The sequence below is a fragment of the Bombina bombina genome, chromosome 7 (genome assembly GCF_027579735.1).
Source record: "Bombina bombina isolate aBomBom1 chromosome 7, aBomBom1.pri, whole genome shotgun sequence".
Classification (NCBI taxonomy): domain Eukaryota; kingdom Metazoa; phylum Chordata; class Amphibia; order Anura; family Bombinatoridae; genus Bombina; species Bombina bombina.
Window position 1 is genome coordinate 193502852 of NC_069505.1, and position 288358 is coordinate 193791209.

Here is a 288358-nt window from a genome sequence, read left to right on the forward strand (position 1 = left end):
AGCTCTCGGTCCCCAGATGCCACAGTCCAAAAAGTGGCATGATTCGTTACTGGAGTTACAGATTGGGGGGTAGGGGTGTCCAAACCCCCAGTTCCCTAAGTAGCTCCCCTCCAGCAATTCTACCACCCCTTCTCCTCCCTATGGGTTACTTATTCCCAAAAGAGCAGAGCTCTGGGACAAAGGGCCGCTGGTGCGACCCAGGGCAAAGTTAGCGGGTGTCCTGCTGTTCTGTGGCCGACCGGGAGTTCTAGGAGCCCGGCCAGCTGGGGAGGGGTTGGGCGGGTTCCCGTTGTGAGGAGGCTGACTGGGAGTTCCAGGAGCCTGGCCAGCCTAGGAGGGTTTTTCCGGTAAGAGACCAGCTCTTCTCTGACAAAGTAGGAACCCAAAAACAAGCACAAAGATTCCTAGAGATTACAGTGGCTCTGATGAGCCCAAGTCCATTGAGAAACAACAGGGGTAAGGTAGTAGGGGGTAGGGGTTTAACCCTTGCAGCCTGGTGCCCATGACAACTCCCCCCTTCCAATTCGGCAGACCCGGCTAGATCCACACGGGTCTACTTGGGGCTGTCCGATGAGCACTCTAGTTCAGTCTGCCGGGAAACTCCATCAGCATTCCCATTGCTTTTTCCCGGCCTGTATTGAATGTTGAAGTTGAAGGGCTGCAGAGCTAAACTCTACCTTAGCAAGCGTCCATTATCTCCCAATACTTGGTTCAGTCACACCAGAGGGTTGTAGTCTTTGAGGACAGTGAAAGGCTATCTGTGATGAACCAAGGTTATCCAACCCTGCGCCAGTCACTTATTTGGCACAGAAAGGGTTATCAGACCCCTTCTACTCTCACTGATAGGTCACAATCTAGCCACACCAGGCCAGCTTGTGATTTAGTTCAGTAGGTGCAAGGGTTAACAACACTCTCCAGTCTGTACTAGACGTAAAAGAAATGCCCCAAAACTCCCCTTTAATGCCACCCACACTAAACTAACTACAATATCTCAGCTGCCACCACTTAAAATTTATTAAAGGGAAAATCCTAAGGAAAAACCCAGACTTACACATTAACTCTCTGAGTACAATTTAGCAGAAAAATAACCTAAATTATACAGTTCTAATATTCCAGTCTCTTTCAGTAATGTGGTTCAATTATTAGACAAAGGCCAAACTTAATAAAATAATTATTTATTATGCCAAAAATAATATGCACAATGCATTATTAATAAAAAGTTGATACAAATAAAATGACACATTAGCAAACAGTTTTTCAAAATAAAAAGAAGAAAAATAGAAACCTTACACTGTACTAGTCTTTGGAATCTGTTAGCAGAGAGATGGCATGAAGCAATGGGTCCTTACGCTGTGTTGTCACAGCCTCCCTTGTAAGAATGACATCTCATAGCTGAAAAATAAGACTCTTACACCTATTTTCCATAGATCAGGTTGCCTGACCACACCATCCTGGGTGGGCTAAGAAACCCCCCTGTCTTTATGACCTTCAGTAAACTAAGTTTTTTGCCTGAAATTATAGAACCCATTATAATTTCTGATAGGCCACTCTATAGTCAGATATACTGACCGGTACTCTCTTGGTTTCATTGGGAGAATCAATTTGATATCAGATATGACAGATTTCCCTTCACTTAATGTCATAACAGTTTTAAACACATATATACATAATACTAATGTCCTTTTAGTGACCTTATCAGATTCTGTGACTGAGGCCCTGTTTTCTATTATGTATTCTCCTGACAGTCTAAGCCATAAAACTCTATCCTGTTTAAACTGCCAAGCATTTATGCTGCTCCTGGCATTTCAAAGAAACACACACCCAGGACACAGCTATTTTTAAAAAACAAACAACTGTTCTTAGTTCACAAGCTGAACAGGATTAACCCTTTCTTAGCTGAATCCTGAGGTATTTGTGACACCTCCCCCAATAAGAGACGCAAAAGGGGGTGGCTATGAGCCACTCCCGATGTGTATCAAAGGGAGCTTCCCCTTGTGGTGATAACGCCATTGCCAGACAAATTGCACATAACAGTTTTGCCAGCAGGATGCCCTCCTTTTAAAATGACACACTAGTTGCTCTACCCAACTGATTTAATATATTGCAGGGCCCCTCCCATGCAGCCTGTAGCTGGTTCTGCCTCATAGGTGTTAGTACCAGAACATTTTGCCCCATCTCATATACTCCCTCTCTGGCAGTAAAATCCTGCAACTGTTTTTGTGGGAATATGGCATCTCTGGGTTTTGCAGGTACCTCCCCCAACAAGGCTTGCATCTTATCCCTGCATAACACATCATTCCCTGTTACCGAGGTGCCTGTGAAACCTAGGGTCTTGCTATCTATGGTGTGCTCTCTGAACATATTGTGTGCTGTCAGTTGCTGCTTAACTACCATGGGCTCTTGCCCTCCCACTGGAGTAGAATTCCTGTACTCCTGCACTCTGTTATGGTTGGTAGGGGGTTGACTAACTGCCCCCCTTCTCTCCACTGTGGGTCCTAGCTGCTGAGCCTGCTCGGGACTCTGATGCTGTACACCTCTAAGTGCATTTGCTGAAGGGCACTGTGGGGCTGTGTAAATACACTTCTCTGTACTCCCCCCCCCCCCCGTGCCTGCAGTCTGTGTCAGTCTCTCTCCCCTAGTCTGTGCAGTATGTTTATAGGTCACAGCTGAGGTTACTGGGGTCTCTGTCACCCACAATCTTTCACACTCACTCTGGGGGTCCCTCAAAGAGTATCCTGTACCCTCCTCCCCCACACACTCTGAAATCTGTGGCTCTGCTGCTTCTGTCATAGAGTGGGCTAGCTTTTCCCCCTGCTCTCTCTCACAGTCAGTCTGCCACTTTGCGTCCTCACACAGAATCTGGGATCCTTCTGACACTGGTGCAGACAAGCACACATCTTCCTTCTGCCATTTATCCCATATATTGTGTCTTTTCACAGGGAACTGAATTGGCCCTGGCACAGACTGGCACACATCATCCAGCGGCCCAGTCATTCTCTCCCCCATCAATCTCACCTCCTTCTATAGAATCCACTGATTCAATCACAGACAGACACTCACCACTCATCTGCCTCCTCTCACAGACAGTTTCTCCCTGTACAGCTAAACTCGGTTCAGGCACAGACAGACCCACACAGTCTATCTGCCTTTCTCCACCATCAGTCTCACACTGTACATTTTCACATCTCAGCACAGACACTCCCAGTTCAGGCACAGCACTTTGCACACATGCACTCTTTCCTCTCTCCTGGTCATAATGTCTCTGAGCATTTTCACACACATCCCTTTTCACATAAGGGTCTACAACAGACAGACACTCATCTGCCTCCTCTCACAAACAGTTCCTCCCTGTACAGTTAAACTTGGTTCAGGCACAGACAGACCCACACAGTCTATCTGCCTTTCTCCCCCATCAGTCTCTCCTCGTACAGGTCCACATCTCAGCACAGACCCCCTCAGTTCAGGCACAGCACTTTGCACACATGCACTCTGTCCTCTCTCCTGGTCATAATGTCTCTGAGCATTTTCACACACAGCCCTTTTCACATAAGGGTCTACAACTAATGTCCCTAGGTCACATGTAGCATTGTCAGGCACATAAAGAGATAACAATCTACCCAAATCAGTACCCAGTAAAACATCATTAGGAATATTTTCAGATACCCCCACATTTCTTAAACCGCTCCCCAATCAAGATATACACGTGCCATAGGCACTGCAAGTTTCATCCCCCCAATCCCTTTAACTGCTAGAGTCTTTCCAGGGATAATGTTCTCAGAGTTCACTAGCTTTGGACGCACAATAGTCACTTCTGCACCCGTGTCCCGGAGACCCAAGGTTACCTTATCTCCAACAGTCACAGGTTGCAAGTTCTCATGGTTGTTTTCCTCTGGACCGGTATCAAACAAGACAGATGCTGGTACTTCTGAGGGATCCTCTCTGGGCAAGTGGAGCTGATGTGGCCCACTTTGTTGCAAGCAAAACATCTGTGGGTATCCCCCTGCCCAGATGCAGCACTCGCCCCTCCTTTCCAAGAGGGAACAGACACATGAAACAACAGCACAGCAGGTTTTGTGAAGGGGGGGTCGTGCGGTGGCTCCTTTCCAGGTGGATCCCCCCTTAGCAAAGGATTTTCTCCCATTCTTTGGTGACCTGTTGGCTGTGTAAAAATCAGCCAGCTCACCAGCTTCCAATGCTGTTATGGGCTTCCGATCCAAAACCCATGCTTGAACTTCTGCTGGGCACAGCCGCATAAATTGCTCCTTCACGATCAAATCTTCCAGCTCCTCCATAGTGGCAACTTTTAATCCTCTGACCCACTGTTTAAAGGCTGTCATCAAGTTCCCAACAGCTGCAGTATAGCTCTCTGACAAACCTTTCTGCCGAGAACGGAATTTCTTCCTGTACACTTCAAAAGTAAGATTATACCTCCTCTGCAGTGCAGCTTTAATGGAATCATAGTCCTGATCAAACTCTGGGGGTAGTTCAGCAAACGCCTCCAGTGCAGGACCTTTCAGGCCAGGGGTAAGGTACTTGGCCCTCTGTTCCCTTGGCAACTGGAACTGTCTGCAAACTTTCTCAAAGCTACGCAGGAATACATCCACATCTCCATCTATCTCCAGAGTGGGAAAATTCTCTGCACGCACTCGGGGAGCAGGTGGGTCTCTAGGTTCACTAACAACAGGGGAGACCATCCCTCTCTCCAACCATGCAAGCTGTAGCTGTTACTCTCTCTCAGCCTGTTGTTCAGCAGCCTGTCTTTCAGCTGCCACAGACTCTCTCTCAGCTTCCACAGTAGCCTGTCTCTCAGCAGCTGCCACAGCAGCCTGTTTCTCATAAAACTTTGTAATCAATTCCATGCAAAAAACTTGCATCCACTGAGCCCATATGTTTAAGAACAGTTTGCAAATAACAGTCCAATGGATCCCCAGATCCTGATGAATCGCTGCCCTCAGCTGCAGACATCTCTCCTGAGACCTCAACTGGTGTGATTTGGCTGTTATCATATTCAACAAGAGCTTGTATTAGTCCATCTTTGTTCTTTCCATGTGTTGGAATATCAAGCTCCTGGCATAAGAGTGCCAACACTTCTTTAGTCTGCTGCTCGTATGACTCCATAGCAAAAATAAAATGATAGAAAACAGGGCCTCAGTCACAGAACCTGATAAGGTCACTAAAAGGACATTGGTATTATGTATATGGAATCGCGGTAGGGAAGTGAACGTTAGACCCTTTCCTGCCTGACTCTAAATACTAGCGGGCGGTAAAAAGCAGCGTTAGGATCCCTTAACGCTGCTTTTGACGGCTAACGCCAAACTCTAAATCTAGCCGAGTGTTAACCAATTAAATAATAAAAATATACAAAAAATAGAATCCTGATGTATGGATCCTATAAGTGAGTCCTCACTTAAGTGCAAGGGGGGGGAGGGGGGGTGAATAACAACCTTTCAGAGGGCTAGAGCCAAAAACTATACTAGAATTATAAACACTAAATCCTTACTTGGATAATAAAGATACATGCAGGTCACACTTGCTGCTGCAGCATAAAAGTACAGGACGCTCAAGACACCACGCGATTGAGCCGGCATGGGCGTGGCTAGCAACATCATATATCTAAACACCCAATAGTAACAAATAAAGTATCCATCCTTAGAAACAGTAACTCAGTCACCAAATATCACCATGTATAAGTCTAGAATCAAATGTCAATTTATACTGTAATACGAAACAGGCACATAGTCAAAGTATGAAGTATATAATTACATACAGGTCACTCTAGCTGCTACAACATAAAGGAAATGTTTGGGGCGCTATACGAGTGAGGCGTGGGCTGGACTAGCAACGTCATCTATCTAAACACCCAATAGTGTCAAGTACCATATCCATCGTGTATATACACATTAAGGAAAGAATATCACCAAATGGAGCCTTGTGTGAACGTGGGGTCAAATGTCAGCTCATACTACATAACATAACCTACAAATTATCAAGAATGACACACATAGTAACCTCCTAGGCTGGTGGCATTACATATCAGATCTGTATCTTACTATCCATATGGCCAATCAAATACACTATAGTGATACAGGCGAGTGTAGATCATAAAAAACTATTAGTACTAAGTGTAAGAACATATTATGCACAGTGTTTTAAGAAGCTGGAGCAGGGCCACTATGATGTTGCTGCACAGCATCAAAGCTATTCAATGCATTCAAAAACAACTTTACAACAGCATGTGATGTAAACAGGGTATAAAGAAGTACAGTATCAGTCACAGTGCCCAAATGACCACAAACTATCACATATGCTAGTCTAAACCTACATTATAGTACCTTATTAAATAGACATGTGGGACATTATAATATTAAAACACACTACCATAGTGGCAAAATATGCTCAAACCACTATTAGAATGGATTGTGGGCAGGACCAACCAGACAGTGCCTGATATGGGCGTTGCCATGTACATCAAAGAGGACAATTGGCCAATCAACAAGTGTCAGGTGTGGGCGTTATAACAGATCTCCCCTTGTGGTAGGATAGAGGACTCTCATCAACCGATTTCTGAAAAGTAAACAAACAAAGAAGCATGTTAGTATACACATTGTACAAATCCTGTATTAATATAACTGTTGCCTACTTGGGAAAAATAGAAGACTGTATGTTAGAGGTATCTATATGTATTACTTCTCCATCTATCAGGAGGAAGATATGGAATTTATGCATATTGTTATTATACAGGGAGTGCAGAATTATTAGGCAAGTTGTATTTTTGAGGATTAATTTTATTATTGAACAACAACCATGTTCTCAATGAACCCAAAAAACTCATTAATATCAAAGCTGAATAGTTTTGGAAGTAGTTTTTAGTTTGTTTTTAGTTATAGCTATTTTAGGGGGATATCTGTTTGTGCAGGTGACTATTACTGTGCATAATTATTAGGCAACTTAACAAAAAACAAATATATACCCATTTCAATTATTTATTTTTACCAGTGAAACCAATATAACATCTCAACATTTACAAATATACATTTCTGACATTCAAAAACAAAACAAAAACAAATCAGTGACCAATATAGCCACCTTTCTTTGCAAGGACACTCAAAAGCCTGCCATCCATGGATTCTGTCAGTGTTTTGATCTGTTCACCATCAACTTTGCTTGCAGCAGCAACCACAGCCTCCCAGACACTGTTCAGAGAGGTGTACTGTTTTCCCTCCTTGTAAATCTCACATTTGATGATGGACCACAGGTTCTCAATGGGGTTCAGATCAGGTGAACAAGGAGGCCATGTCATTAGATTTTCTTCTTTTATACCCTTTCTTGCCAGCCACGCTGTGGAGTACTTGGACGCGTGTGATGGAGCATTGTCCTGCATGAAATTCATGTTTTTCTTGAAGGATGCAGACTTCTTCCTGTACCACTGCTTGAAGAAGGTGTCTTCCAGAAACTGGCAATAGGACTGGGAGTTGAGCTTGACTCCATCCTCAACCCGAAAAGGCCCCACAAGCTCATCTTTGATGATACCAGCCCAAACCAGTACTCCACCTCCACCTTGCTGGCGTCTGAGTCGGACTTGAGCTCTCTGCCCTTTACCAATCCAGCCACGGGCCCATCCATCTGGCCCATCAAGACTCACTCTCATTTCATCAGTCCATAAAACCTTAGAAAAATCAGTCTTGAGATATTTCTTGGCCCAGTCTTGACGTTTCAGCTTGTGTGTCTTGTTCAGTGGTGGTCGTCTTTCAGCCTTTCTTACCTTGGCCATGTCTCTGAGTATTGCACACCTTGTGCTTTTGGGCACTCCAGTGATGTTGCAGCTCTGAAATATGGCCAAACTGGTGGCAAGTGGCATCTTGGCAGCTGCACGCTTGACTTTTCTCAGTTCATGGGCAGTTATTTTGCGCCTTGGTTTTTCCACACGCTTCTTGCGACCCTGTTGACTATTTTGAATGAAACGCTTGATTGTTCGATGATCACGCTTCAGAAGCTTTGCAATTTTAAGAGTGCTGCATCCCTCTGCAAGATATCTCACTATTTTTGACTTTTCTGAGCCTGTCAAGTCCTTCTTTTGACCCATTTTGCCAAAGGAAAGGAAGTTGCCTAATAATTATGCACACCTGATATAGGGTGTTGATGTCATTAGACCACACCCCTTCTCATTACAGAGATGCACATCACCTAATATGCTTAATTGGTAGTAGGCTTTCAAGCCTATACAGCTTGGAGTAAGACAACATGCATAAAGAGGATGATGTGGTCAAAATACTCATTTGCCTAATAATTCTGCACTCCCTGTAAAGGGCATATACAATACAAAGTGACATACCATGTTTGTTCACCACCTCTCACTGATAGAGTGGGGTAGTGAATATTCACCATAAGCCCCCATCTTAAAACAGTCCTCCGGTGGATCCTCACAAACCTGGATAAGTTAAGAGTAAAAGCCTAATAGCATATTAACTTGTATGATGCACAAGGTATGGAGCCCCATATACTGTATATGCTAATATATTAACCAATCCCAAACAAAAAAAAATAGTATATGGTGGGGGAAGAAAATAGAACTCCACCATTGGCCCAGCTATTGAAACGATACAGCAAATACAAACAGATGTTATAAATAGCATTGCCAATCCAACTGATGGTTAAGGCCATTAGGATGCAAAGTTCTGATTTTGAAAATCCATTTTGCTTCAATCTGTAGTAAGCGTAAATTCCTATCCCCTCCCCTTTTTAAGGGTGGTACGTGATCGATCAAAATAAATCTCAGATCGCTAACTGTATGTTGATGCTTCATGAAATGTTTGGCTACCGGCAGTTCACTCATCTGTTTTTTAATAGCCTCACAGATGGAGTGTTAATGATTTGCCATCCTAGTGCGCATGGTGTTGCTAGTCTTGCCTATGTAGAACTGTCCACACGTGCAATTCAACAGGTAAACTAGATGGGTAGTTGTGCACGTAAGATAGAACTTAATATCAAAGCGCTCATTGGTGTGAGGATGTTTAAAATGCGTTCCCTGGATCATGGAATTGCAGGGGGTGCAATCCAGACGTCTATAACATCCCTTATATAAAACATCACAAAACACTAATAGCACCATCTAATAAAAATGATTAAGAAACTTTGCACAAAAAAAGTTATAAGGGCTCAAAGATATGAAGTCTCAGGTGAAAGAAAAAAATGGAAGGCAAAGGGCTTTAACATAGAGATACATACATATACATGTCTAAATATGTGTGTGTGTATATATATATATATATATATATATATATATATATATATATATATAACTTTAAAAAACGAAGTAGACAGGCTTAAAAATCCGTGAAGTTTAATGTGTAAAAAAACTAAATGTCAGCTTAAAAACAATACAAAAAATGTCACTTAAGAACTTGAAAAAGGAGTAAGACTGCAGGCGGGTGATTAGACTGAACACCCGCCTGCAGTCTTACTCCTTTTTCAAGTGCTTAAGTGCCATTTTTTGTATTGTTTTTAAAATGACATTTTGTTTTTTTACACATTAAGCTTCACGGATTTTGAGCCTGTCTACTTCGTTTTTTGAATTTTCATGTGATTGGGCGGTGGAGATCGCTTCTTGTACAGTCTTGCTTTGAGCCGTTACCACTTTAGTTAAGGAGATCACAGTTGTTTGCCGGGTGAGTGACGTCATCAGCTGTTTCCTGGACTTGGATTGAGAACAGCATGCTGTTTTCAGCGTTTAATGACAGCGTCTATCTGCAAGTGGATATCAGAGCATACAGATGGAAGACGGTATGTATAGGGTTTTTCAAGAGAAATACAGGGAGAAACACAGAATGTGAGTACCGTATTTGTTCTCTATACCTGATGAAACCGCAAGTCTCTGTGATAAGACGCCAGATTAAACACTTTAACCCCGGGGGGGGACTTATTATTACTCATACCTACACAATATAACTGTATGAATTGATCTGTATATCAATACTATATATACAGTGTGTATATATATATATATATATATATATATATATACAGTGTGTATATATATACAGTATATATATATATATATATATATATATATATATATATATATATACACTGTATATATATATATATACATATATATATACAGTATCCCACAAAAGTGAGTACACCCCTCACATTTTTGTAAATATTTTATTATATATTTTCATGTGACAACACTGAAGAAATTACACTTTGCTACAATGTAAAGTAGTGAGTATACATCCTGTATAACAGTGTACATTTGCTGTCCCCTCAAAATAACTCAACACACAGCCATTAATATCTAAACCGTTGCCAACAAAAGTGAGTACACCCCTAAGTGGAAATGTCAAAATTGGTCCCAATTAGCCATTTTCCCTCCCCGGTGTCATGTGACTCATTAGTGTTACAAGGTCTAAGGTGTGAATGGGGAGCAGGTGTGTTAAATTTGGTGTTATCGCTCTCACACTCATACTGGTCACTGGAAGTTCAACATGGCACCTCATGGCAAAGAACTCTCTGAGTATCTGAAAAAAAAGAATTGTTGCTCTACATAAAGATGGCCTAGGCTATAAGAAGATTGCCAAGACCCTGAAATTTAGCTGCAGCATGGTCGGCAAGACCATACAGTGGTTTCACAGGTTCCACTCAGAACAGGCTTCGCCATGGTCGACCAAAGAAGTTGAGTGCATGTGCTCAGCGTCATATCAAGAGGTTTACTTTGGGAAATAGATGTATGAGTACTGCCAGCATTGCTGCAGAGGTTGAAGGGGTGGGGGGTCAGCCTGTCAGTGCTCAGACCATACGTCGCACGCTGCATCAAATTAGTCTGCATGGCATTTGTCCCAGAAGGAAGCCTCTTCTAAAGATGATGCACAAGAAAGCCCGCAAACAGTGTGCTGAAGACAAGTAGACTAAGGACATGTGTGACGGATACCCCGGCTAGCCCGACTGGGTAACTCCGCCAAACGGGTCCTTCCTCTGCCTGGAACAGGCTGCTATGTAGCCCAGGAAAGTGATTTTAGCTGGAGCCCACCCAAATAACTAGACATACTAGAATTCAGGTGAAACAGGAACATATTTTATTGGGAAACACACCATCTTTTATACACACAACTCATCTTGATAAGACACTGGACAATCCACTGGATAATCCTACCATATTCCTGCCCCTCCAAAATGGCTAGCACCGGCCATAGCAGCCACGGTCTGACAGATTCCCAGTACCCAGGGATGGCGGTTTCGGAGTGATCCCGGTGGAGCGGTGGCACTAACAGGGTGTCATTTTAAAGCTCCCAGTCCCCAAAAGCTACAGTCCAAAAAGCAACGTGATCCGTGGCTGGGGACCGGAGTTATGCTAGTGAATGTCCACCGGGAAGTCCAGGAAGAATAGGCTTTATAGGGGGAACCGGAACCCCCGGTTCCTAAGGGAGCTCCCATCATCCCACCTCTGGCCCACCCTAAGAGGCACCAAACCCCAGAAGAGCGAAGCTCTGGGACAAAGGGCCACTGGAGCGACCTGGGTCAAAGGGCACCTGTAATCCTGGATGATGCGACCGACCGGTAGTTCCAGGGGCCCGGCCGGCCGAAGGGTAAAGTGGCAGTCAGTGACCAGCTCTTCCAAAATGATATTCAATACACAAAACAAGGAGAACAGAAGGTCTGGGGAATCGTGGTTGCTCTGAGGAGCCCAAAACCGCCGAGAAACAGCAGGGGTGAGGCCATAGGGGGGTAGGGGTTCAACCCCTGCAGCCCAGTATCCGTGACAACATGGATTAGTGGAACCATGTCCTGTGGTCCGATGAGAGGTGAGGAGTACAAAGACAAGTGTGTCTTGCCTACAGTCAAGCATAGTGGTGGGTGTGTCATGGTCTGAGCCTGCATGAGTGCTGCCGGCACTGAGGAGCTACAGTTCATTGAGGGAAACATGAATGCCAAAATGTACTGTGACATATTGAAGCAGAGCATGATCCCCTACCTTCGGAGACTGGGCCACAGGGCAGTATTCCAACATGATAAAGACCCCAAACACACCTCCTAGACGACCATTGCCTTGCTAAAGAAGCTGAGAGTGAAGGTGATGGACTGGCCAAGCATGTCTCCAGACCTAAACCCTTTTGAGCATCTATGGGGCATCCTCAAATGGAAGGTGGGGGACATAAGGTCTCTAACATCCACCAGCTCGAAGATGTCATCATGGAGTAGTGGAAGAGGACACCAGTGGCAACCTGTGAAGCTCTGTTGAACTCCATGCCCAAGAGGGTTAAGGCAGTGCTGGAAAATAATGGTGGCCATACAAAATATTAACACTTTGGGCCCAGTTTGGACATTTCCACTTAGGGATGTACTCATTTTTGTTGCCGACGGTTTAGATATTATTGGCTGTGTGTTGAGTTATTTTGAGGGAACAGCAAATTTAAATGTTATACAGGTTGTAAACTCACTACTTTACATTGTAACAAATTGTAATTTCATCAGTGTTGTCACATGAAAAGAAATAATAAAATATTTACAAAAATGTGAGGGGTGTACTCTCTTTTCTAGGATACTGTATATGTATGAGTGTGTATACAGATGCATTTATGTATTTATATGTGTATATATGTTTTTACAGACATACATACACACATAAACACAAAAATACATATGTACATATGTATATATATATATATATATATATATATATATATATATATATATGTGTGTATATATATATGTGTGTGTGCATTGGAACCCTTTGCAGTTAAGTAGATGTAAAAACATATTTATGCAATTTTCATGTTTAATAAAGTGTTATACTGTTTATTTATTGTAAAATTTTCATATTCCAATGTTTTGCACATAGCAGAATGTGTTCTATGTATTTACTAATAGATATTCCTATATATATCTTTATATATCTATAACTATATATATATATATATATATATATATATATATAAAGAGAGAGAGAGAGGTATACATATATATTTTACCTAAATACCATCAGACATATATATATATATATATGTGTGTATTTATGAATAAATATAACATTTTCTGCTATGTGAAAAACATTGGCATGTGAAATAGTTCATGTCAGTTTAGGGCACTTGAGAATATGCGCTCAATTTTTATGCGCAAGTAGTTTTTTTCCCACTTTTTTTGCTCCATTGACTTTTATGGGGGAATAATTAAACGTGTGCACGATATTCAAAGTTCTGCTTTTTGCACGCAACGGGTTAGCGCACGTGTGAAAATGTTTTACTTTCAACTTGTATTATAAGCGCTACACAACGTGCATAAAAAGCTTCTTTCTAGCAGAGTTATCACGCGAGTGGGAGCAACTGCTCCACTTGTCTCTAGCTCTAAATGAATTAAAAAATAAAGAACATGCTGATTTTGTATCTATATTTTTAAAAGTGACTGACAAACATTTTTGTAACATATTTTTTAAAGTGGTTCTGGGTACTACAATAAATATTGCAGCTAAATGTGATCAGGTTACGAAACCTTTTAGTTTCTAGTTGACCAAGCGCACAACTCACTGTTCTGTCTCGAGGGCCGGATTGGGAATAAATAAAAGCACTGGAAAATTTAGAGACCAGCCCTATTTTAATTGACTCAATAGGAATTACTGGGATACTCCTTTCCCCAATATTTTTTTCAGAATTCTATTACATTAGTTTGTATTAAAAAGTAACAAATTATTGTTATATGGACCCTACAACCCAATTGTATCCATTAATCACCCCTTTAAATTGTAGCTTTCCATCCCCAGCTACTGCAGCCCACAGGGAAATCTCCTGGTATCCTGGTAGGCCAATCTGGCCTTGTCTGTCTCTTTATTTTCTGTCTAACAGCAAGTCACAAGGTCAGGGAGGCCCCTGGGCTCTATTCTCTGCTGACTTTAATGCATGCAGACAGAGAGGGGTGAGGAGGAGAGAGGGGAGAGAGATAGATTGTGGGAGTCAGACGGAGAGATGTTCTTAGATACGCAATAAAACAAGAAGCACAAACTGGTGCCTGGTTATGAGTAAAGGTGAAATCTACTTGGCATAAAAAAGTAGTAGATTCATGAAGCAGATTCTAAGTGTGAGTGGTACAGAATAAACTAGATGCAGGGAGAGTCTACTCCAGAATTTGTATTGTTTATAAAGATAGATAATCCCTTTATTACCCATCCCCAGTTTTGCATAACCAACACTTTTATATTAATACAATTTTTACCTCTGTGATTACCTTGTATCTAAGCATCTGCAGACTGCCCCCTTATCTCAGTGCTTTTGACAAACTTGCATTTCAGCCAAGCAGTGCTGACTCATAAATAACTCAATGGGAGTGAGCACAATGTTATCTATATGGCATACATGAACTAACACCCTCTAGCTGTGAAAAGCTGTAAAAATGCACTGAGATAAGAGTCGGCCTTCAAGGACTTAGAAATTAGCATATGAGCCTACCTAGGTTTAGCTTTCAACAAAGAATACCAAGAGAATAAAGCAAGTTTGATAAAAATAAATTGGAAAGTTGTTTAAAATTGCATGCCCTATCTGAATCATGAAAGTTTAATTTTTATTAGACTGTCTCTTTCAGTGAGTCCTGGATAAAATGGCACCAGAGATTTGTATTAGTAGGGAAAACGCAGACTGGGTGGGAAAAGCTATACAATTGTTAGAAGGAAACTGAATTCCCTTCTTCCAATAAACCAAGATCAGATAGTGGTTTTATCAGCAATAGACTGGGCATGACTGCAAGCACCCACATATCCTACCATAACTATAAAGGAATGTGGTTGTGCATTCTAAATAGTATTGTGCATGATGGATGTCTAGTAATCTTACACATGTAGCACACAGATCTGTCTTCCTTGGTTTAGTAGTTTAGCAAAAAGCACTACAGTTGCTAAGAGTTAAATACACACTTCTTGGCAATATACACTTTTCAAAAGGTTTGTGTGCACTATTTATTCTTGTGAGCTAGGCGGTAAAAAGTTCTGTGCACAAGCGCATGCACACACCATTTCTTACAATTCTTGAGTGATATAGCAATTATACAAGGGGTTTGAATTTGGAATATTTAATCTCTTACCCCCTTACTCTGTACTAATTAGTTGGGGTGACATTTCTTTAAGTGTTTACACCTTTGTATAGCAGTTTTGCCAGTCCTAACACAGGGCACTTCCTATAGCCACCAACCGGCAGCTTTTGGTCTAATGGAATCATTTACATTTTTATGCACACAAAATGATTCATTTGTTTTATTACTGGTTCTATAGTCAGCTGGTCACTGACCTGGGCCCCGATTGAAAGAGTGGAAATGCGGTGATATATTCAAAAGGGATCCAACGCCATGTTGAGAATTCCAGCAAAATAGGCTTTCACTTGCACTATATCTCATCCATATATAAACACACTCTAAGCTTTCACTAGGGCTATCTATCACTATCGCTATCTGTCATCTAGATGTAATCACACTCTATGCTTTCACTATCGCTATCTGTCATCCAGATGAAACACACTCTAGGCTTTCACTCATGCTATCTATCATCCAGATGTAAACACACTCTAGCGTTTCACTCATGCTATCTGTCATCCAGATGTAAACACACTCTAGGCTTTCACTCACGCTATCCGTCATCCAGATGTAAACACACTCTAGGCTTTCACTCACGCTATCCGTCATCCAGATGTAAACACACTCTAGGCTTTCACTCACGCTATCTGTCATCCAGATGTAAACACACTCTAGACTTTCCCTATCGCTATCCGTCATCCAGATGTAAACACACTCTAGGCTTTCACTCACGCTATCTGTCATCCAGATGTAAACACACTCTAGGCTTTCACTCATGCTATCCGTCATCCAGATGTAAACACACTCTAGACTTTCACTATTGCTATCTGTCATCCAGATGTAAACACACTCTAGGCTTTCACTATAGCTATCTGTCATCCAGATGTAAACACACTCTAGGCTTTCACTCACGCTATCTGTCATCCAGATGTAAACACACTCTAGACTTTCACTCGAGCTATCCATCATCCAGATGTAAACACACTCTAGGCTTTCACTATCGCTATCCGTCATCCAGATGTAAACACACTCTAGACTTTCACTATTGCTATCTATCATCCAGATATAAACACACTCTAGACTTTCACTCATGCTATCTGTCATCCAGATGAAACACACTCTAGGCTTTCACTCACGCTATCCGTCATCCAGATGTAAACACACTCTAGGCTTTCACTCACGCTATCTGTCATCCAGATGTAAACACACTCTAGACTTTCACTATCGCTATCTGTCATCCAGATGTAAACACACTCTAGGCTTTCACTCACGCTATCCGTCATCCAGATGTAAACACACTCTAGGCTTTCACTATCGCTATCCGTCATCCAGATGTAAACACACTCTAGGCTTTCACTATAGCTATCTGTCATCCAGATGTAAACACACTCTAGACTTTCACTATTGCTATCTGTCATCCAGATGTAAACACACTCTAGGCTTTCACTATAGCTATCTGTCATCCAGATGTAAACACACTCTAGGCTTTCACTCACGCTATCTGTCATCCAGATGTAAACACACTCTAGACTTTCACTCGAGCTATCCATCATCCAGATGTAAACACACTCTAGGCTTTCACTATCGCTATCCGTCATCCAGATGTAAACACACTCTAGACTTTCACTATTGCTATCTGTCATCCAGATGTAAACACACTCTAGGCTTTCACTATAGCTATCTGTCATCCAGATGTAAACACACTCTAGGCTTTCACTATAGCTATCTGTCATCCAGATGTAAACACACTCTAGGCTTTCACTATAGCTATCTGTCATCCAGATGTAAACACACTCTAGGCTTTCACTATCGCTATCTGTCATCCAGATGTAAACACACTCTAGACTTTCACTATCGCTATCTGTCATCTAGATGTAAACACACTCTAGGCTTTCACTATCGCTATCCGTCATCCAGATGTAAACACACTCTAGACTTTCCCTATCGCTATCTGTCATCCAGATGTAAACACACTCTAGGCTTTCACTCACGCTATCCGTCATCCAGATGTAAACACACTCTAGGCTTTCACTATAGCTATCTGTCATCCAGATGTAAACACACTCTAGGCTTTCACTCACGCTATCCGTCATCCAGATGTAAACACACTCTAGGCTTTCACTATCGCTATCCGTCATCCAGATTTAAACACACTCTAGACTTTCACTATCGCTATCTATCATCCAGATGTAAACACACTCTAGACTTTCCCTATCGCTATCTGTCATCCAGATGTAAACACACTCTAGGCTTTCACTCACGCTATCTGTCATCCAGATGTAAACACGCTGTAGGCTTTCACTCACGCTATCCATCATCCAGATGTTAACACGCTCTAGGTTTTAACTCACGCTATCTGTCATCCAGATGTAAACACACTCTAGGCTTTCACTCATGCTATCTATCATCCAGATGTAAACACACTCTAGCGTTTCACTCATGCTATCTATCATCCAGATGTAAACACACTCTAGCGTTTCACTCATGCTATCTATCATCCAGATGTAAACACACTCTAGCGTTTCACTCATGCTATTCGTTACCCAGATGTAAGCACACTCTAGGCTTTCACTCACACTATCTGTCATCCAGATGTAAACACACTCTAGGTTTTAACTCACACTATCTGTATTTCCGATGTAAACACACTCTAGGCTTTCACTCTCACTTTCTGTTAACTAGATATAAACACACTCTAGGCTTTCACTTGTGCTATCTGTCATCCAGATGTAAACACACTCTAGGGGGCCCATTTATCAAGCTCCGAACGGAGCTTGTGGGCCCGTATTTCTGGCGAGTCTACAGACTCGCCAGAAACAGCAGTTATGAAGCAGCGGTCACAAAGACCGCTGCTCCATAACCCTGTTTGCCTGCTCTGATGAGGCGGACTGGAATCGCCGGAAATCAACCCGATCGAGTACGATCGGGTTGATTGACACCCCCCTGCTGGCGGCTGATTGGCTGCGAGTCTTCAGGAGTCGGCGTTGCACCAGCAGCTCTTGTGAGCTGCTGGTGCAATGCTGAATACGGAGAGCGTATTGCTCTTCGCATTCAGCGAGGTCTTGCGGACCTGATCCGCAATGTCGGATCAGGTCCGCAAGACCTTTGATAAATAGGCCCCTAGGCTTTCACTCACACTATCTGTATTCCCGATGTAAACACACTCTAGGCTTTCACTCTCACTATCTGTCATCCAGATGTAAACACACTCTAGGCTTTCACTTGCGCTATCTGTCATCCAGATGTAAACACGCTCTAGGCTTTCACTTGCGCTGTCATCCATATGTAAACACTCTCTAGGCTTTCACTCGGACTATTTGTCATCCAGGTGTAAACACGCTGTAGGCTTTCACTAGCACTATCTGTCGTTCAGATGTAAATACGCTCTAGGCTTTCACTCGGCTATCTGTCATCCAGATGTAAACACGCTCTAGGTTTTCACTCTCACTATCTGTCATTCAGATGTAAACACGCTCTAGGTTTTCACTCTCACTATCTGTCATTCAGATGTAAACACGCTCTAGGCTTTCACTCACGCTATCTGTCATCTAGATGTAAACACGCTCTAGGCTTTCACTCGGGCTATCTGTCATCCAGATGTAAACACGCTCTAGGTTTTCACTCATAGTATCCAAATAGACCACATATGCATGATTAAGGCCAGAGGGGCCGAAACATTGCATTGTGTCATGAAATTAAAGGTATAATTTTGTGAAGACATCCTTGGTGCTGTGGTCTATTTGGATACTTTGATGGACTTGGGGTATGCAGTAACCCCTTACCACTCATCATTTCTAAAATTGGAGATAAGTCTGTTTGGGTGCTGAGCTCATTGATTCTGTAGGTTCTCACTCATGCTATCTGTCATCCAGATATGAACACACTCTAGACTTTCACTCACGTTATCTGTTGTCCAGATGTAAACACGCTCTAGGCTTTCACTCTCACTATCTGTTATCAAGATGTAAACACGCTCTAGGCTTTCACTTGGGCTATCTGTCATCCAGATGTAAAGACGCTTTAGGCTTTCACCCGCGCTGTCTGTCATCCAGGTGTAAACACGCTCTAGACTTTCACTCGCGCTATCTGTCATCCAGATGTAAACACGCTCTAGGCTTTCACTATCGCTATCTGTCATCCAGATGTAAACACACTCTAGGCTTTCATTCGCGCTATCTGTCATCCAGATGTAAACATGCTCTAGGCTTTCACTTGCACTATCGGTCATCCAGATGTAAACATGCTGTAGGCTTTCACTCGCGCTATCCATCATCCAGATGTAAACACACTCTAGGCTTTCACTCGCGCTGTCTGTTATCCAGGTGTAAACACGCTCTAGGCTTTCACTCGCGCTATCTGTCATCCAGATGTAAACACACTTTAGGCTTTCACATGGGCTATCTGTCATCCAGGTGTAAACACGCTCTAGACTTTCACTCGCGCTATCTGTCATCCAGATGTAAACACACTTTAGGCTTTCACATGGGCTATCTGTCATCCAGGTGTAAACACGCTCTAGGCTTTAACTCACGCTATCTGTCATCCAGATGTAAACACACTCTAGGCTTTCACTATCGCTATCTGTCATCCAGATGTAAACACACTCTAGGCTTTCACCTATACTATTCGTTATCCAGATCTAAACACACTCATTCGCGCTATCTGTCATCCAGATGTAAACACGCTCTAGGCTTTCACTCGCGCTATCTATCATCCAGATGCAAACACACTCTAGGCTTTCACTCGTGCTGTCTGTCATCCAGGTGTAAACACACTCTAGGCTTTCACTCGAGCTATCCATCATCCAGATGTAAACACACTCTAGGCTTTCACTCACGCTATCTGTCATCCAGATGTAAACACACTCTAGGCTTTCACTCGCGCTATCTGTCATCCATATGTTAACACTCTCTAGGCTTTCACTCGGACTACAGGGAGTGCAGAATTATTAGGCAAGTTGTATTTTTGAGGATTAATTTTATTATTGAACAACAACCATGTTCTCAATGAACCCAAAAAACTCATTAATATCAAAGCTGAATAGTTTTGGAAGTAGTTTTTAGTTTGTTTTTAGTTATAGCTATTTTAGGGGGATATCTGTGTGTGCAGGTGACTATTACTGTGCATAATTATTAGGCAACTTAACAAAAAACAAATATATACCCATTTCAATTATTTATTTTTACCAGTGAAACCAATATAACATCTCAACATTCACAAATATACATTTCTGACATTCAAAAACAAAACAAAAACAAATCAGTGACCAATATAGCCACCTTTCTTTGCAAGGACACTCAAAAGCCTGCCATCCATGGATTCTGTCAGTGTTTTGATCTGTTCACCATCAACATTGCGTGCAGCAGCAACCACAGCCTCCCAGACACTGTTCAGAGAGGTGTACTGTTTTCCCTCCTTGTAAATCTCACATTTGATGATGGACCACAGGTTCTCAATGGGGTTCAGATCAGGTGAACAAGGAGGCCATGTCATTAGATTTTCTTCTTTTATACCCTTTCTTGCCAGCCACGCTGTGGAGTACTTGGACGCTTGTGATGGAGCATTGTCCTGCATGAAAATCATGTTTTTCTTGAAGGATGCAGACTTCTTCCTGTACCACTGCTGGAAGAAGGTGTCTTCCAAAAACTGGCAGTAGGACTGGGAGTTGAGCTTGACTCCATCCTCAACCCGCAAAGGCCCCACAAGCTCATCTTTGATGATACCAGCCCAAACCAGTACTCCACCTCCACCTTGCTGGCGTCTGAATCGGACTGGAGCTCTCTGCCCTTTACCAATCCAGCCACGGGCCCATCCATCTGGCCCATCAAGACTCACTCTCATTTCATCAGTCCATAAAACCTTAGAAAAATCAGTCTTGAGCCCAGTCTTGACGTTTCAGCTTGTGTGTCTTGTTCAGTGGTGGTCGTCTTTCAGCCTTTCTTACCTTGGCCATGTCTCTGAGTATTGCACACCTTGTGCTTTTGGGCACTCCAGTGATGTTGCAGCTCTGAAATATGGCCAAACTGGTGGCAAGTGGCATCTTGGCAGCTGCACGCTTGACTTTTCTCAGTTCATGGGCAGTTATTTTGCACCTTGGTTTTTCCACACGCTTCTTGCGACCCTGTTGACTATTTTGAATGAAACGCTTGATTGTTCGATGATCACGCTTCAGAAGCTTTGCAATTTTAAGAGTGCTGCATCCCTCTGCAAGATATCTCACTATTTTTGACTTTTCTGAGCCTGTCAAGTCCTTCTTTTGACCCATTTTGCCAAAGGAAAGGAAGTTGCCTAATAATTATGCACACCTGATATAGGGTGTTGATGTCATTAGACCACACCCCTTCTCATTACAGAGATGCACATCACCTAATATGCTTAATTGGTAGTAGGCTTTCGAGCCTATACAGCTTGGAGTAAGACAACATGCATAAAGAGGATGATGTGGTCAAAATACTCATTTGCCTAATAATTCTGCACTCCCTGTATTTGTCATCCAGGTGTAAACACGCTGTAGGCTTTCACTAGCACTATCTGTCGTTCAGATGTAAACATGCTCTAGGCTTTCACTCGGCTATCTGTCATCCAGATGTAAACACGCTCTAGGTTTTCACTCTCACTATCTGTCATTCAGATGTAAACACGCTCTAGGTTTTCACTCTCACTATCTGTCATTCAGATGTAAACACGCTCTAGGCTTTCACTCACGCTATCTGTCATCTAGATGTAAACACACTCTAGGCTTTCACTCGGGCTATCTGTCATCCAGATGTAAACACGCTCTAGGTTTTCACTCATAGTATCCAAATAGACCACATATGCATGATTAAGGCCAGAGGGGCCGAAACATTGCATTGTGTCATGAAATTAAAGGTATAATTTTGCGAAGACATCCTTGGTGCTGTGGTCTATTTGGATACTTTGATGGACTTGGGGTATGCAGTAACCACTTACCACTTGCATCATTTTTAAAATTGGAGATAAGTCTGTTTGGGTGCTGAGCTCATTGATTCTGTAGGTTCTCACTCATGCTATCTGTCATCCAGATATGAACACGCTCTAGACTTTCACTCGCGCTATCTGTCATCCAGATATGAACACGCTCTAGGCTTTCACTCACGTTATCTGTTATCCAGATGTAAACACACTTTAGGCTTTCACTCATGTTATCTGTTGTCCAGATGTAAACACGCTCTAGGCTTTCACTCTCACTATCTGTTATCCAGATGTAAACACGCTCTAGGCTTTCACTTGGGCTATCTGTCATCCAGATGTAAAGACGCTTTAGGCTTTCACCCGCGCTGTCTGTCATCCAGGTGTAGACACAATCTAGACTTTCACTCGCGCTATCTGTCATCCAGATGTAAACACACTCTAGGCTTTCATTCGCGCTATCTGTCATCCAGATGTAAACACGCTCTAGGCTTTCACTCGCACTATCGGTCATCCAGATGTAAACATGCTGTAGGCTTTCACTCGCGCTATCCATCATCCAGATGTAAACACACTCTAGGCTTTCACTCGCGCTGTCTGTTATCCAGGTGTAAACACGCTCTAGGCTTTCACTCGCCCTATCTGTTATCCAGGTGTAAACACGCTCTAGGCTTTCACTCGGGCTATCTGTCATCCAGATGTAAACACGCTCTAGGTTTTCACTCATAGTATCCAAATAGACCACATATGCATGATTAAGGCCAGAGGGGCCGAAACATTGCATTGTGTCATGAAATTAAAGGTTTAATTTTGCGAAGACATCCTTGGTGCTGTGGTCTAGTTGGATACTTTGATGGACTTGGGGTATGCAGTAACCCCTTACCACTTGCATCATTTTTAAAATTGGAGATAAGTCTGTTTGGGTGCTGAGCTCATTGATTCTGTAGGTTCTCACTCATGCTATCTGTCATCCAGATATGAACACACTCTAGACTTTCACTTGCGCTATCTGTCATCCAGATATGAACACGCTCTAGGCTTTCACTCGCGCTATCTGTCATCCAGATATGAACACGCTCTAGGCTTTCACTCATGTTATCTGTTGTCCAGATGTAAACACACTCTAGGCTTTCACTCGCGCTATCCGTCATCCAGATGTAAACACACTCTAGGCTTTCACTAGTGCTATCTTTCATCCAGATGTAAACACACACTAGGCTTTCACTTAAACTATTCGTTATCCAGATCTAAACACACTCTTGCCTTTCACTCATGGTATTTGTCATCCAGATGTAAACACACTCTAGGGGGCCTATTTATGATTGTGCGAGTGGACATGATCCGATATAGCGTATCATGTCCGCTGCACATCGATAAATGCTGACAGCATACGCTGTCGGCATTTATCATTACACCAGCAGTTCTTGTGAACTGCTGGTGCAATACTGTCCCCTGCAGATTTGCGGCCAATCGGCCGCTAGCAGGGGGTGTCAATCAACCCGATCGTATTCGATCGGGTTGATTTCTGGCCATTTCTGTCCGCTGCCTCAGAGCAGGGGTACAGGTTATGGAGCAACGGTCTTTAGTCCGCTGCTTCATAACTTCTGTTTCCAGCTAGCCTGAACGCTTGCAGAAAACAAGGGGCATCAAACTGGACAATGGAGCTTGATAAATATGCCCCTAGGTTTTCACTTGCGCTCTATTACTTTGACCGCAGAAATTGAAGTACTGTTGATGTAACTTGAGTGGTGTTAGTACACAATAGCCTTAATATTTTTGTGCTCTACTTATAATCTAGGCCTAAATCTCTAGAGCAATTGCCTTTTTATGTGCCTGGGTTTGTATATGAAAAGTGCATCAGTTGCAGAACAGCTAGGGCCAGATTACAAATAATACTAGTGAATGCTAATGCTGGGACGCATTGTGCTCATGAAGCGTGCTTCCATTGGCTCCAATGGGAGCCTCGTTCTGATGCCGTCATACACAGCATCAGAACTAGCGAAGCTTATTGTATATATATATGTATATAAGCATATGTTACATATATAGACACATTAACACATAAATACATATGTATATAAGAATATGTATATAGACATATTAACACATAAATATATATGTATATAAGCATATGTATATAGACACATTAACACATAAATATATATGTATATAGACACATTAACACATAAATATATATGTATATAGACACATTAACACATAAATATATATGTATATAGACACATTAACACATAAATATATATGTATATAAGCATATGTATATAGACACATTAACACATAAATACATATGTATATAGACACATTAACACATAAATATATATATATATAAGCATATGTATATAGACACATTAACACATAAATATATATGTATATAAGCATATGTATATAGACACATTAACACATAAATATATATGTATATAAGCATATGTATATAGACACATTAACACATAAATATATATATATATAAGCATATGTATATAGACACATTAACACATAAATATATATGTATATAAGCATATGTATATAGACACATTAACACATAAATATATATGTATATAAGCATATGTATATAGACACATTAACACATAAATATATATGTATATAAGCATATGTATATAGACACATTAACACATAAATATATATGTATATAAGCATATGTATATAGACACATTAACACATAAATATATATGTATATAGACACATTAACACATAAATATATATGTATATAAGCATATGTATATAGACACATTAACACATAAATATATATGTATATAAGCATATGTATATAGACACATTAACACATAAATATATATGTATATAGACACATTAACACATAAATATATATGTATATAGACACATTAACACATAAATATATATGTATATAGACACATTAACACATAAATATATATGTATATAAGCATATGTATATAGACACATTAACACATAAATATATATGTATATAAGCATATGTATATAGACACATTAACACATAAATATATATGTATATAAGCATATGTATATAGACACATTAACACATAAATATATATGTATATAAGCATATGTATATAGACACATTAACACATAAATATATATGTATATAAGCATATGTATATAGACACATTAACACATAAATATATATGTATATAGACACATTAACACATAAATATATATGTATATAAGCATATGTATATAGACACATTAACACATAAATATATATGTATATAAGCATATGTATATAGACACATTAACACATAAATATATATGTATATAGACACATTAACACATAAATATATATGTATATAAGCATATGTATATAGACACATTAACACATAAATATATATGTATATAAGCATATGTATATAGACACATTAACACATAAATATATATATGTATATAAGCATATGTATATAGACACATTAACACATAAATATATATGTATATAAGCATATGTATATAGACACATTAACACATAAATATATATATGTATATAAGCATATGTATATAGACACATTAACACATAAATATATATGTATATAAGAATATGTATATAGACATATTAACACATAGATATATATGTATATAAGCATATGTATATAGACATATTAACACATAAATATATATGTATATAAGCATATGTATATAGACATATTAACACATAAATATATATGTATATAAGCATATGTATATAGACACATTAACACATAAATATATATGTATATAAGCATATGTATATAGACACATTAACACATAAATATATATGTATATAAGCATATGTATATAGACACATTAACACATAAATATATATGTATATAAGCATATGTATATAGACACATTAACACATAAATATATATGTATATAAGAATATGTATATAGACATATTAACACATAGATATATATGTATATAAGCATATGTATATAGACATATTAACACATAAATATATATGTATATAAGCATATGTATATAGACATATTAACACATAAATATATATGTATATAAGCATATGTATATAGACACATTAACACATAAATATATATGTATATAAGCATATGTATATAGACACATTAACACATAAATATATATGTATATAAGCATATGTATATAGACACATTAACACATAAATATATATGTATATAAGCATATGTATATAGACACATTAACACATATATATATATATATATATATATATATATATATATATATATATATATAAGCATATGTATATAGACACATTAACATAGAAATATTTATGTATATAAGCATATGTATATAGACACATTAACACATAAATATATATGTATATAAGCATATGTATATAGACACATTAACACATAAATATATATATGTATATAAGCATATGTATATAGACACATTAACATATAAATATATATGTATATAAGCATATGTATATAGACACATTAACACATAAATATCTATGTATATAAGCATATGTATATAGACACATTAATACATAAATATATATATATAAGCATATGTATATAGACACATTAACACATAAATATATATGTATATAAGCATATGTATATAGACACATTAACACATAAATATATATGTATATAGACACATTAACACATAAATATATATGTATATAAGCATATGTATATAGACACATTAACACATAAATATATATGTATATAAGCATATGTATATAGACAAATTAACACATAAATATATATGTATATAGACACATTAACACATAAATATATATGTATATAAGCATATGTATATAGACACATTAACACATAAATATATATGTATATAAGCATATGTATATAGACACATTAACACATAAATATATACAGGGAGTGCAGAATTATTAGGCAAGTTGTATTTTTGAGGATTAATTTTATTATTGAACAACAACCATGTTCTCAATTAACCCAAAAAACTCATTAATATCAAAGCTGAATAAGTTTTTAGTTTGTTTTTAGTTTTAGCTATTTTAGGGGGATATCTGTGTGTGCAGGTGACTATTACTGTGCATAATTATTAGGCAACTTAACAAAAAACAAATATATACCCATTTCAATTATTTATTTTTACCAGTGAAACCAATATAACATCTCAACATTCACAAATATACATTTCTGACATTCAAAAACAAAACAAAAACAAATCAGAGACCAATATAGCCACCTTTCTTTGCAAGGACACTCAAAAGCCTGCCATCCATGGATTCTGTCAGTGTTTTGATCTGTTCACCATCAACATTGCGTGCAGCAGCAACCACAGCCTCCCAGACACTGTTCAGAGAGGTGTACTGTTTTCCCTCCTTGTAAATCTCACATTTGATGATGGACCACAGGTTCTCAATGGGGTTCATATCAGGTGAACAAGGAGGCCATGTCATTAGATTTTCTTCTTTTATACCCTTTCTTGCCAGCCACGCTGTGGAGTACTTGGGCGCTTGTGATGGAGCATTGTCCTGCATGAAAATCATGTTTTTCTTGAAGGATGCAGACTTCTTCCTGTACCACTGCTTGAAGAAGGTGTCTTCCAGAAACTGGCAGTAGGACTGGGAGTTGAGCTTGACTCCATCCTCAACCCGAAAAGGCCCCACAAGCTCATCTTTGATGATACCAGCCCAAACCAGTACTCCACCTCCACCTTGCTGGCGTCTGAGTCGGACTGGAGCTCTCTGCCCTTTACCATTCTAGCCACGGGCCCAACCATCTGGCCCATCAAGACTCCCTCTCATTTCATCAGTCCATAAAACCTTAGAAAAATCAGTCTTGAGATATTTCTTGGCCCAGTCTTGACGTTTCAGCTTGTGTGTCTTGTTCAGTGGTGGTCGTCTTTCAGCCTTTCTTACCTTGGCCATGTCTCTGAGTATTGCACACCTTGTGCTTTTGGGCACTCCAGTGATGTTGCAGCTCTGAAATATGGCCAAACTGGTGGCAAGTGGCATCTTGGCAGCTGCACGCTTGACTTTTCTCAGTTCATGGGCAGCTATTTTGCGCCTTGGTTTTTCCACACGCTTCTTGCAACCCTGTTGACTATTTTGAATGAAACGCTTGATTGTTCGATGATCACGCTTCAGAAGCTTTGCAATTTTAAGAGTGTTGCATCCCTCTGCAAGATATCTCACTATTTTTGACTTTTCTGAGCCTGTCAAGTCCTTCTTTTGACCCATTTTGCCAAAGCAAAGGAAGTTGCCTAATAATTATGCACACCTGATATAGGGTGTTGATGTCATTAGACCACACCCCTTCTCATTACAGAGATGCACATCACCTAATATGCTTAATAGGTAGTAGGCTTTTGAGCCTATACAGCTTGGAGTAAGACAACATGCATAAAGAGGATGATGTGGTCAAAATACTCATTTGCCTAATAATTCTGCACTCCCTGTATATATAAGCATATGTACGTATATAGACACATTAACACATAAATATATATGTATATAAGCATATGTATATAGACACATTAACACATAAATATATATGTATATAAGCATATACACATATATTTACTGGGCAGCACAGTTCCCATAGACCGCAATGTAAAGGCACTTTTCAGTGCTTTTTTTTTTTTTTAACAACCCCACAGCCGCTAACTTTAGCACCAAAATAATGCCTAGTGCAGTAATTTTATTACAAAATAAAGATGCTGCTATCTTTATTTTTTAATAAAAATATATGACACTGTATTTTGGGGCCATTTGGGTCACATTTATCTGATCTTTGGTTTATTTTATAAGTGCTACCTTGTAATGGCTGGTTATTTATCGCACGCCCGCAAATGGGCAGGTTTGTTTCTTTGAGGGCGCGCTATAAATTAGTTCTCCACTTGTAATCTGGCCCCTTATAAACAATCACCTAGATTACGAGTTTTGCGTTGCAGCTTTTAACGCTGAAAAAATGTCAATTTCAGCGTAAAAGCAGTAACGCCGCTATTGGGAGTCGTGTCGGTATAGCTATACCGCAAGCATTTTAGCCTGTAACGCAACGTCAATCCGCACTCAAAAAAATGATATTTTTTTTGTGGTATTTTCATAGCGCCGGTATTACAGTTTGTGCGGTGAGGCTAAAATGCTTGCGTCAGCCTATACCGACACAATCCATACCGCCATCTGAGAGCAGTAATTATGGATTTTGTGTAACAAAAATGTTTCACAAAACTCATAACTAAACTGTTACAAAGTACACTAACACCCATAAACTGCCTATTAACCCCTAAACTGCCGCCCTCCCGCATCGCAAACACTATATTAAACCTATTAACCCCTAATCTGCCTGCCACCCACATCACGGCTATTAAATAAACCTATTAACCCCTAATCTGCTGCCCACTCACATCGCCAACACTATATAAATATATTAACCCCTAAACCGCCGCTCCCCAACATCGCCGCCACTATAATAAAATTATTAATCCCTATTTCACTTCTCCCCGACATCTCCACCACAAAAATAAATGTATTAACCCCTAAACCTCTAGCCTCCCACATCTCTGCCACTAAATAAACCTATTAACCCCAAAACTGCCAACCCCCCATATCGCAAAACACTAAATTAAACTATTAACCCCTAAACCTAACACCCCCCTTAACTTTAAATTAAAATTACAATATAACTAAATTTAAATAAATAAAAACTTACCTGTGAAATAAAAATAAACCTAACATTAAATTATAAATTAACCTAACATTACTATTCTAATAAAATTAAAAAAACTACAAATTAAAATATATAAATTACAAATTTAAAAAAACCTAACACTACAAAAAAAAAAAAAAAAATCTAAACTACAACTAAAAAAACCCCAAATCCTACGAAAAATTAAAAAAATCTAACGCCTAGATTTAGAGTTTGGTGTTAGCCGTCAAAAGCAGCGTTAAGGGCTTCTAACGCTGCTTTTTACTGCCCGCTGGTATTTAGAGTCAGTCAGGAAAGGGTCTAAGGCTCACTTCCAAGCCGCGACTTTTCCATACCGCAGATCCCCTTACGCCAATTGCGTATCCTATCTTTTCAATGGGATCTTCCTAACGCTGGTATTTAGAGTCTTGGCTGAAGTGAGCTTGTAGAGCCTCTGCCGACAACACTCCATCCGCAGGAAAAAGTCAGTAGTTAAGAGCTTTCTGGGCTAACGCCAGTTTATAAAGCTCTTAACTACTGTGCTATAAAGTACACTAACACCCATAAACTACCTATGTACCCCTAAACCGAGGTCCCCCCACATCGCCGCCACTATAATAATTTTTTTTAACCCCTAATCTGCCAACCGCACATCGCCGCCACCTACATTATCCCTATGTACCCCTAATCTGCTGCCCCTAACATCGCCGACACCTACATAATATTTATTAACCCCTAATCTGCCCCCCCAACGTCGCCGCTACCTACCTACACTTATTAACCCCTAATCTACCGACCCGACCTCGCCGCCACGCTAATAAATGTATTAACCCCTAAACCGCCGCACTCCCGCCTTGCAAACCCTATAATAAATAGTATTAACCCCTAATCTGGCCTCCCTAACGTCGCCGCTACCTTACCTACACTTATTAACCCCTAATCTGCCGACCGGACCTCGCCGCTACTCTAATAAATGTATGAACCCCTAAAGCTAAGTCTAACCCTAACCCTAACACCCCCCTAAATTAAATATAATTTTAATCTAACGAAATTAATTAAATATTATTAACTAAAGTCTTCCTATTTAAAGCTAAATACTTACCTGTAAAATAAACCCTAATATAGCTACAATATAACGAATAATTATATTGTAGCTATTTTAGAATTTATATTTATTTTACAGGCAACTTTGTATTTATTTTAACTAGGTACAATACCTATTAAATAGTTATTTACTATTTAATAGCTACCTAGTTAAAATAATTACAAAATTACCTGTAAAATAAATCCTAACCTAAGCTACAATTAAACCTAACACTACACTATCAATAAATTAATTAAATAAATTAACTACAAGTACCTACAATTACCTACAATTAAATAAACTAAACTAAATTACCAAAAAAAACCCCCACTAAATTACAAAAAATAAAAAAAGATTACAAGAATTTTAAGCTAATTACACCTACTCTAATCCCCCTAATAAAATAACCAAGCCCCCAAAATAAAAAAAATTCCCTACCCTAATCTAAATTAAAAAAGTTAACAGCTCTCGAACCTTTTACGCTCACTGAAATTCTCCAAACCATCAAAGATTTGCCCTCGGGCAAAAGCCCAGGCCCCGATGGCCTGGGACCCAAGTACTGACCCAAGTACTACAAAAAATTCTCCAATATTCTGGTCCCCCACTTATTAAAAATCTTTAATACAGTACTTGACACAACCTCTCTTCCGAATACAATGCTGGAAGCACACATAGTTGTCCTTCCCAAACCTGGTAAACCCCCAACAAAGCCAGAGAACTTTCGCCCAATATCTTTACTGAACTCTGACATCAAGATCTTAGCTAAACTAATTGCGAATAGAATTAATAGAGTCCTGCCACAGCTCATATCCACAGACCAGGTGGGCTTTATACCAAACAGAGAGGCAAGGGACAATACCCTTAAAGTGCTACAACTGATATCCCATGCAAATATAACCTCTACCCCTCTCACTTTGCTCTCAACAGACGCAGAGAAAGCGTTTGACTGGGTCAACTGGTCCTTTATGCTTTCTACCCTTAAAAAATGAATTTCGGCCATATTCTCACTAAAAGAGTTATGTCACTCTACTCCTCACCCAACGCTAGAGTTTATGTAAATAGTGTCCTGTCAGATCCTTTCCATATAGCAAACGGAACCAGACAGGGATGCCCGCTTTCTCCGGTTCTCTTTGCCATCTCCATAGAGCCTCTGGCCGCCAGGATCAGATCGAACCCTTCTATTTCAGGTCTCAAAATCCAAGACACGGAGCATAAGTTGGCTATGTATGCCGACAACATACTCCTCACCCTTACCAACACTTTATATTCCCTGCCAGAAGTCCTGATAGAAATGGAGCTGTATGGTAATGTTTCAAACTTCCACTTAAACCTCGCCAAGTCAGAGCTCCTAAATATTAGCGAACCCCAAGAACATTTCAATAAAATAGCTAACAAATGCCCATTTAGAATTGTACATAAAGAACTTATATATCTGGGAGTTATCGTTAAATCTACCCTGACTGACACAGTAGAGACTAACTACCAAAAAATTAAAAAGGATATAATCACAGACCTATCAGGTTGGAGGAAAAAATCCATCTCATGGCTGGGCCGGATCCATCTGGTTAAAATGAATATTTTGCCAAGGATCCTATACGTCCTGCAGACGGTCCCACTGTCCCCACCATCTTTACACCTACACCATATACAAAAGGCGATGGAGGAATTTATCTGGCAGGGCACCAGACCTAGAATAAATAAAAACACTCTGTACAGACCCCGCACAGCAGGAGGAATAGGTCTTCCTAATCTACACTCATATAGTCAGGCTATATCTCTCCAGCGGATAGTGGAATGGAGTCAGAACCTGACACACAAGGAATGGGTAGGAATCAATGCAGATATCCTACAGTGCCACAATGTAGGCTCCCTAGCTTGGCTCCCCCAGAAACACCGCCCCCACAAATACTATCTTACCCTTTGATACATGACACACTGAATAAGTGGGATAAGATCTCCGCCACACAGACCCATATCACCTCGCCCATCTCACCTCTAACCCCAATCAGAGATAACCCAGACATAAACATTCTCCCCATTAAGGGAAAAACCAAAAACGCCCTACCATTAAACAGGCTTTTTCTTCATGGTGCCACTATAAACAATAAACTAAAAACACAACAGGAACTCAGAGACTGGGACGCAGACCTCTTCACCTCTTGGTTTCACTGTGCTCAAATATCTCACTACATCATGACACATAGACACAAGGCGTTGATACTCAGACATCTCACACCCTTTGAGATTCTTTGCACGTTGCCCTCCCTGACAAAACATATCATCTCACGCCTGTACAATATGCTTCAGCATAGCGGTCTACAAAATTTTCCCCCTTATGTGCAGGGTTGGCATAGGGAATTGGGACGGGAATATGACCCTAAGCAATGGAACAAAGATTTTAAGATAACAAAAACCTGCTCAATTTCAGCCAGAACACAAGAGTCACAATACAAATTCCTGAGCAGATGGTACCTGACCCCACAACGAATTAAAAAAATATACCCCAACACGTCAGGAAGGTGCTGGAGGGGTTGTGGAGAAGAGGGGACCATGCTCCACGTGTGGTGGAGCTGCCCCAGACTGCAAGACTACTGCCGAGAGGTCTTTGAGGAAATCAATAAAAAACTAAATCTTACCATTCGCCCAAGCCCCTCACTTCTGTTATACCTTGATCTCCCAAAATTCAAAAGCTGGCAAGACAGATCTATTTTCATCATAATGCTGAATGGAGCAAAGTCACTGATACCTAAGGGCTGGAAATCGGAAATAATTCCTACCCTCCTTGAATGGGAACAATATGTTTCCATGCAGCTCCAGCTTGAAAGATACCATTACTTCAAGATAGAGAAATTAGATATCCATGAGCTGATGTGTCTGACATGGAAGGGCAACCCCCTTTAATCACAGAATATAATATATGGTGTTTTATGCTCCCTCATGACGGAGCTATTGAAAAGCCTGGGACCAGAACCTAGACTCCCCCCCATCCCCCCATCATATGGCACTTGACTCCCATTCCCCCTCCCCATCTCCTTCCCCTCCTTCCCACCCTCTTGCCTACCACCCTCCTTCTTTCCCCCTCCTTTCCCCCCCCTTCCCCCCCCTCCCTCATAGAAATGGAACCTCCCCCCTTTTTTCCTCCTCCCTCCCCCTTTTCCTACCCCCCTCACTTCCTCCCTTTTACCCCCAATAGGTAAATCCGGACTGTGGACCATATAAGTTAAGTTTCTCTCCCTCCACAGCTATGACTGTGGAGTTCTCAGTTCAGAATAATTCTGCTTATTTTATTAGAAAGTATGAAAATGTTTAAAACTATTGCAAAACAGATATAAAATGCACCTGCCTTAACCGAAGAGGGGAAAACCACCCCTATTACTATAAACAAGAGGACAGCAATGCACTTTGAAGTGCCTCAACACTTAAATGGACTCTGAAGACTATGACTTCAAATAGAACTTTTGGGGGGCCATTTACCTTGTGGTGCATACCGTTTTTGTCCTGAGATTTAATTGTTTCTTTTCATTCTTGGCATTTGTACTGTCTATTTCTTTTTATTCAATAAAGATTTGCATTTAAAAAAAAAAAAGTTAACAGCTCTATTACCTTACCAGCCCTTGAAAGGGCTTTTTGCGGGGCATGCCCCAAAGAAATCAGCTCTTTTGCCTGTAAAAAAAACACAATACCACCCCCCAACATTACAACCCACCACCCACATACCCCTACTCTAACCCAACCCCCCCTTAAATAAACCTAACACTACGCCCCTGAAGATCTCCCTACCTTGAGTCATCTTCACCCAACCGGGCACCAATGGACCAAAAGAAGACATCCGTAGCGGCAGAAGTCTTCATCCTATCCGGGCAGAAGAGGACATCTGGACCGGCAGACATCTTCATCCAAGCGGCATCTTCTATCTTCATCCAGCCAATCGGATTGAACTTGAATCTGATTGGCTGATTCAATCAGCCAATCAGATTTTTCCTACCTTAATTCCGATTGGCTGATAGAATCCTATCAGCCAATCGGAATTCGAGGGACGCCATCTTGGATGACGTCACTTAAAGGAACCTTCATTCGTCGGGTAGTCGTCGTTGAAGAAGGATGTTCCGCGCCGGAGGTCTTGAAGATGGAGCCGCTCCTCGTCGGATGGATGAAGATAGAAGATGCCGCTTGGATGAAGATGTTTGCCGGTCCGGATGTCCTCTTCTGGCCGGATAGGATGAAGACTTCTGCCGCTACGGATGCCCTCTTTTGGTCCATCGGTGCCCGGTTGGGTGAAGACGACTCAAGATAGGGAGATCTTCAGGGGGGTAGTGTTAGGTTTATTTAAGGGGGGTTTGGGTTAGAGTAGGGGTATGTGGGTGGTGGGTTGTAATGTTGCGGGTGGTATTTTCTTTTTTTTACAGGCAAAAGAGCTGATTTCTTTGGGGCATGCCCCGCAAAAAGCCCTTTTAAGGGCTGGTAAGGTAATAGAGCTGTTAACTTTTTTAATTTAGATTAGGGTAGGGACATTTTTTTTTATTTTGGGGGGCTTTGTTATTTTATTAGGGGGCTTAGAGTAGGTGTAATTAGCTTAAAATTATTGTAATCTTTTTTTTTATTTTTTGTAATTAATTGTATGTAATTGTAGTTAATATATTTAATTAATTTATTGATAGTGTAGTGTTAGGTTTAATTGTAACTTAGGTTAGGATTTATTTTACAGGTAATTTTGTAATTATTTTAACTAGGTAGCTATTAAATAGTAAATAACTATTTAATAGCTATTGTACCTAGTTGAAATAAATACAAAGTTGCCTGTAAAATAAATATAAATCCTTAAATAGCTACAATATAATTATTCGTTATATTGTAGCTATATTAGGGTTTATTTTACAGGTAAGTATTTAGCTTTAAATAGGAATACTTTAGTTAAGATTTAATTTATTTCGTTAGATTAAAATTATATTTAACTTAGGGGGGTGTTAGGGTTAGGGTTAGACTTAGCTTTAGGGGTTAAAACATTTATTAGAGTAGCGGCGAGGTCCGGTCGGCAGATTAGGTTAATACTTGAAGTTAGGTGGCAGCGATGTTAGGGAGGGCAGATTAGGGGTTAATACTATTTATTCTAGTGTTTGTTAGACGGGAGTGCGGCGGTTTAGGGGTTAATACATTTATTATAGTGGCGGCAAGGTCCGGATGGCAGATTAGGGGTTAATAAGTGTAGGTAGGTAGCGGCGACGTTGGGGGGGCAGATTAGGGGTTAATAAATATTATGTAGGTGTCGGCGATGTTAGGGGCAGCAGATTAGGGGTACATAGCTATAATGTAGGTTGCGGCGGTGTCCGGAGCGGCAGATTAGGGGTTAATAGTGTAATGCAGGGGTCAGCGATAGCGGGGGCTGCAGATTAGGGGTTAATAAGTGTAAGGTTAGGGGTGTTTAGACTCGGGGTTCATGTTAGGGTGTTAGGTGCAGACTTAGAAACTGTTTCCCCATAGGAAACAATGGGGCTGCGTTAGGAGCTTAACGCTGCTTTTTTGCAGGTGTTAGTTTTTTTTTCAGGCCAAACTGCCCCATTGTTTCCAATCGGCGAATTGTGCACGAGCACGTTTTTCCAGCTAGCCGCTACCGTAAGCAACGCTGGCATTGAGGGTTTAAGTTGCGGTAAATTATGCTCTACACTCCCTTTTTGGAGCCCAACGCAGCCCTTCAGAGAACTCTAAATACCAGCGTTGTCTTAAGGGTGCGCTGGAAAAAAAAGCAGAGTTAGCTACGCGGGTCTTTACCGACAAAACTCTAACTCTAGCCGTTAGTTTACCGAAAATAATAAACACTAAAATCATGAAAAATAAAAAACACTAAGATAACAAAAAAAAAACTAAATTATAAAAAATAAAGACAATTACACCTAATCTAATAGCCCTATAAAAATAAAAAAGCCCCCCCCCCAAAATAAAAACACCCCTAGCCTAAAGAAATCAGCTCTTTTACCTGTAAAAAAATACAAAGTCCTCCCAACAGTAAAACCCACCACCCAACCAACCCCCCAAAATAAGAAACCTAACTCTAAAAAAAACAAGCTACCCATTGCCCCTAACGGGGCATTTGTATGGGCATTGCCCTTAAAAGGGCATTTAGCTCTTTTTCAAGTGCCCATCCATAATCTAAAAAAAAAAACACCCCAAAAAAAACTAACACTAACCCCAGAAGATCTATAGTGGTTAATAGCTTTATTACAGTGGCGGCGATGTTGGGGAGCGGAGGAATAGGGGTAAATAACTTTATTATAGTGGTGGCGATGTCAGGGAGTAGCGAAATAGGGGGTAATAACTTTTATTAGTGTTGGCGATGTCGGGGGTGGCAGATTAGGATGTTAAGACTAGGAGTTTATGTTAGGGTGTTAGGTTTAAATGTAACTTTTTTCCCCATAGACATCAATGGGGTTGCGTTACGGCGATTGCCATTCCGCACTTCAGGTGTTAGTTTTTTTTCTAACACTCTCTCCCCATTGATGTCTCTGGGGGAAAGCGTGCACGAGTACGTATTCTCAGCCCTTGGCTTTTGTTCAGTATAGAGCTTAAAACCACCATATCGCATGCACAAGTAGGCTTTTTAAAAACTCATAATGGCAGCGCTATGGGGGTGAAATAACGCAACTTTTGTTGCGTTCGTTTCGCACCCTGTTTAGCGCAAAACTCATAATCTAGGTGAATAAGATTTATTTGCTGTTGTTTTCTGTACAATTAATTCCTGGTTTTCCTACTGGATGTTAAGCAGCACAGACTGTGGGCATTATATATAGCACAGTGAGTTGCTGCCAGTCTTATCTGGGCATCAGTTCTGCTGCGCACATGGTGTATATAGTATTAGGTAACATTATAAAGCTGCCAAACAGGTAATTAGTTTGCAACCTGATATTTATATTATGAAGGGGGAGTGTGTAATTATCTAGAAAACCTCTAATCATGCAAGGAAGATAAATGTCTTGTGAAGTTATTATTCTATGGCAACAAGAGTACAAATATAGGTTCACTACACTGTGGCATTGAGGCTATCCAAGTATATATAGCCAGTGCTTGGGAGATGAGAACAGGATGAGTTCTAGGGTTGGATAATCCTGCACCTAATAACAGTGCAAATCATATGGGAAGGGTGGACCCGGCCTTTAAAGAAAACTTTACTTTGTATAGGAAGATTTATAGCCCTATTCTGTAGGTACAATTAGTGAGCTTAGAGCAACCCCTCCTTTTCTAATTGTTTTCTAAATATTATTATTATTAATATTATTAGCATTTATTACATACAAGAGCAGGGCTTACACAATGACACTGATTCATGCTAAATAAACAGATACTTAACATCCATAAATAAACTAAACAATAATTCATAAAAGATGAGGAAGGTCCTGATCTGAAAATCATACAATCTACATATTATTTCTTCATTGGTGTCCCCATAGAAGAGTTGATATCAAAGGCACAAATATGACATAGAATTGCAAAGTCTGTGTTAGTGTCACCATGTGTCCGGAGGAGAACCAATCAGAGTAATATGCTGTAATACACAGAGAGTCTATAGTATTACTAATGTATTAGTGTCACCATGTGACCTGAGGAGAACCAATCTGCTGTAATACATAGAGAGTCAATGGCATTACTAATGTATTAGTGTCACCGTGTCACCAGGGGAGAACCAATAACCTAGGGTGACCAGATGTCCCTGATTTTAGGGGACAGTCCCCGGATTGAGGAGACTGTTCCTGGACAAATTATGTCCCCCGAAAATGTCCCAGGTAAGACGGTCAGAGTCCCGGGCATGTATGTATTGGGTACTTGTAAAGCGCGGCTAATCACCCATAAGGGTCTCAATGCGCTGCTCATTTTATCAACCTCGGAAGGATAAAAGGCTGAGCGGACCTCGCTGGGGATCGAACCTGCAACCCTTGGATTGCTACAGAGCTCAGCCACAGTGCCTTAGCATGCTGACCTATCTGTCCAGCTTTCATGTTAGATGTGTTTGTGGGAAGTTGATAGATTTATCTGTTTTAGACACTGATTAGTTGCGTAGAGCTACAGCAGCGGTACCGCTTCCCTTAGATACTTTACCGCTGGCGCTCACAGCGCAACTGAAGCTAAAAGCTTCAGACCCCTCTCTATATAGATTGTGAAGTGCTGCATGGGGTTTGCCAGCCCCGCTTTGCAATGGCTCAAAGGTGCAAGGTAAGATCTCATTGGTTGTTAGTGTTTAGTTAATAGCAGAAGGATGTTAAATATGTGCAGGTGCAATGGAATCGAGAGGCTGAGCCCTTGTTAGGTAGGTCTAGTATGTTTAATTGGAATGTTTAGAAGTACGTAATCTTTCTAAGATTTTGATTTGTCAAAAATGACAAAGTAGGGGTATCTTCTGGTGATTGATTTTACTAGTGGCCTATCATGATGCTTTGGCTTTGAGTAACACATGCGTGTTAAAAACCGAAAGGGTACTGCGTTGCTTGTAGGGGTATGTTCTGTGGCGTCACTAGAGGGGTGGACCGCACCCGGGTCACACCCTAAGGAGGGGTGACACCACACCATCAAGCTCAAGCTGTGTGTATATTATAATAAATATAAGGTGATAGTTATAAATAAAATACTTTTATTTATTATATATTTTATTTCAGTTTTTATTATTTCCAATTCAGTAGACGACCGTGACTGTGCGCAGCGGCAGCGCAGCACCACCCCCTGGCGGCTCCAAATACATGTCTGCTCTGCTTTGTATACAAACATGTCATGTGCAGTACAGTGCTCTAGCTAGCTGGCCTCTGGCTGGGGCAGGACTCAGGAGTAAGTCAGTGCTCCTATGCGCCGTGGCACGCACCCACTCCCCCACATATGGCAGCTGTCACGGTCTCATCATGGCCCCAGTCTCCAGAGTACCACTGGCACCGACAGTCCATCTCAGAAGATAGATCCCCCCCAGCCAATGAATGCAGGCTGCAGCCATGATGCCATTGATCGCCCTCACAGCTCACACCCTCCCAGATCCCTCTACCCCTCCCCAGTCTAGACCGGTCACGTTCCTCATATTGCTGAGTGACACATGCTGCACCACAAGGAGGAACGTAACTGGAGATGAACAGGCTAGCTAGGGGGGAGGAGCAAGTGCTACGCTGCACATACCACTGCGCAAGTGTGTCATGTGAGAAGGAAGAGAGCAGAGCGGGACGACAGGCGGCTGGCTCACTGGCACTGGCAGCAAGCAAGCAATTTTGGATCAGCAGGACAGTGAGTGAGGACATCTTTCTGGACTGGGGCCCGGAATCCTGATCTTACCGGTAGGTGAGAGATAGAGGAGATGTAGTTGCTAGTACCAGGGACCCTGCACAAGGTTCTATTAAATCAACGTATTTATTATATTTAAGCCATGACACCTGAGCTGCTTTCTGTCTGCTGAGCTCTTCCTGACTGCTGCAGAGCCATCAGCTCCCTTCCTGTTATCTGACCCTTATGCATCTGCATTACAGGCTCAGCTCAGCACAGGTTTAGTATACCTTTAATTTAGTTTTTTTCCTTATGGGGTTAGAGTGTTTTCATTGCATCATATAGATAATGTCTGTGATGCTGAACTAATTTGTCACTGCTAACTCAGCAGAATACAACAAACACTGATGGATTGCAATGTGCACCATTGATCATGATATGAACTCAGATTGTTGAGATGTTGGTTGGGTCAGGAAGTTCCCTTTGGTTTGACCTATAACTGATACTGAGTTTGCACACTGTGGGAGTTGTGTGTGTGTTTTCTCATAGCCGCATCTGGTTTATGACTCACAACCTGCTCTGTGGTTATACAAGTGGGTTGACTGCTCAGCTCAGAGGTTGGTGGACTTCCTACCCACAGCAGCAGCTTTTGGAAGGTTGCAGTTTAGAGGAAATTTATGTACACATGGTGACCACACACAGGAAGTTCTGATGCTGTTTCCAAATACACCAGTTACTTTCGCTGGTTGCTGAAAAATAAATTAGTTGCATATTGTAACACCTGCCAAGGCCACACGTGAAAGCAGCCACACGTGAAAGCAGATACTGTAATCTGAAAATTATTTATATTTTATGTTTTTAAAATAAAAATGTGTTTTTCAGAAACTTTAGCTCATTCGTTGACAAATATTATGTTGATGTATAACACACAACCGCACATAATCTGGTCAGAAGTTTCCCTTCTCGGCAGCCATTTACAAAATCATTGCCTTTAGTGTCTCATATAAGCACCTGCTGTTACTCAGTAGCTGATGTCCCATTTATCTGAAACTTGAAGCACTGCAGACCTGGAAGAAGTGATCAGGAAGAGGATGATGAGCGCAGGAGTATTAGAGACGTAAAATGCCATCATTTATTTTGTTTAATCACTATAATGAATGGGAATGATAAACTAATTACATCACTCTCCCTATTACACCAAAACAAGCTCTTGAGATAAGACCGTGTAAATGTTCCAAAGTTAGAAATAGCAAGCATGGTGACAGCAGAAAAATGTATTTATTCAATCATAAAGGCAGAAAAAATAGGCGACGTTTCGGGCCCTTAACCCTTCCTCATGCTTTAAGAGCCCGAAACGTCGCCTATTTTTTCTGCCTTGCTTGCTATACAATCTTTGGATTGTTTGGGGTCTAGGGTAGTGGCCCCTAGGTGACTTACAGATGCACTAATTGGGTGCTGGGACTGACTATATTGATTCCGAAGTTAGAAATATCAGCATGTTGTCTAATCACAGTAAGACAGGAAACATTATATGCTACAGCGTAAATAAATAAATCAAGCCTCTAGCTCCTATCAGTTAGATCAAAAGTGTTCAGATTTAGTTTGTCAGTGAGCAAAATTCACATTTAATCCAGCTTTCCCAGTTCCTATGTAATTCTATACAGCTGAGGCTCCTTCCAGCGCTAAAACTTCATAAGATTCATAGAATAACAGAGGAACTGGTAAAGCTGGAGAGGCTTGTGGAAGATTTAGTGAATCAGTTACATAGAATAACATAGGAACTGGTGAAGCTGGAGAGGCTGAAGGGAACTTTAGTGAATCAGTGACATAGAATAACATAGGAACTGGTGAAGCTGGAGAGACTGGAGGGAGCTTTAGTGAATCAGTTACATAGAATAACATAGGAACTGGTGAAGCTGGAGAGACTGGAGGGAGCTTTAGAGAATCAGTTACATAGAATAACAGAGGAACTGGTGAAGCTGGAGAGACTGGAGGGAGCTTTAGAGAATCAGTTACATAGAATAACAGAGGAACTGGTAAAGCTGGAGAGGCAGGAGGGAGCTTTAGTGAATCAGTGACATAGAATAACATAGGAACTGGTGAAGCTGGAGAGACTGGAGGGAGCTTAAGTGAATCAGTGACATAAAATAACATAAGAACTGGTGAAGCTGGAGAGGCAGGAGGGAGCTTTAGTGAATAAGTTACATAAAATAACATAGGAACGGGTGAAGCTGAAAACGCTGGAGGGAGCTTTAGTGAATCAGTTGCATAGAATAACAGAAACTGGTTAAGCTGAATAGGTTGCATAGAGCTTAAAGGGACACTGAACCCAATTTTTTTTTCTTTTGCGATTCAGATAGAGCATGCAATTTTCATCAACTTTCTAATTTACTCCTATTATCAATTTTTCTTCGTTCTTGTGCTATCTTTATTTGAAAAAGAATGCATCTAAGCTTTTTTTGTGTAGAACTCTGGACAGCACTTTTTTATTGGTGGATAAATGTATCCACCAATCAGCAAGAACAACCCAGGTTGTTCATTAAAAATGGGCCGGCATCTAAACTTACATTCTTGCATTTCAAATAAAGATACCAAGAGAATGAAGAACATTTGATAATAGGAGTAAATTAGAAAGTTGCTTAAAATCTGAATCACAAAAGAAAAAATTTGGGTTCAGTGTCCCTTTAAGAGAATCAGTGACATAGGATAACATAGGAACTGGTGAAGCTGGAGAGGCTGTAAAGGAACTTTAGTGAATCAGTTACATAGAATACCCTAAGAACTGGCGAAGCTGGAGAGGCAGGAGGGAGCTTTAGTGAATCAGTTACATAGAATAACATAGGAACTACTAAAACTGGAGAGGCTGGTGGGAGCTTTAAAGATTCAGTTACATAGAATAACATACAAACTGGTGAAGCTTGAGAGGCTGGAGGGAGTATTAGTAAATCAGTTACATAGAATAACATAGGAACTGGTGAAGCTGGAGAGGCTGGAGGGAGCTTTAGTGAATAAGTTACATAGAATAACATAGGAACTGGTGAAGCTGGAGAGGCTGGAGGGAGCTTTAGTGAATAAGTTACATAGAATAACATAGGAACTGGTGGAGCTGGAGAGGCTGGAGAGAGCTTTAGTGAATCACTTACATAGAATAACATAGGTACTGTTGAAGCTGGAGAGGTTAGAGGGAGCTTTAGTGAATCCGTTACATAGAATAACATAGGGACTGGTGGAGCTGGAGAGGCTGGAGAGAGCTTTAGTGAATCACTTACATAGAATAACATAGGAACTGGTGAAGCTGGAGAGGCAGGAGGGAGTTTTAGTGAATCAGTGACATAAAATAACATAGGAACTGTTGAAGCTGGAGAGGCAGGAGGGAGCTTTAGTGAATCAGTTGCATAGAATAACATAGGAACTGGTGAAGCTGGAGAGAGCTTTAGTGAATCAGTTACATAGAATAACATAGGAACTGGTGAAGCTGAAGAGGCTATAGAGAGTTTTAGTGAATCCGTTACATAGAATAACATAGGAACTGTTGAAGCTGGAGAGGCAGGAGGGAGCTTTAGTGAATCAGTTGCATAGAATAACATAGGAACTGGTGAAGCTGGAGAGAGCTTTAGTGAATCAGTTACATAGAATAACATAGGAACTGGTGAAGCTGAAGAGGCTATAGAGAGTTTTAGTGAATCAGTTACATAGAATAACATAGGAACTGTTGAAGCTGGAGAGGCAGGAGGGAGCTTTAGTGAATCAGTTGCATAGAATAACATAGGAACTGGTGAAGCTGGAGAGAGCTTTAGTGAATCAGTTACATAGAATAACATAGGAACTGGTGAAGCTGAAGAGGCTATAGAGAGTTTTAGTGAATCAGTTACATAGAATAACATAGGAACTGTTGAAGCTGGAGAGGCAGGAGGGAGCTTTAGTGAATCAGTTGCATAGAATAACATAGGAACTGGTGAAGCTGGAGGGAGCTTTAGTGAATAAGTTGCATAGAATAACATAGAAACTGGTTAAGCTGAATAGGTTGCATGGAGCTTAAAGGGACACTGAACCCAAAAAAAAATTATTTTGTGATTCAGATAGAGCATGCAATTTTCAGCAACTTTCTAATGTACTCCTATTATCAATTTTTCTTGGTTCTTGTGCTATCTTTATTTGAAAAAGAATGCAGCTAAGCTTTTTTTTTTTTTTTTTTTTTTTTTTTTTTTGGTTCATTACTCTGGACAGCACTTTTTTATTGGTGGATAAATTTATCCACCAATCAGCAAGAACAACCCAGGTTGTTCATTAAAAATGGTCCGGAATCTAAACTTACATTCTTGCATTTCAAATAAAGATACAAAGAGAATGAAGAAAATCTGATAATAGGAGTAAATTAGAAAGTTGCTTAAAATGTCATGCTCTATCTGAATCACGAAAGAATAAATTTGGGTTCAGTGTCCCTTTAAGAGAATCAGTGACATAGGATAACATAGGAACTGGTGAAGCTAAAGAGGCTGTAAAGGAACTTTAGTGAATCAGTTACATAGAATAACCTAAGAACTGGCGAAGCTGGAGAGGCAGGAGGGAGCTTTAGTGAATCAGTTACATAGAATAACATAGGAACTACTAAAACTGGAGAGGCTGGTGGGAGCTTTAAAGAATCAGTTACATAGAATAACATACAAACTGGTAAAGCTGGAGAGACTGGAGGGAGTATTAGTAAATCAGTTACATAGAATAACATAGGAACTTGTGAAGCTGGAGAGGCTGGAGGGAGCTTTAGTGAATAAGTTACATAGAATAACATAGGAACTAGTGGAGCTGGAAAGGCTGGAGGGAGCTTTAAAGAATCAGTTACATAGATTAACATAGGGACTGGTGAAGCTGGAGAGGCTGGAGAGAGGTTTAGTGAATCAGTTACATAGAATAACAGAAAAAATGGTTAAGCTGGATAGGTTGTATGGAGCTATAGTGAATCAGTTACATAGAATAACATAGGAACTGGTGAAGCTGGAGAGGCTGGAGGGAGATTTAGTGAATCACTTACATAGAATAACATAGGAACTGGTGAAGATAGAGAGGCTGGAGAGAGGTTTAGTGGATCAGTTACATATAATAACATAGTAACTGGTGAAGCTGTAGGGAGCTTTAGTGAATCAGTTACATAGAATAACATAGGAACTGGTGAAGCTGGAGAGAGCTTTAGTGAATAAGTTACATAGAATAACGTAGGAACTGGTCAGGGCCATCTTTAATATTGACTGGACCCTGGGCAAACATTTTCTTCGGCCCCCCCATGCAATTTCGCTCTCCACCCCAACATCCCAAAAAACAACTAAATCAATTTATTTTATAATTGGTTTTAAATTATTAGCCCAGCATTGGATCATCCACTGCTGGGCTAATCATTTAAAAAAAAAAATGAAATAAATTGCAATATGTGAAACTGGACCTAAGCAGTACTAATAAGTAAATAAATATATAAATTCCTCCACTGTGGATTAATTTAATATGCTTTTGAATGTTATTCTGGTGTGAGGTTAGCTGGTTAAAGAGATTTAGGGCAGTCAACAGGAGCAAAGCAAGGTAAAGACTGAGGAGGAAGCATGGAGGTGCAGACAAATATACATTTACTGACTGGAACAGCAGAACTATGGGAAGCTGTAAAATCTGAGAAAGAGAGAAAAAAAACTATAAAAATAAACCTTACCTTAATGTGTGAAGCATCAGCATGACACTATACATCAGCCATAGCAGCACATGTCACTTCTTTGCTAGGAACAAGTTCCCTCTAACCCTGCACTAGACAATGCTGCATGGGGGAGGGGCGTGTGTGCACTCACTTATTCTTCCCACTGACACCTTTCTACAAAGCCCTGTTCCCCTAACAAACTTCAGTTAGTTGATCTTAGGGCCACAGCAGAAAGAGCAGAGCTAATGGGACCAGCAGACTGGATGCTGTCTGCCCAAGGCTGCATGGATACAGTGTGAGATGAGCCACACAGCCTCACGACTGAAGAGAGCAGTGTGTGCAGTTACACAGGTGTTCAAATCCTCATGTGCCTGCCACTCCAGCTTTCTGCTGCATGTGCTTATAGTCAGCCCTACCCAGAAACAAACCCCACCACCAGAGCAGTTACCTGGTAACCATGGTAACCCCAGCAGGACCTTTTCTGATGCAGTGGGATTGGCTGGATGCCGAGTTAGGGCTTAGCATTCAGTGCTGCACAGTGCACATCTAAAACAGCACATTGCACTAGCTTGGCATGTCACATGACACCGGCACGGTCAGGCACAGTTTCTCACAAATAAATATAAGCAGATAAGTTTTGACTGTGACAGTATTAGGACTGACTGTGCGTGCCCCCATGTCACATGACATCAGCAGTCTGACATGAACCAAAAAAGATTTTTTAGGACTCTTGAGCCCCTCAACAAAGACAGGGCCCTGGGCAGCTGCCCTTTTTGCCCTGTGTTAAAGACGGCCCTGGAACTGGTGAAACTGGAGAGGCTGGAGGGAGCTTTAGTGAATCCGTTACATAGAATAACATAAAAACTGGTGAAGCTGGAGAGGCTGAAGGGAGCTTTAGGGAATCAGTTACATAGAATAACAGGAACTGGTGAAGCCGGAAAGGCTGGAGAGAGCTTTAGTGAATTAGTTACATAGAATAACATAGGAACTGATAAAGCTGGAGATGCTGGAGGGAGCTTTAGTGAATCAGTTACATAGAATAACATAGGAACAGGTGAAGCTGGAGAGGCTGGAGGGAGCTTTAGTGAATCAGTTACATAGAATAACAGGAACAGGTGAAGCTTGAGAGGCTCGGGGGGCTTTAATGAATCAGTTGCATAGAATAACATAGGAACTGGTGAAGCTGGAGAGGCTGGAGGGAGCTTTAGTGAATCGGTTACATAGAATAACATAGGAACAGGTGAAGCTGGAGAAGCTGGAGAGAGCTTTAGTGAATCAGTTACATAGAATAACATAGGAACTAGTAAAACTTGAGAGGCTGGTGGAAGCTTTAAAGAATCAGTTACATAGAATAACATAGGAACTGTTGAAGCAGGAGAGGCAGGAGGGAGCTTTAATGAATCAGTTACATAGAATAACATAGGAACTGTTGAAGCAGGAGAGGCAGGAGGGAGCTTTAAGGAATCAGTTACATAGAATAACATAGGAACTGGTGAAGCTGGAGAGGCTGGAGGGAGCTTTAGCGAATCAGTGACATAAAATAACATAGGAACTGTTGAAGCTGGAGAGGCAAGAGGGAGCTTTAGTGAATAAGTTACATAGAATAACATAGGAACTGGTGAAGCTACAAACCTAACAGTAAATTGCACCACCCCCAGCTGCACAGTTATCCTTTTGTGCAGTTACCAGTGTCTCCCAGTGATTTACCTGCTGCTGCACAGGTGGGGATGATGCACTGACTCACAAGGTGTGACATCCTCCTCACCTATACACTTGTAGCGTCTCTGCAGCTTTATGATGGGAGATAATAATCGTATGTGTATATTAGAGGCTTTACTACAGAATGACTGGACCTTGTTCTGAAGATCAGACAGACTCACCGTGGGGAAGAACTACTCAGACAAATTAAAGTGAGAGCTTTGTCTGGAATAAATGTCTATCCCCAGTCTAATAAAATGATAATGTTTGTATTCCAGGGATGTGTGTGGCTTTATTGTCACTGTTAGAGATAAAGTAGATTACAGAATAATGTCTGTAACGTGCATGGGAATTATACAGACATAGTATCAGTGCCAGTAATTCCGCTGAACTGACTTATCTATGGGCAATACATAAATAAACAAACAGTCACATATTAAAAACACCTAAACTGTAGCTATATCACTTGCCATAATATTGATACCTGTCACGGATAACGGACTGCAAGGGTTAAATCTCTTTCTTGGCGGTTTTGGGCTCCTCAGAGCAACCACAAACTCCAAACCCTTCCCTTTTGTGAGAAATGTATGTTGAACCTGATCTTGAAAGAGCTGGTCTCTGACCGACCTATCCCTCTCTGGCCGGCCGGGCTCCTGGAACTACCAGCCAGCCGCCGCATCCAGCACCCTCCGGGAAACTTTACCTCTGGCCGCTTCAGAGGCCCCTTATCCAAGAGCTCCGCTTTTTTGGGGATTGGTACCCCTTGGGGAGGGCAAGAGGTGGGCCAGTTGCCAGAGGTGAGCTCTATTGGGAACCAGGTTTTCGAGCTCTATTAACAGACCGCCCTTCGGCTGGCCAACTCATGGAACCTGCCGGCTGGCCGCATCAGCTCAAATCCCCGGTCCTCTTTAACCCAGGTCGCTCCAGCGGTCCTTTGTCCCAGAGCTCTGCTCTCCTGGGAATTATTACCTCTTGGTGAGGACCAGAGGTGGGGTGATTACCAAGGAGGAGCTCCCATGGGAACCGGGGGTTTCGGACTTCCCCTCATCACCTAGTCTCCAGTGGTCTTACCGGTGTATGGTTGAACGTCCATAGCTCCAGCCCCCAGCCATGGATCTGGGCGCTTTTTGGACTGTATCTGCTAGGGACTAAGGGCTTTCCAGCGACACCTCTTGGCTCACCGGCTGCAAAGCCACCACTGGGGCCGAAATTTCACAGCTCTTCCTAGGAACATTTCTACAATTATGTTTCAGCAGCGGTCAGAGAATGGGTCTATGATCGCCGGCCTACCACAGCTGACCAAGCGGCCACCCTGGCTGATCAATATACTGATGCCAGACCACACCAGAACCCCAGGCAGCAACCCACTCTACTTCAACCCCGGCTCGTCCCCCAGCGGCTCCTTGGCAGCCCCAGGCCCGGCCGGCCCCTATTTCCAAGGGCCAGGGCCAGCAATCCCCAGGGGTGCTATGGGTGTGGGCAACCCGGCCACATCCTACGGTACTCTCTGGCACAGCCAAGAAATCCCTCAGCACAGCAGCCTAGGAACCCCTCATCGGCCCAGTGGGGGAACACTCCAGCCAGGACCTATCAAGTGGCTGCCTACTGCCTGTATGCAGTGGGTCCTGCCAACTATGCTGAAAGGGCAGATGAAGAAGTTGGCGTTCTGCATGAAGTCAGCCTTGTGACCAAAGATAACCATCAGCACCATCGCCAGGATGTCTGGGTCAATGGGCAGGCAGCCCAGGGATTAAAGGACACTGGAGCCACCGTCTCCCTGATCCAACCCCACCTGGCCCCCACCTCTGGCCGAACAGGGAAGACCCTTGCTGTTCGGGTGGCTGAAGGTGCCATATTGGAGATCCCCACTGTCACGCCGCACCGCTCTAGCCATTGCTAGGGGCGCAGCATCTCCTTCCCTGCTCGTTGCCAGGGGCTGTGTCGGGTCATGATGCGTGCGGCGCTGACGTCATTGCTGCATGCTCCTCTCTCACTGATGCTGGTCCGGACGTCTGTGGCGCGAATCCTGCGCCTATGTAAGCCTATTCAAAATGATCTATCACTGCCCAAGTATAGGTGTTACTTTGTGTGCTCCTGGGGTGATAGATCGTTACTGCTGTATTGCCTTATTGTGTTTAAACCCTGCCTGTATGCTTACTCTGCCTGTTATACCCCTGAATTGCTGGATTGGTATACTGCTGCTGAACTCTGCTTGTCTGACTACTCTACCTGTTAAAACCCTAAATTGCTGGATTGATACTCTGCTGCTGAACTCTGCTTGCCTGACTACTCTGCCTATAAACTCCTATTATTCTGGATTGCCTCTCTGTTGCCAAACCCTGCCTGCCTGACCATTGTAGTGGTTTCCCCTTGGACTGCTTTACCGTTGCCAAACCCTGCCTGCCTGATCATTCTAGTGGTTTGCCCTTGGACTGCTTTACCGCTGCCAAACCCTGCCTGCCTGACCATTCTAGTGGTTGCCGCTGAAGACTACCCTGCCTGTGGTGGGTGCTGCTTTCCTCATCCTGCTAACTTTCTCTGCTCTGGGATATTCCCTATCTTTCCGACTAAACGCAAGGATAACAAGACTACTGGCCGAGTTTGGTCTGATAGAGGAGTATCCCACGAGCATTACACCCACAGCCTGGGTGCACCTGAAATGGGGAGCCGGCTCCCGTGATGTGGAGGTGGGCGTCATGCAACAGCTACCTGCCGAGGTCTTGTAGGGAAATGACCTCGGCCACCTTGCCTCCGCCTTTGTGGGGAATAACTCCCCGGATACCTGCCCAGTGACCACACTAGCAGGCCAGGCACCAAGCCACCACGCCAGATCTGGGGACCCAGGTGAGACATTCTGCCCCGACTCCTAACGTACCCTGACATTCCACCCTGACTACTACTTTGCCCCGACCTTCCCCTCCGAATCCAACCCTACCCCCTGACCAACCCTCCTGGGCGACCACCTCCAACTTTGCCCAGGAGACCTTGAGCGACTTGACCTTAGCCCCTTATCGAGACTGAGTAGGTACGGACCCCCAGGGCCCAGGGGAGGAATGTTTCCAGTGGAAAAGAGGGCTCCTGTACCTGATCTCCAAGAGGAGAAAAGAGCCGGTGCCCAAATGTCATCTGGTTGTACCGAAAAAGTTTTGGTCTGACCTACTGCGGATAGGGCATGATATTCTCCTAGCTGGACATTTAGGAAAATCCAGGACCCACCACCGCCTGATCCAAACCTTTTTCCTTTTTCTGGCCAGGGGTTACAGCAGATATTAGAGACTACTGTAAGTCTTGCAAAGTGTGCCAGAAAGCAGGGAAGACTGGGGACCATACTAAAGCCCCCCTGCACCCCCTCTCTATTATTTATGAACCCTTTAGCAGGGTTGCCGTAGACATAGTGGGTCCATTTAGCTCGACCCAGCCCCTCAGGAAAAAGGTGCATACTTAAAGTAGTGGACTATGCCACTCGATACCCGGAGGCAATTCCTTTGGCTAATATCCAGGCGGAGACAGTAGCTGATGCAATGCTCCGGATATTCACCAAGGTAGGCTTCCCCCGGGAAGTGATCTCCGACCAGGGAACACAGTTCACTGCGGAAATCACCCGGCAGTTATGGAGATTGTGCAGAATCAATCTCCTGCACAGTGCCCCATATCATCCCCAGACAAATGGGCTATGTGAGTGGTTCAATGGGACCCTAACGCAGCTGCTTAGGACATTCTCGGCCACTCACCAGGACTGGGAAAACTCCTGCCGCACCTCCTCTTTGCATACCGAGAGGTGCTCCAGGAATCCACAGGCTTCTCCCCCTTTGAGTTAGTGTATGGCCGAAAGATAAGAGGACCCCTTGACTTAGTGAGAGCCCACTGGGAAGGGACTGCAGAAGGGGAAGAACACTCCGTTGTGGAGTACTTTCTCCAACTCAGGGACCGACTAAAGGATCTCGCCGACTGGGTGCGAGAGAAACTTCAGGTCGCCCAATGTAAAGAGAAACAATGGAACGACCGAAATGCTTGTACCTGGACCCTAGCAGTAGGGTAGAAGGTCCTCGCCTTGAAGCCTGTCAAAACTAACAAGCTGCAGGCCTCCTGGCAGGGACCTTACCGGATGGTAGAACAACTGAATGAAACCACCTACCTGGTAGCCAAATGCTCAGATGACCGGGTCTGCCGCACCTTTCATGTGAACATGTTAAAGGCATATATAGAAAGGGCCAAGGATCTGTGCTCCGGCGTTGGAGGACTGAGAGTCTTCCCATGCTGGAGCTCCCCGGGCAAAGTTAGACCCCCCAAGAAGTAGCCGACATACCCCTAGATGAGAGGTTAGGGACTGGACAGAGGAAGCAAGTTCGGCAACTCCTAGAGAACAGGCGAGATATGTTCTCTACTGTCCCTGGGTAAACCACAGCGGCCATACACCGAGTGGAGACCCCGGGACAGGCTCCCCTATGACAGGCAGCATACAAGGTCCCAGAGGCAGTCAGGGACAGTATGCACCGTGAGCTCCAGGGAATGTTGGACCTAGGTGTTGTTGAGCCATCCAACAGTCCCTGGGTCTCCCCGGTGGTGCTGGTACTTAAGAAGGATGGGACTACCCGGTTCTGCATTGACTACCGTAAGCTCAATGACAGAACCACCACTGATGCCTACCCTATGTCCCGAGTAGATGACCTATTAGACAGAATCACCTGCGGCCACTTCCTGACCACCCTCGACCTCTGCAAGGGATACTGGCAGATCCCTTTAGATCCTGAGTCTGTCCCCAAGTCTGCCTTCATCACACCCTTCGACCAGTTTAAGGTCATGTAGTTTGGTATGAAGAACGCTCCAGCTACCTTCCAAAGATGGTGGATCGCCTTCTGGATGGCCTCCAGGACTATGCCTGCGCATACCTGGATGACATTGCCATTTATAGTGACACCTGGGAGGACCATTTGGTCCACCTAGGCATCGTTTTAGATCGCCTCCGAGCCGCCGGACTGACCTTGACAAATGCACCATCGGGCCACCAAGTGGGCTGCGGAAAGCAGTGGCCAGAGCCGGCTAAGGATGAGGTAGTGGCAAACTGGCCCACTCCCAGGACCAAAACCCATGTTCTAGCTTTCCTAGGAACCGCAGGTTATTACCAGAAATTTGTCCCCAATTACAGTGCCCTAGCCAAACCCCTGACTGACCTGACCCGTAAACGGCTGCCCCGACAGGTCCTGTGGTCCCCGGAGTGCGAAACTGTCTTCCAGAGCCTTAAATCTGCAGTAATCTCTGCTCCAGTCCTGGCCGCTCCTAATCCCACCAAATGTTTTGTGTCCGCACAGATGCATTCATGTTCGGGTTGGGAGCAGTGTTAAGCCAGGTGGACACAGAAGGACAAGACCACCCTGTAGCCTACATCAGTAGGAAGTTGTTGCCCAGAGAAGTAGACTATGCGGCGGTGGAAAAAGAGTGTCTGGCCCTGGTGTGGGCCCTAAAGAAGCTACAGCCCTACCTCTATGGGAGACCCTTCGCCATTCTCACAGACCACAACCCCCTTGTATGGCTTAACAGAGTTTCTGGGGACAATGGAAGATTGCTGCGGTGGAGTTTAGCCCTGCAGCCCTTTAACTTTGACATTCAGTACCGGCCGGGAAAAAGCAATGGGAATGCTGGTGGACTTTCCCGGCAGACTGAAGTGGCATAAGCTCCTCAGACAGCCCCAGGCTGACCCGTGTATGGATCTAGCCGGATCTGCCGAACTGGAATGGGGGAGCTTTCATGGATACCGGGCTGCAAGGGTTAAAGCCCTTCCCCCTACTACCTCACCCCCTCTTCAGCAGACCGCCCTTCGGCTGGCCGGCCCCACGGAACCGCCGGCTAGCCTCATCAGCTCGGATCCCTGGTTCTCTTTAACCCAGGTCGCTCCAGCAGTCCTTTGTCCCAGAGCTCCGCTCTTCTGGGAATTAATACCTCTTGGGGAGGACCAGAGGTGGGGTGATTGCCAGGGAGGAGCTCCCATGGGAACCAAGGGTTTTGGACACCCCCTCATCACTTAGTCTCCAGCGGCCTTCCTGGTGTAAGGTTGGACGTCCATAGCTCCAGCCCCCAGCCATGGATCAGGGTGCTTTTTGGACTGTATCAGCTGGGGATCAAGGGCTTTCCAACAACACCCTGGAAGTGCCGCGGCTCTCCCGAGATCACCCCGAATGCACCATCCCTGTACCCCTGGACACTGGGGAACAATGGACACTATGGTGGCGCCAGCCTGTCTGGAGGGGCGGGAATGGCGGGAGATTTGAGAGACTGATAAGACTTTTATCAAGATCAGTTTGTCTTAAAAATGTTGTGTGTGTTTCCTAATAAAGTTTGCTTCCTGTTTTCACCTGCATGCTAGTTTGTCTAGTTATTTGTGTGGGCTTCTGCTAAAATCACTTTCTCCGCTACATAGCGGCTGGTTTCAGGTACTGGACAATCCTTGGTGGAGCTACCCAGTTGGGATAGCCGGCAATCAGTCACAATACCGTAAACATTATAACAATATTATATACTGCAGCACCTTGCTACTACAATCTCCTGTCCATCTCAGATGAGACCGATCCCAGAGAAGTCGGCGCCGCTTCTGGACAGTGTTGATGTATGGCTTCTGCTTTGTATAGTAAAGCCTTAACTTGCATCTGGCAAATGGTGCTGACTGACAAAGGTTTACCAAAGTATTCCTGAGCCCATGTCATGATATCCGTTACAGACTCATGATGGTCTGAGGGATCGGAGATTACGCGCATTCAGATGTGGTTTTCAGCCTTGCCCTTTACACACTGAGGTTTGACCGGATTCCTTAAATCTTTTAATTATATTGTGCACTGTAGAAGGTGAAATTCCCAAAATCCTACCGATTGGTCTTTGGGGAATGTTGTTCTCAAAGTGTTGGATTATTCGCTGATGCAGCTGTTGGCAGATTGAAGAACCTCGACCCATCCTTGCTCTTGAAGGAATAGGCCTTTTTGGAGGCTCCTTATATACTATGATTACACGATTGCCTCACCTGTTTCACATCACCTTCTTATTTCAACTTGTCACATCGCTGACTGTGTGATGCCCTGACACACTGAGTGATGGTTTGACACACTGAGGCCCTAGCACACTGAGTGATGCTCTGAAACACTGAGTGAGGCTCTGACAAACTGAGTGTCACCCTGACAAACTAAGTGACAATTTGACACACTGAGTGACGCCCTGAAACACTGAGTGATGCTCTGACACACTAAGTGATGCTCTGACACACTGAGTGATAACCTGACACACTTAATGATGCTCTGACACACTGAGTGATGCTCTGACCCACTGAGTGATGCCCTGATACACTAAGTGACAATTTGACACACTGAGTGATGCCCTGAAACACTGAGTGATGCTCTGACACACTAAGTGACACTCTGACACACTGAGTGATAACCTGAAACACTTAATGATGCTCTGACACACTGAGTGATGCCCTGATACACTAAGTGACACTCTGACAAACTGAGTGTCACCCTGACATTACTAAGTGACAATTTGACACACTGAGTGATGCCCTGAAACACTGAATGATGCTCTGACACACTGAGTGATAACCTGACACACTTAATGATGCTCTGACACACTGAGTGATGCTCTGACACACTGAGTGATGCCCTGATACACTAAGTGACACTCTGACACACTGAGTGATGCCCTGACACACTAAGTGATGCTCTCACACACTAAGTGATGCTCTGACACAATAAGTGATGCCCTGACACACTGAGTGACGCCCTGATACACTAAGTGACACTCTGACACACTGAGTGATGCCCTGACACATTAAGTGATGCTCTAACACACTGAGTGTTAACCTGACACACTAAGTGACACTCTGACACACTGAGTGACGCTCCTACACACTAAGTGCTGCTCTGACACACTGAGTTATGCTCTGACACACTGAGTGATGCCCTGAAACACTGAGTGATGCTCTGACACACTAAGTGACACTCTGACACACTGAGTGATAACCTGAAACACTTAATGATGCTCTGACACACTGAGTGATGCCCTGATACACTAAGTGACACTCTGACAAACTGAGTGTCACCCTGACACACTAAGTGACAATTTGACACACTGAGTGATGCCCTGAAACACTGAGTGATGCTCTGACACACTGAGTGATAACCTGACACACTTAATGATGCTCTGACACACTGAGTGATGCTCTGACACACTGAGTGATGCCCTGATACACTAAGTGACACACTGACACACTAAGTGATGCTCTGACACACTAAGTGATGCTCTCACACACTAAGTGATGCTCTGACACAATAAGTGATGCCCTGACACACTGAGTGACACCCTGATACACTAAGTGACACTCTGACACACTGAGTGATGCCCTGACACAATAAGTGATGCTCTAACACACTGAGTGTTAACCTGACACACTAAGTGACACTCTGACACACTGAGTGATGCCCTGACACATTAAGTGATGCTCTAACACACTGAGTGTTAACCTGACACACTAAGTGACACTCTGACACACTGAGTGACGCTCCTACACACTAAGTGCTGCTCTGACACACTGAGTTATGCTCTGACACAATAAGTGATGCTCTAACACACTGAGTGTTAACCTGACACACTAAGTGACACTCTGACACACTGAGTGACGCTCCTACACACTAAGTGCTGCTCTGACACACTGAGTTATGCTCTGACACACTGAGTGATGCCCTGAAACACTAAGTGATGCCCTGACACACTGAGTGACACCCTGAGATCCTAAGTGGCGGCGGCGCTCTAACACACTGAGTGACGACCTGACACACTAAGTGATGCTCTGACAAACTAAGTGATGTTATGACACACTGAGTGACATCCTGAAACACTATGTGACACTGATACACTGAGTGACGCTTTGACACACTTAGTGACGCTCTGACACACTGAGTGATACCCTGACACAGAATGACTGGACCTTGTTCTGAAGATCAGATGGACTCACTGTGGGGAAGAACTACTCAGACAAATTAAAGTGAGAGCTTTGTCTGAAATAAATGTCTGTCCCCAGTGTAATAAAATGATAATGTTTGTGTTCCAGGGATGTCTGTGGCTTTATTGTCACTGTTAGAGATAATGTAGATTACAGAATAATGTCTGTAACATGCATGGGAATTATACAGACATAGTATCAGTGCCAGTAATTCAGCTGAACTGACTTATCTATGGGCAATACATAAATAAACAGTCACAAATTAAATACACTTAAACCTTAGCTATACCACTTGCCATAATATTGATGCCCTAACAATTATAACAATATTATATACTGCAGCACCTTGCTCCTACAATCTCCTGTCCATCTCAGATGAGACCGATCCCAGTGAAGTCGGCGGCGCTTCTGGACAGTGTTGATGTATGGCTTCTGCTTTGTATAGTAAAGCCTTAACTTGCATCTGGCAAATGGTGCTGACTGACAAAGGTTTACCAAAGTATTCCCGAGTATAATAAAAAAGGAAACTAGGGAGCGCTCCAAACGGAGCTAAAGTGCTCCGTTTGGAGCGCTCCCTAGTTTCTTTTTTTTATAGTTGTTTTGTTGCATTTAGGGATTAGTAAGATCCCTAATACTAGTTGGAGTTTGTGTTATTTTATATTTGGCGCTGGTCACTTTTTATCTTGTTCAAAGTATTCCCGAGCCCATGTCTTGATAACCGTTACAGACTTATGATGGTCTGAGGGATCGGAGATCATGCGCATTCAGATGTTGTCACACTAAGTGATGCTCTGACACACTGAGTGATAACCTAAAACACTGAATGACGTTTTGACACACTGAGTGACGCTCTGACACACTGAGTGATGCTCTGATACACTAAGTGACAGTCAGACACACTGAGTGATGGCCTGACACACTGAGTGACACCCTAACACACTAAGTGATGCTCTGACACACTAAGTGATACCCTGACACACTAAGTGATGCTCTGACACATTAAGTGACACTCTGACACACTGAGTGACGCCCTGACACACTAAATGATGCTCTGACACACTAAGTAATGTTCTGACACATTGAATGGCACTCTGACACACTAAGTGATGCTTTGACACACTGAGTGACACCCTAACACACTAAGTGACACTCTGACACACTGAATGACACCCTAACACACTAAGTGACGCTCTGACACACTGAGTGACACCCTGACACACTAAGTGATGCTTTGACACACTGAATGACAACACAAGTACAGAACATGGACCACTCGTCTGACGCGTTTTGTGCCCCCTAGTGGCGCTTCCTCATAGACTATAGTCTATGAGGAAGCGCCATTAGGGGCGCAAAACGCGTCAGTCAACTTGTGTTGTATGATGTAATAAACTTCTCGTTTTAATAACAACTGCTGTGCTGCTGGACTTTTCTACTTTTATTCATTTTTCGCAGTTGGTTCACTGCTTATCCTGGCACTGCACCCTGCCCATGTGCGGTCTCTTTGTTTCTGCCATATGATCGATTGTATGGAGTCTGACTTCATCAGTGGGAGCCGATTATGAATGCTACATGGTGAGTTTGGAGCGGCTGCTTTTAAAATTGTAAACTAAATGACACCCTGACACACTAAGTGGTGCTCTAACACACTGAGTGATGCCCTGACACACTAAGTGACACTCTAACACACTAAGTGACGCTCTGACACACTAAGTGACACTCTGACACACTGAATGATGCCCTGACACACTGAGTGACACTGACACACTAAGTGACGCTCTGACACACTGAGTGATGCCCTGACACACTAAGTGACACTCTAACACACTAAGTGACACTCTGACACATTGAGTGTCATCCTGACACACTAAGTGACACTCTGACACATTGAGTGACGCTCTGACACACTGAGTGACACTCTGATACACTAAGTGACGCTCTGACACACTGAGTGATGCCATGACACACTGAGTGATGCCATGACACACTGAGTGATCAACTGACATACTAAATGGTGATCTGACACACTGAGTGATACCCTGACATACTAAGTGGCGCTTTGACACACTGAGTGATACCCTGACATACTAAGTGGCGCTCTGACACACTGAGTGACGCCATGACACACTGAGTGATCATCTGACATACTAAGTGGCGCTCTGACACACTGAGTGATACCCTGACATACTAAGTGGCGCTCTGACACACTGAGTGACGCCATGACACACTGAGTGATCATCTGACATACTAAGTGGCGCTCTGACACACTGAGTGACACCCTGATACACTAAGTGACACACTGAGTGATACCCTGACATACTAAGTGGCGCTCTGACACACTGAGTGTCACCCTGATACACTAAGTGACACTGACACACTGAGTGATGCTCTGACACACTAAGTGACACTCTGACACACTGAGTGATGCTCTGACACACTGAGTGACGCTCTGACACATTGAGTGACGCTCTGACACATTGAGTGACGCTCTGACACATTGAGTGACACCCTGACACACTGAGTGATGCCCTGACATACTGATAGGGATGGGCGAATGTTTTGCAACATTCGAAAAATGAAACGTATTTTAACACATTCGTTCATTTTGATTTTTGAATGTTTCTACAACATTCTAGCATTCATTTCATGTATTCGAATTATGCAATATTCGAATTCGAAAAATTAGAATTTATATATTTGTAATAGTATTTCTAATGATTTCTTTAAATGTAATATTCGATTTATGCAATATTCGAAATAGAAACATTCGAATGGATATATTTGTATCTATTATGTATCAATTTACTAAATTCCATACCACATGAACTATTGAACTTCTGAATAGTATTTGTTGAATCGAAATTTTGAATGTGGACATTCAATCTAATTATGAACATTTAAAATTGAAAGTGACAGTCGAAAACTGTAAATAGCATTAGATTATCGAGTTTTTGAGAATATTCATTATTCTCAACATTCGATTATGTAAATTGAATTTCTACGATAACATTCGTTCTAACATTCGAATTCGAATATAAACACATTCGCCCATCCCTACACACTGAATGACGCTCTGACACACTGAATGACGCTCTGACACACTAAGTGATGCTCTGACACACTAAGTGATGCTCTGACACACTGAATGACGCTATGACACACTGAATGACGCTCTGACACACTAAGTGATGCTCTGACACACTGAATGAAGCTCTGGCACACTGAATGACGCTCTGACACACTGAATTACGCACTGACACACTAAGTGATGCTCTGACACACTGAATGACGCTCTCACACACTAAGTGACGCTCTCACACACTAAGTGATGCTCTGACACACTAAGTGATGCTCTGACACACTGAATGACGCTCTGACACACTAAGTGATGCTCTGACACACTAAGTGATGCTCTGACACACTGAATGACGCTCTCACACACTAAATGACGCTCTGACACACTAAGTGATGCTCTGACACACTAAGTGATGCTCTGACACACTAAGTGATGCTCTGACACACTGAATGACGCTCTCACACACTAAATGACGCTGTGACACACTAAATGACGCTCTGACACACTAAGTGATGCTCTGACACACTAAGTGATGCTCTGACACACTAAGTGATGCTCTGACACACTGAATGACGCTCTCACACACTAAATGACGCTCTGACACACTAAGTGATGCTCTGACACACTGAATGAAGCTCTGGCACACTGAATGACGCTCTGACACACTGAATTACGCACTGACACACTAAGTGATGCTCTGACACACTGAATGATGCTCTCACACACTAAGTGACGCTCTCACACACTAAGGGATGCTCTGACACACTAAGTGATGCTCTGACACACTGCATGACGCTCTGACACACTGATTGACCTTATGGACTAGTTTTTCTATAACAAATTTATTTAGTAATCACTCCTTTATGTGTATAATTACATTGTTCTAAGATCTCTTTAACTGACAAAATGAATACGGCTTTCAGCACTCTGAAATCTCTCCATAGTGTTGTGCACTGCTGGTGTCCTTACGTTAGTCAGAGTGATTATTCAGAAATGGTCACTGTCTATGGAAGTAACAAACACAAGTGTTTGTTTAGTTTCTGCTTAGAGATATCAGGGAGGGACATATTGACTGGTATAACCTGTCTCACTTTTGCTTCCTGTTTATAAACTGGGTTTATAAAGGACACAGGAATCAGAGCGTCGGGCAGTTTGTGCACGGGATAGCTACTCTCTTTTCTTTGAACTAGAGTTATAGAAGCTCATGAGGCTGGCGTGGGCCTCACTGTAAAGTCACATTGGAAAGCCACTGGACATTACTTTACTTATCTTTCATTCTAGCCATTAGCACCTATACATGTGTACGGTGCCCAGTGCATGATACACATTACATAGAAACCACTAGCATAAGGAAAAACAGTAACACGTAGGAAGCCCACTTGCAGAACTGTGTATGTAAATGTTTACATTACCATAACAAACAGACAAATATTTTACAATTAGTCTCACTAGAGGCCCAATAATTTAGCGCTCCACTTGTAATCTAGCCCTGTATATCTTATCTCACAGTGGTGTTTCCCTTGTTGTTGCTTTGTTTTATTTCTTTTAAACTGTTTTAAGCTTTTATTTTGTGTATCTCTTAGAGCTCGATTTATCAAGCCTCCTGCTATTCCACAGCAGGTTCTCATAAGAGAACCAGCAGTATGTATTTATGAAGCAGTGGTCATCAGACTGCTGCTTCCCTAACTCTCCAACCGGGGATATTGACAGCTCCTGTCGCTAGTGATTGGCTGTGGGTGGGCAGCATTGCACAAGAGCACAAAATAGCAATCTTGTGCAATGCTGAAATCCGCCAATGGAGTTCTGTCTGCCAGAGGTGAGCTGTGGCGTACAGGGGCGCATATATACGCCCCTGTCCACCGACGCTTGATAAATCGAGCCCTTTGTGTTTAATTTTTTTATAGACAAAATTTGTTGTTTTATTTGTTTTTAAACCTTAAAGGGACAGTATACTAAAAATAGTTTTTCCCTTAATGTGTTTCCAATTACTTTTTTTACCAAGTGCAGAGTATAAAATGTATGAGATTTGCTTTTTAAGGTTTATTTGTGTATATGAATTAGCTGATTTTGCGTTTTAAGGCCACAACCTAATTAAATCGGTTGAGCTTGTAGGTATAATCAGATCTCATTACTTTATCACATTGTGTATATAAACATGTTTTTTTATCTTATATCTGTCGTAAACCAATCACCAATACTTGTAGAGAACAATGGAAAATTAACATTTTATTACCTTATCTTTTCTATACTCCACTGGGAGTGTAATTTCTTCTACTGGCTGTGTTTACACAGCTTGGCCTTAAGGCCAAAAACTTTCAGGATGGGTGGGGATACCACAGGCTAAATCAACTATTTAAAATGCCAATATATGGATAATGGAAATACTTGTAAATAATTGAATACACTCCAACAGGTAAAGTGGATCATTGGGAATAAATTAAAGGGGAGACAATATTTTAGTAAACTGTCCCTTTAAGGTGTGATCCTGAATCTTTCACGGTGGGGATAGATGTGGCTGCATTGATTATAACGGAACTCGTGGCTGGGACGAGCAACAGGTATAAATTTTTTCAAATTTAGCAATTCTTAAATTGTAATGCTGCAGCAAGTTTTTTTTCCATGACATATTTTCTAATGGATTTTTACTGACTATAGGCTATTAATATTATAGCTTTTATCCCCTCTCCTTGCCCTGCATAGAACTGGCCATGTTAATAATAATCCTGAAGCGCCGCTTTTTGTTTGTTTTCTTATGTTCATAATGCACTTACGAGATTTGGGGTGTACAGTAATTAATTGGGGCCATAACAACCCTCCAGCACCCACTTTAACTGCCACTGGCCTAACCACAGGGGATCAGGGCAGGGAACTCTGCCTATAAATCTATGTTTAGACGTTCATTAACACAGGTCTGATGTGAGGTCAATCCACCTATCATTTACCATTTATGACAATATTTTTATTTTCCATAACTGAGTATTGGCATGGTAAAACACAGCTTGGCACATGTCAAAAGGCAGCAGGATGTTAAAGCTACTATTTCTGTACCCTTGACTCCAATGTTAGAATCTTCTACTTATTTGTTTGTACAGAAACCCTTATATGGCTCCTAAAATAATATGTAGCTGGTAAGAGATTTCTTTTGTTGACTTCTAAGTGTTATATAAAATAATTGAGTGCTGCAGCAAGAGTTGGCAGAACCATTGTTTTCAGGTTACATCTCTGCTTTCTGCCTGGGGGTACAGAATGTTCTATCGCAATATGACTGTTGTTCCAACTGCCTGGACCTTTTTATTATGGGGATGACAAAAGTGCCCATGTTCTGAAGGACACACAGAAGCATATGTATAGGTCACGTCACGTGATATGTTGTTACTGACCTATACATATACTAAGTAATACTAAGTAATAGCGATCAGTATCCGGACAGGAATTTTAGATCAATCACTTGATATCACCCAGCACAAAACAAGTCAGGAGATATGACGCAGAAGAGATACTCAGGGACTATTTTACAGCACATAACAATCGCTTCTTTATTTGGGAAAAACGTTCTTGTCAAATGAATTTGTTCGCTAGTTCCTATACCCCAAACTGTTTACAGAATGGCACAAATTAAACAGTAATTGCACTTTCTGATTACTGGGAACAAAAGTAACCAATAAATCCCCAGTAAATGTTTTATTCTAGTTCCCCAACATACAGTAGACACACACCACTCTTAACCAGTTTTGGCATATCAGCCTACATACATCAGTATCTATATACAAAATATTGTCATCTACATCTTTTAATCCATTGGTTACAGATGAGCATGCAGCAGACATGTTCTGGGCATAAATTGGGCTAACTGTGCATTTACACAAATACTCTAGAACCCACAACCTGACAGTATTCCCGGCTTGCATTCATTTGTAGAGCCAGAAGGTCAATAAACGATTTGTGTTTCTTCTTCTCATACTATATTATTACCCTAACATTGGCAACTGTACCAGGGATAAACCAAAAGCAGGTAACCTATAAAGAAGGACATCCACCAAAGATATTATTCTCTGCGGCAGTCAATGCATCAAGCAAACGCACAGTGACTGGATAGACGCAAGCAGTGAAAAGACAAAGTAGCGTCCTAGGGCTTCATTCCCAGTATAGTCGCCTAATGGAAAAGGCCACATTACAAATGAAAATTTTGGCTTTCCTATAGACCTAAAAATAACAAATGTAAAAAATGTGAAAAAGCTGGAAACAAAATCCAAATGCAGCCTAGGAATACACAGTTCCATATCTGTTAATACAAAGCTAACGGGAGTAACTGTGATTAGTCCAAATTGATTGATTGTGCCTAAACTTTAGCCAAGATGGTTGGCGATATACTTAGTCCCTGCAGACATGAGTCCCCACAGAAATGAGTCCTCTACAGACATGGGTCCCTATAGATGTGAGTCCCCTACACACGTGAGTCCCCACAGACATGAGTCTCCACATACATAAGTCCCCTAAAGACGTGAGTCCCCACATATATAAGTCCCCCACAGATGTGAATCCCCTATAAACATAAGTCCCCTGCAGACGTGAGTTCCCTACAGACATAAGTCCCACAGTCATGAGTCCCTTACAGACATGAGTCCCCTACAGACGTGAGTCCCCTACAGACATGAGTGCCTTACAGACATGAGTCCCCTAGAGACGTGAGTCCCTTACAGACATGAGTCCCCTACAGACGTGAGGGTAAAGGATGGTGTATTCTGCTGTGGGCTGTTACTTGGTTCATATTACTCAGTACAACTACTTGTTACATTCATAAGACTTGGCTGTGCTTAAGAAGGGATAATTCTCCCTGATTATTTTTAGATCCTAAAGACTGTAGGAACAGATTTATGTGCTCTACCCTTTCCCAGATGCTTCAGATGCATCATTTGATGATGCGTTGCCCATTAACATGTGGGCACTTGATTATGACAGATTCATTAAACCCCATATTTACCTGAGAATGTAGTAAGTAATAATTTAGAGATTAATTACAAAAAGATAAAAACATAAAGTGTGATTGCTTAGAGGAGAAATACTTCTACAGATGGTCGCTGAGACAAGATGTGAGCTGTTATTGGGACTTATTTCTACATTTATGATTTGTCCAACCTCTCCCCTCCCCCCAACTCCTAATGCACTTTCGTAAAACCCCCTACAGGGTCCTTATAGCCTGCAACATCACTGAGGTGAGAGACATATGTGCCCAGATATAAAATGACAAACACAAGTGGCTTTGGGTCCTATTCGGTGGTCATTGGGTCCTGACACCTCCAAGTTCAATATAACTCCATGGTCAATCTCTGGGGGTTCCTCAACATATGTCTCAGTGTCCCAAAACAATCTAGACCCCAATTTTCATGTCAACGTCCCTCATATTTCTTGAATCTTCTGGGTTTGTGTTATTCTGAGCATATGGGTCAATTGCTGGATCTCGGTTCACCAAATGAACCATCTCCTGTGATTTGGCAGTGTCACCGTTATGGTCCATCATGCCCCCATCCTCAAGAGATGCCTTCTTGCCATTAATCACCAGCTTCTTCTTTTTACCACAACTGCATAAGGAGTAAATGAGAGGTTAGTAAAACTGAGCTCTAGCACTAAAGGAAAGGATAAAAAGATGCAAATTATTGTTTTCTCAAATTACTGAAATGCTTCAGTGTTCACCCAGGGCCCATGTACCTCTTAGCACAGCTGCCATAATTTCCCATGCACTGAACTCACACACATACATCATATACTGGTTGTTAACTTTCTGACAGTCTTACAGCCTGTCCTATTTAAAACATGCTATAAATATATTGCTTAAACACAGTTAAATAGACTCTCATGACTCAGAGTGTACAATAAACAGTGAAATTAGTAATCTTTCTCTTGGTTTCCTTTGTTGAAACTTCCATTAAAGGATACTGAGGTATGCTCAGGAGTGTGCACGTATCTTGTGCCCTGTATGGCAGCAATAAGGTTGTAACAATGTTCTACATATAGTGCAGATATCACATGCATGCCCCTGAGCCTACCTCAGTATGCTTGCATGGGAAGGAGCTAAGTTTAAACAAAGGTGTCCGAGAGAAATGGGTAAATCTGATAACAGAAGAAAACTGTAAACGTTTATAAAGTTGCTGCTCTGTTTGATTAAAGAAGTTTAATTGTGACTCTCGTGCCAATTTAAGCTACATATGGTGTAAGGACAACTCAGACTGTGGGGCCCATTTATCAAGTTCCGAACGAAGCTTGTGGGCCCGTGTTTCTGGCGAGTTTTCAGACTCCCCAGAAACAGCAGTTATGATCGAGTACGAACGGGTTGATTGACACCTCCCTGCTGGCGGCCGATTGGCTGCGAGTCAGCAGGGGGCGGCGTTGCACCAGCAGCTCTTGTGAGCTGCTGGTGCAATGTTAAATGCGGAGAGCGTATTGCTCTCCGCATTCAGCGAGGTCTTGCGGACCTGATCCGCACTGTCGGATCAGGTCCGCAAGACCTTTAATAAATAGGCCCCTTTGCCTTTAATGTGTATATATTTATCTTAATCTTTTTAAGAAAACCTCCTCTATTGCTGTATGGGCGCAATTCCACACCCGTATTCAATCACAAAGCACATGTTCAGTAGTCTGACATTCACATTCAGCACCTGGTACCCGCTGGTGCGTGTTTTGTCCATTTAGGGCTAAATAATGAGTGCAGCGCTAACAGTAACGTGCAAGTGAAAAGGGGTTTATCACGGGTGTTTACGTGTGTCGGGTTTAGCGCTTGTATTGCAAGTTGAAAGTAAACTCGAACTCATGAGCGCAATCGCGATTTAGACTAGAATGATAAACCGCATCCTTGGCACTCTGGTTAACTGTTTCACAGAACACATCAGAAATACATTACAAAGTAAAGTTACACTCATAATAACACTATCTGATAAAAAAAAAATGTTTTTAAATTGCACAAAAACGTTAGAAGGGCTCAAAGGTATGAGATCTCAAGTGTTAGAAAAAGGCATGCAAAGGGCTTTAACATAGAGATTAGACATATATATGTTAAATATATATATATATATATATATATATATATATATAACCCTTATATGTATGTACATATGTATTTATATACACATACAAGCACATACATACAAATGTATACATATTTAGACATATATATATATATATATATATATATATATATATATATATATATATATATATATATGTGCATTAGTGCCTTTTGCTGTCAAGTAGATGAAAAAATGTAAAAACATACTTATGCAATATTCATATTTAATAAAGATTTTAACTATGTATTTACTGTAAACATTTCACATTCCAATGTTCTGCATATAGCAAAATATGTTCTTTGTGTTTATGAATAGAGATTCCTATATATATATATATCTTTGTATATATCTATACTTATACATTATCATCTATAGATATATAATGTACCAAAATACCATCAGATATATATAGAATTATGTCTTTAAGAATAAATGGAACATATTCTTTTATGTGAAGAACATTGGAATGTGAAATATTCATATTTTTATGTTGGATTAGCGCACTTGAGAATATCGGGTTTGCGCCTCAGTAGGGTGTTTTTTTCGCTTCACATGTTAATAAAACAGTATATTGTTGAATACAATTTTAAAAATGTCACATTTAAACTATATGATGCCTAGATTACAAGTGGTGTGCTAACTGTAGCGCGCAAGCGATATGGGGTATTTTGGGGACCTTTGCACGTGACAGAAATAGAGTGAGTATTGTGAGGCCTATTTATTAATGTGCGAGTGGACATGATCCGATATTGGGGATCATGTCCGCTGCGCATCGTTAAATGCCGACAGCATACGATATCGGCATTTATCATTGCAATACCACCCCCTGCAGATTCGCAGCCAATCATCCGCTAGCAGAGGGTGTCAATCAACCGATCATATTCGATCTGGTTGATTTCTGTCCGCTGCCTCAGAGCAGGCGGAAAGGTTATGGAGCAGCGGTCTTTAGACCGCTGCTTCATAACTTCTGTTTCCGGCAAACCTGAAGGTTGATAAATATGCCCCTATGAGTTGAAAGTAAACGTGTCCACTTGAGCGCAGTCAAATTTAGCGAGTATCAGGTTAGCGCAACTTCAGAGCTCTGGTAAACTATTACGCGAGACAAAAAAGTTGCACAAAAAATATCAAACATACATTTAAATGTACAGTTACACTCATAATAACACTGCCTGATAAAAAAAATATTTTTAAATAATTGCATAAAAGAGGTCTGAGGTGTTAGAAAGATGTATATATGTGTATATATGTATGTTTATATGTGTGTACATGTGTATTTATGTGTTTATATGTATGTTTATATGTGTGTACATGTGTATTTATGTGTTTATATATGTATTTACAGACCTATATACACATAAATAAACATTAGTTCGCGAGTATGGTATGTCTATGAGATATTCCAAGTTTAACTTTTTGTGCCTGTTGGGTTTTCGCTCGTAATAAAAATTAATATATGTGGCAAAGTGAAAAATTGATTTTAAACATATTGCACATCTCATGAATGCAGAACTAAATAGCTGCCATATATTTTTGTCGCTTTTCCTATGTGAAGGTCATGATAAACGCTGTGACAGCAGCAAGACTTTTAGTTCTTGTTGTCTATGGTTTAACAGATATCACAGTTAGTTCTTTACTATTTCATCTGTTTTTTATGCAAACGGAAACTCTTTGTATTGGTCTGAAACTGATTAAAAAAAGAAATAAAGCTGGTTTCAAATTCAAACGAAATAGACTCCAGACCAAGATTAGGTGGCTGTTGCATTAGCTATGGCTGTACTTCCTATGCAAAGTGAAACTGCTTCTGGTTTTACACTAATAAACCAGTTTGCAAAACATTTTTCACCCATCAACACAGTGGGAGCTATAAAGGTCCAGAAGATCACTTTTAAAAACTTTAGGTGATGACAGAGTTTCTATAAAACCAGGTTTTACATGCTGGAGCCACTGAATAATGAAATGGAAAAGCTGGACGGGCTCAGACTGAATTCCCGCCTTTAGACGCTGCCTCTTGGGACCCTCTCTGTTCAAATGAAAGACAGATGTTTAGCTTCTCAGGGACGTTCCACATAATACCAAAGCTATTTCCCTGCCCCTCTCCCCTTAATGACATTAATATGTTGTTCAGCTTTTAACAGTTTATGCATCTTCCTGTTAACCCTTTGGTTTCAAAAGAAACACTGATGTGCGATATATTGCAGTGCCCTTTTTTAAAAATTACATACAACTTCCTCTGAACAACTCTTTCTTATTTTTGACCACACTGAATAACAGACCTTCCAGCCATGTCTCTGATTTGTTTTTGTTGTGTTTGTCACATCTTGGAGAGTTAACCTCTGGTTTGCTACTTCTACAATTTATTGGCCTTTACTAAATTGTGTAAGGCAGCAAGGAAAGGAACCGACATAATACAATTGAATGGAAGCTAAAATATCTGGGTGCTGGCTGAGGCACCGGTTTAGTTGCTGTATAATGTGACAGCAAGGCTCATAGTGCTGCCCTCTGTGTGACTGGGTATACAAGCCTCACACTACACTGATTTGCCAATTCAGGAGCGTTCATAATCACAATAAACTGATTAACTTGTATGGAAACACCCATTTCTACTGGTCAGGGGTTTTGGCCCATTCACTGATATTTCCAGATAAGGGATTTGTTTCCAATCACAGCGTGAAACGCGTGTTGTACAGTTTCCAGATGTTGCAACTCCCGCTTCCCAATACATTCCTGTTTGGTGGATGCTGGGAGGGGAGCTGGTTTGTCTGTCAGATCAGAAGTGGTTTGTATGAGCACTTAGATGCTGCATGTCCGAGACAGCAATCTCACATGTGCTTATTCATCAGATGTGCAGGGCCTTTATTAATGAAATGGTTACAAGATGTTACTGCATATGAGGCAGTGCTCTCCTGCAACCAAAAAGTTAAATAAACATTAAAATGCATCACTTGGAACTGAAGCACCATGTGATACTTAATGTATCAATACAGACAGTGAAGTTTATGATCACACACAGGCACTGTCACTTACTTTATCACTTATACAAACAGTGACGTATATGATCACACAGTCACTATCACTTACTGTATCATTTATACAGACAGTAACGTATATGATCACCCACAGACACTGTCACTTACTTTATCACTTATACAAACAGTGACGTATATGATCACACAGTCACTTTCACTTACTGTATCATTTATACAGACAGTAACGTATATGATCACACACAGGCACTGTCACTTACTGTATCATTTAAACAAACAGTAATGTATATGATCACACACAGGCACTGTCACTATATCATTAATACAGATAGTAACGTATTTGATCACACACAGGCACTGTCACTTACTTTATCATTTATACAAACAGTGACGTATATGATCACACACAGTCACTGTCACTTACTGTATCATTTATACAGACAGTAACGTATATGATCACACACAGGCACTGTCACTTACTGTATCATTTATACAGACAGTAACATATATGATCACACACAGTCACTGTCACTTACTTTATCATTTATACAAACAGTGATGTATATGATCACACACACAGTCACTGTCACTTACTGTATCATTTATACAGACAGTAACGTATATAATCACACACAGTCACTGTCACTTACTGTATCATTTATACAGACAGTAACGTATATGATCACACACAGTCACTGTCACTTACTGTATCATTTTTACAGACAGTAACGTATATGATCACACACAGTCACTGTCACTTACTGTATCATTTATACAGACAGTAACGTATATGATCACACACAGTCACTGTCAATTACTGTATCATTTATACAGACAATAATGTATATGATCACACACAGTCACTGTCACTTACTGTATCATTTATACAGACAGTAACGTATATGATCACACACAGTCACTGTCACTTACTGTATCATTTATACAGAAAGTAACGTATATGATCACACACAGTCACTGTCACTTACTGTATCATTTATACAGACAGCAATGTATATGATCACACACAGTCACTGTCACTTACTGTATCATTTATACAGACAGTAACGTATATGATCACACACAGGCACTGTCACTTACTGTATCATTTATACAGACAGTAACGTATATGATCACACACAGGCACTGTCACTTACTGTATCATTTATACAGACAGTAACGTATATGATCACACACAGTCACTGTCACTTACTGTATCATTTATACAGACAGTAACGTATATGATCACACACAGTCACTGTCACTTACTGTATCATTTATACAGACAGTAACGTATATGATCACACACAGGCACTGTCACTTACTGTATCATTTATACAGACAGTAACGTATATGATCACACACAGGCACTGTCACTTACTGTATCATTTATACAGACAGTAACGTATATAATCACACACAGTCACTGTCACTTACTGTATCATTTATACAGACAGTAACGTATATGATCACACAGTCACTGTCACTTACTGTATCATTTATACAGACAGTAACGTATATGATCACACACAGTCACTGTCACTTACTGTATCATTTATACAGACAGTAACGTATATGATCACACACAGTAACTGTCAATTACTGTATCATTTATACAGACAGTAACGTATATGATCACACACAGTCACTGTCACTTACTGTATCATTTATACAGACAGTAACGTATATGATCACACACAGTCACTGTCACTTACTGTATCATTTATACAGACAGTAACGTATATGATCACACACAGTCACTGTCACTTACTGTATCATTTATACAGACAGCAACGTATATGATCACACACAGTCACTGTCACTTACTGTATCATTTATACAGACAGCAACGTATATGATCACACACAGGCACTGTCACTTACTGTATCATTTATACAGACAGTAACGTATATGATCACACACAGGCACTGTCACTTACTGTATCATTTATACAGACAGTAACGTATATGATCACACACAGTCACTGTCACTTACTGTATCATTTATACAGACAGTAACGTATATGATCACACACAGTCACTGTCACTTACTGTATCATTTATACAGACAGTAACGTATATGATCACACACAGGCACTGTCACTTACTGTATCATTTATACAGACAGTAAGGTATATGATCACACACAGGCACTGTCAGTTACTGTATCATTTATACAGACAGTAACGTATATGATCACACACAGTCACTGTCACTTACTGTATCATTTATACAGACAGTAACGTATATGATCACACACAGTCACTGTCACTTACTGTATAATTTATACAGACAGTAACGTATATGATCACACACAGTCACTGTCACTTACTGTATCATTTATACAGACAGTAACGTATATGATCACACACAGTCACTGTCACTTACTGTATCATTTATACAGACAGTAACGTATATGATTACACACAGTCACTGTCACTTACTGTATCATTTATACAGACAGCAACGTATATGATCACACACAGTCACTGTCACTTACTGTATCATTTATACAGACAGTAACGTATATGATCACACACAGGCACTGTCACTTACTGTATCATTTATACAGACAGTAACGTATATGATCACACACAGGCACTGTCACTTACTGTATCATTTATACAGACAGTAACGTATATGATCACACACAGTCACTGTCACTTACTGTATCATTTATACAGACAGTAACGTATATGATCACACAGTCACTGTCACTTACTGTATCATTTATACAGACAGTAACGTATATGATCACACACAGTCACTGTCACTTACTGTATCATTTATACAGACAGTAACGTATATGATCACACACAGGCACTGTCACTGTATCATCTTTCCACTAGACACCCACAGGACCCATGTACAGCGTAGGGTCAGTTTTCCTTTGTTAACCTGAGATCCATAATCACCTTTAGGCACTATCTTGCCTGGTTATTCTCTGGGTACATTATTAATAAACAATGGTGGTAACGTCAAGCAGAATATTTTGACAAGATACTCTATATATCAATTTTCATAGATTGATCACTTTACTAAGATAAAAAAGTTTGCCCCATCTCATGTAATCATTCTCCTTCCAGCTGTAAAGCCAATGGGGCATATGTATCAAGCTCCGTATGGAGCTTGATGCCCCGTGTTTCTGGCGAGCCCGAAGGCTCGCCAGAAACAGCAGTTATGAAGCAGCGGTCACAAAGACCGCTGCTTCATAACCTGTCCGCCTGCTCTGAGCAGGCGGACAAACATCACTGCAATTCAACCCGATCGAGTACGATCGGGTTGATTGACACCCCCCTGCTGGCAGGGGGCGGTGTTGCACCAGCAGCTCTTGTGAGCTGCTGGTGCAATGCTGAATACGGCGAGCGTATTGCTCGCCGTATTCAGCGAAGTCTGGCGGTCCGGACCTGATCTGCACTGTCGGATCAGGTCCGCCAGACTTTGATACCTAGAGGCCTAAAACCTTACCTGACCTTTGTCTTTAGCACTGTGCCCATATTCAGCCTCACCTACATCACTTTATGCGTATCTTTGTCTTCTGCTGGCTAATTAGTGCACTCACCACCTATTCAGCGGAGCAGACGCTTATTACTTTAAAACCTTTTGCACAAGTTTCACTTATCGCCTCTTACATTTCATAGTTTAAGTCTATCATGGGAGCCGCCCTCGAGGAGCCAGCGCTATACATTAGTCAGTGGCTTACAAAATGACAGAAGTAAAGTGGGTTCTTACAATTTGCTGCTGTTGAGGGCGATGCAGACAGAGAGGATCAGGCCCAGGCACACGAGGGACACAGTGACGATTAACCAATCTGTAAATGAAAGGAAGTCATAAGTCTCCATGTTCTACAGACAAAGCCCAAATAACTAAATACCTAGTATAATATAATACCTCTGTATTAATACATACTGACCTAGTAGTGGGATTAGCCCAAATAACTAAATACCTAGTATAATATAATACCTCTGTATTAATACATACTGACCTAGTAGTGGGATTAGAACAAATAACTAAATACCTAGTATAATATAATACCTCTGTATTAATACATACTGACCTAGTAGTGGGATTAGAACAAATAAACAAAACATTAGACAAGCCCTCCGCTAACTCACGAGGGGCACAGAGTTGCTATTAGGATGATATATTGCCAATATGGAGGTAGATTACAAGTTGTGCAGTCAGGCTATACCGCTGAAAAATTGGCCTTTGTGTGCGGAATAGTCAGCTTACCCGTATTACAAGTCGTGCGGTACATCTATTCCGCTAGCGTTTTAGCCTATACCGCAACAATCCATTCCGCACTTAAAAAATGGCCTTTGAGTGTGGAATGTTTAGCTCACTTGTATTACAAGTTGTGCGGTATGGCTATTCAGCTAGCATTATAGATTATACCACAACGATCCAATCCGCAATCATAGATCAGTAGTTATGGATTTTGCAAAACAAAATATTTCACAAAACTCATAACAAAAATGTTACAAAGTACACTAACACCCATAACCTACCTATTAACACCTAAACCGCCACCCCTCGCATCACAAATACTATAATAAACCCATAAACCCCTAATTTGCCGCCCACCCACATTGCGATTACCTAAATTAAAGTATTAACCCCTAATCCGCTGCCCCGCATCACCAACACTAAATAAACCTATTAACCCCTAAAACGCTGACCCCCACATCACGACTCCCTAAAGAAACATATTAACCCCTAAACCACCGTCCCCCCATATCGCAACAAACTAAATTAAGCTATTAACCCATAACTGTCAACCCCCCACATCGCTACTACTAAAATAAACCTATTAACCCCCTAAACTGCCGACCCCCCACATCGTGACAAGCTATATTAAACTATTAACCCCTAAACCTAACAACCCTTTAACTTTAAATTAAAGTTACAATATAACTACCTTAAAATAAATTACTTACCTGTGAAATAAAAAAACTAAGCTTAAACTATAAATAGGGGTATTAGATTAGGTTTAATTTTTTTATTTTGGGTAATTTTGTTTATTATTTTCGGTAATCTTAGATTTTTTTTTTAAGTAATTTTATTTTAGAGTTTGTTTTCGTAATGTTAGGTTGTTTTTTTTTGGGGGGGGTTCCGTAGTGTTAGGATTTTTTAATTTAGGTTTTTTATTTTTGGTATATATTATTTTTCTTTTAGTAATGTTAGATTTGTTTATAGTTAAAACTTAGGTTTTATTGATTTCACTGGTATTTTTATTTTATTTTAATATATTCAAAGTTTAATCTAAAGTTAGGGGGGTGTTAGGTTCAGGGGTTAATAGTTTAATTTATGTAGTCGCAATGTGGGTGTTTTGCAGTTTAGGGATTAATAGGTTTAGTTTATTTGCGATGCGGGGGCGGCGGATTAGGGGTTAAAAGTTTTATTTAGCTGTTAGCGATGCGCGTGGGCGGCAGATTAGGGTTTAATAGGTTTATTGTAGTGTTGGGAATGTAGGGGGCGGCGGATTAGGGTTTAATATCTTTATTTAGTGTTTGTGATGTTGGGGGCAGCGAATTAGGGGTATTTAGACTAGGGGTTTATGTTAGGGTGTTAGATTTATAATAAACTTTATTGTCTCTATAGATATCAATGGGGAATGTGTTATTGCGATCGCCATTTCGCAATCGCAGGTGTTAGGCTTTTTCTCCATTGATGTCTATGGGGGGATACGTGCACGAGTACGTCAAATCAGGACTTGTCTTTTGTGCGGTATGGAGATTAACGCACCATACTGCACAACAAAATAAAGTTTTTTCGCAACTTGTAATGGCTGTGGTATAGAAATAGTGGTACGGCCCCATATGGCACGGTGTGTACGCTACATCTATACCGTACAACTTGTAATCTCACTCATGGACAGTAGTTAATATGTATGAAATAGAGAAACACAGTCTTGATATGGTTAGAATTGAACCTGTGGTAAAATAAATGGGCCAAGATTACAAGTGGAGCTCTAAGATTAGCTTGCAATTGGATATTACAAGTGAATGGTAAAACTGAATACCCAGAGAATGTTTAGCGCAGCTGACATACCTTTAGCACTCATATATTTTCAATGGATAACACGGCCGCGCTAAACTTCACTCACATTACAAGTTGTGATTTATGTGTTGTACTGAAGTGCAATATGTAACAGCGCTAAAGAAGTAAGTGCGACTTGAGACCTGAAGTAAAATGTTAGGGCTACAATAAAAGTATCACAAAACAATTAAAATATAGTAGTTACACACATATAAACATATAAAAGGTAAAATATGTGTGTATATAAGTATGTGTGTATGTATATATGTGTGTATGTATAACAAAATTTATGCTTACCTGATAAATTTATTTATATCTTGACACGATGAGTTCACTGATCATCTAATTACTAATGGGAATATCACTCCTGCCCAGCAGGAGGCGGCAAAGAGCACCACAGCAAAAGCTGTTAAATATCACCTCCCTTCCCTCCCACCCCAGTCATTCGACCAAAGTAAAGGAGAGAAAGGAAGCAACAAGGTGCAGAGGTGTCTGAAGTTTATAACATTTAGTAACAAACTGTCTTAAGAACAAGGTGGGCCGTGGACTCATTGTGTCAAGAAAGAAAGAAATTTATCAGGTAAGCATAAATTTTGTTTACTTTCTAATGACACGATGAGTCCACGGATCATCTAATTATTAATGGGAATCAATAACCAAGCTAGAGTACATAGATGATAAAGGAGGGACAAGACAGGGAACCTAAACGGAAGGCACCACTGCTTGAAGAACCTTTCTCCCAAAAGCGGCCTCAGCCGAGGCAAAAGTGTCAAATTTATAGAATTTTTAAAGTGTGAAGAGAGGACCAAGTTGCAGCCTTGCAAATCTGTTCCACCGAAGCTTCATTTTTGAATGCCCATGAGGAAGAAACAGCCCTCGTGGAATGAGCCGTAACTCTCTCTGGAGGTTGCTGTCCAGCAGTTTCATAGGCAAAACGTATGATAATCTTCAGCCACAAAGAAAGGGAAGTAGCCGTAGCTTTCTGACCCTTAAATTTTCCAGAGAAAACCATAAATAAGGCAGAAGACTGACGAAAATCCTTAGTCGTCTGTAAATAGAATTTCAGTGCACGAACCACGTCCAGATTGTGCAAAAGTCGTTCCTTCTTAGTAGAAGTAGGGTAGGGCACAAGGAAGGAACAACAATCTCCTGATTAATGTTCCGGTTGGAAACCACTTTAGGTAGAAACCCTAATTTTGTACTCAAAACCACTTTATCCGAATAAAAAATAAGGTAAGGAAACCCACACTGTAATGCCGAGAGCTCTGACACTCTACGAGCAGAAGAAATAGCGACAAGAAACAAAACTTTCCAAGATAACAACTTAATATCTAAGGAATGCATAGGCTCAAACGGAGCCCCTTGAAGAACCTTAAGGACTAAATTAAGACTCCAGGGAGGAGTAACTGGTTTGAACACGGGCCTGATCCTGACCAAGGCCTGACAAAAGGATTGCACGTCTGGTACGTCCGCCAGACGTTTATGTAACAAAATAAACAAGGCAGATATTTGACCCTTTAGGGAAATAGCCGATAATCCCTTCTCCAAACCTTCTTGGAGAAAGGACAGAATCCTAGGAATCCTAACTCTACTCCAAGAGTAGCCCTTGGAATCGCACCAATATAGATATTTACGCCATATCTTGTGGTAAATCTTTCTAGTCACAGGTTTACGAGCCTGAATCATGGTCTCAATGACCGGTTCTGAAAACCCCCCGCTTGGATAAAATTAAGAGTTCAATCTCCAAGCAGTCAGCTTCAGAGAAACTAGATTTGGATGAAGGAAGGGCCCTTGAAGTAGAAGGTCCTTCCTCAACGGAAGTCTCCAAGGTGGAAGAGATGACATGTCCACCAGATCTGCATACCAAATCCTGCGAGGCCACGCCGGTGCAATGAGGATCACCGATGCCCTCTCCTGCTTGATTCGACCAATGACTCGAGGAAGAAGAGCAAACGGGGGAAATAGGTATGCAAAACTGAAATTCCAAGGTACCGCCAGTGCGTCTATCAGTACCGCCTGAGGGTCCCTTGACCTCGATCCGTACCTCGGAAGCTTGGCATACTGACGAGATGCCATGAGATCCAATTCCGGTTGACCCTATTTGAGAATCAGGATGGAAAACACTTCCGGATGGAGTTCCCACTCCCCCGGGTGAAAGGTCTGTCTGCTCAGGAAGTCCGCCTCCCAGTTGTCCACCCCTGGGATGTGGATCGCTGACAGACAGCAATTGTGGGTCTCCACCCACCAAATTATCTTGGCTACCTCTGTCATGGCTAAGGAACTCCGCGTTCCTCCCTGATGATTGATGTAAGCCACTGACTCTGATGAACCGGGCCGAGGCTTACTGAGGCCAGGCCAGAAGAGCATTGAAGATTGCTCTCAGCTCCAGAATATTTATGGGCAGAACAGACTCCGACTGAGTCCAAGTTCCCTGAGCCTTTAGAGAGCCCCAGACTGCTCCCCATCCCAGAAGGCTGGCGTCCGTTGTCACAATCACCCAGGAGGGTCTGCGAAAGCAGGTTCCCTAGGAGAGATGATCTTGAGACAACCACCAAAGAAGAGAATCCCTTGTCTCCTACTCCAGCTGTATTCGCAGAGACAAATCCGCATAATCTCCGTTCCACTGACTGAGCATGTTTAACTGCAGAGGTCTGAGGTGGAAACGAGCAAACGGGATGATGTCCATTGCCGCCACCATCAGCCCAATTACCTCCATGCACTGAGCCACTGAAGGCCGAGGAGCGGACTGAAGCGCTAGGCAAGAATCGAAAATCTTTGATTTCCTGACTTCTGTCAGAAAAATCTTCATTGATAGTGAATCTATTATAGTTCCCAAGAAAATCACCGTTGTATTTGGAACTAAGGAACTCTTTTCCAAATTTACCTTCCATCTGTGATCTCGCAGGAAGGATAGCAACATTTCCGTGTGTAACATTGCCTGTTGAAAGGATGGCGCTTGGACCAGGATGTCGTCTATATAGGGTGCCACTGCAATGCCCCGTAATCGGAGCTCCGCCAACAGGGATCCCAGAAACTTTGAGAAAACTCTGGGAGCTGTGGCAAGGCCGAAGGGCTGAGCCACAAATTGAAAGTGTTTGTCCAGAAATGCAAACCTTAGAAACTTGTGATGATCCCTGCCTAACTTTACCACTTCCTTGCTCTAATGTAGGCAAAGAGAATGACTGGGGTGGGAGGGAAGAGAGGTGATATTTAACAGCTTTCACTGTGGTGCTCTTTGCCGCCTCCTGCTGGGCAGGAGTGATATTCCCATTAGTAATTAGATGATCCGTGGACTCATCGTGTCATTAGAAACAAATATCTGTATCTATGTGAGTAAGTATATATGTGTGTACATATGTATGTGTATGCGTGTATACATATATATATATATATATGTGCATGTATGTGTATGAACTTGTGTATGTGTGTACATATGTATGTGTGTATGTATATATGTGTTTGCAAGTTTATGTGTGTACATATGTATGTTTGTGTATATGTATATACTGTATGTGTATTATGTTTATGTGTGTACGTATGCATGTGTATTGTGTACAGTATGTGTGTGTGTTTGGTGTATGTATGTATATTAGTGTATATTTATGTGAGTGCACATATGTATATGTATGTTTATGTGTGGGTACATATGTATGTGTGTGTATGTATTTATGTGTATGTATGTTTATGTGAGTGTACATATGTATGCATATATGTGTATGTATATATGTGTATGTATATGTGTGTGTACATATGTATGTGTGTATTTATATATGAGTATGTATGTTTATGTGTGTGTACATATGTATGTTTATGTGTGTGTATACATATGTATGTGTGTATTTATATATGAGTATGTATGTTTATGTGTGTGTACATATGTATGTGTGTGTGTGTGTATGTAGGTTTATGAGTGTGTACATATGTATGTATGTTCATGTGTGTGTGTACATATGTATGTGTGTATTTATATATAAATATATGTATGTGTGTGTATGTAGGTTTATGAGAGTGTGTACATATGTATGTATGTATGTTTATGTGTGTGTGTACATATGTATGTGTGTATTTATATATGAGTATGTATGTTTATGTGTGTGTACATATGTGTGTGTGTATGTAGGTTTATGAGTGTGTACATATGTATGTATGTATGTTCATGTGTGTGTGTACATATGTATGTGTGTATTTATATATATATGCTCATAAACTTATGCTCATATTTATATTTATAATATATATTTATATATATATGCATGTGTGTGTATGTAGGTTTATGAGTGTGTACATATGTATGTATGTTCGTGTGTGTGTACATATGTATTTATATATATATATGCATGTGTGTGTATGTAGGTTTATGAGTGTGTACATATGTATGTATGTTCATGTGTGTGTGTACATATGTATGTGTGTATTTATATATATATGTATGTGTGTGTATGTAAGTTTATGAGTGTGTACATATGTAGGTGGATGTGTTTGTGTGCCTGTACATGGGTTGTAGTAGCTGCTTCGGCAGTAATGGATTTAATTATTTTTGATTAGATAAGGAAGCTGTAATAACAGTCCATATCTTACCTAGGGCCATGAATATCATTATCTGGGTCTGGTGTGAGGGTGAGATTGCAGTTTACCTACTGATTATGACCTCAATCACAATCACTCGTCAGCAGCTTTTTTGGCTCATGTTTGGGCTAAAACGCTACTTTATATTCATTGTGATCACAACATCAGATTTTCAGGCTGATTCTCGCTGTAGCAAATGGGTTTCACAACCTCGATAAAAGCTCTATTTTCCCTATGGAGCCGAAAAGCTCTATTTTCCCTATGGAGCCGAAAAGTTCTTAGTAATCACAATACATTCTTTAGTCTCTTATCAACAGATTTTTGAGCCCAGTTTTGGCTTTTCAAATTATACACATCTAGGTACAGGAGACAATCTAGAGGTTTATTAACATACATGTATTGATTCATTGAAGCTCCATTCATTCCTTTTAGAGATGCAGTTTACAGGGAAAGGGCATATATTTAGATATGTATAGGGACATATACATATGTATATGTTATAACTATGTGATATCATGTACAGCTAATGGGATCTGCAGGAAAAGTTAGTTCAGAACAACATCTACAAATGGTGTGTTTTTATATTTCATTTTTATATTGGATTGTAAGTCTGACTCGCACTTTTGTAATTGTCACTAACAGTACTGGTGTTATAAGAATCCTATTGAAATCTGTTTCCATCCGCACCACTGCTAACCCCTCTAAATGCATATTTTACGTTGTCAGGATGGGCAGACTGTGCACAGTTTTTCTGTCCCTATATGGTCGCTTTGCAACTATATATTGTATATACAGTATGTGTGTGTATATGTGTATACATGTGTTTATATGTATGTATGTCTGCACATACATATACATATGTATTTACATACATAGACATATACATATATGTATACATACACATATTTAGACATAAATTTATATATATATATATATATATATATATATTATACACACATATATAGATACAGTATATATACACATTGATATTGATGGGATATTTAATAAATATGCTCAGCTCTTGCATGTGCTGATATGTTGTACATTAGGTGACATAACCAAGTCTAGCCTTTAACAGGTGCCCAGTGAAAACTCAAACAAAGCACTGCATTTTTAGACTTACCTGGGACCAGGGCACCTCGTCTTTGCTTTGGAGAGGTTGCACTGATTGATCCGTTGGCTGATGGATCATGTTCAAGGTCGTGGTCATGAGTGTGGTCAACCATTCTCCCTCCCTTCTTAGCACCATCACTAGACGAGTGATCTGCAGAATAACACAACAGAGGTGCTCAAGGATGAAAACTAAGTCTCTAGTTATAGTGTAATGACATTATGCATAATTATTACTGTCCTAGAATCCACCATGTAAGTGTATTTAACGACCTACCTTACGCTGACTTACCTGTATACATAAATCTACCATTACTGATTTTACACCTCCGTACAGTGACATGTGTCAGATATGACTTTAGACCATACCAGGAATTAGTCAGAAAATGAAACTCAGGAAATCTCACTGCACTTTTATAGCAGATCATTTAACTGATGAAGCCTTTATGATAAAGACTTAATAGACATGCATTAGCCTATATTCATTAAGTTTGAGGAAACCTGTCCACAGAGTCAACCCTCGTGTTATCTTATTTGATATATCTACAATGCATGAGAGAAATACCACTGACCATGCTTCGAACTACAAGCAGTAATATTTCTACTGGTGATTCTTCCTGTACTTAGTGAAAGTCACTACACATGCCCTTTATTGTATCCTTGGTCTGAGCCATGTGTACCATCTAGACTTCTGGCAGCACATATTTGTTATAACCAATAAGTATAGATAAATACTGTGGTCTGCAGATGTGTGAAAGATCATGGTACAAGAGCTGCTACAGAATTCGTATGTCAACTAGATATAGAAGCTGTGGGCTCCCTGTAGACAATCATCTCTGTCTGGCTATGTACCCATAACTGTTTCCATTATGAAAGCAATTTATCTAGAACATCTATAAGCAATATAGCACTAGGCAATGAAACCTGTATCAACCCTAGTTCAAGAACTTTAAACATACCATGGTCATGTGGGTGATCTTCATCTGTCTTTTCTGCATCTGAATCGGTGGCACTTGTAACATCATCAATTCCATTATTATTAGTTTCAAAAAGGGCATGGTCACCATGATGAGATAGATCTGTTGTCGTTTCATCATTTATTAAATTGTCTTGGTCTGTGTAGTCACTGAAAGGTATTTGGCCATCCTGGAGTCTGCCATCTCCTGAATGATAAATAGAATTGTCTGTTGGTTCAATTGTCTCAATCAAATAATCATCTGTGATGACAGACTCTGGGTCTGTGGTCCCCTGCTGATCGTCATCGGGATGCTTAAAAACATCTGATTGGTCAGTTGCATGCCCATCTTGGGTGGGATTGGTACTATTATAGTCATTTCCTTCCTCTGGTTCTGAGTTCTGTTTTAGAGACGGATTTTGTGTATCTGAAACAAGTGTACAAGTCAGAGCTCTGTATTTCATAAGTATCAGAAGCCATTGTCAAAAAATGTCAAAATCCCAGATTTATTTTACAGCAGGAGGAATCTATAACAAGCTTCTATAATTTCACCAACCAAACAACTACACCAGAATTATTAATTTATTCATCATTATTGTTCCTCCCATTTATACTAAAGAGCTCTTATTGGACTGTGAGGGTCATGTGTTAGGTTGCTCTTGTTTAATTATTTCAAAAAAGTTTTACAGCTGTAATTTACATAAAGAACCACTACATTCCGATTATACATACATATCACTGGGGTGTTTAGCGTGCTCACAATACCTACTGAAAATATAGGGTACGCTAGACATGCTAAACATTCTCTGATTATTCTGTTTTCCTATGGACGTGTAACACCTTTGTGCTCCCCTTGTAAGAAGGCTCTAATATTCTGTTTATTTTGTGTATAATTTACAATTGGTGTTTGAAAGGGAAATCACCCGTGGGTGTGGTCAGTATTACATGACTTTTTTTCATATGTTAACAACTACAGTATTATAGGATATGTTTCCCCCGGTACAACAAGACTCAGGGCATCATTTTAAAATAAATTTAATGACATAGTACATTGTTATTGTTCATACAGTCAGTAGCTGTCAGTTTGTCTGCAAAAACCTATTGTATTCAGACCTCGCTGTGCCTATTAATGTCAAAATGATTAATTAAACTCATTGTAATACTGAAACTACCAACAGGGAGTTACTGTAATATTTGTCTATAGAGCTCAATAGCGTTAATTTGGGACACATGCTGGGACATTCCTGTACGGTTCTCTAGGAGCACATTGTGCATCAGCCCATATAGCAGCTCTGCAGTTTGGTAAAAATTCTCCAGTACAAACCTTGCAAGCTGGGATCGTAGGAATCGATCGATTTCTGATCAAAGCTCACTGCATCCTGAAACACAACCGGGTCACAGACCTTATCTCTTGTCTCTGCAAAAAGAGGATAACCACAGTATTAGTATTAACCATAGCTGCCATAAAGCCCATACTCCCGAGGGTGGAGTGCTGCCGTCCTATCTCTTTTACCATATTCTAGTGCTTCTAACAGATCCTACTGCTTTGTCACCCCTGAACATTTCACAAAGGGCAACATCATTAGGGAAATGTAGGTTTATATTTCAGGATTAAATCTACATCTAGGTGCTGGTGTTGTGTGACTTATTTATACTTGTGTGATTGGTCACTTGTAATAAGGTGTGTTGTCTGATGCTGTGCACACCTGTTGTCTGATGCTGTGCACACCTGTTGTCTGATGCTGTGCACACCTGTTGTCTGACACTGTGCACACCAGTCTGACACTGTGCACACCTGTCTGACACTGTGCACTCCTGTCTGACGCTGTGCACACCTGTCTGACGCTGCACACACCTGTTGCCTGACACTCTTCACACCTGTTGTCTGACGCTGTGCACACCTGTTGTCTGACACTGTGCACACCTGTTGTCTGACACTGTGCACACCAGTCTGACACTGTGCACACCTGTCTGACGCTGCACACACCTGTTGCCTGACACTCTTCACACCTGTTGTCTGACGCTGTGCACACCTGTTGTCTGACACTGTGCACACCTGTTGTCTGACGCTGTGCACACCTGTTGTCTGACACTGTGCACACCTGTTGTCTGACACTGTGCACACCTGTTGTCTGACGCTGCACACACCTGTTGCCTGACACTCTTCACACCTGTTGTCTGACGCTGTGCACACCTATTGTCTGACACTGTGTACACCTGTTGTCTGATGCTGTGCACACCTGTTGTCTGACACCGTGCACACCTGTTGTCTGACACCGTGCACACCTGTTGTCTGACACCGTGCACACCTGTTGTCTGACGCTGTGCACACCTGTCTGACGCTGTGCACACCTGTTGTCTGACACTGTGCACACCTGTTGTCTGACGCTGTGCACACCTGTTGTCTGACGCTGTGCACACCTGTTGTCTGACGCTGTGCACACGGTGCACACCTGTTGTCTGACACTGTGCACACCTGTTGTCTGACACTGTGCACACCTGTTGTCTGACGCTGTGTACACCTGTTGTCTGACGCTATGCACACCTGTTGTCTGACACTGTGCACACCTGTTGTCTGACACTGTGCACACCTGCTGTCTGACACTGTGCACACCTGTTGTCTGACACTGTGCACACCTGTTGTCTGACGCCGTGCACACCTGTCTGACGCTGTGCACACCTGTTGTTTGACGCTGTGTGCACCAGTCTGACCCTGTGCGCACCAGTCTGATGCTGTGCACACCAGTCTGATGCTGTGCACACCTGTTGTCTGACACTGTGCACGCCTGTTGTCTGACACTGTGCACACCAGTCTGACACTGTGCACACCTGTCTGACACTGTGCACACCTTTCTGACACCGTGCACACCTGTTGTCTGGCGCTGTGCACACCTGTCTGATGCTGTGCACACCTGTTTTATGACACTGTGCACACCTGCAGATCTTCTGACCTTGTGATTTGGGTTATAAGCAGAAGTTTGTTTCACAACATGCAAAAACGAACAATATAAAATCTCAGGAAAGCAGAGAACAAAGCACAGCCCCACCCTGACGTGCTGCTTTCCTTCAGCTTGTTGCTGTGTATAATGATACAGCGCATCTCTGCAATAATACAAATCATTTTAATCTTTATAATTAGTAGTTCATCAATATTTAAGCAGAAAATTGCATTGTGGGTAAAGGCAAATATTATGCAACAATAATAATTTACTTTCAGGTAGATTACAAGTTATGCGTGCTATAGGGAATTTAACGAATGCAACAAAAGTTGCGTTATTTCACCCCCTATAGGGCAGCTTTACAAGTTTTGAAACAGGCGGCTTGTGCATTCGATATGGTTGCGTTGAGCTCCATACCGCACACAATTCAAGCGCTGTTTTGACGTGCTCGTGCACGCTTTCCCCATAAACATCAATGGGGAGAGCGGGTCAGAAAAAAAGCTAACACCTGCGATCGCGAAATGAAAAGCTCCGTAACGCAGCCCCATTGATGTCTATGGGGGGAAAAAAGTAACCTTTAAACCTAACACCCTAACATAAACCCCACAGCTAAACACCTCAAATCGGCTGCCCCCGGCATCGTCGACACCTACATAAGCTTATTAACCCCTAATTTGCTGCTCCCAATATCGCTGCCACCTAAATAAATCTATTAACCCCTAATCCGCCGCTCCCGATATCGCCGGCGCCGCCACTATACTAAAGTTATTAACCCCTATTCCCCTGCACCCCAACATCGCTCACACTATAATAAATCTATTAACCCCTATTCTGCCGCCACTAAATAGTTATTAACCCCTAAACCTCTGGCCTCCCACATCACTATTACTAAATAAACCTATTAACCCCTAAACCGCCAGCCCCCCACATCGCAACAACCTAAATTAAACTATATTAACCCCTAAACCTAACCCTAACGTAACCCTAACTCTAACCCTAACCCTAACACCCCCTAACTTTAACATAATTAAAATAAAGCTAAATTAAAGTTACAATTATTAACTAAATAATACCTATTTAAAACTAACGCCTAGATTTAGAGTTCTGCGGCCAAAGGGGTGCATTAGCTACGCGTGCTTTTTCCCCCCCGCACCTTTTAAACAACGCTGGTATTAAGAGTTCACAGGCTGCGTTAGGCTCCAAAAAGGGAGCGTATAGCATAATTTACCGCCACTGCAACTCTAAATACAAGCAGTGCTTACGGACGCGGCCAGCTTCAAAAACGTGCTCGTGCACGATTCCCCCATAGGAAACAATGGGGCAGTTTGAGCTGAAAAAAACCTAACATCGGCAAAAAAGCAGCGTTCAGCTCCTAACGCAGCCCCATTGTTTCCTATGGGGAAACTCTTCCTAAGTCTGCACTTAACACCCTAACATGTACCCCGAGTCTAAACACCCCTAATGTTACACTTATTAACCCCTAATCTGCCGCCCCCGCTATCGCTGACACCTGCATATTTTTTTTAACACCTAATCTGCCGCTCCGTACACCGCCGCAACCTACATTATAACTATGTACCCCTAATCTGCTGCCCCTAACACCGCCGACCCCTATATTATATTTAATAACCCCTAATCTGCCCCCCCCAACGTCGCCGCTACCTACCTACAATTATTAACCCCTAATCTGCCGACCGGACCTCACCGTTACTATAATAAATGTATTAACCCCTAATCCGCCTCACTCCCGTTTCAAAAACCCTATAATAAATATTATTAACCCCTAATCTGCCCTCCCTAACATCGCCGACACCTAACTTCAAGTATTAACCCCTAATCTGCCGACCGGACCTCGCCGCTACTCTAATAACTGTATTAACCCCTAAAGCTAAGTCTAACCCTAACACTAACACCCCACTAAGTTAAATATAATTTTATTCTAACGAAAAAAATTAAATCTTATTAAATAAATTATTCCTATTTAAAGCTAAATACTTACCTGTACAATAAACCCTAATATAGCTACAATATAAATAATAATTATATTGTAGCTATTTTAGGATTTATATTTATTTTACAGGCAACTTTGTATTTATTTTAACCATGTACAATAGCTATTAAATAGTTAATAACTATTTAATAGCTACCTAGTTAAAATAAATACAAAATTACCTGTAAAATAAATCCTAACCTAAGTTACAATTAAACCTAACACTACACTATCAATAAATAAATTAACTAAACTATCTACATTTATCTACAATTAAATACAAATAAATACACTAACTAAAGTACAAAAAATAAAAAAGAACTAATTTACAAACATTATAAAAATATTACAACAATTTTAAGCTAATTACACCTACTCTAAGCCCCCTAATAAAATAACAAAGCCCCCCAAAATAAAAAAATGCCCTACCCTATTCTAAAATAAAAATTGTAAAGCTCTTTTACCTTACCAGCCCTTAAAAGGGCCTTTTGCGGGGCATGCCCACAAGAATTCTGCTCTTTTGCCTGTAAAAAAAACATACAACACCCCCCCCAACATTACAACCCACCACCCACATACCCCTAATCTAACCCAAACCCCCCTTAAATAAACCTAACACTAAGCCCCTGAAGATCTTCCTACCTTGTCTTCACCACGCCGGGTATCACCGATCCGTCCAGAAGAGGGTCCGAAGTCTTCATCCTATCGGGCAAGAAGAGCTCCTCCAGAGGGTACAATGTCTTCATTCTATCGGGCAAGAAGAGGACATCCGGACCGGCAAACATCTTCATCCAGGGGGCATCTTCTATCTTCTTCCATCCGGCGCGGAGCGGGTCCATCTTCAAGCAGCCGACACGGAGCCATCCTTCTTCACCGACATCCTAAGTCCGAATGAAGGTTCCTTTAAGGGACGTCATCCAAGATGGCGTCCCTCGAATTCCGATTGGCTGATAGGATTCTATCAGCCAATCGGAATTAAGGTAGGAATAATCTGATTGGCTGATGGAATCAGCCAATCAGATTGAAGTTCAATCAGATTGGCTGATCCAATCAGCCAATTAGATTGAGCTTGCATTCTATTGGCTGTACTGATCAGCCAATAGAATGCAAGCTCAATCTGATTGGCTGATTGGATCAGCCAATCGGATTGAACTTCAATCTGATTGGCTGATTCCATCAGCCAATCAGATTATACCTACCTGGAGGAGCTCTTCTTGCCCGATAGGATGAAGACTTCGGACCCTCTTCTGGACAGATCGGTGATACCCGGCGTGGTGAAGACAAGGTAGGAAGATCTTCAGGGGCTTAGTGTTAGGTTTATTTAAGGGGGGGTTGGGTTAGATTAGGGGTATGTGGGTGGTGGGTTGTAATGTTGGGGGGGGTATTGTATGTTTTTTTTACAGGCAAAAGAGCAGAATTCTTTGGGGCATGCCCCGCAAAAGGCCCTTTTAAGGGCTGGTAAGGTAAAAGAGCTTTACAATTTTTATTTTAGAATAGGGTATGGCATTTTTTTATTTTGGGGGCTTTGTTATTTTATTTGGGGGCTTAGAGTAGGTGTAATTAGCTTAAAATTGTAATATTTTTATAATGTTTGTAAATTATTTTTTTATTTTTTGTAACTTAGTTCTTTTTTTATTTTTTGTACTTTAGTTAGTGTATTTATTTGTATTTAATTGTAGATAATTGTAGATAGTTTAGTTAATTTATTTATTGATAGTGTAGTGTTAGGTTTAATTGTAACTTAGGTTAGGATTTATTTTACAGGTAATTTTGTATTTATTTTAACTAGGTAGCTATTAAATAGTTATTAACTATTTAATAGCTATTGTACATGGTTAAAATAAATACAAAGTTGCCTGTAAAATAAATATAAATCCTAAAATAGCTACAATATAATTATTATTTATATTGTAGCTATATTAGGGTGTATTGTACAGGTAAGTATTTAGCTTTAAATAGGAATAATTTATTTAATAAGATTAATTTATTTCGTTAGGATAAAATTATATTTAATTTAGGGGGGTGTTAGTGTTAGGGTTATACTTAGCTTTAGGGGTTAATACAGTTATTAGAGTAACGGCGAGGTCCGGTCGGCAGATTAGGGGTTAATACTTGAAGTTAGGTGTCAGTGATGTCAGGGAGGGCAGATTAGGGGTTAATACTATTTATTATAGGGTTTTTGAGGCGGGAGTGAGGCGGATTAGGGGTTAATACATTTATTATAGTAGCGGTGAGGTCCGGTCGGCAGATTAGGGGTTAATAATTGTAGGTAGGTAGCTGCGACGTTGGGGGGGCAGATTAGGGGTTATTAAATATAATATAGGGGTCGGCGATATTAGGGGCAGCAGAATAGGGGTACATAGGTATAATGTAGGTTGCGGCGGTGTGCGGTCGGCAGATTAGGGTTTAAAAATTTTTTATAGCGTGGCGGCAATGTGGGGGCACCTCGGTTTAGGGGTACATAGGTAGTTTATGGGTGTTAGTGTACTTTAGAGCACAGTAGTTAAGAGCTTTATGAACCGGCGTTAGCCCAGAAAGCTCTTAACTCCTAGCTTTTCTCTGCGGCTGGAGTCTTGTCGTTAGATTTCTAACGCTCACTTCAGCCAAGACTCTAAATACCGGCGTTAGAAAGATCCCATTGAAAAGATAGGATACGCAAATGGCATAGGGGGATCTGCGGTATGGAAAAGTCGCGGCTGGAAAGTGAGCGTTAGACCCTTTCCTGACTGACTCCAAATACCAGCAGGCGGCCAAAACCAGCGTTAGGACCCCCTAACGCTGGTTTTGACGGCTAACGCAGAACTCCAAATCTAGGCGTTAATACATACTTACCTGTGAAATAAAACCTAAGATAGCTACAATGTAACTAATAGTTATATTGTATCTAGCTTAGGTTTTAATTTTATGTCACAGATAAGTTTGTATTTATTTTAACTAGGTAGACTAGTTAGTAAATAGTTATTAACTATTTACTAACTACCTAGTTAAAATAAATCTAAACTTACCTGTGAAATAAAACCTAAGCTGCCTTACACTAAAACCTAACATTACAAAAAATAAAAAACACTAAAAATACAAAAAATTAAAAAAAACTACCATTACAAAAAATAACAAACAAAATTATCCAAAACAATAAAAATTATTCCTATTCTAATACCCTTTAAAAAAACCAAAACCCACCCTAAAATAAAAAACCCTAATCTACAGTATAATAAACTACCAAGGGCCCTTAAAAGGGCCTTTTGTAGGACATTGCCCTAAAGATATCAGCTCTTTTTCTACAAAAGAAAAACAAACTCCCCCTAACAGTATACAAACCCCCACCTCTAAACCCTCAAAATAAAAATAAAGTAAAACCTAATCTACCCATTTCCCTGAAAAGGGCATTTGTATGGGCATTGCCCTTAAAAGGGCATTCAGCTCTTTTGTTGCCCATTAAAAATAAAAAAATGTCTATTTTAAAAAGAAAAACCCACCCCAAAACGACAAAAAACATTACACAAAATAACAAACGAATTATCAAAAATAATAATAATTATTTCTATTCTAATACCCATTTAAAAAAAAAAGTAAACACCCCAAAATAAAAAAAACTAAGCTATAATAAACTACCAATAGACCTTAAAAGGGCCTTTTGTAGGACATTGCTCTAAGTTAAACAGCTCTTTTACCTGAAAAAAATTTACAAAGACCCACTAACATTACAAACCCCCACCCCCCAACATAAAAAACAGAATTTATGTTTACCTGATAAATTTCTTTCTCCAACGGTGTGTCCGGTCCACGGCGTCATCCTTACTTGTGGGATATTCTCCTCCCCAACAGGAAATGGCAAAGAGCCCAGCAAAGCTGGTCACATGATCCCTCCTAGGCTCCGCCTACCCCAGTCATTCGACCGACGTTAAGGAGGAATATTTGCATAGGAGAAACCATATGGTACCGTGGTGACTGTAGTTAAAGAAAATAAAATATCAGACCTGATTAAAAAAACCAGGGCGGGCCGTGGACCGGACACACCGTTGGAGAAAGAAATTTATCAGGTAAACATAAATTCTGTTTTCTCCAACATAGGTGTGTCCGGTCCACGGCGTCATCCTTACTTGTGGGAACCAATACCAAAGCTTTAGGACACGGATGAAGGGAGGGAGCAAATCAGGTCACCTAAATGGAAGGCACCACGGCTTGCAAAACCTTTCTCCCAAAAATAGCCTCAGAAGAAGCAAAAGTATCAAACTTGTAAAATTTGGTAAAAGTGTGCAGTGAAGACCAAGTCGCTGCCCTACATATCTGATCAACAGAAGCCTCGTTCTTGAAGGCCTATGTGGAAGCCACAGCCCTAGTGGAATGAGCTGTGATTCTTTCGGGAGGCTGCCGTCCGGCAGTCTCGTAAGCCAATCTGATGATGCTTTTAATCCAAAAAGAGAGAGAGGTAGAAGTTGCTTTTTGACCTCTCCTTTTACCTGAATAAACAACAAACAAGGAAGATGTTTGTCTAAAATCCTTTGTAGCATCTAAATAGAATTTTAGAGCGCGAACAACATCCAAATTGTGCAACAAACGTTCCTTCTTTGAAACTGGTTTTGGACACAGAGAAGGTACGATAATCTCCTGGTTAATGTTTTTGTTAGAAACAACTTTTGGAAGAAAACCAGGTTTAGTACGTAAAACCACCTTATCTGCATGGAACACCAGATAAGGAGGAGAACACTGCAGAGCAGATAATTCTGAGACTCTTCTAGCAGAAGAAATCGCAACTAAAAACAAAACTTTCCAAGATAATAACTTAATATCAACGGAATGTAAGGGTTCAAACGGAACCCCCTGAAGAACTGAAAGAACTAAATTGAGACTCCAAGGAGGAGTCAAAGGTTTGTAAACAGGCTTGATTCTAACCAGAGCCTGAACAAAGGCTTGAACATCTGGCACAGCTGCCAGCTTCTTGTGAAGTAATACCGACAAGGCAGAAATCTGTCCCTTCAGGGAACTTGCAGATAATCCTTTTTCCAATCCTTCTTGAAGGAAGGATAGAATCCTAGGAATCTTAACCTTGTCCCAAGGGAATCCTTTAGATTCACACCAACAGATATATTTTTTCCAAATTTTGTGGTAAATCTTTCTAGTCACAGGCTTTCTGGCCTGAACAAGAGTATCGATCACAGAATCTGAGAATCCTCGCTTCGATAAAATCAAGCGTTCAATCTCCAAGCAGTCAGCTGGAGTGAAACCAGATTCGGATGTTCGAACGGACCCTGAACAAGAAGGTCTCGTCTCAAAGGTAGCTTCCAAGGTGGAGCCGATGACATATTCACCAGATCTGCATACCAAGTCCTGCGTGGCCACGCAGGAGCTATCAAGATCACCGACGCCCTCTCCTGCTTGATCCTGGCTATCAGCCTGGGGATGAGAGGAAATGGCGGGAACACATAAGCTAGTTTGAAGGTCCAAGGTGCTACTAGTGCATCCACTAGAGCCGCCTTGGGATCCCTGGATCTGGCCCCGTAGCAAGGAACTTTGAAGTTCTGACGAGAGGCCATCAGATCCATGTCTGGAATGCCCCACAGGTGAGTGACTTGGGCAAAGATTTCCGGATGGAGTTCCCACTCCCCCGGATGCAATGTCTGACGACTCAGAAAATCCGCTTCCCAATTTTCCACTCCTGGGATGTGGATAGCAGACAGGTGGCAGGAGTGAGACTCCGCCCAAAGAATAATTTTGGTTACTTCTTCCATCGCTAGGGAACTCCTTGTTCCCCCCTGATGGTTGATGTACGCAACAGTCGTCATGTTGTCTGATTGAAACCGTATGAACCTGGTCCTCGCAAGCTGGGGCCAGGCCTGGAGCGCATTGAATATCGCTCTCAGTTCCAGAATATTTATCGGTAGAAGAGATTCTTCCCGAGACCAAAGACCCTGAGCTTTCAGGGATCCCCAGACCGCGCCCCAGCCTATCAGACTGGCGTCGGTCGTGACAATGACCCACTCTGGTCTGTGGAACATCATCCCTTGAGACAGATTGTCCAGGGACAGCCACCAACGGAGTGAGTCTCTGGTCCTCTGATTTACTTGTATCTTCGGGGACAAGTCTGTATAGTCCCCATTCCACTGACTGAGCATGCACAGTTGTAATGGTCTTAGATGAATGCGCGCAAAAGGAACTATGTCCATCGCCGCCACCATCAACCCGATCACTTCCATGCACTGAGCTATGGAAGGAAGAGGAACGGAATGAAGTATCCGACAAGAGTCCAGAAGCTTTGTTTTTCTGGCCTCTGTTAGAAAGATCCTCATTTCTAAGGAGTCTATAATTGTTCCCAAGAAGGGAACCCTTGTTGACGGGGATAGAGAACTCTTTTCCACGTTCACTTTCCAGCCGTGAGATCTGAGAAAGGCCAGGACAATGTCCGTGTGAGCCTTTGCTTGAGGAAGGGACGACGCTTGAATCAGAATGTCGTCCAGGTAAGGTACTACTGCAATGCCCCTTGGTCTTAGCACCGCTAGAAGGGACCCTAGTACCTTTGTGAAAATCCTTGGAGCAGTGGCTAATCCGAAAGGAAGCGCCACGAACTGGTAATGTTTGTCCAGGAATGCAAACCTTAGGAACCGATGATGTTCCTTGTGGATAGGAATATGAAGATACGCATCCTTTAAATCCACCGTGGTCATAAATTGACCTTCCTGGATGGAAGGAAGGATAGTTCGAATGGTTTCCATCTTGAACGATGGGACCTTGAGAAATTTGTTTAAGATCTTGAGATCTAGGATTGGTCTGAACGTTCCCTCTTTTTTGGGAACTATGAACAGATTGGAGTAGAACCCCATCCCTTGTTCTCTTAATGGAACAGGATGAATTACTCCCATTTTTAACAGGTCTTCTACACAATGTAAGAACGCCTGTCTTTTTATGTGGTCTGAAGACAACTGCGACTTGTGGAACCTCCCCCTTGGGGGAAGTCCCTTGAATTCCAGAAGATAACCCTGGGAGACTATTTCTAGCGCCCAAGGATCCAGAACATCTCTTGCCCAAGCCTGAGCGAAGAGAGAGAGTCTGCCCCCCACCAGATCCGGTCCCGGATCGGGGGCCAATATTTCATGCTGTCTTGGTAGCAGTGGCAGGTTTCTTGGCCTGCTTTCCCTTGTTCCAGCCTTGCATTGGTCTCCAAGCCGGCTTGGCCTGAGAAGTATTACCCTCTTGCTTAGAGGACGTAGCACCTTGGGCTGGTCCGTTTTTACGAAAGGGACGAAAATTAGGTCTATTTTTTGCCTTGAAGGGCCGATCCTGAGGAAGGGCGTGGCCCTTACCCCCAGTGATATCAGAGATAATCTCTTTCAAGTCAGGACCAAACAGCGTTTTCCCCTTGAAAGGAATGTTTAGTAGCTTGTTCTTGGAAGACGCATCAGCCGACCAAGATTTCAACCAAAGCGCTCTGCGCGCCACAATAGCAAACCCAGAGTTCTTAGCCGCTAACTTAGCCAATTGCAAAGAGGCGTCTAGAGTGAAAGAATTAGCCAATTTGAGAGCATTGATTCTGTCCATAATCTCCTCATAAGGAGGAGAGTCACTATCGAGCACCTTAAGCAGTTCATCAAACCAGAAATATGCGGCTGTAGTGACAGGGACAATGCATGAAATGGGTTGTAGAAGGTAACCCTGCTGAACAAACATCTTTTTAAGCAAACCTTCTAATTTTTTATCCATAGGATCTTTGAAAGCACAACTATCCTCTATGGGAATAGTGGTGCGTTTGTTTAAAGTAGAAACCGCTCCCTCGACCTTGGGGACTGACTGCCATAAGTCCTTTCTGGGGTCGACCATAGGAAACAATTTTTTAAATATGGGGGGAGGGACGAAAGGAATACCGGGCCTTTCCCATTCTTTATTAACAATGTCCGCCACCCGCTTGGGTATAGGAAAAGCTTCTGGGAGCCCCGGCACCTCTAGGAACTTGTCCATTTTACATAGTTTCTCTGGGATGACTAAATTTTCACAATCATCCAGAGTGGATAATACCTCCTTAAGCAAAATGCGGAGATGTTCCAATTTAAATTTAAATGTAATCACATCAGATTCAGCCTGCTGAGAAATGTTCCCTAAATCAGTAATTTCTCCCTCAGACAAAACCTCCCTGGCCCCCTCAGATTGGGTTAGGGGCCCTTCAGAGATATTAATATCAGCGTCGTCATGCTCTTCAGTAACTAAAACAGAGCAGCCACGCTTACGCTGACAAGGGTTCATTTTGGCTAAAATGTTTTTGACAGAATTATCCATTACAGCCGTTAATTGTTGCATAGTAAGGAGTATTGGCGCGCTAGATGTACTAGGGGCCTCCTGAGTGGGCAAGACTCGTGTAGACGAAGGAGGGAATGATGCAGTACCATGCTTACTCCCCTCACTTGAGGAATCATCTTGGGCATCATTGTCATTATCACATAAATCACATTTATTTAAATGAATAGGAATTCTGGCTTCCCCACATTCAGAACACAGTCTATCTGGTAGTTCAGACATGTTAAACAGGCATAAACTTGATCAGAAAGTACAAAAAACGTTTTAAAATAAAACCGTTACTGTCACTTTAAATTTTAAACTGAACACACTTTATTACTGCAATTGCGAAAAAACATGAAGGAATTGTTCAAAATTCACCAAATTTTCACCACAGCGTCTTAAAGCCTTGAAAATATTGCACACCAATTTTGGAAGCTTTAACCCTTAAAATAACGGAACCGGAGCCGTTTTAAGCTTTAAACCCCTTTACAGTCCCTGGTATCTGCTTTGCTGAGACCCAACCAAACCCAAAGGGGAATACGATACCAAATGACGCCTTCAGAAGTCTTTTATAAGTATCAGAGCTCCTCTCACATGCGACTGCATGCCATGCCTCTCAAAAACAAGTGCGCAACACCGGCGCGAAAATGAGACTCTGCCTATGCTTTGGGAAAGCCCCTAAAGAATAAGGTGTCTAAAACAGTGCCTGCCGATATTATTAAATCAAAATACCCAGAATAAATGATTCCTCAAGGCTAAATAAGTGTTAATATCAATCGATTTAGCCCAAAAAAAGTCTACAGTTTAAATAAGCCCTTGTGAAGCCCTTAATTACAATCGAAATAAACATGGCTTACCGGATCCCATAGGGAAAATGACAGCTTCCAGCATTACATCGTCTTGTTAGAATGTGTCATACCTCAAGCAGCAAGAGACTGCAAACTGTTCCCCCAACTGAAGTTAATTGCTCTCAACAGTCCTGTGTGGAACAGCCATGGATTTTAGTTACGGTTGCTAAAATCATTTTCCTCATACAAACAGAATTCTTCATCTCTTTTCTGTTTCTGAGTAAATAGTACGTACCAGCACTATTTGAAAATAACAAACTCTTGATTGAATAATGAAAAACTACAGTTAAACACTAAAAAACTCTAAGCCATCTCCGTGGAGATGTTGCCTGTACAACGGCAAAGAGAATGACTGGGGTAGGCGGAGCCTAGGAGGGATCATGTGACCAGCTTTGCTGGGCTCTTTGCCATTTCCTGTTGGGGAGGAGAATATCCCACAAGTAAGGATGACGCCGTGGACCGGACACACCTATGTTGGAGAAAAACTACCTAAAAAATATAATCTACCCATTGCCCTTAAAAGGGCATTTGTATAGGCATTGCCCTTAAAAGGTCATTTAGCTCTTTTGCATTGCCCTGAAAAGGGCATTTAGCTCTTTTACGAAATGCTCAAACCCTAAACTAAAAAAAAAAAACACCCCAAAAAGTTTAAAAAATCCTAACACTAACCCCCGAAGATCCACTTACAGTTGCTGAAGTCCCGCTTGAAGGATCCATCTTCATCCAGGCGGCATCTTCTAGCTTCATCCCAGCGGCGCGGAGTGGGTCCATCCTGAAGACATCTGGCGCGGAGCATCCGCTTCATACGGTCGCCGCCGTATACTGAATCTTCAATTCAAGGTACGCGATTCAAAATGGCGTCCCTTGCATTCCTATTGGATGATTTGATTTTGGAAATTTAAATCAGCCAATAGGATTATAGCTACTGAAATCCTATTGGCTGTTCAAATAAGCCAATAGGATGAAAGCTATTGAAATTCTATTGGCTATTCAAATCAGCCAATATAATTTCAGTAGCTCTCATCCTATTGGCTGATTTGAATTTCCAAAATCAAATCAGCCAATAGGAATGCAAGTGACGCCATTTTGAATCACATACCTTGCATTGAAGATTCAGTATACGGCAGAGACCGTTTGAAGAGGATGCTCCGATCGGGAGGTCTTCAGGATGGACCTGCTCCACGCCGTCTGGATGAAGATGGAGCCACGGGGATAAAAATCCTTCAAGCAGGACTTCAGCAACTGTAAGTGGATCTTCGGGGGTTAGTGTTAGGATTTTTTTTAACTTTTTTGGGTGGGTTTCTTTTTTAGTTTAGAGTTTGGGCTTTTTTGTAAAAGAGCTAAATGCCCTTTTCAGGGCAATGCAAAAGAGCTAAATGCCCATACAAATGCCCTTTTTTCAGGGCAATGGGTAGATTAGGTTTTTGTTACAGCTAGGTTTTTTATTTTGGGGGGGTTGGTTGGGTGGTGGGTTTTACTGTTGGGGGGGTCTTTGTATTTTTTTTCAGGTAAAAAGAACTGTTAAACTTAGGGCAATGCCCTACAAAAGGCCCTTTTAAGGGCTATTGGTAGTTTATTGTACGCTAGTTTTTTTTTTATTTTGGGTGGTCTTTTTTATTTTTGTAGGGCTATTAGATTAGGTGTAATTCTTTTTTATTTTTGATAATTTCGTTTGTTATTTTTTGTAATTTAGTGTTTGTTATTTTTTGTAATTTACGGCTAGATTTAGAGTGTTGTCGGTAACGACCCGCGTAGCTAACGCTGGCTTTTTTCTGGCCGTACCTTTAAAATAACTCTGGTATTGAGAGTCCACAGAATGGCTGCGTTAGGCTCCAAAAAAGGAGCGTAGAGCATATTTAACGCCACTGCAACTCTCGATACCAGAGTTGCTTACGGAAGTGGCCAGCTTCAAAAACGTGCTCGTGCACGATTCCCCCATAGAAAACAATGGGGCTGTTTGAGCTGAAAAAAAACCTAACACCTGCAAAAAAGCCGCGTTCAGCTCCTAACGCAGCCCCATTGTTTGCTATGGGGAAACACTTCCTACGTCTGCACCTAACACTCTAACATGTACCCCGAGTCTAAACACCCCTAACCTTACACTTATTAACCCCTAATCTGCCGCCCCCGCTATCGCTGACCCCTGCATATTATTATTAACCCCTAATCTGCCGCTCCGTAAAACCGCCGCTACTTACATTATCCCTATGTACCCCTAATCTGCTGCCCTAACATCGCCGACCCCTATATTATATTTATTAACCCCTAATCTGCCCCCCACAATGTCGCCTCCACCTGCCTACACTTATTAACCCCTAATCTGCCGAGCGGACCGCTCCGCTATTATAATAAAGTTATTAACCTCTAATCCGCCTCACTAACCCTATAATAAATAGTATTAACCCCTAATCTGCCCTCCCTAACATCGCCGACACCTAACTTCAAACATTAACCCCTAATCTGCCGACTGGAGCTCACCGCTATTCTAATAAATGTATTAACCCCTAAAGCTAAGTCTAACCCTAACACTAACACCCCCCTCAGTTAAATATAATTTAAATCTAACGAAATTAATTCACTCTTATTAAATAAATTATTCCTATTTAAAGCTAAATACTTACCTGTAAAATAAATCCTAATATAGCTACAATATAAATTATAATTATATTATAGCTATTTTAGGATTTATATTTATTTTACAGGTAACTTTGTATTTATTTTAACCAGGTACAATAGCTATTAAATAGTTAAGAACTATTTAATAGCTAAAATAGTTAAAATAATTACAAAATTACCTGTAAAATAAATCCTAACCTAAGTTACAATTAAACCTAACACTACACTATCAATAAATTAATTAGAAGATGGGTCCGCGGTGGAGGTCTTCAAGATGGAGCCGGTCCTCATCGGATGAAGATAGAAGATGCCGCTTGGAAGAAGATGGTTGCCGGTCCGGATCTACTCTTCTTCCCGGATAGGATGAAGACTTTGGAGCCTCTTCTGGACTTCTTCAGCCGTCGGATGATGGATGTCTAGCCCCCGCTTGGGCTTAGATGAAGATATCGGAGCCAGGACGGATCGGTCATACCTGGCATGGTGAAGACAAGGTAGGAAGATCTTCAGGGGCTTAGTGTTAGGTTTATTTAAGGGGGGTTTGGGTTAGATTAGGGGTATGTGGGTGGTGGGTTGTAATGTTGGGGGGGTATTGTATGTGTTTTTTTACAGGAAAAAGAGCTGAATTTCTTGGGGCATGCCCCGCAAAGGGCCCTGTTCAGGGCTGGTAAGGTAAAAGAGCTTTGAACTTTTGTAATTTAGAATAGGGTAGGGCATTTTTTATTTTGGGGGGCTTTGTTATTTTATTAGGGGGCTTAGAGTAGGTGTAATTAGTTTAAAATTGTTGTAATATTTTTCTTATGTTTGTAAATATTTTTTTATTTTTTGTAACAGTTCTTTTTTATTTTTTGTACTTTAGTTAGTTTATTTAATTGTATTTATTTGTAGATATTGTATTTAATTAATTTATTGATAGTGTAGTGTTAGGTTTAATTGTAGGTAATTGTAGGTATTTTATTTAATTAATTTATTGATAGTGTAGTGTTAGGTTTAATTGGTTAAGATTTATTTTACAGGTAATTTTGTAATTATTTTAGCTATTAAATAGTTCTTAACTATTTAATAGCTATTGTACCTGGTTAAAATAAATACAAAGTTACCTGTAAAATAAATATAAATCCTAAAATAGCTATAATATAATTATAATTTATATTGTAGCTATATTAGGATTTATTTTACAGGTAAGTATTTAGCTTTAAATAGGAATAATTTATTTAATAAGAGTTAATTAATTTCGTTAGATTTAAATTATATTTAACTTAGGGGGGTGTTAGTGTTAGGGTTAGACTTAGCTTTAGGGGTTAATACATTTATTACATAGCTATAATGTAGGTGGCGGCTCTTTGCGGTCGGCAGATTAGAGGTTAATTATTGTAGGTAGGTGGCGGCGACGTTGTGGGGGGCAGGTTAGGGGTTAATAAATATAATATAGGGGTCGGCGATGTTAGGGCAGCAGATTAGGGGTACATAGCTATAACGTAGCTGGCGGCGGCGTGCGGACGGCAGATTAGGGGTTAATAAGTGTAGGTAGCTGGCGGCGACGTTGTGGGGGGCAGATTAGGGGTTAATAAATATAATATAGGGGTCGGCGGTGTTAGGGGCAGCAGATTAGGGGTACATAAGGATAACGTAGGTGGCGGTCGGCAGATAAGGGGTTAAAAAAATTTAATCGAGTGTCGGCGATATGGGGGGGCCTCGGTTTAGGGGTACATAGGTAGTTTATGGGTGTTAGTGTACTTTAGGGCACAGTAGTTAAGAGCTTTATGAACCGGCGTTAGCCCAGAACTACTGACTTTTTTCTGCGGCTGGAGTTTTGTCGTTAGATCTCTAACGCTCACTTCAGACATGACTCTAAATACCGGAGTTAGAAAGATCCCATTGAAAAGATAGGATACGCAATTGACGTAAGGGGATCTGCGGTATGGAAAAGTCGCGGCTGAAAAGTGAGCGTTAGACCCTTTTTTGACTGACTCCAAATACCGGCGGTAGCCTAAAACCAGCGTTAGGAGCCTCTAACGCTGGTTTTCACGGCTACCCCCAAACTCCAAATCTAGGCCTTAGTCTTTTATTTTTTTGTAATTAGATAGTTTGTAATTTTTAGAGTAGTGTTAGGATTTTTTTAATGTGTAATATAGTTTATTTAATTGGTAGTTAGTTTAATTTTAGTTTAATAGTTATATTAGTTTAATTGCTAGTTTAAACTTATACCTAGATTACGAGTTTTGCATTAGAGGCTGTGCGGTGCTAACGAGCAGTTTTCCCTCACCGCTCACTTACCTACAGCGCTGGTATTACGAGTTTTCAGAAACCCGTCGTTAAAAGGCAAGAAGTGAGCATTGAGCAAAAGTTTGCTCATTACCGCACTCCAATACCAGCGCTGCTTAAATCAGCAGTGAGCTGGTGTAACGTGCTTGTGCACGATTTCCCCATAGGAATCAACGGGGAGAGCCGGCTGAAAAAAAAGTCTATCACCTGCCAAAAAGCAGCGTAATAGTCCTTAACGCAGCCCCATTGATTCCTATGGGGAAATAAAATGTATGTCTTCACCTAACACCCTAACATGAACCCGAGTCTAAACACCCCTAATCTTACACTTATTAACCCCATAATCTGCCGCCCCCGACATCGCAGACACCTGCATTATATTATTAACCCCTAATCTGCCGCTCCGGACACCGCCGCCACCTACATTATATGTATTAACCCCTAATCTGCTGCCCCCGACAGCGCCAACACCTAAATACTATTTATTAACCCCTAATCTGCCTTCCCCAATGTCGCCGACACCTACATTACATTTAGTAAACCCTAATCTGCCGCCCCCAATGTCGCTGCCACTCTATTAAAGTTATTAACCCCTAAACCTAAGTCTAACCCTAAACCTAACACCCACTAACTTAAATATAATTACAATAAATCTAAATAAATATTCCTATCATTAACTAAATTATTCCTATTTAAAACTAAATACTTACCTATAAAATAAACCCTTAGCTAGCTACAATATAACTAATAGTTATATTCTAGCTATCTTAGGGTTTATTTTTATTTTACAGGCAAGTTTGTATTCATTTTAACTAGGTAGAATAGTTATTAAATAGTTATTAACTATTTAATAACTACCTAGCTAAAATAAATACAAAAGTATCTGTAAAATAAAACCTAACCTAAGTTACAATAACACCTAACACGACACTATAATTAAATAAATTAACTAAATTAAATACAATTAAATAAATTACATACAATTAGCTAAATTAAATTAGCTAAAGTACAAAAAAAAACCTGTAACAATACATGCGGCAGGTTGTAGAAGTAAACCCTGGTGTACAAAGATCTTTTTCAGTAGACCCTCCAACTTCTTATCCATGGGATCTTTGAAAGCACAACTATCCTCAATAGGAATAGTAGTCCGCTTGGCCAAGGTGGAAATAGCCCCTTCCACCTTAGGGACCGATTGCCAAGTTTCCTTGACAGCTTCTGCAACTGGGAACATTTTCTTGAAAATAGGAGAGGGAGAAAAGGGAATACCAGGTCTCTCCCATTCCTTAGCAATAATCTCCGAAGTTCGCTTGGGAACCGGAGAAACCTCTGAGTAAGAAGGAACTTCTAGGTATCTGTCTAACTTACTCAATTTCTCAGGAACGACCACTCCTGCGGAATCACAATCGTCCAAGGTCATTAAAACCTCCTTGAGTAACAGACGGAGGTGTTCTAGTTTAAACCGGAAAGAAACAACCTCAGAATCAGTCAAATGTAAGGCACTCCCTGAGTCCGAAATTTCACCTTCTGACAGAACCTTCATACCCTCTATCTCTGATCCCTGGGAGAGTACGTCAGAGGTTACTACCAGAGCATCAGACACTTTGTTAACTACATAGTTGTCCTTCCTTTTACGTTTGCCTTGAAGTATAGGAAAGGCAGATAACGCCTCAGAAAGAGTAGAAGACATAACTGCAGCAATATCTTTTAATTAAACTGCAGCAGAAATTTGAGGCGAAGTACATGGCACTGCTTGGGCGGACGTTAAAGGCTGGGACGTTTGAGGAGAAAGCTGTGGCATACCCTGACTCTCATTGTTAGACTCTTGAGAGGCATCCGCCACTGACAATTTTTTATCATGAAAGTTTTTTATCTCTATAGCTTAAAGCCCTCTCAACACATGAGGGACAAAAAGGAACAGGAGGTTCCACATTGGCATCCAAACACATTGCGCAAGTAACATTTTCTAAGTCAATTCTATAGAACAGGTTAGAAAATGAAGCAACAAATATCTTGAAAAAAAATCCTATAAATTTAAAACTGGCCCTTTAAATGATAGAGGCCCCTTAAATGTACTACTCAGACTCTCTTACTGTACGAGAAATAAGTACAAAAATAGTATAGTACAGTGCTATCAATATAACAAATGACTTTATTTTGCTTTGAGCACTGTGACTTTAAGAATTAAACTTAGACGTTTTTTATTACTGTTTCAAACAGAAAAAGGAAAACTTAAAGTCTAAGCAGATTAAGTCTGAAAACCAAATAACTGTTTGCTCCGTTCAGACACCTCTTGCCTCAACAGCTAAACTGAGGCGCCTACCTGTCGCCAGTCCCCAGACCTCTGTCAGGAAGGTGTTCGGCCGGGCTATAGAGCGCTATCAACCGCTTGCTTATTTAACCATGCAGTTCAGCGCACTGCCAGGCGAGCTGTACAAATCTCGGCAGATGTGTTCCCAGACTTTGACTTCCGAACAAGACCGGAACAAGTGGCAATGCAGAATGCGCAACAACTCAGAAGTGCGAGAAAATAGGCCCCGCCCATTGTGGGCGTCATCTTAAACAGATCGTACCGGGAATGTATAATAATAAAATATGCCGATACTGTCCCTTAGTCCTAGCCCAGTGCCTATGTACCATGCTGTCATCATGGCAACCCCTTCCACCTGAAGAGTCACATCCCAGAAAATAAAGTAACAATTTACCCGTCCACTCTGTCCACTCTGAGTATAACTAAGTGTGCCCCAGACTTATTAGAAACTGCACTTTTCAGCTCCAATATATAAAATAAAAGGTTAAATATGAGCGCAGGGTGATACACCAAACTCCTGAAAAGACCTAAAAGTCCCTAATATAGGCCAGAAAATAGTACTATGAGATAACAGAAAACAGGAGCGCTAAAAAGCTAAAGGTGTCTCTAAACGTGAATATAATTAAACCAGGTGTATCCTGCAAATAAAGTACTATCAAAAACAAAAACTAAATGAATTCAAAGTGCTGTTCATTAATGGTGTGTATATACAGTAGAAAACGAAATACTTAATATTTCAAGTTACAAAGGGTATCCCTTTAAACAGTACACTAGTGTTCTTAGAATGTATAAAATACTGAGGTTGAAAAAAGAGACCAAATCTTACATTTAAAAAAGGGACTATGCCAATTTAATATACTTCATAAAACATAAAAGAATGATATTAGACAATTCTCTTAAAATTGTATAAATGCATAAAACTAACGGACGTCTCCGTTAAAAATAAAAATAAAACTCAGGTTGCCACCACATAAAAATATATATAGAGGAAGATCCGTTATTGTGGGCCAATGGAACTAATAACAGTTCAAGTTGGAAAGATATCAGGAGTAAATTCCAAAGTTCATACTCTAAGTTAGCGATCAACCGCAGGCTTACCCCCACACTGTGTGTGTTCTGAAGTCTCTGTGTTCAAAGTTACCGCCGTAGCGGGGTGACGTCACCTTTATGGGCGCTGTCCTGGATCGGCCTCCTGATTGGTCCTTTATCGGAGCGGCTTTAGAAGGTAACTGAAATTTCCGCTGCCAAAGTATCTGCTCTTAAGTGTATAACAACACGCAAGATACCTTTGAAAGAGTGATGTGTGAAAGAATTACCTCTGTCCAATCCTCAAACTGAGGAGCTCTGATTTTTCTCTGCGGAAAAGTTTCGTGCAGTAGTACCCTTGTCGGATTCTGTCGACCTTGCTTGCCAATAATGTCAGTCTCTGCCGGTCCAGCTGACAATTGCAGATTCTTTGTTATATCAAGGGTAACGACTTCCAACAGCAATGCACACTCACAAGTGTAGCTCCAGCTTAGAATGTGAATAAATAACTATAGTTGTGACTATAGTTGTGAGGTCCTCTCCCTCCCATAGTCCTGTGGAAACAGATAGGACCTGAGTTAGATGTTTAGGTCATCCTGAGAAGGGCAGCATACCAGTATGGGAGGCGCAGTGAGAATTATGTCCCACCAGTTCCCATTGCTCTAAAGCCCAATACTCTTCTGTAGAGACTGATATGGACTACGGCTACACCCTAAACAAAACAGCACACTCTGGCACTGTTTTTAAAATAAAAAACACTTGATTGAAGAATCAAAAACTAACACCTCACTTTGCCATCTCCTATCACTAACGTAGGCAAAGAGAATGACTGGAGTGGGAGGGAAGGGAGGAGCTATATATACAGCTCTGCTGTGGTGCTCTTTGCCTCCTCCTGCTGACCAGGAGGCGTAATCCCACAAGGATGAAATACGTGGACTCATCGTGTCTTTAAAAAGAAACTTAATTTTTACGTTTGCGGGGCTGACGTTGCGTTACAGGCTAAAAGGCCTGCGGTACAGCTATACCGACAAGACTTGTAATGGCTGCGTTGCTGTTTTTACGCTGAAATTACCATTTTTTCAGCGTTAAAAGACGAACGCACAAACGTAATCTACCTGTTTGTCCTTAAAGGGACAGTCTACTCCAGAATTTTTATTGTTTAAAAAGATAGATAATCCCTTTATTACCCATTCCCAAGTTTCGCATAATCAACACAGTTATATTAATACACTTTTTACCTCTGTGATTACCTTGTATCTAAGCCTCTGCAGACTGCCTCCTTATCTCAGTTCTTTTGACAGACTTTCATTTTAATCAATCAGTGCTGACTCATAAATAACTCCTCAGGAATCAGCACAATGTTATCTATATGGCACACATGAACTAGCACTGTCTAGCTGTGAAAATCTAACAAAAAGCACTGAGATAAGAGGCGGCCTTCAAAGGCTTAAACATTAGCATATGAGCCTACCTAGATTTAGGTTTCAACAAAGAATACCAATAGAATAAAGTAAATTTTATGATAAAAGTAAATTGGAATACCACATCATTTAATTTCCTTCTGTATAAGGAGAGTCCACGGCCCCCGCCTGTGTTCTCCGATGGGCGGCCCTCTAAATTATATTTTTCTTCTGGCACCATTTATACCCTGATATTTCTCCTACTGTTCCATGTTTCCTCAGCAGAATGACTGGGGGATGGGGGAAGTGGAAGAGGTATTTAAGCCTTTGGCTAGAGTGTCTTTGCCTCCTCCTGATGTTGTGGACTCTCCTTATACAGAAGGAAATGAAATTATCTGGTAAGCATAATTTATGTTTTATACAAGGTTATGTACAGGGCTTTATACAAAGTTGTATCCAGCGTTTTTTATTATACAAGGCTTTATACAAGGTGATATACATGGCATGTGTGAAATTGTGGTATTTTTTGCGCTCAGCTGTATCGGTGTTTAAAGTTGAAAGCCAGGAAAATCCACGCTCTTCACACCAGAATAAGTAGGTTCTCCACACCTTATGATAGATGCAACGAGTAACCGGCTTACGAGCTTGAATGAGAGTACCAATAACTCTCTCATAAAAACCTCTCTTGGCTAGAACTAAGCGTTCAATCTCCACACAGTCAGCCTCAGAGAATCTAGATTTTGATAAACAAAAGGACCTTGTTCCAGCAGATCCCTGTGACAAGGTAGCTTCCACGGAGGAGATGATGACATCCCCACCAGATCCGTGAACTACATCCTTCGCGGCCACGATGGAGCAATCAGTATCACTGATGCCTGCTCTTGCTTGATGCGGGTCACTACACGAGGAACGAGAGGTAGCGGCGGGAAAAGGTAAATTAGACTGAACCTCCAAGGCACTGCTAATGCATCTATTAGCTCCGCTTGAGGATCCCTGGACCTCTACCAATATCTGGGTAGCTTGGTATTGAGACGGGACGCCATGAGATCTATCTCCGGAGTCCCACACCTATTGCATATCTTTGAAAGCACTTCGGGATGGAGAGACCATTCCCCCAGATTAAAATATTGTCTGTTGAGAAAATCCGCTTCCCAGTTGTCCACACCCGGAATGTGGATCGCTGACAGTGAAAGGCCTCCTCCCACTACAGAATCTGAGATACTTCCCACATTGCTAGGGGGCTTCTCGTTCCACCCTGATGGTTGATGTAAGCCACCAAGGTTATATTATCTGATTGGAATCTGATTAACTGGGACGAACCCAGAAGGGGCCAAACCTTCAGAGCATTGAAGATTGCCCAAAGTTCCAGAATGTTGATCGGGAGGGAGCATTCCTCCTGAGTCCACAGGCCCTGTGTCTTCTCGACACCCCAAACAGCTCCTTATCCTGATAGACTTGCGTCCGTAGTCACAATCTCCCAGGATGGTCTTAAGAAGGATGTCCCTCAGGACAGATGATCTGGACAGAGCCACCAAGAGAGCGATTCTCTTGACCGGTTGTCCAGAGAAATCTGTTGAGACAGATCCGAATGATCGCCCTTCCACTGCTTTAGCATGCACAGTTGCAACAGTTTGAGTTGGAACCTGGAAAAGGGAATGATGTCCATGCTGGACACCATAAGACCAATTACCTTCATACACTGCGTCACAGAGGGCCTTAAGGAGGTCCAGAGGGCAAGACCTGCCGAAGCTAGCTTGCAACGTCTCTGGTCCTCATGGATATGGAGTCTATTATAGTACCCAGGAATTCCACCCTGGTGCTTGGTATAAGAGAACTCTTTTCTAGGTTTATCTTTCATCCATGTGATCGAAGAAGAGAGATGAGAGATTCTGAATGGTCTTTCGCCAGACGAAAAGAGGGTGCTTGTACCAGAATATCGTCAAAGTAGGGAGCTACTGCTATACCCTGGGTTCTGGCAACAGCTAGAAGAGCCCCTAGAACCTTTGTAAAAATTCTTGGAGCCATAGCTAGACCAAACGGAAATGCAATCAACTGGAAGTGCTGGTCCAGGAACGCAAACCTTAGGAACTGGAAGTAATCCTTGTGCATTGGAACATGAAGTTAAACATCCTTCAGATCTATAGTGGTCATGAACTGTCCTTCCTAAACTAAGGGAAGGATGGACCTTATCGTCTCCATCTTGAACGAAGGGACATTTAGAAATTTGTTTAAGCACTTTAGGTCCAGAATCGGGCGGAAAGTTCCCTCCTTCTTTGGGACCACGAAAAGGTTTAAAAGTATCCTAAACCTCTTTCTGCAATAGGTACGGGGACAATGACCCCTAAGGAGGACAGATCCCTCATGCACCCCAGGAAGGCTTCCCTTTTTCTGGTCTGAAAGACAGGCTTGAGAGGAGAAATCTGCCCTTGGGTGGATGAGACTTAAAACCTATCTTGTATCCCTGAGCTATGACCTCCAGGACCCATGGATCCTGCACGTCCCTGAACCAAGCGTCTGAAAAGAGCATCAGTCTGCCCCCTACGCAATCCTGGATGGTGCGCAAGACATGACTGCCCCTGCTATGAGAAAAAGTGCGCCAAGCTACAAGCTGTGCAACGTTCAAAGTGAAAATAAAAACCTGTGCGTTCCAGCCATATAACAAACAGCCTATGAGCCCAAAAAATCTCAAACATAAGGCAGCATAAAATCAAAGCATCACATTTGATTAATCCCCACTGTTCACAAATCCCCCTTTGGAGATATTAACCTATGAGTCTATTAAGATAAAAGGAGCCACACTATGAGCCTGTCTTCTAGCGTTTTCAACATATGTAAAAATTGAAACGATCTTACCAGAATCCATGCTGTGGAACATAAACACAGCCTCTCAAGTGTGACAGTCTTGTAGCATTGCTCTTGACATGGACTTGAGTGAGAGAACAAGCAGGCAGTGAAACTCGTCAACACTGATTGCTTAGGAGCTGTTAGCAGGTAGTCTGGATGGGTTCGCAGAAAGACTCTACCTGCATCTCCAGACTCTATCTTTCGTCAATGCTCTAACTGAGAGGCTGACAAGACTACTTAAAAACTCCAGTCCCATATCGAAGGGCAGATACCCTTCCTAAGGAACTACTCCAAAACCTTCTGACACTTCTCTGCCATCCTCCTGTGACGAAAGACAAAGAATGAATGGGGGATGGGGAAGTGGGAGAGATATTTAAGCCTTTGGCTGGGGTGTCTTTGCCTCCTCCTGGTGGCAAGGTTCGGTATTTCCCAACAGTAAAGAATGACACAGTGGACTCTCCTTATATTAAGAAGGAAAACTTGTATATCACCTTGTATAAAGTTCTGTATATAACCTTGTTTAAACCCGTATATCACATTGTATAAAGCCCTGTATATAACCTTGTATAAAGGCCTGTGTATCACCTTGTATAAAGCCCTGTGTATCACCTTGTATACAGCCCTGTATATAACCTTGTATAAAGCTCTGTACATCACCTTGTATAAAGCCCTGTATATCACCTTGTATAAAGCCATGTGTATCACCTTGTATAAAGCCTTGTACATCATGTTGTATAAAGCCCTGTATATCACCTTGTATAAAACCTGTGTATCACCTTGTATAAAGCCCTGTTCATAACCTTGTATAAAGCCCTGTATATCACCTTGTATAAAGCCCTGTGTATCACCTTGTATAAAGCCCTGTATATAACCTTGTATAAAGCCCTGTGTATTATCTTGTATAAAGCCCTGTATATCACCTTGTATAAAACCTGTATATCACCTTGTATAAAGCCCTGTTCATAACCTTGTATAAAGCCCTGTGTATTATCTTGTATAAAGCCCTGTATATCACCTTGTATAAAACCTGTATATCACCTTGTATAAAGCCCTGTTCATAACCTTGTATAAAGCCCTGTATATCACCTTGTATAAAGCCCTGTTCATAACCTTGTATAAAGCCCTGTGTATCACCTTGTATAAAGCCCTGTATATAACCTTGTATAAAGCCCTGTGTATCACCTTGTATAAAGCCCTGTATATCACCTTGTATAAAACCTGTGTATCACCTTGTATAAAGCCCTGTTCATAACCTTGTATAAAGTCCTGTATATCACCTTGTATAAAACCTGTGTATCACCTTGTATAAAGCCCTGTTCATAACCTTGTATAAAGCCCTGTGTATTATCTTGTATAAAGCCCTGTATATCACCTTGTATAAAACCTGTATATCACCTTGTATAAAGCCCTGTTCATAACCTTGTATAAAGCCCTGTATATCACCTTGTATAAAGCCCTGTTCATAACCTTGTATAAAGCCCTGTGTATCACCTTGTATAAAGCCCTGTATATAACCTTGTATAAAGCCCTGTGTATCACCTTGTATAAAGCCCTGTATATCACCTTGTATAAAACCTGTGTATCACCTTGTATAAAGCCCTGTTCATAACCTTGTATAAAGTCCTGTATATCACCTTGTATAAAACCTGTGTATCACCTTGTATAAAGCCCTGTTCATAACCTTGTATAAAGCCTTGTATATCACCTTGTATAAAGCCCTGTTCATAACCTTGTATAAAGCCCTGTATATAACCTTGTATATAACCTGTATATATCTTGTATAAAGCCCTGTATATAACCTTGTATAAAGCTCTACACATAACCTTGTATACAGCCCTTTATTTCACCTTGTATAAAGCCCTGTATATCACCTTGTATAAAACCTGTATATCACCTTGTATAAAGCCCTGTATAGCACCTTGTCAGGGGCGAAACTACAGGGGGTGCAGAGGTCGCAATTGCAACTGGGCCCCCAGCGTAAAAAAAATATATAATTTTTTTTTAACAATAAAAAACGTTGACCTGCCATTGCCTGCACTGATATCATGTGAGTGTGACATGATGCTTCACTAGTGTCTCTGACTACAGGGGTTAGTGTTTCTGTTTTACCCATTGGTGTTTATGTGTGTGTGTGTGTATGTATGTATGTGTGTGTGTGTGTGTATGTATGTATGTGACTGTGTGTGTATTTATGCATGTATGTGTGTGTGTGTGTGTATATGTATGTATGTGACTGTGTGTGTATTTATGCATGTATGTGTGTATGTCTGTATGTATGTATGTGACTGTGTGTGCATTTATGCATGTATTTGTGTGTGTATGTCTGTATGTATGTATGTGACTGTGTCTGTATTTATGCATGTATGTGTGTGTGTGTGTATGTATGTATGTGACTGTGTGTGTATTTATGCATGTATGTGTGTGTGTGTGTGTATGTATGTATGTGACTGTGTGTGTATTTATGCATGTATGTGTGTGTGTATGTTTGTGGAACCAGCAAATTACAGACCTTGTTACTACAGCATGGGGTGGCGGGGGGTAAACAGTGTCACTATACAGTACCACTATATACAGTACAGGGGGGCTGGACCATGCCACAGACTACTGTGGTCACTTTATAAAGTAATGGGGCGGGTAGGGTCAGGCCAGCCATCTCACCGGCAGATTATAGACTGTGTCACTGACTCACTATATACAGTACTGGTGTTAAACAGTGTCACTATACAGTAATAGGGGGTCAGACCATCTCACAGACTGTGGGCACAGGGTACCTTCTTTTGCAGACATTTTTTTCTGTGTTAAATGTAAAAAAAAAAAAGATATTTATCAAACTCACTTCTTTTTTTTTTTTGGGGGGGGGGGGGGCCCTTCTTAGATTCTTGGACTTGGGCCCTGTGGTTTCTAGTTACGCCTCTGCACCTTGTATAAAGATGCCGCACATGGCCAGGGCTTTCTATACTGTAAAGAGTCAATGTAATGGCATTTTTCTATATTTACAGGAACATGGCTCTTATGATTCATACAGACTATACACCCTACATTACTTATCATGTTATTGTCACTTCCATACCCGTTTAATGTACCTCAGTAATCATTGCACCCAGCATAATAGTGACACTTATGACATATAAGAATGCAAAATTATTCTCATTTACTTAAGATGTACAGGGATCTTATGTTATAAAATGATGGTGACATTCTGGTCACAGAGAAACTGGACATAATATTTAATACTAACCTGATTCATTGAAGCAGTAGACATCATAGTGCTGAGTTATGTTGGAGGTGAGAATGTAAATCCCTACGTGGTTGGCAGCACATATTGGGTTCTTGGTTATACGAGGAATCACAATATGTCCTTCTATCCAGCCGTACCTGTAAAGAGAGGTGACATCAATGAAACCCAGTGTTATGCATGCACAGTGAGACTTGGTAGAAACATACCAGAATCCTGCTAGAAATACACCAAATACCAATACATAAAAGATACTGATACATAGACACCAAATACTGATACATAGACACCATATACTGATACATACACACCAAATACTGATACATACACACCATATACTGATACATACACACCAAATACTGATACATAGACATCATATACTGATACATAGACACCAAATACTGATACATAGACACCATATACTGATACATACACACCAAATACTGATACATACACACCAAATACTGATACATAGACGCCATATACTGATACATACACACCAAATACTGATACATAGACATCATATAATGATACATACACACCAAATACTGATACATACACATCAAATCCTGATACATAAACACCATATACTGATACATACACACAAAATACTGATACATAGACACAAAATTCTGATACATACACACCAAATACTGATACATACACACCAAATACTGATACATACACACAAAATACTGATACATAGACACAAAATACTGATACATAAACACCATATACTGATACATACACACCAAATACTGATACATACACACAAAATACTGATACATAGACACAAAATACTGATACATACACACCAAATACTGATACATAAACACCATATACTGATACATACACATCAAATACTGATACATAAACACCAAACAGTGATACATACACACCAAATACTGAAACATACACACCAAATACTGATACTAGCGCTGCAGGATTAATCGCAAATGTGGTTTTAAATCACGATTAATCACCAAGGTTTTAAAACGGTGAAAGTACGCAATTTAAAAAAATAAATAAAAATCTTCAGATTGTCATGAAAACGGAAGCGGAGAGGGAGGATGAGAGGCGGACCAGTCTTCGGCCGCGGGCAGACCTGAGAATGCCCACGAAACGGCTATTTTGGAAGAGATTGAAGAGTGTGTGGGAGTCATCTGGGAGTGTTGTGGTGGTGGTCAAGCGGTGGTGTGGCAGTGGGACTGTAATGTCCTTACATAACAAACATTAACTCTTTATATGAATGATGCACTTGCAACTTCTAAATGTAAACTGGCACTTTATTTACTGCATGAAATAACAAGGTGCTCCTGTAGTTTTGCACACAGTAATATGGATAGATACATATATATAGTCCTTATAATGAATGGCTGCTGCACTCCTTATATTAGCAGTCCTGTACACTGTGTATGCAGCACTATAGTAATCCAGGGAAACATAACTGTATAACTGTTAACTGTATAACTGCAATATAACTTATAATGTGTAACTGACAGTTCTTACTCTTCCTGACTGGCTGATGCTGTATCCTCTGCAGTGATCTGTAGCTGACATTACATTTATTAGTATCAGCAATTGTCAGAGCCTCAGGTTCAGTCCTTGTACTTTATAACTGCATCACAAACTGTCACAAGATGGCTTATCTGAACTGTTCTGATTCTAAGCACAGCCCACTTGATGACATCATCTTTGTATGGAAGCCTCTATGTGCCATCTGACCAAACCAGGAAGTAAGCACAACACTACATCTCCTTTCCTACTTTTTTTAAAAAAATTTTTTTAAATAAACTGAACAACAACAACCGTAAGATAAATCAGTCTTCTCCAGCATCCTCTTGTATTGTGGACGTGAAAGCTGCTTCTTGTTTCTTACGTTGACGAAAGTTTCTCTGATATGTTGCATGTTGTCTCCGGCGAGTGTCTCTGAGATTAACTTCAGGGGACCAACGAACAACAGGTGTTCGTTGCCTGGGAGTACGAGCATGACTATTGTGGTCCTGGATAGAATTTCCTGAATCATCATTACAAGGTTCTTCTACTGAGGCTGGTATTTCTGAGTCATCTTCTGTAGTTGAGTCAGAGCCTGTGTTTGGATCATGCCAAACACCACCCAGATATCAAAATCATTGTCTGATTGCATTTTTATGTGATGGTCCTCACCAGCCTGTTCTCTCCTCTCTAGCCGTGGTTGTAGTTGGTTCACATGGCGGCGACACACACCTGATTGAGTGGTTATCACATACATCTTTGGGCCCTCAACCTGGGCAACAACACCTGGTGCCCATTTTTCCTCTGTATGGTACACCCTATACCAAACCAAGTCTCCTTCTGTGTAGGTATCTGAAGGTTTTCCCACTCTCATTTTATCTTGCATGATGCAGACTGTTTCTGCTACATCTGGTGTGATTAAATCCAGCTTTGTACGGATCTTCCTGCCAAACAATAGTTGAGCTGGGGCAACTCCCGTGGTGGGGTGTTGAGTAACCCTATATTGTTGCAAAAATTGTAAAATGTTTTTAGTATTAACCTGCTTCTCTGCTTTTAGCGCTTTCAGTGCCCTTTTAAAGGTTTGGACAAATCTCTCTGCTTGCCCGTTGGTGGCTGGGTGATATGGTGCCGTCCGATGATGGTGAATTCCATTCGTATGTAAAAAATTCTGGAAGTCTTGTGACACAAACTGGGGACCATTGTCTGTGACCAGTTTTCTTGGCAACCCAAATACTGAAAACAGTCTTTCTAATGCTGATATGACTTCAGTAGTTGTAGTCCTTGTCATTGGAATTACTTCTGGCCACTTAGAGTGTGCATCAATTATGATTAAGTATGAGATTCCATCAATAGGACCGGCAAAGTCCAAATGTAGTCTCTCCCAAGGAGTAGTAGGCCAGTCCCATGGTTGTACAGCTCCTCGTGGAAGCTGTCCTTGAGCTTGAACACACCCTTTGCATGCCATAACATAGTTCTCAATGTCCTTATCAATGGCCGGCCACCAAACATGACCCCTAGCCTTCTGTTTCATTCTGACAATGCCTGGGTGTCCTTCCTGAAGGAGTTTTAACGTAGCTTGCCGTAGCCCATTAGGAACCAGAACTCTCTCACCCCATAAAATACATCCATTTCTGAGTGTGAGTTCTTTCGCTCGTAGTATGTATGCTCGCTGCAAATCACAGCCAGTTCTTGGCCAGCCATCTCTCAAATACTTTGCCAGAAGTTGTAATTCAGTATCACAAGCTGTTTCCTTTGCAATTTGTTTGGCATGTACTATACCCGTAAAACACACACTTGGAAAGCTTTCTTGAACAACTGGTAAGGAATTCATTAGTGGAAGCCTGGACATGGCATCAGCATTGCCATGTGAATCATGGGCCCGGTATTTGATGGAGTAATGATATGCTCCCAAAGTTAGAGCATACCTTTGCAATCCAGCTGCTGTAGTGGTTGAAATTCCTTTCCTTGGATTAAAGATGGTCAGCAGTGGCTTATGGTCAGTTAAAAGAGTAAATTGTCTACCATAAATATAGTTATGGAACTTCTTAACAGCCCATACAATGGCCAATGCTTCCTTGTCTAATTGGGAATAGTTCTTCTCTGCCGTCGTTAGAGAACGGGAAGCAAAGGCTACCGGTCGGTCTGTCCCATCTGGCATTGTGTGTGACAATACAGCCCCTAAACCATAAGGCGAAGCATCACATGCTATCATGAGTGGTTTCTGAAGATCATAGTGCATTAACATGCGGGAACACAGGAGTAGGTTCTTGGATTCCTAGAAGGCTTTATTGCATTCACTGCTCCACAACCAGGGTCGATTTGTCTCAAGAAGCTGATGTAGTGGGTGTAACGTATGGGCTAGCTGGGGAAGAAAACGGTGGTAATAGTTAAGGAGACGAAGGTATGATCATAGTTGTGATGCATTCTGTGGTATAGGAGCTTCTTGCAAGGCCTTGACTTTGTCATCAGCAGTGTGTAGACCATGACAATCTATAACATGGCCACAAATTTCTAATTTGTCCCGCATGAAAGCACACTTCTCCAAGTTGACCTTCAACCGGTAGGTCATTAGGCGCTGCAGTACCCTCTCTACATAGTGCCGATGTTCTTCCTCCGTCCTGCCCGTGATTAACATGTCATCTAAAAGGCATTGGACATAGGGTAGTCCATTTAACAGTTCTTCCATGGTGCGTTGCCAGATGGCTGGTGCAGGAGCAATGCCAAAGACCATACGATTATATTGAAATAAACCACGGTGAGTATTGATGGTGAGTAACCTGCGGGAATCTGGATGTACTTCAAGTTGAAGGTAAGCATTTTTTAAATCAATCTTTGTGAAATGTTGTCCCCCAGCTAAGTTAGCAAAAATCTCTTCTGTTCTGGGTAATGGATACTTATCCACTGCTAACTGTTCATTCAACACCATCCTAAAGTCTCCACATATTCGGATCTGTCCATCTTTCTTTCTTACCTGTACAATAGGAGAAGCCCACTCACTACGATGCACTGGGGTTATAATCTTTAACTCTTCTAACCTCCTCAGTTCAGCATCAACTCCTGCCCTTAAAGCGAATGGCACAGTTCGTGCTTTGAAAAACTTTGGCCTTGCTCCAGGTTTTAACTGTAACCGTACCCTTTTGTTCTTAACTTTTCCAGAACATTTTCAAACACCGGGGCATATTTGGTCTTAATGTTCTGAATCCACTGGGCACGATCAACTCCAATATGATTAACTTCACTGTTTTTGAGGCTCTCAGGCATGCCAAGGGCCCGTATCCAGTCCCTTCCATAAAGAGGTGGGCCACCTGATTTTAGTATATATAGTGTAAGATTGGCAGTTTTACTGTTTGTACACACAGATACAGATACACACCCCAGTGGCGTCAAGACTTCTCTGGAGTATGTTTGTAGCTTCAAGGTAGTGGGTTGCAGCAATACTGGAATTTTCAGCTGTTTCCAATCTTTAATTGTCATAACTGAAACTTCAGCCCCAGTATCTAAGTCCATGGTCAAATCTTTTCCTTCAATATTAACATGAACGGTCAAAGGCTCAGACCCTGCTGTCATGGTGTATACAGTCAAACTCTGAACAGTCATTTCCTCTTCTGAATCTGATGTGGCTCCCTTATAAGCCATGTGGTAATTTCCCTTCTTATGAGTTTTGCTTGAGACACTCTGCTGAGATCCTCTGCAAGCCTTCTTTAAGTGTCCTATTTTACCACAGCCATGACAACGAGCATTTTTAAATCTGCATTCAGAAGCTACATGATTCTGTGCTCCACATCTGTAACAGTTAATAGGTGATGCTGCTTTTGTTGAATATTTACTGGCTGGTTTAGTCTGTTGCTTCACATTAGAGAAAAATACCTGTTCTTCCTTAGTGTGAGAATGCGTCTGCAGTAAACTAGTGTCTCGTGTGGCCCAAAACAGAAGCAATCTCTAGTGCTTTATGGAAGGTCAGGCTCTCCTCTGTCAAAAGTCGCCTTTGAATAGATTCTGTACTGATACCCATAATAAACTGATCTCTAAGGGCAATATTCAGATACTCCCCAAAAGCACAGGTGCTGGCCAATTTCTTTAAACTGATTGCAAATGTAGATACAGTCTCTTGTACCCCTTGGCGCCTAATATAAAACTTGAACCGCTCAGCAATCTCTAATGGCCGTGGTTGGAAATGCTGTGTTAAGATCTGTATTATTTCAGACAAAGACTTGGTGGCTGGTTTTTCTGGGTGTAGCAGATCTTTTAGAATCTCATATGTTTTAGCACCAATAGTTGTCAGACAGACAGCAACAGACTTAGTATCTCCAATGTCATTGGCAAGTAAATACTGCTGTAGTCTTTCAGTCCAGGAAACCCAGTTATCTGTGTCAGGGTCAAATTCTTTCAATGCTCCAAATACAGCCATTATAGCGTGAGTTTGTGGTAGTATACTCGTCGCCAGATGTAATGTCCTTACATAACAAACATTAACTCTTTATATGAATGATGCACTTGCAACTTCTAAATGTAAACTGGCACTTTATTTACTGCATGACATAAACAAGGTGCTCCTGTAGATTTGCACACAGTAATATGGATATATACATATATATAGTCCTTATAATGAATGGCTGCTGCACTCCTTATGCAGTCCTGTACACTGTGTATGCAGCACTATAGTAATCCAGGGAAACTTATAACTGTATAACTGTTAACTGTATAACTGCAATATAACTTATAATGTGTAACTGACAGTTCTTACTCTTCCTGACTGGCTGATGCTGTATCCTCTGCAGTGATCTGTAGCTGACATTACATTTATTAGTATCAGCAATTGTCAGAGCCTCAGGTTCAGTCCTTGTACTTTATAACTGCATCACAAACTGTCACAAGATGGCTTCTCTGAACTGTTCTGATTCTAAGCACAGCCCACTTGATGACATCATCTTTGTATGGAAGCCTCTATGTGCCATCTGACCAAACCAGGAAGTAAGCACAACACTACAGGGACAGCTCAAAGTTGTGAGCAATAAAGTGAATATTGTAAAAAAACTTTAAAGTGCCTTACTGATTTTTTTTTTGATTTTTTTTAACTTCTGTGACGCATAACATTGAGTTTGATTACATATTAAAATAATACAATATATTTTATTTATAAATGTTCATTAAGGGTTGCTTGTAGGATGTATTGTGAAGTGAATTGTAAAATATAATATATTCAACATGATGTTACCAAAATATATATAAATAATATCTACTACGTACTGCTCTATCTCTAGTAGATAGATTATAGAGGATGAATGATATATAGAGTTACTTACTAGATAGATAGATGATAAATGTAATATTATATTTATTATTTATATTTATTTAACTGTAGATTCCCAGAAGATAGATCATCAATCATCAGTAGTAGTACACAGTGGTGCAGTATTTTTATATTTTTCCTCTAATTATAAGTGATAATTTGTATGCTCCAAGAGTGTATTGGACATTGAGAAACATGTACAGCAAGATTCTGTAGTGTTAAATAAACGTTAAAATTAAGGTGTTATAGTAATTTTTAATAAAATCTCGATTAAATCGCAATCTCGTTATTTTTAAAAAAAAAAATCGCGATTCCCCCCCCCATGTCGCACAGTCCTAACTGATACATAGAGGCCCATTTATCAAGCGCCGTATGGAGCTTGAAGGGCCGTGTTTCTGGCAAGTCTAAAGACCGCTGCTCCATAACCCTGTCCGCCTGCTCTGATGAGGCGGACAGGAATCGCCACAATTCAACCCGATCGAATATGATCGGGTTGGTTGATTGACACCTCCCTGCTGGCGGCCAATTGGCCGCGAGTCAGCAGGGGGCGGAGTTGCACCAGCAGCTCACAAGAGTATTGCTCTCCGCATTCAGCGAGGTCTTGCGGATCTGATCCGCACTGTCGGATCAGGTCCGCAAGATCTTTCATAAATAGGCCCCATAGACACAAAATACTGATACAATGGCCTCTAGTTATCAAAGTCTGGCGGACCTGATCCGACAGTGCGGATCAGGTCTGCCAGACTTCGCTGAATATGCTCACCGTATTCAGCATTACACCAGCAGCTCACAAGAGCTACTGGTGCAATGCTGCCCCCTGCTGACTTGCGGCCAATCGGCCGCCAGCAGGAGGGTGTCAATCAACCCGATCGTACTCGATCGGGTTGATTTCCGGTGATGTCTGTCTGCCTGCTCAGAGCAGGCGGACAGGTTATGGAGCAGCGGTCTTTGTGACCGCTGCTTCATAACTGCCGTTTCTGGCGAGCCTGCAGGCTCGCCAGAAACACGGGGCATCAAGCTCCATACGGAGCTTGATACATATGCCCCATACACACTAGATACTGATACATACATATCAAATACTGATACATAGAAACCAAATACTAATACATAGGCATCTATTTATCAAGCTGTCAACTTACCTGCATTCGACGGCACCAATACGCTCGCCTAAGATCGCCTAACATCGCTGCCGTGGTCCTGAATACGTTGCCCATAATTATCAAAAAAAGCTGTGCACCCAGTACGGAGCGATGAGCAGCAGACTGTTGTTAACTAACAGTCATCGATCTCGCTGCTCTTCTGCTTTTTTACAGCTTTCTTGGTACCCTGTCACTAAACACCCACACTATACTATACTGTTTAGCCCCTAAACCACCGCTCCCGGAGCCCACCGCAACTCTAATAAATGTATTAACCCCTAAACCACCACTCCCGGAGCCCACCGCAACTAAATAAATTGTTTAACCCCTAAACGCCGCTCCCAGAGCCCACCGCAACTCTAATAAATGTATTAACCCCTAAACCGCCACTCCCGGAGTCCACCGCAACTAAATAAATTGTTTAACCCCTAAACCGTTGCTCCCGGAGCCCACGCAACTCTAATAAATGTATTAACCCCTAAACCGCCGCTCACGGACCCCGCCGCAACTAAATAAAGTGTTTAACCCCTAAACCGCCGCTCCCGGAGCCCACCGCCACCTACATTATATTTATTAACCCCTAATCTGCCCCTCTACACCGCCACCACCTACATTATTTTTATTAACCCCTAATCTGCCCCCCTACACCGCCGCCACTATATTAAATGTATTAACCCCTAAACCTAAGTCTAACCCTAACCCTAACACCCCCTAACTTAAATATAATTTAAATAAATCTAAATAAATTATTCCTATCTAAAACTAAATACTTACCTATAAAATAAACCCTAAGGTAGCTATAATATAACTAATAATTACATTGTATCTAGTTTAGGGTTTATTTTTATTTTACAGGCAAGTTTGTATTTATTTTAACTAGGTACAATAGTTATTAAATAGTTATTAACTATTTAATAACTACCTAGTTAAAATAAATACAGAAGTACCTGTAAAATAAAACCTAACCTAAGTTACAATTACACCTAACACTACACTATAATTAAATTAATTCCCTACATTAACTACAATTAACTACAATTAAATGAAATTAAATAAAATTATCTAAAGTACAAAAAAACAAACACTAAATTACAGAAAATAATAAAATAATTACAAAATTTTTAAACTAATTACACCTAATCTAATCCCCCTAACAAAATAAAAAAAAAATTACAAATAGCCCTTAAAAGGGCTTTTTGCGGGGCATTGCCCCAAAGTAATCAGCTCTTTAACCTGAAAAAAAGTACAATACCCCCCCAACATTAAAACCCACCACCCACACACCCAACCCTACTCTAAAACCCACCCAATCCCCACTTAAAAACCCTTACACTAACCCCTTGAAGATCACCTTACCTTGAGAAGTCTTCACCCAACCGGGCCGAAGTCCTCAACGAAGCCGGGCGAAGTGGTCCTCCAGACGGGCAGAAGTCTTCATCCAAACTGGGCAGAAGAGGTCCTCCAGATGGGCAGACGGCATCTATCTTCATCCATCCGGCGCGGAGCGGCTCCATCTTCAAGACATCCGACGCGGAGCATCCTTCCTGGCCGACAACTACCCGACGAATGAAGGTTCCTTTAAGTGATGTCATCCAAGATGGCGTCCCTTCAATTCCGATTGGCTGATAGAATTCTATCAGCCAATCGGAATTAAGGTAGGAAAAATCCTATTGGTTGATGCAATCAGCCAATAGGATTGAAGTTCAATCCTATTGGCTGATCCAATCAGCCAATAGGATTGAGCTCGCATTCTATTGGCTGTTCCAATCAGCCAATAGAATGCAAGCTCAATCCTATTGGCTGATTGGATCAACCAATAGGATTTTTCCTACCTTAATTCCGATTGGCTGATAGAATTCTATCAGCCAATCGGAATTGAAGGGACGCCATCTTGGATGACGTCACTTAAAGGAACCTTCATTCGTCGGGTAGTCGTCGGCCAGGAAGGATGCTCCGCGTTGGATGTCTTGAAGATGGAGCTGCTCCGTGCCGGATGGATGAAGATAGAAGATGCCATCTGGATGAAGACTTCTGCCGTCTGGAGGACTTCTTCTGCCCAGCTTGGATGAAGACTTCTGCCCGTCTGGAGGACCACTTCGCCTGGCTTCATTGTGGACTTCAGCCTGCTTGGGTGAAGACTTCTCCTGGTAAGGTGATCTTCAAGGGGTTAGTGTTAGGTTTTTAAGGGGGATTGGGTGGGTTTTAGAGTAGGGTTGTGTGTGTGGGTGGTGGGTTTTAATGTTGGGGGGGTATTGTACTTTTTTTCAGGTAAAGGAGCTGATTACTTTGGGGCAATGCCCCGCAAAAAGCCCTTTTAAGGGCTATTTGTAATTTAGTGTAGGGTAGGGCTTTTTTTATTTTTTTTATTTTGTTAGGGGGATTAGATTAGGTGTAATTAGTTTAAAAATCTTGTAATTATTTTATTATTTTCTGTAATTTATTGTTTTTTTTTTTACTTTAGATAATTTTATTTAATTTATTTAATTGTAGTTAATTGTAGTTAATGTAGGTAATTGATTTAATTATAGTGTAGTGTTAGGTGTAATTGTAACTTAGGTTAGGTTTTATTTTACAGGTAAATTTGTATTTATTTTAGCTAGGTAGTTATTAAATAGTTAATAACTATTTAATAACTATTGTACCTAGTTAAAATAAATACAAACTTGCCTGTAAAATAAAAATAAATCCTAAAATAGCTACAATGTAACTATTAGTAATATTGTAGCTAGCTTAGGGTTTATTTTATAGGTAAGTATTTAGTTTTAAATAGGAATTATTTATTTAGATTTATTTAAATTATATTTAAGTTAGGGGGTGTTAGGGTTAGACTTAGGTTTAGGGGTTAATACATTTAATATAGTGGCGGCGGTGTAGGGGGCAGATTAGGGGTTAATAAATATAATGTAGGTGGTGGTGGGCTCTGGGAGCGGCGGTTTAGGGGTTAATAAGTTTATTAGAGTGGCGTGGGCTGCAGGAGCGGCGGTTTAGGGGTTAATAAGTATAATGTAGGAGACGGCGGTGTGTGGGGGGGGCAGATTAGGGGTGTTTAGACTCGGGGTAGATGTTAGGGTGTTAGGTGTAGACATTACCATAGGAATCAATGGGATATCGGGCAGCAGCGAACATGAGCTTTCGCTACTTTCAGACTCCCATTGATCCCTATGACATCCGCCGCCTCCAGGGAGGCAGATTGAAAACCAGGTACGCTGGGCCGGAAAAGTGCCGAGCGTACCTGCTAGTTATTTGATAACTAGCAAAAGTAGTCAGATAGTGCCGAACTTGCATTCGGAACATCTGTAGTGACGTAAGCATCGATCTGTGTCGGACTGAGTCCGGCGGATCGTATGTTACGTCACTAAATTCTACTTTTGTCGGTCTGTAGGGTTTGATAATTAGGGCGGATCAGGCTCGCCACAAATACGCTGCGGAATTCCAGCGTATTTGCGGTTGACGGCTTGATAAATAGATGCCATAGACATCAAATACTGACACATACACATTAAATACTGAGACATAGACACCAAATACTAAGACATAGACACCAAATACTGATACATACACACCAAATACTGATAAAAAGAGACCTGATACTGATACATACACATCAAATACTGATACATACACACAAAATACTGATACATAAACACCAAATACTGATACATAAAAACAAAATTTATGCTTACCTGATAAATTTATTTCTCTTGTGGTGTATCCAGTCCACGGGTTCATCCATTACTTGTGGGATATTCTCCTTCCCAACAGGAAGTTGCAAAGAGGACACCCACAGCAGAGCTGTCTATATAGGTCCTCCCCTAACCCCCACCTCCAGTTATTCGATCGAAGGCAAGTAAGAAAAAGGAGAAACTATAGGGTGCAGCGGTGACTGTAGTTTTAAAAAATAAAAACACCTGACTTAAAGTGACAGGGCAGGCCGTGGACTGGATACACCACAAGAGAAAGAAATTTATCAGGTAAGCATAAATTTTGTTTTCTCTTGTAAGGTGTATCCAGTCCACGGGTTCATCCATTACTTGTGGGATACCAATACCAAAGCTTTAGGACATGGATGAAGGGAGGGATAAGGCAGGAACTTAAACAGAAGGCACCACTGCCTGTAAGACCTTTCTCCCAAAAATAGCCTCCAAGGAAGCAAAAGTATCAAATTTGTAGAATTTAGAAAAAGTATGAAGCGAAGACCAAGTTGCCGCCTTGCAAATCTGTTCAACAGAAGCCTCATTTTTAAATGCCCATGTGGAAGCTACCGCTCTAGTAGAGTGAGCTGTAATCCTTTCAGGAGGCTGCTGGCCAGCAGTCTCATAAGTTAAACGGATTATGCTTCTCAGCCAAAAAGAAAGAGAAGTTGCCGAAGCCTTGTGGCCTCTCCTCTTTCCAGAGTAGACAACAAACAAGGCAGATGTTTGACGAAAATCCTTAGTTGCTTGTAAGTAGAACTTTAAAGCACGAACCACATCCAGATTGTGCAACAACCGTTCCTTCTTGGAAGAAGGATTCGGACACAGAGAAGGAACAACAATTTCCTGATTGATATTTCTATTGGAAACAACCTTAGGAAGAAAACCTGGCTTGGTACGTAACACCACCTTATCCGCATGGAAAATCAGATAGGGTGAATCACACTGCAGAGCAGATAACTCTGAAACTCTTCGGGATGAAGAGATAGCAACAAGAAACAAAACTTTCCACGATAAAAGTTTAATATCTAATGAATGCATAGGTTCAAACAGAACCCCTTGAAGAACTCTAAGAACTAAATTTAAACTCCATGGCGGAGCAACTGGTTTAAATACCGGCTTGATTCTGACTAAAGCCTGAGAAAACGCCTGAACGTCTGGAACATCTGCCAGACGCTTGTGAAAGAGGATAGACAGAGCAGATATCTGTCCTTTTAAAGAACTAGCTGATAATCCTTTTTCCAATCCTTCTTGGAGAAAAGATAGAATCCTAGGAATCTTGACCCTACTCCATGAGAAACCCTTGGAATCACACCAATGAAGATATTTACGCCATATCTTGTGATAGATCTTCCTGGTGACAGGCTTCCTAGCCTGGATCAAGGTATCAATAACAGACTCAGAAAAACCACGCTTTGATAAGATCAAGCGTTCAATCTCCACGCAGTCAGGCGTAGAGAAGTTAGATTTGAGTGTTTGAATGGACCCTGGATTAGAAGATCCTGCCTCAATGGCAGAGGCCATGGTGGGCAGGATGACATGTCCACCAGATCTGCATACCAAGTCCTGCGAGGCCACGCAGGAGCAATTAAGATCACCAAAGCTTTCTCCTGCTTGATTCTGGCAATCAGACGCGGGAGAAGAGGAAACGGTGGAAACACATAAGCCAGGCTGAAGGACCAGGGCGCTGCTAGGGCATCTACTAGCGCTGCCCGAGGATCCCTTGACTTGGACCCGTAACGAGGAAGCTTGGCATTCTGACGGGACGCCATCAGATCCAGCTCGGTCTGCCCCATAGATGAATCAGTTGGGCAAATGTCTCCGGGTGAATCTCCCATTCCCGCGGGTGAAAAGTCTGTCGACTTAGAAAATCCGCCTCCCAGTTCTCTACTCCTGGGATATGGATAGCTGAGAGATGGCAAGAGTGAGCCTCTGCCCATAAAATTATCTTGGAAACCTCCATCATTGCCAGGGGACTCCTTGTTCCCCCCTGATGGTTGATATAGGCTACAGTAGTGATGTTGTCCGACTGAAATCTGATGAACCTGACCGCAGCCAGTTGAGGCCATGCCTGAAGAGCATTGAATATCGCTCTTAGTTCCAGAATGTTTATCGGGAGGAGGACCTCCTCCTGAGACCACGAACCCTGAGCTTTCAGGGAGTTCCAGACCGCGCCCCAGCCAAGAAGGCTGGCATCTGTAGTCACTATAGTCCACTCTGGCCTGCGGAAGCTCATTCCCCTGGACAGATGGACCCGAGATAACCACCAGAGAAGAGAATCCCTGGTTGCTTTATCCAGATTTAGCAGAGGAGACAAATCTGTGTAGTCCCCATTCCACTGATTGAGCATGCAAAGTTGAAGTGGTCTGAGATGTAGGCGGGCAAACGGAACTATGTCCATTGCCGCTACCATTAGGCCAATTACTTCCATACACTGAGCCACTGACGGCCGAGAAATGGAATGAAGAACACGGCAGGAAGTTAGCAGCTTAGATATCCTGACCTCTGTCAGAAAAATTCTAATTTCTACTGAATCTATCAGAGTCCCTAGGAAGGAAACTCTTGTGAGAGGGGAGAGAGAACTCTTTTCTCTGTTCACCTTCCACCCGTGAGACCTCAGAAAGGCCAGAACAATGTCCGTATGGGACTTGGCGCATTGAAGAGTCGACGCCTGGATCAAGATGTCGTCTAGGTAAGGGGCCACTGCTATGCCCCGCGGCCTTAGGACCGTTAGTAGGGACCCTAGAACCTTCGTAAAGATTCTTGGCACCGTGGCTAACCCGAAGGGAAGAGCCACAAACTGGTAATGCCTGTCTAGGAAGGCGAACCTGAGAAACTGAGGATGATTTCTGTGAATCGGAATATGCAGATAAGCATCCTTTAAGTCCACGGTAGTCATATATTGACCCTCCTGGATCATAGGAAGAATGGTTCGGATTGTCTCCATCTTGAAGGATGGGACCCTGAGGAATTTGTTTAGGATCTTGAGATCCAAGATAGGTCTGAAAGTTCCCTCTTTTTTGGGAACTTTAAATAGATTTGAATAGAAACCCTGCCCCTGTTCCTCCCTTGGAACTGGGTGGATCACTCCCATAACCAGTAGGTCTTGGACACAATGTAAGAATGCCTCTCTCTTTATCTGGTTTGCAGATAGTTGAGAGAGATGAGATCTCCCCTTTGGGGGTGAACCTTTGAATTCGAGAAGATATCCCTGGGAAACAATCTCCACTGCCCAGGGATCCTGAACGTCTCTTACCCAAGCCTGGGCGAAGAGAGAAAGTCTGCCCCCCACTAGATCCGGTTCTGGATCGGGGGCTACTCCTTCATGCTGTTTTAGAGACAGTAGCTGGCTTTTTAGCCTGTTCCCCTTGTTCCAAGCCTGGTTAGGTCTCCAGACTGGCTTGGACTGGGCGAAATTACCCTCCTGTTTTGTATTAAGGGAAGCTGAAGCCGCGCCACTCCTGAAGTTTCGAAAGGAGCGAAATTAGACTGTCTGGTCCTTAACTTATTAGACTTATCCTGGGGAAGGGCGTGACCCTTTCCCCCAGTAATATCAGCAATGATCTCATTCAGATCAGGCCCGAATAGGGTCTTACCTTTGAAGGGGATGTTAAGAAGCTTAGACTTTGAAGAAACATCTGCTGACCAGGACTTAAGCCATAGTGCCCTACGCGCCATGATGGCAAAACCTGAATTTTTAGCCGCAAGTTTAGTTAACTGAAACACGGCGTCTGAAATAAAGGAATTAGCAAGCTTTAGAGCTTTAATCCTGTCTAAAATCTCATCCCACAGAGTCTCCACTTGAAGAGCCTCCTCTAGGGACTTGAACCAAAAAGCCGCAGCAGCTGTAACTGGAGCAATGCATGCGAGAGGTTGGAGAAGAAAACCTTGATGTAAGAAAAAATTTTTTAGGAGACCCTCCAATTCCAGGACGGAGAGAGAACGGTATACCTGGCCTATCCCATTCCTTAGTTATAATTTCCAAAAACCTTTTAGGGACTGGGAAAACATCAGTGTAAACCGGCACTGCAAAGTATTTGTCCATTTTACAAAATTTCTCTGGTACCACAATGGGGTCACAATCATCCAGAGTCGATAAAACCTCCCTCAGTAATAAACGGAGGTGTTCAAGTTTAAATTTAAATGTTGACATGTCAGAGTTGGGCTGAAGTAATAACTTCCCTGAATCTGAAAGATCATCCTCAGACATCAAATCCCTTCCAACTTCGGAACATTGTGAGGGCATAACAGCCATATCTACTAAAGCGTCAGAAAGCTCTGTATTTGTTCTAGCCCCAGAGCTGTCTCGTTTTCCTTGTAAACCTGGCAGTTTAGACAACACCTTTGTGAGAGTAGAACTCATAACTGCCGCCATGTCTCGTAAAGTAAAAGAATTAGACACGCTAGACGCATCTGGCATCATTTGTGCGGGTATTACAGGTTCTGACCCATGGGGAGAGCTAGATGGCATAATCTCCCTTCTTACAGGCTGAGAATCCTCTGGTGATATATTTTTTAAAGCCACAATATGGTCTTTATAACTTATAGATAATTCAGTACAAGTGGTACACATTCTAAGAGGGGGTTCCACAATGGCATCTAAACATATTGAACAGGTAGATTCTTCTACGTCAGACATGTTTAACAGATTAGCACAGACACAAGCAAGCTTAGAAAACACTTTATTAAAGTAAAAAAAGCAATTTCCTCAAAATGGTACTGTACCTTTAAGAGAAAAAAAGTAGCACTTAAACTGCAAAACAGTGAAAAAAGCAGTAAACTCTTCGAAATTTTTACAGTGTGTATATGAGAGCAAGGTAATATTGCACCCACTTGCAAATGGACGATTAACCCTTTGGCCCCCAAACCGGATTGAAAAAACGTCTACCACTGGTATAAAACCGCTAAACACCTCACCACAGCTCTGCTGTGGTGCCTACCTGCCCTTAGGGGCGAACAGAAATGGAAGAAACCCTCCTTAATGGTCCTCAGACACAGCAGGAATCCTCTAGAGAAGCTTGATGTCTCAGAATGAAAGCAACTGCGCAACTGAGGCGCGAAAATAGGCCCCTCCCACCACACTCAATGTCAGAGGGGCCTTAAAGAAACACTCCTAGGAGTTTCTAAAAAAGCCATGTGGACAATTAAACCCCAAAAAATAAAGTTTAAACACTCAAAAAACGATCTTCATGTGTAAAAAGAAAACGTTTTTAACACCTTAATCACCAGACACAAATAACATGAGTATTACCCAACCTTGCAAGCTTGATCCCAGTTGTTATTAAATCACTGCATCTAGCTTACCATATTTCCAAAAGGGCTCTGTCAGCATTTTCTAGACTTTATCATCTCTCTAGAAACAGTTATACTGAACATACCTCAAAGCAGGCAATCTGCAGGCCGTTCCCCCAGCTGAAGTTCTCCCATACTCTTCAGTTATGTGTGAGAACAATAATGGACCTTAGTTACAATCCGCTAAGATCATTATCCTCCAGGCAGAATTCTTCTTCTAATTTCTGCCTGAGAGCAAACAGTACAACGCCGGTACCTTTTAAAATAACAAACTCTTGATTGAAGATGAAAACTACACTAAATCACCACATATCTCTTTATACTTCCTACTTGTCGAGAGCTTGCAAAGAGAATGACTGGAGGTGGGGGTTAGGGGAGGACCTATATAGACAGCTCTGCTGTGGGTGTCCTCTTTGCAACTTCGTGTTGGGAAGGAGAATATCCCACAAGTAATGGATGAACCCGTGGACTGGATACACCTTACAAGAGAAATACTGATACAAACACACCAAATACTGATACATACACACCAAATACTGACACATACACACCAAATACTGATACATAGAAACCAAATACTGATATATACACACCAAATACTGATACAAACACACCAAATACTGATACATACACACCAACTACTGATACATACACACCAACTACTGACACATACACACCAAATACTGATACATAGAAACCAAATATTGATATATACACATCAAATACTGATACATACACACAAAATACTGATACATAAACACCAAATATTGATACATAGACACTAAATACTGATACATAGACACTAAATACTGATACATACACAAATAAAATACTTATAGATACACACCAAATTCTAATACATACACTACTAATACATAGAAATCAAATACTGATATATACGCACCAAATACTGATATATACACTACTGATACATAGAAACCAAATACTGATATATACGCACCAAATACTGATACATACACACCAAATACTAATACATACACAACAAAATACTGATACATACACAACAAATACTGATACATACACATCAAATACTGGTAAATACACACCAAATACTGATACATACACACAAAATACTGATACATAGAAACCAAATACTGATTCATAAACACAAAATACTGATACATACACACCAAATACTGATACATACACACCAAATACTGATACATACACACAAAATACTGATACATACACACCAAATACTGATACATACACACCAAATACTGATACATACACACAAAATACTGATACATACACATCAAATACTGATACATACACACCAAATACTGATACATACACACAAAATACTGATACATACACATCAAATACTGATAAATAGACACCAAACATACATACACACAAAATACTGATACATAGAAACCAAATACTGATACATACACATTAGATACTGATACATACACATCAAATACTGATACATACACACCAAATACTGATACATAGAAACAAAATACTGATACATAGACATCAAATACTGACACATACACATTAAATACTGAGACATAGACACCAAATACTGAGACAGAGGCCTCTAGTTATCAACGTGTCTACTTACCTGCCATCGCCGGCCCCAATACGCCCGCCTAAGCTCGCCTCACATCGCCGCCGCGGACCTGAATACGCTCGCCAAAGTTATAAAAAAAGCTGTCAAAAAGCCGCGCACCAAGTACGGGGTGATGAGCAGCGGACTGTGATAGTTATCACTCATCCGATCTCCCTGCTCTTCGGCTTTTCTACAGCTTTATTGATAAGCTGTCACTAAGCACCCACACTAAACTACACTGTTCTACCCCCTATACCGGCGCCCCCGGAGCCCCCCGCAACTAAATAAAGTTATTAACCCCTAAACCGCCGCTCCTAGACCTCGCCGTAACTATAATAAATGTATTAACCCCTAAACCGCCGCTCCTAGACCCCGCCGCAACTAAATAAAGTTATTAACCCCTAAACCACTGCTCCTAGACCCCGCCGCAACTATAATAAATGTATTAACCCCTAAACCGCTGCTCCTAGACCCCGCCGCAACTATAATAAATGTATTAACCCCTAAACACGCCGCTCCCGGAGCCCACCGCCACTCTAATAAACTGATTAACCCCTAATCCGCCGCTCCCGGACCCCGCCGCCACCTACATAATACCTATTAACCCCTATCCTGCCCCCCCTATACCGCCGCCACCTATAATAAATTTATTAAACCCTATCCTGTCGATCCCGTACCCCGCCGCAACTAAATAATCTGTTTAACCCCTAAACCGCGGCTCCCGGAACCCGCCGCAACCTATATTAAACTTATTAACCCCTAATCTGCCCCCCCTACACCGTCGCCACCTATAATAAATTTATTAACCCCTACCCTGCCTCCCCTATACCGCCGCAACCTATAATAAAATTATTAACCCCTAAACCTAAGTCTAACCCTAACACCCCCCTAACTTAAATATGAATTAAATAAATCTAAATAAATATCACTCTTATTAAATTAGTTATTCCTATTTAAAACTAAATACTTACCTATAAAATAAACCCTAAGATAGCTACAATGTAATTAATAATTACATTGTAGCTATTTTAGGATTTATATTTATTTTACACGTAACTTTGCATTTATTTTAACTAGGTACAATAGTTATTAAATAGTTATTAACAATTTAATAACTACCTAGCTAAAAGAAATACAAAATTACCTGTAAAATAAATCCTAACCTAAGTTACAATTAAACCTAACACTACACTATCATTAAATAAATTAAATTAATTATCTACAAATACCTACAATTAAATACAATTAAATAAACTAACTAAGGTACAAAAAAAAAAAAAAACTAAGTTACAAAAAATAAAAAAATATTACAAGATTTTTAAGCTAATTACACCTAATCTAAGCCCCCTAATAAAATAACAAAGCCCCCCAAAATAAAAAAATGTCCTACCCTATTCTAAATTACGAAAGTTAACAGCTCTATTATCTTACCAGCCCTTAAAAGGGCCTTTTGCGGGGCATGCCCCAAAGAAATCAGCTCTTTTGCATGTTAAAAAAAATACAACCCCCCCAACATTAAAACCCACCACCCACATACCCCTACTCTAACCCACCCAATCCCCCCTTAAAAAAACCTAACACTACCCCCCTGAAGATCATCGGAATTAAGGTAGGAAAAATCTGATTGGCATCATCCGCCTGGATGAAGACTTTTATCGGATGGAAGACCTCTTCAGCGCCCCTTGGATGATGACTTCGGCCGCTCCGGATGTCCTCTTCTGTTCCATCGGTGGTTGGCTGGCTGAAGACGGCTAAAGGTAGGATGATCTTCAGGGGGGTAGTGTTAGGTTTTTTAAGGGGGGATTGGGTGGGTTAGAGTAGGGGTATGTGGGTGGTGAGTTTTAATGTTGGGGGGGTTGTATTTTTTTTACAGGCAAAAGAGCTGATTTCTTTGGGGCATGCCCCGCAAAAGGCCCTTTTAAGGGCTGGTAAGGTAATAGAGCTGTTAACTTTCGTAATTTAGAATAGGGTATGGCATTTTTTTATTTTGGGGGGCTTTGTTATTTTATTAGGGGGCTTAGATTAGGTGTAATTAGCTTAAAAATCTAGTAATATTTTTTTATTTTTTTGTAACTTAGTTTTTTTTTATTTTTTGTACTTTAGTTAGTTTATTTAATTGTATTTAATTGTAGGTATTTGTAGTTAATTAATTTATTTTATTTAATGATAAAGTAGTGTTAGGTTTAATTGTAACTTAGGTTAGGATTTATTTTACAGGTAATTTTGTATTTCTTTTAGCTAGGTAGTTATTAAATAGTTAATAACTATTTAATAACTATTCTACCTAGTTAAAATAAATACAAAGTTACCTGTAAAATAAATATAAATCCTAAAAACAGAATTTATGTTTACCTGATAAATTACTTTCTCCAACGGTGTGTCCGGTCCACGGCGTCATCCTTACTTGTGGGATATTCTCTTCCCCAACAGGAAATGGCAAAGAGCCCAGCAAAGCTGGTCACATGATCCCTCCTAGGCTCCGCCTACCCCAGTCATTCGACCGACGTTAAGGAGGAATATTTGCATAGGAGAAACCATATGAAACCGTGGTGACTGTAGTTAAAGAAAATAAATTATCAGACCTGATTAAAAAACCAGGGCGGGCCGTGGACCGGACACACCGTTGGAGAAAGTAATTTATCAGGTAAACATAAATTCTGTTTTCTCCAACATAGGTGTGTCCGGTCCACGGCGTCATCCTTACTTGTGGGAACCAATACCAAAGCTTTAGGACACGGATGATGGGAGGGAGCAAATCAGGTCACCTAGATGGAAGGCACCACGGCTTGCAAAACCTTTCTCCCAAAAATAGCCTCAGAAGAAGCAAAAGTATCAAACTTGTAAAATTTGGTAAAAGTGTGCAGTGAAGACCAAGTCGCTGCCCTACATATCTGATCAACAGAAGCCTCGTTCTTGAAGGCCCATGTGGAAGCCACAGCCCTAGTGGAATGAGCTGTGATTCTTTCGGGAGGCTGCCGTCCGGCAGTCTCGTAAGCCAATCTGATGATGCTTTTAATCCAAAAAGAGAGAGAGGTAGAAGTTGCTTTTTGACCTCTCCTTTTACCGGAATAAACAACAAACAAGGAAGATGTTTGTCTAAAATCCTTTGTAGCATCTAAATAGAATTTTAGAGCGCGAACAACATCCAAATTGTGCAACAAACGTTCCTTCTTCGAAACTGGTTTCGGACACAGAGAAGGTACGATAATCTCCTGGTTAATGTTTTTGTTAGAAACAACTTTTGGAAGAAAACCAGGTTTAGTACGTAAAACCACCTTATCTGCATGGAACACCAGATAAGGAGGAGAACACTGCAGAGCAGATAATTCTGAAACTCTTCTAGCAGAAGAAATTGCAACCAAAAACAAAACTTTCCAAGATAATAACTTAATATCAACGGAATGTAAGGGTTCAAACGGAACCCCCTGAAGAACTGAAAGAACTAAGTTGAGACTCCAAGGAGGAGTCAAAGGTTTGTAAACAGGCTTGATTCTAACCAGAGCCTGAACAAAGGCTTGAACATCTGGCACAGCTGCCAGCTTTTTGTGAAGTAACACAGACAAGGCAGAAATCTGTCCCTTCAGGGAACTTGCAGATAATCCTTTTTCCAATCCTTCTTGAAGGAAGGATAGAATCTTAGGAATCTTAACCTTGTCCCAAGGGAATCCTTTAGATTCACACCAACAGATATATTTTTTCCAAATTTTGTGGTAAATCTTTCTAGTTACAGGCTTTCTGGCCTGAACAAGAGTATCGATAACAGAATCTGAGAACCCTCGCTTCGATAAGATCAAGCGTTCAATCTCCAAGCAGTCAGCTGGAGTGAGACCAGATTCGGATGTTCGAACGGACCTTGAACAAGAAGGTCTCGTCTCAAAGGTAGCTTCCATGGTGGAGCCGATGACATATTCACCAGATCTGCATACCAAGTCCTGCGTGGCCACGCAGGAGCTATCAAGATCACCGACGCCCTTTCCTGATTGATCCTGGCTACCAGCCTGGGGATGAGAGGAAACGGCGGGAATACATAAGCTAGTTTGAAGGTCCAAGGTGCTACTAGTGCATCCACTAGAGCCGCCTTGGGATCCCTGGATCTGGACCCGTAGCAAGGAACTTTGAAGTTCTGACGAGAGGCCATCAGATCCATGTCTGGAATGCCCCACAGTTGAGTGACTTGGGCAAAGATTTCCGGATGGAGTTCCCACTCCCCCGGATGCAATGTCTGACGACTCAGAAAATCCGCTTCCCAATTTTCCACTCCTGGGATGTGGATAGCAGACAGGTGGCAGGAGTGAGACTCCGCCCATAGAATGATTTTGGTCACTTCTTCCATCGCCAGGGAACTCCTTGTTCCCCCCTGATGGTTGATGTACGCAACAGTTGTCATGTTGTCTGATTGAAACCGTATGAACTTGGCCCTCGCTAGCTGAGGCCAAGCCTTGAGAGCATTGAATATCGCTCTCAGTTCCAGAATATTTATCGGTAGAAGAGATTCTTCCCGAGACCAAAGACCCTGAGCTTTCAGGGATCCCCAGACCGCGCCCCAGCCCATCAGACTGGCGTCGGTCGTGACAATGACCCACTCTGGTCTGCGGAAGGTCATCCCTTGTGACAGGTTGTCCAGGGACAGCCACCAACGGAGTGAGTCTCTGGTCCTCTGATTTACTTGTATCCTCGGAGACAAGTCTGTATAGTCCCCATTCCACTGACTGAGCATGCACAGTTGTAATGGTCTTAGATGAATGCGCGCAAAAGGAACTATGTCCATTGCCGCTACCATCAAACCTATCACTTCCATGCACTGCGCTATGGAAGGAAGAGGAACGGAATGAAGTATCCGACAAGAGTCTAGAAGTTTTGTTTTTCTGGCCTCTGTCAGAAAAATCCTCATTTCTAAGGAGTCTATTATTGTCCCCAAGAAGGGAACCCTTGTTGACGGAGATAGAGAACTCTTTTCCACGTTCACTTTCCATCCGTGAGATCTGAGAAAGGCCAGGACAATGTCCGTGTGAGCCTTTGCTTGAGGAAGGGACGACGCTTGAATCAGAATGTCGTCCAAGTAAGGTACTACAGCAATGCCCCTTGGTCTTAGCACAGCTAGAAGGGACCCTAGTACCTTTGTGAAAATCTTTGGAGCAGTGGCTAATCCGAAAGGAAGCGCCACGAACTGGTAATGCTTGTCCAGGAATGCGAACCTTAGGAACCGATGATGTTCCTTGTGGATAGGAATATGTAGATACGCATCCTTTAAATCCACCGTGGTCATGAATTGACCTTCCTGGATGGAAGGAAGAATTGTTCGAATGGTTTCCATTTTGAACGATGGAACCTTGAGAAACTTGTTTAAGATCTTGAGATCTAAGATTGGTCTGAACGTTCCCTCTTTTTTGGGAACTATGAACAGATTGGAGTAGAACCCCATCCCTTGTTCTCCTAATGGAACAGGATGAATCACTCCCATTTTTAACAGGTCTTCTACACAACGTAAGAATGCCTGTCTTTTTATGTGGTCTGAAGACAACTGAGACCTGTGGAACCTCCCCCTTGGGGGAAGCCCCTTGAATTCCAGAAGATAACCTTGGGAGACTATTTCTAGCGCCCAAGGATCCAGAACATCTCTTGCCCAAGCCCGAGCGAAGAGAGAGAGTCTGCCCCCCACCAGATCCGGTCCCGGATTGGGGGCCAACATTTCATGCTGTCTTGGTAGCAGTGGCAGGTTTCTTGGCCTGCTTTCCCTTGTTCCAGCCTTGCATTGGTCTCCAAGCTGGCTTGGCTTGAGAAGTATTACCCTCTTGCTTAGAGGACGTAGCACTTTGGGCTGGTCCGTTTCTACGAAAGGGACGAAAATTAGGTTTATTTTTGGCCTTGAAAGGCCGATCCTGAGGAAGGGCATGGCCCTTACCCCCAGTGATATCAGAGATAATCTCTTTCAAGTCAGGGCCAAACAGCGTTTTCCCCTTGAAAGGAATGTTAAGTAGCTTGTTCTTGGAAGACGCATCAGCTGACCAAGATTTCAACCAAAGCGCTCTGCGCGCCACAATAGCAAACCCAGAATTCTTAGCCGCTAACCTAGCCAATTGCAAAGTGGCGTCTAGGGTGAAAGAATTAGCCAATTTGAGAGCATTGATTCTGTCCATAATCTCCTCATAAGGAGGAGAATCACTATCGACCGCCTTTACCAGCTCATCGAACCAGAAACACGCGGCTGTAGCGACAGGGACAATGCATGAAATTGGTTGTAGAAGGTAACCCTGCTGAACAAACATCTTTTTAAGTAAACCTTCTAATTTTTTATCCATAGGATCTTTGAAAGCACAACTATCTTCTATGGGTATAGTGGTGCGTTTGTTTAAAGTGGAAACCGCTCCCTCGACCTTGGGGACTGTCTGCCATAAGTCCTTTCTGGGGTCGACCATAGGAAACAATTTTTTAAATATGGGGGGAGGGACGAAAGGAATACCGGGCCTTTCCCATTCTTTATTTACAATGTCCGCCACCCGCTTGGGTATAGGAAAAGCTTCTGGGAGCCCCGGGACCTCTAGGAACTCGTCCATTTTACATAGTTTCTCTGGGATGACCAACTTGTCACAATCATCCAGAGTGGATAATACCTCCTTAAGCAGAATGCGGAGATGTTCCAACTTAAATTTAAACGTAATCACATCAGGTTCAGCTTGTTGAGAAATGTTCCCTGAATCAGTAATTTCTCCCTCAGACAAAACCTCCCTGGCCCCATCAGACTGGTTTAGGGGCCCTTCAGAACCATTATTATCAGCGTTGTCATGCTCTTCAGTATCTAAAACAGAGCAGTCGCGCTTACGCTGATAAGTGTGCATTTTGGCTAAAATGTTTTTGACAGAATTATCCATTACAGCCGTTAATTGTTGCATAGTAAGGAGTATTGGCGCGCTAGATGTACTAGGGGCCTCCTGAGTGGGCAAGACTCGTGTAGACGAAGGAGGGAATGATGCAGTACCATGCTTACTCCCCTCACTTGAGGAATCATCTTGGGCATCATTGTCATTGTCACATAAATCACATTTATTTAAATGAGAAGGAACTCTGGCTTCCCCACATTCAGAACACAGTCTATCTGGTAGTTCAGACATGTTAAACAGGCATAAACTTGATAACAAAGTACAAAAAACGTTTTAAAATAAAACCGTTACTGTCACTTTAAATTTTAAACTGAACACACTTTATTACTGCAATTGCGAAAAAATATGAAGGAATTGTTCAAAATTCACCAAAATTTCACCACAGTGTCTTAAAGCCTTAAAAGTATTGCACCCCAAATTTGGAAGCTTTAACCCTTAAAATAACGGAACCGGAGCCGTTTTTAACTTTAACCCCTTTACAGTCCCTGGTGTCTGCTTTGCTGAGACCCAACCAAGCCCAAAGGGGAATACGATACCAAATGACGCCTTCAGAAAGTCTTTTCTATGTATCAGAGCTCTTCACACATGCGACTGCATGTCATGCCTCTCAAAAACAAGTGCGCAACACCGGCGTGAAAATGAGGCTCTGCCTATGATTTGGGAAAGCCCCTAAAGAGAAAGGTGTCTAAAAAAGTGCCTGCCGATATAAACTTATCAAAATACCCAGATTAAATGATTCCTCAAGGCTAAATATGTGTTAATAATGAATCGATTTAGCCCAGAAAAAGTCTACAGTCTTAATAAGCCCTTGTGAAGCCCTTATTTACAATCTTAATAAACATGGCTTACCGGATCCCATAGGGAAAATGACAGCTTCCAGCATTACATCGTCTTGTTAGAATGTGTCATACCTCAAGCAGCAAGAGACTGCTCACTGTTCCCCCAACTGAAGTTAATTCCTCTCAACAGTCCTGTGTGGAACAGCCATGGATTTTAGTAACGGTTGCTAAAATCATTTTCCTCATACAAACATAAATCTTCATCTCTTTTCTGTTTCTGAGTAAATAGTACATACCAGCACTATTTTAAAATAACAAACTCTTGATTGAATAATAAAAACTACAGTTAAACACTAAAAAACTCTAAGCCATCTCCGTGGAGATGTTGCCTGTACAACGGCAAAGAGAATGACTAGGGTAGGCGGAGCCTAGGAGGGATCATGTGACCAGCTTTGCTGGGCTCTTTGCCATTTCCTGTTGGGGAAGAGAATATCCCACAAGTAAGGATGACGCCGTGGACCGGACACACCTATGTTGGAGAAATAGCTACAATGTAATTATTAATTACATTGTAGCTATATTAGGGTTTATTTTACAGGTAAGTATTTAGTTTTAAATAGGAATAATTTAGTTAATGATAGTGTAGTGTTAGGTGTAATTGTAACTTAGGTTAGTTTTTATTTTACAAGTAAATTTGTCTTTATTTTAACTAGGTAGCTATTAAATAGTTAATAACTATTTAATAGCTATTGTACCTAGTTAAAATAAATTAAAATTTGCCTGTAAAATAAAAATAAATCCTAAAATAGCTACAATATAATTATTAGTAATATTGTAGCTATATTAGGGTTTATTTTATAGGTAAGTATTTAGTTTTAAATAGGAATAATTTAGTTAATATTAGTAATTTTATTTAGATTTATTAAAATAATATTTAAGTTAGGGGGGTGTTAGGGTTAGACTTAGGTTTAGGGGTTAATTAGTTTAATATAGATGGCGGCGGTATAGGGGGGCAAGATAGGGGTTAATAAATTTATTATAGGTGGCAACGGTGTAGGGGGGGCAGATTAGGGGTTAATAAGTTTAATATAGGTTACGGCGGGGTCCGGGAGCGGCGGTTTAGGGGTTAAACAATTTATTTAGTTGCGGCGGGGTACGGGATTGGCAGGATAGGGGTTAATAAATTTATTATAGGTGGCGGCGGTATAGGGGGGGCAGGATAGGGGTTAATAGGTATTATGTAGGTGGTGGCGGGGTCCGGGAGCGGCAGTTTAGGGGTTAATAAGTTTATTAGAGTGGCGGTGGGCTCCGGGAGCGGCGGTTTAGGGGTAATACATTTATTTAGTTGCGGCGGTGTAGGGGGGGACAGATTAGGGGTGTTTAGACTCGGGGTACATGTTAGGGTGTTAGGTGCAGATGTTTCCCATAGGAATCAATGGGATGTCGGGCAGCAGCGAACATGAGCTTTCGCTATGTTCAGACTCCCATTGATTCCTATGGGATCCGCCGCCTCCAGGGCGGCGGATTGAAAACCAGGTACACTGGGCAAGTGCCGAGCGTACCTGGTAGTCATTTGATAACTACCAAAAGTAGTCAGATTGTGCCGAACTTGCGTTTGGAACATCTGGAGTGACGTAAGAATCAATCTGTGTCGGACTGAGTCCGGCGGATCGAAGCTTACGTCACAAAATTCTACTTTTGCCGGGCAGCAGGGCTTGATAACTTAGGCGAATCAGCCTCGCCACAAATACACTGCGGGATTCCAGCGTATTTGAGGTTGACGGCCTGATAACTAGAGGCCAGAGACACCAAATACTGATACATACACACCATATAATGATACAAAGAAACCCGATACTGATACATACACACAAAATACTGATACATAAACACAAAATACTGATACATACACACCAAATACTGATACATACACACCAAATACTGATACATACACACAAAATACTGATACATACACACCAAATACTGATACATACACACAAAATACTGACACATACACACCAAATACTGATACATATACATCAAATACTGATACAAACACACCAAATACTGATACATACACACCAAATACTGACAAATACACACCAAATACTGATACATAGAAACCAACTACTGATATATACACACCAAATACTGATACAAACACACCAAATACTGATACATACACACCAAATACTGATACATACACATCAAATACTGATACATACACACTAAATACTGATACATAGACACCAAATACTGATACATACACACCAAATACTGATACATACACACCAAATACTGACACATACACACCAAATACTGATACATACACACCAAATACTGATACATACACACCAAATACTGACACATACACACCAAATACTGATACATAGAAACCAAATACGGATATATATATACATCAAATACTGATACATACACACAAAATACTGATACATAAACACCAAATACTGATACATAGGCCCATAGTTATCAAGGTCTGGCGGACCTGATCCGACAGTGCGGATCAGGTCCGCCAGACCTCGCTGAATATGGTGAGCAATACGCTCGCCGTATTCAGCATTGCACCAGCAGCTCACAAGAGTTGCTGGTGCAACGTCGCCCCCTGAAAACTTGCGGCCAATAGGCCGCCAGCAGGGGGGTGTCAATAAACCCGATCGTACTAGATCTGGTTGATTTCCGGCGATGTCTGTACGCCTGCTCAGAGCAGGCGGACAGGTTATGGAGCAGCGGTCTTTGTGACCGCTGCTTCATAACTGCTGTTTTTGGCGAGTCTGATGACTCGCCAGAAACACGGGGCATCAAGCTCCATTCGAAGCTTGATACATATGCCCCAGAGACACTAAATACTGATACATACACAAAAAAAAATACTTATAGATACACACCAAATTCTGATACATATACTACTGATACATAGAAATCAAATACTGATATATATGCACCAAATACTGATACATACACTACTGATACATAGAAACCAAATACTGATATATACACACCAAATACTGATACATACACTACTGATACATAGAAACCAAATACTGATACATACACTACTGATACATAGAAACCAAATACTGTACTGATATATACGCACCAAATACTGACACATACACACCAAATACTGATACATACACACAAAATACTGATACATACACACCAAATACTGATACATACACACAAAATACTGATATATATACGCACCAAATGCTGATACATACGCACAAAATACTGATACATACACACCAAATACTAATACATACACACCAAATACTGATACATACACACAAAATACTGATACATACACACAAAATACTGATACATACACACCAAATACTGATACATACACACAAAATACTGATATATATACGCACCAAATGCTGATACATACGCACAAAATACTGATACATACACACCAAATACTAATACATACACTACCGATACATAGAAGCCAAATACTGATATATACACACCAAATACTGATACATACACACCAAATACTGATACATACACACAAAATACTGATACATACACACCAAATACTGATACATACACACAAAATACTGATACATACACACCAAATACTGATACATACACACCAAATACTGATACATACACACAAAATACTGATACATACACACCAAATACTGATACATACACACAAAATACTGATACATACACACCAAATACTGATACATATACATCAAATACTGATACAAACACACCAAATACTGATACATACACACAAAATAATAATACATACAATACCGATACATAGGTATCGGTAGCTTGTACGGAGCTTGTGGACCCGTGTTTCTGCCGAGTCTTCAGACTCGCCAGAAATACAAGTTATGAAGCAGCGGTTTAAAGACCGCTGCTCCATAACCTGTCCGCCTCCTCTGAGTAGGCGGACAGACATCGCCGCAATTCAACTTGATCGAGTATGATCGAGTTGATTGACACCTCCCTGCTGGCGAGTCTGCAGGGGGCGGCATTGCACCAGCAGCTCTTGTGAGCTGCTGGTGCAATGTTAAATGCGGAGAGCGTATTGCTCTCCGCATTTAGCGAGGTCTTGCGGACCTGATCCGCACTGTCGGATCAGGTCCGCAAGACCTTTGATAAATAGGGGGCATAGAAGCCAAATACTGATATATACACACCAACTACTGATATATACACACCAAATACTGATACATACACACAAAAACATAAATTATGCTTACCAGATAATTTCCTTTCCTTCTGTTTGAGGAGAGTCCACGGCTTCATTCTTTACTTATGGGAAATACTGGACCTGGCCACGAGGAGGAGGCAAAAACACCCCAGCCAAAGGTTTAAATACCTCCCCCACTCCCCTCATCCCCCAGTCATTCTGCAGAGGGAATAAGGAACAGTAGGAGAAATATCAGGGTATAAATGGTGAACCAAACAGAATTAAGGTCTGCCCAACGGAGAAAACGGATGGGGGCCATGGACTCTCCTCATACAGAAGGAAAGGAAATTATCTGGTAAGCATAATTTATGTTTTCCTTCTTAATATGAGGAGAGTCCATGGCTTCATTCCTTACTTGTGGGAAACATATACCCAAGCTCTAGAGGACACTGAATGAAACGGGAGGGTAAAAAGAGAGGCGGACCCTATTCGGAGGGCACCACAGCCTGCAAAACCTTTCCCTTAAAAGATTCTTCAGCCAAAGCAAAAATGTCAAACTTGTAAAATTTTGAAAAAGTATGTAAGGATGACTAGGTAGCCACCTTACAAATCTGCTCCATAGATGCCTCATTCTTGAAGGCCCAAGAGGAAGCCACTGCTCTAGTAGAATTAGCTTAATTCTCTGAGGAGGCTTATGTCCCACTGTTTCATATGCTAAGCGAATAATGCTCCTCAACCAAAAAGACAAGTAAGTGGTAGAGGCTTTCTGCCCTTTACACTTCCCAGAATAGACAACAAACAAAGAAGACGTCTGTCTAAACTCCTTAGTGGCTTGAAGATAGAACTTCAAGGCCCGAAACACCTCCAAATTATGAAGTAACCGCTCCTTCGAAGAAGAAGGGCTAGGACACAAGGAAGGAACGACAATCTCCTAATTGATGTTGCGATCAGAAACAACCTTAGGAAGAAAACCTAACCCAGTACGAAGAACAGCCCTATCTGCATGGAATACTAGGTAAGGGGGCTCACATTGCAAGGCAGCCATCTCAGATACTCTGTGTGCAGAGGCAATAGCCAGTAAAAATAGAACCTTCCAAGATAGTAATTTAATGTCAAGGCCGTGCATAGGCTCAAACGGAGCCCTCTGCAAAACCTTAAGAACAAGATTTAAACTCCAAGGAGGAGAGCTAGGTCAAAACACATGTCTGATTCTAGTCAGAGCCTGAACAAAGGGCTGGACGTCTGGAGGCTCAGCGAGCCTCTTGTGCAACAAAATAGATAGGGACGAAATTTGTCCCTTAAGAGAGCTAGCTGAAAAGGCCCTTCTCCAGACCATCCTCGTGTAAGAAATCTGTAATATTCCGTTTGTGGAACACAACTGCAGAGATTTCTTTAACCTAAAATATTGTTTGTTTCACTGTTCTATAGAATTGCCACTATTAGAAAATGGATTTATTATTATCAGTGAGGTATTATCTGAATGTAGGTTAACCCAGTAGGTCAGGTTATTTTGTAACGTGTATCAAGAGTACATTTGATACTGGTTGTCAGGAACTGCTATTCGTTATAATGTAGTGGTCAGAAGATAGGGAATAACAAGTGGGTAGGCTGAGTATTAGGATGTAGAAGGAAAATCTATTTAGAATGATAAGTGCCTTTACAGACACTTAAACAATACTAAAAATCTGTGGCGCTGAAAAGACAGCTGAACTATAAACTCTATGGCTAAAAGTAAAATAAAATAAATATAGTAAGTATTTCTCTCAAGTGATTCTGATCATATATATGGATCGGATATTAAAATTAAATTTAATGCTGACAATTCATATTAGATAATACACAATAATAATTCATAACAATTTCACACCCTAATTCATACAATAATAAAATACTGGCAATGGATAAGCAATGGTTAAAAAAAAGCTTCAATACGTCTATAAAACTAAAAAAGTAGAAAAATAGTAAAAATAAAAATAAAACAAATGACCATAAAATCAGTGTAGTAAACAAATAAATAAGCGGACAGTTCCTCAAATAGAGGTTAAAAGTCAGTTTTGATAAAGTCCTCCAGCAATGCTCATCAATCCTAATGCAGGATGAGCATTGCTGGAGGACTTTATAAAAACTGACTTTGTTTAAGTGTCTGCAAAGGCACTTATCATTCTAAATACATTTTCCTTCTATATTGTTTAAGGTGTTTTTAGGAGATAACCACCTGTATTTGTAGGCCTCTATTTACTTTGTATTGCAAGCGCATTTCTTACTTTGCATACTGAATATTAGGATGTGCCTTTATATTCCAGATCCTCTTTAATACATTGCCAATAGTATTAGAATATTGAAATTATCAGATCTACATTAACGAGTGGAGTAAGTCCCAATCTGAAGAGCATAAACACAGAGTGACAGTAAGTACCTTGGTTTGTGTAATCACAGCGTGACAGCAAGAACACAGCGTGGCAGCAAAGTACCTTGGTTTGTATATACACAGCATGACAGCGAAGTACCTCGGTTAGTATGTCGCTTTTAGTCTGCGGGTTGGGACGCCTTAGCTCTGTGCCTTACTTCAGAGAAGAGTTTGTTCGATGAGGTAGCTACCGGAAGTGAGTTGGAGGTGGAGCCGGAGATTCCCTTCTGGAGGCTCAGCTGCAGCGTAACGTGAGAAGCTGAGATTGATATCAAATCAACAGGACTTCAGGTTAATATAGCAAATGTAGCATAAAAGTACAAGTAAATATCTCATGGAGGTAAACTTGACACTGTATCCTTTTGATATATATAATTAATACTTGCATTGTTACATAGCTGCGTTAGATCGCTTAACAGCTGTCCGGTAAGGAAGCCAGAGTTGACACAATAGTTACCAAATTGAGGGAAAGTAGCAAGCCAAGGGAATAAGATTGCTGTGAGAGGAGTTTAGTGTAGCGGTTGCTGTGGCAGCTTGTAGTTTTATAAAGATTGAAGATAAACTTCAGAGCCCAGGATCATAGGAGTAACTAAGTACTACTTCATAAAATACTAAGCAGTGAATGAAACTTAGTCGGCTGCTTTAAAGGAGGAGCTGTCAATCATGATGTCAGAAAGAACAAGGAAGAATTAAAGGAACAGTAACAGGGATCCTGACACCTGGAGAAAAGAAAGAATCCTGGAAACCCTGACCTTATGCAAGGGAAATCCACGCTCTTCACACCAGAATAAGTAGGTCTTCCACACCTTATGATAGATGCGGGGAGTGATCGGCTTATGAGCTTGAATGAGAGTATCAATAACTCTCTCCGAGAAACCTCTCTTGGCTAGGACTAAGCGTTCAATCCTCACGCAGTCAGCCTCAGATAATCTAGATTTTGATGAACAAAGGGACCTTGTATCAGCAGATCCCTGCGACAAGGTAACCTCCATAGAGGAGATGAGGACATCCCCACCAGATCCGCAAATCACATCCTCAGAGGCCAAGATGGAGCAATTAGAATCACTGACGCTCGCTCCTTGTTGATGCGGGCCACCACACGAGGTAGAAGTGGTAATGGCGGGAAAATGTAGATCAGATTGAACCTCCAAGGCACTGCTAATGCATATATTAGCTCCGCCTGAGGATCCCTGGACCGCGACCCATATCTGGGTAGCTTGGAATTGACCCGGGACGCCATGAGATCTAACTCTGGTGTCTCCCATCTGCTGAAAATCTCCGCAAACACCTCGGGATGGAGAGACCATTCCTCCGGATGAAAAGATTGTCTGCTGAGGAAATCCGCTTCCCAGTTGTCCACACCCAGAATGTGGATCGCTGACAGCAAGCAGTTGTGGGCCTCCGCCCATTCCAGAATCCGAGATACTTCCCTCATTGCTAGAGAGCTCCTCATTCACCCCTGATGGTTGATGTAAGCCACCAAGGTTATGTTGTCCAATTGGAATCTGATAAACTGGGCCAAACCCAGAAGGGGCCAAGCCTTCAGAGCATTGAAGATTGCTCGTAGTTCAAAGATGTTGATCGGGAGGAGGGATTCCTCTCGAGTCCACAGGCCCTGAGCCTTCCTGGTACCCCAAACAGCTCCCCATCCTGTGAGACTCGCGTCCGTAGTCTTAATCTCCCAGGATGGTCTCAAGAAGGATGTCCCTTGGGACAGGTGATCTGGACAAAGCCACCAGGAGAGTGATTCTCTCGACCGGCTATCCAGAGAAATCTGTTGAGACAGATCTGAATGATGCCGTTCCACTGTCTCAGCATGCACAGCTGAAGAGGTCTTAGATGGAATCTGGCAAAGGGGATGATGTCCATGCTGGACACCATGAGTCCAATTACCTCCATACACCGAGCCATAGATGGCCTGAAGGAGGTCTGGAGGGCAAAACAATTGGGAGTTAGCTTGTAACATTTCTGGTCTGTAAGAAATATCCTCATGGATATGGAGTCTATTATCGTACCCAGGAATTCCACCCTGGTACTGGGAATAAGAGAACTCTTTTCTAAGTTTATCTTCTATCCATGAGATCGAAGAAGAGAAAGAAGTGCTTTTGAATGGTTCTCTGCCAGATGACAGGACGGTGCTTGGACTAAAATATTGTCTAAGTACGGCGCCACTGCAATCCCTCTGGTTCTGGCCACTGCAAGCAGAGCCCCCAGAACCATCGTAATATCTCTTGGAGCAGTAGCCAGACCAAACAGAAGTGCAATGAACTGGGAGTGCTAGTCCAGGAAGCAAATCTTAGGAAATTTAAGTGTTCCTTGTGTATAGGGACATGAAGGTAGGCATCCTTCAGGTCTATCGTGGTCATAAATTGTCCTTCCTGGACTTAAGGAAGAATGGACCTTATTGTCTCCATCTTGAACGAGGGGACAGCCAGGAATTTGTTTAAACACTTTAGGTCCAGAATTGGACGAAAAGTGCCCTCCTTCTTTGGGACCACAAACATGTTTAAGTAGTCTCCCAGACCTCTCTCTGCTGGAGGTACCGGTACAATGACCCCCAGGGCAGAGAGGTCCCTCACACACCCTAGAAAAGCCTCTCTCTTTTCCAGCCTTGAAGACAGATTTGATAAGAGGAATCTGCTCCTGGGAGGATAAGACTTGAAACCTATCCTGTATCCCTGAGCGATGACGTCCACTACCCATGGGTCTTGCACGTCACCAAACCAAGCTTCTGAAAAGAGTGACAGTCTGCCCTACCAGATCCAAGGCCAGATCGGGGGCCACCCCTTCATGCGACTTTGACTCGGCGGGCTTCTTATTCTGCTTGGATTTATTCCAGGACTGAGGAGGTTTCTAAGTTCCCTTGGACTATTCTGGCTTTGCAGAGGGCTGCTGACGTAGGGATTTGTTCAAACGAAAGGAGCGAAAATTAGGACCTTGCCCCTTAGGCTTGTTCTTCTTATCCTGCGGTAAAAAGGCACCTTTGCCTCCAGTAACCGTGGATATGATAGAGTCTAGGCCTGGACCAAAAAGAATCTTTCCCTTGAATGGGAGGGAAAGAAGTCTAGACTTTGAAGTCATGTCCGCAGACCAAGATTTCAGCCAGAGTGCCCTACGGGCTAGCACAGAAAAACCTGAAGCCTTGTAGTTCAGGTGAATAATCTGCATATTTGCATCACAAATAAAAGAATTAGCAACCCTTAAGGCCCTAATTCTTTCCTGGATTGTGTCGAGGGGACCCTCCACCTCGATCAACTCAGATAAGGAGTCGCACCAGTAGGTAGCTGCTCTCGCAACCGCAGCAACTGCCGTTGCTGGTTGGAACAAATATCCCGTATGTTGAAACATTTTTCTTAATAGAGTTTTCAGCTTCTTATCCTTGGGCTCTTTAAATTACAAACTATCCTCAAGTGGGATAGTAGTGTGCTTAGCTAGTGTGGAGTTAGCACTGTCTACTTTTGGGACAGAACCCCATAACTCCGACTGAGAGTCCAGAACCGGGAATAATTCTTAAAGGAAGAAGAAGGGGAAAAAGAAGATCTGAGTCTTTCCCATTCATTCTTAATAATGTTCGCCATCTTTACGGGAACCGGGAAAGTCTGTGAAACAACCCTGTCATCGTAGACCTTATCTAATTTAGGAATACAAGGTTCCTCAGGTAACTTAGGTTCTGGAACCTTTAAAGTAGCCATAACTTCCTTTAGCAGAAAGAGTAAGTGTTCAATCCTAAATCTAAAGTCTAGTTCCTCCGCAGCTGGAGGCTTAGATGCAGCAGATGCCAACCCAGAAACAGCATACTCTGAAGTATCAGAGGCGTCTTCATCATCTGATAATCTTGTATCAGATAAATCCAATAAGCTAGTAGATGACCCCAGGGAAGGATAGCAATATTTAACCTTTCGCTTGCGCTTAGCAGTGCGAGGTAAAGCACTAAAGGCCGCACTGTTCAGTAAAGTCTGGCGGTAAAAAGGCCCCTCCAGATGGAGGAATAGGAGTGCTACGGGAAGCTGCGAGGCCTACTTATCAAGCCGTCAACTTTCTTGCCTTCGAAGGCACCAATAGGCTCGCCTGACATCGCCTAACATCGCGGCCGCGGACCTGAATACGCTCTCCATATTTATATAAAAAGCTCTCAAAAAGCCACGCACCAAGTACGGGGCGATGAGCATCGGACTGTTGTTAACTAAACAGTCATCGATCTTGCTGCTATTCGGCTTTTTCCCAGCTTTATTTATACCCTGTCACTAAACACTGCCACTATATTAAAATGTTTAACCCCTATCCCGCCGCTCCCTCACCCCGCCGCAACCAAATAAAGTTATTAACCCCTATCCCGCCACTCCCGGAGCCCACCGCAACTCTAATAAACTTCTTAACCCCTATTCCGCCGCTCCCTGACACCACCGCAACTAACTAAATGTATTAACCCCTATCCCTCTGCTCCCGGAGCCCACCGCAACTCTAATAAAGGTATTAACCCCTATCCCTCTGCTTTCCCGGAGCCCACCGCAACTCTAATAAAGTTATTAACCCCTATCCTGCCGCTCCTGGAGCCCTCCGCAACGAAATAAGTATATTAACCCCTAAACCCCTGGCCTCCCACATCACTACCACTTACTAAACCTATTAACCCCTAAACTGCCAGCCAGCCACATCGCCATAAACTAAATTAACCTATTAAACCCTAAACCAAACAAACACGCTAACTTTACATTAAAATTACATCATCCCTATCTTATAATAAATTAAAACTTACCTTTAGAATTAAATTAAACTAAAATAAACTATTAATTAACCTACCCTTACTATTATACTAAAATTACATTAAACTACATTAAACTAATAATTAACCTAATAATTAACCTACCCTGCTATACTAAAATTACATTAAACTAGATTAAACTATTAATTAACCTACCCTAACTGTTATACTAAAATTACATTAAACTACATTAAACTAATAATTAATCTACCCTAACTATTATACTAAAATTACATTAAACTATATTAAACTAATAATTAACCTACCCTATTATACTACAATTACATTAAACTATACTAAACTAATAATTAATCTACCTTAACTATTATACTAAAATTACATTAAACTATATTAAACTAATAATTAATCTACCCTAACTGTTATACTAAAATTACATTAAACTACACATTAAATTAACTATATTACATATTTAAACACCTAACCCGTTCCTCCGCCCATAGAATCACCGCCATTGATTTAGAAAGTTAAGTTTTTTGAACATGCAATCAAAACCCAGGCAAGTTGGCGACTGTAAAAAAAACTAACACGTCCCACATTTGCAAAGAGCCTGCGCTACATATTAGATTGCAGACTTATAGACTGAACGCATGCATAATTCAATCCGTGAAGACAGAGATGCCCATATGATGACGTAGATCAAGGAAGTAATGCCGGGGGCGGAGCTAGCAACGAAAAGCTTGGTAATTAAAATCTAAATTAATAAACATACCTTTCACATAATAAAAAAAAACACATAGCAATTTAGGAGCTACACACATGAGGAATACACCGGTAATATTGTAAATAGAGAGAGAGCGCCCTAGACACTAGAATACCCAGCTAACACTAAAATATCCCTGCAGGATACAAATGTGAACAAGAGAAAAGTAAAAAAGAGAAGTGTCAGCGCTAATAAGCTAGGGTGAGGTGAGAAATATTGACTAGTAATATTATGCCAAGAATAACAACTGAATAATATATGCAATATTGAGTCCTGACAAAAATATATAGAAATAAAGGATGATTATATAAAAGGTGTATCTATACAACTTGGTGGTTATTGGGAACTGAATTATGCTAATTACACGAAGAAAAATATCAGTTTAGCTCAGTAATAAACTAATAAATACAATTCTATACAAATTAGATACCAGATAGTGTACAATTTAAAACAGTTTGAGACAATTTATTAAAATACATATAAAAGAGGGGACGTCTTCCCAGATGTCCGTGAATGTTATGGCCAATGGACTAACTAAGATATATAGAAACAAAAATATTTAGAAATGTCCAAAATATAAGTGTACTTCAATCGAAGAAAATAAGTAAAAAGTACCTTATGAGGATAAAATAGTGCTGGCAGTGGCACTCTTAGAAATTCCTCTGTATAACCGGAAAAAAACCCGCTATGCAGATTAAAGATGCTGACCCTTTTAGAGAAATAGCGGTCTGTGAACTTGGCTGTAGAGGTGGTGACATAGAGATTCTTGAGCAATATCGCTTGTTTTCGTGGTGTGATTCTGAACAGCTGTTCTGAGTGAATACGATATTCACTCAGAACGGCTGTTCAGAAGGGACAGCATCTCTAATCTGCATAGTGGATTTTTTCCCGGTTATACAGAGGAATTTCTAAGAGTGCCATTGCCAGCACTATTTTATCGAATACACCGGTAATTCCTAATGGCACTAAATTTGCAATCGCTTTAAATATAAATATTGCATACATATGATTTTTCAGGTTTTCAGCTACTTATATATGTATTTATATGTTTCTATGTGAATATATGTATGTAAATACATAGCTACACATAAATATGTATGTACAACACTTATAAACACACACACATATATATACAGTATATAAATACAGTATATATATATATATATATATATATATATACATACATACATATACATATTTAGGCATGTGCATGTATGTATCTCTATGTTAAAATACTTTTTTTTAACAGATCATATCTTTAAACCCTTATAACTTATGAATGCAAGCTTTTTAAATATTTTTTTTAGATAGTGTTATTATGAGTAAGCGTATAGTACAATGTATTTTGATGTGATTTATTCAACTTTTTACTTGAGCGTAACAGTTAAGCAGAGCTCTACAGTTGTGCTATCCCAACGCTCCTTATTTTAAAATGCGCTCAAGCGAACTTTTATCTCTTAATACATGCGCTACTTCCAATGCACGTAAAGAGCTGTGATATACCCCTTATCGCTTGTGTGCAACAGTTAGCGTGTCACTAGTAATCTAGCCCTGTATTAGGCATATCTGTAAAAGTAAAAGAAAGAGTAAACCAATATGGTTTTCCAAAGAAGTAGCACATGCTGTAAAAACAAAAAAATAGCTTTTAAAAATTACAGACACACACCGTCAGATGATTATATGCAAATATGGAGACAACATATTGCAGACAGTCTCAACAATTACTTCTGTTCTGTTTTCCCAAAAGATTGTGAAGCTAGAATGTCTACATTAAGGGACAAAAATGTAATTGAGCTGAGCACAAATCTTTTACAGACAATGAGGTTTTATTGGCATTATCAAAAATAAATGTAAAAAAGTCAGTGGGTCCTGATAATATTCATCCAAGGGTTTTAAAGGAACTTTGTTAATCAGGAGCTGTTCCAGATGATTGGAGAATAGCAAATGTAGCACCTCTTCATAAAAATGGTAGTAGGGAAGAATCTGGTAACTACAGGCCAGTTAGTTTAACTTCAGTAGTAGGGGAACTAAATTATTCTATTGCATCAGACAATAGGATTTTTCCTACCTTAATTCCGATTGGCTGATAGGATTCTATCAGCCAATCGGAATTGAAGGGACGCCATCTTGGATGACGTCACTTAAAGGAACCTTCATTCTTCAGTCGCCGTCGGATGGAAGAGGATGCTCCGCGTCGGATGTCTTCAAGATGGACCCGCTCTGCTCCGGATGGAAGAAGATAGAAGATGCCGCCTGGATGAAGCCTTCTGCCCATCTGGAGGTCCTCTTCTGGCCGGATCGGATGAAAACTTCTGCCCCTCTGGACGTCCACTTGTGCCTGGCTGGGTGAAGACGGCTCAAGGTAGGGTGATCTTCAAGGGGGTAGTGTTAGGTTTCTTTAAGGGGGGATTGGGTGGGTTTTAGAGTAGGTTGGGTGTGTGGGTGGTGGGTTTTAATGTTGGCGGGGTATTGTATTTTTTTGTACAGGTAAAAGAGCTGATTACTTTGGGGCAATGCCCCGCAAATGGCCCTTTTAAGGGCTATTTGTAATTTAGTATAGGGTAGGGAATTTTATTATTTTGGGGGGCTTTTTTATTTTATTAGGGGGATTAGATTAGGTGTAATTAGTTTAAAAAAATTGTAATTCTTTTATATTTTCTGTAATTTAGTGTTTGTTTGTGTTTTACTTTAGTTTATTTAATTTAATTGTAGTTAATTGTAGGTAATTTATGTAATTAATTTAATGATGGTGTAGTGTTAGGTGTAATTGTAATTTAGGTTAGGATTTATTTTACAGGTAAATTTGTACTTATTTTAAATAGGAAGTTATTAAATAGTTAATAACTATTTAATAACTATTCTACCTAGTTCAAATAAATACAAAGCTGCCTGTAAAATAAATATAAATCCTAAGCTAGATACAATGTAAGTATTAGTTATATTGTAGCTAGCTTAGGGTTTATTTTACAGGTAAGTATTTAGTTTTAGAGGAAAGTAAAAAGATATTGGTGCGCAAATCTTACCCCTGCATATACACTACTCTGTTCCCAAAATACAGTGTGGATAAAAGATACAATTTTTAGAAAAAACGTGTAAATGCGCTATACAGCACGGGGATGATTATAAACAGGAAATAAATGACAATACCATGTATGTGCTTGCCTTAAATTTTGGATAATACTGATTCTGTTTTATGGATGGGGAGTTGCATACTATGTATGATTGAATGGTGATATAATCCCCTATTTCAAAGAATCTACCAACCCCTAATAGGAGTATGCAGAAAAAAAAAGAAATTGCTTGAATACTATAAGGTATTGGAGACTGATTGGAGGTTATGCGTACTTTCTTTCTTGTAGATATACAGGTTGCATACTATATATGAATAAAATGTTGACAAGATATAGAAAAAACAACAAATGTTCCGCTATGACCCTAGATACAGATAAACATACTATGTATGAAATATTATGTATATTAGATATAAATGACAATGTTGGGTTATCCCCAATGTAAATAAATATTGATTAGGAAATGAATACCCAGGTGCATTCAATAAAAATAACAGACATATACTAAAAATAAAGATAAACTAAAATGTAATAAATTTAACTGGTTTATTAAATTGGCATAAAGTCTAAAAAACACATATATAGATCCTAGGTGACCGGTCACTTTGATTATTAGCAGTATTAAAAAATTCCTTAAAAATATTAAAAATATATATTATCTAAAAAGTGTGAAAAAAGTTATGGGAGAATGTGCGTCTAATTATGATGAACCTTATATGTATATTCCACCATAAACTAATGGTACTTTTCGATTCCCAATAAGGTAGTATTAGGTTCGTAGGGAACAAGTTTTCATTAAAGCTGTTGCAAGAAATAATTCCTCTTTTTGGCCACAATTCTATAAGTGCCGTAATAGGACGTTCAAGTTCTTTGAATGTCCCGGGTAGTGTCAATAACAACCGTGTGAGTCTTATCCGCGCTGCCGGGCTGACACACTCTCAAGTGCTTACCTGTTCTTTGATGCAAACTTACTTCTGGTAGCACTAGTGTCTCTGCAGCTCACGGCCAGCCGGTGACGTCACACGCTAGATCCGGGAAATTGTGTAAAGTAGATCCGTCTTATATCCTTACTCCTTCACTCTGCGCAGAGTTTTTGGCTTGTAAAAGTAGTCCCAAATAGAATCTTCTGTAATCGTCCGTTCCCGTTTGTTTTACAAACTTGGAATTTCTTCTGTTTAATCTTCTATTGTACCATCAACGCGTTTCGCCACTCCTGGTGGCTTTATCAAGATGGTTTAATTGTGGTGGATTGCTCTCTTATAAATGTGTTGGAGGAATTTCATTGGTTAAGAAAAAAAGTCACATTTTCACTTTTCTTCTTTTTTAAGGTGGAATCGGTAAATGTCCCTATAAGGTGGAATTCTTTTTTCACATTCTCCTCTTATTTTATGTATACCATCTATTTCTTAGTGAGAAAAAACAATATTGCACATCTTACTCATAGATTAAGCTTTTCTATTATACATCTATTTCTAAAAAATATCTGTATATAAACCAAAAATATACATTATCTCTAATATAGGTGGATTATTAGATCTTTTAAAAGATTTGGTCTTATAGCATTATTTGCACGGATATTCTTAAAAAAGAAGAAAAGTGAAAATGTGACTTTTTTTCTTAACCAATGAAATTCCTCCAACACATTTATAAGAGAGCAATCCACCACAATTAAACCATCTTGATAAAGCCACCAGGAGTGGCGAAACGCGTTGATGGTACAATAGAAGATTAAACAGAAGAAATTCCAAGTTTGTAAAACAAACGGGAACGGAGGATTACAGAAGATTCTATTTGGGACTACTTTTACAAGCCAAAAACTCTGCGCAGAGTGAAGGAGTAAGGATATCAGACGGATCTACTTTACACAATTTCCCGGATCTAGCGTGTGACGTCACCGGCTGGCCGTGAGCTGCAGAGACACTAGTGCTACCAGAAGTAAGTTTGCATCAAAGAACAGGTAAGCACTTGAGAGTGTGTCAGCCCGGCAGCGCGGATAAGACTCACACGGTTGTTATTGACACTACCCGGGACATTCAAAGAACTTGAACGTACTATTACGGCACTTATAGAATTGTGGCCAAAAAGAGGAATTATTTCTTGCAACAGCTTTAATGAAAACTTGTTCCCTACGAACCTAATACTACCTTATTGGGAATCGAAAAGTACCATTAGTTTATGGTGGAATATACATATAAGGTTCATCATAATTAGACGCACATTCTCCCATAACTTTTTTCACACTTTTTAGATAATATATATTTTTAATATTTTTAAGGAATTTTTTAATGCTGCTAATAATCAAAGTGACCGGTCACCTAGGATCTATATATGTGTTTTTTAGACTTTATGCCAATTTAATAAACCAGTTAAATTTATTACATTTTAGTTTATCTTTATTTTTAGTATATGTCTGTTATTTTTATTGAATGCACCTGGGTATTCATTTCCTAATCAATATTTATTTACATTGGGGATAACCCAACATTGTCATTTATATCTAATATACATAATATTTCATACATAGTATGTTTATCTGTATCTAGGGTCATAGCGGAACATTTGTTGTTTTTTCTATATCTTGTCAACATTTTATTCATATATAGTATGCAACCTGTATATCTACAAGAAAGAAAGTACGCATAACCTCCAATCAGTCTCCAATACCTTATAGTATTCAAGCAATTTCTTTTTTTTCTGCATACTCCTATTAGGGGTTGGTAGATTCTTTGAAATAGGGGATTATATCACCATTCAATCATACATAGTATGCAACTCCCCATCCATAAAACAGAATCAGTATTATCCAAAATTTAAGGCAAGCACATACATGGTATTGTCATTTATTTCCTGTTTATAATCATCCCCGTGCTGTATAGCGCATTTACACGTTTTTTCTAAAAAAAGTATTTAGTTTTAAATAGGAATAATTTAATTAATTATAGTAAATTTATTTAGATGTATTTAAATTATATTTAAGTTAGGGGGGTGTTAGGGTTAGGGTTAGACTTAGGTTTAGGGGTTAATAAATTTATTATAGTGGCGGCGACGTTGGCCGCGGCAGATTAGGGGTTAATAAATTTACTATAGTTGCGGCGACGTTGGGGGGGCAGATTAGGGGTTAATAAATATAATGTAGGGTTTGGGGATGTTGGGGGCAGTAGATTAGGGGTTCATAGGGATAATGTAGGTGGCGGCGGTATCCGGAGCGGCAGATTAGGGGTTATTAATATAATGTAGGTGTCGGCGATGTCGGGGCGGCAGATTAGGGGTTAATAAGTGTAAGATTAGGGGTGTTTAGACTCGGGGTTCATGTTAGGGTGTTAGGTGTAGACATAACTTTTATTTCCCCATAGGAAACAATGGGGCTGCGTTAGGAGCTGAACGCAGCTTTTTTTCAGGTGTTAGGTTTTTTTTCAGCCAGCTCAGCCCCATTGTTTCCTATGGGGAAATCGTGCACGAGCACGTTTTGCCAGCTTACCGCTACCATAAGCAACGCTGGTATTGAGGTGAGATGTGGAGCTAAATTTTGCTCAACGCTCACTTTTCTGAGGCTAATGCCGGCTTGAAGAAAACTTGTAATACCAGCGTTGTCTTAAGTGAGCGGTAAGAAAAAAAGGCTCGTTAGCACCGCATAGCCTTACCGACAAAAACTTGTAATCTAGCCGATTGTTTTTGGATTCTATTGTATGTTTTGTGGACCCAGGATATATTTGCAAACAAGAGAAATCTCAATGTATCCTTCCTGATAAAATATTTTATAAATAATAAATTGCTGATTCTGACTGATACGCACATGCGGCGCCTCTTTCGTTTTACCATCCCTTTGTAGAGCTTACACATCGTTAGTGTGAAGAAAGAGTGCTGCCATTAAGCTTCTGGTCTTTTGGACTATTTCCCATTTGAGAAGAGCGGGTTGTTTAATTTATTCATAAGTGTAATTGTGCATATTTAAACTATCCTGTGTGAACGGCGCTAACCTGAAGGTGCACCAGATTAATTGCGCTAACCCAAGGGTGCACCAGACTAACTGTGCTAACCTGAATGAGCATTAGGAATACATCAAAAGACAAATGTTTTTATTTTTAAATATATATTTCTATATATATCTGTATATTTTTTTGTAAAATATACAGTATATCTATATATCTATATGGATATACAGAAAGACATAAATATATATATACCTGGTCCTGTATATACATATATATATATATATATATATATATATATATATATTTATATACAGAATATATATTTAAAAATAAAACAATATTTTCTCCTTAAAGGGACAGTCAAGTCCAAAAAACTTTCATGTTTTAAATAGAGAATGTAATTTTAAACAACTTTCCAATTTACTTTTATCACCAATTTCGCTTTGTTCTCTTGGTATTCTTAGTTGAAAGCTAAACCTAGGAGGTTCATATGCCAATTTCTTAGACCTTGAAGACTGCCTTTAATCTGAATTCATTTTGACCACTAGAGGGCATTAGTTCATGTGTTTCATATAGATAGCATTGAGCTCATGTGAGCACTGATTGGCTAAAATGCAAGTCTGTCAAAAGAACTGAAACAAGAGGGCAGTCTGCAGAGGCTTAGATACAAGGTAATTACAGAGGTAAAAAGTGTATTATTATAACTGTGTTGGTTATGCACAACTGGGGAATGGGTAATAAAGGGATTATCTTTCTGTTTAAACAAAAAAAATATTTTAAGTATTTCGATTAAAAAAATAAAAACATAAAAATTGTTTAAAAAATAATTTTGCATATTTTAAGGTATTTGACTGAGAAGGCCTCAAAAGTATATATATATATATATATATATATATATATATATATATATATATATATATATATATATATATATATATATATATATATATGTGTGTGTGTGTGTCTATATATGTATATATGTGTTTATATGTATGTATGGGTGCACATACAAACTTACACATATAAACAAAAATACACATGTATAATCAATATGGATTTTCACGTGAAAAGGACGGACACTTATGGTTCACACTATCTTTACCTGCAGGTCTCAAAACCTGAGTCGTACGCCTCCTTCATCTGTTCGATGGTTGCAAGTGTAGAGTTGAGTGCAGCGCACACTTCCTCAGCTTCCTCCAATGTTAGCCTGTACCTCCCTCCCTTCTCCACATGGAAAATACCTCGAAATCGGCAGCTGACGGCTGAAACACAGAAGTAGAGAAATGTTAAAATCAAACATAATGTGAGATTTTATAGAATGTTTTTCCCTCTGAACCTCTATTATTATTATCAGTTATTTGTAGAGCTCCAACAGATTCCGCAGCGCTATAAACAGAGGTTTAATATGCAGGTAACATTTATAAGTGGGTAGAGGGCCTTGCCAAGAGTTTCACTGTTGTAAATCAGCTCTCATGAAAGTGATCTACGAACAGGGGATGACAAAAGGAGGAGAGGAACTGAGATTAGAAAATGTTAGTGTATATTATATGCATCCCTGAGAGCGCTTGACACTTTCAAATCAAGTCAGGGGAGTGTCTTGTGGAGCGAGGTAGAGAGTTCCACAAGATTGGGGCAAATCTGTCCTTTAGACGGGAATGTGAGGAGGTAACAAGAGAGCAGGAGGTTGTGTGCAGAGGGAAGGGGCAGGAGGGAGAGGTACTGGAGACGAGGTCTTAGATATAGGGGGGAACAGTGTTACTGAGGGCCTTGTATGTCAGGATTTTGTGTTTAATTGTGGAGGTTAGGAAGGCAGTGAAGGGATTGGCAGAGAGAAGCAGCAGATGAGGAGCGACGTGTAAGGAAGATCAGCCTGGCAGAGGCACTCATTATAGATTGTTTATAAGAGAGCTGTGAAACAATATAATTATGTGACATATGGAGTTTATACGAATATGGGATTGATCACATCCCTTAGAAAAGTTTATCTTTCACTTTTACTCTCACTATGGCGAATAAATCATTTGCTTCTCTTATTGTGATCAGCCCATATGTACATAACAAATGTGCACAGGAGCTTTCTGTAGAGGGTTTACGAATTCCCTGAGTCTACAGAAGACCAGACAGTCACTGACACCCCTCCCCCCCCCACACACACACACTCTTTAGTACAGTATATAAATTCCTCCAAAATAGACAACTACTGTACAACCCAAAAATGGTAACAGCTGCTCGCTGGTGAGATCATATTCCAGATTAAACAATGACTAACGGCTCAGTGTTCTGGAGGAGGAAGTCTCAGGACACAATACAGAAAATTCGAATTAAAGGAGAAGTGGTTGTGATTCCATAGGCAGTCTCCTAACTCATTTGTCTGCTATAAACAGTCAGTGATAGGGATCTGAGTAACAACTTGTCACATGTTTATCATCTCTTCTACAGGTGAATTGTGTAGTCAGGCTGCTCTTCCTGCATCTAAATGAAAAAACGAGTGTGGTTTGTTCACACCTTTGTGAATATCAGTAGCAGGTGCTAGGGACAGTACACAGGTATCAGCTTTCTCATGTTTGTAAAACGATGCTGAAATCTGTTCTCATTATGACTGGGATTATGCACAGGTTATTTATTCTGTTGTTTTGTAATGTGTAGTCAGTAATACTCACCAGACACCCACTTGCATGGTCCTGGAAGTTTTAAACAAGAAGGTATTACAGAGACAGGCTCCTGCAAGTACAATCTGGTTTTGTGTGCACAGTATAGCTGAAGCATTGTGTATTTATACATGCAGCACCTGCGGGGCAGGTGAGCTTGCAATCTATTACCTAAATATTGAACTAAATAAATACCCCCAACTCATGCAAGGATACAGTGTGCCTGTATTGGCAACTTCTTAACACAAATAGCTGTTCCTGAAAAAAATAAAGATTTTGATTGAAAACTGGATTGACGCAAAACTCGTTACAGGTCTGTTATTGAACATGGATGCTCTTCTGTTAAAAAATATATATTTTGCTCTTGTGATTTTGGGCTATCCCCTCTGAGTACAATTCTTAATACAAAACATAGTTATAGATGGTTAAATAGTTACATGTGCATGATTTGCATGTTCTGAGTTTGTCTCCTTAAAGAGAAGTCTAATGAGTTCATGCAAAAAGAATTTTAAGACTTTAATGACTCTGATCTATTGTTCTCTGGTGAGAAACGACAACTAGATAAACTCTGCTCTGAATATTATTTACACCTATTACAGAGATGATACAAAAATGAATCAATGGTTATTCGTGCAGAAAAAAAAATCAGAAATAAACACATTAGGCTCAAGTTAACAAACTGCGGATGCAACTGCAATGTTTGCTCATTTAACACTTCATAGAATAACAAGGGCTGGAGAGGTTGGTCAAGCTGTAGAAGACCTTTTAGTGAATTTAGCTGTATGCGCATCTGGGTCTGTACATCAGATGTTTATCAGATACACGGATTCACAACACTTTCATACAGGAAATGACACAAAGTCAGTACTACACGATAAACCAGAGATACTTTGATGTGTGACTATACATAAGTACAAGATAAATTTTTTTCTTGCATTTATTAAGGTTCCTAGAATTTATATAAAAGCCCTTTGTGTGGACAAAAAATAAAAAATGGCCACATATGACAATAGGTATTTGATAGAGGTATAGGAATTCAAAATATGCACCTAGATTACGAGTTTTGCGTTAGCCTTAAAAAGCAGCGTTGAGAGGTCCCAACGCTGCTTTTTGACGTCCACTGGTATTACGGGTCTGGCAGCTACAGGTGTACCGCTCACTTTTTTTCCGCGACTCGAGCATACCGCAAATCCACTTACGTCAATTGCGTATTCTATTCTATCTTTTTAATGGGATTTGCCTAATGCTGGTATTACGAGTCTTGAAAAAAGTAGACCCTCTCCTGTCAAGACTCCTAACGCATTTAAAAGTCAGAAGTTAAGAGTTTTATGGGCTAACGCCGTAAAATAAAACTCTTAACTAAAGTGCTAAAAAGTACACTAACACCCATAAACTACCTATTAACCCCTAAACCGAGCCCCCCACATCGCAAACACTTAAATACATTTTTTAACCCCTAATCTGCCGACCGGACATCGCCGCCACTATAATAAACATATTAACCCCTAAACTGCCGCACTCCCGCCTCGCAAACATTAGTTAAATTTTATTAACCCCTAATCTGCCGTCCCTAACATCGCCGACACCTACCTACATTTATTAACCCCTAATCTGCCGACCCCAACGTCGCCGCAACTATATTAAATGTATTAACCCCTAAACCTAAGTCTAACCCTACCCCTAACACCCCCCTAACTTAAATATAATTTAAAATAATCTAAATAAAATAACTATCATTAACTAAATAATTCCTATTTAAAACTAAATACTTACCTATAAAATAAACCATAAGATAGCTACAATATAACTAATAGTTACATTGTATCTAGCTAAGGGTTTATTTTTTATTTTACAGGCAACTTTGTATTTATTTGAACTAGGTAGAATAGTCCCAGATGCAGAACTTTTTTCCACTTTCTGCAATGAGATTTTTTTAGTGAAATTTTTTTCTGCAGGTTATTTTTAAATATAATTCAATTTTAAATTAGGCAGTTGCCCTATAGCACCAGTTCAATTGCAGTGTGTTGGTTAACTGGAGAATAAAGCAATTTTAAAAGTTGTATAATATATTGCAGCAGTTGAATATTGCATTGCAAATGAGCTGCAGACAAAACAAATAAATTGTAAAATGTCTCTTGAATAAATTTGTTTCTTTTTCTCTTAGTCTAACATAGAAACGTAGTAATAAAAAAAATGATGCATTGCTCATAAAAATGTCTTGCATTCAGAAAAAAATGCTTTGCAGACTGGGAAAGGCTAGGGGGCGGGTTTGAAAAAATTTGAAAAACAGTCAACAATCAATGCGCTGCTGCTTTGCAGCTCTCCTGCATATTTCACTGTTCACTTCAAACAGCACTTTGCTGTGGATGCACTGTGTTAATAAAAACTTACACAGTGCAGCCAGAACACAGCTCTGTTTGAAGAGAACAGACTGATGTGAAGCAGTGCTGCATAGTTAGAGCAGTAACAGTTCCTGCATGTGTCCTGTTCTTTCTGCAGACATGATGCATTTTCTGCGATGACATCTCAGATCACTGTATGTTCTGCCTTGGGGAGAATAGTTATTAAATAGTTATTAACTATTTAATAACTTCCTAGTTAAAGTAAATACAAATATACCTGTAATATAAATCCGAACCTAAGTTACAATTACACCTAACACTACACTATCATTAAATAAATTACCTAAATTAACTACAATTAATTACAATTAAATAAAATAAACTAAATTACGAAAAAAACAAACACTAAATTACAGAAAAAAATAAAATAATTACAATTTTTTAAAACTAATTACACCTAATCTAATCCCCCTAATAAAATAAAAAGGCCCCCCAAAATAATAAAAATCCCTACCCTATACTAATTTACAAATAGCCCTTAAAAGGGCTTTTTGCGGGGCATTGCCCCAAAGTAATCAGCTCTTTTACCTGTAAAAAAAAGACAATACCCCCCCAACATTACAACCCACACACCCAACCCTACTCTAAAACCAACCCAATACCCCCTTAATAAAACCTAACACTACCCCCTTGAAGATCACCCTACCTTGAGACGTCTTCACCCAACCGGGCAGAAGTGGTCCTCCAGAGGGTCCGAAGTCTTCATCCTATCCGGGCAGAAGAGGACCTCCAGACGGGCAGAAGTCTTCATCCAGACGGCATCTTCTATCTTCATCCATCCAGAGCGGAGCAGGTCCATCTTCAAGACATCCGACGTGGAGCATCCTCTTCCTTCCGATGACTAACACTAAATGACGGTACCTTTAAGTGACGTCATCCAAGATGGCGTCCCTTCAATTCCAATTGGCTGATAAAATTCTATCAGCCAATCGGAATTAAGGTAGAAAAAATCCTATTGGCTGATCCAATTAGCCAATAGGATTGAGCTTGCATTCTATTGCCTGCTTGGAACTGCCAAAAGAATGCAAGCTCAATCCTATTGGCTGATTGGATCAGCCAATAGGATTGAAGTTCAATCCTATTGGCTGATTGGATCAGCCAATAGGATTTTTTCTACCTTAATTCCGATTGGCTGATAGAATTCTATCAGCCAATCGGAACTGAAGGGACGCTATCTTGGATGACGTCACTTAAAAGTACCGTCATTTAGTGTTAGTCATTGGAAGGAAGAGGATGCTCCGCGTCGGATATCTTGAAGATCACCCCGCTCCACTCCGGATGGAGGAAGATAGAAGATGCCGCCTGGATGAAGACTTCTGCCTGTCTGGAGGTCCTCTTCTGCCCGGATAGGATGAAGACTTCAGACCTCTGGAGGACCACTTCTGCCCGGTTGGGTGAAGACGTCTCAAGGTAGGGTGATCTTCAAGGGGGTAGTGTTAGGTTTTATTAAGGGGGTATTGAGTGGGTTTTAGAGTAGGGTTGGGTGTGTGGGTGGTGGGTTGTAATGTTGGGGGGTATTGTCTTTTTTTTACAGGTAAAAGAGCTGATTACTTTGGGGCAATGCCCCGCAAAAAGCCCTTTGAAGGGCTATTTGTAATTTAGTATCGGGTAGGGATTTTTATTATTTGGGGGGGATTTTTTATTTTATTAGGGGGATTAGATTAGGTGTAATTAGTTTTAAAAAATTGTAATTATGTTATTATTTTCTGTAATTTAGTGTTTGTTTTCTTCGTAATTTAGTTTATTTAATTTAATTGTAATTAATTGTAGTTAATTTAGGTAATTTATTTATTGATAGTGTAGTGTTAGGTGTAATTGTAACTTAGGTTAGGATTTATTTTACAGGTATATTTGTATTTATTTTAACTAGGAAGTTATTAAATAGTTAATAACTATTTAATAACTACTCTACCTAGTTAAAATAAATACAAACTTGCCTGTAAAATAAAAATAAACTCTAAGATAGATACAATGTATTTATTAGTTATATTGTAGCTATCTTATGGTTTATTTTATAGGTAAGTATTTAGTTTTAAATAGGAATAATTTATTTAATAATAGTATTTTTATTTAGATTTATTTAAATTATATTTAAGTTAGGGGGTGTTAGGGTTAGACTTAGGTTTAGGGGTTAATAACTTTATTATAGTGGTGGCGACGTTGGGGGCGGCAGATTAGGGGTTAATAATTGTAGGTAGGTTGCAACAACATTGGGGGCAGCAGAATAGGGGTTAATAACTATAATGTAGGTGTCAGCGATGTTGGGGGCGACAGATTAGGGGTTAATAAGTATAATGTAGGTGGCGGCGGTATCCGGAGCGGCAGATTAGGGGTAAATAATATAATGCAGGTGTCAGCGATGTTGGGGGCGGCAGATTAGGGGTTAATAAGTGTAAGATTAGGGGTGTTTAGACTCGGGGTTCATGTTAGGGTGTTAGGTGTAGACTTAGAAAGTGTTTCCCCATAGGAAACAATGGGGCTGCGTTAGGAGCTGAACGCTGCTTTTTTGCAGGTGTTAGGTTTTTTTTCAGCCGAATCAGCCCCATTGATTCCTATGGGGAAATCATGCACAAGCACGTTTAGCCAGCTCACCGCTAACGTAAGCAGCGCCGGTATTGAGGTGAGACAATCCAAATCCATGAATAAATACAGCACCACTGGGTGTGCACGGTGGTAAGGAAAAACTGCAATTCCTCAATATAATAATGTAATTCATGCAATCCACATTTTAAAACAAGCAACGTTTCGTGACCCAGTGTCACTTAGTCATGCTTTCTGTCATGACAGAAAGCATGACTAAGTGACACTGGGTCACGAAACGTTGCTTGTTTTAAAATTTGATCTTCAATAAAAGATATTTTTTTTACCTACTAGTGCTGGTGGATTGCATGAATTACGGTATTGAGGTGAGAGGTGGAGCTAAATTCTGCTCTCCGATCACTTTTTTCCGGCTAACGCCGGGTTTAAAAAAACCTGTAATACCAGCGTTGTTTGTAGGTGAGCAGTGAGCATAAACTGTGCGTTAGCCCCGCAAGCCTTACCGACAAAAACTCGTAATCTAGCCGATAGTTAATGTATTGGGAGGGGGCACTGGAGCCAAATAAAATTTATTGAAAAATCAGGACATGGCATAGGGCATGATGAAACTTCTTATGAAACTTAGGAACTAACTAGAAAAATGAGGAGACAGAGTTTATTGGAGCATCAGAGAAATATAGACATATGTAGATGATGCCAAACATTTAGGAAAACAACATTGTATTGCATTGTGTTGTACCTTAAAGGGACAGTTCACCCAAAAACTTTCTCCCCTTTAAATTATTCCCAATGATCCTTTTTACCTGCTAGAGTGTATTAAATTGGTTGCAAGTAGCTCCTTTACTCATATTTCATCATTTGAAATAGCTGATTTAGCTTGTGGTTTCCCAACCTATACTGAAAGTTTTGATACTGGCGTATACGCTATTGACAAGCCTAAGTAAACACAGCCAGCAGAAGAGATTACACTTTTAGTGGAATGCAGGATAGTTAAGTAATAAAATGATAATTTTCCATTGTTCTCTCTATGTATTGAGCTTTGGTGTTCCAGACAAATATAAGATAAGGAAGCAAGTCTGTGTACATAAAAGTGATAACATAATGAGATCTGATATTACCTGAAGCTCAACCCATTGTAATAGGCTGTGGTTTCAAAGCACAAAACCAGCTACTTCATATACATAAATAAACCCCAAAATGCAATTTCTCAAATATTTTATACTCTGCAGTTGGTATAACAAGTCATTTAAAATACATTAATGGAAAAACAATTTTACAGTGTACTGTCCCTTTAATGGGTCTTAGGATTTGTCTTGACTTTGGGAAAAAGTGATTAGCTCCCAGCTTGGATGAGAGTAATTTGTGGGTGAATCATCAAGTATGAGACAGAAGTGGGTGAGGAATCGGAGGTCAGATTCGGTCTATATCTATCTCCACCCCATCATTGTATCTGTGATCTTATTCAATATTACATACAAAGGGCAGGTACTGCTTTGGAGAAGTGGTATTTATGTGGATTCATCAGTATGCAGGTGATATATGTAATAATTCAGCTAGTAATGAGGTTATTAACCCCCAATGGGCAACCTTTTTAACTTGCACAGCATTTTACTCAGGCCTCAAATCTTCAGAAGTGCCTGACTGCATACTCAAAACCGTAAAAACGCAAACAGTAAAAGTGTTTAAACCCTCAGTAAAGAGACAGAGGTGAGTGAAGGTGTTGTGGGTAGAATAATAGTCTGTTTTTGTGTGTTGGGTAAAACCTGGTACATTATTTCATGCCCCTATATAAAAGATTAAAGATTCAGGTGAACATAACCTGTGCCAAATTACTAGTGATAAGGTCAGTAGAAGATTCATGATAGAGCGGAGATACAGTGATCAGCAGAAGATCCATGAGAGGGTTGAGATACAGAGATTAGCAGTATATAGGAGTGCTGAGAAATGGAGATTAACAGAGGATTCTTGAGAGGGCTGGGATACAGAGATCAGCAGAAGATTCTTAAGAGGTCAGAGATTCAGAGATCAGCAGAAGATCAATGAGAGAGCTGAGATACAGAGATCAGCGAAAGATCCATGAGAGGGATAAGATACAAAGATCCACTGAACGTGTACAGAGTGGTCTTTATCAGCAGCAGCAGACTATAGGATGAGAAATATGAGCAGTGACCGACTGACCAGCTGTAAAATGTTATATTGGCCTTCTCTGCTGGTGCTGTCTCTGGTGTGTAGACAACAAAAAACAGCTGGGAGAAAATCAGTTACAGATCTGAAAAACTGGTCTGGTTTTGAACACTTGGGCAGAATTTGGGATATAGCTGAGGCATTGACTTAAGGTCCCAGCTCCGACAATGCACTGGGTCTTACAATTGTAAGACAATAGTTTCTACTTGAATCTCAGTGAAATTAAAAATACACACACACACATAAGCACACATTTAGACTAAGAGGAGAGGTTAGCTAAATATGGTCTGTTTACTCTAGAAAAAAGAAAATGTATGCTTACCTGATAAATTTCTTTCTTTCTTGACACTCTGGCCCCTATTTAAGAAGGTCTGGCGGACCTGATCCGACAGTGCGGATCAGGTCCGCCAGACCTCGCTGAATACAGCGAGCAATACACTCGCCGGCGGCCAATGGGCCGCCAGCAGGGGGTGTCAATCAACCCGATCGTACTCGATCGGGTTGATTTCCGGCGATGTCTGTCCGCCTGCTCAGAGCAGGCAGACAGGTTATGGAGCAGCGGTCTTTGTGACCGCTGCTTCATAACTGCTGTCTCTGGCGAGCCTGCAAGCTCGCCAGAAACATGGGGAATCAAGCTCTATTCGGAGCTTGATAAATATGCCCCAATGGCATCTACTTATCAAGCCATCAACTTACTTGCATTCGACGGCACCAATACGCTCGCCTAAGATCGCCTGACCTGAATACGCTCTCCAAAGTTACCAAAAAAGCAGTCAAAAAGCCGCGCACCAAGTACGGGGTGATGAGCAGCGGACTGTTGTTAACTAACAGTCATCGTTCTCGCTGCTCTTTGGCTTTTTCCCAGCTTTATTGGTACCCTGTCACTAAACACCCACACTATACTATACTGTTTTACCCCTATAACGCCGCTCCCGGAGCCCACCGCAACTCTAATAAATGTATTAACCCCTAAACAGCCGCTCACGGACCCCGCCGCCACCTACATTATACTTAGTAACCCCTACTCTGCCCCCCCTACACCGCCGCCACCTACATTATACTTATTAACCCCTAATATGCCCCCCCTACACCGCCGCCACCTACATTATACTTATTAACCCCTAATCTGCCCCCCTACATCACTGCCACCTACCTATATTTATTAACCCCTAATCTGCCGCACCCAACGTCGCCGCCACTATATTAAATTTATTAACCCCTAAACCTAAGTCTAACCCTAACACCCCCTAACTTAAATATAATTTAAATAAATCTAAATAAAATTAATATCATTAACTAAATTATTCCTATTTAAAACTACTTACCTATAAAATAAACCCTAAGATAGCTACAATATAACTAATAGTTACATTGTATATAGCTTAGGGTTTATTTTTATTTTACAGGCAAGTTTGTATTTATTTTAACTAGGTAGAATAGTTACTAAATAGTTATTAACTATTTACTAACTACCTAGTTAAAATAAATACAAATTTACCAGTAAAATAAAACCTAACCTAAGTTACAATTACACTACACTATAATTAAATTAATTCCCTACATTAAATACAATTAAATAAAATTAAATAAAATGATCTAAAGTACAAAAAAAACAACACTAAATTACAGAAAATAATAAACAAATAAGATTTTTAAACTAATTACACCTAATCTAATCCCCCCTAACAAAATAAAAAAGCCCCCCCAAAATAAAAAAAAGCCCTACCCTACACTAAATTACAAATAGCCCTTAAAAGGGCCTTTTGCTGGGCATTGCCCAAAGTAATCAGCTCTTTTACATGTAAAAAAAAGTACAAATCCCCACCCCAACATTAAAACCCACCACCCACACAACCAACCCTACTCTAAAACCCACGCAATACCCCCTTAAAAAAACCTAACACTAACCCCTTGAAGATCACCTTACCGGGAGAAGTCTTCACTTACCCGGGCCGAAGTCCTCAACGAAGCTGGCAGAAGTGGTCCTCCAGACGGACAGAAGTCTTCATCCAGACGGCATCTTCTATCTTCATCCATCCGGCGCGGAGCGGCTCCATCTTCTAGACATCCGACGCGGAGCATCCTCTTCATCCGACGTCTTCTTGAACAATGACGGTTCGTTTAAGTGACGTCATCCAAGATGGCGTCCCTTCAATTCCGATTGGCTGATAGAATTCTATCAGCCAATCGGAATTAAGGTAGGAAAAATCCTATTGGCTGATGCAATCAGCCAATAGGATTGAGTTTGCATTCTATTGGCTGTTCCAATCAGCCAATAGAATGCGAGCTCAATCCTATTGGCTGATTGGATCAGCCAATAGGATTGAACTTCAATCCTATTGGCTGATTGCATTAGCCAATAGGATTTTTCCTACCTTATGCTGCCTCCCCTTGTCAGCTGTGGTGGGTCTGCAAGCGCAGTGCTTATTGCAGGTCTTAGTAACTAACAGACTGGATGCGTCTGTGCACTGCTTAGATCAGCTTGTGATGTCTAATCATAAACTCTAATAGCTAGCTTAAATAGACACTTAAAAAGTTTCATTACTTGAATTATTGTAATTACTGTATGTTGTTGCAGTGATTGTTTCAAAGTGTATTCTCCTTTCCCTCCCTTCCTCTTCTCTCTCTTCTTTTCCTTTCTCACTCCCTTCCTCAACTCACTCCCTCCTTTCTTTCTTTCCCTCCCTTTTTTCCTCCCTCCCTTCTTTTCCCCCTCCCTTCTTTCCCTCCCTCTCTTCTTTCTCTCAACTCCCTCCCTTGCTCCCTTCTTGTCTCCCCCTTTTCTTCTATCCCTCCCCACTTTTCTCTTCTCTCTCTCTCCCTTCTTTACTTTCCCTCCCTTTTCTCCCCTCCCCTTCTTTTCTCTCCCTTCTCTCAGGGAAAAAATGGTATCAGATGCATGCAATTCAACCCACCTGTATGCAAGTGTTTTGCTAGCCCATTTTCTTTTCAATTGTTATGAAAAACAAAAACAAAAAACATTTTACACACTGACCCAAAAACATATTAGGTGGAAAAAAAGGCCTAAAATATTTGGGGAGGGTGCAGCAGAAAAACCTAAATACGCCACTGATACACACATATATGCACATATATATACACACATACATATGTACACATATACAAAACACACACATACATATACACATACACACATAAACACAGACACACATATACATACACACATATATGCACATATATATATACACACATACATATGTACACATATACAAAAACACACGCATACATATACACATACACATACACACAGACACACATATACATACACACATATATGCACATATATATATATATACACACATACATATGTACACATATACAAAAACACACAAAGACACACATACATATACACATAAACACAGACACACATATACATACACACATATATACACATATATATACACACATACATATGTACACATATACAAAAACACACAAAGACACACATACATATACACATACACACATAAACACAGACACACATATACATACACACATATATGTACACACATACATATGTATACATATACAAAAACACACAAAGATACACATACACACAAATACAGACACACACATATACATGGAAAATAATCACATATGTACACACACATGTACATATACATACATATATGTGCACATATACACATATACATGCATATATGCACACACATACATATACACACATATATGCACACATATACATGCACATACTCACTTACGCACACACACATACTTACACACCTATATGCACACACATACATACACACATAATGCACACATATACATGCACATACTCACGCACACACACATACTTATACACCTATATGCACACACATACATACACATACACACATAATGCACACATATACATGCACATACTCACGCACACACACATACTTATACACCTATATGCACACACATACATACACATACACACATAATGCACACATATACACAAACATACACACACATGCCCAAATATATAATTAAACATATACAAAGTAGATTAAGCAGACTATTGGCGCTATTGGATGCTGCATACACTGTGACAGTGCAGATTTTGTAACCTTCTGACTTGCTTTTTTATTTGTATCCATAATATTTATGTGACGTCCTAACAAAGGGCTAAATTATGAGTGGAGCGCTATTTTGCACTTGCGCGTTAACTACTCTAGATGGAGACTTTTTATGCACGTCGAGTTGCGCTTGTATTACAAGTAGAAAATAAAAAGTTTGCGCAAGAGCGAAAACCTGACACATGCAAAAAGTTCACAACCACGTTAACGTATTCCCCTATAGAAGTCAATGGAGCGTGCAAACTGCAAAACCTAAGACCCTTATTCTCGTGCTAACCCGATCGCATTATTTAAGTGTGCTAAACCTGACATGAAATATGAATATTTCACATTCCAATGTTCTTCACATAGAAGAATATGATCTTTTTATTATTAAATAAATAATTCTATTTATAGTTGACTGCAAAGGGCTCTAATGTACATATATATCTTTATGTGTGTACATATGTATGTGTTTATATGTGTATATATGTCTGTGAATACATATATACACATATAAACACATAAATACATATGTGTGTGCGCACATATATACATAGGTACATATACATATTTAGGCATGTATATGTATTTATTATCTCTATGGTAAAGCTTTTTCTAACACCTGAGACCTCATATCTTTGATCCTTTATAACTTTTTTATGCAACATTTTCTTTAAAATCATTTTTATCAAACAGTGGTAATATCAGTGTAATTGTACTGTTAAATGTATTTTGATTTGTTTTATGACTTGTCACTTTTTTTGTCTCACGTAACAGCTTTTACCAGAAATCTGAAGTCGTGCTAACCCAATGCGTATTAAATTTGATTGCGCTCAAGCGAACACATTTACATTCAACTCATAGGGGCCTGTTTATTAATGTGCGAGCTGGCATGATACAATGTATGTCGGCATTTATTTAACGATGTCCGCATTTATCTAAAGACCGCTGCTCCATAACTGGTCTGCCTGCTCTGAGGCTGCAGATTGATGTCCGCAGCCTCAGAGCAGGTCGGACCAGTTATGGAGCAGGGGTCTTTAGACCTGAAGGTTTGCGGGAAACAAGGTGTGCTGCAGTTAGCGCATCATTGGTAATCAAACCCATAACTGGGAAACAGCTACATGAACACATAGATAAGTGCCACTTGGCTCTTCTATACAGCCCACCAAATGCCTGATTATTTGTCAGATCTTATGTGTTCTATGTGCCATTATAGTATAACCACCTCAGCTGGGTTTCTATTCCATGTATGTACCTCCATTTCATTAACACAGTACTTTTATTTAAACAATACGCTCCTGACTTAAAGGAACAAAAATGCTGCAATATGTTATTTCATATTATTATGGCATTGCTGCCTGTATATAAATATGTAGTTAACTCCTGCAATGGGTTTAAACCTTGATACAGTGATACTGAAGGGCTGCTTGCTACTTTTAACAATTGCCAGAGCTGCCACCCAGGCAGACTCATTCTTACTTTGCACAAAGTTACAAATTAGATAGGATAAAAGTTCATTGTGTTTAAAGCTGATTCCGGGCTGGGCTAATTCTTCCAGCGCTCACTGGGGGTTTATTTCTTGTGCAGCCTCCTGTTTACATAGCTTATTTACAGAGAATACAGCTGTATTCATTCTTTCAGCATATGTAGAATATCAACAGGAAAACCAGCTGTTTCATATGAATGAATGTATTCCATCACCTGGCACCGAGTGCTTTGTCACCATCAAGCCTCTGCTTGCAGCTCGCAGGGTCAGTGTTACGGCCAGCTCACAAGATTGTGTCACCTCTATCAGTCCTTTATTTACAGGGCAATATAGGGGTGAAATGACGTGCTCTGATCATTACAGCTAGTTCTTTATCACATATCACTTTAGTGGTACTAAGAGATTCCAGTCTAGTAGATCGGCTCCATCAGCCATCAGAACAATCACAAAGCAAAATATAATACCATTCTTGTATCTGACAAATATTGGAGTGGGTATTGGAAAAGCCCCCGTGTGATGCACAAACAGGAAAGACATCAGCGAATAAAAATTATATTGTGATATGTTTCAGTGTTATGATTTTTAAACAACATGGCAATAGAAAAAATATAAAAAAACATATAACACTGTGCGTTGTGTTAAATAACAGTAGATGAATGTCCATATGATTCTTTATCGTAACTTCAAAAAAAGAAAAAAGAAACTTCCATAGTGTAAAAATGTTAAAGTATTATTTAAATGCTCATCTTGGTCTGGTAATTACACATCATTAAGGTTCATTAGCTCTAAGATAAGCGCCCGGTAATAAATGTATCCTACTCTGTGACTTGCAGGGTGTTCCAACTTTATTACAATGTTAAAATACACACTTTGTTAAAACAAATAAAATGTTACAAAGTAGTCCTCCGCAGTCACTCTGGGGTTATTGTGTACACTGTCCTTACACAGTTTACACTCTTAGTAGCACTTGCATGTAATTCCAATTACTAGTACAACACTGAAGTACTGATTGCGTACAGCACCGGCTACTTGCAAACTAGTGTTAGATTAAGTGAGACCCCCATTTCTGACGCCAGGACACCGGCTCCACCTAATTGAAAAAACCAACAGGTGAAACGTGCATCGGAGGTGGAGACGGCATCCTGACGCTTTTTTTAAAGTTACGTTGAAGAATCATATGGACATTCATCTGCTTTTTAAATAACACAGTGCACAGTGTTGTATTTCTATGATAACTCACATTAATGCCTTAAAGGGATATTCCAGACAAAATTGGAAACCACATGGGTGCATTTTGGTATTGAACAGAAGCAATTTTGTAATATACATGCAGTAGCAAAAATGCTTCTTATAAAAGCTATAGCTTTTTCCAAAGTGTATTTTAAGTATGCACCGTGCACCAGCATTTTAAACACAACACTTATTCTGAGAGCCTAAGGTGCTTGTACCATCTGGTAATGACTCAATTTGTTAATTGCTGATATGATACAAGCCCCGCTGATGATCTGAGCAGCTGCAGTATTTAATATGTGGGTGCAGTGACAATATCTAGCTATGCTTCACATGCACATGCAGAGAAAAATGTTAACTCTTTAACAGTGATAACTCTTACTAGAAGCATTTTTGCCAGTACATGTATATTGCAAATATGTTTCTATTCAAATATGTAATAAATCTATGTTCATTTTGACTGGAATGTCCCTTTAATGCTAACCACAGGCATTGGAACACTTGGATGAGAAAAACAAGATGGCCGGCCCCAAACAACAGCAGAAACAGCCTTTTTTGATGACATTTGAATTGCACCAAATAACAAACAAAACTAAATACGTCATCACCATCAGTTAGATGTAAAGATATGAAAATTTATAGATCTACAAGATATCGACATTTGCAAAATCCATACAGATTTAAATACCAATGTTCAGGAACTGACATTTAAAAATGATTTTAGTCTTCCTGTTATCAAACTTACACCTTCTCTTGTTATTGTTTGTTGAAGAGTAGAAGGTAAGCTCAGGAGCGTGCACGTGTATGTGCCCTATATGGCAGCTGTGTTTGCAGCACTTATACCAATGTTACACATACGGTGCAATGGGTTATATATACAAAGGACAACAAGAGAGAGGGAAATGATATAACAAATGTACATGATTATAAAATTATACCCTGTCTCAATCATTAAAATTCAGTTTTCACTTCCATATTCACAAGCCATGAAATTATGTGACACGTTACCATTAAACACAGTGACACATGCATAATAAAAAAGCAAACGAACAGCATTTACTCTGAATTTCAAACGAACAGTAGATTATTTTCTGGCATATCTAACAGCGTCTTCCATTTTCATGTCCCTGTATCATGTGACAGCTATCAGCCAATCACAAACTAATGTACGTATATTCTTTTCACTCTTGCACATGCTCAGTTTTTAAAACACAATGCTCTCGTAAACTCAAGAAAGGAAAAATGTCAATTTAGTGCCCCTTTTAGTCTATAGCACTGTTTTTTAAACCTGTTCTCAGTTCTCCCTAACAGGACAGATTTGACGGATTACCTTGGGTGAGAGCAGGTCAATAACCATGGTTACTAATTAGCAGAATATTTCACCTGTGCTGCAGACAAATAATTTGATTTTGTTTTGATGGACCCTACTATTATTTTTGCTTTGTGTCTCTTTAATGAAATAATATAATCACTGCGCCCAGCACAATAGTGCTACACAGCACATCTGTGTTAAATAAATGACAATAATGTCACATTGGGATAGAGATGACACATAGGGGTTCATGTTAATGTGACTGAAGTATTTGTGTGTACATTGTATACTTTGTCTAAATCACGAAAGTTTCATTATTGTCCCACGCCCCTTTAATGCTTCCCAATCAGCAATAAAGCCACTGTTCTGGCCATAAGATGTGGTCACTGAATGTCAAAATACACAGCAGCTTCCTTGTACAGCTTTGTTGTATTTACAGAGGATGTTCAGTGCTCAGGATCGGAATGCCAAGTACAGCTCTGCAGAACGCCAGCCCAGTTGCATAAACTCAGATCTGAGCATCTGACTTTATTTCTTCATACAGGAAGCAAGTGAAGATGTTATCACTTAAAGAGCCCACATTTTTTCTTTCATGATTCAGATAGAGAAGCAATTTTAAGCAACTTTCTAATTTATTCCTATTATCAATTTTCCTTCATTCTCTTGCTATCTTTATTTAAAAAAGAAGGCATCTAAACAGAACTCTGGACAGCACTTGTTTATTGGTGGGTGAATTTATCCACCAATCAGCAAGAACAACCCAGGTTGTTCACCAAAAATGGGCCAGCATCTAAACTTACATTCTTGCTTTTCAAATAAAGATACCAAGAGAATGAAGAAAATGTGATAATAGGAGTAAATTAGAAAGTTGATTAAAATTGCATGCTCTATCTGAATCACGAAAGAACATTTTTGGGTTCAGTGTCCCTTTAATGTCACCGGCTCTGACTGGCTGTATACTGGCAGCTCATGATGTGCTAGCATCTATTACAGCAGGAAGAGAGGCTGTGTATGTGTGCATGTGTATGTTTCATATGTATATATTATAAGTGTGCATGTGTATACTTTATCTGTGCATGTGTATGTTGTAAGTGTGCAAGTGTATGTTGTGAGTGTGCATGTGTATGTTGTAAGTGTGCATGTATATGTTGTAAGTGTGCATGTATATGTTGTAAGTGTGCAAGTGTATGTTGTTAGTGTGCATGTGTATGTTGTAAGTGTGCTTGTATATGTTGTAAGTGTGCATGTGTGTGCCTCTGAAGTTTTTCTAAGTTGTGTTGCTGACAGAAAAAATGCTTCAATAAAGTCACATCTTGTTTATAAGCAATGGGATGGATCCGCTTTTTCTTTTTGGTACTAAGTGTGCATGTGTATGTTTTAGCGTGCATGTGTGTGTTGTAAGTGTGTATGTTGTAAGTGTGCATGTGTATGTTGTAAGTGTGCATGTGTATGTTGTAAGTGTGCATGTATATGTTGTAAGTGTGTATGTTGTAAGTGTGCATGTGTATGCTTTATGTGTGCACAAATATGTTGTAAGTGTGCATGTGTATGTTGTAAGTGTGCTAGTATATGTTGTAAGTGTGTATGTGTATGTTGTAAGTGTGCATGTGTATGTTGTAAGTGTGCTAGTATATGTTGTAAGTGTGTATGTGTATGTTGTAAGTGTGCATGTGTATGTTGTAAGTGTGCATGTATATGTTGCAAGTGTGCATGTATATGTTAAAAGTGTGCACGTAAATGTTGTAAGTGTGCATGTGTATGTTGTAAGTGTGCATGTGTATGGTGCAAGTGTGCACGTATATGTTGTAAGTGTACATGTGTATGTTGCAAGTGTGCATGTAAATGTTGTAAGTGTGCACATGTGTATGTTGTAAGTGTGCATGTGTATGCTTTATGTATGCATGTGTATGTTGTAAGTGTGTATGTTGTGAGTGTGCATGTGTGTAAGTGTGCATGTGTATACTTTATCTGTGCATGTGTATGTTGTAAGTGTGCATGTGTATGTTGTAAGTGTGCAAGTGTATGTTGTAAGTGTGCATGTGTATGTTGTAAGTGTGCATGTGTATATGTGTGCATGTGTATGCTTTATGTGTGCATGTGTATGTTGTAAGTGTGTATGTGTATGTTGTGAGTGTGTATGTGTGTAAGTGTGCATGTGTATACTTTATCTGTGCATGTGTATGTTGTAAGTGTGCATGTGTATGTTGTAAGTGTGCAAGTGTATGTTGTAAGTGTGCATGTGTATGTTGTAAGTGTACATGTGTATGTTGTAAGTATGCATGTGTATGTTGTTAGTATGCATGTGTATGTTGTAAGTGTGCATGTATATGTTGTTAGTGTGCATGTGTATGTTGTAAGTGTGCATGTGTATGTTGTAAGTGTGCATGTAAATGTTGTAAGTCTGCATGTGTATGTTGTAAGTGTGCATGTGTATGTTGTAAGTGTGCATGTGTATGTTGTAAGTGTACATGTATATGTTGTAAGTGTGCATGTGTATGTTGTAAGTGTGCATGTGTATGTTGTAAGTATGCATGTGTATGTTGTAAGTGTGCATGTGTATGTTGTAAGTGTGCATGTATATGTTTTAAGTGTGCATGTGTATATGTGTGCATGTGTATGCTTTATGTGTGCATGTGTATGTTGTAAGTGTGTATGTGTATGTTGTGAGTGTGTATGTGTGTAAGTGTGCATGTGTATACTTTATCTGTGCATGTGTATGTTATGAGTGTGCATGTGTATGTTGTAAGTGTACATGTGTATGTTGTAAGTGTGCATGTGTATGTTGTAAATATGCATGTGTATATTGTAAGTGTGTACATGTGTAAGTGTGCATGTGTATGCTTTATCTGTGCATGTGTATGTTGTAAGTGTACATGCGTATGTTGTGAGTGTGCATGTGTATACTTTATGTGTGCACATATATGTTGTAAGTGTGCATGTGTATAAGTGTACATGTTTATACTTTATGTGTGAACATGTATGTAGCATGTCTGTATGTAACTGTGCATTAATGAATATTCAGATAACTATAATTAGTACCAGAACAGTAACAGCTTACAGACAATTTAGAAAGGGATCTTCTAATACAGAGGTCACCTGCAATAATTTGTCAGGGCATGTCATTTTTACATTAGTGACTCTAGATAATACCCCACACAGAGAGGTTAAACACACAGGCAAAGGTACGGCAGATCAGCCAACCATGAACAGCGAAAGCACAACCTGTAAGACCAGCCTACGTGTCCTGCAGCTCCAAGATCTAATCAGCACTGGCTGTGCGTTTAACCTCTTTACATAGTTACAGAGATTTAATAGTCAGAACTGAAATGTGCATGAGTAAAAAACTGGCATACACACATATGCTGCAGTGCCCTGCACACTCACTCACGGCTAGATTACAAGTGTTGCGGTAAGGCTATTACCGCTAAAAATAATGGCCATTGCGCTGGAATAACCGGGAACGCATATTACGAGTCACAAGCATTTTAGCCTGTAACGCAACATCCATTCCACACTAAAAAAAATGACGTTTGAGTATGGGATTTTCCATAGCGCCGTATTATAGTTTTTTTTGTTTTTTTTAAAGATTAGGGCTTTGGGCTTGTAAGAGAGCTGAATGCCCTTTTAAGGGCAATGCACATACAAATACCCCTTAAGGGGCAATGGGTAGCTTAGGTATTTTTTAGACTTAGGTTTTTTAATTTGGGGGGCTGGTTGGGTGGGGGGGGGGTTTACTGTTGGGGGGACTTTGTATTTTTTTCTAGGTAAAAGAGCTGTTTAACTTAGGGCAATGCCCTACAAAAGGCCCATTTAAGGGCAATTGGTAGTTTATTATAGGTTTTGGGAGGCTTTTTTTATTTTTATAGGGCTATTAGATTAGGTGTAATTGTTTTTATTTTTGATAATTTTGTTTATTATTTTTCGGAATTTAGTGTTTACTATTTTTTGTAATATTAGATTTTTTATATTTTTTCGTAGTGTTAGGTTTTTTTATTTTTTAATTTAGGTTTTTAATTGGTAGTTTATTTTATTTTATTAGAATAGTTATGTTAGGTTAATTTATCATTTAAATTTAGGGTTTTTTATTTCACAGGTAAGTTTTATAGTAGTATATATTATAGTAGTAATATTGTAATTTTAATTTAAAGTTAGGGGAGTGTTAAGTTTAGGGGTTAATAGTTTAATTTAGTGTTTTGCAATGTGGGGGGCAGTGGTTTAGGGGTTAATAGGTTTAGTTTAGTAGCTACGACGTGGGGGGGCTGAAGGTTTAGGGGTTAATACTTTATTATAGTGTTGGCGATGTGGGGGGCCGGCGGTTTAGGGGTTAATAGGTTTATTTAGGTGTCGGCAATGTAGGGGGCAATGGATTAGGGGTTAGTAACTTTTATTAGTGTCTGCAATGTTGGGGAGCGACGGAATGGGGGTTAATAACTTTTATTAGTTTCGGCGATGTCGGGGTGGCAGATTGGGGGTGTTTAGACTAGGGGTTAATGTTAGGGTGTTAGGTTTAAACGTAGCTTTCTTTTCCCCATAGACATCAATGGGGTTGCGTTATGGCGATTTCCATTTCGCAATCGCAGGTGTTAGTATTATTTCTAACACTTTCTCCCCATTGATGTCTATGGGGGAAAGCGTGCACGAGCACGTAAACTCAGCTCTTGGCTTTTGTGCGGTATGGAGCTTAACGCACCATAATGCAAAGCACAAGGAGGTTTTTCAGTAGCTCATAATAGCAGCAATAACGCATTTTGTTTGGTGTTATTTTCGCGCCCTGTTTAGCGCAAAACTTGTAATCTAGGTGTAAATGCCCTATTTACCCTGTTGTGCTGTCTTAACTAAACTTTAATAACACTACTCAATGTTAACTATCAAATCATACGTAACACACAGAGACAGAACTTGAGTAAAATACCTGTAGGTCGTATTTATTGAGGAACACAAGAATAAACCCCAGGAGGGCAAACATATATACAAAAACATCAGTGGCGGCAATCGGGCCTAAGTAAAAGAAACCCCTGTAAGGAGAATGGCCAGGAGCCTAAGCAGCTGGCAAACGGAGCTTGGCTGGACGCTTCAGGTGATCAACAGGGAGGGGTTCAGCCCACCACAACCCAGTTAGAGCCCCCCAAGCTCGAGTCTGGGTACGTCACCCTTACCACAATGGCTATCACTCGACCTCGCAGCCAGCTGTCAAGGGCCCAGACCAACCACCAAGCCAGGGTGCAAGATCAAATTAAACAACTCCAAACCAGTAGGACCAGACCCAACGAGTTGCACAACAAGTTGAAGTCTGGGGAGCGAAAAATTACCGTTCAAGGACTTATAGAGGTAGTTCAACTAACCCTCCTCGGAAGGAGGGCATGGAAGCTTCAAGGAATCCACAATGAGAAAGAGGGAGTGGATTTCCTGTTGCTGGTCTAAATAGGGGTAAGTACACTCCTCCCACCCAAACGCACTCCAGCACCCAGAGCCAAGGGCCTTAACCCCTATGCACACTGCAGGCTAACTGCCCTCAACTTGCTTTCTATGCAATACTGATGTTTTACATTCCAACATACTGTAGAATGATTGGCTGATATGTGCAGGAGCGTTTGTATATTTGTCCCTAATTGGCCACAGCAAAGCAAGTAAGGTAAGCAACTTTCAAGCAGATTTTCAAGGTGTGTGTCCTGGGACAACAAAACAACACATAGTTTACTAACAAAATGACAGTGGTAATTTTTTTAAAAGATTTACTTTGCATTCAGTTCTTTTGGAATCCATAAAAACATATTCTAATGCTGAAAATAAAAAAGGAACTTAATGTCCCTTTAACTATAGTTATAAAACTCCCCCCTATTAGCACAGTGAGACGTGTCTCTTCTTGTTACGCTAATCATCTTCCCTGGGAAGCTGAGCGTTTACAGACTGGGCGCGTCTGTTCACACAGAAGCTGGGAATAAGTGTCAGATGCTACTTATAGGGCAAGCAGTTCCGCCAAAGGGGGCGAAGGTGCCCATATAGGTAACAGATGCACAGCTACCTCACATATGTGTGCCTGAATGTAAAGCAAATATGTGTGTGTATGTATATATACCTGTGTATTTGTGTGTATGTGTGTATGTATCTGTGTATGTGTGTGTATGTGAGTGTATATGTATATGTGTATGTATATATACCTGTGTATTTGTGTGTATGTGAGTGTATATGTATATGTGTATGTATATATCTGTGTATTTGTGTGTCTGTGTGTATGTGAGTGTATATGTATATGTGTATGTATATATCTGTGTATTTGTGTGTCTGTGTGTATGTGAGTGTATATGTATATGTGTATGTATATATACCTGTGTATTTGTGTGTCTGTGTGTATGTATCTGTGTATGTGTTTGTGTATGTGAGTGTATATGTATATGTGTATGTATATATACCTGTGTATTTGTGTGTCTGTGTGTATGTATCTGTGTATGTGTTTGTGTATGTGAGTGTATATGTATATGTGTATGTATATATACCTGTGTATTTGTGTGTCTGTGTGTATGTATCTGTGTATGTGTTTGTGTATGTGAGTGTATATGTATATGTGTATGTATATATGCCTGTGTATTTGTGTGTCTGTGTGTATGTATCTGTGTATGTGTTTGTGTATGTGAGTGTATATTTATATGTGTATGTATATATACCTGTGTATTTGTGTGTCTGTGTGTATGTATCTGTGTATGTGTGTGTATGTGAGTGTATATGTATATGTGTATGTATATATGCCTGTGTATTTGTGTGTCTGTGTGTATGTATCTGTGTATGTGTTTGTGTATGTGAGTGTATATGTATATGTGTATGTATATATACCTGTGTATTTGTGTGTCTGTGTGTATGTATCTGTGTATGTGTATGTGAGTGTATATGTATATGTGTATGTATATATGCCTGTGTATTTGTGTGTCTGTGTGTATGTATTTGTGTATGTGTGTGTGTATGTGAGTGTATATGTATATGTGTATGTATATATGCCTGTGTATTTGTGTGTCTGTGTGTATGTATCTGTGTATGTGTTTGTGTATGTGAGTGTATATGTATATGTGTATGTATATATGCCTGTGTATTTGTGAATCTGTGTGTATGTATCTGTGTATGTGTGTGTGTATGTATATATGCCTGTGCTGTGTATTTGTGTGTCTGTGTGTATGTATCTGTGTATGTATATATATATATATATATATATATATGTGTGCATGTGTGTATATGTATATGTGAGTGTGTATGTGTATATGCCTGTGTATAAGTATATGTGTGTATGTATATATGCTTGTGTATGTGTGTGTATATGTATATGTGAGTGTGTATGTGTATATGCCTGTGCATATGTATGTATATGTCTGTGTATTTGTTATGTGAGTGTATATGTATATGTGTGTATGTGTTTGTGTCTGTGTATATGTATACGTGTCTGTGTTTATTTATAAATATATTACTATATGTATATGTGTGTGTATATGTGAGTGTGTATGTGTATATGCCTGTGTATTTGTGTATATGTGTGTATGTATCTGTGTATATGTGTATGTGTGTGGGAATATGTGAGTGTATATGTATATATGCCTGTGTATATGCATATGTGTGTATGGATGTATGCTTCCGTATATGTGTGTGTATATGTAAGATTGAATGTGTGTGTGTGTGTGTGTGTGTATATATGCCTGTGCATATATATATATATATATATATATGTGTGTGTGTGTGTATATGTTATGTGAGTGTATATGTGTGTGTATGCATATATGTCTGTGTATATGTATATGTGTCTGTGTATATTTATGTATATATATATATATATATATGTGTGTGTATGTTTGTGTATATGTATATGTGTGTATATGCATATGTGTGTGTATGCGTCTGTGTATATGTGTGTGTCTGTCTATGTATTTGTGTTGTATGTGTAGATGTATGTGTGCGTGTGTATATATGTGTCTTTGTATATGTGTGTGTGTCTATCTGTATTTGTGTGTGTACATGTATATCTGTGTGTATATGTATGTGTAAGTATATATTTATCTGTGTGTGGTATTGTGTATTTGTGTGTGTGTGTATAGGGCTGTGCAATTAATTGCATGATGCAATTAGTCTCAATTTGAAACTATGCAATATCTAAATCACACAAAGCTGCAATTTTTTATTAAAATAAATATATATATATACTAGTACTAAAGCCCGTGTACACGGCCATTTTTTGCAGTACAGTGGTCCCACCCCTTGTTCTCTCTCCCATCTCTTTTGCTCTCTCTCCCCCCTCTCTTTTGCTTTCTCTCGACCCTCTCCTTTGTGCTCTCTCCCCCCTCTTTTGCTCTCTCTCTCTCCCCTCTTTGGCTCTCTCTCCCCTTTCTTTTGCTCTCTCTGCCCCTCTTTTGTTCTCTCTCCCCCCTCTTTGGCTCTCTCCCCCCTTCCTTTTGCTCTCTCTCCCCCCTCTTTTGCTCTCTTTCCCCCCTCTTTGGCTCTCTTTCCTCTTTTGCTCTCTCCACCCCCCCTTTGGCTCTCTCTCTCCCCTCTTTGGCTCTCTCCCCCCTCTATTTGGCTCTCTCCCCCCTCTTTGGCTCTCTCTCACCCCTCTTTGGCCCTTCTCGCCCCCCTCTTTGGCCCTTATCCCCCTCTTTGGCCTTCTCCCCCCTCTTTGGCTCTCTCCCCCCCTCTATTTGGCTCTCTCCCCCCTCTTTGGCTCTCTCTCCCCTCTCTTTGGCCCTTATCCCCCCCTCTTTGGCCCTTCTACCCCCCTCTTTGGCTCTTCTCCCTCCTTTCTTTTGCTCTCCCACCCTCTCTGGCTCTGTCTTTCAAAACCTTTGACTCTCTGGCCACGCCCCCACCGCGGTACCCCGCCCGGCCACGTCCCATCGCGGCGGCACCCGCCGACCACGCCCCTCGTCGCACCCGACCACGCCCCTTGTTGCGTCCGGTCATGCCCTTTGCCGTGCCCGGCCACGCCCCCACCACGACGCTCCCGTCGGCCACGCCCCTTGACACTCCGCTTCAGCCTTGCTCTGTGCTGAGTATCAGGATCCAAACGGCCAGGTATGTCTCTACTGCGCATGACTGCATCTGACAAACATACTTGGCCATTTATTATATAGGATATATATATGTAGGTGTGTGTGTCTGTGTCTGTGTATATGTGTATGTCTGTGTATATGTGTGTGTGTAAGTGTATATGTGTGTGTCTGTGTATTTGCGAATGTGTGTGTATATGTGTATCTGTGTGTGTGTGTGTATATATACAGTATATAAATACAGTATATATATATATGTGTGTGTCCATATATATCTGTCTATTCATATGTATGTGTGTACACATACATATGAATAGACAGATATATATATATGTGTGTGTGTGTGTTTCTATGTGTATATGTGAGTATGTATGCATGTAAGTGTATATTTGTGAGTGTGTGTGTTTCTGGGTGCATATGTGTGTACATGTCTCTGTGTATATATATATATTTGTGAATGTGTGTGTCTGTGAATGTGTATAAGTCTGTGTATGTTTGCATGTGTCTGTGTATATATGTCTGTGTATAGGTATGTCTGTCTGTGTATTGGTGTATGTGTGTGTGTATATATATATATATGCTTCCTAATACTTTCCCATATTCTCTCTTATTAAGAAAGTAGTATTGGCAGAATACAGCTCCGAATGAAGCTTGATGCCCCGTGTTTAGGCTCGCCAGAAACAGCAGTTATGAAGCAGCAGTCACAAAGACCGGTGCTCCATAACCTGTCTGCCTGCTTTGAGCAGGCGGACAGACATCGCCGGAAATCCACCCGATCGAGTACGTTCGGGTTGATTGACACCCCCTGCTGGCGGCCTATTGGCCGTGAGTCTGCAGGGGGCAGCGTTGCACCAGCAGCTCTTGTGAGCTGCTGGTGCAATGCTGAATACGGCGAGCGTATTGCTCGCCGTATTCAGCGAGGTCTGGCAGACCTGATCCGCAGTGTCGGATCAAGTCCGCCAGACCTTGATAAATATGCCCCAAAGTCACCAAAGCTACTCATTTTCTTTAGTCCTCCCATGCAGAGTGCCCATTGCAGTGAGTGTCATGGGGAGGTTAAGTCAATGTGCAGGAGATTGACCCTGCGACTATCAATACTGCTATTGACAAACTGGACCTGATGCTCCATGTCCTTGATTTTCAGGGGTTTGATCTAAAACCAACACACACTAATTTGCAAGTGAGATAGATGCTTATAGACCCTACCGTGTTCTGGTATAAGGTTACCTTCAGAAGCTTGGTAACAGCTCGGCAATAAGGATATCATTATTTTATTTATTTTCAAATAGTATTTGAAGAGTTTAGAAGGTCAAGGTGAACTTCCAAATCCTTGGATGATATCTGACAACTTCCTTTAGATTTTTTTTTTCCGTGTCAGTCTGGAAATGATATAATCTTACTTCGTCACGGATGAGAGTGCAGATGGGTGGGTGTGAGACATGAATATGAATCTCCCTTTGGATGCTGTGATTCTATGAAGAGTGTAATTTGTAATGTAGGGAAGCACACCCTGCTAGGTTACCTACATGCCAAGATCTCTGGCAGTGAGGGAGCTCCAGTGAAGGTGACATTTTCTTTCTCATAACAGCCACAAGAACTTTTAAGATATTCTATCAATTACACTTCCAGAGCTAACAGTGCCCCTCAGACACACAGAATTCGGTATGGGTGGAAGTACTTGGAGTTTAAAGCTGATGTACAGAATGAAGTCAAGTAGTTTTGAGGTTTCATCTACACTATTTTCATGGAAGGAAAAAAAAATTTCTTTGGGATATTCTGCACTTAACGTATAACAAATATTTATTTTAGTTTCACTACAACTAATTCACCATTGCAACTACAATGTCAGTACATAAAAAAAATCTGCTTATATGGCACATTGGTGCTAATTTAACAAATAAATGTTCCTCAGGGCTCTTAGGGCCCGATTATTTAAAGCTCTCTGGGCTGGTGAGAATACTTGCCAGTACTTCTAGTTCCATAGTAGAATAATCTAAAGCCACTCTTTACCCTAAAAATGGGCGTATACTGCATTTTTGTATGGGAAAGAGATTCATACATTACTAAAGTGCACAATGAAAATCGTAATTCAAAAATCATACAAAATGATTAATTATTGAACCATTCACACAAATTACGCAGGAAAAAAAACTTATTGTTAAGGAGCATCAAAAATCGTATTTTATCAAAAAAGTAAAATTTTTATGTAAATTACTCAGGATTGGAATAAATTGTATTAAATATGCACAGCGTAAATCATAATTTAAGTACACTATATGTGTAGAAAACACATAGAGGTAGATTACAAGTTTTGCGTTCGTGTTTTAACGCTGAAAAAATTGCCATTTTAGCGTTAAAACAGCAACGCAGCCATTACGAGTCTTGTCGGCATAACTGTACCGCAAGCCTTTTAGCCTGTAACAGAACGTCAGTCCCGCACTCGAAAAAATGACTTTTTTTCATGGGATTTCCCAGGGCGCTGCCATTACGAGTTTTGCGGTGAGGCTAAAAAACCTGTGCTACACCCTATACCGACACGATGAGAGCAGTAGTTATGAGTTTTACGCAACAAAACTGTTACACAAAACTCATAACTAAACTGTTACAAAGTACACTAAACACCCATAAACTACCTATTAACCCCTAAACCGAGGCCCTCCCGCATCGCAAATACTATATTAAAGTTATTAACCCCTAATCTGCCGCTCCCGACATCGCCGCCACTAATAAAATGTATTAACTCCTATTCCACTGCTCCCGACATCGTTGCCACTATAGTAAAGTTATTAACCCCTATTCCCCTGCACCCCAACATTGTCCACACTATAATAAATATATTAACCCTTATTCCGCCGCTCCCCAACATCGCAGCCGCTTAATAAAGTTATTAACCCCTATACCTCTGGCCTCCCATACCGCTACCACTAAATAAACCTATTAACCCCTAAACCGCCAGCCCCCCACATCGCCAAAAACTAAACTATTAACCCCTAAACCTAACAACTCCCTAACTTTAAATTAAAATTACAAGATAAATAAAAAGAGAGAAGCGCTCAACCTGGGAACGAACAATAGCTTAATAGCTTGTTCTAAGGCTAGTTACCACCCAAGAAGCAGCCTCTTTTTGCTTAACAAGGTGCCTTTCACAGAGAAGAACTTTCCTGAAGCATATCAGTCTGATCCTGACTTAACAGTACAGTCCAGCCCTGAAATAACAGGCAATCCCTCTCTGAACGAGAGAAACAGCAAAACCTCAGATGTACGTTTCGGCCTAGTGTGGGCCTCGTCAGTGAGGTGCAGCCATATAACTCTAGGCACAATGAGCAACGGGTCCACATCTGGATTCCCGCATCACACTTAGGGAGACTTCCCTAAATTTCATAACCTGCATAAATAAAAAGAGAGAAGCGCTCAACCTGGGAACGAACAATAGCATTATAGCTTATTCTATGGCTATTTACCACCCCAGAAGCAGCCTCTTTTTGCTCAACGTGTGCCTTTTACAGAGAAGAACTTTTCTGAAGCATATCAGTCTGATACTGACTTAACAGTCCAGTCCAGCTCCGAAATACCAGGCAATCCCTCTCTGAATGAGAAAAACAGCAAAACCCCAGTCGTACGTTTCGGCCTAGTGTGGGCCTCATCAGTGAGGTGCAGCCATATCCCTCTAGGCACACAGAGCAACGGGTCCACGTCTGGATTCCCGCATCATACTTAGGGAGACTTCCCTAAATGTCATAACCTGCATAAATAAAAAGAGAGAAGCGCTCAACCTGGGAACGAACAATAGCATAATAGCTTGTTCTATGGCTAGTTACCACCCAAGAAGCAGCCACTTTTTGCTCAACATGTGCCTTTCACAGAGAAGAACTTTCCTGAAGCATATCAGTCTGATCCTGACTTAACAGTACAGTCCTGCCCCAAAATACCAGGCAATCCCTCTCTGAACGAGAGAAACAGCATAACCCCAGACGTACGTTTTGTCCTTTTGTGGGCCTCGTCAGTGAGGTGCAGCCATATCCCTCTAGGCACACTGAGCAACGGGTCCACATCTGGATTCCCGCATCACACTTAGGGAGACTTCCCTAAATGTCATAACCTGCATTAAAACGTGGTCTATGATTAAGGCTCTTAATTACCTGAAACGCATAAGACCGGCAGGGAGCTTTGTGTCATAGCGTTTTTAGCTTTCAAGCTTGCTCATTAACTTATTTTCTTTTTACCCCTCATTTAAATTTTGTGTGTACCTTTCTCTGATTAAACCCTCACTTTGGTTTGGAACTCGCTGGATTATTGTCTTTTTTCTGCATTGCATTAAAACGTACCTGGTAAATTAAAAAAAACTAAGTTTAAACTATAAATTAAACTAACATTACTATTAGACAAAAATTAAAATAACTATCAATTAAATTAATTAAAAAACCTAACCCTACTAAAATAAATAAATCTACAATTACAAAAAAAAAATACAAAATTACAAAAAATAAAAAAAATACTAAAGTACAAAAAAATAACAAACACTAAATTACGAAAAATAACAATCCAATATCCATAATACTTTTTTTTTACACCTAATCTAATAGCCCTATCAAAATAAAAAAGCCCCACCAAAATAAAAACACCCCCTAGCCTACAATAAACTACCAATAGCCCTTAAATGGGCCTTTTGTAGGGCATTGCCCTAAAGAAATCAGTTCTTTTTCCTGAAAAAAATACAGACCCCCCAACAGTAAAACCTACCACCCAACCAACCCCCCAAAATAAAAACCTAACTCTAAAAAAATAATCTACCTAATGCCCTGAAAAGGGCATTTGTATAGGCATTGTCCTTAAAAGGACATTCAGTTCTTTTTCTTGCCCAAAAAAGGGCATTCAGCTATTTTTCTTGCCCTCGAAAGGGCATTCAGTTCTTTTTAAGAAATGCCCAAACCCTAATCTAAAAAAAAAACACCCCCAAAAACCTTTAAAAAACTAAAACTAACCCCTCTTTAGGTACTCACAGTTGCTGAAGTTCCGCTTGAACGATCTTCATCCCGGCGGCTCCATCTTCATCCAGACGGCTCCATCTTGATCCATCACGGGACCAGCCTCTCCTTCATCCCTGCGGAGAGGTCGATGCGCAGAGGCGGAGGTCCAGACGGAAGTACACCGATCCGACATGGAGGTCCTCTTCATGCGATCGCCCACCGCACACTGAGGATTGATATGCAAGGTACCCCTTTTATACTGTGGGTACCATTGCATTCCTATTGGCTGAAAATTTTAAATTAGCTAATAGGAATTAGGGCTGCTAAAATCCTATTGGCTGTTCAAATAAGCAACTCTCATTCCTATTGGCTGATTCGAATTACAAAAAATAATTCCTATTGGCTGATTTAAATTTTTCAGCCAATAGGAATGCATTGGTACCCCCAGTATAAAAGGGGTACCTTGCATTTGAATCCTCAGTGTGCAGCGGACGATCGCATAAAGAGGACCCCCACATCGGATCAATGGACGTTCGCCTGGACTTCCGCCTTGGATATCTGCCTTGGACCTCCGCCTCCACGCCTCTACAGGGATGAAGAAGATGCCGGTCCAGCAATGGATGAAGATGGAGCCGCCAGGATGAAGATTGTTCAAACGGGACTTTAGCAACTGTGAGTACCTAAAGAGGGGTTAGTGGTAGTTTATTAAATATTAGGGTTCTTTTATTTTTTATTTTTTTATATATTTTTTTTAAACCGGGTATTAGAATAGGAATAATTTTTAATATTTTGGATAATGTTTTTTTTTTTCCTTTTGGGTTTTTTTTTTTTTTTAGAATAGACATAGACATTTTTTTTTAGAATAGACATTATTTTTATTTTTAATGGGCAGCAAAAGAGCTGAATGCCCTTTTAATAATTACATTGTAGCTATTTTAGGGTTTATATTTATTTTACAGGTAACTTTGTATTTATTTTAACTAGGTACAATAGCTATTAAATAGTTAATAACTATTTAATATCTACCTAGTTAAAATGATTACCAAATTACCTGCAAAATAAATCCTAACCTAAGTTACCATTACACCTAACACTACCCTATCAATAAATTAATTAAATAAACTACAATGATCTCAACTAAAATACAATTAAATACACTAAATACACTAATCTATATTACAAAAAACAAACAAACACTAAATTACAAAAAATAAAAAAGATTACAAGAATGTTAAGCTAATTACACCTAATCTAAGCCCCCTAATAAAATAAAAAAGCCCCCCAAAATAATAAAATTTCCCTACCCTAAACTAAATTAAAAAAGTAATCAGCTCTATTACCAGCCCTTAAAAGGGCCTTTTGCGGGGCATTGCCCCAAAGTAATCAGCTCTTTTACCTGTAAAAAAAAAGAACAACCCCCCCATTACAACCCACCACCCACACACCCCTACTCTAAAACCCACCCGATCCCCCCCTTAAAAAAACTTAAGTCTAACCCCCAAGTGGTCCTTACCTGTCCTGAACACCGGCGGAGAAGGTCCTGTTCCAGGCGGTGAAGTCTTCTTCCAAGCGGCGACCTCTTCTTCTTCCAGGAACCAGCAGGCGCGGAGCGGAGGAGTTGAAGACCGATGACCGCTGAGCTGAATACCGTCCACTCTGGAACTGAAGACCGGCGATGCTGGAACTGAAGATCGGCGATGCTGGAACTGAAGACCAGAGCCATGGAGCGTGTTGGATCCTCTTCATACGATTTCCGCCGTACACTGAATAGGAATTCAAGGTACGCGATTAAAAATGGCGTCCCTTGAATTCCTATTGGCTGATTTGAGCCTTCAAATTCAAATCCGCCAATCGGATGAGAGCTACTTTAATTCTATTGGCTGATTTAAATAGCCAATAGAATTACAGTAGCTCTTCTTCTATTGGCTATTCAAATCAGCCAATAGAATTAAAGTAGCTCTCATCCGATTGGCTGATTTGAATTTGAAGGCTCAAATCAGCCAATAGGAATTCAAGGGACGCCATTTTTAATCTTCAGTTCCAGCATCGCCGGTCTTCAGTTCCAAAGTGGACGGTCTTCAGCTCCGCGGTCATCGGTCTTCAACTCCTCCGCTCCGCGCCGGCTGGTTCCTGGAAAAAGAAGAGGTTGCCGCTTTTAAGAACACTTCACCGCCTGGAACAGGACCTTCTCCGCCGGTCTTCAAGACAGGTAAGGACCACTTGGGGGTTAGACTTAGGTTTTTTAAGGGTGGATCGGGTGGGTTTTAGAGTAGGGGTGTGTGGGTGGTGGGTTGTAATGGGGGGGTTGTTCTTTTTTTTACAGGCAAAAGAGCTGATTACTTTGGGGCAATGCCCTTGAAAAGGCCCTTTTAAGGGCTGGTAATAGAGCTGATTACTTTTTTAATTTAGTTTAGGGTAGGGAAATTTTATTATTTTGGGGGGCTTTTTTATTTTATTAGGGGGCTTAGATTAGGTGTAATTAGCTTAACATTCTTGTAATCTTTTTTATTTTTGTAATTTAGTGTTTGTTTGTTTTTTGTAATATAGATTAGTGTATTTAATTGTTTTTTAGTTGAGATCATTGTAGTTTATTTAATTAATTTATTGATAGGGTAGTGTTGGGTGTAATGGTAACTTAGGTTAGGATTTATTTTGCAGGTAATTTGGTAATTATTTTAACTAGGTAGCTATTAAATATTTATTAACTATTTAATAGCTATTGTACCTAGTTAAAATAAATACAAAGTTACCTGTAAAATAAATATAAACCCTAAAATAGCTACAATGTAATTATTAATTATATTGTAGTTATCTTAGGGTTTATTTTATAGGTATTTAGTTTTAAATAGGAATAATTTAGTTAATAATATTAATATTATTTAGATTTATTTCAATAATAATTAAGTTAGGGGGTGTTAGGGTTAGACTTAGGTTTAGTGGTTAATATATTTAATATAGGTGGCGGCGGGGTAGGGGGATTAGATTAGGGGTTAATAAATTTAATATAGGTGGCAGCGGTGTAGGGGGATTAGATTAGGGGTTAATATAGTTAAAATAGGTGGCGGCGGGGTAGGGGGCTCACATTAGGGGGTAATATAATTAATGTAGGTGGTGGTGGGGTAGGGGGCTCAGATTAGGGGGTAATACATTTAATGTAGGTGGCGGCGGGGTCCGGGAGTTTAGGGGTTAAGCACTTTATTAAAGATTGCGGTGGGGGATTGCGGTTGACAGGTAGATAGACATTGCGCATGCGTTAGGTGTTAGGTTTTTTTTTTGCAGGTAGTTTAGGGAGTTACGGGGCTCCAATACTCAGCGTAAGGCTTACTACACCTGCATTTTGTGGCGAGGTGAAAATGGAGTAAGATTTCTCCATTTTCGCCATGTAGGTCCTTACGCTGTATATTAGATACCAAATTGCGCGGGTTTGGTATATCACTCTATGGGCCAAAAAACTACGGCCGAAGGGTGAAATATACGAGCGTAACTTCTATGTTATGCTGTATATAGGATACCAAACCAGCGCAAAATTTGGCGTCACCGGCTTTTACGGGCGACGCTGCATATCGGATCGGGCCCTAGGTTTTTTTTTTATTTTGGGGTGTTGTTTTTTTTAAAACAGGGTATTAGAATAGGAATAATTTTAATTGTTTTGGATAATTTTGTGTGTTATTTTTTGTAATGGTAGTTTTTTTTATTTTTTGTAATTTTAGTGTTTTTTATTTTTTGTAATAGTAGGTTTTTTTATTTTTGTAATGTTAGGTTTTCGTGTAAGGAAGCTTAGGTTTTACTTTTATTTCACAGGTAAGTTTGTATTTATTTTAACTAGGTAGTTAGTAAATAGTTAATAATGATATCTATATATATTGATGTCTATGGGGAAAGCGCGCACGAGCACGTCAAAGCAGCGCTTGTATTTTGTGCGGTATGGAGCTCAACGCAACCATATCGCACACACAAGCCAGCTTTTCGAAAACTTGTAATGGCAGTGCTATGGAGGGTGAAATAACGCAACTTTTGTTGCGTTTGTTTCGCACCCTCTAAAGCGCAAAACTTGTAATCTACCTAATAGAAATTCATACTTGTAATTACAAAATACAAAGTGTAATTTTTGTTTTTTTGTAAAATAGGCTGAATATGGGCATTTCATAGGCGTATATAAAATTGTCTCTAAAATCCCAGCATAATTCTGTAAATATTTCCGCCCTACAGATCTCACTGTTTTTTCTTACAACCTGAAAGGTGGCGAGATTTTATCAAAATACTCAAAACACTAATTACTTTGAAAGGAAAACCTATGCATACGAAAATAACAGAGAATTTAAGGTACAACGCACTGAAAACAGAATAATTTGATTTGTATTAAGCGTAAAGTTTAAACATACGCCAGTTTCTCGCTGTGTATTGTGTCCTCTACTGTAAATTTTTACATAGCTCTCATTATTTCTATAGGAGACATCTCGCTACTCGCAGGGGCAGTCATTTTTTTTATAGAATTCCATGAGGGCTGCCTGCCCCTGAGAGGCTAAGGGGCCAATTTATGTAAGTGCGAGCGGACATGATACAATGTAGCGTAACATGTCCGCTGCACATCGATAAATGCAGACAGTGTACGCTGTCGGCATTTATCATTGCACAAGCAGTTCTGATGAACTGCTTGTGCAATACCGCCCCCTGCAGATTTGCGGCCAATCGGCTGCTAGCAGTGGGTGTCAATCAGCCCAATCTTATAGGATCGGGTGGATTGAAAACCGAAGCCTCAGAGGCAGCCCCTTCGGCAACCCATTCGGAGCTTGATAATTCGGCCCCATAGGCTGGATTTATTTAATGTGAAATGCCATTACTAAACAAAAATGACTGACAATAGCATTTTGCATTCATATTTATTTACCAGTATCAGCTGAGCTAGCCTTGTGATGTTAGAGACAGGATATTTGTCTGAAATTAACAAGATTACCGTAGGCGTAGTCATCTGAACACACCAGCACAAAACATGGCCATGATGATCTAAACTCCGCCAGATCAGATTTTTTATTTTTTTTTCGAGTAAACCCTTGCAGGGACTGTCCTGGTGGAATTATTTAAAAAAAGAGGAGGTCTCTGTGAGTGGCGAGATGTCACCTATTGAAAGTAATGAAGCTTGCTGGAAAGGAATACTTTACTCCATGGAGCGAAGTTAGCAGTGGGCAGGGGGGTACACTTTAAAAATTAAATCCTGCAGCTAATGTAAATCACATTACACTGCTTTCTGTGTATAGCATCTTACAATCACCTATATTTTTGTATGTGTGTTTTTTTCTATTAGGGTTATAAGTATTTTGATAAAATCTTGTCACCTTTTAGTAACTATAATGGGGAGCTACAGTAACTACAGGGGGTGCTGCAATAACTACAGAGGGTGCTACAGTAGCTATAATGGGGTGCTGCAGTAACTATAAGGGAGTGCTACAGTAACTACAGGGGGTGCTACAGTAACTATAAAGGGGTGCTACAGTAATTATAATGGGTGCTATAGTAACTACAGGGGGAGCTACAGGAACTTCAGGGGGAGCTACAGTAACTACAGAGGGAGCAACAGTAACTACAGCGGGTGCTAGAGTAACTACAGTGGGTGCTACAGTAACTATAAGAGTGTGCTACAGTAACTACAGGGGGTGATACAGTTACTATAAGGGGGAGCTAGTCACTACAGGAGGTGCTACAGCAACTATAAGGGGGAGCTACAGTAACTATAAGGGGGTGCTACAGTAACTATATGGGGGAGCAACAGTAAATACAGGGGTGCTACATTAACTATAAGGGGGAGCTACAGTAACTATAAAGGGGAGCTACAGCAACTATAACTGGGTGCTACAGTAACTACATGGGAAGCTATAGTAACTACAGGGGGTGCTACAGTAACTACAGGGGAAGCTATAGTAACTAAAGGGGTGCTACACTACAGTAGCAATAACGGGGTGCTACACTACAGTAACTATAAGGGGGTGCTATGCTATAGTATCTATAAGGTGTGCTAGAATAACTATAAGGGGATGCTTCACTAACTATAAAGGGTGCTATAGTAACTATAAGGGGTGCTACAGTAACTATAAGGGGGTGCTACAGTAACTACAGGGTGTGCTACAGTAACTATAAGTGGGAGCTATAGTAACTATAAGGGGAGCTACAGTAACTATAAGGGGTGCTATAGTAACTACAGGGTGTGCTACAGTAACTAAAGAGGGAACTATAGTAACTACAGGGGGTGCTGCAATAACTACAGGGGGATCTATAGTAACTACAAGGGGTGCTACAGTATATATAAGGGGTGCTACAGTAACTATAAGCGAGTGCTACAGTAACTATAAGGGGGTGCTACAGTAACTACAGGGGGAGCTATAGTAACTACAGGGGGTGCTACGGTAACTATAAGGGGGAGCTATAGTAACTACAGGAGGTGATATAGTAACTACAGGGGGTGCTACAGTAACTATAAATTGGTGCTACAGTAACTACATGGGAAGCTATAGTAACTACAGGGGGTGCTACAGTAACTACAGGGGGAGCTATAGTAACTAAAGGGGGTGCTACACTACAGTAGCAATAAGGGGGTGCTACACTACAGTAACTATAAGGGGTGCTATGCTATATTAACTATAAGGTGTGCTAGAATAACTATAAGGGGATGCTTCAGTAACTATAAGGGGTGCTACAGTAACTATAAAGGGGTGCTAGAGTAACTACAGAGTGTGCTACAGTAACTATAAGTGGGAGCTACAGTAACTATAAGTGGGAGCTACAGTAACTACAAGGGGTGCTACAGTATATATAAGGGGTGCTACAGTAACTATAAGCAAGTGCTACAGTAACTATAAGGGGGAGCTACAGTAACTAAAGGGGGTGCTACAGTAACTACAGGGGGGAGCTATAGTAACTACAGGGGTGTTACAGTAACTATAAGGTGGTGCCACAGTAACTATAAGGGGTGCTATAGTAACTACAGGGGGTGCTACAGTAACTATAAGGGGTGCTACAGTAACTATAAGGGAAGCTATAGTAACTACAGGGGGTGCTACAGTAACTAAAAGGGGGTGCTACAGTAATTATAAGGGGGAGCTATAGTAACTACATGGGGTGCTATAGTAACTACAGGGGGTGCTACAGTTACTATAAAGGGGTGCTACAGTAACTACAGGGGGTGCTACAGTAATTACAGGGGGAGCTATAGTAACTACTGGTGGAGCTATAGTAACTACAGGGGGTGCTACAATAACTACTGGTGGAGCTATAGTAACTATAGGGGTGCTACAGTAACTAAAGTGGGAGCTACAGTAACTACAGGGGGTGCTATAGTAACTGTAGGGGATGCTACAGTAGCTACAGGGGTGCCATAGTAACTACAGGGGGAGCTACAGTAACTATAAGGGGGAGCTACAATATTTACAGGGGGTGTTACAGTAAATATAAGGGTGAGCTATAGTAACTACAGAGGGTGTTACAGTAACTATAAGGGGTGCTATAGTAACTACAGGGGGAGCAGTGGGGAGAAAGAGAGGGGTGGCATGTGCCTTCAATAAAAACTTGGATTATAAAGTAATCTCACAAATCTCAAGATAAAGAGGGCAGATTTTTAATTTTAAAAATTGAATCCCAAGCCTTTTGGGAAAAGTTGTTTTCTAAATTAATACATTTTGTTGATACACAGTTGATAGTGTGTGTGGGGGGGGAAGGGGCTTTAATAGCTTATTCAACCCTTATTTAGATTGTTTAAACACTTTAAATGTGAAATGATATCAAAAGGAAGCAAAAATAGTGTCTAACTTTGCAAAAAGTTTAAAACTGAAAGATGTATGGAGGCTTCAGCACCCAGACGAGATGTCATATACTTGTGAATCTAAGTCGTTTAGAACTTTTTCAAGAATCAACATTTTTTGGGAAACTGCGAAAGCCTTTCTCAGAGGCGAGATAATCGCTTATTTGTCCAAAAGGAAAAAAATTATAGGTAAAAGAGATCTAAAATTAGCTAATCGATTAAAGAATAAATATGCAAAATACATAGAAAATCCTACTAGAATCCATTGGACAGCTTATCAGAACGCTAAAATTGAGTGGGAGGCCTTTATCAACCAACAATCAACAGAAGCGGATATTAAAAATAGCGCAATATTTAATAGACATACATAAAAATCTACAAAATTGTTGGCTAACCTAGCTAAGAGCAGGAATACAAAATAATTATATAGGAGCAATCACAGCTAACAGACTAAAATATAATCTGCCTAAGGATATTCTGACTCATATGTTTTTCCAGAAGCTATATGCAGCTGACAATATCAACATCGAAGCTAAGGAAAACTTCTGGGGGAAAATTAATTTACCTAAGATAATGCCAGATCAATTATTATTATTAAACAGCGACATTACAAGGGAAGAAATTGTACAGGCTATCCGTAAATCAGCTAATGGCACGGCTCCAGGCCCAGATCAATTTCCATCTGAATTTTATAAGAGCAAATTTCTCCTCTCCTTGTAAACTTATATAACAAATACTTTCTTCAAGGAAATAAACCATCCATATAATTTATGCCGACTCTATGGACTCCTACCGACCAATATCCCTCCTCAACACTGACTATAAAATCCTAGCTAGTGTTATTGCTAACAGATTAAAATCAATCATAGGAGATATAATACACACAGACCAAACAGGTTTTATCCCGAGTAGGACAATGCAAAAAATATTAGATTAGCTATACTTTTAATAGAAAATTTCTCATCCCAACTTAAAAGTAAGACAGATATTCAAAATTACTTTGCGTTACTTACGATCAATGCTGAAAAGGCGTTTGATTACATTTCATGGGATCATCTTTTCACATCACTAGACAAATTTGGCTTTGCATGATGTTTTGCGAGCTTTATTAAGCTGATCTATCAAAACCCAATTTCATACTTAAAGTGATAGTAAATCCTAGCGTTTTACAAACTCTAGGATTTACTATTGAAACAAATAAAGGGCACTTTCATTCATGAAGTATAAGATACTTCATGTAGAAAGCTCCTTTATTTGATTCAATCGATCACCGCTCTTAGCTCCTACAGCATCCCACGGCTAAAAAATGTTTTGGCTAAGAGGTGACGTTTTCACCTCTTAGCCAATAGCTGTGCGGTAAATCCGGCTTGGCACCCATGGGAGCCGGATTTACCGCACGGCTATTGGCTAAGAGGTGAAAATGTCACCTCTTAGCCAAAAAATGTTTTAATCATGCGCTGCTGTAGGAGCTAAGAGCGGCGATCGATTGAATCAAATAAAGGAGCTTTCTAAATGAAGTATCTTATACTTCATGAATGAAAGTGCCCTTTATTTGTTTCAATAGTAAATCCTAGCATTTGTAAAATGCTAGGATTTACTTTCACTTTAAGTATAAATGGTACTCTCTCTTCGAGCATAACATTATATAAATGAACCAGACAGGGCTGCCCCCTCTCACCACTTTCACAACTTTTATTCAACATTGCATTAGAACCCTTAGCTATATTATGCAGGGAAACCTTAGGCAGTATCTTTATTGGGGAAAAAGATATACAAAAATGTAATGCAAACTGTTCACGAACTTCACAGTTTATATGGGGTAAGAGGAAGCCTAGTATATGAATAAACAAACTATCACATCTTAAAAAGGACGGAGGATTTGACCTCCCCAATATAAAGTTTTATAACTGGCCCTCTCTGACTAAGATAGTTCTGGACTGGCTTACTGGTATAGACTATATTACTTATTTTAGAGAAGAAGAAGCCCTAGCCTTACCTTGCTCTCTTAGAGCCTTATTACACCTACACCTAAGCAAGACCAATCTCGCTAAAAAGAGAACTTTAAAGTATACTATGTACTATACTATTTCAGCATGGAATAAGGTCTGTAAATTTCTTCACATTGATAAGAATATGTCAGTTTATCTTCCAATCTTGGGTAACCCTGAGTTTGAAATTGGACTTAAACATTATGGCCTCTATTTATCAAGCTGTCTACTTTCTAGCATTCACCGGCACCAATACGCTCACCTAAGCTCGCCTAACATCGCCGCCGCGGACCTGAATACGTTCTCCAAATTTATCAAGAAAGCTGTCAAAAAGCCGTGCACCAAGTACGGTGCGATGAGCAGCGGACTGTTGTTAACTGACAGTCATCGATCTCGCTGCTCATCGGCTTATTCGCAGCTTTCTTGCTACCCTGTCACTAAGCACCCACACTATACTATACTTTTTTACACCCTATACCGCCGCTCACAGAGCCCCACCGCAACTAAATAAAGTTATTAACCCCTAAACCACCGCTCCCGCACCCCGCCGCAACTATAATAAATATATTAACCCCTAAACCGCCACTCCCGGACCCCGCTGCCACCTACATTATACCTATTATAACCCACCCAAATCCCCCTTAAAAAACCTAACACTAACCCCCTGAAGATCACCCTACCTTGAAAGTGTTAGTTTTTTTTTAAGGGGGGTTTGGGTGGGTTTAAGAGTAGAGTTGGGTATGTGGGTGGTGGGTTTTAATGTTGGGGGGGTTGTATTTCTCTTTTTACAGGTAAAAGAGCTGATTACTTTGGGGCAATGCCCCGCAAAAGGCCCTTTTAAGGGCTATTTGTAATTTAGTATAGGGTAGGGATTTGTATTATTTTGGGGGGCTTTTTTATTTTATTAGGGGGCTTAGATTAGGTGTAATTAGTTTAAAATTCTTGTAATTTTTTTTATTTTCTGTAATTTAGTGGGGGGGTTGTACTTTAGTTAATTTTATTTAATTGTAATTAGTTTTATTTAATTGTAGTTAATTTATGTAATTATTTTAATGATAGTGTAGTTTTAGGTGTAATTGTAACTTAGGTTAGGATTTATTTTACAAGTAAATTTGTATTTATTTTAGCTAGGTAGTTATTAAATAGTTAATAACTATTTAATAACTATTGTAACTAGTTAAAATAAATACAAACTTGCCTGCAAAATAAAAATAAACTCTAAGCTAGCTACAATGTAACTATTAGTTATATTGTAGCTATCTTAGGGTTTATTTAATAGGTAAGTATTTAGTTTTAAATAGGAATTATTTATTTAATTATAGTAATTTTATTTAGATTTATTTAAATTATATTTAAGTTAGGGGGTGTTAGGGTTAGACTTAGGTTTAGGGGTTAATAACTTTATTATAGTTGTGGCGGTGTAGGGGGGGCAGGATAGGGGTTAATAAATATAATGTAGGTGGCGGTGGGCTCCGGGAGAGGCGGTTTAGGGGTTAAACAATTTATTTAGTTGCAGCGGGGTCCGGGATTGGCAGGATAGGGGTTAATAACTTTATGTAGGTGGCGGCGGTATAGGGGGCGGCAGATTAGGGGTTAATAGGTATAATGTAGGTGGCGGCGGGGTCCGGGAGCGGCGGTTTAGGGGTTAATATATTTATTATAGTTGCGGCGGGGTACGGGAGCGGCAGTTTAGGGGTTAATAAGTATAATGTAGGTGGCGGCGGTGTAGGGGGGGCAGATTAGGGGTGTTTAGACTTGGGGTACATGTTAGGGTGTTAGGTGTAGACTTTTTCCATAGGAATCAATGGGATATCGGGCAGCAGCGAACATGAGCTTTCGCTGCTGTCGGACTCCCATTGATTCCTATGGCATCCGCCGCCTCCCGAGCGGCGGATTGAAAACCAGGTACGCTGGGCCGGAATAATGGCGAGCGTACCTGGTAGGATCTTGATAACTTTCAAAAGTAGTCAGATTGTGCCTAACTTGCGTTCGGAACATCTGGAGTGACGTAACCATCAATCTGTGTCGGACTGAGACCGGCGGATCGTATGTTAGGTCACTAAATTCTACTTTTGCTTGTCTCTAGCCTTTGATAACTAAGGCGAATCAGGCTCGCCACAAATACGCTGCGGAATTCCAGCGTATTTGCGGTTGACAGCTTGATAAATAGAGGCCTATGTATTAAAAAAATGGGCACAGCATGGCCTTAACTTTATATTTCAATTAATCGATCCTCAGACTAAAACCGTTAAAACATTTGATTCTTTGATGTCAGAATTCAATTTGGAGAAAAAACAATTCTTTGCCTATTTGCAGGTTAGACATTTTACATTGAGTCATAAACTGTTCAAATCCCTGGTCCCTAGGGAACTTAGATTTTATTATTAATCGCTTTAGGTCTGGGAATCATTTTATTTCCATGATGTACAAACTCTTAATATCCCAGGATACAAAAGATAAAATATCAGGCCTCTTTCAACAATGGCACACAGATATCCGAGACCTTAATTCTGAACTCTTTTGTAAGAGTTGCTCTAGTGTAGACAAGTATACCAGGGCAATCTCATTTAGAAAAGCACGTATAAGAATAATAAATAGATCATATATTACTCCAAAAAAATGGCCAAATGTTATCCACTGGGTAATAATCTATGCTCTAAATCAGTGTTTTTCAACCAGTGTGCCGTGGCACACTAGTGTGCCGTGAGAGATCCTCAGGTGTGCCACGGCAGACTGACAACAGTGTGACATATTTTTTAAACTTTACTTGTTTTTTACTCCCAGTGCAGGGGTAGTTTGTAGGAGGCATGGCATAACAGCACAATACATACAGTATGTGTGTGTTTGTGTGTATGTGTATATATATATATGCTGTATTAGGCTACAATGTGTGATTTTTTTTAAATTTTGGGATGGTGGTGTGCCACAGGATTTTTTAATGTAAAAAAGTGTGCCACGGCAAAAAAAAGGTTAAAAATCACTGCTCTAAATGTAGTAAACCTGGAACAGACTTACTTCATGCATTTTTTCTGTGCCCTAAACTACAGAAAATCTGGATGCAAATTGCGTTCTAGCTCAATAGATTTCTCCCTACCAGAATCAAATTAGATACTTAACAAGTGTTTTTCCTTGTTACTCAGAGACACTTTCAGAACAAACAATTAATCAATATGGCTATCTTAGTTGCAAGGCAGATGATTTTGAAAACATGGAAGGACAGAAAGGCACCAACTATTGCTGCCTTTATTAAAAATATGCTATTTTAGACAGCAGTTGATGAACAAGACCCAATGATATATTGAGACAATAAACTAAAAGCATTTCTAGAAAAATGGGAGAAAGTTATCCTGTCACTATCCATTAAGACTCAAAGGCAAATATTGGACCCACTATGTGCCTCCCCCTCTTTCTCCAACTACTACAATTGGATTGTTATCCTTCGCACTGGCGACAAATTTTGATATAGTTTTTTTTTTTTTCCTTTTATTGTTTATGCGTATGTTATGGTTTCTTTTTGTAGTTCAGAAAAATTATAAATGATATGGCACAAATTGATTTGATGTATTCCGTATATTATTTTTTCTTGAATGTACTAAATTAACAATGTACGTTCAGCTTTATATTCTTTCAATTTTGAAATGGATTATAAATAAATATATTTAAAAAAAAAAAACTATAAGGGGGACCTATAGTAACTATAAGGGGGTGCTACAGTAACTATAAGGGGGAACTACAGTAACCATAAGGGGGAGCTACAGTAACAATAGGGGGTGATACAGTAACTATAAGGGGGTGCTACAGTAACTATAAGGGGTGCTATAGTAACTACAGGGGGTGCTACAGTAACTATAAGGGGTGCTACAGTAACTATAAGGGGGAGCTATAGTAACTATACGGAGGAGCTATAGTAACTACAGGGAGTGCTACAGTAACTATAAGTGGGTGCTACAGTAACTAAAGGGGGTGCTACATTAATTATAAGGGGAGCTATAGTAACTACAGGGGGTGCTACAGTTACTATAAGGGGGTGCTACAGTAACTACAGGGGGAGCTACAGTAACTACAGGGTGTGCTACAGTAACTATAAGGGGGAACTACAGTAACTACTGGTGGAGCTATAGTAACTACAGGGGGTGCTACAGTAACTACTGGTGGAGCTATAGTAACTATAGGGGGTGCTACAGTAACTATAGTGGGAGCTACAGTAGCTACAGGGGGTGCTATAGTAACTACAGGGGGTGCTACAGTAACTATAAGGGGTGCTACAGTAACTATATGGGAGAGCTACAGTAACTACAGGGTGTGCTACAGTAACTATAAGGGGGAAATACAGTAACTACTGGTGGAGCTATAGTAACTACAGGGGGTGCTACAGTAACTACTGGTGGAGCTATAGTAACTATAGGGGGTGCTACAGTAACTATAGTGGGAGCTACAGTAACTACAGGGGGTGCTAAAGTAGATGTAGGGGATGCTACAGTAGCTACAGGGTGTGCCATAGTAACTACAGGGGGAGCTGCAGTAACTATAAGGGGGAGCTACAGTAATTACAGGGGGTGCTACAGTAACTATAAGAGTGAGCTACAGTAACTACAGGGGGAGCTATAGTAACTACAGGGGGTGCTACAGTAACTATAAGGGTGAGCTATAGTAACTACAGGGGTGCTACAGTAACTATAAGGGGGTGCTATAGTAACTACAGGGGGAGCTACAGTAACTATAAGGGGGAGCTACAGTAGCTATAAGGGGGAGCTACAGTATCTACAGGGGGTGATACAGTAACTATAAGGGGGTGCTACAGTAACAACAGGGGCTGTTATAGAAACTATAAAGGGCAGCTACAGTAAATATAAGGGGGAGCTATAGTAAATATAATGGGGAGCTACAGTAACTATAAGGCGGAGATATAGTAATTTTCAATGTCTAAACAAGTTACAAAATGAATTGGGTGCATACACTTTGAGCTTTTTTTTGTATGAAAAGCCAGTGACTAATGGTGGCATTGGCAGAGGGCCACATTATAGAAAGACAATAAAATTAGATTATATTTAAATCTCACAGTAGGAGAGAGGCTATTTACAAATGACAGCCTTAGAACAAACACTTTAATCATCACCTATAACAGGTGTGTATTTTCCTGACCAAGAAAGCCTTCACCGGGTGTAGGGTTGCAGCCAGCCCGGATTTTACTGACACGGCCAGTATTTTTAAGGCTCACATCAAAGTTGAAAATAAATATTAAATAAAGATGCTATCACAGTCAAACTTCTTCTTAGTTTGTTGGAATGTAATTATAAACAAACAAATATTTAAAATCAGTCCTAGCAGCTTTAGTTTCTGATTGATATAGTCTAATCATTTATGCAAATGTATGCTAATTAGCTTGACCCGTATTTTGTTCCAGAAAAGGTGGCAATCCTAACCGAGTGTGCAATTGCCTGAACCAGCAACCCCTACACCGGCATTACAGCCAATCACAAAGTATACCATGGGAGATCTGCAACAAGACATGTTACATTAACTATAGGGGGCAGTGCAGTAAATATAGAGGAAGTACAGTAACTATATGGTAAGTACAGTAACTATAGGGGAAGTACAGTAACTATAGGGTGCAGTACAGTAACTAAAGTGGGAGGTACAGTAAATATAGAGGGCAGTACAGTAACTATAGGGGGCAGTACAGTAACTATAGGAGCAGTACCATAACTATAGTGGGAGGTACAGTAACTATAGGGGAAGTACAGTAACTATAGGGTGCAGTACAGTAACTAAAGTGGGAGGTACAGTAAATATAGAGGGCAGTACAGTAACTATAGGGGGCAGTACAGTAACTATAGGAGCAGTACCATAACTATAGTGGGAGGTACAGTAACTATAGGGGAAGTCCAGTAACTATAGGGGGCAGTACAGTAACTATAGTGGGAGGTACAGTAACTATATGGACAGTACAGTAACTATAGGGGGAGTATGGTAACTATAGGGGCAGTACAGTAACTATAAGAGGAGTATAGTAACAATAGCAACAGTACAGTAAATATCAGAGGGAGTACAGTAACTATAGGGGGTACAGTAACTATAGGGGCAGTACAGTAACTATAGTGTACAGTAACTATAGTGGGAGATACATAAACTATAGATGCAGTACAGTAACTATAGGAGGAGTATAGTAACTAACTATAGCAACAATACAGAAACTATAAGGGGAGCACAGTAACTATAGGAGGCATTACAGTAACTATAGGGGGAGTACAGTATCTATAGATCAGGGATAGGCAGAGACAAAGGATGTGGCGGTCATTTTCCAAAGTACAGACCTTAGTGAAGGACACTGAGGTACATTTGAAATTAAAAACATTATTTTATAGTGCTTGGTGTTATTATACTGATGCAGATACCACTGATACTATAACCAGCCCTCCTCTGGCCATACCCATGAGCCAGTGTCACTACTGTGTCTTTGTATAGTGCTGGGGATTATTATACTGATGCAGATACCACTAATCCTATAACCAGCCCTCCTCTGGCTATACTCATGTGCCAGTGTCACTAATTTGTCATTATATAGCGCTGGGTGTTATTATACTGATGCCGATACCACTGATCCTATAACCAGCCCTTGTCTGGCTATACGCATGTGCCAGTGTCACTACTGTGTCTTTGTATAGAGCTGGGTGTTATTATACTGATGCAGATACCACTGACCCTATAACCAGCCCTCCTCTATCTATACCCATGTGCCAGTGTCACTACTGTGTCTTTGTATAGAGCTGGGTGTTATTATACTGATGCAGATACCACTGACCCTATAACCAGCTCTCCTCTGGCTATACCCATGTGCTAGTGTCACTACTGTGTCATTATATAGTGCTGGATGCTATTATACTGATGCAGATACCACTGATCCTATAACCAGCCCTTGTCTAGCTATACCCATGAGCCAGTTTCACTACTGTATCATTAAATAGTGCTGGGTGTTATTATACTGATACAGATACCACTGATCCTATAACCAGCCCTCCTCTGGCTATACTCATGTGCCAGTGTCACTAATTTGTCATTATATAGCGCTGGCTGTTATTATACTGTTGCCGATACCACTGATCCTATAACCAGCCCTCCTCTGGCTATACCCATGAGCCAGTGTCACTACTGTGTCATTATATAGTGCTGGGTGTTATTATACTGATGCCGATACCACTGATCCTATAACCAGCCCTCCTCTGGCTATACCCATGTGCCAGTGTCACTACTGTGTCATTATATAGTGCTGGGTGTTATTATACTGATGCCGATACCACTGATCCTATAACCAGCCCTTGTCCGGCTATACGCATGTGCCAGTGTCACTACTTTGTCATTATATAGTGCTGGGTGTTATTATACTGATGCAGATACCACTGACCCTATACCCAGCCCTCCTCTGGCTATACCCATGAGCCAGTGTCACTACTGTGTCATTATATAGTGCTGGGTGTTATTATACTGATGCCGATACCACTGATCCTATAACCAGCCCTCCTCTGGCTATACCCATGTGCCAGTGTCACTACTGTGTCATTATATAGTGCTGGGTGTTATTATACTGATGCCGATACCACTGATCCTATAACCAGCCCTTGTCCGGCTATACGCATGTGCCAGTGTCACTACTTTGTCATTATATAGTGCTGGGTGTTATTATACTGATGCAGATACCACTGACCCTATACCCAGCCCTCCTCTGGCTATACCCATGTGCCAGTGTCACTACTGTGTCTTTGTATAGAGCTGGGTGTTATTATACTGATGCTGATACCACTGATCCTATAACCAGCCCTTGTCTGGATATACCCATGAGCCAGTGTCACTACTGTGTCATTATATAGCACTGGGTGTTATTATACTGATGCTGATACCACTGATCCTATAACCAGCCCTTGTCTGGCTATACCCATGAGCCAGTTTCACTACTGTATCATTAAATAGTGCTGGGTGTTATTGTACTAATGCAGATACCACTGATCCTATAACCAGCCCTCCTCTGGACATACCCATGAGCCAGTGTCACTACTGTGTCATTATATAGTGATGGGTGTTATTATACTGATGCAGACACCACTGTCCCTATAACCAGTCCTTGTTTGGCTATACACATGTGCCAGTGTCACTAATGTGTCTTTGTATAAAGCTGGGTGTTATTATACAGATGCAGATACACATCCAGTATTTCACTCAGGCTTTATTTATTCCACATAACTTATCACCCAATATCGCTAGCAGTCTCTTGACAAGTCACATTTTTATTTACACCACATATATTTTTTTTATTCCTATTATTTAATCAGAAAGAAAAGATATACTAAGGTTGTGGCGGACACTGCAAGGGCTAGTCACGGACACCAGTGTCCATATACGGACACCTTGCCTATCCCTGCTATAGATGCAGTACAGTAACTATAGGGGGAGTACAGTAACTATAGGGGGGATAGAGTAACTATAGGGGCAGTACAGTAACTATAGGTGCAGTACAGTAACTATAGGGGGCAGAACAGTAACTATAGGGAGCAGTACAGTAATTATAGGTGTTGCCATGGTAACTAACTATAAGGGGCATCTCCTAGCTCTCATACTATAATATTTTTTTCTCCCATTTTACAAAGAGAGATAAGGTTTTTGTACAAATTAATCTGATTATATAGAACATTTATTTTCATACATCAGTAAATGATGAAGAAGAAAAGAGTAACTTTTGCACAATGAGCGGAAACCGTCACTAATTATAGCCTCTTGCGAGATGATCACCCTCCTTATACACAGCTCAGCTAATATACCCTGTGCCGCACATTACATTAATTGGATTAATATGTGCAAACAATAGCAGCACCTCTAACTGAGACGTTTATTAATAAGAGCTACATGAATAAGACAGTCGGCAGCACCTCTCAGTATTACATTCAGCAAAGAGAAACTATGGTGTAATACTCAGGATAATACACTTTAAAGTTAGGAAAAAGGTCACTCACAAGCACCAGTGTGGCGCCAGATCCTCTCAGTCATCTGGGTAACATTCGGCTCAAATACACACACACACAGACAAACACACATATACATATACACACATACATACATACCTACACACATACATATACATACACACATACATACACACACATACACACATACATATACACATACACATATACACATACATACACACACATACACACACATACACACATACGTACACACACATACATACATATACACACATACATACACATACACACATACATATACACATACACATATACATACACACACATACATATACACATACACATATACACATACACACATACATACATACATACACACATACATACATACACATACACACATATACATATACACACATACATACATACACATACACATATACATACACACAATACATATACACATATACATATACACATACACACATACATACACACACATACATATACACATACACATATACACATACACACATACATACATACACACATACATACATACACATACACACATACATATACACATACACATATACATACACACACATACATATACACATACACATATACTCATACACACATACATACACACACATACATATACACATACACATATACACATACACACATACATACATACACATACACACATACATATACACATACACATATACATACACACACATACATATACACATACACATATACACATACACACATACATACACACACATACATATACACATACACATATACACATACACACATACATACACACACATACACACATACGTACACACACATACATACACACACACACGTACATACATTCACACACGTACATACATTCACACACGTACATACATTCAAACACACACACATACATATACACATACACACATACATACACACATATACACACACACATACATACATATACACATACACACACACACATACACATACACACATATACACATACATACATAAACACATATACACATACACACACACATACATGCATATACACATACACACACACATACATACATATATACATACACAAACATACATACACACACCGATACACACACACATACATACATACACACGTACGTACATACACACACACATACATACACACATATACACACATACATACACACACACACACATACATACACATACATACACACAGACACATACATACATATACACACACATACATACGCATACATACACACACAGACACATACACACACAAGACATTGATACACACATGCATAGATACACAAACACATACATACACATCTATATACACATACATACATACACATACAAATACTTACACATACATATCTCACACACATACACATACATACATATCTATACACACACATACATATCTCACACACATACACATACATACATATCTATACACACACATACATACACACATACACATACATACACACGCATGCACTCATACACACACTCACACACATATTTATATATAATGCATGCACATTGCAAATTCAACCAACACGTGCTCACATAACTGAAGGCTTGAAGTTGCATCTTGCAATCTCTGTAGGCAAAGAAAGTAATAACATCTGTACTCTGACATCACATCCTGTATGCTGACATCACAATCTCAACTCATTAACATCATATCCTGTATGCTGACATCACAATCTGTAATCACTGACACACTGACATCACAATTTCTAATCTGACATTTACAATGTCTACTCTGACATTACAATCTGTACTTGCTGACATCATAATCTGTAGTCTGATATCAAACTGTGTATGCTTAGAAAACAATCTGTACTCTGACATCATACCCGGTATTCTGATATCACAATCTGTATAACTAAAAGGAGAAATAAAGTCCATGTAGCGAGAATAGTTTAAGCATAAAGCATTTATGCATATAAGCATATAATCAGCCATGTATATATGGTAATGACCTGTTAGTAAAACAACGTGCATTGATTCAAATAGTCCAATATCTGTAAGCATAAGGAACCGTGACTAGAATCACTCCTATCCTATGTACAAGCCCAGTTATTTGGACAATTATAGCTTGAAAATCACCAGTATATCATGACCAGTAGATACAAATTCAAGCTGTACTCTGACATTACAATCTGTACTCGCTGACATCATAATCTGTAGTCTGATATTAAACTGTGTATGCTGACATCACAATCTGTACTCTGACATCACACCCTGCATGCTGACATCACAATCTGTACACTGGCACCACAGACATATACTGTATACGTTAAGGTATTTCTCATACAGGAGTTGAATATACTTTGCAGTTTGCACTTTAAAGACATGAAACCCTTCTTATTTTTGTGTACAAATGGCACTTGGGCTGCACTCTCTAGTGAGGCCAAAAAGCAAATTCATTAAGCAGCAAATACTGCAAATCTAACAGCGGTTTTAAGCAATTTGCAGCATTCACAGGTTACTAATGGCTATTGAAGAATGAAGTTTCCTTTAAATGACGTCATCCAAGATGGCGTCCCTGGAATTAAAGGGTAAAAAATCCTATTGGCTGATGCAATCAGCCAATAGGAAATGGCACTTGGGCTGCACTCTCTAGTGAGGCCAAAAAGCAAATTCATTAAGCAGCAAATACTGCAAATCTAACAGCGGTTTTAAGCAATTTGCAGCATTCACAGGTTACTAATGGCTATTGAAGAATGAAGTTTCCTTTAAATGACGTCATCCAAGATGGCGTCCCTGGAATTAAAGGGTAAAAAATCCTATTGGCTGATGCAATCAGCCAATAGGATTGAGCTTTAATCCTATTGGCTGATCCAATCACCCAATAGGATTGAGCTTGCATTCTATTGGCTGTTCCAATCAGCCAATAGAATGTGAGCTCAATCCTATTGGCTGATTGGATCAGCCAATAGGATTGAAGCTCAATCCTATTGGCTGATTGCATCAGCCAATAGTATTTTTAACCCTTTAATTCCGATTGGCAGATAGAATTCTATCAGCCAATCGGAATTCAAAGGACACCATCTTGGATGACGTCATTTAAAGGAAACTTCATTCTTCAATAGCCATCGAAAGAAGAGGATGCTCCGCGCCAGATGTCTTGAAGATGGAGCCGCTCCGCGTCGGAAGGATGAAGATAGAAGATGCCGTCTTTATAAAGACTTCTGCCCGCCTGGAGGACGACTTCTTGCCGCTTGGATGAAGACTTCTCCCGGCTTCATTGAGACTCCCGGCTGGATGAGGATGGATGTCCGATTTTCAAAAACTGTAAGTGGATCTTCGGGGATTAGTGTTTTTTTAAGGGGTTATTGGGTGGGTTTTATTTTTATATTAGGGACTTTGGGCACCATAAAAGAGCTAAATGCCCTTTTAAGGGCAATGCCCATTCAAATGCCCTTTTCAGGGCAATGGGGAGCTTAGGTTTTTTAGGTAGGTTTTTATTTGGGGGGGGGTTGGTTGTGTGGGTGGTGGGTTTTACTGTTGGGGGGTTGTTTGTATTTTTTTTTTACAGGTAACAGAGCTGATTTCTTTGGGGCAATGCCCAGCAAAAGGCCCTTTTAAGGGCCATTGGCAGTTTAGTGTAGGCTAGGGGGGTTTTATTTTGCGGGGACTTTTTTATTTTGATAGCGCTATTAGATTAGGCGTAATTAGTTTAAATATTTGATAATTTCTTTTTTATTTTGTGTAATTTAGTGTTTATTATTTTTTGTAATTTAGATAAATGTTTTTTTTTTATTTAATTTTAGTGTAATGTTAGGTGTTATTTTAACTAGGTAGCTAGTAAATAGTTAATAACTATATACTAACTAATCTACCTAGATAAAATAAATACAAACTTATCTGTAAAATAAAAATAAAACCTAAGATAGCTACAATGTAACTATTATATTGTAGCTAGCTTATGGTTTATTTTACAGGTAAGTATTTAGTCTTAAATAGGTATTATTTAGGTAATAATAGTAATTTTTATTTAAATTTATTTTAATTATATTAAAGTTAGGGGTGTTAGTGTTAGATTTAGGGTTAGGTTTAGGGGTTAATATATTTATTTAGTGTTAGTGATGTGGGAGACCAGAGGTTTAGGGGTTAATAACTTTAGTATAGTGGCGGCGGCAGATTAGGGGTTAATAAGTGTAGGTAGGTGGCGGCGACATTGGGGGTGGCAGATTAGGGGTTAATAAGTGTAGGTAGGTGTCGGCGATGTTGGGGCGGCAGATTAAGGGTTAATAGGTGTAATGTAGGTGTCGGCGACATTGGGGGCAGCAGATTAGGGGTTAATAAGTGTAATGTAGCTGTTGGCGGTGTCGGTGGTGGCAGATTATAGGTGTTTAGACTCGGGGTTTATGTTAGGATGTTTGGTTTAAACATAAATTTTATTTCCCCATAGGAATCAATGGGGCTGCATTACGGAGTTTTACGCTCCGTCATTGCAGGTGTTAGGCTTTTTTTTAGCCGGCTCTCCTCATTGAAGTCTATGGGGAAATCGTGCACAAGCACGTCAAAACAGCTCAAAGCAGCGCTGGTATTTGTGTGCGGTATGGAGCTCAACGCTGCCATATTGCCCACAAACGCTGGTTTTTGGAAAACCTGTAATAGCAGCGCTATTAAAGCTGAGCGGTGGAAATTACTTGCAAGTTAGTAGCGAGCCAGCCATAATGCAAAACTCGTAATCTGGTTGTGTATTTCTTGTAATCTAAATACCAATTTGTGTATCTGTAACATCTTTGTTTTTTAGATATAGGTATCCCCATAAATCACCCCCCCCTTTTGACCCCCCTAAACTGTATTTTTGAGAAATGGAAAAACGCAATTCTTTATTTTTAAAAGAGAATGTAAATACAAATTTTCACGTCTGTAACATCTTTGGTTTTTGAGATATAGGTATCCTCATAAATCAGCCCCCCCTTTTGACCCCCATTAAGTGGATTTTGGGGAAATGATAAAACACTAATTTCTTTATTTTTAAAGGAGAATCTAAATACCAATTTCCACGTCTTTAACATCGTCGGTTTTTGAGATATAGTATTCTCATAAATCAGCCCCCCTTTTGCCCCGCCTTAATAAGTGAATTTTGGGGAAATGTTAAAACACGTGTTTCTTTATTTTTCAAGGAGAATCTAAATACAATGTTCACATCTGTAACATTGTTGGTTTTTGAGATATAGGTATCTTCATAAAAAATGCATCCCCCCTTTTTCACCCCCTTAGGGACGTAATTTCCAAAAATCCTTCCTTAGTGGGTGCCTACATCATAAAAACAACGTACCTTCCAAATTTCAAGTCCCTAGGTTAAACGGTTTAAGATGGGCGTTGATCAGTCAGGACTTCTTTTATATATATATATATATATATATATATATATATATATATATATATATATATAGATATGGCCTCACTTTCACTCTCTCTGCCCTTGCAGTCTGACTCACACTCTTTACACTCACATAACACCCACACTGACACTCAGCGCCGACTCACATATTGTCTGCACTCACCCTATGCTGCCTGCACTCACACTAAGCTCATACTGACATAATACCTGCACTCTGCTCACAATAACTTAATGCCTGCTCGCACACACTGCTCATGCTCACATAATCCCTGCACTCACACACTGCTCATACTCACATAATACCTGCACTCAAAATCTGCTCATTCTTACATAATGCCTGCACTCACACTCACATAAGTCATTCACTCACACTCTGCTCACATTCACTTAATGCCTGCAGTAACACTCTGCTTACACTCACATAATGTCTTTACTCACACTCTGCTCACAATAACATAATGCCTTCACTCACATGATGCCTGCACTCACACTCTGCTTCCCCTCACACAATGCATTCACTCTTGCTCTAGTTACTCACATAATGCCTTAAACTCACATGATGCCTTTACTTCCACTCTAAACTCACATTATGCCTGCACTCACACTCTGCTTCCCCTCACTCAATACATTCACTCGTGCTCTAGTTACTCACACTCTAGTTACACTCACATGATGCCTTTACTTACACTCTAAACTCACATGATGCCTGCACTTACACTCTTGTTACAGTCACACAATGCATTCACTCACGCCCTAGTTACTCACATAATGCTTTACTTACACTCTTGTTACACTCACATGATGCCTTTACTTACACTCTAATTAAACTCACATGATGCCTTTACTTACACTCTAATTAAACTCACATGATGCCTTTACTTACACTCTAATTAAACTCACATGATGCCTTTACCTACACTCTAGTTAAAATCACATGATGCCTGCATTCAGACTTGTGTGACCCTCGCATGATGCCTGCACTCATATTCTACTTATACTCACATTATACCTGCACTAACACTCTAGTTACACTTACTTAATACCATTACTCACACTTTAGTTACACTCACATGATGCCTGCACACACACTCTACTTGCACTGACATAATGCCTGCACTCACACTCTACTTGTACTCAAAAAATACCTGCACTCACACTCTACTTGCACTCATATAATACCTGCACTCACAAAATGCCTGCACTCACACTCTAGTTGCACTCATATAATCCCTGCACTCACACTCTACTTGCACTCACATAATGCCTTCACTCACACTCTACTTGCACTCACATAATACCTGAACTCACACTCTAGTTGCACTTATATAATACCTGCACTCACTCTACTTACACTGACATAATGCCTGCACTCACACTCTAGTTATACTCACTTAATACCATTACTCACACTCTAGGTACACTCACATAATACCTGCACTCACTCTACTTACACTCACATAATGCCTGCACTCACACTCTGGTTGCACTCACATGATGCCTTCACTCACACTCTACTTGCATTTACATAATGCCTACACTCACACTCTAGTTGCACTCACATATTACCTGCACTCACACTCTAGTTGCACTCACATAATGCCTACACTCACACTCTGGTTGCACTCACATAATGCCCGCACTCACATAATACATGTACTCACATTTTGATATACACCCTACTCACACTATATGCAGCATTAAAGAATAATTTGGGGTATTTGCAAATTCCTATAAACTCAAGTGATAGAGAGAAGTCTAGGGTCAGGCTACTATAACTGGCTCCTGCCATGTACCTCCAGCATCACAATAGGACTCTGTTAGTCTGTTATGCTCAGACCCCATCTCCTGGCCCCCAAGAGCAGCACACATGTGCGAGAAGACTAAATTGTTAACCTCTTAACTACCAGAAGAGGCAATACATGACACAGCCCTCCCCCATCACATGTGCTGTTAACCCTAACACTGAGGGAGTTAGAGACATGCTCAGCTCTGCAGGGGTTAATGCTAAGTCTCCTTTACTGTCTGTTATTAATCTAGCAGTTGTGTAGGAGCACACAACATCCAGCAGACACATCTGGGCTTCCCATTCTGTAACAGAGATCAAACCTACTTAACCCTAGCACATCTTTATGCAGATCCCAGATGTAGCATGTAGCATGGTACCTATGAGCTATGCAGGGCAAATGCAGACTGAGAATGGTATGAAAAAATCTGTGATTGGCACACACAGACTGAGCATGGTACATATACAATTGCAGGGAACACAAATTAGCATGGTACATATAAGATGTGCAGGGCACATACAGGCTTGGCATGGTACATATAAGCTGTGCAGGGCACAAACAGACTAAGCAAGGTACATATAAGATGTGCAAGGCACCCAGACTAAGCATGGTACATATAAGCTGTGCAGGGTGCATACAGACTTGGAATGGTACATATAAGCTGTGCAGGGCATACACAGACTAAGCATGGTACATATAAGCTGTGCAGGGCGCATACAAACTTGGAATGGTACATATAAGCTGTGCAGGGCACACACAGACTAAGCATGGTACATATAAGCTGCGCAGGGTGCATACAGACTTGGAATGGTACATATAAGCTGTGCAGGGCACACACAGACTAAGCATTGTACATATAAGCTGTCAGGGCACATACAGACTTGGAATGGTACATATAAACTGTGGAGGGCATACACAGACTAAGCATGGTACATATAAGCTGTGCAGGGCGCATACAGACTTGGAATGGTACATATTAACTGTGGAGGGCATACACAGACTAAGCATGGTACATATAAGCTGTGCAGGGCGCATACAGACTTGGAATGGTACATATAAACTGTGGAGGGCATACACAGACTAATCATGGTACATATAAGCTGTGCAGGGCGCATACAGACTTGGAATGGTACATATTAACTGTGGAGGGCATACACAGACTAAGCATGGTACATATAAGCTGTGCAGGGCGCATACAGACTTGGAATGGTACATATTAACTGTGGAGGGCATACACAGACTAAGCATGGTACATATAAGCTGTGCAGGGTGCATACAGACTTGGAATGGTACATATAAACTGTGGAGGGCATACACAGACTAAGCATGGTACATATGAGCTGTGCAGGGCGCATACAGACTTGGAATGGTACATATTAACTGTGCAGGGCACACACAGACTAAGCATGGTACATATATGCTGTGCATGACACACACAGACTAAGCATGGTACATATAATATGTGCAGGGCATACACAGCCTAAGCATGGTACATATAAGCTGTGCAGGGCACACACAGACAAAGCATGGTACATATAAGCTGTGCAGGGCACACACAGACTAAGCATGGTACATATAAGCTGTGCAGGGTACACACAGACTAAGCATGGTACATCATATAAGCTGTGCAGGGCACATACAGGCTTGGCATGGTACATATAAACTGTGCAGTGCACACACAGACTACGCATGGTACATATAAACTGTGCAGGGAACATACAGGCTTGGCATGGTACATATAAACTGTGCAGTGAACACACAGACTACGCATGGTACAAATAATCGGCACACAGGATTAGCATAACACATGGTTTATATTGAAGATATACTATAAGAAAGACATACTAGTACTGATACTGAGTATGGGTTTTCTTTAAATTGAACCCCAACTCAGACATAAAAGTCATACCCATGATGATGAGCATTATATAAGGCCCCAGCAAAATCATGTACAATAAGGCATGTGTGGCCTTTGCCCTTAGAACATTACTTGTATATACAACACAAGTCCCCAGCTCATAAATCACTGAGAGATTCAGTAAAGTTCCTCACATAAAACATAAAGTATACAGAGTCCAAGAACAGCCAGCAAAGAAATCCCAAAAAGGCATGAAGCGTGCTGGTGATTGTGCCCAGTGAGGCTGACCTGGCAAGCCTGGTATCTGAGGCTCATCCATCAGAGCAAACATCAGCCTCAGATAAAGAGACTATTCAGCCTTTCCATCACAAGATAAAATATTTATCCTGCCAGAAACTTTAAGCTAAGATCATTTTGACACCACTTCAGTCTTACAAAGAGCCCTTTCTTGTGCCTGGGGAATGCACATTTCTGCTCCACAGGACCATCTCCCTGTATGCACTGGGGTAATAAAGAAAATCTCAGGTTCTAACACAGCACAGCAATTATTAATAATTCACCCTGCAGCCCCAGGGCTGCTTAGGCATCAGCACCCAGCATATGTCTGCCATGTGGGCTCCTTACCTGTATCTGACTGACACACATGGAGCAAGGAACATAATCCAAATGCACAAATCCAAAGCAGCTGTAGCTGGGACATGATCCTGACAAAGTCTACAAGCTAGAATCCTCCAGGAGCAACAAAAGCAGCCACTGGGCAGTAAAGGAGCTTTCCAACTTTTCTGCTCTTATTCAAAGAAACTAAAGTTGTGTCATAACTGGGAGGGAGTGGAAGTCACACCCATCACAGAGGAGAGAGTGCTAACTTCAGTGGCACCAGCTGGGTGTGCAACCTGGCAAGGGGGGTCCTACTGGGTTCAGTGTAATCTGAAACAGGAAGTAATGAGATTCTGCAAATGGTTATTTACTGCAGCCCTGGAAAGTAGATTGTCACTGACAGGAGGAATCAGAGCGAAAAGGAGATCAAGAGATACACTCAGCTCAGTGCAATTTATGTAGGAGTTTCCCATAGTATAAAAAGGCACTAAACCTGCAGACTGGCACAGTGAGACATCTGGGTTTGTTAAATTACTGAAGTTTATCCTACATGAGATACCACCCAGCTCCACTGCACAGTGCTCCTGGCTTTATAATCATACACAAAGCTATCTGGGCATCGGTGTGAGCAGAGTGTACCTACCCCTAGTGACTGCTCTCTTAAACTTCACACTTAACTCCTCAGATGACTCCATAATTTACTTAATTTACAAATTCAAACCTAATTTACAAACTGACCCCTAACTCACTAGATGACCTTGACTTACAGTCTGACACTATAACCTAACTCAACCACTGACCCCTAACTCACCAGATGACTCCTGAGTTACAATCTGACACTATAACCAAACTCAGCCACTGACCCCCAATTCACCATATGACTCCTGACTTACAGTCTGACACTATAACCTAACTCAGCCACTGACCCCAACTGACTAGATTACTCCTGATTTACAGTCTGACAGTATAACCTAACTCAGCCACTGACCCCTAACTCACCAGATGACTCCTTATTTACAGTCTGACACTATAACCTAACTCAGCCACTTACCCCTAACTCACTGAATTACTTACCCCTAACTCACCATATGACTCCTGACTTACAGTCTGACACTATAACCTAACTCAGTTACTGACCCCTAACTGACTAGATGACTCCTGATTTACAGTCTGACACTATAACCTAACTCAGCCACTGACCCCTAACTCACTAGATGACTCCTGATGTACAGCCTGACACTATAACCTAACTCAGTCACTTACCCCTAACTCACCGGATTACTCCTGATTTACAGTCTGACACTATAACCTAACTCAGCCACTCACCCCTAACTCATTGGATTACTCCTGATTTACAGTCTGACACTATAACCTAACTCAGCCACTTACCCCTAACTCACTGGATTACTTACCCCTAACTCACCAGATGACTCCTGATTTACAGTCTGACACTATAACCTAACTAAGCAACTGACCCCTTACTCACTGGATTACTCCTGATTTACAGTCTGACACTATAACCTAACTCAGCCACTTACCCCTAACTCACTGGATTACTCCTGATTTACAGTCTGACACTATAACCTAACTCAACCACTGACCCCTAACTCATTATAGGATTATCTAATTTACAGTCTGACACTAACTTAAAGGGAAATGAAACCAAAAAATGTTCTTTCATGATTCAGATAGAGAATATATTTGTAAACAACTTTCCAATTTACTTCTATTATCAATTTTGCTCCATTCTCTTGGTTTCCTTTCTTGAAAAAGCAGCAATTGCCTACTGGGAGCTAGCTGAGCAAATTGTTAAACTAGCTGAGCACATTGTTAAGAGGCATATATGTGCAGCCAATAATCAGCAGCTAGCTCCCCGCTCCTGAGCCTTCCTTTGTATACTTTTCAACAAAGGATACCAGGCGAACAAAACAAATTAGAAAAAATTAGTAAATTTGTGTAAAATGGTATGCTCTATCTGTATCACAAAAGAAAAAAAAATGGGTTCCATGTTCCTTTAACTCACATACTGCCCCCTACCTCACCAGATAATTCTCTAATTTATAGTCTGGCACACACACACATAATCACACACAAACACATAATCACACACAGACACACACACATAATCACACACACACACAAAATCACACACAAACACATAATCACACACACACAAGCACGCACCCACATATAAACACACACACACATAATAACACACACACATATAAACACACACACATAATCACACACACACACGTATACTATCACACACACACACACATAATCACACACACAAACACATAATCACACACACACATACTCACACACAGACACATAATCTCACACGCACATAATCACACACACACACATAATCACACACACATACATACTCACACACAGACACATAATTTCACACACACACACACACATAATCACACACACACGCACAATCTCACACAGACACGTAATCTCACACACACATAATCACACACACACACACACATAATCACACACACATACATACTCACACACAGACACATAATTTCACACACATAATCACACACACGCACAATCTCACACAGACACGTAATCTCACACACACATAATCACTCACACACACACACACACACACACATAATCACACACACACACAATCTCACACACAGACACTTAATCTCACACACATAATGACACACACACATAATCACACACACACACACATAATAACACACACATACTCACACGCAGACACATCACACACACACAATCTCACACACAGACACGTAATCTCACACACACATAATCCCACACTCATATAATTTTACACATATAATTACACACACACACACCTACACACATAATCTCACACACATAATCATACACACACACATAAACACATACACACATAATTACACACAAATACACACATAATCTCTCACACACACACATAATCTCACACACACACATAATCACATACATACAGATAATCACACACACAAAATATATATATATATATATATATATATATATATATATATATATATATATATATATATATATATATATACACAAACACATATACACATACATGCATACATGCTTCAGTATGTCACAGACTAGTTTATCTTGGCCTCATCGGACCACAGGACATGGTTCCAGTAATCCATGTCCTTAGTCTGCTTGTCTTCAGCAAACTGTTTGCTTTCTTGTGCATCATCTTTAGAAGAGGCTTCCTTCTGGTACGACAGCCATGCAGACCAATTTGATGCAGTGTGCGGCATATGGTCTAAGCACGGACAGGCTGACCCCCCACACCTTCTACCTCTGCAGCAATGCTGGCAACACTCATACATCTGTTTCCCAAAGACAACCTCTGGATATGACGCTGAGCACGTGCACTCAACTTCTTTGATCGACCATGGCGAGGCCTGTTCTGAGTGGAACCTGTCCTGTGAAGCCACTGTATGGTCTTGCCCACCGTGCTACAGCTCAGTTTCAGGGTCTTGGCAATCTTCTTATAGCTTAGACCATCTTTATGTAGAGCAATAATTCTTTTTTTTCAGATCCTCAGAGAGTTCTTTGTCATGAGGTGTCATGTTGAACTTCCAGTGACCAGTATGAGAGAGTGTGAGAGCGATAACACCAAATTTAACATACCTTCTCCACATTCACATCTGAGACCTTGTAACACTAACAAGTCACATGGCAACGGGGAGGGAAAATGGCTAATTGGGCCCAATTTGGACATTTCCACTTAGGGGTGTACTCACTTTTGTTGCCAACAGTTTAGACATTAATGGCTGCGTGTTGTGTTATTTTGAGGGGACAGCAAATGTACACTGTTATACAGGCTGTACACTCACTACTTTACATTGTAGCAAAGTGTAATTTCTTCAGTTTTGTCACATGAAAAATAATAATAAAATATTTTTAAAAATTTGAGGGGTGTACTCAATTTTGTGGGATACTGTATACACACACACATACATAAAAATAAACACACACAAATATACACAAACAAACATACGCACATCACACATCCACACACATAAGAACACATATAAATAAAAACACATATACACACACATACATACACGTACCTACACACATACATACAGACACACACTCATACAACACACATAGAGGCCTATGTATGAAAGGTCTTGCGGACCTGATCGACAGTGCGGATCAGGTCCGCAAAACCTTGCTGAATGCGGAGAGCAATACGCTCTCCGTATTCAGCATTTCACCAGCAGCTCACAAGATCTGCTGGTGAAACGCCGCCCCCTGCAGACTCGAGGCCAATCGGCCTCCAGCAGGGAGGTGTCAATCAACCCGATCGTACTCGATCGTGTTGAATTGTGGCGATTCCTGTCCGCCTGCTCAGAGCAAGCGGACAGGGTTATGGAGCAGCGGTCTTTTGACCGCTGCTTCATAACTGCTGTTTCTGGCGAGTCTGAAGACTCGCCAGAAACACGGGCCCAAAAGCTCCATACGGAGCTGTCAGGGTGCCAGGAATCAGACTGAGATGAGAAGTGCAAAAATAATCACAACTTTATTAATAACAAAAAAATAATAAACAGTCCACAAGTCAAATAACAAGCCAAGAGTCAAAACCAGAGCTGGTAGTCAGACGAGCCGAGTCAAGAGCCAAAGCGAAGAGTCAGACGAGCCGGAAACAGAAACAAGGAAAACAGCAGAGTCAGGAACAAGTCAGGGATCAGGAACCAGGAAGGACGTCAGACAGCCAGGTAATACACAGGAACTCTCAAAAACAGGTCTGAGACAACGCAAAGCATACTGAACAGAGGCCCTTTAAATAATAAGTGATGACATCACAATTCTGAGACTGCATCCTGTCTCACATGGATGATGCACACCAGTCTGTTCATAAAAGGAAGTGTAGGAAATGAGCAGCATCCCCCACAATGCACCATAGTCAGGAAGAGAGGTGAGTAAAATGGCTGCCAGCAGCACATGGCAAACAACAGGGAAAAAACCCTGACAGTACCCTCCCCTCAACGACCCCTCCCCCGTGGGAGGACAAAAGGCTTATTGGGGAAACGGGCATGGAAGGCACGGATGAGGGCGGGAGCATGAACATCTGAGGAGGGAACCCAAGAACGCTCCTCCGGACCGTAGCCCCTCCAGTGAACCAAATACTGTATACGGCCCCTGGACATACGAGAGTCAATAATGCTGCTGACCTCATACTCCTCATGGTTGTCAACAAAGATAGGACGGGGACGAGGCAACACAATGGTAAACTGATTACAAATCAATGGTTTCAAGAGGGAGACATGAAAAACATTGGAGATGCACATAGCAGGAGGAAGGTCAAGAGCGTAGGCCACAGGATTAACCCGTCAGAGTTTTTGAAAAGGACCAACATAACAGGGAGCCAATTTATTGGAAGGCACACGAAGGTTCAAGTTGCGGGAGGAAAGCCAAACTCTCTCACCAACCTGGTAGGAAGGTGAGGGCAGACGCCTACGATCAGCCTGGAACTTTTGGCGCTGCATAGAACGATCAAGGCAATCCTGAATCTGCACCCACGTGGAACGGAGTTACCGGAGATGCTCCTCCAAAGCAACAAGGATGGTTGAAACCCATAATTCGCCATGAACGGGGATAACTTGGAGGAAGCATTACTAGCACTATTACGAACAAACTCTGCCCAAGGTAACAGTTCAGACCAATTATTGTGGTGATCTGAGACATAGCAACGGAGGAACTGTTCCAGAGCTTGATTAGACCGTTCTGCAGTCCCATTGGATTGAGGGTGATATGCAGAGGAGAAGGAAAGCTGGATCCCCATTTAAGCACAAAAGGAAAGTCAAAATCTGGAGACAAACTGGCTACCCCGGTCCGACACTATCTCCTTGGGTAACCCATGTAAACGGAAAAACTCCCGGGCAAAAATCGAAGCAAGCTCCTAAGCGGTAGGCAGCTTCATTAAGGGAATGCAATGTGACATTTTAGAAAAACGGTCAACCACCATAAGGATAACAGTATTGCCATTGGAAACAGGGAGCTCGACAATGAAATCCATGGAAAGATGTGTCCAAGGACGCTCACCATTAGCAATAGGTGGAAGAAGACCCACAGGAAGACGTCGAAGACCAGAATTGTCGAGTGACAGACCAAATCATTTGGTTCTTGCCTGGGTGACCTGCGGCTTTAGGATAGTGGTAAGTGTGCAAAAGTTTAGTTTGAAGATTCTCAGGAACAAAACACTTACCACTAGGTTTCTCAGGAGGTGCAATGGTTTGTGCAGCCAGGATCTCCTCCCCCAAGGGAGAAGTCAAATTAGTACGTATAATAGCCAAAATATGGTCAGGAGGTATAACAAGAGTAGGTACAGACTCCTCCTTGGACAGAGGCGAAAATTGTCGAGAGAGGGCATCAGCCCTTACATTCTTACTACCAGGCAGGTAGGAGACAACATAATTAAACCGAGACAAAAATAGCGCCCATCTGGCCTGTCGGGGCGACAAACGTTTTGCTTCAGATAGATAAGTTAAATTCTTGTGGTCAGTAAGAATGAGCACTGGCACGCTAATACCCTCGAGAAGATGCCTCGATTCCTTGAGTGCTAAAATTATGGCCAGTAATTCCCTGTCACCAATTTCATAATTGCACTCCGCTGGAGACAATTTCTTAGAGAAGAAACCACACGGATGCGAAGAACCATCAGGCATAGGACGTTGAGACAAAAGGGCACCTACTCCAGTCTCAGACGCATCGACCTCAAGAACGAAAGGCAGGACAGGGTTAGGAAGAGCCAGAACTGGAGCGGCAGCAAAGGCAGTCTTAAGACTATCAAAGGCCTTAATGGCAGTAGGTGACCAATGGAGTGGATCATTCTCTTTACGGGTCATGTCTGTGATAGGTTTGACCAAGGAAGAAACGTTTTTAATAAACTTTCTATAGTAATTGGCGAACCCCAAAAAACGTTGAATAGACCAAAGACCAACTGGGCGAGGCCACTGCAGAACTGCAGATAATAATATCTATGGAGAACCCTGCAACGGAGATAACATAACCTAGGAAGGTTACTTGAGTCTGATGGAACTCACATTTCTCGAGTTTACAAAACAGGCTGTTCTTACGTAGTCTCTGAAGAACCCGTGTAACATCAGAACAATGAGCCTCAAGTGTGGGTGAGTGTATGAGGATGTTGTCTAAGTACACCATAACACACTGTTGCAACATATCTCGTAGGACATCATTAATAAATTCCTGAAAAACAGCAGGAGCATTACATAGGCCAAAGGGCATTACAAGATACTCATAATGCCCGCTCCTGGTGTTAAATGCTGTTTTCCATTTGTGACCCTCCTTAATCCTAACGAGATTGTACACTCCTCTCAAATCAAGTTTAGTAAAGACGGCAGCTCCCTTGAGGCGGTCAAAGAGTTCCGTAATGAGCAGAAAAGGGTAAGCATTCTTAATGGTAAGACAATTAAGACCCCTATAATCGATACATGGTCTTAACTCGCCACCCTTTTTCTTCACAAAGAAGAAGCCAGCCCCTGAAGGAGAGCAGGATTTGTGGATGATTCCCCGCGACAGAGCATCGGCAACATACTCCTCCATAGCACAATTCTCTGCAACAGACAGAGGGTACACCCGGCCCCGAGGAGGAATGGCTCCGGGTTGCAGGTCTATGGCACAATCGTAAGACCGGTGAGGAGGCAACGTACCGGCACACACCTTGTCAAAAACGTCTAGGAACTCTCGGTACTCCTCTGGCAATTGAGATACCAAAGAAGTGCACTGGTTTCAGAAGACAAGTGGAAATACATTGCGGGGACCACGACAAAATTTTGGACCTGCGCCAGTCGAGACTGGGATTGTGCTTTTGGAACCAGGGATAACCCAGAACAACTGGAAAATGCGGAGAGTTTATCACCTGGAAATGAAGGGTTTCAAAATGGAGAGCCCAAACAGCCATGGACAACGGAGCAGTTTCGTGAGTAACGAGTGTGGGCTGAAGGGGCCTGCCATCAATGGCCTCAATAGCAAGCGGAACGGACCGAGGCAAAACAGGAATGGAGTGCTTTGATACAAAAGCACTGTCAATGAAAAAGCCCGCAGAACCTGAGTCAACAAGAGCCTGAGTGACTATGGAGGAGTCCACCCAGGAAAGGACAACCGTGACAAAAGGTTTTTCCTTAAGCGGTTCCGGGGAAGAGGATAAACCACCCAAGGTCTGCCCCCCGACAGGACCTTAGGTGTGAGCGTTTCCCGGCCGTGTAGGACAAGACTTCAAAAGGTAGCCCTGTAACCCACAATAGAGGCAGAGCCCCTCCCTCCTCCTAAAGGCCCTCTCCGCCGTGGAGAGACGCATGAATCCCAACTGCATTGGCTCAGCAGTACCTGGTGACTCGGGACCAGGAGGCATGGGAGGAGAGGGAGGCATGGGTGGGAACGAACACGTAGGAGACAACGGAACAGGAGGCTTCCGCAAGCGCTCCTTGAAAGAGGGCCTCTCTCTGAGTCTGATGTCAATAGGATCAAAAAAGACACCAATGCCTCGAGATCCTCTGGTAAATCTCTGGCAGCAACTTTGTCTTTAATCGCATCAGAGAGCCCATGAAAGGAGGTGGCAACAAGGGCTTCACTGTTCCAACCTACCTCTGCGGCAAGCGTACGGAACTCAATAATAGCATACTGAGCAACAGATACACAAAAAAATATACACACATTTATACTTACACCCATATACACACCTATACCTTAACTCTCTACCCCGCTCTATCACACTGGAACTCTCTACCCTGCTCTATCAGACTGGAACTCTCTACCTTGCTCCATAAGACATTCATTTTCTACTGCTCTCCATCAGACTGGAACTCTCTACCCCTCTCCATCAGACTGGAACTTGTTGTCATGATCTGATCCGATCATTGCCTTGTCGCCGCGGCTCCTGGATCTATCTCTGTACTACCACGTCACATTGCCTAGCAATGTGAGGCGGCCTTCCTGTATCCGCCCCCACACGTCACTGGGCTTTTAAACCTCGGCAGGACTTTCGTCCAGTGCCCCTTTGTTGGATAGCGTTCTTGCTTCCTGCTGCTTGGCTCCGTGAGTGTTATCTCTGCTTCCTACTATCTGGATATTTGACCATTGTTTTGCCTGACCACTCTGATGCCTCATCCTTAAACCTGATTAAAGGGACATTTACCATTGCTTTGCCTGACCACTCTGCTGCCTCATCCTTAAACTTGATTAAAGGGACATTGACCATTGCTTTTCCTGACCAATCTGCTGCCTCATCCTTAAACCTGATTAAAGGGACATTGACCATTGCTTTGCCTGACCACTCTGCTGCCTCATCCTTAAACCTGATTAAAGTGACATTGACCATTGCCTTGCCTGACCACTCTAACGGATCATCCTCTGCCTGCTTTAAGTTTCTGTACCTTGTACTCCCTCATCTCATCAAGAGTCTCTTCCATGTCCCTGCATCATCTTTGAGTACACAGTTTTCGTTTCCTGAATATTAATCCATTTTAGTTTCTTCCCTGAGTGGGTCACGTCCTGGTTTCCTCTCAGTGTGCTAGCGTGTGTTTATATTATCACGCTAGCAGTTGGGTCCAATCCTAGACTGATTCTTTACGGCTGACAGAACAAATGGGCCATAATATGGACCACACTGAGCTATCCATGGCCGTGGCCCACCAGGGACAATTGTTGGGATCCCATTCCGCACATTTGCAATCCCTGGACTGCAAACTGGATCAGATAACTGCTTTACTGCAAAGTCTGGTGGCTCCAACACAATCCAATCCTACCTCACAGGCTTCGTCTTGTCCTTCACTTCCAGCAAACCATCCTCAAGGACAAATTGGCCCTAGGATACCTATTCCAGACAAATATGATAGTAACCTCGAAGATTGTAGTTTTTTTTTAACCAATGCCACCTTCATTTTCGCAACAACGATGCACTGTTCATGACACCTTCTTCAAGGATAACTTTCCTTATATTCTTGATGAAAGGAAAGCCCTGGCTTGGGTGTCCCCCTTGTTGGAAAAGAATGATCCTATATTTCAGGATGTGGATTCCTTCCTGTCTGTATTTTCGACTATCTTTAACAAACCTGTAAGATCTTCAGCTGCAAAAGCCTCTCTTTTAGACCTACGTCAGGGAACCCAATCTGTGGCACAGTATGCAATTGAATTCTGCACGCTTGCGGCTGAGACCTCTTGGAATCAGGGAGCTCTTAGAGTGGCTTTTCGTAAGGGTCTCTCTGAACATCTCAAAGACGAGCTAGTATACCGGGATCTTCCAGAAACCCTAGAAGATCTAATCAATCTTTGTGTCAGACTTGACGCTAGGTATAGTGAACGACAATAAAAAAGGGAGAGAACTCGCAAGCCTCTATCTCGCTCTTCATAAAGTCTAGCACCCCATTTCTCCAACCCTGTGTCTCCTGCTTCTACTTCTACCGATTAAACAGAACCTATGGAATTTGGTACCATAAAGTTAACAGAGACCGAACGCCAGAGAAGACGCTCACTTGGTCAATGACGCTTAAAGGGACAGTTGTTGAGGGATTGTCCCACCAGACCAGTAAAAGCCAGGGCTTAACTCTAGATCGAGGGACTGAGTTAAGCCAAATCGAATTCTCCTCCCTCAACAACAAACTTTTTGTACCAGTAACTCTTCATCTTGGAGATCGTAAACTCCATACTCAAGGCCTCATTGATTCCAGTGCTGGTGGTGTGTTCATAGATTCTACATTTGCAACCACACACAGAATACCTCTACATTCAAAAGGGCACTCTGTTAAGGTCTCCACTGTCAGCGGTGGTCCGCTGGGTTCTAGACTCATTCAGTTTTCTAGCATTCCGTTACTGTTTTCCGTTGGAGTTCTCCATTTTGAAATTATTAGTCTTGATGTCATTCCGACTCCCCAATTTCCCATAATCTTGGGTCTCCCCTGGCTCCAGTTACACAACCCTACGTTTTCTTGGGCTCAAGGAGAGCTCACTTCTTGATGTTCTTCATCTTTGTCATGATCTACCTTGACGATATCCTCATCTTTTCACAAAACTATCAAGATCATATATCCCATGTCAAGAAAGTACTTCAACGTCTTAGAGCTAATCATCTTTTTGCCAAGATGTAAAAATTTTCTTTTCACCAGGACTCTCTCTTTCTAGGATATGAAATATCTAAAACATGCTTCAAAATGGATCCTACTAAACTTGCCGCCATAATAGAATGGCCTAGACCTGACTCCCTTAAAGATCTCCAGCGTATCCTAGGCTTCACCAGTTACTACAGGAAGTTCATCAAAGGTTTTGCAACTATTATGGCACCCCTTACTTCCCTGACTAAAAAGGGGCAAAACTGTCGGATAGCGTTCTTGCTTCCTGCTGTTTGGCTCCGTGACTGTTATCTCTGCTATCTGGATATTTGACCATTGCTTTGCCTGACCACTCTGATGCCTTATCCTTAAACCTGATTAAAGTGACATTGACCATTGCTTTGCCTGACCACTCTGCTGTCTCATCCTTAAACCTGATTAAAGGGACATTGACCATTACTTTGCCTGACCACTCTGCTGCATCATCCTTAAACCTGATTAAAGGGACATTGACCATTGCTTTGCCTGACCACTCTGCTGCCTCATCCTTAAACCTGATTAAAGGGACATTGACCATTGCTTTGCCTGACCACTCTGCTGCCTCATCCTTAAATTTGATTAAAGGGACATTGACCATTGCTTTGCCTGACCACTCTAATGGATAATCCCCTGCCTGCTTTAAAGTGATGCTGACCATTGCTTTGCCTGACCACTCTGCTGCCTCATCCTTAAATTTGATTAAAGGGCCATTGACCATTGCTTTTACTGACCACTCTAACGGATCATCCTCTGCCTGCTTTAAGTTTCTGTACCTTGTACTCCATCATCTCATCAAGAGTCTCTTCCGTGTCCCTGCATCATCTGTGAGTACACAGTTTTCTTTTCCTGCATATTAATCCATATTAGTTTCTTTCCTGAGTGTGTGTTTATATTACCACGCTAGCAGTTGGGTCTAATCCTAGACTGATTCTATACAGCTGACAGAACAAACAGGCCATAATATGGACCCCACTGAGCTATCCATGGCCGTGGCCCACCAGGGACAATTGTTGGGATCCTATGCCGCACATTTGCAATCCCTGGACTCCAAACTGGATCAGATAACTGCTTTACTGCAAAGTCTTGTGGCTCCAACACAATCCAATCCTACCTCACAGACTTCGTCTCCTCCTTCACTTCCAGCAAACCATGCTCAAGGACAAATTGGCCCTAGGATACCTATTCCAGACAAATATGATGGTAACCCCGAAGATTGTAGTTTTTTTTTTTAACCAATGCCACCTTCATTTTCACAACAGCAATGCACTGTTCATGACACCTTCTTCAAGGAAAACTTTCCTTATATCCTTGATGAAAGGAAAAGCCCTGGCCTGGGTGTCCCCCTTGTTGGAAAAGAATGATCCTATATTTCAGGATGTGGATTCCTTCCTGTCTGTATTTTCGACTGTCTTTGACAAACCTGGAAGATCTTCAACTGCGAAAGCCTCTCTTTTAGACATACATCAGGGAAACCAATCTGTGGCACAGTATGCAATTGAACTCTGCACGCTTGCGGCTGAGACCTCTTGGAATCAGGGAGCTCTTAGAGCGGCTTTTCATAAGGGTCTCTCTGAACATCAAACACAAAGACGAGCTAGCATACTGGGATCTTCCAGAAACCCTAGAAGATCTAATCAATCTTTGTATCAGACTTGACGCTAGGTATAGTGAACGATAACAAGAAAGGGAGAGAACTTGCAAGCCTTTAGGTGCTTCTGCACCTAGTCTTTGTCATCCTAATCCTGAATACCAATTTATTCTGGAAGTGGATGCTTCCTCAGTGGCTGCAAGAGCAGTCCTTTCTCAACGTATTCCTGAGTCTTGTAGGAATCATCCTGTCGGTTTCTTCTCCAAGAAGTTCACCCCTTCAGAATTAAATTATGACGTGGGCAACAAGGAATTGCTGGCCATCAAAATGGCCTTAGACAAATGGAGACATTGGTTAGAGGGTACCGTTCAACCCTTCTTGATCCTCATAAGAATTTACTTTATCTCCAGATAGCCAAATGTTTAAATTTAAGCTTGATGGTCTTTGTATTTCTCTCGGTTCCACTATGTTTTATCCTACATTCCTGGCATGAAGAATATCAAGGCTGATGCTTTGTTAAGGCAGTTCCAATCTACTAATTCTCCAGAATCTGGCAATATTCTCCATCCTCATGAGATCATGGCTCAACTATCGGTCTCTACCTTACAAGAATTACAAGCTGCTCAAAAGGACCTTCCCTCCACCTGCAAACCCCCTGTTGGTCTACTTTTTGTTCCTGAGCACCTCCGATCTAAATTGTTATGGGCTCATGACAATCCCCTTTCCGGACATTCCGGTATTGGCAATACTATTTGGAACCTTAAGCAACATGTCTGGTGGCCCTCTTTAACTTGGGACATTAAAGATTACGTTTCTGCTTGCACTGTATGTGCATCCAACAAGATACCTCGTCAATTACCTTCTGGTTTGCTCCAACCTCACCCTATTCCTCATCTGCCTTGGACTCATTTATCCATGTATTTCGTTAATGATTTCCCTCTATCAGCTGGAAACAATACTTTTTGGGTTAATGTTGACATATTCACTAAATCAGCCCATTTTGTTCCATTGTCTGGCTTACCCTCTGCGAAAACCCTTTCTGAACTTTTTATTCAGCATGTAGTGAGACTTCATGGTTTCCCACTTGATATTGTCTCTGACAGGGGGATTCAGTTTGTTTCTCAGTTTTGGAAATCTCTTTGTAAACAACTTGGTACTTCCATCTCCTTGTCTACATCTCATCATCCCCAATCCAACGGCCAAACTGAGAGGGCCAACCAGTGCTTGGAAACATATCTTAGGCATTACAGGGAGTGCAGAATTATTAGGCAAGTTGTATTTTTGAGGATTAATTTTATTATTGAACAACAACCATGTTCTCAATGAACCCAAAAAACTCATTAATATCAAAGCTGAATATTTTTGGAAGTAGTTTTTAATTTCTTTTTAGTTTTAGCTACTTTAGGGGGATATCTGTGTGTGCAGGTGACTATTACTGTGCATAATTATTAGGCAACTTAACAAAAAACAAATATATACCCATTTCAATTATTTATTTTTACCAGTGAAACCAATATAACATCTCAACATTCACAAATATACATTTCTGACATTCAAAAACAAAACAAAAACAAATCAGTGACCAATATAGCCACCTTTCTTTGCAAGGACACTCAAAAGCCTGCCATCCATGGATTCTGTCAGTGTTTTGATCTGTTCACCATCAACATTGCATGCAGCAGCAACCACAGCCTCCCAGACACTGTTCAGAGAGGTGTACTGTTTTCCCTCCTTGTAAATCTCACATTTGATGATGGACCACAGGTTCTCAATGGGGTTCAGATCAGGTGAACAAGGAGGCCATGTCATTAGATTTTCTTCTTTTATACCCTTTCTTGCCAGCCACGCTGTGGAGTACTTGGACGCGTGTGATGGAGCATTGTCCTGCATGAAAATCATGTTTTTCTTGAAGGATGCAGACTTCTTCCTGTACCACTGCTTGAAGAAGGTGTCTTCCAGAAACTGGCAGTAGGACTGGGAGTTGAGCTTGACTCCATCCTCAACCCGAAAAGGCCCCACAAGCTCATCTTTGATGATACCAGCCCAAACCAGTACTCCACCTCCACCTTGCTGGCGTCTGAGTCGGACTGGAGCTCTCTGCCCTTTACCAATCCAGCCACGGGCCCATCCATCTGGCCCATCAAGACTCACTCTCATTTCATCAGTCCATAAAACCTTAGAAAAATCAGTCTTGAGATATTTCTTGGCCCAGTCTTGACATTTCAGCTTGTGTGTCTTGTTCAGTGGTGGTCGTCTTTCAGCCTTTCTTACCTTGGCCATGTCTCTGAGTATTGCACACCTTGTGCTTTTGGGCACTCCAGTGATGTTGAAGCTCTGAAATATGGCCAAACTGGTGGCAAGTGGCATCTTGACAGCTGCACGCTTGACTTTTCTCAGTTCATGGGCAGTTATTTTGCGCCTTGGTTTTTCCACACGCTTCTTGCGACCCTGTTGACTATTTTGAATGAAACGCTTGATTGTTCGATGATCACGCTTCAGAAGCTTTGCAATTTTAAGAGTGCTGCATCCCTCTGCAAGATATCTCACTATTTTTGACTTTTCTGAGCCTGTCTAGTCCTTCTTTTGACCCATTTTGCCAAAGGAAAGGAATTTGCCTAATAATTATGCACACCTGATATAGGGTGTTGATGTCATTAGACCACACCCCTTCTCATTACAGAGATGCACATCACCTAATATGCTTAATTGGTAGTAGGCTTTCGAGCCTATACAGCTTGGAGTAAGACAACATGCATAAAGAGGATGATGTGGTCAAAATACTCATTTGCCTAATAATTCTGCACTCCCTGTATATGGATCATCTCCACTCTAACTGGACCCACTACTTGCCTCTAGCTGAATTGGTTCACAATGTCCATTACAATACTTCTCTTAAAACCTCACCCTTTAAAGCAGCTTATGGATTTCAACCCAGAACTTTCCAAATTCATACCTCTCCTTCGGAAATTCCTGCTGCTAATCTCTCTGTCCGCAGACTTTGTCGCCATTGGCGGAACATCCGCCTTCTCCTCACCAAAGCTTCTAACCAACATAAATTCTATGCTGATAGCAAATGTAAGAAGACCCCAAGTATCGTCCTGGAGACAAGGTTTGGGTTTCTACACGTTATCTTCATCTCAAGCAACCGTCTATTAAACTAGGACCACGCTATGTAGGGCCTTTCCGAATCTTGAGTCAGGTTTGCTCTACTGCTTATCATATTGCACTTCCTAAGACTCTTAAAGCTCATCCAGTTTTTAACATTTCTCTTCTTAAACCTGCCACGTTTAATAGATATTCCAGACCTAGGACCATTCCTCCACCTCTTTTAGTTCATGGACAACCTGAGTTTGAAGTCAGTCACATCATCAATTCCAAACTTTGTGGCAAATCTTTATACTATCTCATCCACTGGAAAGGTTATCCTGTCATGCTCCTGCTTTTCATAAGGCTTTTCATAAGGCTCATCCCTTCAAACCTGGTCCTATCCCCGTAGGGGTTGTTGAGGAGGGGGTGCTGTCATGATCCGATCCGATGTTGCCGCAGCTCCCGGATCTCTCTACCGTGTCACGATGCCTAGCAACGTGATGTGGCCTTCCTGTATCCGCTCCCACATGTCACTAGGCTTTTAAACCTTGGCGGAACTTAGCTCTGGTGCTCGTTTGTCGGATAGCGTTCTTGCTTCCTGCTGCTTGGCTCCGTGAGTGTTATCTCTACTACCTGTTATCTGGATATTTGACCATTGCTTTGTCTGACCACTCTTCTGCCTCATCCTTAAACCTGATTAAAGGGACATTGACCATTGCTTTGCCTGAGCACTCTGCTGCCTCATCCTTAAAACTGATTAAAGGGACATTGACCATTGCTTTGCCTGACCACTCTGCTGCCTCATCCTTAAACCTTGTTAAAGGGACATTGACCATTGCTTTGCCTGACCACTCTGCTGCCTCATCCTTAATCCTGATTATAGGGACATTGACCATTGCTTTGCCTGTACACTCTGCTGCCTCATCCTTAAACCTGATTAAAGGGACATTGACCATTGCTTTGCCTGACCACTCTGCTGCCTCATCCTAAAACCTGATTAAAGGGACATTAACCATTGCTTTGCCTGACCACTCTGCTGCTTCATCCTTAATCCTGATTAAAGGGACATTAACCATTGCTTTGCCTGACCATTCTGCTGCCTCATCCTTACATTTGATTAAAGGGTCATTGACCATTGCTTTGCCTGACCACTCTAACGGATCATCCCCTGCCTGCTTTAAAGTGATACTGACCTCTGCTTTACCTGACCACTCTAACAGATCATCCTCTGCCTGCTTTAAGTTTCTGTACCTTGTACTCCCTCATCTCATCAAGAGTCTCTTCCGTGTCCCTGCATCATCTGTGAGTACACAGTTTTCCTAATATTAATATTAATCTGTTCTAGTTTCTTTCCTGAGTGGGTCACATCCTGGTTTCCTTTCAGTGTGCTAGCGTGTGTTTATATTATCACGCTAGCAGTTGGGTCTAATCCTGGACTGATTCTATATGGCTGACACTCTCTACCCCTCTCCATCAGACTGGAACTCTTTACCCCGGCTCATCAGACTGAAACTCTTTACCCTGGTCAATCAGTCTGAAACTTTCTACCCCACTCCATAAGACAGAAACACATATACACACGCATACACACAATCAGACTGGAACTTTCTACCCCTTTCCATCAGACTGGAACTCTCTACCCCTCTCCATCAGACTGGAACTCTCTACACTGCTCCATCAGACTGAAACTCTCTGCCCCTCTCCATCAGACTGGAACTCTCTACACCGCTCCATCAGACTGGAACTCTCTACCCCTCTCCATCAGACTGGAACTCACTACGCTGCTCCATCATACTGGAACTCACTACCCAGCTCCATCAGACTGGAACTCTCTACCCCACTCCATAAGACTGGAACTCTCTCCCCTGCTCCATCAGACAGAAACTCTCTACACCTCTCCATAAGACAGAAATGCATATATACACACATATACACAAACCGACTGGAATTTTCTACCCCTCTCCATTAGATTGGAACTCACTAACCCGCTTCATCAGACTGGAACTCTGTACCCTGCTCCATCAGACTAAAACTCTCTGGCCCGCTCCATCAGACTGGACCTCACTACCCTGTTTCATCAGACTGGATCCTACTACTCTGCTACATCAGACTGGAATTCTCTACCCTGCTCCATCAGGCTAAAACTCTCTACATCACTCCAACAGACTGGAACTCTCTACCTCGCTCTATCAGACTGGAACTCAGACATGTACACACACACAAATACACACACTCTCCATCAGACTGGAACTCTCTACCTCGCTTCATTAGACTGGAACTCTCTAGCCCACTCCATCAGACTAAAACTCTCTACCTCACTCCATCAGATTGAAACGCTATCCTCCCCTTTCCATCATACTGGACCTCTCAACCCTGCTCTATCAGACTGGAATTCACTACCGCTCTCCATCAGACTGGAACTCACTACCCTGCTCCATCAGACTGGAATTCTCTACTTCACTCCTTCAGACTGGAACTCTCTATCCCGCTCCATCAGACTGTAATTCTCTACTTCACTCCTTCAGACTGGAACTCTCTACCCACTCCATCAGACTGACTGACTAAAACTCTCTATCCCTATCCATCAGACAAAAGGGGGTAGTTATCAAGCCGTCAACCTCAAATACGCTGGAATTCCGCAGCGTATTTGTGGCGAGGCTGATTCGTCTTAGTTATCAAAGGCTCAAGACCGGCAAAAGTAGAATTTTGTGACGTAAACTTCGATCTGCCGGACTCAGTCTGACACAGATCGATTCTTACGTCACTCCAGATGTTCCGCACACAAGTGCGGCACAATCTCACTACTTTTGCTAGTTATCAAATGACTAGCAGGTACGCTCGGCACTTTTACGGCCCAGCGTACCTGGTTTTCAAACCGCCACCCCTGGAGGTGGCGGATCCCATAGGAATCAATGGGAGTCTGACCATAGCGAAAGTACAAGTTCGCTGCTGCCAGACATCCCATTGATTCCTATGGGAGATGTCTACACCTAACACCCTAACATGTACCCCGAGTCTAAACACCTCTAATCTGTCCCCCCTACACTGCCGCAACTAAATAAAGTTATTACCCCCTAAACCGCCACTCCAGGAGCCCACCGCAACTATAATAAATGTCTTAACCCCTAAACCGCTGCTCCCGGAGCCCACCGCCACCTACATTATACCTAGTAACCCCTATCCTGCCCCCCCTATACTGCCGCCCCCTATAATAAATTTATTAACCCCTATCCTGCCCCCCCTACACCGTCGCCACCTATATTAAATTTATTAACCCCTATCCTGCCCCCCCTACACCGTCGCCACCTATAATAAACTTATTAACCCCTAAACCGCCGCTCCCTACACTGTCGCCATCTATAATAAATTTATTAACCCCTATCCTGCCCCCCACTACGCCGCCGCCACTGTAATAAAATTATTAACCCCTAACCCTAAGTCTAACACAAACCCTAACGCCCCCTAACTTAAATATTAATTAAATAAATCTAAATAATATTTCTATTATTAACTAAATTAATCCTATTTAAAACTAAATACTTACCTTTAAAATAAACCCTAATATAGCTACAATATAAATAATAATTATATTGTAGCTATCTTAGGATTTATTTTTATTTTACAGGCAACTTTCAATTTATTTTAACTAGGTTCAACAGCTATTAAATAGTTATTAACTATTTAATAGTTACCTAGCTAAAATAAACTGAAATTTACCTGTAAAATAAATCCTAACCTAAGTTACAATTACACCTAACACTACACTATACTTTAATAAATTATTCCTATTTAAAACTAAATACTTACCTGTAAAATAAACCCTAATATAGCTACAAATAATAATTATATTGTAGCTATCTTAGGATTTATATTTATTTTACAGGTAACTTTGTATTTATTTTAGCTAGTTAGAATAGTTATTAAATAGTTATTAACTATTTAATAACTACCTAGCTAAAAGAAATACAAAATTACCTGTAAAATAAATCCTAACCTAAATTACAATTAAACCTAATACTACACTATCATTAAATTAATTAAATAGACTACCTACAAATAACTACAATTAAATACAATTACATAAACTAACTAAAGTACAAAAAATAAAAAAAGCTAAGTTATAAAAAATAAAAAAATAAGTTACAAACATTTTAAAAATATTACAACAATTTTAAGCTACTTACACCTAATCTAAGCCCCCTAATAAAATAACAAACCCCCCCAAAATAAAAAAAATGCCCTACCCTATTCTAAATTAAATAAAGTTCAAAGCTCTTTTACCTTACCAGCCCTTAAAAGGGCCATTTGTGGGGGCATGCCCCAAAAAGTTCAGCTCTTTTGCCTGTAAAAGAAAAATACAACCCCCCCCCACCTTAAAAAACACCACCCTAATACCCCTAATCTAACCCAAACCCCCCTTACAAAAACCTAACACTAATCCCCTGAAGATCATCCTACCTTGAGTCGTCTTCACTCAGCCAAGCAGCGATGGAACCGAAGTGGACATCCGGAGCGGAAGAAGTTAATCCTCCAAGCGGCGCTGAAGTAATCTTCCATCCGATGAAGTCATCATCCAGGCGGCGCTGAAGAAGTCTTCGATCCGGGCGATGTCATCTAACAAGAGGCGCTGAAGAGGTCTTCTATCCGGGCGATTTCATCTTCCAAGCCGGGTCTTGAATCTTCCTCCCGCCGTCGCGGAACATCCTTCTTCACCGACGGACTACGACGAATGAAGGCTCCTTTAAGGGACGTCATCCAAGATGGCGTCCCCTCAATTCCGATTGGCTGATAGGATTCTATCAGCCAATCGGAATTAAGGTAGGAAAAATCTGATTGGCTGATGGAATCAGCCAATCACATTGAGCTCGCATTCTATTGGCTGATCGGAACAGCCAATAGAATGCAAGCTCAATCTGATTGGCTGAATCATCTTGGAAGACGTCCCTTAAGGGAGCCTTCATTCGTCGTAGTCCGTCGGTGAAGAAGGATGTTCCGCGTCGGCGGGAGGAAGATTCAAGAGCCGGATTTTTTGTACTTTAGTTAGTTTATGTAATTGTATTTCATTGTAGTTATTTGTAGGTAGTTTATTTAATTAATTTAATGATAGTGTAGTATTAGGTATAATTGTAACTTAGGTTAGGATTTATTTTACAGGTAATTTTGTATTTCTTTTAGCTAGGTAGTTATTAAATAGTTAATAACTATTTAATAACTATTCTAACTAGCTAAAATAAATACAAAGTTACCTGTAAAATAAATATAAATCCTAAGATAGCTACAATATAATTATTATTTATATTGTAGCTATATTATGGTTTATTTTACAGGTAAGTATTTAGTTTAAATAGGAATAATTTATTAAAGTATAGTGTAGTGTTAGGTGTAATTATAACTTAGGTTAGGATTTATTTTACAGGTAAATTTCAGTTTATTTTAGCTAGGTAAGCTATTAAATAGTTAAACTATTTAATAGCTATTGTACCTAGTTAAAATAAATTGAAAGTTGCCTGTAAAATAAAAATAAATCCTAAGATAGCTACAATATAATTATTATTTATATTGTAGCTATATTAGGGTTTATTTTAAAGGTAAGTATTTAGTTTTAAATAGGATTAATTTAGTTAATAATAGAAATATTATTTAGATTTATTTAATTAATATTTAGGTTAGGGGGGCGTTAGGGTTAGGGTTAGACTTAGGTTTAGGGGTTAATAATTTTATTACAGTGGCGGCGGTGTAGTGGGGGGCAGGATAGAGGTTAATAAATTTATTATAGGTGACGACGGTGTAGGGGGGGCAGGATAGGGGTTAATAGGTTTAATATAGGTTGCGGCGGGTTCAGGGAGCGGCGGTTTAGGGGTTAAACTATTTATTTAGTTGCGGCGAGGTACGGGATCAGCAGGATAGGGGTTAATAATTTTATTATAGAGGGCGACGGTATAGGGGGGCAGGATAGGGGTTACTAGGTATACTGTAGGTGGCAGCGGTGTCCGGGAGCGGCGGTTTAGGGGTTAATACATTTATAAGAGTTGCGGCAGGTTCTAGGAGTGGCGGTTTAGGGGTTAATACATTTATAAGAGTTGCGGCAGGGTCTAGGAGCGGCGGTTTTGGGATTAATACATTTATAAGAGTTGCGGCAGGGTCTAGGAGCGGCGGTTTAGGGGTTAATAACTTTATTTAGTTGCGGGAGGCTCCGGGGGCGCCGGTATAGGGATAGAACAGTGTAGTTTAGTGTGAGTGCTTAGTGACAGGCTAGCAATAAAGCTGGGAAAAAGCCGAAGAGCAGCAAGATCGGATGAGTGATAACTCTCACAGTCCGCTGCTTATCGCCCCGCAGCTTTTTGACAGCTTTATTTGATAACTTAGGCGAACGTATTCAAGGTCCGCGGCGGCGAAGGTAGGCGAGCTTAGGCGGGCGTATTGGGCCGGCGAAGGCAGAAAAGTAGATGGCTTGATAACTACCCCCCAAACTCTCTACCTCTCTCCATCAGACTGGAACTTTCTACCTCACTCCATTAGACTGGAACTCTCTAGCCTGCTCCATCAGACTAAAACTCTCTACCTCACTCCATCAGACTGGAACGCTCTCCTCTCCTTTCCATCAGACTGGACCTTTCTACCCTGCTCCATCGGACTGGAATTTACTACCCCTCTCCATCAGACTGCAACTCACTACCCTGCTCCATCAGACTGGAACTCTCTACCCCCACTCCATCAGACTGAAACTCTCTACCCCTCTCCTTCAGACTGGAACTCTCTACCTTGCTCCATCAGACTGGAACTCTCTACCCACACGCCATCAGATTGGATCTCCTTACTCTGCTCAATCAAACTGGAACTCTTTACCACTCTTCTTCATTCTGCAACTCTCTACCGTACTCCATAAGACTGAAACTCTCTACGTCACTCCATCAGACTGGAACTCTCTACCTCGCTCTATCAGACTGGAGCTCTCTATCTCGCTCTATCAGACTGGAACTCACACATGTACACACACACATATACACACACACACACACACTTGGGGGTCGATTTATCAAAGGCTTTCGCCAGCCTTTGTGCCCCTATGGCTGCAGGTTCTCACAAGAGAACCTACTTAACGTATTTAACAAGCAGCGGCCATTAGACTGCTGCTTTCATAACCTTTCACCACCTCTAAGGTGGCGAAATTCAATCTCCACGGTGTGGCTGTGCGCAGGCAGGGGGCGGGATTGCAGGCAGGGGGTGGGATTGCACGTGAGCGCAAAATAGCGCTAGTGTGCAATGGTAAATTCCTCCAGGGAAATTCGCCCCACCAGAGACGAGCTGCGGCGGACAGGGTTGCGTATATGCACCACTGTCTGCCTCAGCTTGATAAATCTAGCCCATATACACATATGCACACATACACACAAACACACACACACACATTCATACACACAAGCACACACATACAAACACACATACATGCATACATACACACGAACACAGACACACTTACACACGCACATGCACACATACACACACACACACTCACACATACACACAAACAGGCTCACACACATACAAACACACATACATGCGTACATGTACACACACATAAACACATTCACAAACACATGCACACATACACGCACACATACACACAAACACTTACGCGCACACACATACAAACACACATACATGCATACATACACACACACAAAAACATATTTACAAGCACATACACATTACACAAATTTCACACAATACACAAATACTGCTAACGTACTGCACACAAATCACAAGACAGACACATTTACAATATCAAGGCTATTCCAAAGTTAGTACGTTAACTCCTTGACTGCAAGTCATTAGTGGTGAGTGCACAGTTGTCCTCCTGGGCAATCATTTAATTAAGAGCTTTCTCTGCACATGAAACATAAAAATCACAGCATAAAATGCATTTGACACACTGTAAACAGAATATAACTGAGTTTATTTTCACATGACACAAATATTTGAACAAAGGAGTTAGCCCAAATGATTCATACATGACAAGTTCCTTAGCGTGTAATTGCATAATATATGACAGGTTAATTATATGAATGTGTCCTCAGCACAACAACAAAATAAATCATTAGTCAACTCCCATGTTCATCTGATGATTTCTGTGAATTTTCGCTTGAGTGTGAAATGCAGGAATGTCAGGACAGACAGGATTTGTAGGGTACCAAGACAGAAATATGTTCTATACATAACCTGTACATTATAAAAGCAGAACCGTGTGACAAAAGTGACCACCTGTCGTGCATCATCTCGCTCTGCTTCCAACTCTTGTTATATACTGAAACCATAGGGTGAGCTGTCTTGTGAGTTAGATAGAATTAGATGCAGCTTTAAGACTAATACAGTACATAAAACCAGCTCAGTAACTTATAGAGATGCAAATAGCAGCTTTATTTGTAAACAGCGAGGATTTAAATACCTAGAGATTGTATTAGCATATGCATAATAATCTGCAGTTAAAGAAACTTATTAGCCCACACATCAAACCTACCTCCCTGTATCACCACAGCACTTGCCAGTTACATGCCCTTATCAGCCCAAACATCAAACCTTCCTCCCTGTATCACCATAGCACGCCTGTATCACCACAGCACGTGCCAGTTACATGCCCATATCAGCCCACACATCAAAACTTTCTCCTTTTACTCCATCACCACAGCACATGCCAGTTACATGCTCATATCAGCCCACACATCAAACCTTCCTCCTTGTACCCCATCACCACAGCATGTGCCAGTTACATGCCCATATCAGCCCACACATCAAACCTTCCTTCTTGTACTCCATAACCACAGCACGTGCCAGTTACATGCCCATATCAGCCCACACATCAAACCTTCTGCCCTGTATCCCATCACCACAGCACGTGCCAGTTACATGCCTATATCAGCCCACACATCAAACCTTCCTCCCTGTATCATCACAGCACGCCTATATCACCACAGCACGTGCCAGTTACATGCCCATATCAGCCCACACATCAAACCTTTCTCCTTGTACTCCATCACCTCAGCGTCTGCCAGTTACATGCCCATATCAGCACACACATTAAACCTTCCTCCTTGTACTCCATGACAACAGCACATGCCAGTTACATGCCCATATCAGCACACACATTAAACCTTCCTCCTTGTACTCCATGACAACAGCACATGCCAGTTACATGCCCATATCAGCAAACACATCAAACCTATTAAATTAATTAACCCCTAATTTAATACCCCTACCCCGCCGCCAGCTATATTAAATTATTTAACTCCTAAAATACTAAACTATCCCTACCACTAAACCTAAGTCTAACCCTACAAATAGCCCTGAAAAGGGCTTTTTGTGTGGCATTACCCCAAAGTAAACTGCTCTTTTGCCAGCCCTTAAAAGGGCTTTTTGCGGGGCATGCCCCAAAGAAAACTGCTCTTTTACCAGCCCTTAAAAGGGCTTTTGGCGGGGCTTTGTCACAAAGTAAACTGCTCTTTTGCCTACAATCTAAATCTCCCTACACAGCTGCCACCTATAATAAATGTATTAACCCCTAATCTAATCCCCCTACACCGCCGCCAGCTATATTAAACACATTAATCCCTAATCTAATCCCCCTACACCGCCGCCAGCTATATTAACTATATTAACCCTAATTATATTAGGGTTAATATAGTTAATATAATTATTATATTATATATATTAACTATATTAACCCTAATTATATTAGGGTTAATATAGTTAATATCGTTATTATATTATATATATATTAAGTATAATAACCCTATCTAACTCTAACATCCCTAACTAAACTCTTATTAAAATAAATCTAATATTAATATTAATAATTAAAATATTCCTATTTAAATCTAAATACTTACCTATAAAATAAACCCTAAGATAGCTACAATGTAATTAATAATTACATTGTAGCTATTTCAGGGTTTATATTTATTTTACAGGTAACTTGGTATTTATTTTAACTAGGTACAATAGCTATTAAATAGTTAACTATTTAATAGCTACCTAGTTAAAATAATTACCAATTTACCTGTAAAATAAATCCTAACCTAAGTTACAAATACACCTACACTATCAATAAATTAAATAAACTACAAATATCTAAACTAAAATACAATTAAATAAACTAAACTAAATTACAAAAAAACCCACTAAATTACAAAAAATAAAAAAAAATTACAAGATTTTTAAGCTAATTACACCTATTCTAAGCCCCCTAATAAAATAATAAAGCCCCCCAAAAAAAAAAAAATCCCTTCCCTATTCTAAATTAAAAAAGTTCAAAGCTCTTTTACCTTACCAGCCCTTAAAAGGGCCTTTTGCGGGGCATGCCCCAAAGAAAACTGCTCTTTTGCCTGAAAAAAAATCACAATACCACCCCCCAACATTACAACCCACCACCCACATACCCCTAATCTAACCCAAACCCCCCTTAAATAAATCTAAAGGTAAAGGTAAAAGAGCTTTGAACTTTTTTAATTTAGAATAGGGTAGGGAATTTTTTTTATTTTGGGGGGCTTTATTATTTTATTAGGGGGCTTAGAATAGGTGTAATTAGCTTAAAAATCTTGTAATCTTTTTTTTGTATTTTTTGTAATTTAGTGAGTTTTTTTTTTGTAATTTAGTTTAGTTTATTTAATTGTATTTTAGTTTAGATATTTGTAGTTTATTTAATTTATTGATAGTGTAGGTGTATTTGTAACTTAGGTTAGGATTTATTTTACAGGTAAATTGGTAATTATTTTAACTAGGTAGCTATTAAATAGTTATTAACTATTTAATAGCTATTGTACCTAGTTAAAATAAATACCAAGTTACCTGTAAAATAAATATAAACCCTGAAATAGCTACAATGTAATTATTAATTACATTGTAGCTATCTTAGGGTTTATTTTATAGGTAAGTATTTAGATTTAAATAGGAATATTTTAATTAATAATATTAATATTAGATTTATTTTAATAAGAGTTTAGTTAGGGATGTTAGAGTTAGATAGGGTTATTATACTTAATATATATTATATAATATAATAACGATATTAACTATATTAACCTTAATATAATTAGGGTTAATATAGTTAATATATATAATATAATAATTATATTAACTATATTAACCCTAATATAATTAGGGTTAATATAGTTAATATAGCTGGCGGCGGTGTAGGGGGATTAGATTAGGGGTTAATGTGTTTAATATAGCTGGTGGCGGTGTAGGGGGATTAGATTTGGGGTTAATACATTTATTATAGGTGGCAGCGGTGTAGGGGGATTTAGATTGTAGGCAAAAGAGCAGTTTACTCTGTGACAAAGCCCCGCCAAAAGCCCTTTTAAGGGCTGGTAAAAGAGCAGTTTTCTTTGGGGCATGCCCCGCAAAAAGCCCTTTTAAGGGCTGGCAAAAGAGCAGTTTACTTTGGGGTAATGCCACGCAAAAAGCCCTTTTCAGGGCTATTTGTAGGGTTAGACTTAGGTTTAGTGGTAGGGATAGTTTAGTATTTTAGGGTTTAAATAATTTAATATAGCTGGCGGCGGGGTAGGGGTATTAAATTAGGGGTTAATTAATTTAATATAGCTGGCGGCGGGGTAGGGGGATTAGATAAGGGGTTAAATAATTTATTATAGGTGGCGGCGGGGTAGGGGGATTAAATTAGGGGTTAATAATTTTAAAATAGATGGTGGCGGCGTAGGGGCTCACTTTAGGGGGTTATAGATTTAATATAGCTGGCGGCGGGGTCCGGGAGCGGCGGTTTAGGGGTTAATAACTTTATTAGGTGGCGGCAGGGTCCAGGAGCGGCTGTTTAGGGGTTAATAACTTTTTTTATTGTTAGGATAGTGAGGGGGGATAGCGGATAGAGGGTTAGACGTGTCGGGCTATGTTTGGGAGGCGTGTTAGACAGTACGGGTGATTTCATACTTTAGTCAGGTTTTGTAGGCGCCGGCAGTTTCTAACGTGCCGTAAGTCACTGGCGACTTCAGAAATTTGTACTTATGCAGATTTCTGGACATCGATGGTTTATCCGACTTACGGCACTTTAGCATCTGACGGCGCCGTATATTGGATAGCTCGAGTTGCGAGCTGAAACTGCGGGCAACGCGGGTTCCCTCGCTTGCGCCACAAACTACGCCGTATATCGGATCGCGCCCCTGGTCCTGTTTGTACACACACTGGGTTTCTGATGCGCAACTCCATAGAAACGTTAAGAGCTCAGTGTATGTGAGATGCGCTGCAGCCACAGTGTGCTATTCCTTGTAAATAGTATCAGTGTTTATACAATTTCATGGAAGACACAGAAAGTTCTTTGTGTTTCTGAGACTCATCTTCCTGGAAAAAAGCATTTAACAAACAGGGGGATTCATTCCTTCCAAACTTGGCATCTGCTAAAAGAAAAACAATCAGATGAAAAGAGAAAGAAAATAATATGCTGACTTGGGTACTTGCACTGTATTCCAGAGCAATGCGCTATAAATCTAAATGTGCGAATACCGTAACATTCAGAGATTTTCTTCAAATACTGGTCCCCACTCTATTCAGTCTAAACTTGCACACAGATGTCTCTTTGTTTTTCTTGTTTAATCGATTTCAGAGCATTGGCTATCAGTACGAACAGATGACGATTGAATTAGAAAAAAAAGAGTTTGAATTTGCAAATAACTAAATCTGATTTTAGTTCATGAAAAAAAAGCAGATGTGCTGCAGAATATTCATAAAGGTTTGGAAATATTTTCCAGAAACATCCATGGAAGAGAAAGATTCGCAGCCAAAGTGAAAATAAAATGTGACTGATAATTAATGTGTATGATGCAGGTTTTTTTCACTTATCAATGAGGATTATGATAGCCTTGGTAACTCTATAGTCCCAATTTTATTAAAGACAGGAGACAAGTATTTTGCTTTACTTTCTTTACTTTAAAACACTCCAGCAGTAATACAAGTACAGAAAAAGCAACATAATAACATAGTTCAACCAATCAGAACATAGATCTTATCAATAAAGCAGGACTCTGAGCAACCAATCCCCTTCCTCTTTCTTTACTGTTCCCAAAACCGGACCAATCCTGATGAACACTTGACCAGAACGAAGGCCAACGGCTCCAATGATAACGGGAACAAGATGAACCAAAAAAGATTTTCCAAATGGAAGCTCTCACAGAGCAAAGTCAGCTGAATCACACTGTAATAAAAACAAACAAACGCGTAATAGCAAATCATAATGATCAAAACTTTTTTATATATATATATATATATTCCTAATTTGGGTGGGAAGAATAACAAAAAGGGGGGGGGGGGGCAAAATACTCGCCTCCTGTCTTTAAAGGACCATTATGCACTCAAAATTACTAAAATGTATTGTATATTTAATAAAATTTTAACTTACACATTCACCCTTTGTCCTTCTCCGTAATGCTCCGCCTTCATAGAAGGGAAGAGCTAACAAACAGTATGCTAACGACTACTGACCAATAAGGTCGCATATGCAAATTGTCGGTTGAAGAGTCCACTTTCAATTTGCACATGCACCAGCCCTTACGTGCATGACTTGCTCGTGCACGGCATTCTTCTGTGCAAGCACATTGAATTCCAGATCGACTGACGCGCTGTGACAGAAGCTGTGGGTGTAAATGCATGTGAACGAATTACCGCGTTTTCATATGTATACCTACTTTTCATATGTACACACCGTACATATGAAACCGCTGCACTTCATTAACATGCATAACCCCCACAGCCTCTGTCACAGCGCGTCAGTCGATCTGGAATTCAATCAGTATAATCTTCCAACAATGTGAGCAGCAAAGTCTGCAAGTTTTAGGTTTCAAGAAATCGGCAATAAATAATCCAGAACCCGGTTACATTTGTCAAATAAACAAGGATGGATACGAGCCACAGAATTGTTACAAGAGATTTTTTTATTATCTCTCTCTTTATAATGCCGACACTTCCCAACCAACCCCCGCATTATTTTTAGAGCCATCTCACAATGTATCAATAAAAAGTTAAGAAACAAGAATATGAATATAGGTCTGATCAGTCTGCAAACCATTATTATGTAGGCATCATTTTTTCACAAAGTATGGAGCCTCTGACGAGGGTTAAACTGATGGGTCTTAGGTTACTGACAGTGGAACTAAACAAGCACCAGAGAAAAAAACGGATGTCATCTGCTGATACGGCACATAGCAGAGGCAATAAACGCCTACAAACATTATATTGCTAAATTATTTTCTTATGGTCTTTGTATTGCTTTTTAAATATGAATGAATGTCATTTTTATAAGTAATCCTTTTTCTTTTATTTATTATGGACATTATTTTTGTTTCATTTTTTGGATAACAATATATGCAGATCTCCTTTGGTAAAAAAAAAACCATATGAGAACAAAAGATGATAGTTTAAAAAGCTATGTATATAACTCAAGAGCCGTGTTTCACCTCACAATGGATGAGAAGCATAAACTATGTTGTGGAGTGTAAGGGATGCCTTTTTCTATTGCAAACCGCTGCAGTCAATTGCAGTCTGCTCCTGCCTGGGGTAATCACATAGATGCCAGGGACACTATTGTGATCACAGCTGTATCTACTACCCCTCAGAGCCCAAGGGTGACTTAGACCTAATGAATACAGATCTATGGATAAAAGTCACTTGTCTTATTGCACCCAAACATCCCACTAAGGTTTGTGTGAATATATTTGGTGTGTCGGTGTAAATATATATATAACGGCAGCAATCTAAAATTAAACATTTTACTTATTGCATATAGAGCCAAACACTATTATCGCGTTATCACCTCCATCAATTTACCAGAGATCATATTTTTTATGTTATTGGCCGCGGTCTACGGCAGGTGTCTAATTTTGGTGCCTGAGTTATTACAGTAAAAAGCGCAACAAACACTAATATATGCGCATATACAGATACTTGTGTGTCACTATTTGTTCCAGATAAATCTGTGGCCAAAATGAGACAAGTGACGAAGACCGCATCCATTTGTGGCATTCCTTTCACTATCAATGAAAAAATGAAATTTCCTTGTATCCGAATACATAATATAATATTCTTTCCTAACTAACTTTCCTTTTTGACCCATTTATTATTATTATTATCAGGTATTTGTAGAGCGCCAACAGATTTCGCAGCGCTGAATATTTAGTAAATATGCCCATGAGATTGAGGTCCCACATAGTTTGATGATGTCTGCACTAGATAAAAGGTATTTGGCAGTGCAAAAATTAGGATTTTCAAATAGCAGTGTGCATATTTTTAAACGGCAGCGCGCATATGGATGCCGCGAATTGTACTTCAGATGAGCTGATGTCACCGCCAATTAAAGGCATGCGCTCTTCATGAAAGGGTCTCGGTCGTGCGCATATGGAAGTACGGCCGAACGTATTCTTCTATAATCTAAGGTCTTGGTAAGTAACCCAAAAACAGAAAAGATCGCATTAAAATATACTATACTAGCCTTCATTTTTCAATTATAGAAATGGCTACACTATATGTTAGGTACATGCCTCATACAATTAATAAAAGAAAATATGGGTGTATAATGTCCCTTTAATAAAGGCTATCATAATCCATAAAAGCTTAATTATCTAATAATGACAAAGCAGCTTGAGAAATAGGTTTAAAATAGAATTTACGAAAGATAGAGTCAGAGGACTAGTCTGCCGCAGTCAGTAGGTCTTGTAGAGAGCATCCCCTCCTAAAGGCACAAGATGCCGCTGAACCTCTAACAGAATGAGCCCCAAAGGAGAGAGGAATTTGAGCAAGAGACATAATCCAGTGAACCCACCTAGCAATAGTAGGAACTGAGATAGGACGGATAGGTTGGACATAAGAGATCAGGAAAGGGCCTGACCTGAACTGACGTAAGGAATCTGTACGAGAACAGTATTCCTTGAGACATCTGGGTAAGGATATGACAGAGAAGATGAAAAGGTTTTTGTGTGTCTGTTAAAGTGAAATTGAAGACCTGGTGGTGATAAAGAGAAACCTTCTACATCCAATGCTTGGACATCAGAAGCTCTCCTAAAGGATAGGAGACAGAGAAGAGTAGCTAACTTAGCTGATAATTGTTTCAATGATAATTGGGGATTATCTGGTCATGACTGAAACAGAGAGAATCTTAGAGACATCCCAAAGGGATAGGTATTTGGATTGAGGAGGTACCCTTAAGTGAATGCCCCTCAGGAGGTGAGAAATAAGAGGGTCCTTGCCTAAGGGTAAACCGTTAATGGGAAGGTGAGTGGCTGATAGATCATAAAGATGCACTAGGAAGTGCTGAAAAGGGATCAACATGTTCCTCCAAGCACCAACGAACCCAGACTGACCAGGCGGCCATGTAGGATCTATTGGTTTTTGGAGCCGGAGGAGACCCTGAGCTGAGGGATCCCAGGAACCCCTGAAACAGTTCACACCAGGAGTTGCAGGGATCTGTCTAGCATTAACGGGTGAAGGGCTCCCTCTGTGCTCTTCAGAGGCTCTGGGAAAGGAGGAATACAGAGAGGGGTAAAACATGAGAATTCTAACAGGGATGGGAACCAGGCTTGAGCTGGCCAGAGAGGGGTGATGATCACCACTGAGATCTGAATCCTGTGGACATAAGCTAGGACTCCTGAAATCATGGAGAAGGGGTGAATTGGGCCAATTCTGGAGAAAGACATCTGTGGCCTGGTCTCCTACATGTGGGAGCCAACTGAAGTAGGCTGGGAGTTGATGGTTGGTATGGGAGGCAAAGAGGTCTATGGAGAGGGGACCTCTGAGGGAGAGAATTTGTAGAAAGATTTGCCTGTCTAACTGTCTGGATAACCAGTCCGCTACAACGTTGGATTGGCCCGGAAGATATTCCGCTACTACCGATATTATTATTACCGATATTATTATTATTATTATCGGTTATTTGTAGAGCGCCAGCAAAATTGGTAGAATTGTCATGTTAAATTTGACATATTCAGTGACCTGGTACCTCCTAGTTTGTTGATATATTGGACAGCAGAGATGCTGTCCATCCTCAGAAGTACGTAACAGTTTGTTAATAAGTCCTTGAAGGACTGAATGGCAAAGGAGCCGGCTATGATCTCTAGGCAATTGATGTGAAGTGAGGACTCTGCCAGGTTCCACTTTCCCCCTGTGGATTAAAAATCGCAGGACGCGCCCCAACCGAGGAGGCTGGCATCGGATTCTATTACGTAATCTGGGAGAGATCCAAAAATGGCCCTGCCATTCCAGGCTTCCATGTTGTGTAGCCACCATGAGATTTCCTATCTGACTTCAGGAGAAAGAGTCACAGATTGGGTGAAGGAGGGATCCCTGTGAAGGTGAGAATGTTTGAGTGTCTGCATGGCCCTGTAATAGAGGGGTCCAGGGAAGATTGCCTGGATAGAGGATAATAATAGGCCAATGATTTGGGCATGTTAACGCAGCTGAACATGAGGTTTTCTCAGGGCTGCTCTGAGTTCCCTCCAAATAGTAGTAAGTTTGGATTCTGGGAGAGCTAGGGTAGCCGTCAAATTATAAGTTTTGTAGGAGGTTCATAGAGAACTCGAGGTGATTGAGAAGGAGTGATGTGTCCTGGGCCAAGATAAGGATGTTGTCTAGGTAAAGAATAAGTCTGATACCTCAGCTTCTCAGGAAGGCTGCAATTGGTCTCATAATCTTGGTGAAACACCAATGTGCTGAACTGAGGCCAAAGGGAAGGCAGGTGAACTGCCATTTCTCATCTTTCCACAAGAACTGGAGATAGTGGTGGAACGCCTGATGCATAGGCACGGTCAGGTATGCATCCTTGAGGTTGAGACGATCCATCCAATCTTGGTTTGGAAGGGTGTCACTGAGGAGGTGTATTCCATCCATTTTGAAGTGCTGATAGACCAGAAAGAAATGTAATTCTCTTAGGTTGATGACCGGGCAAAAGCCCCCATTCTTCTTTTTGATTAGGAACATATTGCTTAGAAAGCCTGTTGTGGAGGCATGTTCTATAGCTCCCTTCATGTAGAGTTGGTGTAATTCTGTGTCTATTAGTGCCTGCATTGGAGGGGGAAAGTTAATGGGGTTGGGGGGATATGGCTGAGATGGTAGTTGGAAGAATTATATGTGGAACCCCAGTACTGTCTTCAAGACCCACTGATCTGAGGTGATAGTCTCCCAAGTTGTGAACTAAGAGGCAAGTCTGACCACTAATTATTTTGGGGTAAAACACTCACCTTGGTTGGTGTCTGGTGGAGGGGGTTGCTCATGATCTCTACCTCAGAAAGCTTTTCCTCTTGTGGGAAACAGCTGTCTAATGTGGGGTGCATACAGTTGTCGGAAGGAGCCCCTGAATGATGCCCAGCTGGGCGATCGACCCCTGAACGGACCAGCCCTGGTGTACAGAACTCTATGCACATTTGCTTGTGCTCTGTCTAGTAAGGTGAAGGTCGAGACAAACCTGTTTAGGCTTCTTATAAAGGATTTGCCAAAAATTAGCCCTTTGGCAGAGGAGCCTCCTTCTACTCTGGCCATGTCTGCTAGTTTTGGGTCTAGTCTAGACAAAGCTGCTCTATGTCTCTCTGTAGACAGGGCAACATTGTTGTTGCCTAGAAGACATATAGTTACCTGATGAGGGTTGTAAAATCTGGGTAATGGGTCCCACCATATGCAAAAGTTTATCTTTGGCCAATTTAAGGGAATAATATATGCCCAGTCAAGGGTCTCTTCCACCCCTGGTCAGGAAAGTGACCATTGTTGGATCAAATTCAGAGGTGGTAGATTCAGGGCTGTCTTTAGCACAGGGCAAAAGGGGCAGCTGCCCAGGGCCCAGTCTTTGTTGAGGGGCCCAAGAGTCTGGTTCATGCCAGACTGCTGATGTCATGTGACATGGGGGACACACACAGTCAGTCCTAATACTGTCACAGTCAAAAGTTCTCTGTTTATATTTATTTGTGAGAAACTATGCCAGACCGTGCCGGTGTCATGTGACATGCCAAGCTAGTGCCATGTGCTGTGATGTGCACTGTGCAGCACTGAATGCTAAGCCCTAACTCAGCATACAGCCAATCTCACTGCATCAGAAAAGGTCCTGCTGGGATTACCACTGTTACCAGGTAACTGCTCTGGTTGTGGGGATTGGGTAGGGCTGACTGTAGGTGCATGCAGCAGAAAGCTGGAGTGGCAGGCACGTGAGGATTTGAGAATCTGTGCAGCTGCACTCACTGCTCTCTTCAGTCTTGAGGCTGTGTGACTCATCTCCCACTGTATCCATGCAGCCTTGAGCAGACAGCATCCAGTCTGCTGGTCCCCTTAGCCCAGCTGTTTCTGCTGTGGTCCTCAGATCAACTAACTGAAGTTTGTTAAGGGAATGTCAGGGTGCCAGGTATCAGACTGAGACAAGAAGTGCAAAAATAATCACACCTTTATTTTTTTTTTTTCAAATATCTTTATTGATTCCAGCAACAGAAAGAACATAAAAAGTAAATATATGTCGAATTGTATTTCATTATGCCATGCAAGGCCATCATACATATAGAAAAACAGAAATACAAATAATGACAATAATGAATAATATCAAGCAAACATACAAAGAAACAAGTGAATACTAATACCTGACTTTTTAGCATCTAGTCAATTATATCGCTGGAAATTTTATAAATATTTAAACCACTAATGAGGAGGGGAAAAAAGAAAAAGAGAGAAAAAAAAAAAAAAAAAAGGGGAAAAGAAGAAAAAAAATTCTCTATTCTATACACCTCTCTCCCCCGCCCGCCCACCCACCCCCCACCTCCCCTACTAACCCCACCTCTTCTCTTTCTTTACTTATTATTTCACAATTACTATTTCATAGTGTTATCTCCCGGGGACCCGATATCCATGTTGACGGGAATACTTCTAATATAACCAATTCCAAAAAAGCTATAGAGTTTAAGAAGGGTTGTAAAATACGTCTTTGAATCTGTAATGGGTAAGAAATAATTAATGGAGACCAATCCAAAAGAAAAGCCCTGACCTTACGTTCAGCTGTGAATTTAGTATGAAAGGATTCAAATAAAATTTGGAACTGGATTTCTTTCAAGAACCCTGTGATTCTAGGAGCTGTATGATCTTTCCAGCCTTTAGTGATTAACTGTCTCGCAATTATAATAATTGTGTTCAATATCTTTATCGCCCTCTTAGGGCGTAACTCAGCATTAGTTAGAAAAACTACCTCATCAGCCGTGAATGGTGCCATATCTCTATAGATTTTACTATACCAGAATCTTATCTTTTGCCAATATTGTTGAATCTTTGGACAAGACCAAAACATATGAAAAATATCCGCCCTATCCAAGGAACATCTTGGGCAAGCATAATTCTGAGAAGGATAAAATCTGGCCATTTTATCTGGGGAGAGATAATAATTATTGACTAGTTTTAAATGCGCTTCTTTCCATGATATAGAAACTTGTAATTTTTCTAACTCTGTGAAGCTTCGCTCAATCCTGTTCTCCCCTAGTTCTGGCAAATATTTCTTCCAGAAGTTATATAGATTATCTACACCTAATTCACCCTGTCTAGCCAGGAGGATATCATAGATCAGTGATATTGAAGACTGACCCAGAGAGAATTGCCGGATAATATTTTTAATGTCTATCCAATCTCTTAGAAATTCCACATTCCATTTTTGTGTGAATATGTAGTGCCTTAGTTGAAAATAAGCAAATAAATTCAAACAGTGTAGATTAAACCTTTGAAATAATAATTCTGAGGGTAATAACTGATTATCATCAAATAACTGATAAACATAAATCAGTCCAGCTTCGGCCCATAGTCTAAACACTCTCTGATTTAAGCCCGGGGTAAATTCAGGGTTACCTACTATAGGGAGATATTCAGAAAAGGATGGGGAGACTTTTAATATTCGACAAGTTTTTTGCCAAGCTATAATAACATTTTTAAGGGAAATTAGTTTACTAAGATTTAAGGGTAACTTTGGTACCGGGCAATGAAGAACCGCTTTCAATGAAAAGGGGGAGATGAGGAACAATTCTAGCTCTGTTGTCACAAACTTATCTACCCCTGTGATCCAATCGAGGGCCAGTTTGACCAAGCTAGCCAAATTGTAAAGCCTGAAGTCTGGCAAGGCCAGGCCTGCCCTAGGACGTTTCTGCATCAGTTTACTAAGACTAATCCTTGGCTTCTTATTACCCCATATAAATTTAGATACCCAGGACTGTACATTACCAATATCTTTATTGGTCATAAATAACGGGAGATTCTGGAGCAGATATAGAACTCTAGGAAAGATAATAGATTTAATCAGATTAATTCTAGCAGACAATGAGATGGGAAGCGAGGCCCAGTTTTCGAGATCATTTTTAATTTTTTGTAATATCGGGGGGAAATTTAACTTATACCAAATTGTTGGATTTCTATGAAAGGTAATACCTAGGTATCGAAAGAACTCAACCACTTTAAAGGGGTGATCTTTCCAGTTGGATCCTTTCTTATCTACCCAGAGGAGTTCACTCTTATCAAAATTTATTTTATAACCTGAGAAGGAGGAAAATTTTTTAAATAATTGTAACAATATGGGGATGGAATATTGCGCCTTGTCCAAGAATATTAACAAATCGTCCGCATATAAGAGAGTATTTAAACTAAAGGAACCGAGTTGAACCCCTAGTAGCCTATCCCGCAATAAGATAGCAAAAGGCTCCAAAGCTAAATTGAAGGGTAAAGGGGAGAGGGGGCACCCTTGTCTTGTCCCTCTTTTAAGTGAGATATAAGGGGAGGAATGGCCATTGATGCAGAGAAATGAAATCGGATTTTTGTATAAATTCCTGACGAATTCAAGGAACTGTTTCTTGAATCCAAATCGTTCCAATGCCGTAAATAAATAGTTCCAGTTCACTGCATCAAAGGCCTTCTCAGCATCTACTGTTAGGATAGCTGCTTCAGAAATCTTTTTAGATTGTTCGTTCTTGGGGTCTAAATTCCATGCATAATCTAGAAATGTAGTCACTTGACGTATATTCTTAAGCGAATTCCTATCCCTCATAAATCCAGTTTGATCTGGATGGATAATCCCGTCTAATACCTTGGCCAGCCTAATCGAAATAATAGCAGTCAGCAATTTATAATCAGCATTGAGTACTGATATAGGCCTATATGACCCTGGATCTTCCGGGTCCTTACCTTTCTTTAGAATCAGAGATATACGGGCAGCCGAAAAATAATTAGACATAGAATTACCAGCAGAAAAATAATAATTAAACAGATTCACTAATGATAATTTTACTTCCTCCTTCAGAATTTTATAAAATTCTATCGGAATAGCATCTGGTCCTGGTGATTTATTAAGATTGGCTGATTGTATAGCCTCAAGAACTTCCTCCTCTGAAATAGGTCTATTAAGCTCTGATAAACTCTCCTCCGAAATATTGGGGAGATTGACACTCGCCCAGAAATTTAATGCGTTGTCCGCATTAACCTGTGTTTCTGCGTAAAGCTGTTGGAATACGTTAAAAAATGTCTGACTAATATCCTCTGTATTAGTATATTTTATATTCCCCCTTTTAATAGTCGAGATAATATTCTTACTTTTTCTCACCTTAGCTACTTTAGCCAGAAATTTAGCTGAGGCCCCGTAATGACCTCTGAATTGATAATTTATTTTCAATTCATCTTCCTGTGACCTTTGTTTGAAGAAGATATCTCTTTCCCTTTTCAATTTGCAATATCTATCCCAGTTATCTCTTGTCTGATCGAGATAAAACTTTCTAAGCGCATTTCTAACTTGTGCTGTTAACTGTAATTCTTGCTCCAGCTTTTTCTTCTTCCAAGTAGATAAATAAAGCTTAATTTCCCCCCTTAATACAGCTTTCGCTGCTTCCCAGAATACCTCTGGTTTACTAAATTGTCCTATATTGAAGGTAACATAATCCTTCCACTTCTGTTTTAACCAGTTGCTGAACTTAGGACTATCCGTCAAAAATCGGGGGAAAAAAAAGACGTATTTTGGGCCTTAGGGGGGGAGATGGCCACCAAAGTGAAAGAGATTACCGCATGATCAGAGATAGCAATATCATAGATATTTGCTTCTGATCTGCATAAGGCAAGCGGTTTAGAAATTAGGAACATATCAATCCTCGAGAATGTCATGTGGGTTTTAGACTCACATGAAAAGCTACGGACTTCTGGATTTTTAAATCTCCATATATCAATTAATTTCAATTCATGACAAAAAGACTTAAAATATTTTGCTACTTTGTTATTTTCTCGTAGGTTTTTTGAGGACAATCTGTCTAAAATGGGGCATAACGTCATATTGAAATCCCCCCCTAAAACTAAATTAGCTGCTGAAAACAGAAATAATTTACTTCTAATATTTTCCCAGAAAATGGGCGAAAAAGAATTGGGACCGTATATGTTACAGATGATAAAATTACATCTATTAATCTGAATATGTAGTATCAGGTATCTTCCCTCTGGGTCAGTCTCCTTCTTCACAATATTATAATCTAAATTTTTATGAAACAAAATGGCTACCCCTGATTTTCTTTTAACTCCTGGAGCTGCAATACATTCCCCTACCCATTTACACTTTAATTTCATAGCTTCTGCCAGATTCAAATGTGTTTCCTGTAACAACACAATATTGGGACTAAACTTCAGCAGATGTTTAATAATCAATTTGCGTTTTCTAGGCGACGTAATGCCCCCTACATTCCAAGAAAGCATATTGATCCTAACTGCCATTAAACATATTAAAAATATAGGTACACTTAAAAGCTATTTTTAAGCTATGGTCTAAATTAACTTAGCCCCAGTGGTGGGAGGGGGAAGAGAGAGGCGAGAGGGCCGGCGAGGGAGAGAGAGGGAGAGAAGAGGAAAAAAAAAAAGAAAAAAAAAAAAAAAAAAAGAAAAAAGGGAAACCCTACGTAATAAAAGGAAAACTGCTCGTTCTATACCTGTGAGAAATTCAATTTTAAAATAATAAGTGCTCAACAACAATATAAATTCTTTTTTCCATTTAACTCTGTCCATGCGCACTGCAATCCTCAAGAGCATATCTATAATCATCATAATGAGTACATAAAGAGAAAAAAAGAAAAAACACACAGAAAAATCAGCGCTTACCCAGACACATAGCGCTTCTATCTTACTTAACATAATTTCAATTTTAAAATTGTAAGTGCTCAACAACAATATAGATTCTTTCTTCCATTTAACGTTATCAGTGTGCCCCACAGATATCAAAAACATATCTATAATCCTCGTAGTAAGCACAAAGTAATAATAAAGAAAAAAAAAAACGCACCAAAGATCAGCGCGTACCCAAACACATTGCATATCCATCTTACTTGGCATAAATTCCCCTATCTAAACCTGAATTATTTTCCCTAGTATATTATAGGGTACTAATAAATTCGTGGGCCTCTTGGGGATTATTGAGGATTCGCCTAACCCCATTTTCTTCTAGCATAATCTTTGCGGGGTACACAACCCAGGCCTTAAACCCTTTATCAATAATCTTAGTACATAGCGGAATCATCTGTTTTCTTTTGGTAGATGTTTCTATTGAGAAATCTTGAAACATTAATAGCTTGTTTTTTTCAAATACAAATTCGCCCATCTTTCTATATGCTTTTAACAGATTTACTTTGTCCTGGAATCTAAGCAACTTAAAAATGCACATTCTGCTTCTATCACCCCTAGCCATATTTGTTCTACTATATCCGACCCTATGAGCTCTCTCTACCTCTAAGGGTAATTGTTGTTCAGAGAAACCTAAAGCTTTGGGTAATAATAAAGAAGTAACCTTTATAAGATCTTCATACTCAGGGGACTCAGGAAGACCAATGATTCTTATATTATTCCGTCTGGAGCGATCCTCAAGATCCTCCAGACGGAATTGTAAACCAGTAATCTTGCCATCATAATCTTGGATTACTTTATCTTGTACATTGACCCGGTCCTCTAAGTCAGAGATCCTATTTTCCGTCTCTAATATCCTTGAAGCGAATTGCTTAACCTCGTTTGATAGAGAGATAATATCTGTTGAAATACTGCTGAGCTCCTTCTTAATGATATCAAATTGTGGGGTAAAAACATCGGTTAATTGAGATACTAAACTACCAATGTCCACATGGGATATAGCCCCCTCTGATACGGGGTCCAATGAGGTATCCGCACTCCTAACCTTTCTATCCTTGCCCTTGGGTGGCATTATGGGAGAACTCTGTTTCGTGTGTATAATATATCTTTCCATATATTCTGTGAATACTAATAGTGAATGTGAGAAGCAAAAAAAAATGAAAGAAAATGTGAAAAAGAAAAAGTGAACAAATCCAAAAGGGACCAAGTTAATTTTCTGGTTCGAGTGTGTGTAAGTTTTTTTTTTTTTTTTTTTTTTTTTATTATAAGCGTGAATGTGTATTAAACTAAAGACTGTGAGTGTATATTCATAAGGGTTAGTGTAGTTACGGCCTAATATCTCACCCAGATTATAATTATGAGAAGCGGACACCAGTAAAAATCAGCAATTAATCAATAAGGGCCATATCCCTTAAACATTCATAATTTAACCAAGATATCTATGGTGTTATAGTGAATCATTTCTCAAAAGCAGTTAATGAGCTTATGCTAACAAAAGAGCAATTGCATATACCCATCAATATCGACATAAGAAAAACAAAAAAAAAGAAAAAGAAAAACCAGGGTCAATATATTTAACTCAATTTTAGCCATTAATTAACCATCTAAATCCCTCTCTCTCTTCTCTCCTAAAGAGGGAGTCTGTTAAACAGCAGATAAATGCACCAATCTTGAGGAATATGCAGCTTGAGGGAAAAAAAAGCCAGGTTGCCCAGGCCTAGTCTCTTGGCTCTCTATAAGCCTGCAGGAAGTGTAGAAATAACCTGGATAATAAGAAACACCAATTTTCAAAATACTCAGGGACCGATGTACTGTTGCGTCTTGTATCTTGAGGTAAAGTCCAGCTTTATAAGCTAATTGTGGCAATTTTAAGTACCATCAGTTATAAACAGACCAGTTGTACTTTGGCACTTTTGCTGTGAGAGGTACTCCTATTTTTTTTTTTTTTTTAGAGAACGCTTCAGGCTCCTGTTACCCCACAACCATCAACAGGGTGATAAATACATGGAAGAAGGGGGGCGGGAGGATAGTTCAACAGAATAGGGGAAATAACACTTCTCCCTAACTTGTGTTAATTCAATCCCTCAAATGAATCACTTAGCATCATCCACCTCCTGTGAATCTTCAGCTCATAGGAGCCAAAATATCCCATATGTACACGCTATGCCTGTAAACCAGGTGTACCTTATTAGGTATAGAGAAACCTTTGGCAGTCCGCTTTGAAAAACCTTGTAAGGGTAAAGCCGGGGTTCCTTCCCGCTATCGGGCAGTCAGGCCAAACAAATATGCAGCTGTGACACTCTTCACCGCGAGGAGGGCGCGCTCCCTACAGATCTCTCTGCAGGCAGACTACCCCCTCCTACAAGCGGCTACTCCAGTCAGCAAGGCCAATCACTTCACGGGTAATATTTCTCTTACCCGACTTTACTGTCCTTTTCCTTCGGTCTGCCGGTTTTCCTCTGCGGTAGTTGCGGTATCCACCGCCAGGCTTTTCCGCCAGTCAAGGGCTTCCTCAGCTCAGACGTAGACAGCGTCTGTGGAACTTGCAGCCGGTCCCAAGGATTCCGGATAGTGCAAGCAACTTTTAGCCGGGGGAGATTTCCTAGCTCCCTTCTCTAGAGCACCGTGAGCCGTACAGCGTGTCTAACGGCTCCGCCCCCACCGGAAGTCCTCAACCTCAGGGACTAGTTCGCCAATCACACCTTTATTAATAGCAAAAGATAATAAAAAGTCCACAAGTCAAATAACAAGCCAGGAATCACAAACGGGGCTGGTAGTCAGACGAGCCGAGTCAGGAGCCAAAGCGAGTAGTCCGACGAGCCGGAATCAGGAACAAGGAGAACAGCAGAGTCAGGGACAAGCCAGGGATCAGGAAGGACGTCAGACAGCCAGGTAATGCACAGGAGCTCTCACAAACAGACTGAGACAACACAAGGGCAAAGCATACTGAAGCATACTAACTCAGCATCCAGCCAATCTCACTGCATCAGAAAAGGTCCTGCTGGGATTACCACTGTTACCAGGTAACTGCTCTGGTGGTGGGGATTGGGTAGGGCTGACTGTAGGTGCATGCAGCAGAAAGCTGGAGCGGCAGGCACGTGAGGATTTGACAATCTGTGCAGCTGCACTCACTGCTCTCTTCAGTCTTGAGGCTGTGTGACTCATCTCCCACTGTATCCATGAAGCCTTGAGCAGACAGCATCCAGTCTGCTGGTCCCCTTAGCCCAGCTGTTTCTGCTGTGGTCCTCAGATCAACTAACTGAAGTTTGATAAGGGAATGTCAGGGTGCCAGGTATCAGACTGAGACAAGAAGTGCAAAAATAATCACACCTTTATTAAAAGCAAAAAATAATAAAAAGTCCACAAGTCAAATAACAAGCCAGGAATCACAAACGGGGCTGGTAGTCAGACGAGCCGAGTCAGGAGCCAAAGCGAGTAGTCCGACGAGCCGGAATCAGGAACAAGGAGAACAGCAGAGTCAGGAACAAGCCAGGGATCAGAAAGGACGTCAGACAGCCAGGTAATGCACAGGAGCTCTCACAAACAGACTGAGACAAAGCAAGGGCAAAGCATACTGAACAGAGGCCCTTAAAATAATAAGTGATGACATCACAATTCTGAGACTGCATCCTGTCTCACACAGATGATGTACACCAGGCTGGCCATAAAAGGATGTGAAGGAAATGAGCAGCATCACACAGTATGCACCAGAGTCAGCAAGAGAAGTGAGTAAAATGGCTGCCAGCAGCACATGGCAAACAAAACAGGGAAAAAACCCTGACAGTACCCTCCCCTCAACGACCCCTCACCTGCGGGAGGAAAAAGACTTATTTGGGAAACGGGCATGGAAGGCACGGAGTAGGGCGGGAGCATGAACATCAGAAGAGGGAACCCATGAACGCTCCTCCGGACTGTAGCCCCTCCAGTGAATCAAATACTGTACGTGGCCCCTGGACATACGAGAGTCAATAATGCTGCTGACCTCATACTCCTCATGGTTGTCAACAAAGATAGGACGGGGAAGAGGCAACACAGTGGTAAACCAATTACAAACCAATGGTTTCAAGAGGGAGACATGAAAAACATTGGAGATGCGCATTGCAGAAGAAGGTCAAGAGCGTAGGCCACAGGATTGACCCGTCTGAGTATTCGAAAAGGACCAACATAATGGGGAGCCAGTTTATTGGAAGGCACACGAAGATTCAAGTTGCGGGAGGACAGCCAAACTCTCTCACCAACCTGGTAGGAAGGTGCAGGCAGACGCCTACGATCAGCCTGAAACATTTGGCGCTGCATAGAACGATGAAGGCAATCCTGAATCTGCACCCACAGGGAACGGAGTTGCCGGAGATGCTCCTCCAAAGCCGGAATACCCTGAGACATGAATGAATCGGGCAACAAGGATGGTTGAAACCCATAATTCGCCATAAACGGGGATAACTTGGAGGAAGCATTAATAGCACTATTACGAGCAAACTGTCAGGGTGCCAGGAATCAGACTGAGACGAGAAGTGCAAAAATAATCACACCTTTATTAATATCAAAAAATAATAAAAAGTCCACAAGTCAAATAACAAGCCAGGAATCAAAACCAGAGCTGGTAGTCAGACGAGCCGAGTCAGGAGCCAAAGTGAATAGTCAGACGAGCCGGAATCAGGAACAAGCCAGGGATCAGGAACCAGGAAGGACGTCAGACAGCCAGGTAATACACAGGAGCTCTCACAAACAGGTCTGAGACAACGCAAGGGCAAAGCATACTGAACAGAGGCCCTTAAAATAATACGTGATGACATCACAATTCTGAGACTACATCCTGTCTCACACGGATGATGTACACCAGTCTGGCCATAAAAGGAAGTGCAGGAAATGAGCAGCATCACACAGTATGCACCAGACAGCAAGAGAGGTGAGTAAAGTGGCTGCCAGCAGCACCATGGCAAACAAAACAGGGAAAAAACCCTGACAGTACCCTCCCCTCAACGACCCCTCCCTGTGGGAGGTCAAAAGACTTATTGGGGAAACGGGCATGGAAGGGCGGGAGCATGAACATCAGAGGAGGAAACCCATGAACGCTCCTCTGGACCGTAGCCCCTCCAGTTAACCAAATACTGTACACGGCCCCTGGACATACGAAAGTCAATAATCCTGCTGACCTCATACTCCTCATGGTTGTCAACAAAGATAGGATGGGGACGTTGAAACCCATAATTCGCCATGAATGGGGATAACTTGTAGGAAGCATTAATAGCACTATTACGAGCAAACTCTGCCCAAGGTAACAGTTCAGACTAATTATTGTGGTGATCTGAGACATAGCAATGGAGGAACTGTTCCAGAGCTTGATTAGACTGTTCCGCAGCCCCATTGGATTGAGGGTGATATGCCGAGGAGAAGGAAAGCTGGATCCCCATTTGAGCACAAACGGAATGCCAAAATCTGGAGACAAACTGGCTACCCCGGTCCGACACTATATTTTTGGGTAACCCATGTAAACAAAAGACCTCCCGGGCAAAAATTGAAGCAAGCTCCTGAGCGGTAGGCAATTTCTTCAAGGGAATGCAATGTGACATTTTAGAAAAACGGTCAACCACCATAAGGATAACAGTATTGCCATTGGAAACGGGGAGCTCAACAATGAAGTCCATGGAAAGATGTGTCCAAGGACACTCACCATTAGCAATAGGTTGAAGAAGACCCACAGGAAGACGTCAAGGAGTCTTATTCTGTGCACAAACTGAGCAGGAGGCAACATATGCAGCAACATCAGAACGAAGACCTGGCCACCAGAATTGTTGAGTGACAGACCAAATCATTTGGTTCTTGCCTGGGTGACCTGTGGCTTTAGGATAGTGGTAAGTGTGCAAATGTTTAGTTCGAAGATTCTCAGGAACAAAACACTTACCACTAGGTTTCTCAGGAGGTGCATTGGTTTGTGCAGCCAGGATCTCCTCCCCAAGGGAGAAGTCAAATTAGTACGTATGGTAGCCAAATATGGTCAGGAGGTATAACTGGAGTAGGTACAGACTCCTCCTTGGACAGAGGGGAAAATTGTCGAGAGAGGGCATCAGCCCTAAAATTCTTACTACCAGGCCGGTAGGAGTCCACATAATTAAACCAAGACAAAAATAGCACCCATCTGGCCTGTCGGGGCGACAAACGTTTTGCTTCAGATAGATAAGTTAAATTTTTGTGATCAGTAAGAATGAGCACAGGCACGTTAGTACCCTCGAGAAGATGCCTCCATTCCTTGAGTGTCAAAATTATGGCCATTAATTTCCTGTCACCAATTTCATAATTGCACTCCACTGGAGGTAATTTCTTAGAGAAGAAACCACACGGATGCAAGGAACCATCAGGCGTAGGACGTTGAGACAAGAGGGCACCTACTCCAGTCTCAGACGCATCGACCTCAAGAACGAAAGGCAGGACAGGGTTAGGATGAGCCAGAACTGGAGCGGCAGCAAAGGCAGTTTTAAGACTATCAAATGCCTTAATGGCAGTAGGTGACCAATGGAGTGGATCATTCTCTTTACGGGTCATGTCTGTGATAGGTTTGACCAAGGAAGAAAAGTTTTTAATAAACTTTCTATAGTAATTGGCGAACACCAAAAAACATTGAATAGACCGAAGACCAACTGGGTGAGGCCACTGCAGAACTGTAGATAACTTGTCAGGATCCATGGAGAACCCTGCAACGGAGATAACATAACCTAGGAAGGTTACTTGACTCTGATGGAACTCACATTTCTCGAGTTTACAAAACAGTCCTTTCTCACGTAGTCTCTGAAGAACCCGTGTAACATCAGAATGATGAGCTTCAAGTGTGGGTGAGTGTATGAGGATGTACACCACAACACACTGTTGCAACATATCTCATAGGACATCATTAATAAATTCCTAAAAAACAGCAGGAGCATTACATAGGCCAAAGGGCATTGCAAGATACTCATAATGCCCGCTCCTGGTGTTAAATGCTGTTTTCCATTCGTGGCCCTCCTTGATCCTAACAAGATTGTACGGTCCTCTCAAATCAAGTTTAGTAAAGACCGTAGCTCCCTTGAGGCAGTCAAAGAGTTCCATAATGAGCGGAATAGGGTAAGCATTCTTAATAGTAAGATGATTAAGACCCCTATAATCGATGCATGGTTGCCACCCTTTTTCTTCATAAAAAAGAAGCCAGCTCCTGTGTGAAACAAATGTTGCAGTTAGAGAAGATGGGTTTGGCTTACCTTTTTAAGGCCTGTACAGGAAGTCCAAATCCTCTTTCTGCTTGTTTCTTTGAAGTTTTCACATGAAGCGTTCCAAGAGAGTAAAAGTACCTCCAAAATGAATCATGGAGGCCCCAGGAATCTGCAGAAAGAGAAGTCATGTAGGAAAGTGAAGCAGAAGCAGTGGAATGGATCGCTTCTTCACCTGATGTGGTAGGTAAAAATCTATTACTTAATCCCCCAATGTCCCTTCGCAGGGTGAGTCTGGTGAGGGGTGTAGCTCCACGATTATCCCTGAGATTTCGGATAAGGCCTTGTTGGAGGCTGTTGATCCAGGGGGTAGTTGGGGGGCACGAGAGGAGTTAGGCATCTTGGATGCGGCGTCCGAGTTTTTGGGCCCTTTGGTCCAGGCTGGGCCTTCACAAATTATAGGCGATGAGGTCGCCAGTCCCTCCCCTAATATCCCAATTTCCCCTTGGCCCATACCATTCACTTCGACTGGTGGTGGGTATAGTGGGGGCGCTGGGGTCTTACCTGGGCCTTCATCAGCCTTGTCAAGCTAATCCATCTTGGCGGCGGTGTCCCTCTTTCAGATGCTGGTGGCAGCAATGTCCAGGGCTCCAGGTGGGTCCTCCGCGGTCCAGGGTCTATCTGTCTTTGGTCCACGTGCTCCTCCAGTGGCTTCGGCCTTCTCCGCGTTGACTTCTGGTCTCAGGTCCTCCAGATGTGATACTTCCGGTGGCATCACTTCCGGAATCACCATTCGACGCCCGGCCAGTGACGTCACTTCCGGAATCACCATGTGAATAGAGGGAGGGGGAAAGCCAAACTTCTTGCATGTGGTACTCATCTCTTGCATTCTGTTTTTTAGGATAGCGATATGGCAAAGACTGGAGACTCAGGGAGTGGCCTGGAGAGAGGTACAGAGAGCACTGTTGATTCCATTGTGTCGGAGGATGAGCGCCCATCGACATCGGGTGTGGTGGCTATACCAACCAGGATGGGAACAAAGGTTGATGAGTCCTCAGTTTTAGTGGGGTTTATGGGTTTCACGTCATCTTCAGATGACTCTGGTTCTGAGAATGATAAGGCTTTGGTTTTAGATGTGTATGTAAAGGATGCTTAGGTGGTTGACAGAGGATAAAGAGGCTGCTAGGAAAGGGTTGCAATGGTCATCAGAGCCTGTTACCTCTGATATGTGAGCTAGGGCATCCCAACCCCAGGACCAGACTTACTGACATACGTGGGCCTGCCAACCGCAAGGTGGCACTCAACGGCGATACACACTCCTGGTCCTCATATGATCTGCATGAGCATCTTAAAACTAAGGCAATGATCACAGTTAACAATGACATGAGGGATGATCTCCAGATTTGGGATCAGTTTCTGAGTGAGGTATTGGAAAGAATCGGTTTTCTCCTGTGAGGTTCAGTGATTTTCATCCTGCGCAGGTGAGCAAGATTAGTTGTTGCGATGGCTCGCAGAGCTCAGGGGTAGACAGGTAAAAAAGGGGCGGTAACAGTGAGGTTAGCGGTGGTATCCTTCTTCTGTAAGTTGTTTACCCTAAAGGACTCTTCCAAGACGTTTTTGGTTTGCTAAATTCTACGGGGCTGGGGGAGTTCGGAAGTACGACGAAAGGACATACGTGAACCCATAACCGCTGTTAGGTTACTCTTTTTACTCCAGGTTCTTCCTGATGTCTGATCCTCAGCTTATGAGGTGCAGCTCTTTTCTGCATCATTTGCAATGGTATTTCACAGGGCCCGTAGAGTTGGAGAGTTAGTACCACAGTCAAAAAATGCAAAAGTTGGAGGGGTATTGTGTGAGCATGTGAGATTCACTGAAAATGGGTTATTGCTAATTATCCCTAGAGCCAAAGTGGATCAGAAATGTATGGGTGCATGGTTGTGGCTCCCTACAATCCAGGGAATGTTAAGTTGCCCTTATGTGTGTTGAAGGCCTTCTCGGACGTGCATCCAGTGGGTTTTCACAGATTTCTAATTCACCAAGATGGTACCCCTCTCACGAGATTTAAATTCCATAGGGTCCTAGGACCTATGAAAAGGCAGGGTTGAATCCTAATACAATAGCCCCTCATTCATTTGGAGTTGGGGCTGCTTGCACATGTTTACAGCTTGGATGCCTGGTGTGAGAATGGGGTGGTCTAACATTATCCCCAGATTGACATGGCGGCATATGGCCAACCACAGGGCTGCTTTCCAGGTCCGAAAAAAGCTGAACAGGGATGTTATAAAGTTGATGTTCGAGATTAGAGGCTTTGTTGTGGAGCACAGGAACATTATGTCAGCTGACGGAGCCTCTACTGAGGCAATGGGATGTATTTATCTGACCATGGCATTGTCACGCCGCGCTGCTCTAGCCGTTGCTAGGGGCGCGGCATCGCCTTCCCTGCTCGTTGTCAGGGGTTTTGCCGGGTCCGAATGGGTGCAGCGCTGACATCATTGCCGCACGCTCCTCTGTCCATGCTGGTCCGGATTCCTGTGGTGCAAATCCTGCGCCTATGTTATCTATCACTGTCCAAGTATAGGTGTTACTTTGTGTGCTCCTGGGTATGATAGATCGTTACTGCTATTTGCCTTATCATTGATGATCCCTGCCTGTCTGACTACTCTGCCTTTTATAACCCCTGAATTGTGGGATTGATATACCGCTGCTGAACTCTGCTTGCCTGACTACTCTGCCTGATTAACCCCTAATTTGCTGGATTGATATACTGCTACTGAACTCTGCTTGCCTGACTACTCTGCCTGATAACCCCTAAATTGCTGGATTGATATACTGCTACTGAACTCTACCTGTCTGACTACTCTGCCTTATTAACCCCTAATTTGCTGGATTGATATACTGCTTCTGAACTCTGCTTGTCTGACTACTCTGCCTGAATAACACCTAAATTTCTGGATTGCCTCTCTGTTGCAAAACCCTGCCTGCCTGACCATTCTAGTGGTCTACCTTTGGACTGCTTTACCGTTGCCGCTGAAGACTATCCTGCATGTGGTGAGTGCTACTTATCTCATCTTACAAACTTTCTCTGCTCTGGGATATTCCCTATCATTCCAAGAAGACTACTGGCCGAGTTTGGTCTGATAGTGGAGTATCCCATGAGCATTACAGGCATGGACCTGTTTATTGAGTATTTGAGACAGTCCCTACTCCTATTTGTGTAAGTTTTGGATGGCGGCGAGAGTTGCTCTGAATATGTGGGCAATCTCGTGGAGGTTGGACAGTGTCAGGGGACAGAATGTGATCGAGGTAGAGTGACAGCTACTTCCGGACAGGGGTAAAGTCCTCAGACACACGTCTGGGGGACCCTTGTCTGTGCAATTCGAAGCCGAGAACTCCCTAAGCCATTCTAGTATTGAGATACATTCTGCTTACTCTCCTGCATCGCTGATACTGCCCATCTTGCTAACATGAATTACTACAAATTAGCTAGTACCTGATTGCCCCCCCCCCCCCGGTCCATGTGATTTTATGCTGGTCGTTGAGTTCTTTGTGTAGCCACAATAAACATGACCTGCAGGTTTTATAACCAAAAAGTTGTGTTTTAATTTCTACGTTAGAAATAAGGTTAAGGTTTATATTAAACATTATTATGTAAATAGTTGTTATTATTTAAGTTTCTCACAGATGAGTGTATGGCATTTAATCCCTTATGCTTTTTTCTATACTTGTATTACTGCTGGAGTGTTTTAAAGTAAAGAAAGTAAAGCAAAAGAGAAGAAGAGAACTATGCAGAAGAGGACTATGATGTTATCTATCAGTATAAATGAAACTTGGTGGGATGATTTGCATGACTGGGCAGTTAACTTAGAGGGGTATACTTTATTTAGGAGGGACAGGAATAATAAATGGGGTTGAAGAATCTGCATGTATATTAAACCAAACCTTAAACCTACAATAAGGGAAGATATTTATGATACAAGTGACAATGTAGAGACCCTAAAAATCCTAAAAAATATTACTAGGAACATGCTACAAGCCCCCCAACATTAGTGACCTGGAGGAAACTCAACTACTAATGCAAATAGGTAAGGCTGCTAATAACAGTGCTGTAATTATGGGAGATTTTTTTGTCAGTATATTGCAGGGTTATAACACAATATATTTAATAATTATCCTTCAATCTGAACCCCAATACAATATGCATATACTAGAAACCATAAAATTAATATAAATTCCTAAATTTTTTATTATTAGTTAATATCTATGAACACATTGAAATATATTTGTAGGAACCAGAATATGAATCAATATTATACACGTTTGAATTATTAAAATATGCTATACTCTTTACAAATCAACCCAAATTGTAACTTTTAACTAGCCTTATTCACAATAGAATTTCATTCAATTTACACAATGAGATTCCAAGATATTTAGCTGCTAACATTCAACAATACAATCTTAACAGTGCTTAGTTAAACAATAGGACAATATATATATATATATATATATATATATATACTCAGCTATTTAGCTAAAATTGATTCTAATACAATTCTAATTAGGATACTAAAAATACATATATTCTTAATGTAAACAGTTACTTTAAATGGCTATTTATTTAAACTGGAACAAATTCTTAGTTACTTATAATTAAAACCAATTCTAAGATATATATATATATATATATATATATATATATATATATATATATATTGCAAAGATAAACACCTTAGCATACAAGAGACAAATTTAACACTATACAGGACTATGAACACAGTAAAAATACTGAGTGCTCCTTTAAATCTCTTAACTATAATTTGAATATGGTCTTACCAATAACCTTTGTTTCAAATATTAAAAATTAGGACAATTATACCACCAATCTGAACCAATTCGTAGCTGTCTTTTCCAAATATCTTTAGATCATCTCATTTGAAGGAAAGTTATTGCATAGATCAAGGTAAGTTTTCAGTTTCTTGCTTAAATGAATGTATTACCAAGTATGTCCACCAGTTATCAATCACCAGTCTAAGCAAATCACACAAAAACTGTCCTTTGTTTGCATTTAGCTATCCTTTATATAATCATTGATAATCTTTTTCGTTCACGCCCACGGTGCTTGTCCCTTCTCATTGGCTCACATTGGGAATGCATGTTGTCAGGGAGATGCATCCTTGCAACAACCAATCGTCTTTTGGTTGTAATACCGGACTTTGTCCATCGGGGGCAACATGACAAACAAAACAGATACATTTAATCATTTCTAACATTTAAACATATTTCTTTAAAATGTATCATAAATGCCATAATTTCTTTACATTAATAAGTTATATGTTCATATGTACTGTATTATGTCACATTATTTATTCTGATTATTTTAATATGAAATATAATATGTTTTTAACATTATATTATACTGCTAATTTCCAAAATTATAGCATTTTAAAATCCATTTAAAAATAGCATTCAGTATCCTGACATTGCATTGCATTTCAACAGAAATATAATATATTTAATATTTCTAATAAATCCTGAATGCATGAATCTGATCTATGGTTCATATTCATAGGACATCTTGCTGTCATATGTCTAAAAAAAAATACAGAGACACAGAGGTTATTATTTCACACAGACCAATACTTTATATATCTGTATATCTCTCTTTGAGAGGATAAAATACACAGGATATCATTTAAAATATCAATTAGATATGTACTTCTTAGATGCTTGGAATGAAAGAGACAATTTCCAGAATGCTCATTTTAAAATCCTAAAACATTCTATGCTTCCAATATATATATATATATATATATATATATATATATATATATATATATATATATATATATATATATATATATACAGGTGGCCCTCGATTTACAACGGCTCAATTTGCACCGTTTCAGAACAACAACCTTTTTTTTCCAGTCATGTGACTGCTATTGAAAAGCATTGAGAAGCAGTGCATTGATTAAAATAGCCAGTAGGTGGAGCTGTCCGCTTGTGTTGCAGCAAAGCAAAGCAAGCTGAAATTAATCAGTTTAAACAGACCTGAGCTATTGAGCAGATTTCAAAGGAACAAGATCTTCCTGTCTATAAATCAGTCCAGATTGTAATGCACAGAAAGAACTGTTTGCAGAAAAATGCAAGTGAAGTCTGTGATGTGTGATTATTTTATTAGGTTTATAATGCTGTTTAGTAAATGTTTTGTTCATTTAACTTAGTTTAATTATATATTCTGTGATGTGTGATTATTTTATTGGGTTTATAATGCTGTTTAGCATTTAAAGTCTTCATTTCAAAGGCATTTAAAAATAATGTATTGGGTGCTTCATTTCTAAAGCATTTAAAAATAATGTATTGGGTGTTACTTATGACAATTTTGAGAGGGGCCTGGAACCTAACTCCCTCACTTCCCATTGACTTACATTATAAACTGGGTTTCAATTTAGAACGGTTTCGATTTACAACCATTCCTTCTGGAAACTAACCCCGGCGTAAACTGAGGGCTACCTGTATATATATATATATATATATATATATATATATATATATATATATAAAAACATCTTGGAATTTTAGCTCTTAGGTCTCCATGTTTAATATGTGTCTGAATATACTGTACATATGTGTACCCCCCCACACACACATATATATATATATATATATATATATATATTCATACAAAATACAGCAGATAAAACATTGTTATATATTTTTATTTTATTTTTAATCATGTAGGCTGTATCAAAAGTTGAATTTAAAATAGCTTAACTGTAACATGTGTATATAGCTCACAGGGGGTCATTTAACAGGCAGCTGTCAAGAGCCACAATTCTCTGAAAATGCATGCATCTTCAAACCCTCTGATAGACAGATCGGCTCCTTATTTTGGCAGGAAACCCATATATGGGCATGCACCTCTGAGGCTCAATCATGCTAATTTCAATTTCCTTGAAATTGTGAGCATCTCATTAGGTTTTGAAGACAGATCCCAGACACCCCGTCCCCACTCACTGTATGGTGTCATCTATCTGACAATCTATCCTTTTAAATTACCTTTTATGACTCGTCCTGTATAACCAAAAACAGTGGGGCTAAAATTTCACACAGTGCCATTTGCAGCTTTTAGAAAATTAGGCCTAGATTTAGAGTTTGGCGGTAGCCTCGAAAACCAGCGTTAGAGGCTCCTAACGCTGGTTTTAGGCTACCGCCGGTATTTGGAGTCAGTCAGGAAAGGGTCTAACGCTCACTTTGCAGCCGTGACTTTTCCATACCGCAGATCCCCTTACGTCAATTGCGTATCCTATCTTTTCAATGGGATCTTTCTAACTCCGGTATTTAGAGTCGTGTCTGAAGTGAGCGTTAGAATTCTAATGACAAAACTCCAGCCGCCGGAAAAAAGTCAGTAGTTAAGAGCTTTATGGGCTAACGCCGGTTTATAAAGCTCTTAACTTCTGTGCTCTAAAGTACACTAACACCCATAAACTACCTATGTACCCCTAAACCGAGGTCCCCCCACATCGCCAACACTCGATTAAATTTTTTTAACCCCTAATCTGCCAACCGCCACCTACGTTATACTTATGTACCCCTAATCTGCTGCTCCTAACACCGCCGACCCCTATATTATATTTATTAACCCCTAATCTGCCCCCCACAACGTCGCCGCCAGCTACCTACACTTATTAACCCCTAATCTGCCGTCTGCACGCCGCCGGCAGCTACATTATAGCTATGTACCCCTAATCTGCTGCCCCTAACACCGCCGACCCCTATATTATATTTATTAACGCCTAATCTGCCCCCCACAACGTTGCCTCCACCTGCCTACACTTATTAACCCCTAAACTGCCGAGCGGACCGCACCGCTATTATAATAAAGTTATTAACCCCTAATCCGCCTCACTCCCGCCTCAATAACCCTATAATAAATAGTATTAACCCCTAATCTGCCCTCCCTAACATCGCCGACACCTAACTTCAAGTATTAACCCCTAATCTGCCGATCGGAGCTCACCGCTACTCTAATACATTTTTTAACCCCTAAAGCTAATTTTAAACCTAACCCTAACACCCCCCTAAATTAAATATAATTTTATTCTAACTAAATAAATTAACTCTTATTAAATAAATTATTCCTATTTAAATCTAAATACTTACCTGTAAAATAAACCCTAATATAGCTACAATATAAATTATAATTATATTATAGCTATTTTAGGATTAATATTTATTTTACAGGTAACTTTGTATTTATTTTAACCAGGTTCAATAGCTATTAAATAGTTAAGAACTATTTAATAGCTAAAATAGTTAAAATAATTACAAAATTACCTGTAAAATAAATCCTAACCTAAGTTACAATTAAACCTAACACTACACTATCAATAAATTAATTAAATAAACTACCTACAATTATCTACAATTAAACCTAACACTACACTATCAATAAACTATTTAAATAAAATACCTACAATTACACCTAACACTACACTATCAATACATTAATTAAATACAATATCTACAAATAAATACAATGAAATAAACTAACTAAAGTACAAAAAATAAAAAAGAACCAAGTTACAAAAAATAAAAAAATATTTACAAACATCAGAAAAATATTACAACAATTTTAAACTAATTACACCTACTCTAAGCCCCCTAATAAAATAACAAAGACCCCCAAAATAAAAAAATGCCCTACCCTATTCTAAATTACTAAAGTTCAAAGCTCTTTTACCTTACCAGCCCTGAACAGGGCCCTTTGCGGGGCATGCCCCAAAGAATTCAGCTCTTTTGCCTGTAAAAAAAACACATACAATACCCCCCCCAACATTACAACCCACCACCCACATACCCCTAATCTAACCCAAACCCCCCTTAAATAAACCTAACACTAAGCCCCTGAAGATCTTCCTACCTTATCTTCACCATACCAGGTTCACCGATCGGTCCTCGGAAGTGTTGATCCAAGCCCAAGCGGGGGCTGAAGAGTGACGTCCATCCTCGGGCTGAAGTCTGGATCCAAGCGGCAGCTGAAGAAATCCATCATCGGGCTGAAGTCGGAAGTCCATCATTGGGATGAAGTCTTCTATCAAGCCGCATCTTCAATCTTCTTTCTTCTGGAGCAGAGCGGAGCCATCTTCTTCCAAGCCGACGCGGAACATCCTCTTCTAACGACGCCTACTCGCCGAATGACGGTTCCTTCAAATGACGTCATCCAAGATGGCGTCCCTCGAATTCCAAGATGGCTGATAGGATTCTATCAGCCAATCGGAATTAAGGTAGGAATATTCTGATTGGCTGATGGAATCAGCCAATTAGAATTAAGTTCAATCCGATTGGCTGATCCAGTCAGCCAATCAGATTGAGCTCGCATTCTATTGGCTGTTCCAATCAGCCAATAGAATGCAAGCTCAATCTGATTGGCTGATTGGATCAGCCAATCGGATTGAACTTGATTCTGATTGGCTGATTCCATCAGCCAATCAGAATATTCCTACCTTAATTCCGATTGGCTGATAGAATCCTATCAGCCAATCGGAATTCGAGGGACGCCATCTTGGATGACGTCATTTAAAGGAACTGTCATTCGGCGAGTAGGCATCGTTAGAAGAGGATGTTCCGCGTCGGCTTGGAAGAAGATGGCTCCGCTCTGCTCCAGAAGAAAGAAGATTGAAGATGCGGCTTGATAGAAGACTTCATCCCGATGATGGACTTCCGACTTCAGCCCGATGATTGATTTCTTCAGCCGCCGCTTGGATCCAGACTTCAGCCCGAGGATGGACGTCACTCTTCAGCCCCCCGCTTGGGCTTGGATCAACACTTCCGAGGACCGATCGGTGAACCTGGTATGGTGAAGATAAGGTAGGAAGATCTTCAGGGGCTTAGTGTTAGGTTTATTTAAGGGGGGTTTGGGTTAGATTAGGGGTATGTGGGTGGTGGGTTGTAATGTTGGGGGGGTATTGTATGTGTTTTTTTACAGGCAAAAGAGCTGAATTCTTTGGGGCATGCCCCGCAAAGGGCCCTGTTCAGGGCTGGTAAGGTAAAAGAGCTTTGAACTTTAGTAATTTAGAATAGGGTAGGGCATTTTTTTATTTTGGGGGTCTTTGTTATTTTATTAGGGGGCTTAGAGTAGGTGTAATTAGTTTAAAATTGTTGTAATATTTTTCTGATGTTTGTAAATATTTTTTTATTTTTTGTAACTTAGTTCTTTTTTATTCTTTGCACTTTAGTTAGTTTATTTCATTGTATTTATTTGTAGATATTGTATTTAATTAATGTATTGATAGTGTAGTGTTAGGTGTAATTGTAGGTATTTTATTTAAATAATTTATTGATAGTGTAGTGTTAGGTTTAATTGTAGATAATTGTAGGTAGTTTATTTAATTAATTTATTGATAGTGTAGTGTTAGGTTTAATTGTAACTTAGGTTAGGATTTATTTTACAGGTAATTTTGTAATTATTTTAACTATTTTAGCTATTAAATAGTTCTTAACTATTTAATAGCTATTGTACCTGGTTAAAATAAATACAAGGTTACCTGTAAAATAAATATAAATCCTAAAATAGCTATAATATAATTATAATTTATATTGTAGCTATATTAGGATTTATTTTACAGGTAAGTATTTAGCTTTAAATAGGAATAATTTATTTAATAAGAGTTAATTTATTTTGTTAGATTTAAATTATATTTAATTTAGGGGGGTGTTAGTGTTAGGGTTAGACTTAGCTTTAGGGGTTAATACATTTATTAGAATAGCGGTGAGCTCCAGTCGGCAGATTAGGGGTTAATGTTTGAAGTTAGATGTCGGCGATGTTAGGGAGGGCAGATTAGGGGTTAATATTATTTATTATAGGGTTAGTGAGGCGGATTAGGGGTTAATAACTTTATTATGATAGCGGTGCAGTCCGCTCGGCAGATTAGGGGTTAATAAGTGTAGACAGGTGGAGGCGACGTTGTGGGAGGCAGATTAGGGGTTAATAAATATAATATAGGGGTCGGCGGTGTTAGGGGCAGCAGATTAGGGGTACATAGGGATAATGTAAGTAGCGGCGGTTTACGGAGCGGCAGATTAGGGGTTAATAATAATATGCAGGTGTCAGCGATAGCGAGGGCAGCAGAATAGGGGTTAATAAGTGTAAGGTTAGGGGTGTTTAGACTCGGGGTACATGTTAGAGTGTTAGGTGCAGACGTAGGAAGTGTTTCCCCATAGGAAACAATGGGGCTGCGTTAGGAGCTGAACGCGGCTTTTTTGCAGGTGTTAGGTTTTTTTTCTGCTCAAACAGCCCCATTGTTTTCTATGGGGGAATTGTGCACGAGCACGTTTTTGAAGCTGGCCGCGTCCGTAAGCAACTCTGGTATCGAGAGTTGCAGTGGCGGTAAATATGCCTGTACGCTCCCTTTTTGGAGCCTAACGCAGCCATTCTGTGAACTCTCAATACCAGAGGTATTTAAAAGGTGCGGCCAGAAAAAAGCCAGCGTTAGCTACGCGTGTCGTTACCGACAAAACTCTAAATCTAGGCGTAAATAAATTATTTTATGTACATAGCCACAGATCTATTAAATAATAAAAAGTATACCTGTATATGTCATCTAATAATATTTCAAATACCTTGACATTTTAACTACCCTGATATAAACTGGGCCAATTAAACTAGTAATTCAGCTAAGGGGGATAGATTTTTAAATGTTCTCAGGGATAACTTCTTGTCACAATTAATAGAGGAGCCACCTAGGAGTAACGCTATATTGGATTTAGTGCTATCAAACAATACAGATATAATATCAAACATAGAAATCTAAGAACATTTGGGTAACAGCGATCATAACATGGTCACATTTGAAATCTCTTTTCATAAGCAGTGTCTTAAAGGTTTAACTAAGACTTTTAATTTTAAGAAAGCTAAATTCAACAATTTAAGGAAATCATTAAATGATATAAATTGGGACAAAGTATTCTCTAATAAAAATACAGAGAATAAATGGATAACATTAAAAACTTTGTTAAATAAATATACATATCAACAAATACCATATGGTTATAAAAAAAATCAAAAAATCAAAGCCAATGTGGCTAAATAAAAATGTGTTAAGAGAAATTATGAAAAAACATAGAGCATTTAAATTATTCAAAGAAAATAGTACAGACTCAACATTCCATTATTATAAGAAATATAACAAAGCATGCAAAAAAGCAATCAAATTAGCCAAAATTGAAAATGAAAAATTAATTGCAAAGGATTCTAATTCTAACCCTAAAAGGCTCTTTAAAGGGACATTCAACCCAATATTTCAAATAGGTAATTCCTATAAACTTGCTAACGTAGGAGGTTTCCGGTGGGATTTGCTGTGCAGTGGAACACGCTGAGTTTGGCGTGGTGTCCCGAGTATAGACAGCTCTATTCTTTCTCTCCCATCTCCATTTCTTCCACTGTTGGTGCGGTTAGCACCCTAGGGAGCAGGGCAAATTCAATCCAGCCCGGGCAGGAAACGTTCAAGTGACTATAAACAGCTTCTAGTCAGAGCCGCAAATCCACTATACTGTCAAGAACCTGCAAGCTAAGTTTGCTAAACTAGGCATCCTTACCTGTTTTGTCTGATGCGGGGAGTGCAGTATCGGAAGGTTGGTGTGACGGAGTCTCGCATTGTTGTGCCCTGCAATCTGTGAGGAGCAAGCCGTTGCCCAAGGCTTGTTTGAAGACCAAGGAGAAGAAATGTGCCCGTTGAGTGGTGGTTACACCTCCTAGGACACCTCTTGTGCAGCGAGCCTCCCTGGGTCATATTGGACTGTAATATTAAGGGCCCCGGCACATTACAAAATCGGGGTGAAGCAGCTAGAGACCTCGGTCCAATCCCGGATTAGCAACAAGGTTGAGCCTCTCCATCCACCCAATAAGGATCGGAGGTGTGTCAAGATACTGACGTCACCCTCCACAACCAGCCGGAGTGTGTACAGCCTGATTGAGCAGCACAGGACTCACCCAGTGTGAGGAGGAAGGCGGTTGGTAGATTGAAAGTGCCAGACCCCAGCTGAAGTAGCCTCCTAAGGATCGAGCGAGCTAGTCTGGGAGACTTATGTAAGTCATATCACTCTATTGCATCTACTTTGCCGGTTTGTCTGTGTTTACCTGCATTTGTTTGGTAGAGGAGATGCTACCTCGCTACTACTTGAAAAAAGGAACTGGTGTCCCTATATCCAGATAAAGCTGGACACAAGAGTTGTTTGGGAAAGAAAAGAAAGAAAAGGAAAAAAATTTTTGTTGAAGAACAAGCTACAGAATTCTTAAAGAACAGTAGTGTGGTGATAAAACCTCACCTGGAAATCTTTATGAACGCTATGTATGCAGGGGAAAAATAAAATAAAATCTGCACTAACCTGAAAATGAGGGGAATACCGGTCAAGTAATATGTACAGCTTATTTAAAGTAGTATCATTATATTAATTAGATCATACTAATTGTTGGTATTTAAGTACAAAGTATTGAGAATATCTAGCCTTTTGACTTGTTGGGTTTTTTTTCTTTTTTTTTTTTTTCTCTTCCTTGGTAGTTTAAAAATTCTACTCTTTGTTTTTTTTTTCTTTCTTCAACTCTGCAAGAGTGGCTATATGTATTCTTAGGCCATATGAATGTTAATGTGCTGTTTTTCTTTATCCTGCTTGGTCTCTAGATTTAAATAATACAGTTTAGTTGTTTTTCTATGCTCATACCAATGCATGATATTTGTACTCCTTAAGAAAGGAGGAAGTTGATGCCATAAGGGAAGTAGAAGGCCCCTCTGTTTTTTATATATTATTATCGGTAGAATAAGTTTAATTGTATACTTAGACCCTATATCTGACTGGTAAACGTAATGGGTATAGGACAGGCTCTATTCACTAGCAACACTATTAAAGTGTGATTTACACTACAGCTTTTTATAGTATAACATATATATAAAAAAAAGGGACATTGAGATAGTTCCATACAAGTTTTTTTTCCTTTTTGCTCACGTTTGTTGTCTTTGCAGGTTGCTACCTGATAATGTGCACTAGGTCTGTTGTTTTCTATTATTATTTTTAATGGAAAGATTTATCACTCAGGTGAAATCCAATTCACCCATAATGCCTGTAAAAGTAAAAGATAAGAGAAATAAAACAATCGATACCAGTATAGATAGCTTAATGGATTCCAATAAAATGTCTATTGATTCTCAAATATTGATTTCACAACTAACAGAGGAGTTCTCTCCACAATTTGAAGCTATTAAGAAAGAGCTAGGATCTATCTCTTCTGAATTAAGCAAGTTATCTTCAGAAGTAAGACAATTTTCTGTTAGATTAACAGAGGCAGAGACTAGAATCTTTGATGTTGAGGATATAGCACATACGCATGAAGATTTAATACAGAAACAAGAAACTAAAATAAAAAATATGCAGATACGCCTGGAGGATCTTGAGGATCTCCAAGCGTAATAATATCAGAATAGTTGGCCTTCCGGAACTACCAGAATATGATGATCTAATAAAATTCACTTCAACCACACTACCTCAAGCACTGGGGATGCCCCCCCAGTTGCTTCCTCTTGAGATTGAACGAGCCCATAGGTTGGGCCCCAAGAAATCTCTTACAGATGGAGTCTCAAAGAATAGAATCTGCTTATTCAAACTTTTAAAATTTCAAGATAAAATTGAAATACTGAAATTGTTTAAAAAAAATGATCCTCCTATTTTTGGAAAAAGCAGGATTCTATTGTTTCAAGACTTCTCGTTTGAGACTTCCTCTAAGAGAAAATTAATGGCCCCCTACTGTACGCAACTGATAAACAAAGGGGTAAAAGCTTGCTTGGTCTATCCGGCACGTATAATTGTAGAAGATAAAGGTGTTAGATATGTTTTTGACAAGGTCTCAGAAGTTAAAAAATATATAGAGGCTGGTTAATTGCTTAGAATGTGTATAAGGTAATGAGCTCTATACTGAGCCCTTTCGAATAAACAGAAGCTATATGTTAGACAGTATTATTGAAGTTGTTATGTTGTATTCTTTGTATGTTTTTTTTTCCCCTCCTCTCTTTCCCTGTCCACGTGCTGCAGGTGTCCTTTCCCGGCCTCCCTCTGGGCGGCGATATAATGGTTTTTAATGTTAGATGGGTGGAGGAATTAAAGTTTTATCTTGGAATGTAGGGGGGATAGCTTCCCCCGTTAAGAGTAAATTAGTTATCAAAACATTAGCATGCCACAAACCGGATGTGGTTCTCCTGCAGGAGACTCATCTTAATGAGCAAGAAGCAGCGAAGTTAAAGATAAAATGGGTGGGGGAAGTTATCTCTACCTCCGGGTTATCTAGAAAATGTGGGGTAGTTATTCTTTTACATAAAGAATTAGACTATAAGATAATTAAAGTAGAAATAGACCCGGCAGCCAGATTTATTCTTCTCCAGATACAATTGAAAAATATGAAATTGGTCATATGTAATGTGTATGCTCCAAATGAGTTTTCAATTGATTTCTGGGAAAAAATAAAACTGAAGCTATTTCCTTTTATTTCTGAGAATTTGATACTAGGAGGGGATTTTAATGCAACTCTTTGCCCGGATTTAGACAGATTCTCAAAAAAAATTGAAAGATTTGATATTAGAAAAACTTTTTACTTCTTATTTTTGTACTCAGAATTCTATTTCAAGCTATTTCTCCGCAGCAAATATTTCACTTATCTTAAAGAAGGATAAAAACTCGGAAGATCCGGCTTCATACAGGCCAATCTCAGTTCTGAATATAGATTACAAAATATTAATGTCCATTATTGCATCGAGATTGTCCACCTGTCTGCATAAAATTATCCACCCAGATCAAACTGGATTTATGGTAGGTAGAAACCCAACAAAAAATATCCGTAAATTGATTAATTTTTTTGGATTGTGCTTGGAATGTAGATAAGGGCAAAAAGAAGCCTTTATGGCAGGATGTTGCTATCCTTTCCCTAGATGCTGTCAAAGCATTTGATTCGATTGTGTGGGAGTACCTATTTCGGGCATTAGAGCAGTTCGGGTTTAAAGGAAAATTTGTACAATTTATTCATAGATTATACCATAACCCTATATCTTTCATACGGCTAGATTTGGAGTTTTGTCGGTAACGACCCGAAAAGCTAAGCCGGCTTTTTTCTGGCCGCACCATAAAAATAACTCTGGTATTGAGAGTCCACATCAAGATGGTTGCCAGTCTGGATCGCCTCTTCTTCCCGGATAGGATGAAGACTTTGGAGCCTCTTCTGTACCTCTTCAGCCACCGGATGATGGATCGCCAGCCCCCGCTTAGGTTGGATGAAGATTTTGGAGCCAGGACGGATCGGTGATACCTGGTGAGGTGAAGACAAGGTAGGATGATCTTCAGGGGCTTAGTGTTAGGTTTATTTAAGGGGGGGTTTGGGTTAGATTAGGGGAATGTGGGTGGTGGGTTGTAATGTTGGGGGGGGTATTGTATGTTTTTTTTTACAGGCAAAAGAGCTGAACTTCTTGGGGCATGCCCCACAAAGGGCCCTGTTCAGGGCTGGTAAGGTAAAAGAGCTTTGAACTTTAGTAATTTAGAATAGGGTAGGGCATTTTTTATTTTGGGGGTCTTTGTTATTTTATTAGGGGGCTTAGAGTAGGTGTAATTAGTTTAAAATTGTTGTAATATTTTTCTTATGTTTGTAAATATTTTTTTATTTTTTGTAACTTAGTTCTTTTTTATTTTTTGTACTTTAGTTAGTTTATTTCATTGTAGTTATTTGTAGATATTGTATTTAATTAATGTATTGATAGTGTAGTGTTAGGTTTATTTGTAGGTAATTATAGGTATTTTATTTAATTAATTTAATGATAGTATAGTGTTAGGTTTAATTGTAACTTAGGTTAGGATTTATTTTACAGGTAATTTTGTAATTATTTTAACTAGGTAGCTATTAAATAGTTCTTAACTATTTAATAGCTATTGTACCTGGTTAAAATAATTACAAAGTTGCCTGTAAAATAAATATTAATCCTAAAATAGCTTCAATGTAATTATAATTTATATTGTAGCTATATTAGGGTTAATTTTACAGGTAAGTATTTAGCTTTAAATAGGAATAATTTATTTAATAAGAGTTAATTTATTTCGTTAGATTAAAATTATATTTAACTTAGGGGGGTGTTAGTGTTGGGGTTAGACTTAGCTTTAGGGGTTAATACATTTATTAGAATAGCGGTGAGCTCCGGTCGGCAGATTAGGGGTTAATAATTGAAGTTAGGTGTCGGTGATGTTAGTGAGGGCAGATTAGGGGTTAATACTATTTATTATAGGGTTAGTGAGGCGGATTAGGGGTTAATAACTTTATTATAGTAGCGGTGCGGTCCGCTCGGCAGATTAGGGGTTAATAAGTGTAGGCAGGTGGAGGCGACGTTGAGGGGGGCAGATTAGGGGTTAATAAATATAATATAGGGGTCGGCGGTGTTAGGGGCAGCAGATTAGGGGTACATAGCTATAATGTAGGTGGTGGCGCTTTGCGGTCGGCAGATTAGGGGTTAATTATTGTAGATAGCTGGCGGCGACGTTGTGGGGGGCAGATTAGGGGTTAATAAATATAATACAGGGGTCGGCGGTGCTAGGGGCAGCAGATTAGGGGTACATAAGTATAACGTAGGTGGCGGTCGGCAGATTAGGGGTTAAAAAAATTTAATTGAGTGGCGGCGATGTGGGGGGGCCTCGGTTTAGGGGTACATAGGTAGTTTATGGGTGTTAGTGTACTTTAGAGTACAGTAGTTAAGAGCTTTATGAACCGGCGTTAGCCCAAAAAGCTCTTAACTACTGACTTTTTTCTGCGGCTGGAGTTTTGTCGTTAGATTTCTATTTCAGACACGACTCTAAATACCGGAGTTAGAAAGATCCCATTGAAAAGATAGGATACGCAATTGACGTAAGGGGATCTGCGGTATGGAAAAGTCGCGGCTGAAAAGTGAGCGTTAGACCCTTTTTTGAGTGACTCCAAATACCGGAGTTAGCCTAAAACCAGCATTAGGAGCCTCTAACTCTGGTTTTCACGGCTAACGCCAAACTCCAAATCTAGCCGATATTGATTAATGGGACCTTATCTCCTAAAATAATATTACAAAGAGGTACCAGACAGGGGTGTCCCCTGTCTCTGTTATTTTTTAATATTGCATTGGAACCCTTAGCAATACGTTTTAGAGAAGTTCTATCAGGAGTCTTGGTTGGCAAACAGTCTCTTAAAACGTTGTTATATGCAGACGATATTCTAGTATTCTTGGTTAACATACAACACTCTATACCGTCTTGTGTTCTTCAAAACTCTAAAAATCTTTAGTTCTTTCTCTGGGTACAGGATAAATCTAGAAAAGAGTGAATTAATGTGCTTAAACAATATTCAGACAGTAGTACCTAATATTCCATTTAAACAAGTCAACGCTATTAAATACCTAGGCCTAGTCCTGCATAAAAATCCTAGCTTCTGGTATAAAGCTAATTATGAGCCGCTATTCCAAAAAATTAGTTCAGATTTACATCTTTGGGCAGTATTCCCACTTTCTTTGATAGCGCGTGTTAACTTAATTAAATCCATTATTTTTCCCTGCTTACAGGGAGTGCAGAATTATTAGGCAAATGAGTATTTTGACCACATCATCCTCTTTATGCATGTTGTCTTACTCCAAGCTGTATAGGCTCGAAAGCCTACTACCAATTAAGCATATTAGGTGATGTGCATCTCTGTAATGAGAAGGGGTGTGGTCTAATGACATCAACACCCTATATCAGGCGTGCATAATTATTAGTCAACTTCCTTTCCTTTGGCAAAATGGGCCAAAAGAAGGACTTGACAGGCTCAGAAAAGTCAAAAATAGTGAGATATCTTGCAGAGGGATGCAGCACTCTTAAAATTGCAAAGCTTCTGAAGCGTGATCATCGAACAATCAAGCGTTTCATTCAAAATAGTCAACAGGGTCGCAAGAAGCGTGTGGAAAAACCAAGGCGCAAAATAACTGCCCATGAAATGAGAAAAGTCAAGCGTGCAGCTGCCAAGATGCCACTTGCCACCAGTTTGGCCATATTTCAGAGCTGCAACATTACTGGAGTGCCCAAAAGCACAAGGTGTGCAATACTCAGAGACATGACCAAGGTAAGAAAGGCTGAAAGACGACCACCACTGAACAAGACACACAAGCTGAAACGTCAAGACTGGGCCAAGAAATATCTCAAGACTGATTTTTCTAAGGTTTTATGGACTGATGAAATTAGAGTGAGTCTTGATGGGCCAGATGGATGGGCCCGTGGCTGGATTGGTAAAGGGCAGAGAGCTCCAGTCCGACTCAGACGCCAGCAAGGTGGAGGTGGAGTACTGGTTTGGGCTGGTATCATCAAAGATGAGCTTGTGGGGCCTTTTCGGGTTGAGGATGGAGTCAAGCTCAACTCCCAGTCCTACTGCCAGTTTCTGGAAGACACCTTCTTCAAGCAGTGGTACAGGAAGAAGTCTGCATCCTTCAAGAAAAACATGATTTTCATGCAGGACAATGCTCCATCACACGCGTCCAAGTACTCCACAGCGTGGCTGGCAAGAAAGGGTATAAAAGAAGAAAATCTAATGACATGGCCTCCTTGTTCACCTGATCTGAACCCCATTGAGAACCTGTGGTCCATCATCAAATGTGAGATTTACAAGGAGGGAAAACAGTACACCTCTCTGAACAGTGTCTGGGAGGCTGTGGTTGCTGCTGCACGCAATGTTGATGGTGAACAGATCAAAACTCTGACAGAATCCATGGATGGCAGGCTTTTGAGTGTCCTTGCAAAGAAAGGTGGCTATAATGGTCACTGATTTGTTTTTGTTTTGTTTTTGAATGTCAGAAATGTATATTTGTGAATGTTGAGATGTTATATTGGTTTCACTGGTAAAAATAAATAATTGAAATGGGTATATATTTGTTTTTTGTTAAGTTGCCTAATAATTATGCACAGTAATAGTCACCTGCACACACAGATATCCCCCTAAAATAGCTATAACTAAAAACAAACTAAAAACTACTTCCAAAACTATTCAGCTTTGATATTAATGAGTTTTTGGGTTCATTGAGAACATGGTTGTTGTTCAATAATAAAATTAATCCTCAAAAATACAACTTGCCTAATAATTCTGCACTCCCTGTACTGTACCCATTGCAGAATCTTCCTTTATTTATTTTAAATAAGGATTTGAAATTAATTAATGCTCTATTTTCCAAATTTATTTGTAATAATAAAAAGCATCGAATTGCCCTGGGAAGATTAATGCAAAATGTGGGCATAGCAGAATTAGCATTGCCCAATCTTAAACTTTAGAATTTGGCCTCTATGGTTAAAATAGCGATAGATTGGCTCACGGGATCTAGCATAGTATCATCTGAAGAGATGGTAACTTTTCTAATTGCCCCGTTCTCTTTAAAAGCCATCATACATTCTCAAATACAGAAACTGCCGCAGAATATTAGTTGTCTCATTTCTATCAAAAATATTGTACATGCTTGGCATACATTTTGTACAATTCTAGATTTGGATTACTCCTTTTCTGAATTTTTACCTATGTTAGGTAATCCAAGTTTTGTCCTGGGGTTATATCAAAAAATATTTAAAGACTGGGCTGAAAAAGGGTTACAATACGTAAGACAAGTACTTGATGAAAATCATCAAATGGTATCAGCAGAAGATATTTTCAGTAAATATGGAATTTCCAGGTCTGGTTTATTTGCTTATTTCCAAATTCGTCATTTTATTTCAGCTCAGAAGTGGCGTGTCCCTACCATAACGGCCTGGGCGGACATTAAGTTATGTATACAAAAATTTACTGCAGGGGATTCGTCGATCTCTCTGATGTATGATATTATGCTGAATAAACAGAGCCAGCTCATTAGGGATAATTTATGTAAATCTTGGGCTTCTATAACCCCTTCAGTAGATCATGAAACAATTACCAGAGCTTTGATTCTATGTGCAAGTGTAAAGTACCAGTGTCCTGGAAAGAATCTCATATGAAATTGATTAATAATTTCTACCTTTCACCTTGGAAAATATCCAAGTTTTATCCTTCCTCGGTCAATTTATGGCCGCGATGTGCGCATGGCAGGGCAGATTTACTTCATATGTTCTGGACATGCCCTAAAGTTAGACAACTTTGGTTGAAAATTATCTTTTGGTTTAATAAATTATATAAAGTAACAATAGGTTTATCTGCGGTAGGATATCATCTTTCTTTTCCCGCCAAACGATGCTTTTAATTGTAATACTATAAATAGTTTAAATACAATTATATTAGCAGTTAGACACTCTATACTGAATAATTGGAAAGCTAGGAATGTACCTGGTCTAACCATGGTCTTTAAAATACTGCAAGAGCAAATTGTGTTTGAATCATACCATCTCTACGATGCTGCAGAGAAAAAAAATTAAGAAATTTTTGTGGAAATGGTCTCATGTTATATTATTTTATCCCATTACACTGCAAAAACTGATTCTCTCCCCCTTCCTATCATCAGTGAGCTTTGCGGAATTTACCTTATTAAATATCTTCCCGCACAGCTGGATTGAGCAACCTGGTGGGGAGTGTCGGGGGGGGGGGGGTACCGTAGTGGTGGCGGGGGGAGAGGTGGAGAGGAATTTATATTATTTTTCTTTTTTTTTTCTTTTTCTTTTTCTCCAGTCAGTTGACATGGTCTGATTGTAATGTGTGTTGAATCTTTTGCCTTAAAGTATAAAACTATTATGGGAGCTGTGACTCTCGTCTTATTTTAATGGAAGCTGTGTCTTCATGAATATCTATTGCAAGACTGTACTTTGTATTTTTTTTTTTTTTCCTTTTCTTGGAGATGTAAACTAAGATTTATGATATGGATTCCTCAGTAGAAGCATGTATCTCGGTTATAAGTGTAGAGTAGGAGCTGTGTCTCCTCTAAATTACTGATATTATGGGAGCTGCGTCTCCATCAAAATATTTCTGTGTTCTTTATGCTTGATTTTTTTACTTTTATTTTTTCTGAGTTTGTTGTATATTTGGAAAAAAAATGATAAATAAAAGATTTAAAAAAAAAAAAAACTTGCTAACGATTATTATTTTGAACTATAGCCCAATTTAGTAGCCAAAAGCATTTCTAGGTATTAGTACTTACTTTTGTCTCATGTGGCTGTTTAAAATGTCTGTCTGCCCCCTCCCATATTTCGTCACCAGTATCTTCATTGTGCAGCTCTCTAACAGCTAATTTTCGCCTGTACACACTCCCGTGTCACTCCCGTGTTTAGCTCATGCGCAGTGCGCTGATAACGCTGTAGGGGGGAGGTTTCAAATAGGAACTCTAAATCCCTTCTCATTTTCCTACAGCGTTATCGGCGCATTGCGCATGCGCAAAACACGGGAGTGACACAGGAGTGTGTACGGGCGAAAATTAGCTGTTAGAGCTGCACAATGAATATACTGGTGATAAAATATGGGAGGAAGCAGACGAACATTTTAAACAGTCACACAAGACAAAAGTAAGCACTAATGCTTAGAAATGCTTTAGGCTACTAAATTGGGCTATAGTTCAAAATAATAATTGTTAGCAAGTTTATAGGAATTACCTATTTTAAATTTTGGGTTGACTGTCCCTTTAAGTACATAAATAGCAAAAAATCTAAGAAGACCAATAAAGATACATTAAAATGCGTGGAGGGTAGCATGATAAATAATGACAGGGAGAAGGCTGAGGTACTAAACCAGTTTTTTTCTTCAGTATACACAAGAGAGGAACCATTGGATGATACTTTGGAACAAAATAGAACATGCCAGTCAATACCATTAACTGGGTTATGTTTAGAGGATATCAGGAAAAAACTGGATAATATTAAGGTAAATAAAACTCCAGGCCCAGATAGAATACACCCAAGGGTGTTAAGGGAATTTAGCCCTGTTATAGACAAACCACTACTCTTAATTTTTCGAGACTCATTATCCCCAGGCATGGTACCCCAACATTAGCGTAAATCTGATGTGGTGCCACTCTTCAAAAAAAATAAATTTATGCTTACCTGATAAATTACTTTCTTTTACGACATGACGAGTGCACGGATTTCATCCTTACTTGTGGGATATTAACCTCCTGCTAACAGCAAGTGGCAAAGAGCACCACAGCAGAGCTGTATATATAGCCCCTCCCCTTCCCCTCCACCCTCAGTCATTCGGCCGAAGGTTATAGGAAGAGAAAAGGAAAGGCTAAAAAGGTGCAGAGGTGACTGAAGTTTTCAAAAAATAAAATAAACCTGTCTTAAAATAACAGGGAGGGCTGTGGACTCATCATATCGTAAAAGAAAGTAATTTATCAGGTAAGCATAAACTTAGTTTTCTTTTACAAAGATATGACGAGTCCACAGATTTCATCCTTACTTGTGGGAAACCAATACCAAAGCAATAGGACACGGATGAAAGGGAGGGACAAGACAGGAACCTAAACGGAAGGCACCACTGCTTGAAGAACTTTTCCCCAAAAGATAGCCTCAGAAGAAGCAAAAGTATCAAATTTGTAAAATTTGGAAAAAGTGTGAAGGGACAACCAAGTCGCAGCCTTACAAATCTGTTCCACAGATGCATCGTTTTTAAAAGCCCATGTGGAATCCACAGCCCTAGTAGACTGAGCCATAATTCTTTCAGGAGGCTGCTGTCCAGCAGTCTCATATGCCAGGCAGATGATACTTCTCAGCCAAAAAGAAAGAGAGGTAGCCGTAGCTTTCTGACCCCTACGCTTTCCAGAATAAACAATGAATAATGAAGATGATTGACAGAAATCCTTAGTTGCCTGTAAGTAAAACTTTAAGGCATGGACCACGTGCAAGTTATGCAACAGACGTTCCTTCTTAGAAGATGGATTAGGACACAAGGAAGGAACAATTTCCTGATTAATATTCTTATTCGAAACAACCTTAGGAAGGAACCCAGGTTTGGTACGTAAAACCACCTTATCAGAA

The 288358-nt window shown here is 40.6% G+C and overlaps 1 protein-coding gene across 1 annotated transcript; it reads right to left on the reverse strand.

Moving 5' to 3' along the window:
* Positions 1-62836: 62836 nt before the first annotated feature.
* CD44 (CD44 molecule (Indian blood group)) lies at positions 62837-217501 on the reverse strand. The gene is made up of 8 exons (XM_053720526.1): positions 217278-217501; positions 158086-158245; positions 111774-111910; positions 83362-83454; positions 82042-82464; positions 81096-81236; positions 73100-73178; positions 62837-64905 (listed from the first exon to the last, which is right to left on the reverse strand). Exons 1-8 carry the CDS (start codon positions 217351-217353, stop codon positions 64695-64697), a joined length of 1320 nt encoding a protein of 439 aa, XP_053576501.1. The 5' UTR covers positions 217354-217501; the 3' UTR covers positions 62837-64694.
* Positions 217502-288358: the final 70857 nt, after the last annotated feature.

What these genes read in the sequence shown, in the direction of transcription:
- CD44 (XM_053720526.1), bottom strand. Translation starts at nt 217,353, where the DNA reads ATGTCCCAGCTACAGCTGCTTTGGATTTGTGCATTTGGATTATGTTCC. An exon ending in TCAGGTTTTGAGACCTGCAG is followed by an intron (nt 111,911 to 158,085) that starts GTAAAGATAGTG and finishes CTCTCTTTACAG; the next exon opens with GTACGGCTGGATAGAAGGAC. An exon ending in CTACGATCCCAGCTTGCAAG is followed by an intron (nt 82,465 to 83,361) that starts GTTTGTACTGGA and finishes CACTTGTTTCAG; the next exon opens with ATACACAAAATCCGTCTCTA.